Raw genomic sequence first — 288,358 nt, forward strand, 5'->3', positions numbered from 1 at the left:
CCTCTACAATCTCTTTCTCAGTTGCCCCATTTAGGCTCAGTACTGAAGTCACTCCTGAGGTTCACCCTTCAGTCAAAGATTGAACAGGTCCATGAAACAAAACCGGAGGAAAGGGGCTCACCAGCCCAGGGACAAGGACTAGAAGGCAGGAGGGAACAGTAAAGCTGGTAATAGGGAACCCAAAGTTAAGATGGGAGAGTGGGGGACGTGTCATGGGGTTGTTAACCAATGTCATAAAACAATATGTTTACTCTTTAATGAGAAACTAGTTTGTTGTCTAAACCTTCATCTAAAGCACAATTAAAAAAAAAAGTATATGCCAGTCACAGGTGTCCCTGTATCTCATATATGCTGCCTAATTATGTCAGAATTTCATAGATCCTGAAGTCCAAAATATCTTAAATTTCCAAACTCAGCCTGCCTTCAACTCCGAGCCATTTTGATTTCCTCCTCCCACCAGGGGTGTGTCTCTGTTAGCCCCGCCCCCTCTCCTGTCGGCCTCAACTATTGGCCTTCCAGGAGTTTCGGTCTCCGTCGTCTCTGGAACGCTGGCGCGCACGCGCAGCACTGTGGCGCATGCGCAGTGCCGGGCGCTGCGGGTCTTGGCCGCTGCTTGTGGCTGAGGTGGCTGCGGAGGCGTGGCTGACGCTGGCGCTATGGCCGAGGGCAGCGGGGAAGTAGTCGCAGTGCCCGCGTCCGGGGTTGCCAGCGGGACCTCGGCGCAGGCCAGCAACCCGCTGTCGCGGAAGCTGCATAAGATTCTGGAGACGCGCTTGGACAACGACAAGGTGAGCGGGCTGGAAGGGCCTGGGCGTCACGGGCCCCGCGGGGCCGACGGGATCGGGACGGCTTCTGTCCCAGGGCGACCTCTGTCGGCGCCCGGGTCCGTCGGCGCCCACGCCGCCTCCCTGGCCCTCCGCGGGGGACCTCCGGCGACCCCAGACCCTTGGCCAGCGGCGTGGGGCTTGGGCAGGCAGGAGCCCGGGGAGGAGCGGGTCCTCGAGGCCCGCTGGGCCGGGGGCGACGGCGTCCGGGGAGGGCCCGCGGAGCGCTGGGGTCAGCGACGGGGAGGCGAGGGCGAGCCCGGGGCCGGAGGAGGAGCCCCGAGGGAGACCCGGCGGGCAGCGAGCCGCGCGGGGTCCGGGGTCCGGGAGAGCCCCGGGGGAGTGTGGAGGTGACCGAGCGTATCCGCGCGCGAGTGGAAGAGCTGAAAACACCCTCCGCCCTGCGAAGACTGCTTCCTGCCCCGGCTGCCGTGGAGGCCCGTTCACTGGTGTGGGCTGCTGGTGTGGGCTGGTGGTCAGCTCGGCACCGGCCGCCTCCGTACAGGGGAAGCGCCCGCAGGTTCCCCAGGTACCTCCGCAAAGGTGGCTCGGATTGTGCAGCCCGGGTCACTGAATCCCTAGGTGAGTTAGTCAGGGCGCTGTAGCGTACAAAAGGAAAAAAAAGGTCAAAGTGAGAGCTTTATACATAAACTGTGTGTTTGCAGGCAACTGAAAATAAGCTGGCTTGTGTGTCTGAAAACAATATTATAAAGTCAAGTATTATAAAGTAAAGATGGGTGGGCGCCATGACTTACTAGATGTGACCCCTAAATTGGTGCGTTATGATTTCAGTGAGTCCTTGGAAACCCTGGTGGCATAGTGCTTAAGAGCTACGCCTGCTAACCAAAAGGTCGGCAGTTCGAATCCACCAGGCACTCCTTGGGAACCCTATAGGGCGGCTCTACCTTGTACTATAGGGTCGCTATGAGTCAGAATCGATTGGACGGCAGTGGGTTTGGTTTTTTGGTTGGTTTTGGAAACCTTGGTGGCTAATGGTTAAGTGCCATGGCTGGTGACCAAAAGGTCAGCAGTTTGAATCTACAGGCGCTCCTTGGAAACCCTATGGGACAGTTCTACTCTGTCCTGTAGGGTCGCTGTGGGTCGGAATGAACTTCACAGCAACTGGGTTTTTTTTTTTTTAAGCTGTAACTTTCTCAGGAGGATTCAGTGAAATAATCCATTTGAAGTGCTCAGCACTGTGCCTGACAGTTACTGTTTCTTAACAAATGTTAATGTAATAATACCACTTATTAAGTGCTTAACATGTGTCTAATTGTGTAACATTGACATCTGTTTCATTTACTATAGCTACTCTGATGTTACCATTAATCATTTGCCCTAGGGTGGATTCCGATTTATGGTGACTCCAATGTGTGTCAGAGTAGAACTGCACTCCGTGGGGCTTTCAATGGCTGATTTTTCAGCAGGAGAGCACCAGGCCTTTCTTCTGAGGCACCTGTAGGTGTGCTGGAACATCCAGCCTTGAGGTTGGCGGCTAGTGCGTTAACTGTTTGCACCAGCCAGGGACTCCTTACTGAGATGAAGGTAACATCATCTCCATTTTACCTCTGGGGAAAACAAGGCATGGAGAGCACGCACCCAGGTTAAGTCACATAACTAGGTGGAGGTGTGACTTGCACCTGTGCTTGTGTGATTTTGTTTATTCAGCAATTACTGACCACTTCTTATAAACTGAGGAACCCTGGTGGTACAGTGGTTAAAGCGTTTGGCTGCTAACCTAAAGGTCAACAGTTCGAACCCACCAGCTGCTCCTCGGGAGAAAGGTGGGGCAATCTGCTTCCATGAAGATTTACAGCCTTGGAAACCCTTTGGGGCAGTTGTACTCTGTCCTGTAGGGTTGCTGTGAGTCGGAATCTACTCAACGAGAGTGGGTTTGGTTTTTGGCCTTTCAAACTGGACTTTAGGACAATTAAAGCCATAGTCAAATAAATGAATTTATTTTGTTTTTAGGTATAATAAATATTTGTATTTGTAAAAACACTTTTGCTTTCTCTTAGGTATTAAAGTGAATTTAAATTCTCAGTTTAGCCAGTACTTCAAAGAGCATTGTAACAGAAAAATGGAAGGATAAGTCTGTTAGCATATTCATTCATTCAGTGTAGGAATTTTTATCTGTAGCCTTTGCGTCCTGTTGGGATATCCCACGCTTGATCCTCTGTTCTCTTCTCTACCCAGAGTCTCTCTGGAGAACTGTTCGAGTTCCATGGTTTTAAGTAGTGAGAAGTTTAAAATGTCAAATTTATAACCCTGTTCCTGGAATCTCTACTGAGTTCTAGATTTATAGAGTCAGTTGTCTATGTGACACCTCCAATTGGCTATCATGGCCAGATGAGCACTTGATTTCTCCCCAGACTGGCTGCTCCTCTGATAGTAAAGAGCGTCACCATTTACCTGCGCAAGCCAGAGGCATAGGAGTCATGGAGGAGTAGTTTTTGATTCTTCTCATTTTTTCACACCTTACATCCGGTCCATTAACAAATTCTTCAGGTGTGTTGTAGTGGAATAACCACAAGTCTATTTAAATTTAAAAACAAGACTTTTATTAGGGCAGGAGAATGTTCTACAAAACAGGGAAACACAGTGCTGGAAGAAATCCAACAATGTGCTCTAGAGGGCTGCAGAAATACAGGGACTTAAGAAGGAAAAAAACTGAAACAGCAAGGTATAGCTAAACTTTTTAAAATAATTTTTATTGTGCTTTAAGTGAAAGTTTACAAATCAAGTCAGTCTCTCAAACAAAAGCTTATATACACCTTGCTACATACTCCCAATTACTCTCCCCCTCATTAGACAGCCCGCTCTCTCCCTCCACTCTCTCTTTTCGTGTCCATTACGCCAGCTTCTAACCCCCTCTACCTTCTCATCTCTGCCCCAGGGAGGAGATGCCAACGTAGTCTCAAGTGTCCACCTGATCCAAGAAGCTCACTCCTCACCAGCATCCCTCTCCGACGCATCATCCAGTCCAATCCAGGTCTGAAGAGTTGGCTTCGGGAATGGTTCCCATCCTGGGCCAACAGAGGGTCTGGGGACCATGACCACCGGGGTCCTTCTAGCCTCAGTCAGACCATTAAGTCTGGCCTTTTTATGAGAATTTGGGGTCTGCATCCCACTGTTCTCCTGCTCCCTCAGGGGTTCTCTGTTGTGTTCCCTGTCAGGGGAGTCATCGGTTGTAGCCGGGCACCATCTAGTTCTGGACCCAGGATGATGTAGTCTCTGGTTCATGTGGCCCTTTCTGTCTCTTGGACTCGTAATCGCCTTGTGTCCTTGGTGTTCTTCATTCTCCTTTGATCCAGGTGGGTTGAGACCAATTGATGCATCTTAGATGGCTGCTTGCTAGCGTTTAAGACCCCAGATGCCACTCTTCAAAGTGGGATGCAGAATGTTTTCTTAATAGATTTTATAATGCCAGTTGACTTAGATGTCCCCTGAAACCATGGTCCCCAAACCCCTGTCCTTGCTACACTGGCATTCGAAGCATTCAGTTTATTCAGGAAACTTCTTTGCTTTTGGTTGAATCCGATTGTGCTGACGTCCCCTGTACTGTGTGGTGTCTTTCCCTTCACCTAAAGTAGTTCTTATCTGCTATCTAATTAGTGAATGCCACTCTCCCTCCCTCCCTCCCTCCCTCCCTCACCACCTCCCCACTCTTGTAACCACAAAAGAATGTATCCTTCTCAGTTTAAACTGTTTCTCAAGTTCTTACAATAGTGCTCTTATACAACATTTGTCCTTTTGCAGCTGACTAATTTCACTCAACATAATGCCTTCCAGGTTCTTCCATGTTATAAAATGTTTCACAGATTCCTCACAGTTCTTTATCGATGCATAGTATTCCATTGTGTGAATATACCATAATTTATTCGTTCATCTGCTCACGGGCACCTTGGCTGCTTCCATGTTTTTGCTATTGTAAGCAGTGCTGCAATAAACATGGGTGTGCATGTATCTGTTCATGTAAAGGCTCTTATTTCCCTAGGATCTATTCCAAGGAGTGGGATAGCTGGATTGTATGGTAATTCTATTTCTAGCTTTTTAAGGAAGTGACAAAATGATTTCCAAAGTGGTTGTACCATTTTACATTCCCACCAGCAGTGTTTAAGAGTTCCAGTCTCTCCACAGCCTCTCCAACGATTATTATTTTGTGTTTTTTGGATTAATGCCAGCCTTGTTGGAGTGAGATGAAATCTCATTGTAGTTTTGATCTGCATTTCTCTAATGGCTAATGATCATAAACATTTCCTCATGTATCTATTAGCTACCTGAATGTCTTCTTTAGTGAAGTGTCTAGTCATATCTTTTGCCCATTTTTTAATTGGGCTGTTCGTCTTTTTGTAGTTGAGTTTTTGCAGTACCATGTAGATTTTAGAGATCAGGCACTCATCGGAAATGTTATAGCTAAAAACCTTTTCCCAGTCTGTAGGTAATCTTTTTACTCTTTTGGTGATATCTTTGGATGAGCACAGGTGTTTGATTTTTTAGGAGCTCCCAGTTATCTAGTTTTTCTTCTACGTTCTTTATAATGTCTTGTATACTGTTTATGCCATGTATTAGGGCTCCTAACATTGTCCCTATTTTTTCTTCCATGATCTTTATCATTTTAGATTTTATATTTAGGTCTTTGATCCATTTTGAGCTTGTTTTTGTGCATGGAGTGAGGTATGGGTCTTGTTTCATTTTTTTGCAGATGGATATCCAGTTATGCCAGCACCATTTGTTAAAAAGGCTGTCTTTTCCCCATTTAACTGTTCTGGGGCCTTCGTCAAATATCAACTTATATGGGGATGGATTTATGTCTGGATTCTCAATTCTGTTCCATTGGTCTATGTATGTGTTGTTGTACCGGTACCAGGCTGTTTTGACTACTGTGGTGGTATAATAGTTTCTAAAATGAGGTAGGGTAAGGCCTCCCACTTTGTTCTTCTTTTTCAGTAATGCTTTACTTATCTGGGCCTCTTTCCCTTCCATATGGAACTGGTGATTTGTTTCTCCATCTCATTAAAGAATGTGGTTGGGATTTGGATTGGAATTGCATTAAATGTATGGATCGTTTTTGGTAGGATAGACATTTTTATAATGTTAAGTCTTCCTATCCATGAGCAAGGTATGTTTTTCCACTTATGTAAGTCTCTTTTGGTTGCTTGCAGAAGTGTAATGTAGTTTTCTTTGTATAAGTATTTTACATCTCTGGTAAGAGTGATTCCCAAGTGTTTTGTCTTCTTGGGGGCTACTGTAAATGGTATTGCTTTGGTGATTTCCTCTTTGATGTTCTTTTTGTTGGTGTAGAGGAATCCAACTATTTTTGTATGTTTACCTTGTATCCCGATACTCTGTTGAACTCTTCTATTAATTTCCATAGTTTTCTGAAGGATTCCTTAGGGTTTTCTGTGTATAAGATCATGTCATCTGCAAATAGAGATACTTTTACTTTTTCCTTACCAATCTGTATGCCCCTTATTTCTTTATCTAGCCTAATTGCTCTGGCTAGGACCTCCAACACAATGTTGAATAAGAGCAGTGGTGATAAAGGGCATCCTTGTCTGGTTCCCGATCTCAGTGGGAATGCTTTCAGGCTGTCTTCATTTAGGGTGATGTTGGCTGTTGGCTTTGTATAAATGCCCTTTATTATGTTGAGAAATTTTCCTTCTATCCCTATTTTGCTGAGAGTTTTTGTCATGAATAAGTGTTGAACTTTGTCAAATGCCTTTTCTGCATCAATTGATAAAATCATGTGATTCTTGTCTTTTATTTATGTGGTGGATTACATTAATTGTTTTTCTAATGTTGACCCATCCTTGCATACCTGGTATGAATCCCACGTGGTCACGGTGAATTATTTTTTTGATATGTTGTTGAATTCTATTGGCTAGAGTTTTGTTGAGGATTTTTGCATCTACATTCGTGAGGGATATAGGTCTATAATTTTCTTGTGGTGTCTTTACCTGGTTGTGGTATCAGGGATATGGTGGCTTCATAGAGTGAGTTTGGTAATATTCTGTCCTTTTCTATGCTCTGAAATACCTTTAGTAGTAGTGCTGTTAACTCTTCTCTGAAAGATTGGAAGAACTCTGTAGGGAAGCTGTCTGGACCAGGGCTCTGTTTTTTGGGAGTTTTTTGATTACCTTTTCAATCTCTTCTTTTGTTATTTGTCTGTTTAGTTGATCTGCCTCTGTTTGTGTTCCTTTGGTTAGGTAGAGTGTTTCTAGGAATTCCTGCATTTCTTCTAGATTTTCAAATTTGAGTATAGTTTTTCATATGATTCTTTTAATTTCACATGGGTCTGTTGTAATGTCGCCCATCTCATTTCTTATTTGGGTTATTTGCTTCCTCTCCTGTTTTTCTTTTGTCAGTTTGGCCAGTGGTTTATCAATTTTGTTGAGTTTTTCAAAGAACTAGCTTTTGTTCTTGTTAATTCTTTCAATTGTTTTTCTGTTTCCTTTAGTTCAGCTCTAATTTTTATTATTTGTTTTCTTCTGGTGCCTGTGGGTTTCTTTTGTTGCTCTCTTTCTATTTGTTCAAGTTGTAGGGATAATTCTTTGATTTTGGCCCTTTCTTCTTTTTGTATTTGTGCATTTATTGATATAATTTGGCCTCTGAGCACCGCTTTTGCTGTGTCGCAAAGGTTCTGATAGGAAGCGTTTTCATTCTCATTGGATTCTCTGAATTTGTTTATTCCACCCTTAATGTCTTCTATAATCCAGTCTTTTTGGACCAGGGTATTGTTCAGTTTTCAAGTGTTTGATTTTTTTCTCTGCTTTTCCTGTTACTGATTTCCACTTTGATGGGCTTATGGTCAGAGAAGATGCTTTGTAATTTCTCAGCATTTTGGATTCTGCTAAGGCTTGCTTTATGACCTAATATGTGGTCTATTCCAGAGAATGTTCCATGTGTACTAGAAAAGAAAGTATAGTTGGTTGCTGTTGGGTGGAATGTTTTGTATATGTCTATGAGGTCAAGTTGGTTGATTGTGGGATTTACATCTTCTGTGTCTTCATTGAGCTTGTTTCTGGATGTCCTGTCCTTCACCGAAAGTGGTGTGTTGAATCCTCCTACTATTATTGTGGAGCTGACTATCTTACTTTTCAACGCTGATAGAGTTTATTTTATGTATCTTGCAGCCCTATCATTGGGTGCATAAATATTTAATATGGTTATATCTTCTTGGTGTATTGTCCCCTCAATCATTATATAGTGTCCTTCCTTATCCTTTGTGGTGGATTTAACTTTAAAGTCTATTTTGTCAGAAATTGATATTGCCACTCCTGCTCTTTTTTGATTGTTGTTTGCTTGGTATACTAAGTCTTAAGATGTATCTCTTGTAGGCAGCATATAGACGGATCTTGTTTTTTCATCCATTCTGCCACTCTCTGTCTCATTATTGGTGCATTTAGTCCATTTATATTGAGGGTAATTATGAATTTCGTGCTATTGTTTCGATGTCTTTATGTGCGTGTTGTTGACAGTTTCTTTTTCTCACTTAATTTTATGTGCTGCGTAGATTTTCTTTATATGTTGTTCTTTCCTTGTATTTGTTGTTGTTAATTTTGTTTCTGCTGAGTCTCTATTTTTTTCTTGTATTTTATTTTGATGAGTAGGTTAGTTTGTCTCCTTTGTGGTTACCTTATTATTTACCCCTATTTTTCTAAATTTAAACCTAACTTTTATTTCTTTGTATTGCGGTATCTTCCTCTCCATATGGAAGGTATATGATTACATTCCTTAGTCCCTCTTTATTATTTTAATGTTGTCTTCTTGCATATACTAACATCACTGTTACCCTGTTTTGACCTTTTTTTTTCTTTTCATAATCTTGCTTTGTTTTTTTGGATTTCCCTGTTTGGGTTGACTTCTGGTTGCTCTGCCCAGTGTTCTAGTCTTGAGTTGATACCTGATATTGTTGATTTTCTAACCAAAGAACTCCCTCTAGTATTTCTTGTAGTTTTGGTTTGGTTTTTACAAATTCCCTAAACTTGTGTTTATCTGGAAATGTCTCAATTTCACCTTCATATTTAAGAGACAGTTTTGCTGGATGTATGATTCTTGTTAGGTATTTTTTTTCCTTCAATATTTTAAATATGTACTGATTAACTGCTACAGCTGCTAACCTAAAAGGTCTGCAGTTGAAATCTGCAGGCGCTCCTTGGAAACTACGGGGGAGTTCTACTCTGTCCTACAGGGTCGCTATGAGTTGGAATTGACGTGACAGCGCTGGTTTAGGTTCTTTTTGGTTTTCCTCCCATTGCCTTCTTGCCTGCGTGGTTTCTGCCGAGTAGTCCGAGTTTATTCTTTTTTTTTTTTTTTAATAATTTTTATTGAGCTTTAAGTGAACGTTTACAAATTAAGTCAGTCTGTCACATATAAGCTTATATACACCTTACTCCATACTCCCACTTACTCTCCCCCTAATGAGTCAGCCCTTCCAGTCTATCCTTTCGTGACAATTTTGCCAGTTTCTAACCCTCTCTACCCTCCTATCTCCCCTCTAGGCAGGAGATGCCAACACAGTCTCAAGTGTCCACCTGATACAAGTAGCTCACTCTTCCTCTGCATCTCTCTCCAACCCATTGTCCAGTCCCTTCCATGTCTGATGAGTTGTCTTTGGGAAAGGTTCCTGTCCTGGGCCAATAGAAGGTTTGAGGACCATGACCGCCGGGATTTCTCTAGTCACACTGAGTTTATTCTTAATGGCTCTCCTTTGTAGGTGACCTTTTGTTTATCCTTGGCTGCTCTTATAATTCTCTCTTTATCTTTGGTTTTGGCAAGTTTGATTATAATATGTCTTGGTGATCTTCTTTTAACATCTACCTTATGTGACTTTAGAAGAGCATCTTGGATAGATATCTTCTCATCTTTCACGATATCGGGGAAGTTTTCTGCCAACAAATCTTCAGAAATTCTCTCTGTATTTTCTGTTATCCCTCCCTGTTCTGCTACTTCAGTCACTCATACGTTATTTCTCTTGATAGAGTCCCATGTGATTCTTAAGGTTTCTTCATTTTTTAAAATTCTTTTATCTGATTGTTCTTCAGACATATTAGTGCAAGTGTTTTATCTTCAAGTTCAGAAATTCTAGCTTCTACTTGCTCAGTTCTGTTCCTCTGACTTTCTATTAAGTTGTCTACCTCTGTGATTTTGTTGTTAATCTTCTGAATTTCTGATTGCTATCTGTGGATTTATCCAGCTTATTAAACTTTTCATTATGTTCCTGAATAATCTTTGTAATTTCTTTGGTTGCTTTATTTGTGTGTTCCTTGACTTTTTTTCATATTGCCTGATTTCCTTTGTGATGTCTTAAAGGACTCTGTATATTAAAGTTTTGTATTCTGTCCCTGGTAATTCCAGGAATGCACTTTCGTCTAGAAGAACCCTGGATTCTTTGTTTTGAGTGCCTGTTGAGGTGATCATGGTCTGTTTCTTTATGTGACTTCATATTGACTGCTTCCTCCGAACCATCTATAAGTTATTGTATGAGTTTATGCTTGTTTACTGTGTCGTAGCTGCTTGCTTTGTTTTGTTTTGGTATACCCCTATGGGTTGTTTGAGCGAGTTAGCTGGATTATCTTTGTCTTTGGAGCTCTGACGTCCTGTCCCCAGCTGGCTAGAGCTGTTATCAGGTATATCAGTCTAGGAGTCCCTTCAGTCTTCTTGTATGAATTCAACTCAGGTGTCCAGGTAGCTGATCATCAAGTGTGTGGTACAGGCTTTGTCTACAGTGTTAGAGGGCAGGGGTGATTGGCGTATATACTGGTATCTGATTGCAGCAGGGGGTCACGCTCTGAAGAAGGCAGGGGGCTGAGAGCCGACCCCCGAGTGTCTCTGAGGAAAGTGCATCCCTGTTCCCTAGAGCGTGCAGGTGGGTGGGTTTTACAGATGGACCATGGGCACCCAACGTTTTTGGTTGTAAGGACTGGGAGGTACCAGTTATCTTTGGACCCCTGTTGAGGGTGACTGGGTGACATGAATGGAGCTACCAGTCCTTAGGTCCCTGATGTGGGTATATGAGGACCTTGTTTAAAAGGCAAAAGAATGTCAAACATCAAACACCCACCACTGCACCTCACAGCTGAAATGGTTGGAGTTTGCCAACAAGGGCCTATTCTTCCGAAATAGGCCCACACAGGTCCATGCAGAAGGGAAAGATTCTCAAAGTCCACAGACAGTTTATGCCTAGACAGGAGCCACTGCTGTCCTGAGCTCCCCCAGTTAATGGAGCTAGGAAATTACCTTTTCCCCCAATTGCAAATTTTTTCCTTCCCCAAGGCTAGGAGGACATCTCTAGGTGCTCATCAGGGCCTATCTCAGGCCCAGGAAATTCAGCTGCTGAAGCTGGTTTGGGGGCGGGAGGGCACGGGAAAATATACGCAAGGGTTTAACTTTGCTGAGAGCGCCATCATTCTTTGGTTTCAGAGGTGTGCGTAGACTGTGTGGCTGGCTGCTCCCTAAGGAGACTGCAGCTGAACGGTAGCACCAGCCCGCCACTGCACCTCCAGGAATGGTGCCTGAGGGCTCCTCGCGATTCAGGTCTGGTAACTCCTCTTAGCTTCCGAATGGCCTCTTCCTCCCCCGTCCCTCAGTTCATTTTCTAAGCTTGCCATTGAAGCTCAGGGCTCCCAGCTTGTCAGAAACATACTCGTTTCACTTGTTTTTTTGGGTCTTTGTTGTAAAGAGGGCTCGCCAGAAGCATCTGTCTATTCCACCGTCTTGGCTTTGCCTCCAGCTGGAATATTTTTATTGGTTAACATTTACAGAGCTTAGACAGCATGCTAACAAGGTTATGGAAAAGTACTGGGTTTGTAGGGACTCAGGTACAGGTTGGAAGAGCGTTTGTTTTATGTAGCAAAGAGTATTTTCTGAGAATTGGCTGACCTCCAAAGTCACATGTTTAACACCTGTAATCATCTTCCCTTTACATTGGCCATTTTAAACCACAAGCTCATCTGCTTAGAACTTTTGAACGAGCAGAATAGGGTAGACAAAACCACCTTTATCTAGGTCAGGTACAGTGGAAAGTTTCACAGAAGTGCCAAACTGCATATGACAGAAACTGCATTTACACATCTAAGATGGAGTTGCTTAGGACAAGATGGGATTGGTTTAGACGCTAGCTAGAAGTCCCAGGCATGTGAAGAGTTTTAATTTTGCAATTCTCTTCTTCAGGTTCTGTCTTGAAAAAATTTTTTTTATAATAGTTCCTCTTTTTCCGTCTGTGCTGCTACCATCTTGATCTAAGCAAATGTTAAATCTTTAACTGTTTTCAGCGCCTTCTTTTTTTTTTTTATATTCTACATACTTAATTGCTTCCTATTCCCTCTCTACCATCCAGTCTCCTCACAACGTTGTAATCAACTTTTTAGTATATGTAGCATATTACATTACTCCCCTGCTTAAAATCTCTGGTAATTTTAATGGCAGATCCCATTGTAAACTATTCTGATGGCTCAGTATTCTTCAGTCACACTGGCCTTCTTTCTGCTGCTGTAGGGTCTTTATGCTTGCTGTTCTCTCTGCCTGAGGGAGGCCTTCCCTGACAACTCTCTAAAGAAGGTCCCCAGTCCTCCCTGCACACTGTGCTCTGGTAGTGCTTGCCTCATTGTATTAGTGTCCTATTTTATTTCTTTTGTAACAAAGTACCATAGATTTATTGTTGTTAATTGCCATCTAGTCTGTTCTGATTTATGCCATCCCCACAAATTTAGTGGCTTAAAACAATACAGATGCATTCTCTTATAGTTCTAAAAAAAAAAAAATAGTTCTAGAGGCCATAAATCTAACATCAGTCTCAATAGGCTAAAATCAAGATGTCAGCAGGGCTGGTTCCTCCGGGAGGCTGTAGGGGAGGATCCTTTTCCCTGCCTTTTCCAGCTTTTAGAGACCATCCTTGTTGTTTGACTCATGGCCCTGAATCACTTTCATCTCAGCTTCTGTGGTCACGTTGCCTTCTCTGACTCTGAACCTCCTGCTTCCGTCTTGTAAAGACCCTTGGGATTACATTGGACCTACCTGGGTCATCTGGGATAATCTCACCATCTCCAGAGTGTTAATTTAATAATCACATCTGCAGAGTCCCTTTGCCATATAAGGTAACATATTCAGGGATTCTGGGGATTAGGACATGGACATCTTAAATCAAAACCAAACCAAACCCACTGCCGTCGAGTCGATTCCGACTCATAGCGACCCTATAGGACAGAGTAGAATTGCCCCATAGAGTTTCCAAGGAGCACCTGGTGGATTTGAACTGCTGACCTCTTGGTTTGCAGCTGTAGCACTTAACCACTACGCCACCAGGGTTTCCGTGGACATCTTAGGGTGGCCATTATTCAGCCTACCATATTCATCATCCTCTTTTACTTTCTTTTCAGTACTGTAGCTGTCTGCAGTTATCTTGTTTATTTATTTGTTTTTTGCCGTTACTCCCTGTAGAATGTAAGGTACTGGTAAGTGAGGGACTGGCCTGTTTTTATTGCTGTATCCCCAGCATCTAGAACAGTGCCTGGAATATATTCAGGTATTTGGGACATTTCTGTTACCTAATTACATTAAGTTATACATTAAAAATAACATCATAGTGACTAAATGAGAAGACCCTGATAAGCTTAGTTTAGTGAAGAAGAGAACCAAAAGAATTTTTTTAAAACGAGGCCATTTATTTACCTATTCACCAGTAGAATTTAAATCATACCCACGGAAACAGCCTTAAATTTAATTAATGATTTTTTTTTTTTTAGGTAAAATTATTTTCTTCACATTGATAACATGAAGAGGCTCCATTAATCCGATGTGTGGTAGACCCTAGAATTCTTTCATGTGCTTCTGTTTTCCTTGTGTGTAGTTTGACTCTTGTAGAGAAAATCTGGAACTATTCATAAAATTTTAGATTTCATTTATGTTTTTCACTAGTTAATACATTCACACAGTACAAAGAAACAAAAGAAACGGAAGGGTTTATAATAAAGTATCTCTCTCCAAGTCTGTTCTTAGTTACTCATTTTCTAGCCTGGAGGCCAGCAGTGGTACTTTTTAATATACAAATAAATATACGTGTATATATTCCTTTTTCTTTTTATAAAGTTGATACTACAGCTATTTCTAAACCTTGCTCTTTCATTATTATATTTCGAAGTTCATACTAGGTAAGTGCACAAGGAGCCCCCATCCCTTTTTTAAAATGATGTACCGTAATTTATTTAGCCAGTCACCTTAAATGGACGTTCAGGTTATTGCCAGTGTTTTGTGATGCCAAACAGTTCTGCAGTGAATATGTCGTTCTACACAAGTAAGTATTTCCTTATTGTGTTCTGGAAGTGAAATTTACTGTTAGGGAATGTGAAGGTCATCTGGTATTTTCTGGATGGTTTAATAGAAATGAATTATCTGAAAATTCTTTCATTTGATTTTGGCTTGAGATTAGGAAAACATTTGAAAATTGGTCTCAACAATTTTCTAGAGATAAGCCGATTTCTTTTATTACTGTTTAGGAGATGCTGGAAGCTCTCAAGGCACTTTCAACCTTTTTTATTGAGAATAGTTTACGAACTCGAAGAAATTTACGTGGAGATATTGAACGCAGAAGTTTAGCCATCAATGAAGAGTTTGTAAGCATTTTCAAGGAAGTGAAAGAGGTATGTTAATTCTGTTCATTGAGCTTTTATTGGAAACTTACTGTGCCTGTCACTGTGTTAAGTATTATTTTTATGAATTAGGTAGAATATGTTTGCTATTCATGTACCATGTTCAAATGGGAAATTTAACCACTTATCTCTGCTGCACCTAGATGTTTGTTTGGATTAGTCTGGTTCTGTGACCTTCACTGATGCTGGTTCTTAGAAATTTGTCACAGTTGTTCTAGGCGATTGTCTTAGGAATTTTAGCTTTTTTAATAAATATGTTTTCTCTGAGTGGTTTTTCAATAGAAACATCTTGACTCAATAAACCTCCCCTTGAATAACAGCATCTTAATTGGAGATTAATTAGGATTAAGTTACTGCATCCTAAATTAGGAAATTTTCGGATTAATTAGGATCAGTTACTTTAATGCATAAATAATGAGTCATCATACTTGAGTTAGCAGTTTACTCACCTTAGGGTGAAATATATTTTATTTATTATATAGTATTAACAGGTTTCCATATGAGAGGTGCGAAGGTGTTATACATGGTTTCATTGAGTACTTAATAAGTAAAAATAGACTATTTTTAACAGTTTGGTAGGATTTCACTGAGTGAAGGCTAATAATCTGGACATTTGAAAAGAAGGTTGGTAGTACTCATTGGAAAAAAAAAAAGGAGGGCAGAGTAGTGATGAACTCATTTGGGTTGTGGCCTCTTGACACTATTCCCACGGGAACGACCTATCTTATCACCACCACCCTAAAGCAAGGAAGCTGTCTAACACTATTGGGTAAAAGTGAAAAGAACTCCGGAGCATACTTGAGAGGCGTCTGCTGGTAAAAGAATGATTTGAGCAGCAATAAGAATAACTTACAGTGGACTGAAATACAGCAAACATTTTTAAGTCCATGAGTTCACAATGATGCTAAAAACCAAACAGAATTTAATTATTTTTGGTAGATATAAGGGGACTGAAGGAGCCCTGGTGGTACAGTGGTTAAGCAATTGGCTGCTAACTGAAAGGTCTGCTGTTTAAACCTACCGGCTGCCCCACGGGAGAAAGATGTAGCAGTCTGCTTCCGTAAACATTTACAGCCTTGGAGACCCATGGGCAGTTTTACTCTGTCCTGTAGGGTCGCTATGAGCCAACGTGGACTCGACAGCAATCAGGTTATATAAGGAAGCCAAATGATTATTTCGAAAACTGATAAATAAAAGGAAAGACTCACGCATTTATTAACCGTGCCCTGCCCCCAAGGGGTATTTTCATAAGTGCCACTGTGCTAATTTTTTTCATGTTTTTGTAAAAAAATCAGCATAGTGCGTCTATTAAAATAAGCTCGCAGGGGGAGGGTGCAGTTGGCAAACAAACATAGAAGGTGCACATTATTTGCTTAAAATATGGCATTTTAATGCCACAAGGATGCAAAGGAAAATGTGGAATGTTGGGAACCCCACAGGCAAATGAACTGGTTTCTTCAACAAATAGAAAAAGAAAAAGAAGCAGGGAGGAGTGAGCATCTGCATATTGAGAAAATAAATAAGAGATATATCAACCAGTTGCTATTTATGAATATAATCTTTGGCTTCTGATTTAGTAAATTATGAAAAATGTTGAGACAATTGAGGAAATTTGAAAACTGACTAGATAATTTGATACTAAGGGATTAATGTTAAATGTTTAGTTGTAAAAACATTTTTGAAGAATCCTCTTAAAAGTAAATAATGCTATGTTTATGAATGAAATGGTATATCTAGAATTGCTTCAAAATAATTCAGTTTGTAGGGGAGGGACAAAGTGGATGGGGTGAGAGAAAGTGGGTAGGGAGACAGATGAAATAAGAGTGGTAATGAGTTTTGGTAATTGTTGAAGGTGGGTGATGGGTACACAGGCCTTCAACTCAAATTTGGAGATTTTTGAAAATTTTCCATTGTAAGTTTTAAAGAAGTTGTATACCAGTTGGATTTCACAGCCTACACGTTTTTTTTTTTTTTTTTTTTTTAATTGGGGCAAAAACAAGATTTTTCACTAATAAAAAAGGTTAGAAATAGAAAACACAATTACTTATGATCCTATCACCCAGAAATAGCTACTGTCAATATTTTACTGTATAGCCTTCCCTCCATTTTCTGTACATAAATAATACATATTTTTTCTAAAAAGTGGAAATATGTTATTTATGCTCTTTCATGTATTTATTATGGGTAACTCTGTTTTTCATCCACATATGTGTATTGTACATTTAATGACTAATTCTTTGAAATAAATTCTCAGCATTAGAATACCTGAATAAAGAGGTGTTCATATTTTTAAACTGTTTGCCACTTTCCTATTGTCACATCCCTAACAAATAATGTATTGGTGTCTTCACATCTTTTCTAACATTAGATAGCACCATTCTTCTTAATCAATTTCAGTCTTAAATGTGGGATCTCTTGTCAAGACATGACAAAAAAACTTCATGGGACCAAAATGAGGACTAAAAATAAGGAGAAGAGAAATTCCTTTAACAATCTGTATAATATTTAATGTTATTTTTCTCCTTTTCAGGAACTTGAAAGCATAAATGAAGATGTCGAAGCAATGAATAGCTGTTGTCAAGATATGACAAGTCGCCTACAGGTACTATAGAATGGTTAGATTTTAGCATAGCGTCTGGCAAACTCTCAAAAATTGTTAATTACGTCTACACAATGTATGGGTATATAGTATATCATGCCCTGTAGCAAGTTTCAGTGTAAATGTTATTATTTTCTTTTTTAACTGTAAATGTCTGTTTCTCTTTGGGTGATTGTCTGTTCCCCGACTTGTGATGTATAAGAGTTATGACGAACCGCATTTAGGACTGTCTCTGTCTCTCGTACCTCGTGTCCTTAGTGGAATGTACTGTACAGTGTTGCAGCACACAATTTGCTGATGTTACTGTTCTCAGGTGTTCACTTGCAAATGTTCAGAGATCGGATTTATAAAGCTACCAATAATAAAAGGCAATAATTATGAAAACTAAAAAAAAAAAAAAAAAGTATTCAACTTACCTCAGAACAGATTCACAATATGGATTTGTCCAAATGGAACCTTGTCAAAAGTCAAGGACTACCTGTGTTGTTCAGTTAACTCCAGAAGCCTTTGTATTTTGGTCTAGCCAGTATAGTGCTGTGTAGAATTTAGATAAAACTTTCAATCCTATAATGTTCCAAAAGTCCAGCAGGAGTGAATTCCTTAGAAGAGAGTCTTAGGAATAAACTCAGGCTAAAGCTATGCCTGAGAAAGACTCAGCTTAATTCTGATTCATGCTTAGCCTAAAAAATTCTGGGAAAATATATAAAATTTTAGGTTTCTAGTGGTTGTCCCTTTTAGTTTCTGATTCGTACCCATAATTATATTTTTATTTCTTTTTCCCATAGCTGTTTTAAGTATAAAAAGATCAAAATATTTTTACCTCCCTGCTATTTTCAAAACAGTTTATACTTATTTCGAATCACAACCTAAGTGACGTCTTCTGTTTAGTCTTTTGTATTTTCTTTGTGCCCCCCAGTCCCAGTTTTTATCCTGAAGTGACAGGGATCTTTTTTTCTCTCTCTTTTTTTTAATATCAACTTTATTGAAGAATGTCTTATGTATAGTAATAAGCTGCATCCATTTAGAGTATACAAATTGGTGAGCTTGGACAATTTTATCAACTATGAAACAACCACCACAATGAAGATACAGGTCATTTTTATCACTTGTAAGATTCCCTTAAACCAAAAATTCAAACCCGATATCGTTGAGTGGATTCTGACTCTCAGCGACCCTATAGGACAGAGTAGGACTGCCCCATAGGGTTTCTAAGGAGCACCTGGTGGATTTGAACTGCTGACCTTTTTGTTAGCAGACTGAGCTCTTAGCCACTGTGTGCCACCAGGTCTCCAACATTCCTTTATAACTTTTTAGTTGAATATTTAAAAACTTTCATACTACTCAACTGTTGGTATTCAATCAGATTTTGTGATTTTGAAAGTTTTGTTCATCCCTTCCTATTTTGCCTGAAATTAATTTATTTTGATAGTGTTTTTAGAATCTTAATAGTACTTGTACTGTCACTTCTAGAGTAATGATTTTAATTCATTCATCAACAGACGTAGTTCTTGGAGCCCCCCACCGAAGCTCCCCAATTTTATTGTAGGATTAATTAGTTAATCTAAAGTACTTTTAATATGGTACATTTTAGGAATTTTTATTATTACATAATACATCTAGAAGTTTAAGCAGTAATTTTATGTTTGCTATTGCTTCTCTCTTTGGCTATGAGAAACTACATTTTGCTTGGATAAATTACATTTAGAGGCATACATTTATTATTATTATAAGTAATAACTGTAACATTTAAAATAAATGAGCTGAAAGTTGTTTTAGGATAATAATCTTAACTAATATTATTAAACTTTATTTTGGAGTTAGTACCACAATTTAAAAATGAAGAGTCAGGGGTTATGTGCAAAAATGGTTGTAAAAATTCATTATACTGTATACTGAAGTGTGATATAGTTCATTGATTCATAAATGGTATTGATTGTAAGGTATACCCTCAATTCGATAAGGACTGGGGCTAAAAAGAAGCTAGTAAGCATTTTTTGATATTGATCCTGTGAAGCATTCTTTTTTCAAAAATATTAAACATTTCTGAGAATTGGGGAGATACTGTATTTGAGGAAATTGTTCAAGAGGGGAATAAAGGTGGAAGCGGATCTTTAAAACAAAAAGACGTTAGTAAAGATAAGCATTTGCAGAAGTTACTGGATTTAAAGCCTAGTGATTCTAGAAGAGTCCCTCAGGAGCCATCATGCTCTGTTCCATTCCTGAAAAGTTAGTAATCTGCTGTGTTATTTAAGTTCAAATCTATTCTTTTAAAAAATCTTTTTGATTTGCTAGGCTGATATGTGGTTGTAAGGAACACAGATTCAAGGTAACGTCAAAGGGTGGGACTGGAGACCCTGTTACTGGCAGGATGCATAAACAGTAAGACAGAATTTCACTGAAAATCTGAGGACAGGGCTTGTAGAGGATTAGACCTCTAAGAACCTAGAACTGGAGGGTCTTTCTAGAGCTAAGGTAGTCCTAGAAACCTCAGCAGCAAAAGCTTGGCTCTTCATTCCAGTGTTCCAGAATTCAAATGACCGAGTGTCTTCATGTGTTTAGTTAACAGACTGACTGATCCTCCACTTTATGTGTTTTTGTCTGCTTTATAGTTTCTGCTAAATAGTGACTTGCACTTCGGCATAATCCTGGCTCACTCAGGGTCCCTGCAAGGCATGGACACTATGTCCTCCCTCTACCTGCCTCATGACCACTCAGCTTCTACTCACTGCTAGCTGTCTTATTTTTGTAGTATTCCCAGTTCAGGTTCTTGAGGGAGACTCTGATTGGCTGCACTTCTCATTTGTTTTAATCAATTTCATAACTGGTTGGCTAATCTCTGGATAGAATGCCTTTTTATTCACTTGTCTTTTTCTAATTATCACTGGCTGAGGGGAGGAAGGGTTGCTTAATATGAAACTTGGTCATCAATGAAAGTTTTAGTCACAGATGTTATCAGAACTGTATCCTTTAGATGGGGCTGTCTCTAGTCATCACTAAAACCTTATACCCTGGATAGTTTATGTATTCCAACTGTCAAATTTTTATCTCCATCTCAGACATTTCTATTGAGCCCCATACCAGTGACTTAATTTACAGCCCTATTTAGATGACTCATAGTGTCTCAGTCCAGCGTGTCCATAACTGAAGCCATGTTCTTCATCCTTAACCTGCTCTCTCAGTGCTGCTATTTCACTAAAAAGCACCATGAACTATTAAGTCCCTTAGTTAACATCCTGGTACTCATCCATAATATCTTTTTTTTCCTTGTATTGCAAATTTAGTGAGTTTCTCTTATTAAACGTTGTGCACTAACTGAAAGGTTGATGGTTTTAATTCACCCGGGGCACCTGAGAAGAAAGGCCTGGTGTTTTACTACCAAAAGATCACAGCTATTGAAAATCCTATGGAGTGCAGTTCTACTCTGAAACTCATGGGGTTGCCATGAGTTGGAATTGACTCTTTGGCAGTGGGTTTGGTTGGTTTTTTAACGTTAGATTTTCTTGTAATTTTAGGCCGCAAAGGAACAGACTCAGGATTTAATAGTAAAAACCACTAAACTTCAAGCTGAAAGGTAAGTTTTCTTTATAAAGTCACCTCTTAATTAATCTGGGGATTGAATGGAAAGAAAATTATAGATAACTCCAAATCAAAGTTAAGGCAAAGTAATAAAAAACATGATTCAGAATGGATACAGTATATGCAAACTATAAAATGAGTGTAAGAACAATAGGAGCACTAAGATGATTTTTGGGGTGGAGGGATTATTTCTTTTTTGGAATAGAGCTGGTGATGTGTCGTTTGTTGTTTGCTATGGAGTTTGAAAAAAATTGCTTTCCAAAATGTAGATGTTTTCAGATTTTTAGTAACTTAATTTTTTCCACAAGTTCATTGTCTCTCTTTTTTTTTAACCTGATTAATCCCCTCTGCTACAATTGTTAATTATATAAATTCTTCTTGTTGTAGTTTACACAAGTAGGTATACTAGTATTTGTTGACAAAATGAGTAAATGAAGGTGAGTATAATTTGAAGTAGTATAGTATGTCACGTTGAATATTATTAAGCTAAAACTCATTAACAGTGCATCTCTCATGTTTTAGGGTAGTATATAGAGAGAAAAGGATGCTACCAGGAGGCAGTATGCCTTTCTACCACTTAATAGCTGGCCATTTTACTTAAACCTCTGAGTATTCTAGGTGTTTTGTCAGTAATGTGCAGACATTACTACCTTAACTGCTTGTTAGTAGCTCATATGCTATAGTGTAGACCAGTGCCCGCCCACAGGCCAAACCCAGCCCACCACCTGTTTTTGTAAATAAAATGTTACCGGAACACAGCCGTGCTTATATGGTTACATATTGTCCGTGGCTGCTTTCACGTTACTGTGGCAGAGTTGAGTGATTACAGCATAGCCTGTGTGTGGCCCACAAAGCCTAAATATTTATTCTCTGGCCCGTTACAGAAAAAGTTGGCCAACCGCTGGTCCAGACCAGTGGTTTTCAAACTGCAAGTCGACCAATAGGTTGAAAAATCATTTAAAGGGATCTTGACTAACCTACAGGAAAATGAATTAGAAAAGAATAAGGTAGAAAATAATTTGGTTAAGAAGCTTTTGTTTCAGTTTCTGGTAATGGCATATTCGTGGATAGGAATCAACATAAATCCAATCCCCAGAATGTGGAGGTTAATCAGGTGCCCATTTCCCTACTTTTCCGTCATCTCTGATACCAGCTGCCAGTGTGGGATCCCCTTTTTGCCCCTAGCCATTCAGAGCTAGGTCAGAGCTCCGAAGCTGAAAAGACATTGTCCTTCAGACTGCCAAGTAGGCACACACCAACTGCATGCTCAGGAGTCCACACAACACCATCGTTGCTGTTGTGTGCCATCAAATTGATGGGTATTCACAGTGACCCTATGGGACAGAGTAGAACAACCCTGTAGAGTTTCCTAACCTAATATTTGTAGGAGTAGATCACCAGGACTTTTCTCCTGTGGAACCACTGGTGGGTTTGAATTGCCCACCTTTTGGTTATCAGCTGAGTGCTTAACCATTGCACCACCAGGGCTCTTTCACGATACCTTTACTGGCCGCAAGTTCGGGATTTTCCCTGCTACCCTTTCAGCATGCCAGCTGCAAGCTTGAGGGCCTCCCCTGGCCTCCGTTGCTTTCACATGCTGGCTCCCACTAATCCTTTGGGTTCGATAATTCCCTGACTGAACTCAGAGAAATTACTAAGCTTACAGTTACAGATTTATTATATCAAAAGGATATAATTTAGAATCATCATAAGAAAGAGAGATGTATGGGTGAGGTCTGGAAGGATTCCCAGTGCCGAGCTTCCACATCCTAGAGAGAGTGTACCATCCTCTCTTTACTGACTAGGAATCTCTTGGAGCCTCAGTGTTCAGAGCCTTTAATGGCTTTACCAGGTAACCATGATTAAGACCTCATTGCATATTTATGATAGTTTAAATCATGCCTCCTGGGTTGATATCTGGATACTAGGTGGTCTTTCTGGTCTGGAAAGGCCTCATTTATTAGCACTAATCCTCAGGTGTGGTCTGGAAGTTTTATATAATAAAGTTACCTCAGTTACTCAGGAAATTCCAAGGTCAAATTGTTTTTTTTTTTTTTTTTTTGTAAGGTGATTCATTACTGCACTGTGTAAAATGTACTTTTTATTGTATGTCATGGTCAAAAGAATTTTGAAAAATACCACCTTATGTCAAGAATCACAAGTACATGGCCTCTTCTCCTCAGTGTGGCATCCATTAGTCTCAGCGTTCATTCGTATTGAGCCCTTAATCCTTCTCAGCATGATTCTCTTAACTTTAGACTGAGATATGATGAAAGAGAAATTGTAAAGAATGCAGAGTTATAAAGTTACTATGTAAGTGGGAATCGTGGATCTCAGGACTGGAAGGGACTCAGAAACCAATTGAGATGATCTTTTGTAGTTAAAACAGCAACTAGTATAACTTCACTATCTTACGGAAACATGGCGTAAAATTTAATACAATGAAATATGAACCAACATCATTTTAAAAACACTCTTTACCAAATAGCGCAAAACAAAGCAGCAACGTTTTCTTTACACATTCAGGGAATAGACTTGTTGGCTATTGGGAGATCTACCTTATGTTATTAGACCAGTGGTTTTCAGTCTGTGTCTCACTGAACCTTATGGTTCCTTTGCAAGGGTTAGGGGTATATAGAGTTTATGGAGTCAGAGCCTCTCAAACTAATTTTAGTTAGAGCAGTTTCACTTTTGCCATTTTATATATTAGGATTCTACTTAACAATTTGTTTAAAAAATGATTTGACAGTTGAAAAAATGTAAAAGCATTCTGCCATTTTAAAACTAGTTGAAAGATACAGAATAAGATAATTCTTGCTTCTGTTCTTCATGCCAGAGAAAAACCTTAAGGTTAATGTCATAGCTTTGTTGAAGCTTAAGCATAAAAAAAAAAAAAAAAATTTTTTTTCCTTAAGCATAATTTCATGCTTTGAGATCCTTTTTTTCCCTTTATTGGTTTTCTTCTGTTCCACTAAAATTTACTTTTATCTGTACTGTGATTTCTGCAAGCCAAAAGGAGAGAGCTTCAGTGTCTTCCTTGGGGTTATACAGTAGAAAGTTGCCAAGGTAGGAATTGAAATTAGGTGGTCTGACCCTAAATTGTCTTTCATCATTTGATATTACAGTTAAATGTACTTCGTAGCTGGATAAGCAGTCCTACCCTCAAACTGGTGTTGAATGAGTTGAGGTTGACCTGCAAGTAGGTTTCTAGTGCTTTTCAGGGCTTACTTCCCATCCTGTCCTCTCTAGCATTTAATCAAAGACTTGAGAAAAGAGCTAGATTACATACTTGAAGAATTGTGAATAACGCAAAGGATGGACAGGTAAGTATATCAATAACAGAATCAAGCTTTTAAGAAAAAAACTGAGGGGATCCACAAGAGGATGATTAGGATGATAAAGGGTCCAGAAAATGGCATAGGGTTGAAAAAATGGAAGCATTTATGTAGAAGGGCAAAACCAAAAACCCATTGCTATTGAGTCACTTCTGACTCATAGCGACCCTATAGGACAGAGTAGAACTGCCCCACAGGGTTTCCAAGGAGCACCTGGTGGACTCGAACTGCTCACTTTTTGGTTAGCTGCCATAGCTCTTAACCACTGTGCCACCAGGGTCTCCATTTAGAAGTGTAAGACTAAGAAAGACATGTTGATTGTATTCAAATATTTGATGATCTGTCTTCTTTAAAAAAAGGTTAGATTATTCTGTATTGGTGCTGAGATTGGAACTAGGTCCTAAAGGAGGAATATATAGGTGGTAAATTTTGCCTCAGTATAAGTGAGAATTTTCTGTTCATTACAAATGGAACGAAATGTTTTGTATCTCTGGAAATACTTAGATTGATGTTAGGTATCATTTGGAACCATCTGTGATTTTATCATGTTTTCGATTTTCTTTCTTCCCTCACAGTGCTACTATTCATGTACCCTTCACTTTATCACAGTACAGGTAACAACCACCTGAGAGCTTGATAAAGTGCCAGATTCTAGCCTTCATTGTCAGAGATTCTGATTATATAAAATTAAACAACTCTGTTTTCTGGTTAATGATTCAGTAGTTCTGGAATTGGGCTCTGGACTCTGCCTTTTTAACAGTATCCCAGGTATTTCTGTGCAGTTGGCCCAGAGTCTGTATTTTGAAAAACCTTGCCTTTGCCAAAATACTATTCATATTCTTTTTTGGGGGGGGTGCTTCTTCTCCCCCTTTTAATTCATTTTTTCATCTCCTAAATGCTTTGAAAAATAAGTAGGCTTTAACTCATGTACTACCTCTTCCTTCATGAACCATCTAGAAGCAATCTCTCTCTCCTCTGATTTTATGAGACTATTACTGCGATAATACTGAGTGAAATAAATCAGACAGTATAGCGGTCTTTGGATCAGAACGAATAACTGGCACTACTCACCGACATGGTAACGGGCCTTTATTGCTTACAGATTGATCAGGATGACAGTAAAGGGAGTAGGGTTTATCAAGAGCGAGCTTCTTCCAGAAGGCTCATGTCTAAGTGTGAGATGTTTGGTCACTTCCACACATGCCCCTCGATGCACCGTGGGTGAGAGAACACAGGGACAAAGAAACCTGGGGCTTATATAGCATAAACCAGAGGCATGTATGTGCTTGACATGCATGGGAAAACGGGAAGAGGGGGCATTTGTTTAGGTGCACCTGGTCTGGCCATCATCTTACCAAGGGGGTGTCTCTTGTTCAAGTGCTCACAGCATAGCCATCTGGTAAGCAAGGTTTATAACCAGAAAGAACATCCCTCCTCCTCAAGCTACAGGATTAATTTTGTAAGCCTGTATCATTAATACTGTAGGTTAGAAAAACACCAAGGGGTCAGTTTTCCATGGGACATATTCTTTGCTGCAGTGGTAGTCCTGTCGATGGTGGGGTTGGCCAGGTGCCATGTGGTGCATATGCACGGGCAAGAGAAAAAGAAAGTTACTTTGAGCTCAGAACAGGGAAGAAGGCTTCTCTGACAAGAAGAAGGGTCTGGGGGGAGAGAGAGAGAGAGACTCAATTTCCAGCCTGTTTATCAAAGAATATTCTGGGCCCAAGGCCTCGGCTTAGGCACCTGATGGGAGTCATAGAGGCATACTGTCCACCCAACAATTACATAATGCTTTGCATTTGATTATATTTTTGCTCCTGAGGAGTCTTAGTCATTTTCGTGTTATCACTTTGCATGTTGTATTTTTGTACAGAAGAAAGTGCCTGCATCTGAGTGGAATTTTGGACTTCATTTAATCAATGTTTGAATATTACTTGCATACCTGTTGCCATCCAGTTGATTCCCACTCATAGCAACTCATTTGAATATTACTGCTTGTTAAATAGTCTTTTGAAACTAAATGTCGAAGTTAGGGAGTCATGGAGTGTTTTTTGAATTTTTGACTTTTCTGTACCTGACCTCAGAATTATTGTGCTACATAAAAGATCCTCCAGTTTGTCTTCAAAGCCAGATTGATTATATACTTTGGTAACTTTCCATAGGAGAAATTCTGTGGGATTATAGTGTTAGTATTTTTAGTGATCAGAACTTACAGTGTGTTTTTTTAGTGTCTAGAGACAATGCTTGTACTGCTCAACAGCATGATCATTGTGAATTTTGTGCAGAGAGTTTCAGTGAATAGGCTGTGTGGAGGTTTAGCAGATGAAGTCAACATTTTTTGTTTGCCCTAGTCATATAAAAGATCTTTAAGAGTCTAGGAAATTATTTAATAATTTTAAAATTCAAAATTAAAACTAATTAGATGCACAACTACTTTTAAAATTGCTAAGATTTAAGAATGTAATTTTGAATAGATTCTCAGGGAAGTTTCCTTTTTTAAAAAATTAAACTTTTTATTTTGAGAAAATCGTAGATTCACATGCAGTTGTAAAAAATAATACAGTGATCTCATGCACGATTAACCCAGTTTCCTTCAATGGTAAGTAACGTCTCACCAAACTGTAGTGTGATATCCTAACGAGGATATGGACATCAGTGCAATCCACCAATCGTATTCAGATTTCCCAGTTTTCTTTGTTGTCATTTGTGTGTGTGCGTGTGTTTTATTCTGTACACCTTTATCACGTGTAGGTTCGTGTATACACGCCACAGTCAAGTTACAGAGCAGTTCATCTCCACAAAGATCCCTTGTAGAGATGAACTGCATTATAACCACACTAACCTTTCTCCTGCTATACACCCCTGTGCGCTGGCAACCATTGTATGTTCTCCATTTTTATAATTTTCTTATTTCAACAATGTTATATAAAGGAAGTGATCACCTTTGGGGACTGGCTTTTTTTGTATTAACTTTTATTGAGCTTCAAGTGAACGTTTACAAATCAAGTCAAACTGTCGCATATAATTTTATATACACCTTACTCCGTACTCCCACTTGCTCTCCCCCTAATGAGTCAGCCCTTCCAGTCTCTCGTGACAATTTTGCCAGCTTCCAACTCTCTCTATCCCCCCTCCCCCCTCCAAACAGGAGATGCCAACACAGTCTCAAGTGTCCACCTGATACAAATAGCTCACTCTTCATCAGCATCTCTCTCCTACCCACTGTCCAGTCCCTTTCATGTCTGATGGGTTGTCTTCGGGAATGGTTCCTGTCCTGGGCCAACAGAAGGTTTGGGGACCATGACCGCCGGGATTCCTCTAGTCTCAGTCAGACCATTAAGTCTGGTCTTTTAATGAGAATTTGGGGTCTGCATCCCACTGATCTCCTGCTCCCTCAGGGGTTCTCTGTTGTGCTCCCTGTCAGGGCAGTCATCGGTTGTGGCCGAGCACCAACTCGTTCTTCTGGTCTCAGGATGATGTAGGTCTCTGGTTCATGTGGCCCTTTCTGTCTCTTGGGCTCTTAGTTGTCGTGTGACCTTGGTGTTCTTCATTCTCCTTTGATCCAGGTGGATTGAGACCAATTGATGCATCTTAGATGGCAGCTTGTTAGCATTTAAGACCTCAGACGCCACATTTCAAAGTGGGATGCAGAATGTTTTCATAATAGAATTATTTTGCCAATTGACTTATAAGTCCCCTTAAACCATAGTCCCCAAACCCCCGCCCTTGCTCCGCTGACCTTTGAAGCATTCAGTTTATCCCGGAAACTTCTTTGCTTTTGGTCCAGTCCAGTTGAGCTGACCTTCCATGTATTGAGTATTGTCCTTTCCTTCACCTAAAGCAGTTCTTATCTACTAACTAATCAGTAAAAAACCCTCTCCCACCCTCCCCCCCATAACCACAAAAGTATGTGTTCTTCTCAGTTTATACTATTTCTCAAGATCTTATAATAGTGGTCTTATACAATATTTGTCCTTTTGCCTCTGACTAATTTAGCTCAGCGTAATGCCTTCCAGGTTCCTCCATGTTATGAAATGTTTCACAGATTCGTCACTGTTCTTTATCGATGCGTAGTATTCCGTTGTGTGAATATACCACAATTTATTTAACCATTCATCCGTTTTTGGACACCTTGGTTGCGTCCAGCTTTTTGCTATTGTAAGCAGAACTGCAGTAAACATGGGTGTGCATATATCTGTTTGTGCGAAGGCTCTTATTTCTCTAGGGTCTATTCCGAGGAGTGGCATTTCTGGGTTGTACAGTAGTTCTATTTCTAACTGTTTAAGATAATGCCAGATAGATTTCCAAAGTGATGGTACCATTTTACATTCCCACCAGCAGTGTATAAGAGTTCCAGTCTCCGCAGCCTCTCCAACATTTATTATTTTGTGTTTTTTGGATTAATGCCAGCCATGTTGGAGTGAGATGGAATCTCATCGTAGTTTTAATTTGCATTTCTCTAATGGCTAATGATCGAGAGCATTTTCTCATGTATCTATTAGCTGCCTGAATATCTTCTTTAGTGAAGTGTGTGTTCATATCCTTTGCCCACTTGATTGGGTTGTTTGTCTTTTTGTGGTTGAGTTTTGACAGAATCATGTAGATTTTAGAGATCAGGCGCTGGTCGGAGATGTCATAGCTGAAAATTCTTTCCCAGTCTGTAGGTGGTCTTTTTACTCTTTTGGTGAAGTCTTTAGATGAGCATAGGTGTTTGATTTTTAGGACCTCCCAGTTATCTGGTTTCTCTTCGTCATTTTTGGTATTGTTTTGTATTCTGTTTGTGCCTTGTATTAGGGCTCCTAACGTTGTCCCTATTTTTTCTTCCATGATCTTTATCGTTTTAGTCTTTATGTTTAGGTCTTTGATCCACTTGGAGTTAGTTTTTGTGCATGGTGTGAGGTATGGGTCCTGTTTCATTTTTTTGCAAATGGATATCCAGTTATGCCAGCACCATTTGTTAAAAAGGCTATCTTTTCCCCAATTAACTAACAGTGGGCCTTTGTCAAATATCAGCGGCTCATATGTGGATGGATTTATATCTGGGTTCTCAATTCTGTTCCATTGGTCTATGTGCCTGTTGTTGTACCAGTACCAGGCTGTTTTGACTACTGTGGCTGTATAATAGGTTCTGAAATCAGGTAGAGTGAGGCCTCCCACTTTCTTCTTCTTTTTCAGTAATGCTTTACTTATCCAGGGCTTCTTTCCCTTCCATATTAAGTTGGTGATTTGTTTCTCCATCACATTAAAAAATGACATTGGAATTTGGATCGAAAGTGCATTGTATGTATAGATGGCTTTTGGTAGAATAGACATTTTTACTATGTTAAGTCTTCCTATCCATGAGCAAGGTATGTTTTTCCACTTAAGTATGTCCTTTTTAGTTTCTTGTAGTAGTACTTTGTAGTTTTATTTGTATAGGTCTTTTACATCTTTGGTAAGATTTATTCCTAAGTATTTTATCTTCTTGGGGGCTACTGTGAATGGTATTGATTTGGTTATTTCCTCTTCAATGTTTTTTTTGTTGATGTAGAGTAATCCAAGTGATTTTTGTATGTTTATCTTATAACCTGAGAATCTGCGAAACTCTTCTATTAGTTTCAGTAGTTTTCTGGAGGATTCCTTAGGGTTTTCTGTGTATAAGATTATGTCATCTGCAAATAGAGATAATTTTACTTCCTCTTTGCCACTCCGGATGCCCTTTATTTCTTTGTCTAGCCTAATTGCTCTGGCTAGGACCTCTAGCACCATGTTGAATAAGAGCGGTGATGGCGACTGGCTTTTTGAATCCAGCACAGGTCTCTTGAGATTCATCCTAGTTGTTGTACATACCAATACAGTCTCTTTCCAAAAAGTTTTTTTCTTAATTCTATGAATGCATTGGCAGATTCTCAGTTAGGGAACTGGAATTGGTTTGTGATCATGACTGAGAAACCATTAATGAATGTTACCATGACTAAGGAGGCCCATAGGTGGCACAACTGGCTTTCCAGACTGCTAACCTGAAGGGATATGTTCAAACGCACCCAGTGCTACTGCGGAAGAAAAGGCCTGATAATCTACTTCTATAAAGATTACAGCCAAGAAAATCCTGTGAAGCAGTTCTATGCTGTTGTACATGGGCTTTCCATGAGGCAGAATCAACTGGATGGTAACAAACAACAGCAACAACCTTGAGTATCTACTTCTTAGCTTGAAAATCATGTACCTCTCCAGTTACCCAAATGGTACCTAATATTAAGGCTCATTTGAAATGATACCTCTTCCATGGAAATTTTCTTAACCCACAATGATACTTCCCTCCTCTACATATTACTCTATAGACTGCAATGGTGATGTTGCTTGTGAGGAGGCAGTCCCACAGACAAGCCTGGCAGCTATCGTCCTCCCCGTTCTACCTCCTGCTAGCATCTTTGGGCTTCATGAACAAACCATTGCATGCCACCCTCTCCCCAAAAGCCTAATGGTTTTTCTAAATGTCAGCTGAGTTAGGGAGATGCAATCCAGGGCAAGGTTCCGAGATGTCTGAGTACCTTCTCCTCGGGTGGTCAAGCAGGAAAAACCTCCATGTAATGAGTCATGTAGGTTGGGTTATAAAATAACTATGGGATGAATTTTTCTCCATCTCCTGAGTATGTGTAATGCTGTGGTGCTAGTGGGGCATGCACAGCATTAAACTCACAGCATGCCTAAGTGGACCTGCCTGCCTGGGGGAGACTGGCAGTAGGTGCTTTGTGTCCCTCAGCCATGATGCCGAGGTGGAGGGCGGGCGTGGAAGAATCTATCCTCCGGACAGTTTCTGCAGGCCAGGGAGTCAGCACATCATATTAGCATGTCATTTAAGATTTTCAATTATGACACCAAGTAGGACAGATATTGAGCCGGGGGGACTTCTCATTTGTTGTATGCTACTTTCCACGTGCTCACATTTTTTTATTTTTATTGTGCTTTAAGTGAAAGTTTACAAATCAAGTCAGTCTCTCACACAAAAACTTACGTACACTTTGCCACATACTCCCAATTGCTCTCCTAATGAGACAGCCCGCTCCCTCCATCCACTCTCTCTTTTTGTGTCCATTTCGCCAAATTCTAACCGCCTCTACGCTCTCATATCCCCTCCAGGCAGGAGATGCCAACATAGTTTCAAGAGTCCACCTGATCCAAGAAGCTCACTCCTCACCAGCATCCCTCTCCGACCCAGTGTCCGGTACAATTCCTGTATGAAGAGTTGGCTTTGGGAATGGTTCCTGTCCTGGGCCAACAGAAGGTCTGGGGGCCATGGCCACTGGGGTCCGTCTAGTCTCAGACCATTAAGTCTGGTCTTTTTACGAGAATTTGGGGTCTGCACCCCCCTGGGAAACCCTGGTGGCGTAGTGGTTAAGTGCTACAGCTGCTAACCAAGGGGTCAGCAGTTCAAACCAGGCGCTCCTTGGAAACTATGGGGCAGTTCTACTCTGTCCTATAGGGTCACTGTGAGTTGGAATCGACTTGATGGCAGTGGGTTTGGTTGTTTTTTTGGGGGCATCTCACTGCTCTCCTGCTCCCTCAGGGGTTCCCTGTTGTGTTCCCTGTCAGGGCAGTCATCGGTTGTAGCCGGGCACCATCTTCTTCTGGTCTCAGGCTGATGTAAAAAAAAAAAAATGCAGTGCCGTCGAGTTGATTGTAGTCACTGGTTTATGTGGCCCTTTCTGTCTCTTGGACTCGTAATTACCTTGTGTCCTTGGTGGTCTTCATTCTCCTTTGATCCAGGTGGGTTGAGACCAATTGATGCATCTTAGATGGCCACTTGCCAGACATCACTCTCCAAAGTGGGATGCAGAATGTTTTCTTAATAGATTTTATTATGCCAGTTGACTTAGGTGTCCCCTGAAACCATGGTCCCCAAACCCCTGCCCTTGCTACACTGGCCTTCGAAGCATTCAGTTTATTCAGGAAACTTCTTTGCTTTTGGTTTAGTCTAGTTGTGCAGACCTTGCCTATATCCTGTGTTGTCTTTCCCGTCACCTAAAGTAGTTCTTATATACTACCTAATTAGTGAGTACCTCTCTCACTCACTCCCTCCCTCCCCCCTTTCGTAACCCCTCCCTCCCCCCTCTCATAACCATCAACGAATATTTTCTTCTCTGTTTAAACTATTTCTTAAGTTCTTATAATAGTGGTCATATACAATATTTGTCCCTTTGCAGCTGACTTCACACAGCAGAGTGCCTTCCAGATTCCTCCACGTTATGAAATGTTTCACAAATTCATCACTGTTCTTTATCGAAGCGTAGTATTCCATTGTGTGAATATACCATAATTTATTTATCCATTCATCCGTTGATGGGCAGCTTGGTTGCTTCCATGTTTTTGCTATTGTAAACAGTGCTGCAGTGAACATGGGTGTGCATATATCTGTTCGTGTAAAGGCTCTTATTTCTCTAGGACATATTCCAAGGAGTGGGATTGCTGGATCATATGGTAGTACTATTTCTGGTTTTTTAAGGAAGCAGCAAATCGATTTCCAAAGTGGTTCTACCATTTTACATTCCCATCAGCAGTATATAAGTGTTCCACCCTCTCTACAGCCTTTCCAACATTTATTGTTTTGTGTTTTTTGTATTAATGCACCTTGTTGGAGTGAGATGAAACCTCCTTGTAGTTTTGATTTGCGTTTGTCTAATTGCTAATGATCTTGAGCATTTCCTCATGTATCGGTTAGCTACCTGAATGTCTTCTTAGTGAAGTGTCTGTTCATATCTTTTGCCCATTTATTAATTGGGTTATTTGTCTTTTTGTAGTTGAGCTTTTGCAGTATCATGTAGATTTTAGAGATCAGGTGCTGATCAGAAATGTCATAGCTAAAAACTTTTTCCCAATCTGTAGGTAACCTTTTTACTCTTCTGGTGAAGTCTTTGGATGAGCATAGGTGTTTGCTTTTTAGGAGCTCCCAGTTATCTAGTTTTTCTTGTGTATTGTTAGTAATGTTTTGTATACTGTTTATGCCATGTATTAGGGCTCCTAATGTTGTCCCTATTTTTTCTTCCATCATCTTTATTGTATTAGATTTTATATTTAGGTCTTTGATCCATTTTAAGTTAGCTTTTGTGCATGGAGTGAGGTACAGGTCTTGTTTCATTTTTTTTTGCAGATGGATATCCAGTTATGCCAGCACCATTTGTTAAAAAGACTGTTTTTTCCCCTTTAACTGTTTTGGGGCCTTTGTCAAATATCATCTCATATGTGGGTGGATTTATGTCTGGATTCTCAATTCTGCTCCATTGGTCTATGTATCTGTGGTTGTACCAGTACCAGGCTGTTTTGACTACTGTGGCGGTATGATAGTTTCTAAAATGAGGTAGGGTAAGGGCTCCCATTTCGTTCTTCTTTTCAGTAATGCTTTACTTATCCGGGGCCTCTTTCCCTTCCATAGGAAGTTGGTGATTTGTTTCTCCATTTCATTAAAGGATGTTGTTGGAATATGGATCGGAATTGCATTACATGTATAGATCGCTTTTGGTAGAATAGACATTTTTGTGTAATGTTAAGTCTTCCCATCCATGAGCAAGGTATGTTTTTCCACATATGTAGTTCTCTTTTGGTTTCTTGCAGAAGTGTTTTGTTGTTTTCGTTGTATAAGCCTTTTACATCTCTGGTAAGAGTGATTCCCAAGTGTTTTGTCTTCTTGGGGGCTACTGTAGATGGTATTGCTTTGGTGATTTCCTCTTTGATGTTCTTTTTGTTGGTGTAGAGGAATATAACTGATTTTTGTATGTTTATCTTATATCCCGATACTCTGCTGAACTCTTCTATTAGTTTCCATAGTTTTCTTGAGGATTCCTTAGGGTTTTCTGTGTATAAGACCATGTCATCTGCAAACAGACATACTTTTACTTCTTCCTTGCCAATCTGGATGCCATTTATTTCTTTATCTAGCCTAATTGCTCTGGTAGGACCTCCAGCACAATGTTGAATAAGAGCAGTGACAAAGGGCATCCTTTTCTGGTTCGGATCTCATTGGGAATGCTTTCAGGCTCTCTCCATTTAGGATGATGTTGGCTGTTGGCTTTGTATAAATGCCCTCTATTATGTTGAGGAATTTTCCTTCTATTCCTATTTTGCTGAGAGTTTTCATCACGAATGGGTGTTGAACTTTGTCAAATGCCTTTTCTGCATCAATTGATAAAATCAGGTGATTCTTATTTTTTGTTTTATGTATATGATAAACCCAAACCTAGATTACATTAACTGTTTTTCTAATGTTGAACCATCCCTGCATACCTGGTATGAATCCCACTTGGTCATGGTAAATTATTTTTTTGATATGTTATTGAATTCCATTGGCTAGAATTTTGTTGAGGATTTTTGCATCTAAGTCTGTAATTTTCTTTTTTGTGTTGTCTTTACCTGGTTTTTGTATCAGGGATATGCTGGCTTCATAGAATAAGTTTGGGAGTATTCCGTCCTTTTCTATTCTCTGAAATACCTTTAGTAGGAGTGGCGTTAACTGCTCTCTGCAAGTTTGGTAGAACTCTGCAGTGAAGCCCTCTGGGCCAGGGCTTTTTTTTGTTAGGAGTTTTTTGATTACCTTTTCAATCTCTTCTTTTGTTATGAGTCTGTTTAGTTGTTCTACCTCTGTTTGTGTTAGTTAAGGTAGGTAGTATGTTTCTAGGAATTCATGCATTTCTTCTAGGTTTTCAAATTTGTTAGAGTACAATTTTTCATAGTAATCTGATAAAAAAGTATGATTGTTTTAGTTCCTGTATAGTATATTGTAATATCGCCCATCTCCTTTCTTATTCAGGTTATTTGCTTCCTCTCCTGTTTTTCTTTTGTCGGTTTGGCCAATGGTTTATCAATTTTGTTGATTTTTTCAAAGAACCAGCTTTTGGTCTTAATTCTTTCAATTGTTTTTCTGTTTTCTATTTCATTTAGTTCTGCTCTAATTTTTATTCTTTGTTTTCTTCTGGTGCCTGAGGGTTTCTTCTGTTGCCTTCTTTCTGTTTGTTAAAGTTGTAAGGATAATTCTTTGATTTTGGCCCTTTCTTCTTTTTGTTTGTATTTATTGATATAAATTGAACTCTGACCACTGCTTTCACTTTGTCCCAAAGTGTCTAATACAAATTATTTTCATTCTCATTGGATTCTATGAATTTCTTTATTCCATCCTTCATTCTTCTATAATCCAGTCTTTTTGGAGCAGGGTATTGTTCAGTTTCCAAGTGTTTGATTTCTTATCCCTGCTTTTCTTGTTATTGATTTCCACTTTTATGGCCTTACGGTCAGAGAAGATGCTTTGTAATATTTCAGTGTTTTGGATTCTGCAAAGGCTTGCTTTGTGACCTAATACGTGGTCTATTCTAGAGAATGTTCCATGTGCACTAGAGAGGAAAGTATACTTGATTACTGTTGGGTGTAGTGTTCTGTATATGTCTATGAGGTCAAGTTGATTTTTTGTGGCATTTAGATCTTCCGTGTCTTTATTGAGCTTCTTTTTGGATGTCCTGTCCTTCATAGAAAAGTGGTGTGCTGAAATCTCCTGCTCTGATTGCGGAGCTGTGTATCTCACTTTTCAATGTGGATAGAGTCTGTTTTATGTATCTTGCAGCCCTATCATTGGGTGCATAAATATTTAATATGGTTATATCTTCTTGGTGTATTGTCCCTTTAATCATTATATAGTGCCCTTCCTCATGCTTTATGTTGGATTTAACTTTAAAGTCTATTTTGCCAGAAGTTAATATTGCCACTCCTGCTCTTTTTTGATTGTCTAAGTCTAAGGTGTGTCTCTTGTAGGCAGCATATATACAGATCATGTTTTTTAATCCATTCTGCTACTCCCTGTCTCTTTATTGGTGCGTTTAGTCCATTTACATTCATCTTAATTATGGATAGGTCTGAATTTAGTGCTATCATTTTGATGTCCTTTTTTATGTGTTGTTGACAGCTGCTTTTCCCACTTAGTTTTATGTGCTGAATAGATTTTCTTTATATGTTGTCCTTTCCTCATATTCGTTGTTTTTGATTTTTTTCTGCTGAGTCTCTTTTTTTCTTGTACTTTATTTTGATGTGTAGGATAGTTTGTCTCTCTTGTGGCTTCGTTATTATTTACGCTTATATTTCTAAATTTAAACCTAAATTTTATTTCTTTGTATTGCCGTATTTTCCTCTCCATATGGAAGATCTATGACTACATTTCTTAGTTCCTCTTTATTGTTTTAATGTTGTCTTCTTTTATGTGATAACATTGCTGTTACATTGTTTTGAGCTTTTTTTTTTAATCTTGATTTATTTTTTTGATTTCCCTGTTTCGGTTGACTTCTGATTGCTCTGCCCAGTGTTCTAGTCTTGGGTTGATACCTGGTAGTATTGATTTTCTAACCAAAGCACTCCTTTTAGTATTTCTTGTAGTTTTGGTTTGGTTTTTATGAATTCCCTAAAATTCTGTTTGTCTGGAAATGTCCTAATTTCACCTTCATATTTGAGAGACAGTTTTGGTGGACATAATGATTCTTTGCTGGCAATTTTTTTCCTTCAGTTTTTTAAATAAGTCATCCCGTTGCCTTCTTGCCTACATGGTTTCTGCCAAGTAGTCTGAACTTATTCTTATTGGCTCCCCCTTTTTAGGTGACTTTTCATCGATCCCTAGCTGCTCTTAAAATTCTCTATTTTTAGTTTTGGCAAGTTTGATTATAATATGTCTTGGTGACTTTGTTTTTACATCTACGTTATGTGGAGTTTGATGAGCATCTTGGATAGGTATCTTTTTATCTTTCACGATATCAGGGAAGTTTTCTGCCAACAAATCTTCAACATTTCTCTTTGTATTTTTTGTTATCCCTCCCTGTTCTGGTACTCCGGTCACTCATAGGGTATCTCTCTTGATAGAGCCCCAAATGATTCTTATGTTTTCTTCATTTTTTAAAATTCTTTTGTCTGATTTTTCTTCAAAGATATTGGTGCCATGTGCTTTATCTTCAAGTTCAGAAATTCTACCTTCAACTTGCTCAATTCTGCTTCTCTGACTTTATATTGAGTTGTCTACTTGTGTAATTTTATTGTTAATCTTCTGAATTTCTGATTGCTCTCTGTCTATGGATTTTTCTGGGTTATTAATTTTTTGATTATGTTCCTGAACAATCTTTTTAATTACTTGAGTTGCTTTTTTTGTGTATTCCTGGACTTGTTCTGAGTATTGCCACATTTCCTTGGTGATGTCTTGAAGGGTTCTGTACGTTAATCTTTTGTATTCTGCCTCTGGTAATTCAAGGAATGAAGTTTCATCTAGATGATCCCTTGATTCTTTGTTTTGAGACCTTTTTGAGGCGATCATGGTCTGTTTCTTTATGTTAGTTAATATTGACTGTTGCCTCCTAGCCATCTATAAGTTATTGTATTAATTTATTTTATGTTTGCTTGCTGTGTCGTAGCTTCTTGCTTCATCTTGTTTTGATATTCCCAAATTGGTTACTTGAGTGAGCTAGTTTGATTATTTTCGCCTTTGGTGCTCTGACGTCCTGTTTCCAGATGGCTAGAGCTGTTATCAGGTATATAAGTCTAGGAGTCCATTCACTTTTCTTGTATGAATTTGGCTCAAATGTCCAGGTAGCTGGTCATCAAGTGTGTAGTACAGGCTCAGTCCCGCAGTCTCAGCGGGGCAGGGGTGGTTGGCGCAGGTACCTGTATTTGGTTGGAGGAGGGGGTCACCCTGTGAACAAGGCAGTGGCCTGATCATCGTCCCCCACATGTCTCTGATGATAGCGTGTCCCTGTTCCCTAGAGTGTATAGGTGGGTGGGTTCTGCAGATGGACCAGAGGCACCCAGTGTTTTTGGTTGTAATGACTGGGCGGTACCAGTCATCCTTGGACCCCTGTTGCGGGTGGCTGGGTGACCTGAGTGGAGCTACCAGTCCTTAGGCCTCTGATGTGGGTCGGTGAGGACCCTGTTTAATAGGCGAAGCAATGTCAAACATCAACCACCCACCCTCCACCACACAGCTGAAACAGTTGGAGTGTGTCAACAAGGGCCTGTTCTCCTGAAATAGGCCCACACAGGTCCATGCAGAGGGGAAAGTTACTCAATGTCCATGGACTGTTTATTCCTGGACAGGAGCCGCTTCTGTCGTGAGCTCCCCCAGTTAGTGGAGCTGGCAAATTATCTGTCCCATGAATTGCAAATTTCTTCCTTCTCAAGGCTGGGAGGATGGCTCTAGGTGTCCATCAGGGCCTGTCTCAGGCCCAGAGAAATCAGCTGGTGAAGCCGGCTTGGGAGTGGGGAGTGGGGGGGTGGGGGTAGGTGGTAAAACATATGCAAGCACTTAGATTTTGCCCAGAGCGCTGTTCTTCTCTGGTTCCGGAGGTGTGAGCAGCCTGTGTGGCTGGCTGCTTTTCCCCCGAGGAAACCGGCTGAATGCTACTGCCAGCCCTCTGCAGCCGCCCCCAGGAATGATGCCTGAGGGCTCCTTGCATTTCAGGTCTGGTAATTCCTCTCCATTTCTGAACCATCGCTTCTTCCGCCTTCCCCTTATTTTGTTTTCTAAGCTCCCCATTGATACTTTGATCTCCTTGCTTGTCATAAATATACTCGTGCCACATGTTTTCTCGGGTCTTTGTTGTAAATAGGGCTTGCCGGAAGTGTCTGTCTATTCCTCCATCTTGACTCCACCTCTCCACGTGCTAACATTTTTGAGCCCACGTTCAAATGTGTCTCTGCCGGAGAATGACCTGGTGATTTGCTTCTGTAAAGATTACAGTCAAACCAAGAAAAAAAAAATTACAGCCCAATATCCCTCATGAATTTAGACACAAAAATCCTCAACAAAATTCTAGCTAATAGAATTCAACAATATATCAATAAAATAATTCCTGATGTCCAGTTGGGATTCATACCAGGTATGAAGGGATGGTTCAACATTAGGAAACCAATCAATGTCATCCACCACATAAATAAAAGACAAGGACCACATGATCCTATTAATTGATGTAGAAAAGGCATTTGACAAAGTCTAACACCCATTCATGATAAAAACTCTCAGTAGAATAGGAACAGAAAGGAAATTCTTCAACATAATAAACGGCATTTATACAAAGCCAGCAGCGAGCATCATCCTAAATGGAGAGAGTCTGAAAGCATTCTGCTTGCGATCAGGAACCAGACAAGGATATCCTTTATTACCAGTCTTATTCAACATTGTGCTGGAGTTCCTTGCCAGAGCAATTAGGCTAGAAAAAGAAATAAAGGGCATCCAAATTTGTATGGAGGAAGTAAAAGTATCTGTTTGCAGACGATATGATCTTATACGCAGAAAACCCTAAAGAATCCACAAGAAAACTACTGGAACTGATAGAAGATTTCAGCAAAGTATGAGGATTGAGATAAACATATAAAAATCAGTTGTATTCGTCTACACCAAGAAAGAGAACGTCGAAGAGGGTATTACTAAATCAATAGCATTTACAATAGCCCCCAAGAAAATAAAATACTTAGGAATAAATCTAACCAGAGGTGTAAAAGACCTATTAAAAAACTACAAGACACTACTGCAGGAAACCAAAAGAGACCTACGTAATTGGAAAAACATACCTTGCTTATGGATAGGAAGACTCACATTGTGAAAATGTCCATTCTATCTAAAGCGATCTACAGATATGATGCAATCCTGATGCAGAGTCCAATGGCATTTTTTAATGAGGTGGAGAAACAACTCTCCAACTTCATATGGCAAGGGAAGAGGCCCCCGATAAGTAAATCATTCCTGAAAAAAGAAGAATGTAGTGGGAGGCTTCACGCTACCTTTTTTAGAACCTGTCATACTGCCACAGTAGTCAAAACAGACTGGTACTGGTACAACAACAGATACATAGACCAGTGGAACAGAGTTGAGAATGCAGACGTAAGTTCATCCACCTGTGAGCTGCTGATATTTGACAAAGGCCCAAAGCCCATTAAATGGGGAAAAGACAGTCTCTTTAACAAATGGTGTTGCCATAACTGGATATCCATCTGCAAAAAAATGAAAAAAGATCTATACTTGACACCATGTACAAAAGCTAACTCAAAATGAACCAAAGGCCTAAATGTAAAATCTAAACCAATAAAGATCATGGAAGAGAAAATAGGGACAATGCTAGGAGTCCTAATGCATGGCATAAACAGTATACAAAACATTGCTGACAATGCACAAACACCAGAAGAGAAAGTAGATAACTCGAGCTCCTAAAAATCAAACACTAGTGCTCATCTGAAGACTTCATCAAAATAGTAAATAGACTACCTGCAGACAGGGAAAAGATTTTTGGCTATGACAAATCTGATCATTGTCTAATCCCTAAAATCTACAGGATAGTGCAAAACCTCAACAGCAAAAAAGACAAATAACCCAATTAAAAAATGGGCAACGGATACGAACAGGTACTTCACCAAAGAAGACATTTGGGCAGATACGTGAGGAAATGCTCACGATCATTAGCCATTGGAGAAATGCAAATCAAAACTACAATGAGATTCCATTTCATTCCAACAAGGCTGGCATTAATCCAAAAATACAAAAAAATAAATGTTGGAGAGGTTGCGGAGAGACTGGAACATTTACACACTGCTGGTGGGAATGTAAAATGGAAATAGATTTGGCATTTGTTTAAATAGCTAGAAATAGAACTACCATACGATTCAGCAATGCCACTTCTTGGAATATATTCTAGAGAAATAAGAGCCTTTATAGGAACCGATAAATGCACACCCATGTTCATTGCAGCACTGTTTACAATAGCAAAAACTTGGAAACAACTAAGGTGCCCATCAATGGAGGAATGGATAAATAAATTATCTTATATCCATAGAATGGAATTCTACGCATCAGTAAAGAACAATGATGAATCCCTGAAACATTTCATAACATGGAGGAACCTGGAAGGCATTATACTGAATAAAGTTAGTCAGTTGCAAAAGGGCAAATGTTGTATGAGACCACTATTATAAGAACTCAAGCAATAGTTTAAACACAAATGAAAATATTCTGTGTTGGTTACGAGGGTGGGGAGGGAGGGAGGAAGAGGGGTATTCACTAATTAGATAGTAGAGACGAATTACTTTATGTGGAGGGAATGAGAACACAAATACAGGGGAATTCTGCACAACTGGACTAGTTCAAAAGCTGAGAACTTTCCTGAATACAACCAAACACTTCAGGGGACAGAGTAGCAGGGGCGGGGGTCTGAGGATTATGGTTTCAGGGCATGTGGTCAATTGGTATAACAAAGCTTATTAAGAAAACATTCTGGATCCCACTTTGGGCAGTGGTGTCGGGGGTCTTAAAAGCTAGCAAGCGGCCATCTAAGATGCATCAATTGGTCTCATCCTACCTGGAGCAAAGGAGAATGAAGAATGCCAAAGACAAGGAAAATATGAACCCAAGAAAAAGAAAGGGGCACATAAACCTAAGACTTCATCAGCCTGAGATCAGATGAACTAGATGGTGCCTGGCTACAGCCGATGACTGCCCAGACAGGGAATACAACAGAGAATCCCTGATGGAGCAGGAGAAAAGTGGGATGTAGCCCTCAAGTTCTAGTAAAAAAACAGACTTAATGGTCTCATTGAAACTGGAGGGACCCCAGAGGTCATGGCCCCAGAACTTCCTGTTAGCCCAAAACTAAAACCATTGCTGAAGCCAACTCTTCAGACAAAGATTAGACTGGATTATAAGATATAAAATGATACTGGTGAGGAGTGTGCTTCTTAGCTCAAGTAGGCACATGAGACTATGGCAGCTCCTGTCTGGAGGTGACATGAGAAAGCAGAGGGGGACAGGAGCTGGTTGACTGGACATGGGAAATACAGGGTGGAGAGAAGGAGTGTGCTGTCACATTGTAGCGAGAGCAACTAAGGTCACATAAAAATGTGTGTATAAGTTTTTGCATGAGAAACTGACTTGAATTGTAAGCTTTCACTTAAAGCACACACACACACAAAAAAGATTACAACCAAGAAAACCCTATGCAGCAATTCTCCTCTGTCACGTGGGGTTGCTATGAGTCGGAATCTGCTCGATGGCACCCCACAACAACAATAACGTGTGTTCAGGCTCTGATCAGAAAGACATGATGTTTATGGAATAATGCATATTCCTTTTTCTCATGGTCTCCTGGCTATATAGAAATTGGGCCAACCTGAGAGTACATTGCAGATTGGCCGTGTTGCGCCTCCGATTAGTGCAGCAAAGCAGGGCCTGGCAATGTCATCATTCATAGTTGTAACATTTGTTCCACCTTGACTGATAGGGATTACTTGGTCATTTAGATTGGTGCAGTGAGTATCTTATTTTTCTCTCATTCCCATTATGGAGTCTTTGGAAAGCAGTGCTCTTGGTACAGAGATTACCTTTTATCCTGTTTTTAAATTTTTAAAAGGGTTATCAGGAATTTAATCTTTAAGTGTGTCAAATGGAAAATTTTCTTGAAATTATTTATATTTAAGTTGTAAATTAGAGTTCAGGTTATTATACTCTACCATACAGAGTTTCTCTGTAATTTGCTGGCTAGAATAGAAGAATTCAATTGGATTTTAACTTAGGTTTTTTTTTTTTTTTTATAGTAGAAGATGAGGCCCATGTTATTTTGATGTCTTTACATTAGGGGAGGGGAACATTGAAATAGATGCTGGATGGATCACATAATAACGTAAATTAATATGCTGAGATAATGGAAGGAAGAAGCAGTATTTTTGGACCACATTGAGAAAGGTTTTCAGGAACTGTTTCTCTTTTTCTATTTTTATCTGCCTTCCTTTACAGTATTCCTGAATTGTTGAATTCAGAGTTTTTTGCATTCTTTTGCCAGAAGACATTTTTTCCAAGATTAACTCAGATATACACTCAACAGAATAGGTCAAACAAGAATACTTAGCATGGGGGGAAGCATGGGGGGAGTGGGGTATGTGGTCATTGCTCCCATAACTCTGAGTTGTTTTCCGGCCTTGGTGTCCAGTGTTTTAACTGGATGGAGAGACGTGGGTGGAGTTATAGCCAGCATGTAGAATTGCAAATGACTGGCTAGGGTAGAGGGGAAATTGTGTAGGTAGAGGGTTTGGAATACACAAAAGCATGGAGTGGAGAAAAGGGAAGAACCCAGGCTGTAGTGGACTCAGGCATGAGGGGAAGTCAACAGGAGTGACACATCAGTCTTCAGAGAACTTGTGGTAGACAGTAATTTGCGAGGAAGGTGGGATTGGGAGGATGTGCGCGTATTTGTAGGGAGAGGGAAAAAATCCAGTGGGGAAAAGGGGTTAAAGCGATGAGAGAAACCTTAACTGGTGAGGAGGGGAGAAAAAAAAAATTTTTTTTTTTTTCCTCTTGAACACTGGTAAAGAGAACTAGGTGCAGTGTTAGCTAAGTTCAGGTGGAGAAGAAAGTGAATTTTATGCTTAACGCTTTATTTTCTTGTTGAAATAGGAAGTACGATTATTGTGCGAAATAAGTGATGGGTTAGCAGAAAGTACAGGAAAAAGTCAAGTTTAAGAGTAGCTGCTGGGCCAAGGAGTGGGTGGGTGGTCAGTGGTAAGAACAGACTACGGAAGTGTAAAAGCACTGCTGATACTACAGAACAGCAGGCTCCATATAGGACGGTTGCCGAATTTCTGTGGCAGAAATAGGCACGTGCCTTTACCATAAAATTAGAATGTTTTTAATATCGCAGTAAGTTTTTTGAAAGAAAAAGCTCCTAGAAAACAAATTTCCAGTTAGAGACCCAGAACATGATTTTTTCTCTTAAGCTTAAGGTTAACTGAGGATGAAAACTAGCATCCATTCAGTTGAAAATTGTTTCTAAAGCTGACTGAGAGAGTGACAGATCAGTAATCCCGTATACAAAGTTTATTTAAGCTTTTCCCTGTCTGAGTTCGACCTTTCTGTTGCCGTCTTTACCTTAGTGTGTATTACACTCTTGTAATTAATTGTTGGTTTGATTGTCTCTCTTTGACTATCTCTTTTTCTACTAACCGTGAACTCCTTGAGAACAATGGTAATTTCTTATTCTCTTTTTGTGTCTCCAGTGCCTGACACATTGTAGATTTAATTAATAATTTTTTGCCGAATTAATATGGAGTGCAACCATTCTAATGTCTGGAAAGAAACATAAAACAAAAATGGAAGAATAAGCATTGTAGTGGAGCTTGTAACTTGTATAGGATTCTGATTAATTTCCACAGGGGCAGGATTACAACATTGTGCTTCTCTTCATATATACTCAAAACTATTTAAGCAAGGTTGTTTATGTTCGTTATTTTAGTAAGCCTGTGAAAGTGTCTGGTTCTGGTACACTTTTAGACAGTGAAAATTCGTGACACTCTAGTATCCCAAGAACTGTTGATAGGCTCTGTTGAGTTCCAACTCGTAGCGACCTTAAGTACCACAGAAGGAAACACTGCCCGGTCCTGTGCCATCCTCACAATCCTTGTTATGGTCATTGAGGCCATTGTTGCAGCCACTGTGTCAGTCCATCTTGTTGAGAGTCCTCCTCTTTTCTCCTGACCCTGTACTTTACCAAGCATGATCCCTCCTGACAACATGTCCAAAGTATGTAAGACACAATCTCGCCATCCTTGCTTCTGAAGAGCATTCCGGTCGTACTTCTTCCAAGGCAGATTTGTTTGTTCTTTTGGCAGCCCCCGATATATTCAATATTCTTCACCGACACCACAATTCAAAGGCGTCAGTTCTTCTTCGTTCTTCCTTATTCATTGTCCAGCTTTCACATGCATATGATGCAATTGAAAATACCATGGCTTGGGTCAGGCGCACCCTAGTCTTCAAGGTGGCACATTTGCTTTTCAACACTTTGAAGAGGTCCTTTGCAGCAGATTTTCTCAATGTAATGCGTCTTTTGATTTCTTAACTGCTGCTTCCGTGGCTGTTGATTGTGGATCCAAGTAAAATGAAATCCTTGACAACTTCAATCTTTTCTCCGTTTATCATGTTGTGGCTTATTGGTCCAATTGTGAGAATTTTTGTTTTCTTTATGTTGAGGTGCAACCCATACTGAAGGCTCTGGTCTTTGATCTTCATTAGTAAGTGCTTCAAGTCCTCTTTACTTTCAGTAAGCAAAGTTGTGTCCTCTGCATAACACAGGTTGTTAATGAGTCTTCCTCCAATCGTGATGCCCTGTTCTTTTTCATATAGTCCAGCTTCTTGTATTATTTGCTCAGCATACAGGTTGAGTAGGTATGGTAAAAGGATACAACCTTGACACACACCTTTCCTGACTTTAAACCATTCATTTCCCCCTTGTTCTGTATGAACAGCTGCCTCTTGATCTATGCACAGGTTCCTCATGAGCACAGTTAAATGTTCTGGAATTCCCATTCGTTGCAGTGTTATCCATAATTTGTTATGATCCACACAGTCGAATGCCTTTGCATAGTCAATAAAATACAGGTGAACATCCTTCTGGTGTTCTGTGCTTTCAGCCAGAATCCATCTCACAGCAGCAATGATATCCCTGGTTCCACATCCTCTTCTGAATCCAGCCTGAACTTCTGGCAGTTCCCTGTCGAAACACTGCTGCAGCAGGAAGCTTATTTGGATAGCATGATATTCTTTTTCGGACAAATATATGAATGATGTGAATATCTTTCCAACTAGGTTAGAAGTAAGTCACTCATCTGGACAGCTTACGCTCTGGTAGGCACAGCTGCGTGTGGAATTGCCTTCCCAGAACTGCAGCTTAGCGTTTTCCCTTGATATTTTTCACAGGTAGTGAGAAATGACCATATGCAGAGGATGAGTTTCATTGATGATCGGGAAAGACTATATGTGCATGGACATATACCTCTTCTTTTTTTAAATGTATGTCTGTATCGTTGAAATGAATATTTGTTGGATATATTGTTATTTCTTGTAAAGGCCAACCAACCAAATTTCTGTCTGGACTCAGAAAAATGGTCTCTGGTGAATATTTCTGTTTGAGATGCAGTATGTTAAAGTAGAAAGAATACAAGCTTTGGAAACAACAACCGGAATTCTAATCTAAATCTTGGTCAAGAACTTACTAGATCTTTATTTTTTGGACAAGTTATTTCTTAGCTTCCCTTAGCATCAGCTTTCACATGTGAACAATGGGAATACTACCTATGTCATAGGGTTGTTGTGATGATTAGTGATTTATGTAAGGTACTTAAGGCATACATCAGTGAATGGTACCTCCACCCCCGCCCCCTGCCTTTTATTCAACAAATCTGTGTAGCACATCTTGTTTCTACATTTGCTTTGGTTTCTGTGAAGCTTAGAACTATTTTCTGCTAAATTACAGTAGTTTTCCTCAGCTGTATTATTTACCTTCTCACTCTTAATTTTATTTCTTACTATTTTATTTTTTTAAATAGTTTTAATTTTATTTTAATTATGTTATTTTTTGTAAACTAGCTTAATTGAGATTTTAAAGGTTGGTGGCCTAAAAATATAAAGCCATTTAATTTGTACAAATATACATATAAAAATATATTACTGAAGCATAGATAATATATATTCTTTCATTGTCTAGTAAAATGTTGGGGAAAAGCAGAAAACCATCTTATTTAACAGGCTGTTGTTAATGACATGCAGGGAACTAGCTAGCACAGATTACAAAAGCTTTATTTCAGTCAAGAATATTGCACCGGAAGTGAAAATTTGGGAATGAGATAACAGTATTGTTATTAGTTGCTGTCGAGTCAGTTCCAACTCACGGCGACCCCTGTGGTTTATCCCTTTTTTGTGCTTATGATGGCCATGCTGTGAAGGAAACAGTATGAAAAAAAAATTGAAAACAACTCTTTGTTCAAACACTTTTAAAATTGAGTTTGGAGAGTGTTTTTTTTTTTTTGAAATATTCTGCCTGATGCACCATATTTTTCCCAAACGTGCCCACGCAAATAATGTGCACATGCATATAATGTTAGGAAATGATGCAATTATGTTAAAAAGTTCCAGCATGGCATGACCATACACATACCATGCATGTCTTGTGACATTTCCAGAAGTGGATTTTGGCCTCATTTATCCTCATTTAATAGTCCGAAAATATTACTTTTGATCATATTTGTATAATAAAGGTATAAACCGTGGTCATGAAGTAGTACCCCGGTAATTGGAAAATAAACAGTTGAAACTGTACTTGATTCTATTAATTTAAATTGATAATTATATCCCTGTCGCTTTTGTGTCATCGGTGGGAACCTTGACTCTGCGGATGCCTGTTCACAGTGAAACCTGCACTGGCGTAAATGGTATTGAGTAGCTGTCAGTACGAATCTCGATTCAGTCTGCGTTGCCATAATTGTCACAGCCATCTTCCAGTTCTGGCTTTTAATTGGAGGATAAAGAAAGCAAAACTGATACGTGATTGCTCTTGGCTCAACAGTTGAATGTGAAAAGCTTATCAGATCATTTTAGGTGAAACCATTAAGCTGTGTTAGGTCTGATTATTTCATAGTCTTAATTATGTCTCATTAGTGCCACTGTCTGATTAGTGGTCATAAGTCACCTTAGTCATATACTTTTGAGCATATAAAAGACCCTTGCTCCTTATACACCTCACATTTGAATTTTGTGATCTCTTTATTGGAACCAGGAGCCCTGGTGGTGCAGTGGGCTGCTAACCAAAAGGTAGGCAGCTCAAATCCACCAGCTGTTCCTTGGAAACTCTGTGGGGCAGCTCTACTCTGCCCTATAGGGTTGCTGTGAGTCAGAATCAACTCTATGACAGTGGGTTTGGTTTTTTTGGCTTGGTTACTGAAACTAGCCTATTATCCATTAATATCGTGCACAGTTTTTTTTTTAGTTTATAAATCAATCTTAGAACCCTTTAGGACCATGGCAGGAATTAAATGCAAGTCCTACACCGCTGACATCAAAGTTAGAGTTGTAATTATGAGGGTGGAAGAAACAAGCAACGGAGTGGCAGCGAGAGAATTCAGGGTTGGAGAGTAGTCCATTCATTTATGGAGAAAGGAGAAGAAGGAGCTGGAGAAAATGAATCATCGAAAAAGCACATGTCTTGGGCCCAAAGAGAAATGGCCTGTGTTGGAGAATGACTTGAAAGAGTGATTTATTTCTCAAAGGGAACAAAATCAAGCTGATTTTACTGTCGCAGTTCGGATTGATGCAAAGCTTCTAGCTTTATCATTCCCCTTCTCTCTTTTCCTTTTCTCTCCCACCTAGGCCCTGCGCTGCCTCCACCTCTTACTGACAGACTGTGCCACGCCACCTGGTGAGAGACTTCAGCTCACCACCACTCCAATTCTGCCTCACCCCCAACAGCTGGCTCCCTCAGCAACATACTTATTTGTTTATTTTGTTATTGTTGTTTTCTTTTTTTTGTTGTTTCTTCTCTCCCCTTCTCCTTTCCTGTCCTTTCTCCTGCCCACCTAGCCCTGTGCACCATTCACACCCCTTCTTGACAGGCTGAGCGACACTGCTCAAGTAGAGAGCCACCTGCACATGGCCTCCCCAGGGTCTGCCTCATCCCCACCTGCCGAATCCCACTGCACTGAATTTTATTTACTTTTTTTTTGTGCTGTTTTTCCACCTCCGTTTCTTTCTTCTTTCCCTCACCCACTTAGCTCTGCACCTCGCAAGGTGGTGAGAGGTATCATGCCCAAAGACAGGAAAGCAACAAAACATGCCCAGCCCACCTGCCCAAACATAACCATATAAAACAAAAAAGCAGGACAAAACAAAAAAATCTACAATCTGTAAATAAAGAAAATAATTCCTGAATGTCCCGGAGATAGCAGACAATATCAAAACAAAGAAGACAGGATGCCTCCAGTAGGCAACCAAAATAAAACACCAGGTGACCTTCTGGTAGAAAAAAAGTCACTAGAATTACCTGATAGGGAATTCAGTCAAGAACTGATGGTACTGAAGGAAGAAGCCCAAGCTGCACTGAAGACATTGGTGAAAACCAAGACTCCAGGAATTGACAGAGTACCAACAGAGGTGTTTCAACAAACATATGCAGTGCTGGAAATGCTCACTTACCTATGCCAAGATATTTGGAAGACAGCTATCTGGCAAACTGACTGGAAGAGATCCATATTTGTGCCCATCCCCAAGAAAGGCGATCCAACTGAATGTGGAAATTATCAAACAATATCATAAATACCACGTACAGGTAAAATTTTGCTGAAGATCATTCAAAAGTGGTTGTAGGAGTACATCGACAGGGAACTGCCAGAAATTCAGGCCGAATTCAGAAGAAGTCATGGAACGAGGGAAATCATTGCTGATGTCAGATAGATCTTGGCTGAAAGCAGAGAATACCAGAAAGATGTTTACCTGTGTTTTGTTGGCTTTGCAAAGGCATTCAACTTTGTGGAGCATAACAAATTATGGATAACATTGCAAGGAATGAGAATTCCAGAAAACTTAATTGTGCTCATGAGGAAGCTGTACATAGACCAAGAGGCAGTTGTTTGGACAGAACAAGGAAATACTGTGTGGTTCGAAGTCAGGAAAGATGTGTATCAGGGTTGTATCCTTTCACCTTACTTATTTAACCTGTATGCTGAGCAAATAACCTGAGGAGCTGGACTGTATGAAGAATAACGGGGCATCAGGATTGGAGGAAGACTTATTAACAACCTGCATTATGCAGGTGACACAGCCTTCAGTATTGATTATACTTCACCATAAAGAAAACAAAAACCTTAACAACTGGACCAATAAGCCACATCATTATGAACAGGGAAAAGATTGAAGTTGTCAAGGATTTCATTTTACTTGGATCTGCAGTCAGCACCCGTGGTAGCAGCAGTCCAGCCATCAATTGATGTATTGCATTGGTAAAATCTGCAAAAGACCTCTTTAAATAAAGTCATAGGAAGCAGAGATGTCATTTTAAGAACTAAGATGGCCAGACCCAAGCCGTGGTGTTTCAGCCGCCTCATATGCATGCAAAAGTTGGACAATGAATAAAGAAGACCAAAGAATTGACCCCTTTGAATTACGGTATTGGTGAAGAATATTGAATGGACTGCCGAAAGAATGAACAAATCTGTCTTGGAAGAAGTTCAGACAGAATGTTTCCTAGAGGCGAGAATGGTGAGACTTCGTCTCATATACTTTGGAAGTGTTGTCAGGAGGGACTAGTCCCTGTAGAAGGACATCATGCTTGGTAAAGTAGAGGGTCAGGGAAAGAGAGAAAGACCCTCAATGAGATGGATTCACACAGTGGCTGCAACAGTGGGCACAAGCATAACAACGATTTTGAGGATGGTGCAGAACTGGGCAGTGTTTCCTTCTGTTGTACATAGGGTCCCTGTGAGTCGGAACTGACTCAAGGCATCTAAAAACAAGAAGTCTTTAGTCCATGGATAGATTTTTAGATACAGTCAACCATATTATTCAGAAGGAATTTTAATAATTAAAGGGTAAGATCAATATGTGCCGTACTAGTTTTGGTTAAAATAATATGCAACTGTAAAATAAAGAGCCTGGTTCTCCTTTGTGCCTTGTAGGTTAATTCACTCTCATGATTGATCCAAAAGAATTTCCCAAAAGGTTTAGTTGAAATCGCTAATATGTGCAGTCTCAAGGAATTTCATGAAGTTGTTCTTTTAATTACTTTAAATCCTGTATGATAGTACTTTGAGCTTAAAAAGCATAAAACCAAACCTGTTAAGGTAACTTTTAGAAATCGGTAATAAGAGAAGGGCATATGCCACTTAAATCTATGTAAATTGAGTTAGGCGATTTACTGTAATGTTTGAGATAACGTTACTGCCATCTGGAGGACTTCCCTCATTGTAACTTTGTTACTCAGCAGGAGTGTCTGATGCTGTCAGTACTAGTAAGGGAGTACAGGCAGCCCCTGGGTCCTGAAGTCCCACTTAAGGATGACTCCTACTTGCCCTTCAATGTTATGTAAATTTGTTCTCCCTTTGAAACAATTGAACCAACCCCTACTTGCAGCAAATTGTTTACCACAAACCCTTGCTGCACGTGCAGCTTTTAAATCATTGAAAAGGCTTCGAGCCTTTTCTTGCGCACAAGTGAGACTAAGTAATAACCCTGTGCACCTGTTCTGACTCGGCTACCAATTGCACTTAATGCCTTAAAGACGCAAGAATGGATGTCGTGCATAACGTGTAATTTTACTTATGTGTCTTCAGGCCTGAGATACAGAGGATGTTGCATTTTCCCTGCGGTTTCTCATCAGACAGGTAGTGAAATAACTTGTCTTTTTGATGGTGACTTTACGTAGTATTTCTCTAGGTCCTTGGACGTTCTGTTTCAGACTAGACTGTGTTTTTCTAACAATTAAATCATTTAGATGGACTGCATTCACATGGTATAATTTAAAATATATTTTTTTTATTACCATGTTGTTGTTGTTAGGTGACATCAAGTTGGTTCTGACTCATAGCTTGAGCTCACTGTTGCAGCCATGGCATCAGTCCAGCTCGTTGAGGCTCTTCCTCTTTTTTACTGACTCTCTACGTTACCAAGCATGATGTCCTTTTCCTGGAACTGATCCCTTCTGACAACATTTCCAAAGTATATGAGACGAAGTCTCACCAACCTTGCCTCTAAGGAGCATTCTGGCTGAACTTCTTCCAAGACAGATTTGTTCGTTCTTTTGGCAGTCTGTGCTGTATTCAGTGTTCTTCACCAGCATGACAATTCAAAGGCATCAAATCTTCTTTGGTCTTTCTTTTGCATGGCGCAGCTTTCACATGCATGGGAGTCTACCGTGGTGTGTGAAAGCTGCGCAGTCTGAAAGGTGAAAGTGCAGAAGTGATGATGCATTTATGAGGAATTAGTAAATGGGTTTTTGACTTCTGTTTCTAACCTAAAATAAAACTGATAGACACAATTTTTAGTTATTGTGTACTTCATGTTGAAAACTTAAGGTATTTTAGTGACTGGGAGGAAATTAATTGAAAGCAGCAGCATATTTCTTTCCTGTAAAATAACCTTGTTATTGCAAGGTGAACTATTCGAGTATACGTGACTGAGCATTTGTAATGCAGGGACCATTTGTGCACGTATTTCTTCTTTTGCATGACAACCCCTTTTATTTTGTGTAAGCACCTAAAATAGAACAGTATAAGCTAGTCTTAACACCTATAGGCTTGATGAACTTCCAGTATTGGAGGGAGAAACAAGGCTTTAGAAGATGTTGAGAGTCTTTCACATCTTTATTTTAAAAATTATTTTTTTGGAGATTGTATAAATAATAGCTGACGTAAGGCTAATTCTCAAAACGGGAGGATAACTGCATCTGCGTAACTAAAGCGAATCTTGTCTCTGTGGGACACAGAATTTAGTTTCGCCCTTTGACTCCGGTTTCTGAAGACAGCCTGCCAGCTTAGGTGCTCTTTGTCTTCCTAAACTGGCCAGGCAAGTAGGGCCTAGGACTCTCAGGCCCCATACCTGGAGAACTTCAGGAGGGAGGGGGCCTAACGTAATCATGCGTATTCACTGATTCGATTGATTATAACGGTGCATTAAGGCCCCAGTCATGCATACTCATTGAGGTCCCAAAGACTAGGGACCCTGGGACCCTGGAGAGCTCTCTGAGGCCTCAGGGATTCCTGAGATCATCTGTGCACCGGACAGGGTGTGGCACATCCCTGGAGACAATGGAAGCCTTCTGGTGCCAGGACCTCTCCCAGACCTTGCCTGGTACATCTCTACACTTGTATCCTTTCTGGTTATAATAAATGAGTAGCTGCAAGCACAGGTAATAGTTTCCACAAGTTCTGTCAGTCATTCTAGCAAATTATTGAACCCACTGGGGGCAGTAAGAATCAGAAGAGAGGCTGGCATTTGCCTATGGGGTATCTGGCAAAGGCTAGAATGACAGAGTCCTAATGTGTAGAGATCCAACCCTGAGTTTTTCAGGTAACTCATGTCACCACTTTCCCACTTCATCATTCTGAAACCAGCCACCCTTGTGGAACTTTGTCTCTGACCCTATGCACCTGTCTGATGCATAGATGATCTCAGGAATCCCTGAGGCCTCAGAGAGCACTCCAGGGTCCCAGGTTCCCTAGTCTTTGGGACCTCAATGAGTATGCATGACTGGGGCCTTAATGCGCAGTTATAATCAATCGAATCAGTGAATATGCATGATTACGTTAGGCCCCCTCCCTTCTGAAGTTCTCCAGGTATGGGGCCTGAGAGTCCTAGGCCCTACTTGCCTGGCCAGTTTAGGAAGACAAAGAGCACCTAAGCTGGCAGGCTGTCTTCAGAAACCGGAGTCAAAGGGCGAAACTAAATTCTGTGTCCCACAGAGACAAGATTCGCTTTAGTTACGCAGATGCATACTCTCCATCCCCCCCTGATTTTTACTGTTTGTTTTTATTATAGCCAAAGATTAGAAATAAGAGCACAAGTTGCAGACGCCTTCTTATCCAAGTTCCAGCTGACTCCTGATGAAATGAGTCTTCTCCGAGGTACAAGAGAAGGACCTATTACTGAGGTATCCCACTTCCTGTTACAGGGATTTAAAGCATACCAGTTACAGATGCTACAGAGAAAAAAGGCTCTTTTAAGGCTTTATTTTCCCATCTGAAAAACAGAGTTTGATCTAAAAATATTTTAAAATTTTAAATTTGTTTGGGAATTACGAGGTCTATTTTTAACTTGTTAGAATTTTAATTTTTTCAAAGTAATACGTGTACTTTTTTTAAAAATGAAAGACTATAACAGGGCTTCTAATAAAAAGCACGCATAGCTTCTTCCACTTCTCCGCACCTCTGACCTTTGCAGCCATTGGCAACCGTCTTCAACCTTGCTAATTGCTTCTTTTGTATATTCTGTGTTCTAGATCTAATAGTTAAAAAGAATATGCTGATTATTATGTTAAATTTTAGATTGACTTTCCACCCTGCAATAGGAGGGTTTAGCTTCTCGCCTCCCGCCATCCTCTCCTCTCCTTCCAGCAGAGACACGTAGGTGTTGACACGCTGTTTCTGTCTCCATCCCTCAGGGTAGTTACATCACACGTTCTGTGCGCATTATAGTGACGTTACAAGGGTCACGTGTTCTTCCTTTTACAATTTTTTTTTCCTGGACATTGCTTATCTTTCATCTTACTGATTTTTTTTTGTTTGTTTTAATGTATCGTTATTCTTTTCAAATTCACTGACGACTATAAAACCTCTCAATATGAGGGAAAGGTTTCATTTTTTTTCCTTCCTTCAAAATATTCAGAGGAATTCTTTAGCCTCCTAACTGGGGTGGGGTATGAATCTAAGCCTGCTGTCATCATTCTGGCATATGAGGTCCTGGTGGGGTCTCACAGATGTCACTGTTACCTCCAAGACAAGATTGAGACCACTCACCTGGGTGTGGGGCATTAAGTAGGTGAGAGGATTTGGCAGGGAGTACACCTCTCCCTTATCTGTCAAGGAACTGTGCACATTTGAAAATTTGACATCTCACCCTGTCTCCACTTGGCAGAAAATAGAAGAGAAGGTTTCTAACTTTAGTCAAATTAAAAAAATAAATGCACTATTTCATGTTTGGAACCCTGTTTGTGGCTTTCTGTAAACTGTGAGACTCCAATACATTTTGCTAAAGGAAAAAAAGAAGTTTGGCATTCAGCAGCTCCCATATATTTAATGAGCCTCTTTTATGTGTCCAACTCTGTATTTGATTCTTGGATGAGGAGGGAAGAACCAGTATATAAAAGATATATAAAGCATTTTCTTTGGTGATAAGAATGCCATGCTTAAATATATCCTAAAATACAATAATACATAGCACATTTTGCTTTATATAATTATCTTTAGGTTTGCATCTCTTTCTCACCAGACTGTATGCTTCTTGAGGACAGGGATTTTTGTTTTTATAAATTTTTCTCTGGCATCTAACACACCATTTGGCACCTGTGGAGCCCTGGTCACACAGGGATTAAGAGCTTGGCTGCTGACCAAAAAAAAGGTTGGCATTTCGAATCCTTGGAGACCATATGGGGCAGTTCTACTCTGTCCTGTAGGGTCACTGTGAGTTAGAGTCAACTTGACGGCAGTGGGCTTGGTTTTTGGTTTTGTTTAGGCATTGAATTAATATGTGTTTTAAAATGTAAGTATATATTACACCCTTTGTAAGAACTTAGAGGAAGTTGAGATCAGTGTAGGAAGAATTCATTAGAATAGGTGAGATAATCTGCTCTCCTTTGTAGTATAGTTTCAGTTAGAGTTATATACTTTTATCTGAAAAAAAAAATGGATGTTTTAAAGCCATTCTTCATTTTAAAGGATTTTTTCAAAGCCTTGGGAAGAGTAAAACAGATTCACAATGATGTCAAAGTTCTCTTGCGTACAAACCAACAAACAGCAGGGTGAGTAACCTTTTCCCTGAAGTAACTACATTGCCCCTTGTATTTCCAAAATGTAAAGACATTCTACATTTTTTTTTTTCAAACAATTTCTACATGTACAATTTAGTGACATGGATTACTTTCTTTGAGTTGTGCAACCATTCTTACCCTCCTTTTCTGAGTTGTTCCTCCCTCATTAACATAGACTCACTGCCTTTTAAAGTTCCTATTATCTAATCTTTCAAGTTGCTGTTATCCCTTTGCTCTCGTATGGATAGTTCTTAAAATAGCATAATGCTCAAGATCTTTTTTACTAGTTAAGCTAAACTTTTGATAGGCTTTAAAAAGATTTCAGGGGTTATTTTAGGTTTAAGGTTTAAAGGTTATCTCAGGGCAATAGTTTCAGGGTCTACGTTCTTTTTGAAACTACATGACATTTTGTGGGAGCCCTGGTGGTGCAGTGCTTAAGAGCTCGGCTGCTAACCAAAAGGTCGGCAGTTAGAATCCACCAGCCGCTCCTTGGAAACCCCGTGGGACAGTTCTACTCTGTCCTATAGGGTCTCTATGAGTTGGAATCCACTGGATGTCAATGAGATTGTTTTTTTTCTTTTTTTGACATTGTGTGAATTAGGAGTTTAATCCTTGTTTATCTTTGGATAAGGGGAAGTTATACCCTGGCAGGCTTAGAGTAAAGCAACAGTTGAATAATTGAGCGATGATATTAAAATTTGACGATATTTATTTAATTGAAAATAATTTTGAAAAGTAATTTCATAAAATAAATTAATATACTGTAACCAAATCATTCTTTAATCAAACAACTAATTAGGTGCTTAGATGTATCTTTTGGCTAAAAGTTTAAATTATAATGAATTAAAAATTTTTTTTTAGTTTAGAAATTATGGAACAGATGGCGTTGCTTCAAGAAACAGCTTATGAAAGACTTTACCGATGGACTCAAAGTAAGTTAGATTTTTTTCACATCCTGTACATCCCACCCATTGGCCGTCTAGTGACCCTATAGGACAGAGTATAACTGCGCCATTGAGTTTCCAAGGAGCGCCTGTAGATTTGAACTGACGACCTTTTGGTTAGCAGCCATAGCTCTTAACCACTATGCCACCAGGGTTTCCTCACATGATATAGATTTCATAAATGTTAGTGATTGATTTTTTAATTTCACTTGATCTTCATTTTTATCATATGTGTATCTTAGTAATAAAAAAGTATTAAAAAAACCAAACTTTGCATTTGAACATATTTTGCTTTGTGTTCATATTATGAGCATCTGCTATCAACCAAGTACTGTGCTTGACTAAGGATGGGAATAAAAAAATGAAGATAGTATTTCTGCCCAAGATTATCTTAAAATTAGACATCTCTTGTTATTTACGTAACTATTATAAATGGTGTATTACTTTTCTTTTGCTGCAGTAACAGATCACCACAAACTAAGTGGCTTAAAGCCGCCGTATTTCTTCTCTTACAGCTGTAGGTCACTAGGCTAAAATCAGTACGTAGGCAGGGCTGTGCCCCTTCTGGAGGCTCTGGGGAAGCCTCTGTTCCCTTGCTTATTCAGTTGTTGGCAGAACTCAGTTTCTGGTGTTTATGGGCCTGAGATTTCACTTTCCTTGCTGGCTGTCAGCTGAGGGCCTTCCCCAGCTACTAGAGACCACCAACATTCCTTGCTTATGGCCTTCTTCCATCTTTGAAGTCAGCCACAGAGGGTCAGTTTTTCTTAAACTCTGAATCTCTCCTGCCCCTTCTTTGACCTCATCTCTGGTTAAATCTTTTACCAGCCATATCCATTTTTAAAGGGCTTTGTGGTTACATTGGGGTCACCTGGGTAATCCAAGGTGGTCTCAGTAATTTAAGGTTTATAACCTTAATTCCATCTGCAAAGTCATGTAAGGTAACATACATGGGAATAGGGTATGCACCTTTGGGGGGTCATTATTTTGCTCCTCATGAGTCATTTATTTGCCTTAGCGTATTCTTTTGTTTTAAAACATTTGAATAAACTATTTAAATAAATAGCCTGTTACAACCAGCTAAGTTAAGACAAGCAAGAATGGAGCGGAAGCACCCGCTACTTTCATAGGTATTATTACTACCTGGCTGTTTGGAGTTGGCATTAAGTCCAGGCTACCAGTTGCACCAGAACTGTATTGACTTTAGTCAGGGTGATTTACTCTTTTTTATCTCCAGAATCTGTTCCTTTTTCTGCCTCTTTTATTGTTCACATTGTTTTCTTCCATCTGGATTGTTGTTGTCTGTTTTTTTCTGTGTCCAAATCCTATCTCAGCCTTCAAAGCCTTCCTGGAAATTTCCGTGGCTACATTGAATCACAGGGTCTTTCCCATCTCCACAAACTGCTGGAAATGCTTAGTTGGCATAAGGGCATTGCCTCACATTTCTTTGTGTTCACATGACAATCTAACATAATGGTCCCACACTGCGAGCTCTGACTTCGAGGAACTCTGAAGTCATTTTGAAGATATCTCCGATTCCATACACGCATGTATTTTTTTCTTAGTCACATATACCAAAAAGTTAGAAATTTCTAAACAGGTTCTAAATTCTTTTAATGTAATAGGCACTTAGGAAACATTTTGTGGATAAAATCAGAGTAATAAAATGTGGGCATAGAGATTTTTTTTAGAGAGTTTAAAATCCAGACTGTTTTGAAATTTAAATTTTACTAAAGAAAAAAAATTTTACTACCATATATTAATTATCTGCATAAACGATTTTAGCAAGCTGCTTAAGGGAATGTAATTTTTAGTGTACCCCTCTTTCCCATTGAGTCTAGCACACTGCCTTATGTGTGCCTTGTGTATAGCAGTTCCAAACCCACTGCTTTTGAGCCAGTTCAGACTCATAGCAACTCTGTAGGACTGAGTAGAACTGCCCCATGGGGTTTCTGAGACTGCATATCTTTATGGAGGCAGACTGCCACATCTTTCCCCTGTGGAGTGGCTGATGGGCTCAAACTGCTGACCTTTGGTGAACAGCCGGGTGATTTAACCTCTTTGCCACCAGGGCTCCTGTATAGCAGTTACTCCGTAAATATTTGTTCATTGATCAGTTTCTTCAGATGTACCAGATGGCATATGTGGTCATTTAAGGTTATATAAATACTAAAATGTAAATTTTTGGTTTGAGTGACGACATAAACTAGTTTCTGATTGGCATGTTCTCTAGGATTTTCCATGCAATTTTTTCATGTGATATTTGCTACAGAATTTAGATTCCTAGTGTACAGTGGGCATGATAAAGACCTAATTTTAATTTAACAAGAGTTATAATGTTAATTATTTTTCAGGTGAATGCAGAACATTGACACAAGAATCATGTGACATATCTCCAGTATTAACTCAAGCAATGGAAGCCCTGCAGGATAGACCTGTCTTATACAAGTTGGTGACTTTTTCCTAGTGAAAAAAAGATAACTCTACATTTTCTTTGATAATTTACGTTAATTTCTTTGTTATCAAATTCATATGTAGTAGGGTGAGCAATATATATGGTCATTCACAGTGATATTTTTACCTTATATTGTATGTCTATCATTGGAACAGGAGCTTATTTGCATCTTACTGTAGAATACAGTATGGAGGGAAAAAAACAGGATTCCCTATAGCTAGACTACGTCTTGTTTATGTGGCGATTAAGGGGCCTTCCCCCAGCCTGCCATTTTATTAGTTACCTTGGAGTTATAAATAACTGAAATTCCTCTGTCAGCCCTGCCCTGGAAAGGAGACCAAATGGGGACTGAAAAATAGAATTACCCAGAGATGAAAAAAAGAAAATGTAAAACCAGGGATCTGTTAACAGGCTGCAAGAGAGAGGCTGGGGACTCTGATCCTGTAATTTCTGCCAGCCATGAGATATGTGGTAATGCTTTGGATAAAAATCCTATGCCATATTAACTTGTTTATATATTTATCTCATAGTGACCCTATAGGACAGAGTAGGACTGCCCCATTGAGTTTCCAAGGAGCACTTTGTAGATATGAACTGCTGACCTTTTTGTTAGCAGCCATAGCTCTTGGTTAGCAGCTGTAGCCGTTAACCACTGCGCCACCAGGGTCCACTCAACGGCAGTTGGAGAGATATTTTTTTTATTATTCTATAATTTTATTCTTCCATTTCTCGTAAAGTAAAATTAAATACTGTTTTTTAATGCCTAGAGTAATATGAAAATAAGCTTTAGGGAGATCAAGGGAAAGGTGATAGAATTCATGGAACAGAAAGCCAGGATGCTTCTCTATAGGCATTTAAGCCTGCTCTGAACCATAGCTTTCAGATGCTCCTTATAATGTTTTTAGAGGATATCCCCATTACTCTCCTTTCTGATTAAAACTTTTCACATTCGCTTTAATAAAATTTCAGAACACAAATGCTGGGACAATTGTTTAAAATAAGAGTACACTGTTCTAGGTGCTAGATATATATATAAAAAAGATATATAGTTATCTATAAAACCCTGCCCTCAGATTGTTTTATTTTATGGAAACAGATATAAACAAATCCGTTTTAATAGAAAACATAATTGCTGTTCTAGAGGTAGGAAACCGTGGTAGTGTAGTGGTTAGGAGTTCAGCAGCTAATGAAAAGGTCAGCAGTTTGAATCCACCAGGAACACCTTGGAAACGTTATGGGGCAGTTCTCTGTCCTATAGGGTCACTATGAGCCAGAATCGACTGGATGGCAACGGATTTGTCTTTTTTTTTTTTTAAATTCTAGAGATCACGCCCCAGGTGCTGTGGGATCGTGCAGTATGGCACAAATGGTTCTGGGGTAGGGAAAGGAGATGAACTCAGACAAAATTCCCTAAGGCAAGGTTGAGTAGACATTTTCCAGGAAGAAAAGAGAAAATAGGACCCTCCATGTTGAGGGAACTGTAGGTATAAGGATGTGGATTGAGAAAGGACATGTGTCTTTGGGAAATTAATTGCCAGAGCTTGCACTGACCACGAGATTAGTAGCAAGCGGTAGATGATACTAACCTTGAAAGTCGCTCATGTACGTATGATAAGCTAATGCATACTGTTGGTTAGCAGCTCAGCAGATTACATCTACTTAAAAATTTCTTTCCCAACCTTCTCAATTTAAGGTATCTGTGTTGATTATTAGAATTGTTTAGTACTTAAAGCATGTATGTAGTGTTTGATTTTGGTAATGTGTTACCTTGTCTGGTACCATGTAAATACACTTTTACTAAATTATGATTCTTGGTTGACACTTGGAAAGCAGCAGTATTATATAATGGTTTAAAAGGTAGGCTCTTGAGTCAGGTTTCTTTGACAAGCCCCTGAACATTTATAAGCTTCAGTTTCCTTAGCTGTAAAATGAGGATAATAAGAGCACCTATCTTACAGCGTTGTGGTGCAGTTCAAATTTGATCATTCACATAAGGTACTTAGCATAAGGCTTGGCATACCACTCAGTATTAGCTACTATATTTATTTTGAAAGGAGATAAATTAGAAAGCTATCAACTAAAAAGTGTGTATTAAAGGTCTAAATCACAGCCATGGAAAGAGCTTGAAAGACAAGGAATAGAACTATAATAGAGAGACAAAGGTTTATCTCTGAAGGCTACATCACAGGGAATGGGGGCATTAGTGCAATTTGGAAGATCAGAGAGATACTTAGGAGTTGCTGGCTGGTACAAATGATTAATATGTTCAGCTGAAAAGACTGGTGGGTCGAGCCTACCCAGAGGCATCCCAGAAGAAAGGGCTGGTGATCTACTTCCAAAAAATCAGCGATTGAAAACTATGGAGCACAGTTCTACTCTGACACACATGGGGTTGCCGTGAGTTAGAAATCCACTTGACGACAACTGGTTTTGGAGTTCCTGGGTGGTGCAGGGAGCCCTGGTGGCAAAGAGGTTAAGAGCTCAGTCTGCTAACCGAAAGGTCAGCAGTTCAAATCTACCAGCTGCTCCTTGGAAACCCTAAAGGGCAGTTCTACTCTATTCTGTAGGGTCCCTGTGAGTCAGAATCGACTCAATGTCAACAGGTTTGGTTTTAGACACCCTGGTGGTATAGTAGTTAAGAGCTCAGGCTGCTAACCAAAAGGTTGGCAGCTCGAATCCGCCAGGCACTCCTTGGAAACCCTATGGGGTGGTTCTGCTGTGTCCTGTAGCGTCACTGTGAGTCAGAATTGATTCAGTGGCACTGGGTTTTTGTTGCTGTTGGTATTCAGGTGGTGCAAATAAATGATTAAGTACTCGGCAGCAAACCAAAAGTTTGGCGGGTTGAGTTCACCCGGAGGCACCTCAGAAGAAAGGCCTGGTGATCTACTTCTGAAAAATCAGCCATTGAAAACCCTAGGGAGCATAGTTCTACGCTGATGTATGGTGGGGTCACCATGAGTCGGAATCATCTCAAAGGCATCTGATTTTGAGAGGCATTTGGAAATTGAGTTGGGGAAGAAGTAGGTTTTTAAGACTAGGTGATTAAGATAACATTTATGCTGAAAGAGAACATTGACCTTGGTTTAAGTAATTATTTTCAAAGTGGTTGTTTCCTTGAATTTAGGAAAAGCTTGATAATGACACTAGCCACCAGATGGCAGTGTATGAATTAAAGTAGTGTGTAAAGCTTTGCTGTTATTATACCTCAGATATTTCTTTTTGATGTAGGTATTTTTTATCACGTGTAAGGAAAATGTTTAAGGAAAATGTTAATTATTGAATTCCCTGGGTAAAGTTGCCATATGAATTCTTCTTAGTATATAACTGGAATGCTAATGCGTATTAACTTTTAATAAGTTAATACAGATATTTCTTTAAAAAGAAATTTATTATAAGTGGGAATAAAAAATTGATTTTTTCTTTGGTAATATTTATATTCATTCAGAATATAAATGATTTAAGAATGTACTCATACGTACAACGTGAATTTGTTTCATTCTTTATATATTTGCTGCATTAGTAAGAGAGATTTGTACTATTTTATGTTTTAATTTGCTTTTTGACAAACATTTTTCTTTTTTTATAACTAAGCATAATAAAAAAATGGGGCTTCTAATTTTTCATTTTAACTGTAGGTATATTAGGATATTTACATAATTTGAACATTCAACTTTGTGAAGGTTGCATTTTGAATTTTTACCCTTGTCTGTTAAGGACATTTTCTTCTCTCTCTGGGAAATGATGTTTCTTTGTCTATAGATGATATTGAAGGTTTGCTGTAGCTCATGTTATTTTTGCTTCAAATATCTTTGTGCAGAAAATTTTGCATTATATTGTTTGTTGTTATTTCATATTACTGTGCAGATTAAATTCCAGTGTTTGCCAGGCTTGATAATTTCCCCCCCTTGTAGAATGCCAGTATATTCCCCTTGTTTCTGGTATAACTTGTGGTCCCAGTGATCAGTTCTAGAAAAGAAATGGTTAATTTATGATTATGGTGATCCGTAGGGTCTTGGGAGTGAGGATGAATTTTATATATTTAAAAAGTTAATAGTTTGTGAAATTTTTTCCTGTGATGGGTAGTAATTTGAGCATAAGTTTATTAATTCTTAGAATTGGGTGATCATTTGTAAGAATACTGTTTCCCTGTTAAACGAAATTATACTTTAAGAGCATGAGGGAAAAAATAGAAGTATTTTTTTTTTTTAAGAAATTGAGTGTAAGACAATTATGCACTTTAGCAAACTTAGCTCTGTATTGTATTTTCCCTCCGTATGCAAATATGTCACTGGAGAGAATTTGAAAACCATTTCCTTTTAACTGGAAACACACAAACACACACAAAGAACTATAATCCTAAGATTCAGATTTCTAAAAATTTATATCTATTGACCAATTTACTTTTTTCTTTTATTTAAAAATACTTTTTCTAGTTTTCTTGTATTACAAAAAAATGTATATATTTTTTAACTAACTCTGTGGTCTGTTAAAAAAAAGCAGATTTTCAGAAACCATATATCTGATAAGAATATAATAACCAAAATATATATAAAATGTCAGCAATTTAACAAAACAACAACTTGTAGGTAAATAACCTGGTCAGCAATGGGCAAAGGATGTGAATGGACATTTCACCAAAGAGGACATTGAGATGACCATCAAACACAGGAAAAGATACTCAACGTCATTAGCCATCAGAGAGATGTAAATCAAAACCACAATAAGATACCATTTTACTCCTACTAGAATGGCTAAGATAAAAAAACAAAACAGAAAAACAATAGGAAAAAAAACAACCAAAAACAGAAAACAGCAAGTGTTGGCGACAATGTGGGGAAATTGGTTCCCTTTATTTGTTGCTGGTGGGAAAGCAAAATGGTACAGCCATTGTGGCAAACAGTGTGATGGTCCTTCAAAAAACTAAAAGTAGAGCTACCATATAACCCAGCAATTCCACTTCTATGTATAAACCCAAAAGACATGAAAGCAGAGACTCAAAGAGAGTGGCACACCAGTGTTCATTGCAGCACTGTTCATAATAGATAAAAGGTGGAAAAAACCTAAATGCAAATCAACAGATGAATGGATAAACAAAATGTAGTACATACATACAGTGGAATACTACTCAGCCATAAAAAGAAATGAAGTCATGATGGATGGAGCTTAAAGACATGATGCTCAGTGAAGTAAGTCAATTGCAAAAGGACAACCAACTGTTGTATGACTTCACTTAATAAAAAGACAAGAACAGGCAAATGTATACAGACCAAAGTTTATTAGTGGTTACCAAGGTGGGGGGGGTAGTTATTGCTAATAAAGCACTGAGTTTCTGTTAACAGTGATGGGAAAATCACATTGATTAAGGGTTGAGTTGCACAGCTGATTAATTGATGTAAATAAGTTGTACACCTATAAACAGTTGAATTGGCAAAAGTTGTATGATAGATATATTTACAACAACAAAAGTGTAGCTGCTGAGGCATATGTCATGGAATTTGGTTTCTTGTTTTAGAGGTTTAGGGTCATAGTTTCGTAGGACATTCCAGTTAATTGGCCTAACATTGTGTTTAATGCTTCTGTTTTGCCTCCTTGTTTGTTGCGTGTTGCCTTAACAGCTTGTAAGCTGCCATCCAAGATACATCTATTTATCTGGAGCAACAAGGGAAGGAAGAGAATCAGGAATAGGGAGAGGAAATGAAATGTGTGGCTGATTGTCTCCATGAACAACTGCCTCTTTTGCCATGAGACCTGAAGCACTGGATGGTTCCCAGCTACCATTACTGAACATTTTGCTCAGAGATTCCATAGAAGAATCCTGATCAAAAGGGGGAAATTGTGGAACAGAATTTTAAATGTTCATGGAATCCAGGGTTTCTGGAGTCATTGAGGCGGAATGAACCCCTGAAACTCTTGCCCTGAAATAATCTTTTAAACCTCAAACCAAAAATATCCCCTGAAGTCCTCTTTAAGCCAAATCATAATTTAGCTTAACTAGTAAGAATATCTGCCTTGAGAATTGTGCTCTTTTAAGAACTGTCTATATGGGATCAAATTGACAACAGCAACTCAAAAGTTTAGATAGGAGACCTAGGGGCAGTGAGTTTATGTTAATGGGGGAGGAACAATTTGGAAAAGGAGAGTGAGAATGTTTGCACAACTTGTAGAATGTAATCAGTGCCACAGAATTGTTCATGTTAAAATTGTTGAATTGATGTATGTTTTGCTGTGTATATCCTCAACAACAACAAAAAATAAAATTTAAAAAGCAGTATAGCTTAAGAAATCAGTTCTTCTGGAAACCTTTGAGAAATTTTAGTAATTTAAAAAAATAATAAATTACAGATCTTAATATTTGATCTGATAGAATACTGTTTAGGGATTTAAAAGTTATGGTTCTAAAATCTGCTGGCATAGGATTATGAAAAAATTGTTTTGTTTTCCTGTGTTTTTAAAATAGAACTTTGAGTTGAGAGGAGGGAGTAGAGGTGGTAATCAGAAACAAGGCCTGCTTCTAATCAAAGAAATGGGGACTTTTGGCAACTCCAAGCCATCCTTCTCATAAAATTTCCTTTGAATTGTCCTCCTCGGTTTATAGTTTCCCTTCCCTACCAATTACCCTACCTGTTCCCTCACGTTGTTGTTGTATCCCGTTGAGTTGATTTTTTATTCCCTCACGTTGTTGTTGTTGTGTGCCGTTGAGTTGATTCTGACTCGTAGGAAGCATTTTTTTTTCTTCTTAACCACAGTGAGTAGCTTCTAAATATATGTAGAAAAAGTGTTTGCTGTGCACGCATAGTTGGTCAGTAAATTGAAGGAATATCTAGTATGTGTAATATTGAAATCAAAATAAGCTTTTAAAAATGTGTGGTATTTTTTTGGGCAAAGTTTGGTGGTAAATTGTGATGAGATATGTATAAAGGGGATTTTTTTAATATAGAAGAAAAAGTCTTATTTTTTTAATTGTAAAGTCCTAATTATAACTAGCCTCTGAGAAGTAGATATGGCCCTTTGTAAAAGAGTAGACTGTCGTATATGGGACCGCAAATGTGCTGAAACTTGAGGAGTCCAGGATTTCCCCTTGGCTTGCTATTTTACTTTACCAGATCTGCCACCCTATCCCTTGCCTCCACCATACCCATTTAGTTCCAAATCCCAACATTCTTTCTAACGACGAGTAAAAATACATACCTTTATACTGAATTTTTATTATGGTAAAGTTACCTTATATTTTTTAATGTTTAAAAGTAATACTGCTTGCAAGAGTGCCTAAATAGGGATTTAGATGTCTGTCTTATCCCAGAAATTGCATGAGTAGTGTAACATGATCACAACGAGGGAAAACAACTGTTTTTCACATAACTTGTTTCCTCTAGGTATACATTAGATGAGTTTGGAACTGCCAGAAGAAGTACAGTTGTTCGCGGATTTATCGATGCTCTTACAAGAGGGGGCCCAGGAGGTACACCTAGACCCATTGAGATGCACTCCCATGACCCTTTGAGGTATAATAATCAGAAAACATTATAGTAGTTGGTGTTTTTTTCCAAAGGAAATCTTTACTAGCATTTAGTTTTTATTAGGTATGTTGGAGATATGTTGGCTTGGCTCCATCAAGCTACTGCTTCTGAAAAGGAACATCTTGAAGCCCTTTTAAAGCATGTAACCACACAAGGTGAGCAAGTAGTTTGTTACTGCTAAAGACTAAATATGGAAAATATTACAGTGCTTCTCAGTTTCTGTTCTTACTGCTGCCATCTTCACTAAGATAAACACTTCACATCTAGATGTTACAATAAGCATCCTAATTTATTATTTTGCTAATAGACTTTCTCCTCCATAAACGCCTCTTTCATCCTATTGCTTAACTCTTCACAGTTTTATAAAAAAGCAGTTGCTGTTGTTAATTCCACTCGTAGTGACCCCATGTGTTTCAGAGGGTTTTCAATGGCTGATTTTTTGCAAGCAGATCGCCAGGCCTTTCTTCCTTAGGGAATGCTTATTACCTTCCATATCAAGCCTAGCCTCTTCTGATTGACTTAAGACATTTCTTGACTGTGTGGTGTACATTATCTCAAATCCTTAGCAGTATACTTTAAAGATAAAAGATATTATTTGCAATTTATTAGTAATGAAACACCCTGAGTGACTAGCTTAAGGTCACTAAGCTATTTATCCTTTCATTCTACTGCTCAATCTGTTATTCATTCTTACATGACTGTTTTAATGTTTTTAAAAAATAATTACCATATGTACCAAATGCATTTAAATTTGTCTTATTTCATGAAATAAAACTTAATAATTTTTAGAATTCTGATGTCCATTATTTAGACAATTTCAGATCTCCTCAGTTGTGACTGCCTGAAGATATGTTGGAGTTTGTGGGGTTAGTAGTTTTTTTGATAGGAGGTAAAGGGAAATATAGTGACCTGTTTTACATCACTTAGTAGCATGTAATTGTGGCTTGTCACAAGAACTTCATGATAGGCCGGTGTGCAGATTGGTGGTAATAGTTAATCTCATAGTTTTAAAGCTTTTCAGTATTGAGATTATACGCTGCATCTTGTCAGATTGGCTCAAAGTCTGCATTTTTTTAAGTTAAATTCCTGTTTTTACTGTAATTATCTAGTTTAATAGGATGTATTTCTTTACAGATGTTTTTAAAAAGGATGTATATGAGGCAGTGTTAAGAGGTGAAAAGAAAAATGGATTGGAGTTAGATGAAACAGGTTATTTTGCAGGAATGACTTGACTTTTCTGAGCTTGATTTCTGTATCTGTAAAGAATGAAGGTGATTGTAAGCAGTTAATGTCAAGTGCCTACTTCAGTGATTGATAAATAGTAGGTGTTTAGTAAATGTTAGTTTTCCACTGAGATTATGAGATAAGATTTTCATCTTTGTTTCTTCAGCGTATATGCTTAGCACTGCTGCCTAGAATAAGATGTTTGTAGAAGAAATGCTATACCAAACTGAACCCATTGCTGTCAAGCTGATTCCAACTCACAGCAACCCTATAGGATAGTGTAGAACTGCCCTGTAGGGTTTCTAAGGCTCTAATTTTTTTTAATCTTTATGGAAGCAGACTGCACGTCTTTCTCCTGTGGAGTTTGAACCATCTACCTTTTGGTGCAGTTGAACACTTAACCCTTGGGCCACCAGGGCTCCTTATATTCATATTATTTCCTTCAATTAATACATTTCACAGTTGTTTTTCCTATAACTCATACATTTATACTTTTTTCATAAAGAAATAATGTTCATTTTATTCAACAGTCAGATGGATTGAAAAGAATTACTAGACTGAGGTATTAAGACAAATTAGCAATGTCCTAAAAGATAGTGAACTTAGTAAAATATTATTACGGTTCTTTTAAATGTTTGTTAATATTGCCAGTAACCATATGTGTTATTGTTTGTTAGCCTTTGAACTTATATGAAGTAAAAAAAAAAAAAAGGTATAATATGGAAGAAGTCTTAAATTTCTTTTCTAATTAATTTTAGGTGTTGAAGAAAATATTCAAGAAGTTGTTGGGCATATCACTGAGGGTGTGTGTAGGCCTCTAAAGGTAATATATTTTGTTTTTAAAAATGTTGTTGAATTGACTGCATGACAACTGACAACAGCATATGATAGCTAGCTAAATCACTGCCTTCTTCATTCTTACAAGTTTAAAGAAATACCAGCCTGAACGTAAGCTATAATTTTATCAAATTAACATGTTAATGTAGAATAATAAAATACATTTAAAAAAATTGTTGCCATTTTTCTCCTTAAGAAATAAAATTTGAAACATTCTTGGTTATCATATGTTGGCTTTTTTTTTTTATATATTATCATCTCCGTAGTAACTTATTTAATCAATTCCGATAAAGTCTGTTTAATCGAAGCAGTTCACCTCTGGACTCTTTTTTTTTAAATAATATTTTAATTTTATTGTGTTTTCGGTGAAAGTTTACACAGCAAATTAGATTACCATTTAATAATTTTTATGCAAATTGTTCCATATCACTGGTTACATTTTAACAATGTGTCAACATTCTCATTTCCATTATGTTCTATTTCCACTGATCTAGGTTCCCTTCCCTTCCTTGCCTTCTCTTCTTTGCTTTTGGGTAAATGTTGACCATTTGTTCTCACATAATTGATTATTTAAGGGAACACATTGCTAATGGGTGATTTTTATTTTATAAGCCAATCTATTATTTGGCTGAAAGATGACCTCCAGAAATAGCTTCAGTTCCAAGTTCAAAGGGTATCTTACAGCGGTAGTTTTGGGGGGTTCCTCTAGTCTCTATTGGTCTAGTAGGTCTGACATTTTTTAGGAATTTGAGCCGTGTTCTATATTTTTCTCCCATCCTATCTGGGACCTTCTGTTGTGTCCCTAGTCAGAATGGTCAGTAGGGGTAGCTGGGCATCGTTTAGTTCTTCTGGTCTCGGGTTAGAAGAGGCCATGGTTCATGTGGGCTATTAGTCCTGTGGACTAGCTTCTCCTTTGAGCCTTTGTTGTCTTTACTTATGCTCCGTGTGAGAAGAGACCAATAGTTGAATCTTAGGTGGCTGCCTGCAAGCTTTTAAGACCCCAGACACTACTCACCAGACTAGGGTGTAGAACATTATCTTTATGAACTATGTTATGGCAATTCATTAAGTTGTGCCTTGAGACTATGGTCCTAAGTCTTTTAACTCAGTAAACCAATCCCTCGAGTTGTTAGGATATGTCTAGGAAACCTCCTTAACTGTGCCCCCATGTGCTTTGTTATGTATATGGCTATATATACGCAGCACACACAAACATGTCTGTACATATGCCTACAGATACATGTATACCTGCATGTGCATTTACTCACATACGCCTTCCTATATAATACCTATGAACTCTTAACAGATTTACTAAGGACACACTCTATTCACTTTATTGCTTTGAGCATGCTAAATTTTAAAATCTATTTGTTATGGTAATAAATAATGATTAACCCAAGGATAAATATTATTATCAGTGTTACTACTGTCAATACTATTTATAGTACAGTGAGCAGACTTTGGAGTCAAATTTGTGTTAGAATCCCTACTTTGCCACTTAATTGTGTTAACTTGTTCAAATTGCCTAACTCTTCTGCGCCTTGGAGCCCTGGTGGCACAGTCGTTAAGAGCTCGGCTGCTAAACAAAGGCCAGCAGTTCAAATCTATCACCTGCACCTTGGAAACCCTTTGGGGGCGATTCTACTCTGTCCAGTAGGGCCACTATAAGTCAGAACTGACTCAGTGGCTATGGGTTTGGTTTGGTTTTTTTGGTTTCTGCACCTTAATTTACTCATGTTTAACTTGTGTATAAAAATATCTACCGTGAAGGGTTGTTGTGAGGGTTGAATGAGATAATGTAGCTGAAAGTGGCCTGTAGTAGGCCTGCAACAAACGTTATTTTCTCTTATGAATATTTGCAGAATATATTGTAATTGTTGGTTTACTTTTCCTTGTTAATTGATTTTAATTTATTATGTATAATTTGAAATAAAAGTTTTGTGATGTATTCTTATCAAGAACTAAACTTTAAAACTAAATTTCTCTCATTTCTAAGATTTTCTTTGGTATTTTTGTCCAGGCAAGAAAATCTCAGATGACACACCTTATGAAAATTGATAATATTTAAAAATTTGGTTATTGGTATAATTAGATCATCTTTGGACTCAATTCAGTAAATAGCAAAGTACTTTGAAATTATTTTATCTTTTTCTCCCAATGACATGTTTATTTGATATATTTTGATTTTCAGACATTAATAGCTTATATAAATGTTGCTTGTTCTATATATCAGCAATTATTTGAAAGATTAATAAAAATAAAAGGTAGAACAAAAATAAAAAGTTTTGTTTCTCTGCACTTTTCATACATTTTTATAACTACATGTAGGTAAGTGAAATTCCCAGTCACTTTGGTGAATTAATTCAACTTTGCCTTATCCTTCCCCCCCCCCACTTAACGTGTCTTATTGCAGCTTTTCCTTTAAAAAAAAAAAAAAAAAGATTGTGTGAAGTATAATTCTAGAACCAGAGGGTTAGAATGGACCTTAGAGTTTCCTATCCTAGTCTAAGAAATACTATGATGTTAAAAGTGTTTACAATAACACCCATTGCTTATAAAAAGACATTATATACCAAAGCCAGCCTTCATTTTAAAATGTGCTTAGAAATTCTCAGTTTACCTTTCTTAAAGGTATATGCATATAAAGATGTTTATAATAGTTATAAGGCATTACTGTGTCCAACTGAAAAATTTTAATGTAAGATAACAAATGATAAAGAAGAAAAATAGTAAGGAAGCAAAAATCTTTTTATGGTAAAGGAAGAAAAATCCTCTTAGTTCCTGAAATGATAGAAACCTTAAATTTTCTCACATAATAATAATATGTATTGTGTACTCCAGACAGTATTTAACAGTGTTTACAGGAGTTACATATTACATTAGCTTGATAGTGATGTACAATGCTAAACTATTTTAAGAATTCTCTGTCTTTATGACCCAATTAAAAAAAAAAAAACTGCTGTCAAGTTGATCCCGACTCATAGGTGACCCTATAGGACAGAGTAGAACTGCCCCCTGTGGTTTCCAAAGAGCACCTGGGGGATTTGAACTGCTGATCTTTTGGTTAGCAGCCATAGCTCTTAACCACTACGCCACCAGGGTTTCCATGACCCAACTTAGGTATCTGATATTTTCAGTGATGTAGTTGTTCACTGAGAAAAAAAGTTGGATATTTTCTTTGGTAATTATGACTCTTAGTGACAGACTTTTACGTTCCATTAGTATAAAATTTCATCCTTCTAGTTTATAAAAACCACTGATGATACGTGATGTGGATGATTTGGTTAAGCTGCTGTCACTCAGTCTTTTCTTTGTAGGAATGAATTCTTTTTAGTTCAGGGGTAATTTTTTTTTTTAGAAGGATAGAAAATTACAATAGTAGTGGTAGCCATTTTTGAGATACTATATATTTGTTTTACTCTATCCCTTATTTAGGAAACCCTGGTGGCATAGTGGTTAAGAGCTACAGCTGCTAACCAGAAGGTCAGCAGTTTGAATCCACCAGATGCTACTTGGAAACCCTATTGGGGCAGTTCTATTCTGTCCTATAGGGTTGCTATGAGTCAGAATCGTGTGGGGTGTGTGTGTGTGTGTGTGTGTGTTTGAATCCCTATTTGGAGCTCTGGTGGTACAGTGGCTAAGAGCTACAGCGAGCTATATAGCTGCTAACCAAATGGTCAGCAGTTCAAATCCACCAGCTGCTCCTTTGAAACCCTATGTGGCAGTTCTTCTCCTTTGAAACCCTATGTGGCAGTTCTCCTCTTTCCTGTAGGGTCGCTATGAGTCGGAATTAACTTGACGGCAATGGGTTTGGTTTTTTTTGGCTTATCTTGTATTTAACTTTGTCTTAATAAATTGAAATATAGTAGAATAAATAGTTGTAAATGTAAGCATTCAGATATGAACTTTAAAATTATTTCCAGTTTTAAAAATCTATGTGCTAGGCTTAAAATTATGTATAGATAAAATTATATATTTATAGAGAGGATACTATGGATTGTCAGCATCAAGTCTGTTACTTTACAGGTAGCTTCACCCCACAGTTGTAGCTGGAAACATCAGAACTAATATACTAAGTTTTTATAAGTTCATTGGGTAAAATGACCCTTCTTTTATGTGAACGTTCTAGATGGCTGAGAGATTACCAGCCAACATTGGAATTCTCTTCAATAAAAACTTTAGTGTGTTATATGGTTCTTGACCTTCTAAAATGATGTTGGGTTCTATGAAAATAGCTGTCTATAAAAAAATAAATAGTGTGAAAAGTAAAGCTGGATACTGTATTACATGATATAGTCATTGTGCCCTCAGACTGTTGAACTATCCAAAACCAAACCAAACCCATTGCCGTCGAGTTGATTCCGACTCATAGTGACCCTATTGAGTAGAGTAGAACTGCCCCATAGGGTTTCCAAGGAGTGGCTGATGGATTCAAACTGCCAACCTTTTGGTTAGCAGCTGAGTGCTTCCTAACCACTGTGCCACCAGGGCTCTGTTGAACTATAAAACCAAAAAAAAAAAACAAAAAACCCAAACCTGTTGCTGTGGAGTTGATTTCCACTCACAGCAACCCTATAGGTCAGAGTAGAACTGCCCCATAGGGTTTCCTAGGAGTGGCGGGTGAATTCGAACTGCTGACCTTTTGGTTAGCAGCTGAGCTCTTAACCACCAGGGCTCCCTTGAACTATAATGGGGAACAGATATTCACTCTAAGCAGCTTTCTATGATATTAAGGTGAAGAAGCATTGTCATTCTCCCTTCCTACTTTGTCCCTTCCCTCATCAACGCAAACTAACTTATAGCTTTAGCTCTCACCCTCTTGCACTGGATAGGAGAGCTGCAAAACTTTTTTAAAATCTATTCCCTACCTTTTTCTGTGCTGACAGATTGCCTGTAGCCTATTTTGCTGGTTTTCGTTTGTCTTCCTTTTATACTATCTCTGCCACTTCCAATAATATAGTTAAGATTTATTGAGTACTTATTATATGCCAGGGACTGTTCTGAGCCATTATTTCTGTCACCACTTTTAAGCTCTGTTAATAATTGTTTCTCCACTGCCATTACCGTTATAATTTTTAGTCAGTTGTTGCCGCCACCTCTTCTTTAGTCTCTTCTGCCCTTTTACTTTTTTATTGTTATTATTTCCTGTGACTCATAGTTTTTGCTGAAAATATTTGGTCTCTTACATAGCTCTCGTAAGGCAATGTTTCTTTCAGGCACATTGACCAATCTTGGTGTATCTTATGTAACTCTCCTGATGTCTCAGCCTCTCTGTTGTGTTCATTGCATTTGAAAGCGTGTGTGTGTGTGTGTGTGTGTGTGTGTAGGTGGGAGTTTTTCTTTTCCTTTCCTTTTTCTTCCTTCTTCCCACCCTTGCCTCCTTTCTTTTCCTTCCCTACCCTCCTCCTTTTTTAAGGGAGTTGGAATGAAGAGTTATTTTCTCGATGCCTAGAAATTTTAGAAGGCAAGATACCAGGGGAAATGGTGTTAATAAATATACTAGAGAAGAACTGCCTTCTACAATTAACACCCTTTATTTTTGCCCTAATAATTATATTATAATTTAGAAAATATCAGTTATTGATATGATATATAATTTAAATTATTATTGAAGGCTTGGGCCTAAAAGGAACAGTGAAGCAAAAATTATGATTTTTAAATTCAAATGCCACTGATGATAACATTTAAGTAGTTTCCCAGTCTTTTGCTTTATGCCAAAATGTATTAGTTTTGTAAACTTGTTAGTGTAAAAACCCGTTGCCATCGAGTCGATTCTGACTCATAGCAACCCTATAGGACAGAGTAGAACTGCCCGATAGGGTTTCCAAGGAGCACCTGGTAGATTCGAACTGCTGATCTCCTGGTTAGCAGCCGAACTCTTAGCCACTATGCTACCAGGGTTTCCTGTAAAGGTAAATTAATTTCTGTAAGAGGATTTTGTATGCTGATAAAATACATTTATAAAACTTTGTGTTAGCAAATCAATTTGTTGGCATTATAACGTATGCCAAAATCTAAGCACAGAAACACTTCAGCTTTCAGAAGCACTTATTAAACATCTATTGTGTGTGTGCTGTTCTACCAGATGTAAAAGAAGCAGAAAACACAAAGTTTGTGTTTGTGTTTAGCATCTAGTTAGGAGGCAAGAGGATACAGTGTAGGCAGTAGATACATTGCAGTTTGTAAATAAGCACACACTGGTGTGCTTTAGATGGTGTCCGTTAATGAGGGACTGTAAAGTAAGGGAAAGATCAGTGAGGGATGGAGTTTAACTAGGAAAAAGTCCTGGTAGTTAATTTTGAGGTAGACCAAGTTTAATTGTGTACTAGATCAGATTTTGCCCCAGTAATCTTATAATTAGACAAAAATGTTGGTGCTAGTTTATTAACTTTTGTCTGCTTTCCTATTCTCAGATTCATAGTCAAAAAAGAAATTTGGTGTAATAGTTTAAAGACCAGAATTCTTGCATCATTCTGAAGATTTGGAGTTGGGACAGTATATTGTCACTGATAACCTGTCTTTAGGGATAAAGCAGCTGCTTTTGTGATTTAGTGCTGAACTAAATTCAGTTTTACGCACTGGTGATATACCACAAAAATGGTCCCATTGTATTGATATTTCTGGTAACAACTGCCTTGAGCCAAACTCTGTAGGTAATGGATTATTGTTTGTAGAGTTTATCTGTGCTAAAATATTTCTGTTATTTTACCATCCCATGACCTAATACTTAGAAATTCTTTAGGAGGCGTTTTGTGATTTCTGGTGGTTAAGTCCTGTGGTTCCTAACCAAGAGGTTGGCAGTTCGAATCCACCAGGCACTCCTTGGAAACTCTATGGTGCAGTTCTACTCTGTCCTATAGGGTCGCTATGAGTCGGAACCAACCTGACGGCAGTGGGGTTTAGGAGGCGTTTTGTGATTTCTGCAGTAAATCTGGTTTTTATTTTTAAATGCCATTTATATTGCATGTGATTAATGAAGAAAATGTTTGATTTTTCATATGTTTTTAATAGGTTCGAATTGAGCAAGTGATAGTTGCTGAACCTGGGGCAGTTTTATTATATAAAATTTCTAATCTCCTCAAATTTTACCACCATACAATTAGGTAAGTGAAATGCTGAAACATGCTTGTTAAATCCCCTATGATAGCTCATTTAACTTTGAGCACAGTAAGATTATTTTGCTTTCATTGTGTGTATGACAAAGTATTACAAATGAAACCTCCATATCATATAAATCATTGTATACATATTATAATGCTATACTTTGAGTTCTGTATTTCCATTTTTCTTCCTTCTCCACGTGCTATAGTCCTCCCTTTATCTGTGGTTTTGTTTTCCGTGGTGTCAGTTACCCATGGTCAACCACGGTCCAAAAATGTTAAATGAGTAGCTTGGTGAAATCTCATGCTGTCCAGTTCCATCCCACCCTGGGACCGTAGTCACATAACTTTTATTACGGTATATTGTTAAAATTGTTCTATTTTATTATTAGTTATTATTGTTAATCTCTTACTGTGCCTAATTTATAAATTAAACTTTATTGTAAGTATGTATGTATAGCACAAAACATAGTATACATAGGGTTCAGTACTATCGGTGGTTTCAGGCATCCACGGGGGTCTTGGAACATATCCCTCGCGGATAAGGGGGTACTTCCGTATAACTACACACACACACACAACTGATAGAAAACTATAACGTATTTGTTGAGTCTTCTTGCATTTGTAAGAGAGATCCATGGCAACTAAAGCAAATATATATTACATTCAAATAGGGCATAATGAGTGAAATGTCCTATTCTGGATGTAAATAACCTAATTTCTTCTTTAGCATTTAATTTTCCATCTGTGATAAGATAGCTTTAGTTTAAATAAATTGCCTTATTGGATTAGGAACCACTTGTCTTATGTAAAATGTGATCTTTGACTCCAGTTTTTGCGTTGTGCATATTTGTTGTTGATACATACTTGGGCTTTATTAAAATGTCACTGTAAGACCATGTTTTATGTGTAGCTGGGTTAAACAGTATCCTTCAGTGGTATATTTTGATAGTTTCCATATTTTTCCATTAAAAAATGATTTAAAAACTACTTTTTATCCGAAGTGCCAGTATCAGGAATAGAAAGTCAACTGTTAAAGGCCATTAGGATCATGACTGACAGGTCTGGGAGAGGTATAGGGCCAGTAGTTCACTGAGCACCATGACTACAGCAGTAATGTTACCTGCCCTCTAGTAGCTCAGAGTAGTTACCCAGCACTCACAGCTAACAGATGAGCCTCATGTTGTACTGGTGCATTTTCAAACAAAACTAACAAGCCACAGGCTAGAGAACTGATCAGCGAGAGAGTTTGGGTTAGTTCACTAACATTTTAGGTATAAATGTTTTATCACCATTCCCCATGACTAAAAGCAGTAAATTAGGCTCAACTGTAATGTTACAGGCTTCCTAAAATAAGAGAATGATAAGTACATAGAAAAGCAAGATCAGCTGAAAGCTGGACATACCATACCAAATGGTATGTTATGAAAAGACAGTGGTAAAATCATTCTTAAATTACCTATTTGGTAATACCCGTGATGGTACTGCGTGAAATTTATTATTTGAACATAATGACAGCTCAGTTTCTGATGTAGAGAGTGCTAGAAATGGAATCATTTGGATTCTGAAGATGATGATAGGTTTTTGGGCTCTGAAAATTGTAATTTTTCTATCTTTGAAGATAATATTGAGGATGCCAATTAGTTTTGATACTTTTTTTAATATAGTTTTACTACTTGTTCACACATTTTCTCATTCAGTTTAAAAATTGACTGTTTACGTGTTACTCTTCTAAGTGAAGAAAACAGCTTAACCCTTACATTGTAATAGGGGAGACAAACAATTGGACAAGTATAAAATAATTTTACATAACAATAAGGGCATTAAAGAAAATAAAGGAGAAAGGAAATAGAAACTATAGAGAGTGACCTTGTTTGAGTAGGGGTGTGTGTGTGTGTGTGTGAGAGAGAGACAGAGACAGTGACAGAGAGAGACTTATTTTTGAAGGCCTTTTGGTGTAATATTTGAACTGAGACCTGAATAATGTGAAGGAGCTGGGCATGAGAAGATCTCAGAGTGTCCCAGGCAGAGACACGCTCTGGCCCTCAGGCCGGGAAGAGCTTGCATGTTGGAGTAACAGGAGGCAGTCCAGTGGTTGAAGTTGAATGAATTGGAAGAAGTAAGGGAAGATGAAATCAGAGAGGTAGGCAAAGGCCAGATCATGCAAGATTTTGTAGGCTGTGGTGACAGTTTAGATTTTTTTTTTTTAAGTTGTGGGGAAGACTCTGGGAATTTTGTGCATAATGGATTGTGGGTGGGGGTGGCAAAAGCAGAAGCAAGGAAGGTATTTAGGAGGCACTTTGTAATTATGAACAGAGATAATGATGAGTTACATTAGGATGATGGTCTTGGAGGTGGTGAAAAGTAGTTGATTCAGGATATATTTTATTTTAGAGACAGTATGATACACACACACACAGATGTGGGTATATATATATATAAATATATAATAGATTAGATAGAATAAGATGTGAAAGGAAGAGGAGTCAAGGATGGATTCTTCGCCTTCGGTTTGAATAACTGGGTGAATAGTGTTGCTGCTTCCTGAATTGAGGAATACTGGAGAGAACAGATTGATGGTGGTAGGCTGGTAATGAAAAGTTCTCTTTTGGCTGTGTCATGTTTGATGTGCCTGTGTACATACAGTGGGAAATGTTGAGTGAATAGATAACACAGAGGTCAGAGCCGAAACCCAGTATGTTAGTTTTCAGCTATAGAAGATCTTTGAAGCCACAGGACTTGGTGAAATAACCTTGGGAGTGGGTGTAGATAAAGAAGAAGGCTAAGGACTGAGTCCTGGGAAGAAGTTCCAGTATTTAGTCATCAAGAAGAAGTGGAGCCCACAAAGAATACTGGGAAGAAATAGCCAGAGAAGTTGGGGGAAAATACAGGAGACATGCAAGATCTCAACAAATTTTACCTCCTGTATGGTAAAGGAGCCCTGGTGGTGCAGTGGTTAAGTGCTTGGCTGCTAGCTTAAAGGACAGTTTGAACCCACCAGCTTCTCTGTGGGAGAAAGATGTGGCAGTCTGCTTCTGTGAAGACTAGAGCCGTGGAAGCCCTATGGGGCAGTTCTGCATTGTCCTGTAGAGTCACTATGAATTAGAATCGACTCGATAGTAACAGGTTTTATACAGTAAAGCTAGAGGATGATTTCATCAAAAGGCAGTAGTACCCCCCAAAAGGGTCCCAGGAAATAGAAAATCCAGCGTATTTTGATTGTTTTCTCCCTGGAGTTAATGCTGCTTTACTTTTGTGTTTGCTTACTTTCCCATGCTCTTACTGCTATTTTAAACCCAAACTCTTAAATGGAAGTGTATGTTGCTCCTTTGCTCTAATTTTATCGCACACCAAGTAACCCATCCACACTCTTTGCCATCTGAAATCCCCCCTTGCTGCCTTGCACTCTCCTTTTCCAGTCAGACTGGTTGTTCTCTAGGCCTACTGTGTGGCTGTCTGCTGGGGCTTATTTCTTCACCAGCCTGCTTGTTCCCTGGTGTTGGATTCCCTGATTGCATGGTCAACACTAAGTAATATTTACATTCTTAAGATGTAAACGTACACATTGAGTATTTATTTACGAGAACCTTGTGGTAGGCCTGTGTTAGGAAGCCTGGGGAAGATGAAGTGTGGGTGTGTTGCTGTGGCAGAGGAGCATTGTGTAAGAGATCTTAACTCTCATCTTCTGTATCAGGAAATTTGTATGTAATATCTGGTGATACAGCTGTTTCTTCTCATTTTGAGTCGTGCCACATCAGCAAACGAAGGTCCCAGAAGCTTGACTCCATCAATGTCATCAAGGTCGACTCTATTTGAAGAGGCAGCTCTCCCTCAGTCATACTTTGAGTGCCTTCCAACCTGAGGGGCTCATCTTCTGCTACTATATCAGGGAGTGTTTTCTGGAGTTCATAAGGTTTTCACTGGCTAATTCTTTTCAGAAGTAGACTGCTGGGTCCTTCTTCCTAGTCTGTCTTAGTCTGGAAGCTCAGCTGAAACTTGTCTGCCATGGGTGACCCTGCTGGTATACCAGTGGCATAGCTTCCAGCATCATAGCAACACACAAGCCCCCACAGTACAACAAACTAACAGACGTGTGGGGAATTTGGAAATCATCAAAGATGAAATGGAACGCATAAAGTTCGATACCCTAGGCATTAGTGAGCTGAAATGGACTGGTATTGGTCATTTTGAGTTGCACAATCATATGGCCTATTATGGCAGGAATGACGAAGAGGAATGGCGTTGCATTCATTGTCAAAAAGAACATTTCAAGATCTATCCTGAAGTACAACACTGTCAGTGATAGAATAATATCCATATGCCTACAAGGAAGACCAGTTAATATGACTGTTACTGAAATTTACACATTAACCGCTAAGGCCAAAGATGAAGAAATTGAAGGTTTCTACAACTTCTGTGGTCTGAGATTGATCGAACATGCAATCAGTATGCACTGATAATTACTGGTGATTGGAATGCAAAAGTTGGAAACAAAGAACACGGATCGGTAGTTGCAAAATACGGCCTTGATGATAGAAATGATACCAGAGATCACATGATTGAATTTTGCAAGATTAATGACGACTTCATTGCAAATACCTTTTTTCACCAACATAAATGGTGACTGTACACATGGACCTCGCTAGATGGAATACACAGGAATCAAATCGACTACATCTGTGAAAGAGAGGATGGAAAAGCTCAATATCATAAGTCAGAACAAGGCCAGGAGCTGACTGCAGATCAGACCATCAGTTACTCATGTGCAAGTTCCAGTTGAAACTGAAGAACAGGAGCCAAAGTATGACCTTGACTGTATCCCAGCTGAACTTAAAGACCATCTCAAGGATAGATTTGATGCATTGAACACTAATGATGGAAGGCCAGACGAGTTGTGAAACGACATCAAGGACATCATACGTGAAGAAAGCAAGAGGTCATTAAAAAGACAGGAAAGAAAGAAAAGACCTAAATGGATGTCAGAGGGGACTCTGAAACTTGCTCGTGAACATGGAGTAACTAAAGCAAATGGAAAAAATGATGAAGTAAGGGAGATGAACAGAAAATTTCAAAGGGCGTCTCGAGAAGACAAAGTAAAATTTCGAGGATGACGTGCGAAGACCTGGAGATAGAATCCAAAAGGGAAGGACGTGCTCAGCATTTCTCATGCTGAAAGAACTGAAGAAAAGATTCAAGCCTTGAGTTGCAATAGTGAAAGATTAGGTGGGGAAAATATTAAACAATGTAGGGAGCATCAAAAGAAAATGAAAGGTATACACAGAATCACTTTACCAAAGAAGAATTGGTAGACGTTCAACCATTTCAGGAGGTAACTTATGAGCAGGAACCCATGGTACTGCAAGAATGAGTCCAAGCTGCGTGGAAGGCATTGGTGAAAAACAAGTCTCTGGGAATTGATGGAATACCAATTGAGATTTTTTAACAAACGAATGTAGCGCTGGAGGTGGTCACTTGTCTATGCCAGGAAACTTGGAGGACAGCTCCCTGGCCAACTGACTGGAAGAGATCCATATTTATGCCTATTCCCAAGAAAGGTGATCCAGCCAGATGTGGAAATTATTGAGCAGTATCATTAATATCACATGCAAGCAAAATTTTGCTGAAGATAATCCAAAAGTGGCTGCAGCAGTGTATTGCCATGGAACTGCCAGAAATCAAGCCAGATTTATAAGAGGACATGGAACCAGGGATAACATTGCTGATGTCAGATGGGTCCTGGCTGAAAGCAGAGAACATCAAAAGGATGTTTACCTGTGCTTTATTGACTATACTAAGGCATTTGGCTGTGTGGATCATAACAAATTATGGATAACATTGAGGAGAATAGGAGTTCCAGAATGCTTAATTGTGCTCACGAGGGATCTGTACATGGATCAAGCAGCAGAACAAGGAGATACGGTATGGTTTAATGTCAGGAAAGGTTTGGGTCAGAGTTGTATCCTTTCACCATAGCTGTTCAATCTGTATGCTCAGCAAATAATCCAAGAAGCTGGACTATATGAAGAACGGGGCATCAGGATTGGAGGAAGACTCATTAACAGTCTACATTATGCACAAAACACGCTTGCTGAAAGTGAAGAGGACTTAAAGCACTTACTGATGAAGATCAAAGACCACAGCCTACAGTATGGACTACACTTCAACATACAGAAAACAAAAATCCTCACAACTGGACCAGTAACCAACATTGTGATAAATGGAGAAAAGATTGAGGTTGTTAAGGATTTCATTTTACTTGGATCCACAATCAACACCCAAGGAAGCAGCAGTCTAGAAATCAAAAGATGCATTGCATTGGGCAAATCTGCTGCAAAAGACCTCTGTAAAGTATTGAAAAGCAAAGATGTCACCTTTAGTACTGATGTGGGCCTGACCCAAGCCATGATATTTTCAATCAGCTCATATGCATGTGAAAGTTGAACAGTGAATAAGGAAGACCAAAGAAGAATTGACGGCTTTGAATTGCAGTGTTGGTGAAGAATATTGAATGTACCACGGATGGCCAGAAGAATGAACATACTTGTCTTGGAAGAAGTACAACCAGAATGCTCCTTAGAAGCAAGGATGGCAAGATTGCTTCTCACATACTTGTACATGTTATCGGGAGGGATCAATCCCTGGAGAAGGACATCATGCTTGGTAAAGTAGAAGGTCAGTGAAAAAGAGGGAGATCCTCAACGAGATTGATTGACACAGTGGCTGCAGCAGTGGGCTCAAGCATAGCAACAATTGTGAGGATGGTACAGGACTGGGCAGTGTTTCATTCTGTTGTGCATATGGTTGCCTGAGTTGGAACCAACTCAACAGCCCCTAACAACACCATCACCACCTGGCAGTGAAATGAATTCCTTTATATGGCCTTTTGCCTGGGTTCTGTGGAAAAACAGCTCGAGAGATTTTTCCCCTAAGCCCTGAGGAGTTGCCACCTTTGCCCTAGTTCTTAGGAGAAGGAATTTGGGGGACCTCTCAGGGTGCTTTCTACCTCAGAGTGTTTGTTACATCCCAGCAGAGGATCCAGCCTCTGCTGGCAGAAAATGTTACTTTTGTAAAAGACCTGAGCTGATTGACATCTCATGTCTAATTGAGGATTGGTTGAACTCTGGTCTGGTGTGGGAGACCCTGCCTTGTAACTGACTATATAAAAGGGCTGAAACACAGAGGTTTTCAAGGCTGCCATGTTGACAGGAGCCAGGAGGGGAGTGTGTCCTTTGGGACAGGGTGGTCCTGTGCTTAAGACCCTCCCAAGCCTGGTAAAAACAGCTACAGCTGAGAGAGCTGCTGGCTAAGAGCTGGGCTGTCAGAGATGCAGAGCTGCATGTGAGCAGAGCTGCATGTGAGCAGACCTGCATGTGAGCAGACCTGCGTGTGAGCAGACCTGCGTGTGAGCAGACCTGCTTGTGACCAGAGCTGCGTGTGACCAGAGCTGCGTGTGAGCAGAGCTGCGTGTGAGCAGAGCTGCGTGTGAGCAGAGCTGCGTGTGAGCAGAGCGGTGTGGAGTGGCTAAACTGGATATGAGCTGGGTCGTCAGCAGTGGAAAGGCTGATGACAGAGAGTGTTGGTGGATAGCCTGATGGTAGAGCATCTGATGGTAGACGGGGTTAATGGCAGAGGGGCCTGGTGGTAAAGGGGCCTGGTGGTAAAGAGGCCTGGTGGCAGAGAGGCCCAATGGATGGCAGAGAGTTGTTGCTAGGAGAGCAGCAGCTGAGAGAGCTGAGCAAGCTACTGCACTGACTGTGATCTGGGCCACTTAGTGGTGGAGAGCCCAGTGACAGAAATACTTATGGTGGGGAGCCTGAAGGCAGAGAGCTGGATGGTGTAGAGGTCAACAACGGAGTGGCCTGCCTAGAGAAGGCAGAAGACAAGAGAAGCTGAATTGGGGCACACACCTGATAGAAAAGACAGCTGCCCAGCAGAGAATCCTCACCCAGTGATTGCTGGCGAGGGCAGTGGCACTAGCTGAGAGCAGTCTTAGAACTTCTGCAGCAGAGAACTTACCTGCTCCATGAGTCTTTTTGAGTTGTCCTGCGTTGAAGAAGAGAGGGATAGGCTTTCCACTTTGGGTATCTTTCCAGGCCTTGTCTGTGTGCCTCTTGATCTGATCCTGATCCTGAGTTGTTACTGTTACTTACAAGTTGATCCTGATCCTGAGTTGTAGCTATTTACTTGTATAATAAGGCTACATAACTGTGAGTATAGTCTGTGATTTCTGTGTGGCCATTGCAACGAATTATTGAATCCTGCAGAGAAGTAGAGAGTGCCATGGCAGGAGTGGCTGGTGTCAGAAATAATGGAGAAGTGGGAAGGTGGACATTTGCTTGCCATCTGCCTCATGGGAACCAGCTTGATGCTCTTTCTTATTCCACATGAGTTTAGACAGTTCATTATGTTATCTTACATACCTAAAACTGAAAATTCAAGTAATGGAATTATAATCATGTTTAGGAGAAGTATAGAGTGAAATACCGGAAGAAACATCTAAAAGTATCTAGCCTAATAGTACTGAATAAACTTTAGCAAATTTGAATATGAATAACTGTAAAATACAGCTGATAACTTCAAATTTTGTTAAAAAATCAAAGTGTATCTCAATGTCTCAAAAGTTTGTATTAAAATATCAGTTTGTATTCATTCAGTTTTTTTTCTCTGTTCCTTGATGCATGCTTTTATTCAGGGAAATAATTGTTTTCATTGCCTGCATAGGTGCGTGATAGAATGCCTTCCAGTTTATTTTGGTGTTTGGTTTATACTGTTTTTTTACTCAAATGCCTTTTTTGTTTTTTTTTAAAATTCAAGTATATGGCTGCCTATCTAGGAATTTGTATTTTGCTGTTAGCTTTATGTTTCTTACTGATAATTTGCTTTGTCTACACGAATTATGTAGGAATTCAGTCAAATTCATTATAGTTTCAGAATATGATGAAATATATGGTATTGGTATTTGCTTTTATAATATATCCTATCTGGTATATCACTTATCAGTTACTCTGTTTTTAGCCATTTACCTGTATTTATTAATGCCAGTATATTTATCTTCAACAATCTACTTTTTTTATGTATAGTAAGATTATTGTGCTTTCAGAAACTATGATTTTTACTAGATTACAGTATATTTTTGCATCAACAGAAAACATTTTCTCTTAAAAATTATTTTAAAATTACTTTTAGTACATGCATTAGAAGGATTAGATGAATAAAATTGCAAATTGTTTTATATACGTGCTTGACTTACATCCTGGCACAAAGGGGAAACCTTGGATGAGGCCTAAAAATAGGTTTATAATAGCAAAGTGAGGAATACAGAATTTGCTATATATTATTTCAGAATATCTGGTTTTTCATAATTACTCGCCTCTGTAAAATTGAGGAACTATATGAATAAGCTGTTGATATGGTATAACAGTTTTAATTAAAAGAGAAACTCAGTATTAATAAAATTTAAATATTTTATTTTCAAATATTTAAGTATTATTGCACCAGTGTAAAATATTTTATTTCAAAATATGTACACAATGAAGAAAAATATTTGATGAAACTATTGAATGATTTTCTTAGAACTAAAATTAAATATTTTCTGGATGCTGAGAACATAAGTCTACTAAAACAAAGGAAGAGTATAGCTATGAGTTTGCATATCATGAGTGTCTGTTCTAACCTGCAGTTTTGCTAAAACCAAAAAAAAAAAAAAAAAAACCAAACCCACTGCCGTTGAGTCGATTCCGACTCACAGCAGCCCTAGAGGACAGAGTAGAACTGCCCCGTAGAGTTCCCAAGGAGTGCCTGGCGGATTCGAACTGCTGACTTTTTGGTTAGCAGCCGTAGCACTTGACCGCTACGCCACCTAGCAGTTTTGCTAAAGGTATTGTGAAATACAGAAAGCATAGTAGTTAGTTTTCATTTTTCATCACTTAAAAGGGAAAAAAAACCTGACATTTTTCTATGAAACTGGAGTAATTGTTCTCAATTTTTAATTGTCTTCTACATAAAAACTTTTATATAAATCTAGATTTTTTTTAAAGCATTATACTTAGCTAAAGAACTGAATTTTTTCAGCATGTTTACAGTTTGAAATGTTTTTGCTTTCAGTGGCATTGTTGGAAATAGTGCAACCACCTTGCTGACTACGATTGAAGAAATGCATTTGCTAAGCAAAAAAATATTCTTTAATAGCTTGAGTCTTCATGCAAGTAAGTTAATGGACAAGGTATGTTTCAAAAATAGAATTCTTAAACTGTGAATGTGAATCATTCATGTTTAAAGGTGTCATTTTAACATTGTTGCATTAATGATGATTTTTTCCCTATTCGACATAATGCTCTTTTGAGTTCTTCCTCTGAACAGCAGAATTCATTTTAATTATGGCTTGTAGTCTGTGTTCCAAAACAATATAACATTGAGTCATAACTGGAGGTAGAATCCTTAAGCCCTAATTTGTCTACCATTTTTCTATAACCAAAAATTTGTAACTAAGGCAAACTTACTATATTTAGGTGGCAATTAAGATGATTGGAAAACTGGGACTCTCACGAAGTATTTTTTTTTTCTTGGAACACCTTGTATTTTTACCCTTTGATGTCCCAGCTTTGTCCTTATCAAATTTTTACTATTCTGGTTGCAAACTATAATTATTAAAATAAAAAGCAAAAACACCCTGCAAAAGAACAAACAACAACAAGAACATGAAAGAGTCTTGCAAGAGCCAGTATTTTAATTTGAGCAGTGTATTGAGTCAGGACCTTAAGGAATGGGTCCACAGTGATAAGATTCTTCTTTATTTTTACTTCATTATTGAAAACTCAAACTTTTCAAGGATGTATCGCATGGTGTCTTAGGCTGGGTTCTCTAGAGAAGCAAAACCAGTAAAGCGTATAAATCTATATATAGATACAGATTTATATCAAGGAACTGGCTCATTTGATTGTAGAGGCTGGAATGTCCCAAGTCCGTGGATCAGCATAGAGGCTTCTCTTGGCCATAGGGGCTGGCAAACCCAAGATCGGCAGGTCAAGGAGAGCAGGGCTCTTGCTCACAGGCTGTGAAGATGGATGAATCCAAAGATTGGCAGGCAGGTCCGGCAGGTTTCTCCTGATTCACGTAGCTGCTAACTCAAGATCAGCAGATAAGCTGATAGCTCAAGTCCTAAGAGCCAGAGGTCCAACAAGCAGGAGGCAGCTGCAGGATCCAGAGCGAGCAGAAAAGCCAGAACACCTGCTTATATTTGGATCCAGGCCACACACCCAAGGAAACTCCCTTTCAGCTGATTGGCTACTCACAGCAGATTCCATTATGGGACTGATCACGTATAAACACTGAGGGTCATGGCCCAGCCGAGTTGACACACAGTCTTAACCATCACACATGGCTAGCCTTTTTTTTTTTTTAAATCATGCTACTGTATCTAATGGGTTGGCTAGATTAGTCAGAGATTCTGTAATATAGTATAAAATAGTAGCTATCCAATATGGAGTACCTGGTTAATATTCACATTCTTAAACTCAAAAAACTTAAACCAAAACCAAACCCACTGCCATAAAGTCAATTCTGACTCATAGTGACCCTCTTAAACAAAGTATAACTGCAGTATAAGACTTCCAGAACTAAGTCTTTGTGGAAGGAGACTGCTATGGGTTCGAACCACTGACCTTCTGGTTAGCAGCCAAGCACATTAACCACTGTGCCATCAGGGCTCCTTTTGTAAACTCAGAGATGCCTTGGTAGGGTTTTGCTTCCGGACCTTCATGCATGACTCAAATTCTTTTAAATAACAATGTATTATTTCTGTAATTGTAGGATCTGCTTCTATTTTTTCTTGCTTTATGTATTTCTGTTTGCACAGAAGTATACTAAAAGTCTTTTCTAGTTGGGTACATATCTCTTCTATCTAGACAGAATTGTTACCTTGACTGAATTCTTTTAAAATAATTCATACATGATACAAATATTGGGCATGAACAAACATGTTAGCTGTCATGTTTGTTAACAGATAATTAAAATGTCAAAGTCTTTTGGCTTCAGGTTATGTCTCCTTTAGTGGAAGATGGTCAAATAAATGAGTGATTAGTATAGCATTACATGTGTTATGAAAGACGTGCCCAGGGTGCTTGGTGGCACAGGAGGAGGAGTATATGCAGCAGTCTGCGTATTCTTTCCAGAGAGGGAGATAATAGGACTTAAGGATTTAAATAGGTGAAGAAGGAAATGTGTAGAGATCATTCTAAGTAGAGGAAACAGAATATGCTAGAATACAAGCTATGGGAAAACCAGTAAACAGATTTTTTTTTTTTTTTTATTATTAAGCTTCAAGTGAACATTTACCATTCCAATCAGTCTGTCACATGTAGGTTTACATACATCTTACTCCCTTCTCCCACTTGCTCTCCCTCTATTGAGTCAGCCCTTACAGTCTCTCGTTTCGTGCCAATTTTACCATCTTCCCTCTCTCTCTATCTTCCCATCCCCCCTCCAGTCAAGAGTTGCCAACACACTCTCCCGTGTCCACCTGATTTAATTAGCTCACTCTTCATCAGTATCTCTCTCCCCCCCACTGACCAGTCCTTTTCATGCCTGATGATTTGTCTTCAGGGTTGGTTCCTGTCCTGTGCCATCAGAAGTTCTGGGGAGCATTGTCTCTGGGATTCCTCTAGTCGCAATCATACCATTAGGTGTGGTCTTTTCATGAGAATTTGGGGTCTGTATCCCATTGGTCTCCTGCTCCCTCAGGAGTTGTCTGTTGTGTTCCCTGACAGGGCAGACATTGATTGTGGCCGGGCACCAAATAGTTCTTCTGGTCTCAGGATAATGTAGGTCTCTGGTTCAAGTGGCCCTTTCTGTCTCTTGGGTTCTTAGTTGTCGTGTGACCTTGGTGTTTTTCCTTTGCCTTTGCTCCCGGTGGGTTGAGACCAATTAATGTATTTTAGATGGCCGCTTGTTGGCATTTAGGGCCCCAGGCGCCACAATTCAAAGTGGGATGCAGAGTGTTTTCATAATAGAATTGTTTTGCCCATTGACTTAGAAGTCCCCTCAAACCAAGTTCCCCAGACCCCAGCCCCTGCTTCGCTGACCTTTGAAGCTTTCATTTTATCTCGGAAACCTCTTTACTTTTAATCCAGTCCAATTAGGCTGACCTTCCTTGTTTTGAGTGTTGTCTTTCCCTTCACCCAAAGCAGTTCCCATCTACAGATTGATCAATAAAAAGCCCTCTCCCTCCCTCCCTCCCTCCCCCCTTTGTAACCACATAAGTATGTGTTCTTCTCCGTTTTTTCTATTTCTCAAGATCTTATAATAGTGGTCTTATACAATATTTGTCCTTTTGCAACTGACTCATTTCGCTCAGCATAATGCCTTCCAGATTCCTCCATGTTATGAAATGTTTCAGAGATTCGTCACTGTTCTTTATCGATGCATAGTATTCCATTGTGTGAATATACTACAATTTATTTACCCATTCGTCCGTTGATGGACATCTTGGTTGCTTCCAGCTTTTTGCTATTGTAAACAGAGCTGCAGTAAACATGGGTGTGCATATATCTGTTTGTGTGAAGGCTCTTTTATCTTTAGGGTATATCCCGAGGAGTGGGATTTCTGGGTTGTATGGTAGTTCTATTTCTAACTGTTTAAGATAACGCCAGATGGATTTCCAAAGTGGTTGTACCATTTTACAATCCCACCAGCAGTGTATGAGAGTTCCAATCTCTCCGCAGCCTCTCCAACATTTATTATTTTGTGGTTTTTGAATTAATGCCAGTCTAGTTGGTGTCAGATGGAATCTCATTGTAGTTAATTTGCATTTCTCTAATGGCTGATGATCGAGAGCATTTTCTCATGTATCTGTTGGCTGCCTGAATATCTTCTTTAGTGAAATGTGTGTTCATATCCTTTGCCCACTTCTTGATTGGGTTGTTTGTCTTTTTGTGGTTGAGTTTTGACAGAATCATGTAGATTTTAGAGATCAGGCGCTGGTCTGAGATGTCATAGCTGAATATTCTTTCCCAGTCTGTAGGTGGTCTTTTTACTCTTTTGGTGAAGTCTTTAGATGAGCATAGGTGTTTGATTTTTAGGAGCTCCCAGTTATCTGGTTTCTCTTCATAATTTTTGGTAATGTTTTGTATTCTGTTTATGCCCTGTATTAGGGCTCCTAGGGTAGATCCTATTTTTTCTTCCATGATTTTTATCGTTTTAGTCTTTATGTTTAGGTCTTTGATCCACTTGGAATTAGTTTTTGTGCATGGTGTGAGGTATGGGTCCTGTTTCATTCTTTTGCAAATGGATATCCAGGTATGCCAGCACCATTTGTTAAAAAGACTATTATTTCCCCAATTGACTGACACTGGTCCTTTGTCAAATATCAGCTGCTCATACATGGATGGATTTATATCTGGATTCTCAATTCTGTTCCATTGGTCTATGTGCCTGTTGTTGTACCAGTACCAGACTGTTTTGACTACTGTAGCTATATAATAGGTTCTGAAATCAGGTAAGGTGAGGCCTCCCACTTTCTTCTTCTTTTTCAGTAATGTTTTGCTTTTCCGGGGGTTCTTTCCTTTCCATATGAAATTAGTGATTTGTTTCTCTATTCCCTTAAAGTATGACATTGGTATTTGGATTGGAAGTGCATTATATGTATAAATGGCTTTTGGTAGAATAGACATTTTTACTATGTTAAGTCTTCCTATCCATGAGCAGGGTATGTTTTTCCACTTAAGTGTGTCCTTTTGGATTTCTTGTAGCAGAGTTTTATAGTTTTCTTTGTATAGGTCTTTTACATGCTTGGTAAGATTTATTCCTAAGTATTTTATCTTGTTGGGGGCTACTGTGAATGGTATTGATTTGGTTATTTCCTCTTCGGTGTTCTTTTTGTTGATGTAGAGGAATCCAAGTGATTTTTGTATGTTTATTTTATATCCTGAGACTCTTCCAAACTCTTCTATTAGTTTCAGTAGTTTTCTGGAGGATTTCTTAGGGTTTTCCATGTATACGATCATGTCATCTGCAAATAGTGATAGCTTTACTTCCTCCTTACCAATCTGGATACCCATTATTTCTTTGTCTAGCCTAATTGCCCTGGCTAGGACTTCAAGTACGATGTTGAATAAGAGCGGTGATAAAGGGCATCCTTGTCTGGTTCCCGTTCTCAAGGGAAATGCTTTCAGGTTCTCTCCATTTAGAGTGATATTGGCCGTTGGCTTTGCATATATGCCCTTTATTATGTTGAGGAATTTTCCTTCAATTCCTATTTTGGTTAGAGTTTTTATCATAAATGGGTGTTGAACTTTGTCAAATGCCTTTTCTGCATCTATTGATAAGATCATGTGGTTTTTATCTTTTGTTTTATTTATGTGATGGATTACATTAATGGTTTTTCTGATATTAAACCAGCCTTGCATACCTGGTATAAATCCCACTTGATCAGGGTGTATTATTTTTTTGATGTATTGTTGGATTCTATTGGCTAGAATTTTGTTGAGGATTTTTGCATCTATGTTCATGAGGGATATAGGTCTAAAATTTTCTTTTTTTGTAATGTCTCTACCTGGTTTTGGTATCAGGGAGATGGTAGCTTCATAGAATGAGTTGGGTAGTATTCCGTCTTTTTCTATACTTTGAAATACCTTCAATAGTAATGGTGTTAAGTCTTCTCTGAAGGTTTGGTAGAACTCTGCAGTGAAGCCATCTGGGCCAGGACTTTTTTTTGTTGGGAGTTTTTTGATTACCGTTTCAATCTCTTTTTTTGTTATGGGTCTATTTAGTTGTTCTACTTCTGAATGTGTTAGTTTAGGTAAGTAGTATTGTTCCAAGAATTTATCCATTTCTTCTAGGTTTTCAAATTTGTTAGAGTACAATTTTATGTAGTAATCTGATATGATTCTTTTGATTTCATTTGGTTCTGTTGTGATGTGGTCCTTCTCGTTTCTTATTTGGGTTATTTGTTTCCTTTCCTGTTTTTCTTTAGTCAGTCTAGCCAGTGGTTTATCAATTTTGTTAATTTTTTCAAAGAACCGGCTTTTGGCTTTGTTAATTCTTTCAATTGTTTTTCTGTTCTCTAATTCATTTAGTTCAGCTCTAATTTTTATTATTTGTTTTCTTCGGGTGCCTGATGGATTCTTTTGTTGCTCACTTTCTATTTGTTCAAGTTGTAGGGACAGTTCTCTGATTTTGGCTCTTTCTTCTTTTTGTATGTGTGCATTTATCGATATAAATTGGCTTCTGAGCACTGCTTTTGCTGTGTGCCAGAGGTTTTGATAGGAAGTATTTTCATTCTCGTTGCTTTCTAAGAATTTCCTTATTCCCTCCTTGATGTCTTCTATAACCCAGTCTTTTTTCAGGAGGGTATTGTTCATTTTCCAAGTATTTGATTTCTTTTCCCTAGTTTTTCTGTTATTGATTTCTAGTTTTATTGCCTTGTGGTCTGAGAAGATGCTTTGTAATATTTCGATGTTTTGGATTCTGGAAAGATTTGTTTTATGACCTAATATGTGGTCTATTCTAGAGAATGTTCCATGTGCGCTAGAAAAAAAAGTATATTTTGCAGCAGTTGGGTGGAGAGTTCTGTATAAGTCAATGAGGTCAATTTGGTTGATTGTTGTAAGTAGGTCTTCCGTGTCTCTATTGAGCTTCTTACTGGATGTCCTGTCCTTCTCCGAAAGTGGTGTGTTGAAGTCTCCTACTATATATGTGGAGGTGTCTATCTCACTTTTCAATTCTGTTAAAATTTGATTTATGTATCTTGCAGCCCTGTCATTAGGTGCGTAAATATTTAATATGGTTATGTCTTCCTGATCAATTGTCCCTTTTATCATTATATAGTGTCCTTCTTTATCCTTTGTGGCGGATTTAAGTCTAAAGTCTATTTTGTCAGAAATTAATATTGCTACTCCTCTTTTTTTTTTGCTTATTGTTTGCTTGATATATTTTTTCCATCCTTTGAGTTTTAGTTTGTTTGTGTCTCTAAGTCTAAGGTGTGTCTCTTGTAGGCAGCATATAGATGGATCGTGTTTTTTTATCCAGTCCGTGACTCTCTGTCTCTTTATTGGTGCATTTAGTCCATTTACATTCAGCGTAATTATAGATAAGTAAGTTTTTAGTGCTGTCATTTTGATGCCTTTTCATGTGTGTTGTTGGCCATTTCATTTTTCCACATGCTTTTTTGTGCTGAGACGTTTTTCTTAGTAGCTTGTGACATCCTCATTTTCATAATGTTTAACTTTGTGTTTATTGAGTCGTTACGTTTTTCTTGGCTTTTTTCTTGAGTTATGGGATTGATATTCCTTTTTGTGGTTACCTTATTATTTACCCCAATTTTTCTAAGTAAAAACCTAACTTGTATCCTTCTATTTCGCCTTGTATCACTCTCCATCTGGCAGTTCAATGCCTCCTATATTTAGTCCCTCTTTTTGATTATTTTGATCGTTTATCTATTGATTTCCATGATTTCCTGTTGTGTGTATTATTTTGTTTATTTATTTATTTATTTTTTAGAATTAGTCTTAATTTGTTTGTTTTTCTGCTTTCCCTATTTGAGTTGCATTGATATCAGGACGTTCTGTTTTGTGACCTTGTATTGTGCTGGTACCTGATATTATTGGTCATCCGGCCAAACAATCTCCTTTAGCATTTCTTGCAGTCTTCGTTTAGTTTTTGCAAATTCTCTAAACTTGTGTTTATCTGTAAATATCTTAATTTCTCCTTCATATTTCAGAGAGAGTTTTGCTGGATATATGATCCTTGGTTGGCAGTTTTTCTCGTTCAGTGCTCTGTATACGTCGTCCCATTCCCTTCTTGCCTGCATGGTTTCTGCTGAGTAGTCTGAACTTATTCTTATTGATTTTCCCTTGAAGGAAACCTTTCTTTTCTCCCTGGCTGCTTTTAAAATTTTCTGTTTGTCTTTGGTTTTGGCAAGTTTGATGATAATATGTCTTGGTGTTTTTCTTTTTGGATCAATCTTAAATGGGGTTCGATGAGCATCTTGGGTAGATATCCTTTCGTCTTTCATGATGTCAGGGAAGTTTTGTGTCAGGAGTTCTTCAACTATTTTCTCTGTGTTTTCTGTCCCCCCTCCCTGTTCTGGGACTCCAATCACTCGCAAGTTATCCTTCTTGATAGAGTCCCACATGATTCTTAGGGTTTCTTCATTTTTTTTAATTCTTTTATCTGATTTTTTTTCAGCTATGTTAGTGTTGTTTCCCTGGTCCTCCAGAAGTCCCAGTCTACATTCTAATTGCTCGAGTCTGCTCCTCTGACTTTCTATTGCGTTGTCAAATTCTGTAATTTTATTGTTAATCTTTTGGATTTCTACATGCTGTCTCTCTATGGATTCTTGCAACTTGTTAATTTTTCCACTATGTTCTTGAATAATCTTTTTGAGTTCTTCGACAGTTTTATCAGTGTGTTCCTTGGCTTTTTCTGCATTTATCCTAATTTCATTTGTGATATCTTTAAGTATTCTGTAAATTAGTTTTTTATATTCTGTATCTGATAATTCCAGGATTGTATCTTCATTTGGGAAAGATTTTGATTCTTTTGTTTGGGGGGTTGGAGAAGCTGTCATGGTCTGTTTCTTTATGTGGTTTGATATGGACTGCTGTCTCCGAGCCATCACTGGGAAACTAGATTTTCCAAGTAGTCGGCTAAAAAAAAATGCAGTCAGATCCCTATCTGAATTCTCCGTCTGGCTCCGGGTATTCAGATGTTAATGGGGTCGCCTGGGGAGGGTGGGGGAGGGATCTGATAGCTAGGAGTGTAGCACCACAGAATATAGAGCTGAACATCACGTTCACGCTCCGCCCCCATTCGCCAAAATCCGGGCTGAACGGGTCCCTGGCTAGGACACTGCTTTCCTTGCTCGGAAACCAGTCACTTCCTCCTGGGGGCTTCCTCCGGTGCGCGGCACCGCTCGTGGGCACTCGGTGGGCGTTTCCCGCACGAACGGGTGGGCCCGCCCCCAGGGTCTATTCAGGCGATTATAATTGGGTCCCGCGGTCACGCCCCGCCCGTGCGCATGCCCAAATCCCAGCGGGATGACTTCTGGGTTGAGACGCTGCTTTCCCCGTTCCGGAACCAGTCACTTCCTCCTGGGGACTTCTCCTTCCGGTGTGCCACACCTCTCACGCGAACTGGGTTGGCGTCACCTGCACGGCCAGGTGGGCCCGCCCCCTGGGTCAATTCAGGGTAATAAAAATGGACCCTGCGCTCACGCCCCGCTCGTGCTCGCGCCCAAGTCCCAGCAGGATGGCACCCCGTCTGGGACGCTACTTTCCCCGCTTCGGGACCAATCACTTCCTCCCGGGGGCTTCTCCCTCCGGTGTGCCACACCTCTCGCGCAAACTGGGAGGGCGTCACTCGCACGACCAGTTGGGCCCGCCCCCTGGGTCAATTCAGGGTAATAAAAATGGACCCCGCGCTCACGGCCCGCCCGCGCGCGCGCGCGCCCGTATCCCAGCGGAATGGCTCCCCGTCTGGGATGCTGCTTTCCCTGCTTTGAGACCAGACGCTTCCGGGGATTTCTCCCTCTGGTGTGCCGCGCCACACGCGCGGACTGGGTGTGCGTCCTCCCGCACGAATGTGTGGGCCCCGCCCTGGGGTCACTTTAGGGAAATATAGTTGACCCCCCCCGCTCGCGCCCTGTCGGCTTCTCGCCTAACTCCCAGCGGGACGGCACCCCAGCTGGGACGCTGTTCTCCCCCCTCCCAGATCAGTCACTGCCTCCCGGGTGCTTCTCCCTCTGGCTGCGCCTCTACGCCGCCCGCGCCAACCTGCTAGACTTCCTTCCGGGATGGGTTCGGGGGGGAAGGGGTGGGCCCCCTTTCTGTGCCGTCTGCCCCCCTGGGCTCTGCCCCAGATCGGGCTCCGAAGGTCACCTGCCTGGTGCGCTGGCTCCTGGTTCTGAAAACAGTCGCTGTCTGCCCGTATTTGTTCGTTTTCCATCTCTAAGTCTGTGCTTGTTGTTCAGAGTTCGTAGATTGTTATGTATGTGATCGATTCCCTTGTTTTTCCGAGTCTTTGTTGCAAGAGGGATCCGCGGTAGCGTCCACCTAGTCCGCCATCTTGGCCCTGGGTAAACAGATTTTTTGATTATAAAAAAAATCACTTGGGAAGTGGTGTGGCATGTAGATGGGGGGCCAGTTGGAGACAGGGCATACAGGAGAATATTGAAGTAGTTTATATGAAGATAAAAGATCTAAGACAGAGACTGCCAATAGCAATGAAAGGACAGATTCTTGAGGGGGAGAGTTGAACCTTCAGAACCTGGTGGTTGATTGGATGTGGGCAAGAGGGAAGAGTCTAGAATAATTCCCAGGTTACCAATCTGGGAATCTTGATGCTGATCACCATTATCTAGAATACAGAAAAAGGATAAAATTTGGGGATAAAGATTATGATATTAGTTTTAGACAAGTTGAGTTTGAGGTACCTCTGAGATGCATTGTAGAATTAGTCTGATGTAGTCGGGAGCTAAAGAGATTTTATAAAAGTGATAGTTGAATCCATGGATGTGAGTGAGGTCACCAGGAATCATGTTTTTTAACATATTTTGTAAGAGTCGTGGGAAGCACTGACATTAAAGAGGAGAAAAGACACCCTTGTAGGATACTGAGTGGTAATCGGCAGTTAGGCAGGAGAAAAATGAGGAGAGGGTTTTGTCAGAGGAGTCAAGAGAAAATAAAGCTTCCAGAAGTAGGGCATGGTTAATAATGACAAATGCTATATAAAGAGTTCTAGGAGGCGGGGCCGAGATGGTGGAGTAGTCAGATGCTTCCAGTGATCCCTCTTAAAACAGGTGAAACGATTATATATCTGAGAAGTTAGGGGCCCTGAACATCAAAGGAAAAGTTAGAAAATGGACTGAGCGGAAGCGGGGGGCGGGGGGAGAGACTGTTCAGAAGTGGTGAGAAGTTGCTGGATCTGACTCAGTGGAGACTCTCAGGCACGATCCCCTGGAGCAACCATGGTGGGGCTGGAGGTAGCGTTCCGGACATGGTTTTCTCAGGGAGAGACACCGAGCTGCACAGTCTACTCACACCTCTGGAACCAGAGAAGAATGACACTCTTGGCAAAAGCTAAGAACTTGCGTTTATTTTACCATGCTCCCAGCCCCCAAGCCAGCTTCAGTACCTGTAGATTTCCTTGAGCCTGAGATAGGTCCTGCTGCATGTCCTGATCCATTCTCCTGGCCTTGGAGAAGGAATAAATTAACAATTAGGGGAAAAGATAATCTGCCAGCTCCACTAAGCTGGGGAGCTTAGGACAGAAGCAGCTCCTGTCCAGGCACAAATGGATTGCCGAGTTTGAATGCCTATCACCCCTGCATGGACCTGTGTGGGCCCCTTTCAGGAGAATAGGCCTTTGTTGGCAGACTGCAACTGTTTCAGCTGTGCGATGGAGAGGTGGGTGTTTGATGTTAGACACCACTTTGCTATTAAACAGGGTCCTCACCTACCCACCTACCTGGTGGCTCTACCCAAGTCACCTAACCACCTGTGACAGAGTTCCAAGGATAAGTGGTACCTACCAGTCCTTACAACCAAAAGCATTGGGTGCCCATGGTCCGGCTGCAGAACCCACTCAGCTGTGTGGTATAGGGAACAGGGATGCCCTTTTCTTACAGACACTCAGGGGACGGTTGTCAGCCCTGTGCCTTATTTAGAGGATGACCCTGCTGCAACCAGATACCTGTGCCTACATCAATCATGCTTTCCCCTCTGAGTCTGTAGGACAGAGCCTGTACCACACACTTGATGACAAACTACCTGGATACCTGAGCTGCATCCGTACAAAAAAAGTGAATGGATTCGTAGGCTCGTGTATCTGGTAACAGCTCTAGCCATCTGGTGACAGGACGTTAGAGCTTCAAAGGTGAAAATAATCAAGCTAGCTTACCGAAGTAGCCTAACAAAGCAAGAAGCTAGAGCAAACATAAATTATTACAAGAACTTACAGATGGCTCAGAGACAAAAGTCAATATCAAATCACATAAAGAAGCAGACCACGATTGATTCAACAAGCTCTCAAAACAAAGAATCAAGGAATCTTCCGAATGAAGGTGTCTTCCTGTAATTACCACATGTGGAATACAAAAGATTAATATACAGAACTCTTCAAGACATCAGGAACGAGATCAGGCAAAATGCAGAACAAGCCAGGGGAGACACAGATAAAGCAGTTGAAGAAATTAAAAAGGTTATTCAAGAACATAAGGAAAAATTTAATAAGCTGCAAGAGTCCATAGAGAGACAGCAATTAGAAATTCAGAAGGTTAACAGTAAAATTACAGAATTAGACAACTCAACAGAAAGTCAGAGGAGCGGAATTGAGGAAATGGAATGCAGAATTAGTGAGATTGAAGATAAAGCCCTTGGCACCAATATATTTGAAGAAAAATCTGATAAATTAAAAAAAGGAGAAACCCTAAGAATCACGTGGGACTCTATCAAGACAACCTGGGAGTGACTGAAGTACCAGAACAGGGGGGGATAACAGAAAATACGGAGAGAATTGTTGAAGATTTGTTGGCAGAAAACTTCCCTGGTGTTGTGAAAGATGAGAAGATATCTATCTAAGATGCTGATCAAACTCTGTATGAGGTAGATCTAAAAAAAAAATCAATCACCAAGACATATTGTAATCAAACTTGCCAAACCAAAGAGGAAGAGAGAATTTTGAGTTTGGCTAGGGATAAACGAAAAGTCGCCTACAAAGGAAACTCAATAAGAATAAGCTCGGACTACTCAGCAGAAACAATGAAGGCAAGAAGGCAATGAGATGAGTTATATAAAGCATTGAAGGAAAAAAATTGCCAGCCAAGAATGATATAAACAGCCAAACTGTCTCTCAAATATGAAGTTGAAATTAGGACATTTCCAGATAAATAGAAGTTTAGGGAGTTTGTAAAAACCAAACCAAAACTACAAAGAATACTAAAGGGAGTTTTCTGGTTAGAAAATCAATAATATCAGATATCAACCGAAGACTAGAACACAGGACAGAGCAATGAGATGTCAACCCAGATAGGGAAATCACAAAAATAAATCAAGATAGAAAAATGCTCAAAACAGGGAAACAGCGATGTCATTATGTAAAAGATGACAACATTAAAACAATAAAGAGGGACTAGAAAATGTAGTCACAGATCTTTCATATGGAGTGGAAGTCAAGGTGATGTAAAGAAATAAAAGTTAGGTTTAAACTTGAAAGATAGGGGTAAATTTTAAGGTAGCCTCAAAGGAACGCAACAATCCTACTCATCAAATAAAAATACAAGAAGAAAACAAAGACTCAGCAGAAACAAAATCAAAAACAACGAATAAGAGGAAAAGACAATATATAATTATGAACTACTCAGCACAAAAAATTAAGTGGGTAAAAGAAACTCAACAACACACAAAAAAGACATCAAAATGACAGCACCAAACTCATAGCTATACATAATTACGCTGAATGTAAATGGATTAAATGCACCAATAAAGAGACAGAAAGTGGAAGAATGGATTAAAAAAACACGATCTGTCTATATGCTGCCTGCAAGAGACACACCTCAGACTTAGAGAAAGAAACAAACTAAAACTTAAAGGATGGAAAAAAATCTGTCAAGGAAACAACAATCTAAAAAGAGCAGGAGTGGCAGTAGTAATCTCTGTTAATATAGACTTCAAAGTTAAATCCACCACAAAGGATAAGGAAGGACACTATATAATGATTAAAGGAACAATATTCCAGGAGGATATAACCATATTAAATATTTTTGCACTCAATGACAGGGCTTCAAGATACATAAAACAGACTTTAACAGCGTTGAAAAGTGAGACAGCTGCACAATAATAGTAGCAGACTTCAACACACCACTTTCGGCGAAGGATAGAACATGCAGAAAGTACCTCAGTGAAGACATGGAAGATCTAAATGCCACAATCAACCAACTTGACCTCATAAACATATTTAGAACACTCCACCCAACAGAAGCCATGTATACTTTCTTTTCAAACGCACATGGAACGTTCTCTAGAATAGACCACATATTAGGTCACAAAGCAAGCCTTAACAGAATCCAAATTATCAAAATATTACAAAACATCTTCTGCGAGTATAAGACCCTAAAGGTAGAAATCAATACTAGAAAAACCAGCTAAAAGAAATCAAACATTTGGAAACTGAACAATACCCTGCTCAAAATGACTGGGCTGTAGGAGACATTAACGATGGAATAATGAAATTCATAGAACCTATGAAAATGGAAACACTTCCTATCAGAACCTTTGGGACACAGCGAAAGCAGTGCTCAGAGGTCAAATTATATCAATAAATGCACACATCCAGAAAGAAGAAAGGGCCAAGATGAAAGATTTATCCCTAGAACTTGAACAAATAGAAAGAGGGGAACAAAAGAAATGCTCAGGCACCAGAAGAAAGCAAATAATAAAAATGAGAGCACAATTAAATTAAACAGAAAGCAGAAAAACAATTGAAAAAGTTAACAAGACCAAAGGCTTGTTCTTTCAAAAAATTAACAAAATTGATAAACCATTGGCCAAACTGAGAAAAGAAAAACAGGAGAGGAAGCAAATAACCTGAATAAGAAATGAGATGGGCGGTATCAGAACAGATCCAACTGAAATTAAAAGAATCGTATCAGATTACTGTGAAAAATTGTACTTTAACAAATTTGAAAACCTAGAAGAAATGGATGAGTTTGTAGAAACACACTGCCTACCTAAACTAACAGAAACAGAGATAGAACAACTAAAGAAACCTATAACAAAGGAAGCTATTGAAAAAATAATTAAAAAACTCTGAACCAAAAAAAAAAAAAAAAAAAAAGCCCTGGCCTGGACGGCTTCACTGCAGAGTTCTAGCAAACTTTCAGAGAAGAGTTAACACCACTACTACTAAAGTTATTTCAGAGCATAGAAAAGGATGGAATACTCCCAAACTTATTGTATGAAGCCAGCATATCCCTGATACCACAACCAGCTAATGATACCACAAAAAAGGGAAATTACAGATCTGTATATCTCACATGAAGTTAGATGAAAAAATCTTGAACAAAATTCTAGCCAATAGAATTTAACAGCATATCAAAAAAATAATTTACCATGGCTTGTGGGGTTCATACCAGGTATGCAGGGATGGTTCAACATTAGAAGAACAAGTAGTATAATCTGTCATATAAATAAAACAAAGGCCAGGAATCACACAATTTTATCAATTGATGCAGAAAAGGCCTTTGACAAAGTTCAGCACCCATTCATGATAAAAATTCAGCAAAATAGGAATAGAAGGAAAATTCGTCAAGATAATAAATGGTATTTATACAAAGCCAGCAGCCAACATCATCCTAAATGGAGAGAGCCTGAAAGCATTCTGAGAAGGAACAGGAACCAGACAAGGATGCCCTTTATCATCACTTTTATTCAGCGTTGTGCTGGGTATCTTACCCAGAACAATTAGGCTAGATAAAGAAATAAAGTGCATCCAGATTGGTATGGAAGAAGTAAAAGTGTGTTCGTTTGCAGATGACACGATCTTATACACAGAAAACCCTAAAGAATCCTTAAGAAAACTCCCAAAACTAATAGAAGAGTTCAGCAGAGTATCAGGAAACAAGATAAACACACAAAAATCAGTTGGATTCTTCTACACCAATGAAGAGAACGTCGAAGAGGAAATCACCAAATTGATAGCATTTACAGTAGCCTTCAAGAAGATAAAATATTCAGAAATAAATCTAACCAGAGATGTACAAGACCTATGCAAAGAAAACTACAAGACACTCCTGCAACAAACTAAACAAGACCTACATAAGTGGATAAACATACCTTGCTCATGGATACAAAGACTCAACATTATAAAAATAAAAATGTCTATTCTACCAAATGTGATCTGTAGATACAATGTAATTCCAATCCAGATTTTGATGACCTTTTCTTCATGAGATGGAGTAACAAATCACCAACTTCCTGTGGAAGGGAAGGAGGCCCTGGATAAGTAAAGCATTACTGAAAAAGAAGAACAAAGTGGGAGGCCTTACTGTACCTGATTTTAGAACCTGTTATACCACCACAGTAGTCAAAACAGCCTGGTACTGGTACAACAACAGATACATAGACCAATGGAACAGAATTGAGAATCCAGACATAAATCCATCCCCATATGAGCAGTTGATATTTGACAAAGGCCCAAAGTCAGTTAGATGGGGAAAAGACAGTCTCTTTAACAAATTGTGCTTGCATAACTGGATATCCACCTGCAAAAAAATGAAACAAGACCCATACCTCACACCATGCCAAAAATGAACTCAAAATGGATCAAAGACCTAAATGCAAAATCTAAAACAGTAAAGATCATGGAAGAAAAAATAGGAACAACGCTAGGAGCCCTAATACATGGCACAAACAATGCGTAAAACATTACTAACAATGTACAAACACCAGAACAGAAACTAGATAACTGGGAGCTCCTAAAAATCAAACAGCTATGCTCACCCAAACACTTCATCAAAAGAGTAAAAAGATTACCTGCAGACTGGGAAAAAGTTTTTAGCTGTGACATTTCCGATCTGTATATTCTGCATGATACTGTAAAAACTCAACAACAGAGAGACAACCCAATTAAAAAATGGGCAAAGACTATGAATAGGCACTTCACCAAGGAAGACATTCATGCAGCTAACAGGTACATTAGGGAATGCTCAGGATCATTAGCCATTAAAAAAAAAAAAAAAATTTTTTTTTTTTTTTTTTAAGCCATTAGGGAAATGCAAATCAAAACTGCAATGAGATACCATCTCATGCCAACAAGGCTGAAATTAATCCAAAAAACACGAAGTAATAAATGTTGGAGAGGTTGTCGAGGGACTGGAACACTTATATACTGCTGATGGGAATGTAAAATGGTACAACCACTTTGGAAATCGATTTGGTGCTTTCTTTAAAAGCTAGAAATAGAACTACCATAGGATCCAGCAATCCCACTCATTGGAATTTATCCTAGAGAAATAAGAGCTTTTATATGAATGGATATATGCATGCCCGCGTTCATTGCAGCACTGTTTACAATAGCCAAAGGATGGAAGCAACCAAGGTGCCTCTGAACGGATGAGTGGATAAGTAAGTTATGGTATAGTCACGCAATGGAATACTACACATCCATAAGGAACAATGATGAGTCCGTCAAACATTTCATAACATAGAGGAATTTGGAAGGCATTATGCTGAGTCAGTCAGTTGCAAAAGGACAAATATTGTATGAGACCATTATTATAAGAAGTCAAGAAATAAACAGAAGAAAATATTCTTTGATGGTTATGATAGTGGGGATGGAGGGAGGGAGAGTGGTATTGACTAATTACATAGTAGAGAAGACTTATTTTAGGTGAAGGGAAAGAGAACGCTCACTGTCAGCAAGCAAGGTCGTGTCATCTGCATATTGCAGGTTGTTGATGAATCTTCCTCCATTCCTGATGAGTCATTCTTCTTAATATAGTCCAGCTTCTCAGATTATTTGCTGAGCATACAGATTGAATAATATGGTGTAAGCATAGAAACATGATGTATACCTTTCCTTACTGTAAATCACATGGCATTTCCTTGTTCTTTTTGAATGACATTTGTTTGCATTAAATAAATAGTTAAATTTACTTTATAACATAAAAATATGAAGAAAAACATTCACATTCTGCTACCTTGAGTAACCTGTTGTTAATGGTTTCTGTTTTTTGGGTCCAGGGGTCACTCTGTTATTTTTTTAAAACTGATGAGCATACTCTCATTATAAGGAGTTCAAAGCATGCAGGATACACAAAGGTGAAAGTTAAAAAAAATCCCTTCACTTGGTAATAACATCTGTTAATCGTTACTAATATTAACAGCATTCCAGATATCTTCTTAAATAAGATGGATGCATAGAAAGAATAGTTTTATAAAAGTGAAATCACGTTGTAGAGTTTTTTAGATCAAATTTATCAGAAGAAAGGGAACAAAACTGAAGGACTCGTGGAACATGAAATAAATCTTTGCTCCAGGAGAAATTTTCTAAATGATTTCTCTAATGGAAAAAAAAAAACAAAACAAAAAGTTATAAAAACCTTCAGGTTTGAGTTTTTATTTTTTATATTTCAAATTGAAAATAGTGATTAACTCCCTAACCTAAAGACGAGGTCATTTACACTCTTTAAATTTCTCCCGGCCACTTATCTTCCACTTCCCTCAATTTTTGGTTATATTAATATTTTTACTTTATCTAAATTTATAACATTTGCATTCTATTCTATAACCATTCTATTTTATAACCATAATTCTCAGATATTTTGTTTATATATGATAGATGTCGTTGTTAGTTGCCTTTGAGCCGATTCTGACATTTATGCGGGGTAGAATTGCTCCATAGGGTTTCAAGTCTGTAACCTTTCTGTAGCAGATTACCAGGCCTGTCTTCTGAGGCATCCAGCCATCAACCTTTGGATAGTAGTCAAGTGCTTTTACTGTTTGTGCCAGCCAGGGGCTTCTGTATTATATACAGATAACGTTTATATAGAGATACGTTAGTCTGTATGTAAACAAATGCAGCGCTCACCGTTGACCCTTTTCTGAGTTTTCCATTTTGATTCATTTCATGATTGGTTGGCATTTATCTTAAGTAATTTTGTTTGTTTTCAAGTTTTCATTGATGCTGTATTGCTTGATTTATTTCTGAGATTATTCGCATTTTCTTTCTATTTGAATAAGAACTTAATTGGATATATGCCTGATCCTACTTTTTTGGTGGATGTTGTTCCACTGTTTTCTATTTTTGAAGAAGTATGACTTCAGCCTGATTCCCACCCTGCTGCTGTCCTGTAGTTACTTTGCTTTTTCTACCAGAATGTCAGAAAAATCTTTCCGTATCCTTAAGATTAAGTGGTTTCACTGGGATATGTCCTAGTGTTGAGTGTTCTGTAATGCACTGTGTACTTTCAGTGTGTAGATTCAATTCTTTATTTTTGCAAATTATTTTGAATTGTATCTTGAGTACTAATTTTATTTGTTGAGTTCTCTACTTCAAGGATACTAATTTGCCTTATTGTATTTGTTAGTCTTCCATTTACTCATCTGCATTAAGATACTTAATTTTCTGTGTCATAATTTAATTTTTTTTCTTCCTTTCTGGAATGGATTATAATTTATCCTTTAGTTCTCCAATAATGTTTTTTTGGTTGAATTAGGTATGCAGTATTCCTTTGTGCTTTGCTATCATGTTATCATCTCATCTTTGAACTCTTAGTATGTTGTTCTGTAACAGGAGTCAGCACCTTTTCTGTGAAGAACTGGATACTAAATATTTTCATGGGTCATAGCATCTCTTTCAAAACTACTCAGTTCTGCAAGTGTGATGTGAAAGCATCCATAGACAATATATAAACAAATAGACGTGGCTATGTTCCAATAAAACTTTATTTACAAAAACTAGAGGCAGACTAGAGTTGAACCACATAGTTTGCTGACCCTTATTCTATAGCGCAAATCAATTATAAGCCATTTTCTTTTTTTTTTTTTTTAAGTTTTAGTTTCTTTTTGGATGTGTTCTTAGTCTTAAATATGCAATTTCCTTTTTTCCCTTTTCTTTTTCCCTGTAATACGTTTGCATAGTTGCCAGGTCATTTCTACTTTTCTCATGCTGGGGTTGCACTTTCCAGCTGTTTTATTTGCTCGGATATAAAGTGGGTAAATTCCTCGTTCTCTTCCTGCTGTTTCTGAGAACAGTTTGTTTTCCACTCAAAGCTAAATTTAAAAAGTAGATATTTGTGCCGTTTCAACTTTCTGAATCTGAGGGAATGGTGAGTTTGAGAACTGAGCCGTTGTAGTCCATAGTTTTTGGAAGTATTCCTCCTTTTCTATTTTTGGAAAGGTTTATGAAAGACTGGTATTAATTCTTTAAACTTTGGTAGAAATTACCAGTGAAGCCATGTGGTCCTGGGATGTTTTTGTGCTTTTTCTGTTTGTTTCTTTTTTATTTTTAAAATAATTTTTATTGTGGTTTAAGTGAAAGTTTACAAATGAAGTCAGTCTCTCACATATAAACTTATATATACCTTACTACATACTCCCACTTACTCTCCCCCAATGGGTCAGCCCGCTCCCTCCTTCCAGTCTCTCCTTTTGTGACCGTTTTGCCACTTTCTAACCCCCTCTACCCTCCCATCTCCCCTCAAGACAGGAGATGCCAACATAGTCTTAATTGTCCACCTGATACAAGTAGCTCAATCCTCATCAGCATCTCTCTCCAACCCATTGTCCAGTCCAGTCCATGTCTGATTAGTTGTTTTCGGGAATGGTTCCTGTCCTGGGCCAACAGAAGGTTTGAGGACCATGACCTTCGGGATTCTTCACGTCCCAGTCAGAGCATTAACTCTGGTCTTTTTATGAGAATTTGGGGTCTGCATCCCACTGATCTCCTGCTCCCTCAGGGGTTCTCTGTTGTGCTCCCTGTCAGGGCAGTCATCGGTTGTGGCCGGGAACCATCTAGTTCTTCTGGTCTCAGGATGATGTAAGTCTCTAGTTCTTGTGGCCCTTTCTGTCTCTTGGGCTCATAATTACCTTGTGACCTTGGTGTTCTTCATTCTCCTTTGCTCCAGGTGGTTTGAGACCAATTGATGCATCTAAGATGGCCACTTGATAGCATTTAAGACCCCAGACGCCACACTTCAAAGTGGGATGCAGAATGTTTTCATAATAGAATTTATTTTGCCAATTGACTTTGAAGTCCCCTGAAGCCATAGTCCCCAAACCCCCGCCCTTGATTCGCTGACCTTCGAAGCATTCAGTTTATTCAGGAAACTTCTTTGCTTTTGGTTCAGTCCAGTTGAACTGACCTTCCCTGTATTGAGTATTGTCTTTCCCTTCAACTAAGGTAGTTCTTGTCTACTGTCTAATCAGTAAATAACCCTCTCCCACCCTCCCTCCCTCCCCCCTCTTGTAACCACAAAAGAATGTGTTCTTCTCAATTTAAACTATTTCTGAAGATCTTATAATAGTGGTCTTATACAATATTTGTCCTTTGCCTCTGACTAATTTCGCTCAGCATAATGCCTTCCAGGTTCCTCCATGTTATGGAATGTTTCACAGATTCATCATTGTTCTTTATCGATGCGTAGTATTCCATTGTGTGAATATACCACAATTCATTTAACCATTCATCCACTGATGGACACCTTGGTTGCTTCCATCTTTTTGATGTTGTAAACAGTGCTGCATTAAACATGGGTGTGCATATATCTGTTCGGTGTAAAGGCTCTTATTTCTCTAGGATATATTCCGAGGAGTGGGATTTCTGGCTTTTATGGTAGTTCTATTTCTAACTTTTTAAGGAAACGCCAGACAATTTTGAATAAGAGCGGTGATAAAGTGCATCGTTGTGTGGTTCCCGGTCTCAAGGGAAATGTTTTTAGGCTCGCTCTATTTACAGTGATTTTGGCTGTTGGCTTTGTATAAATACCCTTTATTATGTTGAGGAATTTTCCTTCAGTTCCTATTTTGCTGAGAGTTTTTATCATGAATGGGTTTTGGACTTTGTCAAATGTCTTTTCTGCATCAATCGATTAAGATCATGTTGTTTTTGTCTTTCGTTTTATTTATATGGTAGATTACATTAATGGTTTTTCTAATATCGAACCAACTGTGCATACCTGGTATAAATCCCACTTGGTCGTGGTGGATTATTTTTTTGATATGTTGTTGAATTCAATTGGCTAGAATTTTGTTGAGGATTTTTGCGTCTATGTTCATGAGGGATATAGGCCTATAATTTTCTTTTTTTGTGGTGTCTTTACCTGGTTTTGGTATCAGGGATATTGTGGGTTCATAGAATTAGTTAGGTAGTATTCCGTCCTTTTCTGTGCTTTGAAATAGCTTTAGTAGTAGTGGTGTTAACTCTTTTCTGAAAGTTTGGTAGAACTCTGCAGTGAAGCTGTCCGGGGCAGGGCTTTTTTTTCTTTGGAATTTTTTGATTACCTTTTCAATCTTTGTTTTTGTTATGGGCCTATTTAGTTGTTCTACTTTGGATTGTGTTAGTTTAGGTAGGTAGTGTTTTTCTACGAATTTATTTCTTCTAGATTTTCAAATTCATTAGAGTACAGTTTTTCATAATAATCTGATATGATTCTTTTAATTTCAGTTGTGTCTGTCGTGATGTGGCCCATCTCGTTTCTTATTCGGGTTATTCGTTTCCTTTCCTGTATTTCTTTAGTCAGTCTGGCCAATGGTTTATCAATTTTGTTAATTTTTTCAAAGAACCAGCTTTTGGCTTTGTTAATTCTTTCAATTGTTTTTCTGTTCTCTAATTCATTTAATTCTGTTCTAATTTTTATTTGTTTTCTTCTGGTGCCTGATGGATTCATTTGTTGCTCACTTTCTATTTGTTCAAGTTGTAGGGACAGTTTTCTGATTTTGGTTCTTTATGTATGTGTGCATTTATCTATATAAATTGACCTTGGAGCACTGCTTTTGCTGTGTCCCAGAGGTTTTGATAGGCAGTGTTTGCATTTTCGTTGCATTCTATGAATTTCTTTATTCCCTCCTTAATGTCTTCTATAACCCTGTCTTTTTTAAGCAGGGTATTGTTCATTTTCCAAGTATTTGATTGCTTTTCCCTGATTTTTCTGTTATTGATTTCTACTTTTACGGCCTTACGGTCTGAGAAGATGCTTTGTAATATTTTGATGTTTTAGATTCTGCAAAGGTTTGTTTTATGACATGATATGTGATCTACTATTCCATGTGCACTAGAAAAAAAAATGTATTTTGCAGATGTTGGGTGGATTGTTCTGTATAAGTCTGTGAGGTCAAGCTGGTTGATTGTAGCAATTAGATCTTCCGTGCCTCTCTTGAGCTTCTTATTGGAAGTCCTATCCTTCTCCGAAAGTGGTGTGTTGAAGTCTCCTACTGTAATTGTGGTTGTGTCTATCTCAGTTTTCAATTCTGTTAAAGTTTGTTTTTATGTGTCTTGGCAGCCTTGTCATTGGGTGCATAAATATTTAATATGGTTTCATCTTCCTGGTAAATTGTTCCCTTAATCATTATGTAGTGTCATTTTTTATCCTTTGTGGTTGATTTAACTTTTAAGTCTGTTTTGTCAGAAATTAGTATTGCCACTCTTGCTCTTTTTTGAATGTTGTTTGCTTGATATATTTTTTTCCACCCTTTGAGTTTTAGTTTGTGTCTCTAACTCTAAGGTGTGTCTCTTATAGGCAACATTTAGATGGATCGTGTTTCTTTATCCAGTCTGAGACTCTCTGTCTCTTTATTGGTGCATTTAGTCCATTTACATTCAGCGTAATTATAGATACGTATGAGTTCAGTGCCGTCATTTTGATGCCTTTTTGTGTGTTGTTGACAATTTCATTTTTCCACTTACTTTTGTGTGTGGAGAGGTTTTTCTTTGTAAAGTGTGTGTTCCTCATTTTCATAGTAGTTGAATTTATGTTTGCTGAGTCGTTATGTTTTTCTTGCTTTTTGTTTTGAATTTTGGAATTGTTAGACCTGTTTGTGGTTTCCTTAATTTTTTTTTTTTTAATGTTTACCCTATTTTTCTAAGTAAAAACCTAACTTGTATTGTCCTATATCGCCTTGTTTTCCTCTCCATATGGAAGATCTGTGCCTCCTGATTTAGTCCCTGTTTTTGATTATCGTAATCTTTTACGTAATGACTTCAATGATTCCCTGTTTTGAGCATTTTTTTTTCTTTTTTAAATTAATCTTATTTTGTTTTTATGATTTCCCTATTTGAGTTGATATCAGGATGTTCTGTTCTGTGACCTTGGGTTGTGTTGTTACCTGATATTATTGATCTGACAAAACGATTTCCTTTAGTAATTCTTGTAGCTTTGGTTTGGTTTTTGCAAATTCTCTAAGCTTGTGTTTATCTGCAAATGTTTTAATTTCACCTGCATATTTGTGAAAGAACTTTGCTGGATATATGATTCTTGGCTGGTAGTTTTGCTCCTTCAGTGCTCTATATATGTCATCCCATTGCCTTCTTGCTTGCATGGTTTCTGCTCAGTAGTCTGAACTTATTCTTATTGATTCAGCTTTATAGGTGACTTTTCTTTTATCCCTGGCTGATTTAAAAATTTTCTCTTTGTCTTTGGTTTTGGCAAGTTTGACGATAATATGCCTTGGTGATTTTATTTTTGGATCAGTCTTATATGGGGTTCGATGAGCATCTTGGATAGATATCCTTTCGTCTTCCATGATGTCAGGGAAGTTTTCTGCCAACAGATCTTCAGCTTTTCTCTCTGTATTTTCTGTTATCCCTCCCTGTTCTGGAACTCCAGTCACACGCAAGTTATTCTTCTTGATAGAGTCCCATATGATTCTTAGGGTTTCTTCATTTTTCAAAATTCTTTTATCTTAGTTTTCTTCAACTATATTTGTGTCAGTTGCCTTATCCTCCTACTCCCCCACTCTGCATTCCAATTGCTCCATTCTGCTCCTCTGCCTTTCTATGGAGTTTTCTAATTCTGTAATTTTACTGTTAATCTTTTGGATTTCTGAATGCTGTCTCTATGGATTCTTGCAGCTTATTAATTTTTCTGCTATGTTCTTGAATAATCTGTTTGATTTCTTCAACTGCTGTATCAGTGTGTTCCTTGGCTTTTTCTGTAAATTGCCTTATTTCATTTCTGAGGTCATCCCTGATGTCTTGAAGCATTCTGTATGTTAGTTTTTTATATTTTGCGTCTGGCAATTTCAGGATTTTATCTTCATTTGGCAAAGATTTTGATTCTTTAATTTGGGGATTTGTAGAAGGAATCATGGTCTGCTTGTTTATGTGAGTTGATATTGACTGCTGTCTCTGAGCCATCTGTAAGATGTTGTAATGATTTATTTCATATTTGCTCACTGAGCCTTATCTTGTTTTGTTTCTTTTCAGTATACCCAGACGGGCTACTAGATTGCGCTGTCTTGATTGTTGCAGGCTTTGAATCACTTACGTCCTGTTAGCAGCTGGTTTGGGCTGTTACCAGATATATAAGCCTAAGAGTCTATTTACTATCCTTGAATATTATCAGCTTAGGTGTTCTGATTTTGGGTCACCAAGTGTGTGGTTTAGACTTATTAACTTGGAGGAGTAGTGGTGATAGTTGTGTGTACCAGATTCTAGTAGCAGCAGGGGATCACACTCCGAGGAGAGCAGGATGCTGACAGCATTTCCCCATGTGCCAGTGAGGTAGGTGTGTCTCTATTCCTAAAGCACTTTGGTGGGTGGGCTCTGCAGCTGTACCTTAGGCACCCAAAGCTTGTACCTCGAAGGATTAGTAGGCCTCAGTATCCTCAGACCCCTTTGGCAGGTGGCTAGGTGGTTTGAGTGGAGCTTCAGCCCTCCGTCCCCTGCTGTGGATCAGTGAGGGCTCTGTTTAATAGATAGAGATATCAGACCTGGAAAACTTGTCTTTGCAGTGTTCTGCTAAAACAATTACAGTCAGATCTCTATCAGAATTGCCTTTGCGTTATAATAGCCACTTTGTTACCTGTAGGGGTGAAAGCGAAAGACTGTGGATCTCAAATGCTTGGCTGGAGCTGATTCTGTATTTTTATTTCAGTTTAGGGAAGCCAGGGAAGGATTTTTCCTCCCTGGGTTGTTAGTAGCTGCTTCTCTTAAGCCAGGAGACTGGGTTAGGGAAAAAAAAAAAAACCCTGCAGAGAACTTCTCTCCCTGGCCCAGGAAATTCAAATATTAATGAAGCCACCTGGGGCAGGGAGGGGATGGATCAGATAGATAGGAGAGAGTATAACCAAAAACCTACTGCCATCTAGTCCATTCCAACTCATAGTGACCGTATAGCAACCCTATAGGACAGAGTAGAACTGCCCTATAGAGTTTCTAAGGAGCGTCTGGCGGATTCGAACTGCTGACCTTTTGGTTAGCAGCTGTAGCACTTAACCACTACATACCACCAGAGAGAGTAGCACCCAGCAATATAGACAAAGTTACTTACCGTGCTTGGTGATGACTGTTTTATCTGAGATTCCCAAGGGGCATGTAGCCTGTGTGCACTGGCTGGGTCGAGATTGACCCTGAGGGTCAGGCTTGAGTCCCTTGCTTGTGCTATCTCAGGAAGCCTTGATCAGCTCCTCCGCTCCTAGTCCAAAGTCCAGCGCCGAGGTTTTCTGGGTGGCATGCTGCACTCCAGGCTCCAAAGCCAGTCTCTGCTTCCCGGTGTTTTCTCCTCCTGTCAGCTGCGTCGTTGTGCAGCCTGCTTGCGCTGGCTGGGTTTCCCCCAAGGTTACTTCAGGTGGCTAGGGCTGTGTCCCGTGCTTGCGCCGTCTCAGGAAGATCACCTCTTCTGCAGTCAGTGCAAAGGCTGGCGCCAAGGTTTTCTGACTGGGACCCTGGCTCCAGGCTCTGAAATCAGTCGCTGCTTCCCCGTGGTTGCTCGTTCTCTTGTCAGCCGCATGAGTGTGCTGCCTGCTTGTGCTGGCTGAGCCTCTGCCGAGGTTTCCCCAGGGGCTTAGGGGTTAGGGCTGTGTCCCTTGCTTGCCCCATCTCAGTAAGCTGGAATCAGCCCCACCACTGGGCACCAGGGAACCGCAAGGGCTCGAGGCTCTGGTGCTGGACGCCCATTCCAGAAGTGGTCGCTGCTGCAGGGTGTGGCTTTTTGATCCCCTGTCACTCAGGTCAGCTCTTTAGTTAGGTGTTTGATGGTCAGTGTTTGTACATTGTCATGTATGTGATCAATTCACTTGTTTTTCCGAGTGTTTTTTGCAAGAGGGATTTGTGGTAGTTCTACCTAGTCAGCCATCTTGGCCCCGTCTCTGCGTGTATTTTTGATTATTAATTTAATCTCTGTTTTCTTTTTTAGGTCTTTTTAGATTTTCTATATTTTCATGCATCAGTGCTTTGTGTGTTTTTCATAATTTATCCATTTCGTCTACATTATCTAATTTGTTGGCGTACAAGTTTTCATAGTATTTCCTTGTAATAATTCGTATTTCTGTAAGGTCAATAGTAATGTCCCCACTTTGATTCTTGATTTTAGTTATTTGAGCCTTTTCTCTCTTTTCCTTGGTCAGTCTAGCTAAAGTTTTCAATTTTTGTTGGTCATTTTAAAGATCCAACTTTTGATTTTGTTGATTTTTTTTCCTAAATTTCATTTTGTGGTTGTTGAGAATATGTACAGCACAACGTACGATTCAATAGTTTCTTCACGTACAGTTTACTGATCCTGATTACGTTCTTTGACTTGTGCAACCACTCTCACCCTCCCTCCTTTTCTTAGTTTTTTCTCCCTCATTAACGTAACCTCAATGCCTCATAAGGTTCCTATCTAATCTTTTGAGTTGCTGTTGCCAATTTGATCTCATGTAGATAGTTCTTAAAAGAGCAGAATGCTCAAGGCAGATCTTTTTTACTAGGTAACCTGAACTATTCTTTGGTTTTAAGAAGACACCAGGGGATATTTTTGGTTTAAGATTTAAAGATTATCTCAGGGCAATAGTTTCAGGGGTTCAGTCAGCCTTCATGGCTCCAGGAAGCCTGGAGTCCATAAGAATTTGAAATTCTGTTTTGCATATTCTCCCTTTTGATCAGGATTCTTCTCTGAAATCTTTGCTCAAAATATTCAGTCATGATAGCTGGGCACCATCTAATTCTTCCGGTCTCATGCCAAAGGAGGCAGTTGTTCATGGAGGCAGCTAGCTACACATTCCATTTCCTTCTCCTGTTCCTGACTCTCCTTGTTTCTCTGTTGCTCTAGGTGAATGGAGACCACTTGTTGTGCCTTGGATGGCTGCTTGCAAGCTTTTAAAATTTTCTCTGTAGTTTTTTCTATTTTCTCTTTCATTTATTTCTGCTGTAATTTTTATTGTTTCCTTTATTAGTATTATTTATTTACTTTGTTTTTTTTTTCTAGTTTAAGCTTGAAGGTTAGGTTGTTTCTTTGAAATCTTTGTTCTTTTTTAATATAGGTGTTTAAAGCTGTAAATGTCTAAGCACCGTTTTAGTTGCAGCCCATAAGTTGGTTGTATTGTATTTTTATTTTCATTCATCTCAAATTATTTCTTTATTTTTTTTTTGTGGGTCCTTCTTTGACAAATTGGTTGTTTAAAACTGTGTTGTTTAATTTCCATGTATTTGTGAATTTTCAAAGTTTTCTTCTGTTAGTGATGTCTAATTACAGTGCCCTGTAGCTGGTGAACATATTTTGTGTAATTTTAATTTATTGACACTTCATGGGCCAGCATATAATCTATCCTGGAGAATGTTGCATGTGTACTTAAGAAGAATGCTGAGTCAGCTGTTGCTGGGTGGAGTATTCTATAGATGTCTAGGTCTGGTTGGTTTATAGTGTTGTACAAGTCTCCTTTTTTTTTTTCTTTTCTGTCTAGTTGTTCTATCCTTTATTCAAACTAGGCATTTAAATTCTCCAGCTATTGTTGAATTGTCTATTTCTCCCTTAACTTCTGTCAGTTTTTGCTTCATTTATTTGGGGGCACTATTATTAGGTACACATACATTTATAATTTTTATGTTTTCTTGATTGATTGACCCATTTATCATTATAAAATGTCCTTCATTATTTATATTAAAAATTTTTGTTCTAAAGTTCATTTTGTCTGATATTAGTACAGCCAGTTACCTCTCCTTTGGTATTTGAATGTCTATTACCACTTATTAGGGGTCATAAGCTTCGCTTACTTTCTAGTAAGTGCCAGCTGCTATAATCAGCAGTCTAGATGGAACAATTGCATTTAATCCTTTCAGAAATCCTCTGAAGCTCTGAGAAGCTAAGTAGCTTTCCCAAGGTTACACAGCTCAGAGCCCAAGATTTTTTTTTTTTTTAACTGTACTTAGAGATGAAGGTTTACAGAACAAACTATCTTCTCATTACAGTTAGTACATACATTGTTTTATGACATTGGTTAACAATCCCACAACATGTCAGTACCCTCTCTCTTCTTGACCTTGGGTTCCCTATAACCAGCTTTCCTGTCCCCTCCTGCCTCCTAGTCCTTGCCCCTGGGCTGGTGTACCCCTTTAGTTTCGTTTTGTCCTATGGGGTCTGTCTAATCATTGGCTAAAATGTGAACCTCTGGAGTGACTTCATTACTGAGCTGAAAGGGCGTCCGGGGGTCATACTTTTGGGATTTCTCCCATCTCTGTCAGGCCAGTAAGTCTGGTCTTTTTCTTAGTTAGAATTTTGTTCTGCACTTTCCTCTAGCTCTGTTGGGGACCCTCTGTTGTGATCCCTGTTAGAGCAGTCCGTGATGGTAGGTGGGCACCATCTAGTCGTACTGAACTCTGTCTGGTGCAGGCTGTGGTAATGGTGGTCTGTTAGTCCTTTGGACTAATCTTTCCCATGTGTCTTTAGTTTTCTTCATTTTCCCCGTGCCTGCAGGGATGAGACCCGTGGAGTATCTTAGATGGCCGTTTACAGGCTTTTAAGTCCGCAGACGCTACTCACCAACATAGAATGTAGAACATTTTCTTTATAAACTATGTTATGCCAATTGAGCTAGATATTCCCTGAGACCATGGTCCCCATAACCCTCAGCCTAGTAATTCGGTCCCTAAGGGAGTTTGGATTTATTTGTTCATGGAGCTTTTGTGACCTTATCCTGAACAAGTTGTGCTGGTCAGAGCCCAAGATTTTAGCTGTAATGTTATATTGCTTCTGTGAAGTGGTTCTGAAAATGTGTGGCCCATCATAGACCATCCTTGTGAAAATTGCATGTGGTGCTTATTGAAAGATGAAAATTGCTAGACCCCCAGCCTAGACATACTGCCCCGATACCTTTGGAATTTGAGCCTGAGTGTGGCTGATGTTGCTTAGTTATACCATAGTTACACAAGTATTGGTCTACGGATTGCTTTTTTTTCCATAATGACTTGGGCTGAAAAATAAAAACAATAGGCCATTTCAAATACATATCAAAATATAACTCTACAATTCAAATGAAAACTAACTTTTGTCTACATTTTGAATTTTAAACATTTTAAAAATTCTGAGATAATCTGACAAAAATTTTCTTTTGTGCTCTTTTTTGTGATTAGTATAATTCAAAATAAGCTTTTGGTAAATTACATCTTTTATAGGTATTTTACTGTGAACTAACATTTTTTACATTAAAATTTAGTGGAAAATATAAGCAGTGGATGAACAATCTTTATTTTAGGTTGAACTCCCTCCACCTGACCTTGGACCAAGCTCTGCGCTAAATCAGACGCTCACGTTGTTACGTGAAGTTTTGGCATCTCATGATTCTTCAGTTGTGCCATTAGATGCTCGCCAAGCTGACTTTGTGCAGGTATATTGTCAATTTTTCAGCAATTGCTTTTTGTCCCTCCATTGTACAGTCTGTTCACCTTCTGGCATTTTGTAACACCATCACTTCCTTTGTTAATTTTTCCCTTCATATATTTAGTCATTTCTCTTCAAGTAATATTATTCAGTGATGCCTATTTTTAAAACTATTATGGTTGTTGTACTATTTAGTCTTTTTCTTATGTGCTTCTGAAAGTTGACCTCTTTCTGTTTAGTTTGACATTAATTCTGAAGTGCCATTAACCCAGGACCATAAGACTAACTGGGAAATAAGAAATAAATTTAAAAAATTTTTTTCACTTGTAGGTTTTATCATGTGTCTTGGATCCTCTCCTCCAGATGTGTACTGTATCAGCCAGCAATTTAGGCACAGCTGACATGGCTACTTTCATGGTCAATTCCCTGTATATGATGAAGACAACATTAGCTTTGTTTGAATTCACTGACAGACGTCTTGAAATGCTACAGTTTCAGGTAAATGTTGCTATAAAATGACTACTGACTGTGATGAAGTATTTTTTCTTTATATGATAGTTTTCAGCTATGAGTTTTAACCTAATTTCGATCGCCTAATCCCTATAAATCCCTTGATGTAGTCTTATGAAAAACTGTATATACACACATACGCGTACATTTATATAAATGTTTTTCTATGTATATCTGTCTGTCTGTCTATTCCGTGTTCCTGTCTTAGCTTTGGAGAAACCAGGGTATATAATGGTTAAGATATTTGATTTAGAGCATAGTGTGTGATGGTAATAGGAAGCTTTTCTCATGAATTTGAGCAGTTATTCCGTATTCAGGTTTCAGTTCCTGAATTGTGACTAATATGCTATCTTTCTCAAGTTGTGTAGCTAGTACAGATGGTGTGACATAGGACAGATATGTTTTTAGCTATGTGTAAGCAGTGTTAGGTAAAACATTAGAAAAAAAAAATTTGTTAAATCTATCGCTGTAGTCCTTTAAACCAAATGTGTCACTTAAGATTCTGTAAGATGGCTAAAACAAAGGCATTTATAAAATCGGCCAGATACCTGGGTTCCAGTTTTGGAATAGTGATACTTAATGGTAGATACAAAGTTTTTAAAGAAAACAAAGTGTGTCTGCTGCATTATCACAAGTATATAAATACTTTGGCAGTGTTTATTGTAAGAATTTTAAGTTTTGGGTTTCTCTAAGGAAAAAGTTTTGATATATCTAAATTTGTGATATTTTCTAATTTCTGCTTGTTTCTTTTAGAAGAAATATATCAGCGTTTAAAATGTATTCATGGTTTAAAGTCAAATTATAGAGTTTTTTTTTTTTTAATAAAACTGACAGTGTACCATCCTCCTTCCTCCAAATTTCTCCTTCCACAGGACTATCTTTTTAAATTCTTTTGATCCTGTGAGTTCCACGTTATCTTTAGACACGTCTCATTCTCCATTATTTCCATCTAAGACTTCAGAGATCCGTATCAGTCTAAAGATTCTATTCTTTCTTCAGCTCAAAGTTTTCTATTATTTTTTTAATTATTCCCCATTTGTTACTTTGTATTGTGAAGCTCCTGTCTTTAGTTGGTTATATCTCCATTTGGTTGGGTCTGTCCTCTAGTTTATTCTTAAATCTCTTTCCTTATACTGTATATCTGTGTAAATAATGCACGTTTTCATTGTGCCCTCCCCCTGCAAAGTATTTTCATAAGGGCACTATGCTAAATTTTTTTTTATAGCAACATGTAAAAAAAACTTGGCATAGTGGCACTTAGGAAAATACCTTGCTGGGGAAGGGCACATGTCATTTGTGTAAAAGTATGGTAATCTATTTCTTTGATGCTTTCTCTGTGTTTCTTTTTTTCTATTTTTCTTTCATACCACGAATTTGGTGCTTAGCAGTAGCGCTTCTCTTTTTCACTTTCATTAAATCTTTACATTTGCAGATCTTATTTTTTAAAATTTTCCAATGTGTCTTTTGTGGGTTCTAATGGTCTTTTCTTGTGCAGTTACTTAAAAAATAAACAAATAAAGTACTCGGTGTCTTCCATTAGTATTGTTTCAGGAAAAAAATACTTGTTCTGGTTATTTGATGGATTTACTTTTAAATTAGCTGTAATTTTTTTAGGGAGGAGGGATAAGCTGTTGGATCTTCTTGGGTAATGACAAGCATTCAGATGCTGCAGATAGCATAGTTCTCGGTATAATGTGTCACTGACAAACAAGCTGGTAAAACTGGGAGAGCGTCCGGTGAGGAGTAGAGAGATGACCTCCACGCTCTCAGGCCTACTTTGGTTAAAATAAGGGAGGAGCAGTGATCTTCCCAGTACAGAATGCTTCAGTCCATCAGGGTAGTCCTCTGCGCTGGCTCCTGTCCTATTAGGTAGGTTCCCCAAAGCATGTGAGCACATTCCACTCACATCTGTGAGACAGGTTTTCTTAGGCAGTTCCTGAATCTGAAATCTTTGACCAAGGTTCTGCTGGACCGTCAGCTCTGCCCTGGATTTCACAGACCTGTTTTTGCCTCAGGAAAACTTACTACCCCAACCCCCATGGGATTTGCTCCAGGCTTTTTTTTTTATTCAGAGAGCACATTTTGTTTGTTGAGTCAGTCCAACCAGCTGAGGGAGGAACATCATCCTAAAATTCTTTCTAAGTATTTTATTTTGTGTTGTTATGTGTTTTTGGTTTGTTTCTTTGTTTTTGCTTATTACCAGCTTTTAAAATTGCTGAGAAGCAACTCCAACTTTTTTTGCTAGTGACTGGGCCAGAAATCTTCTTTGGCTGTCATTTTTTAAAGTAAGATTCTTTCTCCCTTTTGGGAGGACTTCTTTGAGAGAAGAAAAATGCCTTGTTACAGAAGCAACCCGTTTGCATGGTAGTATGTACCAGTTTAACAAAAAAATCCATGATGAAGAGCTAGGATTCTAGGGTAGTCTATTCCTACTGTCATCAGTTCTATTCCTTTTTAAAAATGTTTTCTTTCTGTTGTGTTCTCTTGTAGATTGAAGCACATTTGGACACGCTTATAAATGAGCAAGCTTCTTATGTTTTAACTAGAGCAGGCTTGAGTTACATCTATAACACTGTACAGCAACATAAACCTGAACAAGTAAGTAAATAGATTTCCTAGTTAGAGAAATGTACTTGTTTAAAGACTGGATTTGAACCCTGGCTCCACTGCTTAAGCTTTGTGACACTGGGGAAGTGACTTAGCTCTCTCTGTCCATTGCATCATCTGAAGATCGGAGGTAACAGTAGTATCTGTATCATAGGGTTGTTCTGAAGATGCAGTGAGACAATATAGGTGCAGCTCTTAGGTGACTGCCTGACATATAGTAGAGTGTCTCAGAATATTAACTATTCTTATTACTATACTGAGCCTTGATTAAACTAATAAAAATATACAAAAATACTGTTATAAAATGTATAGAGGCTTTTTATACTGGTGACTTTTTCAGTGTCCTCTATCATTATCAGTTAACCCATTGGATTGATTACATCCCCTTTTTAATTTAGCAAATTGTGGCCTGCTACTTTAGAAAGATGATCACTTTTGGAGTGAGCATATGATTTTGTTAAATTATAGAACCCCAGGAGATATAGATAGTGGAACGGTGAAAACTCTAGAAAGCCATGAAAGCATCTTTCTTTAAATAGGCAAAGAACTATTTTGAATGACGTTAAGATGAATTTTGCCATGTGTGTTTTACAGACCAGGAATTCTTACATGAAGCTCTCAGTAACCAGTAGTTCTGATTTTCCTTCTTTTGTTATGATAGTATGCAAAGTTCTATCAGTAAGAACTAATTCTGCTGCCTTTCTGTGCTTTCTAAAATTATGAAAGTAAAATTCTTCAAGTCTCCATGTGTCACTGGTATCTTTTTTGCTTATGAATAAATCTAGAGTTTCTTGATCTTTCCATTGTTAATAAACTTATTTGCTTTTCCCTTCCTCCAACAAACATTATTGAGTGCATTCATGCTAATTAGACAAAATTGAATAATCCAGGCGTAGTCCTTGCTTATATTAGGGCTGAAGAGATGACAGTTGGGTTCTTTGGAAATAATTTAAATGGTATTCCAAATTGGGGCAATCCACTAATAGACTGTATTCCAGAAGTGAACTGAAATGTATATCGCCTTTTTTTCCCATGTTCTTTTCTCTACGTTTTTTAGGGCTCTTTAGCTAATTTGCCCAACCTGGATTCTGTGGCACTGAAGGCTGCAATGGTAAGTATGTAAGAAAGCATTTGATCTAGATTTCCTTGTGGAATACTTCTCAAGTATTCTTGTGTGATAATTTTGTCCTAGGTGATAATTTTTTATCTCCTGATGTGCAGCATTTTACATTGGGCCCAGTAACAATGATTGTGCATGTTTGTATTCCTCTGACTGAACAGGTCTGACCAAGACATTCATTTCTATTAATATCTCACTATACCTGGATAGTCTTCATCATTTCTTTGTTTATTCAGCAACGTGTATTAATCTATCATGTTCTATACAGTTAGGTGCTGGCACAGAGCAAACGCAGTCCATTCCATGTTCTTCTGTAGCTCATAATCTCGTGGGGAATATTTTTCTGTTTCTTTGTATTTCCTGTGTGTTTTTGGTGAAAACTGGACATTTGAATATTATAATGGGGTAACTCTTGAAATGAGATTCCCCCCCTCCTCCAGGGTTTGCTTTTTTTGATTGTTGAAAGCTGTTGTCATGTGTTTGTTAGTGACTTTTCCAAAACATTTTTGCAAAAACTATATTCCTTGTATGTGATCACCAAAGTCTCTATCTCTTTAGTTTATGTTCAGCCAGTATTTTGATGTTTATGTTCAGCTAGTGTTTTGATGTTGGTTTTCTTGAATGCCAGGAGCTAGATAAACAAGCAGACAAACTAACTCTTCCAATCTTTGCAGATTGGCTCTGTAGCTGGACACTCCTTCAACACTTAGCCAGACTGTTTATAACTCTTCACTTTCTGCTTGCACTGAGCTAGAGGTTAGCCGGAGGTGAAAGTTTTAGGTCTTCGCTTTTCTTAACAGGCATCTTGATGTAGGCATGCACGTTGCTTTCTAAATTTCCCAGTATAAGCAGGTGCTTTTGAATGCCCTCATTTCCCAGAAACCCCCCCAGCTTTTCCTTCCAGGCCTTAGATAGTCTACTGTATTTCACATCAATAAACTTTTGCCCAAGGCAGGTGTAGGGAAACATGTTTGACTTACAGTGTCTACGAGCAATGCCCACTGCTTTTCTACGTTCAGTGAGTTCCAAGTTAGGTGAAACGGAGACTAGCCCCTTGTGTCAGCCTTTAGGTAGCCCTCAGACAGGTTAAAATAGAAAAACACAATAATTTTTGAATGAGGCATGCTGTGCTCCTCTGGAACCGGGGACTAGGTTTCCATGCTGGGAACATATGCTGCCAGTGTCAAGACCACTAACAAGGGGAGCAGAGGGCAGGGCAAGGGCAAATAAGAATGCCAGAAATCTTTCCTACCATTTTTAAGTTGCTTTTTTCCCCTTTGATTTAGTGTTTGTATGGTTACTATAAACCTTTGACTGTTTTCCAGAGTATTGACAAAGTTGGTTTTGAGAGTTTCTGCTGCTTTTTTGATGTTTTTGTGGAAAGGTGGGAACTTGGACCTGCCTACTTCGTGATTTGCTGATGCCACTCCTGCATCTATCAATATTTAAAACTTAAAAGAATATGAAAATTTGAATAAAGCTGTTGGAACCACTTGGACCTTTCAGTTAAATTCCAAGGTTATTTCTTCACTCTGTCTTTTTTTTTTTATAAGCCCTGTTCTTCCACTCCATTTTAAAATTTCTAGCGACTGCTCTATTCTCTTCCTCTAAACCTTATGGATTGGGAAGCATTCTCTCCCCTATCCCTTCCTTGCTGCTTTCCCACATAAATGCAGAATTGGTTATCATTTTCATAAACAAGAATAATAAACATAAAAGAGTTAGTTTACGTATTATTTTAGACTTTATATTGTCATGTTTGGTGTATAGTTCTTGACTTCTTCCTGAGATGGTAAATGAAATTGGATTCCAGTCCTAAAGTATTTTACTCTTGAATGTGAGGCTCACTGAATCCCCAATCTGTTACCTTCTTTTTAAGTGAAGAGCTTGCTGATCTCTTTCTGTACAGGCGTCACTTTTTTTTTAGCATATTTATGTCTTAAGTATATAATTTATATGTGTATATACCCCTGAATGGAAACCCTGGTGGTGTAGTGGTTAAGAGCTATGGCTGCCAACCAAAAGGTCGGCAGTTCGAATCCACCAGGTGCTCCTTGGAAACTCTATGTGGCAGTTCTGCTCTGTCCTTGAGGGTTGATAAGAGTCGGAATCAACTTGACAGCTGTGGATTTGGATTTGGGTTTGGGTTTATACCCCTGAATTGAGTGACACAGCTATGTCATTTATCTTCTATCTCTCATAGGAATGATTCACTGTGGAAACTTTATAATACAACTACTAATAATAGTAATAACAACCACCAAAACAGCAATCATTAACATTTATGAGCATTCCAAGTGTTTACCGTATATTAAACTCTTTAATTCTCATAACATCTCCATTGAACCCAAGGAAGTCCACCTCCAGAGCCTGTCCTTTTAACTATTATACAATCCTGCCTGTCCTGAATGTTTAAAACATACGAATATACGCACTTCAAATGATTTGACTTTCATAAATAATTCTGTAGGATGGTTTTTTTTGGTGCCAGAGCTTTCCTGTATGTCATCTCATAGAGCTAAATTTAATTGAGGGAGGTCTGGGAAAAACTACCTTCACTGTTCACGTTCAACACTGAATAATTTTGGACACCATTCATTCAGCAAACTTTCTGAAATTTAAAGATTAGCATTGTTGAAGGGTTATGAATCCTGGTTAGTCTGTTAAATCAGCCAGTACACAATTTAAGTATAATATCATTTCTGCTAGTAAATAATATATAAAGGCACGGTAAATGGAATGAACATTTGTAAATTATCTAGCCTGTGCCAAGTATTATTTCAGGGCCATTTTATTACTAACCTTTTAATACTCACCGCGACCCTTATAATTAGAGGGTCATTTTCATGCTTTATAAATGAAAAAAAACGAGAGGTTTAAAAAATAGCCCAGAAAAGATAACTCACAGAATGGGAGAAAATAATCGCAAATCATATTTCTGATAAGGGACTCATATCAGGAATATATAGGGAAACCCTTACAACAGCACATGTAAAGACCAACAGCACTTGTAAAGATGCTTAACGTCATTAGTCATTAGGGAAATGCAAGTCAAAACCAAAATGAGATACCACTTCATACGAAGGTGGCTATGATCAAAAAGACAGTTATAGGTGTTCGTGAGGGTGTGGAGAAATTTAATCCTCATACTTTGCTGGTGGGAATGTAAAATGGTACAGCCGCTTTGGAAAACATTTTGCTAGTTCCTGAAAATGTTAAACATAGAATTACTATATGACCCAACAAATCCGCTCTTAGGTATATATTCAAGAGAAATGAAAACGTGTGTCTACACAAAAACTTACACATGAATGTTCATAGCATTAGTATTTATAATACCCCCCCCCCCCAAAGAAAACAGCCCAAATGCCTATCCACTGATGAATGGATAAACAGAATATGGTGTATCTAATTTTGCCTTTTTCTGCTTGCAAGACTATCACTAGTCAGGGCACTACAGCAAGCATATCTGATCTCTTGTTAACAAACCAAAATAACAAACCATCCAAGGGCTTCCAGAAACCAAAGAGAGGAAAATATGTCAGAACAAACAAGACATACCTATGCATATTCTGGTAGAATTTCAAAGTCTAAGCATAAAAAGAAGTTACAAGTATCTAGGCAGAAAACCCGAGTTATGTATAGAGGAAAAAAAATCAGACTGACATGGGATATCACCTCTACAGGGAGTCTATGAAATAACGTCCACAAACTACTGAGAATAGAACTGCATTTCACTAAGCCTGTACCTAGCCAAGGTGTCATTCATCTGACAACATAAAAGAACAGTGTAGATTTACCTCATAGCAACTCTTGAATTAATGACTTTTCAACATTGCTTAAAAGGTTATTTCACTATTTTTAGACAATCTTCATAGCTTTTGGCATAATCATCCCCTCCCCACAGCCCCCCCCCAAAAAAAACAGTAAATAGGATGTAAAAAGTAATATTTCAACATTAACAATTTTAGGCAAAGATGCATTCACCAATTTACTCAATACAGTGGATTCTGGAAAGAGAATATGTAGCAAATTAGAATTGCACTGCGTGTGTGAAGGAACTCAGCAGCTTTTGTTTTTTGTACGTAAATCAACCACATGCACTACTCCAGTCATTTGGAAGTGTATTTTTTCAGCTCAGAGATTCCACTTTTTTACGGGTAGGATTAAGCCTTCCACATGTGGGGGTTCTTCTAGTGCTAAAACCTCAAGGAAAAGAAAATTATCAAGTACGTCTGATTCCGATATTGAATGCCTGCCTGAAAGTTGATCGTGTGTCTGTCCACGACCTACCAAAGACGGACTCTCTCATTTGTGGATATACAAGGATGTAAATATTCAAGGAAAACGAGAAAGGATTTTAACAAGCAATAAATGAATTAGGACAATTAGTAAAAAAGGACCTCAAAATGGGGAGATGAAGAAGAGAGAACACCAGAAGAGAACAATGTATTTACTCTCTCTATTACATTTAAATGAGTAATGAAATTCACTATTGACTGAAAACATGTCCTTAATGTGTTATATAAAGATTGTAGAATCAAGGAAAATTTAAATGACAACATCAAATTAAAAAATTAAACATCTCAGCAAAACCCAGGACTTGGAGGTGGAGAGCTTCAGACAAAGGTAAGAATGATGGTCTTGAAGAAAGAGAAGAGGTAGGGTAAGAAAGGAAGAGAATGTGTTCCGATAGCATCATCTTTCTGAGGTAGAAGGAAGTGTGTGTCGGGGGGAGAATGGAGCAGTGTGGTAGAGGAAACAATGGGCCTTGTAGAGGAAATAGTGGGACCTTGTTTTCAAGTAATAGAGAAACATGTGTCTCTTTAGAACACAGATAAAGGGAAGATAACTATTAGTGGGATAGGAAAATCAACATGATCAAGCCAGCAAAATAAAGTACAGAATCTGTTTTTTCATTAAGAGATGCCTGCTACCGTTGACAACCTGAAAGACATTTAAAAATAAGCCCAGCTATATTTGGGAAAAAAACAAAAACAAAAAACAGAGTAAAAAAAAAAATAAAGCCCAGCTATATTTGGGAAAAAAACAAAAACAAAAAACAGAGTAGTGAAGTGATAAATATTGAAAATAAAGGGATGATCCCAAAGAGATACCTGAAAAATGCAAAGAAGGCAGAGCTGGCGGTATTAATATTAGACAAGGTAGAGCTTAAAAACACTAACTAGGATAAATAAGGAACACTGTGTCAGGATAAAAGACGATGTAGTATAATAGTTAAAACTTCTCTATATCAAAGGTGTGCCATCAAGTAGATTCTGACTATAGCAACCTTATAGGACAGAGTAGAACTGCCCCATAGGGTTTCTAAGAAATGGCTGGTGGATTTGAACTGCCAGCCTTTTGGTTAGCAGCTGAGTGCTTATGCGTTGTGCCACCAGAGTTCGTTATATCAAACATAATAGACTGTATGAAGCAAAATCTACTAAAAATGCAAAGGAGATTTGATTTTAAAAGTTCAAATAAGAATAAGTGAAGGTGAATTAATTTGATTCATTTAAAAATTCTTATAAAGCTAAACATACTGTCACCATAAACCAAGAAAAAAACATCAAGCCTGTCACTGTCGAGTCAATTCAAACTCATAGTAACCCTATAGGACAGTAGAACTGCCCCATAGCGGTTCCAAGGAGTGGCTGATGGATTCAAACTGCCAGCCTTTTGGTTAGTAGCCAAGCTCTTAAGGACTGTGCCACCAGGGCTCTGAAACATACTGTCACCATCTGAGGCAGTGATTCCACCTCAAGGTGTTTAACCTCCAAAAATGAAAATGTATGTCCGTGCAAAGATCAGTATGTGAATAGTCACAACAGCATAATAGCCCTCAACTGTAAAATATCCAAATTAGCATCAGCTAGTTTTTGTAGTGAGTGGTATACCTATACAATGGAATACTACTTAGTAAGAAAAAGGAGTAAACTGCTGATACATGGAACAACATTGTGCTAAGTGAAACAGAAAACTACAATGACAGACCCACAGAAGGTATCAACATGGCAGAGATGCTGATTTGGACTCTCATAGCTTCCAGAACTGTGAGAAAATAAATTTTTGTTATTAAAGCCACCCAACTGTATTTTTTGTTGCAGCAGCATTAGTTAACTAAGACAGTGGCCCATTCAAATGAACAATATAAAATGATAGAAACCATCCCTGTAGAACCCCAGATAGTGAACTTACTAAACAAAGGCTTTAAAACAACAATGTTAGATAAGTTCAGAGAGCTAAAAGAAAACAAAGAGCTATAGACTATCTGGAAAATGATAAAGAACAAAAGGAGAATTTCAGTAAAGAGGTAGAAATTTTAAGAAGGAACCAAACAAATAGTGCAGCTGGAAAGTACAATGACTAAATGAGAACTTCATTAGAGCAGTTCAGCAGTAGATTTGAGCTGGCAGAACCATCAAAGAGAGAACCAGCAAGCCTGAAAACAGACAATTGAAATTATCGAGTCTGAGGGGTAAAAAGAGAAGAAGAATGAAGAAAAGTAATCAGAGTAAGGGACTAATGCAGTACTGTCGAGGAACCAGCATACACATTATGGGAGTCCCAGAAGGAGAAGAGAGAGAGAGAATATTTGAAGAAATAATGGCTGAAAACTTTTCCAGTTTAATGAAAGTCATGAGTTGACACACCCAAAAAGCTCAACAATCTCCAAGTACTATAAGCCCAAATATACCCATGCCAAATTCTCAAAAATACAGAGAACTATGAAAAACTAAGAGAGAAATGAATGATCACATACAAGGGATCCTTAATATGGTAAGTGCCAATTTTTCTTTACAAACTATGGAGGTCAGAAGGTAGTGGAATAACAGATTTGAAGTGTGCAAAGAACTGTCAACCAAGAATTCTGTATCCGTCAAAACTGTCTTTCAAAAATGAGAGTGAAATTCAGTATTCTCAAATAAACAAAAACTAAGGAAGTTGATTACCATGAGACCTTCCCTACAAGAAGTGCTAAAGCAGTCCTTTAGATTAAAATAAAAGGACACTAGACTGTAACTTGAAGCTGAAAGAAGAAAAAAGATCTTCAGTAAAGGTAATTTCATGGATAAAAATCATAAAAGATAGGACTTGAATAAACATTTCTCCAAAGAAGATATACAAAATGACCAAGACCATGAAAAAGCCAGTTTTATGGCATTTTTTGCTTGTAATTCTACTTGTCATATCCCTGGTGGCATAGTGGTTCAGAACTATGGCTGCTAATCAAAAGGTTGGCAGTTTGAATCCACCAGGTGCTCCTTGGGAACCCTATGGGGCAGTTCTACTCTGTCCTATAGGGTCGCTGTGAGTCAGAATCAACTCGACGGCAATGGGTTAGGTTTGGTTTGGTGTGTGCTTCAAAGGTCAAATGTATAAAAACGTTGCATATTTTTTGGACATACAATGTGTAAATGTGTAATTTGTGACATAAAGGGATTTGGGAGTAGCAGTATAGGAATAGAATTTTTATTATTAAGTTGGTTAAGTTTTTAAGTTAGTTACTATCAATTTTAACTTTGTTGTTTTGCTATTGAGTCAATTCTGACTCATTATGACTGTAGAACAAAGTAGAACTGCCCCGTAGTGGTTCATAGACTGTAATCTTATGGGAGCAAATAGCCAGGCCTTTCCTCTTGTGGAGCAGCTGGTGAGCTTGAATTGCTGACCTCTTGGTTAGCAACCGAGCACTTAACCATTGTGCTACCAGGACTCCTTCAATTTCAACTAGGTTATAGGATGTTAAGAGTAACCTCGTGGTAACCACAAAGAAAATATCTGAAAAATGTATGCAAAAAGAAATGAGAAGGGAATTGGGAGAGCTCACTACAAAACCATCAACTAAACACAAAAGTAGGCAGTATTGAAGGAAAAGAGAGTCTGAAAAAGTATAAGACACAGAAAACAAATTGCAAAAGAGCAGAAATCCTTACCAGTAATTACTTTAAATGTAAGTGGATTCATCTCTCCAGTCAATAGCAGACATTAGCAGAACAGATAAGAAAACGTGATTCAACTGTATGCGCTCTACAACAGACCTACATTAGATCCAAAGACGCAAATAGGTTGAAGGTAAAAGAATGGGAAAAAATAGTCCATGCAAATAGAAATCTAAAGAGAGCTGGGATGGCTCTATATCAGACAAAAATAGAAAACATGGGTAAAGCTTGAAGACCTTTTTATTTTTTTAATCAGTGGATTCTTAGGTATGATACCAAGAGCATGAGCAGCAAAAGGCAAAACAAATAAATTGGACTTCATAAAAGTTAAAACTTCTATGCATGAAAGGACTTTATCAAAAAAGTGAAGAGACAGCCTACAAAATGGGAGAAAATATTTGGTAACCCTATGTCAGATGAAGGTTTAATACCGAGAATATATTAAGAACTCTACAGTTCAACAACAGAAAGATATACAACCCAGTCAATAAAAGGACTTAGGACTTGAATAGACATTTCTCCAAAGAAGATACACAAAATGCCAAAGAAGCAGATGAAACCATGCTCAACATTATTAGCCATTAGGGAAAAGCAAATCAAAACCACAATGAGATCCTTCATATCCACTGGAATGGCTGTTATGAGAAAGACGGAAAATAATATGTTGGCAAAGATGTAGAGAGATTGGAATCCTTGTTCATTGCTAGTCAGAATGTAAAATGGTGCAGCCGCTGTGGGAGGCAGTTTGGCAGTTCCTCAAAAAGTTAAATATAGAATTACTATATGACCCAATGATTCCACGTTAGGTATATACCCAAAAGACTTGAAAACAGGGACTTGATCACATACTTGTACACCGTTATTCACAATAGCCAAAAGGTGGAAACAAGTAAGTGTCCTACAACACATAAATGGATAAACAAAATGAATACGCACACAATGGAGTATTACTCAGCCACAAAGAGAAATGAAGTTGTGATATTCGTATGACATGGATGAACCTCGAAAACATACTGAGTGAAATAAATTAGAAGGACAAATATTGTATGTTCCCACTTAAATAAAATATCTAGGGTAGGCAAATACATAGAGACAGAAGTTTATTAGTGATTAGCAAGGGCCAGGGGAGGGGGAAATAAGGGGTTATTTTCTAAGGGGTACTGCGTGTCTGTTGAGGGTGATGAAAAACACTTGGAAAAGTATAGTGGAGATGGTTGCACAACATGCTGAATGTAATTCCTGTCACTGAATTGTACACTTAAAAATGGTTAAAATGACAAATGTTTTGTTTTGTATATTTTACCATAATTAAATTTTTAAAAACAGGATTCTTAGGAAAAAAGGTATCTAAATTACGTATTTTTTAAATTCTGCTTCTACATGTTTGTAAGCCTCTGAGGTCAGAGATTAGGGAAAAAAAAAAAACCCTGAAGGCACTAGACATAGGTTTTGAAAGCAAAAATTATGTAATGGTTTATCTTTTGTATATGCGTAACTTCTAAAACAAACCAGGCCAACCAAGGAAGAGAACTATACACATTTGAATGTAGTGGATGTTGAATAAAGGTTAACTGACTTAAGTGAAAACAAAGGAATAATAAGAAATATACTGTGATAGTGCTGTGAGTTAACTTACACAGATCCAAAATCTGGGAGTCAACCCCTAACCAAGTCTTAATGATTTTACTCTCTGACTCTCTAATGTTGCTACTTCTCCATATCCTTACCGTTTCTGTAGCTTAAGATGTCGCAATAGCTATCTGGTGTCCTTGCATCTACCTTACAACCCTCCATCTCATTTGCTTTGCTATATCCAGATTTAACTTTTTAAAAATTAAATATTACTTCCCTATTCAACTTCCCCCACATGTCTGTTAGTTTGTTGTACTGTGGGGGTTTGTGTGTTGCTGTGATGCAGGAAGCTGTGCCACTGGTATTCACATACCAGCGGGGTCACCCATGGTGGACAGGTTTCAGCTGAGCTTCCAGAGTAAGACAGACTAGGAAGAAGGACCTGGCAGTCTACTTCTGAAAAGAATTCGCCAGTGAAAACCTAATGAATAGCAGTGGAAGATTGTCTGATATAGTGCTGGAAGATGAGCCCCCCAGGTTGGAAGCGCTCAAAAGACGACTGGGGAAGAGCTGCGTCCTCAAAGTAGAGTCAACCTTAATGACGTGGATGGAGTCAAGCTTTAGGAGTCTTCATCTGCTGATGTGACATGACTCAAAATGAGAAGAAACAGCTGCAAACATCCATTAATAATTGGAACCTGGAATGTGCAAAGTATGAAACTAGGAAATTGGAAATCATCAAAAATGAAATTGAATGTGTAAACATCAATATCCTAGGCATTAGTGAGCTGAAATGGACTAGATTTGGCCATTTTGAATCGGACAATCATTTGGTCTACTATTCTGGGACTGACAGCTTGAAGAGGAATGAATGACATTGTATTCATCGTCAAAAAGAACATTTCAAGGTCTGTCCTGAAGTACGACGCTGTCAGTGATACGATGATATCCATACACCTACAAGGAAGACCAGTTAATATGACTGTTTTTCAAATTTATGGACCAACCACTAAGGCCAAAAAAAAAAAAAAAAGGCCAAAGATGAAGAAATTGAAGATTTTTACCAGCTTCTGCAGTCTGAAATTGATCAAACATGCAGTCAGGTTTCATTGATAATTAACTGGTGACTGGAATTTGAAAGTTGGAAACGAAGAAAGACCAATAGCTGGAATATATGGCCTTGGTGACAGAAAAGATGCCAAAGCTCGAACCATAGAATTGTGTAAGACCGACTTCTTCTTCATTGCAAATACCTTTTTTCACCAACATAAATGGTGACTATACACATGAAGCTCACCAGATGGAATACACAGGAATCAGATCTACTACAGATGTGGGAAGAGATGATGGAAAAGCTCAATATCATCAGTCAGAACAAGACTAGGGGCCGACTGTGGAACAGACCATCAGTTGCTCATATACAAGTTCAGGTTGAAACTGAAGAAAGTTAGAACAAGTCCACGAGAGCCTAAGTATGACCTTGGGTATATCCCACCTGAATTTAGAGACCAGCTCAAGACTAGATTTGACGCATTGAGCTCTAATGACCGAAGACCGGACGAGTTGTGGAATGACATCAAGGACATCATACGTAAAGAAAGCAAAAACCACCAAACCCATTGCCATCGAGTCGATTCCAACTCATAGCAACCCTATAGGACAGAGTAGAACTGCCCCATAGAGTTTCCAAGGAGTGCCTGGCGGATTTGAACTGCCGACCTCTTGGTTAGCAGCCGTAGCAGTTAAATACTATGATACCAGGGTTTCCAAAGAAAGCAAGAGGCCATTAAAAAGACAGGAAAGAAAGAAAAGACCAAAGTGGATGTCAGAAGAGATTGTGAAACTTGCTCCTGAACGCTGAGCAGCTAAAGCAAAAGGAAGAAATGATGAGGTAAAAGAACTGAATAGAAGATTTCAGAGGGTGGCTTGAGAAAATAAAGTATTATAATGACATGTGCAAAGAGCTGGAGATAGAAAACCAAAAGGGAAGAACAGGCTTGGCATTTCACAAGCTGAAAGAACTGAAGAAAAAATTCAAGCCTCAAGTTGCTATAGTGAAGGATTCTATGGGGAAAATATTAAACGACACAGGAAACCTCAGAAAAGATGGGAGGAATACAGAGTCATTATACCAAAAAGAATTGATCAATGTTCAGCCATTTCAAGAGGTAGCATATGATTAGGAACCTGAAGGAAGAAGTCCAAGCTGCACTGAAGGCACTGGAGAAAAACAAGGCCCCAGGAATTGACGGAATATCAGTTGAGATGTTTCAACAAATGGATGTACTGCTGAAAGTGCTCACTCGTCTATGCTAAGAGATATGCAAGATAGCTACCCGGCCAACCGACTGAAAGAGATCCATATTTATGCCTATTCCCAAGAAAGGTGATACAGCCGAATGTGGAAATTATCAAACAATGTCATTAACATCACACGCAAGCAAAATTTTGCTGAAGATCATTCAAAAGTGGTTGCAGCAGTATATGGACAGGGTACTTCCACAAATTCAGGCTGGATTCAGAAGAGGATGTGGAACCAGGGTATCATTGCCGATGTGAAATGGATCCTGGCTGAAAGCAGAGAATACCAGAAGGATGTTTACCTGTGTTTTTTAGACTATGGAAAGACATTCGACTGTGTGGATTTTAACAAATTATAGATAACATTGCAAAGAATGGGAATTCCAGAACACTTAACTGTGCTTATGAGGAACCTGTACATAGATGAAGAAGCAGTTGTTTGGATAGAACAAAGGGATACTGCATGGTTTAAAGTCAGAAAAGGTGTGCTTCAGGGTTGTATCCTCTCACCATACCTATTCAGTCTGTAAGATGAGAAAATAATCCAAGAAACTGGACTATATGAAGAAGAATGGGGCATCAGGATTGGATGAAGACTCATTAACAACCTATATTATGCAGATGTCACAGCCTTGCTTACTGAAATTGAAGAGGACTTGAAGCATTTACTGATGAAGATCAGAGACCGCAGCCTTCCGTATGGATTATACCTCAACATAAAACAAAAATCCTCCCAAATGGACCAATGAGCAGCATCATGATAAATGGAGAAAAGACTGAAGTTGTCAAGGATTTCATTTTACTTGGATCCACAATCAACAGCCATGGAAGCAGCAGTCAAGAAATCAGAAGATGCATTTTATTGAGCAAATCTACTGCAAAGGACCTATTTGAAGTGTTGAAAAGCAAGCACCTAGAAGGCTAAGGTGCACCTGACCCAAGCCATGGTATTTTCGATTGCATCATATGCATGTGAAAGCTGGACAGTGAATAAAGAAGACCAAAGAAGAGTTGACGCCTTTGAATTGTGATGTTGGCGAAGAATATTGAATGTACCATGGACTGCCAAATGAACGAACAAATCTGTCTTGAAAGAAGTGCAACCATAATGCTCCTTAGAAGCAAAGACGGTGAGACTACGTCTTAAGTACTTTGGACATGTTGTCAGGAGTAATCAGTCCGTGGAGAAGGACATCATGCTTGGTAAAGTACAGCTCCAGTGGAAAAGAGGAAGATCCTCAACGAGATGGATTGGCACAGTGGCTGCAGCAGTGGGCTCAAGCAAACGATTGTGAGCATGGTGAAGGACCAGGCAGTGTTTCATTCTGTGGTGCATAGTGTCACCATGAGTTGGAGCCAACTTGATGGCACCTAACAACAACAACATTGAGCTGCATTGGTGTCCTAATACTTTTATGATATAAACTAAAATCCTTATGAAAGTCTACAAGCCTTATATGTACTAGTCTCTTCCTCTATATCCATTCTTTTTGCCACCTCAGCGCCTTCATCTGTGCTGTCCCCTGTCCCTGAAAATAGCCCCCCCCCCAGTTAATGTCTGTCCATCTCTAAGATCTTACCGCAAATGTCCTTTCCTCACAAATGCTTTTGCAAAACCCACAGCCTAGGTCATGTGCCCCTGATATATGCTTTTATAGTACATGTGTGCATTGCTTAATGTCCACAATAGGTTCTGTGAAATAGGATATTATGTGATTTGGACATTGTGCAAACACCACATTACATACAGGAGAGAAGCCTGTAGGACAGTCACTGGGCAAGCCCAGGACCTGTGCTGCTGCCACCATGCTGAGAGACTGTACAAAGACTTTGGCTCCATTGCTGCTGTCTCAGCCCCTGAGCTCCACACCTGTCCCCTGCTGCGGTGCATACTCGCTGTCCAGCAGCAGCCTCCAGGCATGCCGTCAGCTCCCTTTTCCTCTTCCCTGCCTGTCTTCCCTGCCCCACCACTGAATTTGAAACTCTTTCCGCCCTGCCTTCCCCTCCTTCACCTTTGCTTCCTCCCTCTGTTGCCTTTCCTCCTCCTCCTCCCACCACCACAGCCGCCTGCACTGCTCTGTGGCTGTCACCGTGGGAGGAGCGGCAGTCTTGGGCCCAGCTTGACGTGCAGGACACCCTGGCTGAGTGGGGCAGTGGCCTCACAGGGCATCCCCCTTGGTGTCTCTGGAGCATCTGCGTGGTAACTACCTGAGGCGAGCACAGTGAGACATGCAGTCATGGATGGGCGTTGTCCCTTTTCCGTGCTGCTCCAGGGACCCGGGACCCTGAGAACTAGTGAAAGACAGGTAGTATCTATGGTACTTAGCAAAGTATGTCCACTATGTCAGGTTCTGTGATTGGGATTTCTGAACTCTATATTATCATAACTTTATGGGACCACAGATGTATGTACGGTTGGATGTTGCCTGAACAGATGTTATGCAGCATGCATACATGTACCTTGATTTTTTTCCTTCATAGCAGTTATCGCATTTTGTAATTATATATTTATATTGTCATTGTTTTAATATGTCTCTCAGTAGACCATAAGCTCTATGAAGCTAGGGACTGTAGTTCTTTTGCTCATCATTATATTCTTATTGCCTAACACAGTACCTTTCACCTGGTAGGTACTCTACTGAGTATTAGTTGAATGAATGAATGAATGAATGAACAAAGGAACAAAACCAGCGGATGCAAGGAAGTAAGGTAGACTTCAAATCTGATGACTTGATTTTCTGTCGGTATTACTCAAAAACTTGATGAGGGAGATTAATAGTAAAGTTTGGATTTGGCATTTTTATAAGTAAATATTGCTAATACTGACTGTATTAACAAGTTGACAGTTTTAGAGAGTTTTAGTTAGGATATCCAAGAAAAAGACCCATTTAGAACACAAAGAACTAGTTATTTAGATTGTGTAATTCTTTTTTTCTAAGATTTAACACTTAAAAGAGATGTTTGTTAGCAAATATATGTACTTTATGGTTTGCATTTCTCTGTTTATTAAGGTTCAATTTGATCGTTATCTGGCAGCCCCAGACAATCTGTTAATGCCACAGCTGAATTTCCTTCTGAGTGCCACAGTAAAGTAAGTATTTTGGTTCCAAGTAGGTGGTAAAAATTCTAATATTTTTAAATGCCAAGTAAATTTCTTCCTTTTTTTTTTTTTTTTTAAGAATAGGAGATTTGCCATAAAGGATCTGAATGTAGTTCTCAGCCTTTTGTTTTTGCCTCAGCACTCCTACTAGTTGCAATTGGGTGACCCCAAGTATGTCAAGAGTAGAACTGTGCTCCATAGGGTTTTCAGCGGCTAATTTTTTAGAATAGCACTAGGCCTTTCTTCCACGGTGCCTCTGGGTAGACTTGAACCTCAGCCTTTTAGTTAGCAGCTGAATGCATTAACTGTGCTACGCAAGGGCTCTTCAGCATCCCCAAGGGATGCAGTACACCCCCATCAGTGACAGTACTGGCTCTTAAATGGAGGTTCTAAGCTACCCCATTATCCCCACCTCCTTCTACCTTTAGAAAATTGCTAATATAGGTACTTCAGAAATCTGATTTTGCTCCTACCCATGCTTGTTTCTTGGCTGTATCTTCAATCAGTAAAATCTTTAATCAATAAGGGACTTTTTTTAAATTACTATGAATATAATTAAAAGATATTTACCCTGTCTTTATGGAGTACATAGTCTGGTTGAGACAATTAGAAATATAAAGAAATATTTACATCGAAGTAGTGCAGTAAGGGAAGAATTGTCAAACTTGAAGAAAATTCTTTTTTTTTTTTTTAAGTGAAAGTTTACAGCTCAAGTTAGTTTCTCATAGAAAAGTTTATACACACAGTGTTATGTGACCCTAATTGCTATCCTTATGTCAGCACAGTCTCCTTTCCACCCCAGATTTCTGGTGTCCACTCAGCCAGCTCCTGTCCCTTTCTGCAGTCTCATCTCCCCTCCAGACATGACGTTCCCATTTAGTCTCAAGTATCTACTTGAACTGAGAAGCACACTTCATGAGTATCAATTTAATCTTTGTCTGAAGAGTTGGCTTTGGGAATGGTTTTAGTTCTGTGATAACAGAGAGTCCGGGAATCATGTCTTCAGGGAGTTCCTCCAGTCTTAGTCCATTAAGTCTGGTCTTTTTCCTAGAATTTGAGTTCTGAACCCCACTTTTTCCCTGTTCGTCAGGGAACTCTGTTGTGTTTCCTGTCAGGGTGATCATTGATGGTAGCTGGGCACTGTCCAGTTCTTCTGGTCTCAGGCTGATGGAGTCTCTGGTTTATGTGGCCCTTTTTGTTTCTTGGCTAATATTTTCCTTGTGTCTTTGGTGTTCTTCATTCTCTTTTGCTCTAGGTGCGTTGGGACTAACTGATGCATCTTTGATGGCCGCTGGGTAGCTTTTCAGACCCAAGAGGCCACTCACCAAAGTGGGATGCAGAACATTTTCTTAATAAACTGTGTTATGTCACTTGACTTAGATGTCCCCTGAAACCATGGTCCCCAGAGCCCCACCCCTGCTACTCTGTCCCTCAGAGTGTTTAGTTGTATTCAGGAAAGAAACTTCTTAGCTTTTGGTTTAGTCCAGTTGGACTGACTTCCCCTGTATTGTGTGTATCTTAGGCTCTTCACCTAAGGTAATTCTTGTCTACTATCTCTTTTATCTAGTTAGTGAGTAACCCTCTTCCTCCCTTCCTACCCTCGTAACCATCAAACAATGTTTTCTTCTGTGTGTTTAAACTTTTTTTTGAGTTCTTATAATAGTGGTCTCATACAATATTTGTCCTTTTGCAACTAATTTCACTCAGCATAATGTCTTCCAGATTCATCCATGTTATGAGCTGCTTCATGGATTCATTGTTGTTCTTTATCATTGTGTAGTATATGTTCATTCATTCATCCATTGATGGGCATCTAGGTTGTTTCAGTCTTTTTGCTATTGTGAACAGTGATGCAGTGAACATGGGTGTACATATATCTATTCATGTGACAGCTCTTATTTCTCTAGGATATATTCCAAGGAATGGGATTTCTGGATCGAATGGTACTTCCATTTCTAGCTTTTTAAGGAAGCACTAAATGGATTTTCGTAGTTGTTGTACCATTTTACATTCTCACCAGCAGTGTATAAGTGTTCCAGTCTCTTCATATCCTCTTGAACATTTATTATTTTGTGTTTTTTTGGATTAATGCCAGCTTTGTTGGAGTGAGATGGAATCTCATTGTAGTTTTGCTTTGCACTTTTTTGTTGGAGTGAGATGGAATCTCATTGTGTAGTTTTGCTTTGCACTTCTCTAATGGCTAATGATAGTGAGGATTTCCTCATGTATCTGTTAGTCCCCTGAATGTCTTCTTTAGTGAAGTGCCTGTTCATATCCTTTGCCCATTTTTTAATTGGGTTGTTTGTTTTTCTGTTGTTGAGGTTTTCCAGTATCTTGTAGATTTTAGACATTAGACCCTGATCAGGAATGTTGTAGTCTAAACTTTTCTTCCCAGCCCGTAGGTTGTCTGTTTACTCCTTTGGTGAAGTCTTTTGATGACCATAAGTGTTTGATTTTTAGAAGCTCCCAGTTATCTAGTTTCTCTTCTGGTATTTGTGCATTGTTAATAATGTTTTGTTTTCATGTATTAGGGCTCCTAGTGTTGTCCCTATTTTTTCTTCCATGATCTTTATCATTTTAGATTTTAGATTTAGGTCTTTGATCCATTTTAAGTTAGTTCTTGTGCATGGTGTGATCTGTGGGTCTTGTTTCATTTCTTTGCAGATGATGTCCAGTTATGCCAACACCATTACTTAAGGAGACTTTCTTTTCCCCGTTTAATGGGCTTTGGGCCTTTGTCAAGTTTCAGCTGCTCATGGGTGGATGAATTTACACCTGGATTCTCAATTCTTTTCCACTGGTCTATGTATTTGTTGTTGTAGCAGTACCAGGCTGTTCTGACTACAGTAGCAATGTAATAGGTTCTAAAATAAGGTAGTATGACCCTTCCCACTTTGTTCTTCTTCTTCAGTAATGCTTTACTTATCTGGGGCCTCTTCTCTTTCCATACGAAGTTGGTGATTTGTTTCTCCATCACATTAAAAAATATTCTTGGAATTTGGATTGGGATTGCATTTTATCTGTAGATCGCTTTGGGTAGAATTGACTTTTTCACAATGTTGAGTCTTCGTATCCATGAGCAAGGTGTGTTTTTCCACTTACATAGGTCTCTTTTGGTTTTTTGCAGTAGTGTCTTGTAGTTTTCTTTGTATAGGTCTTTTACGTGTCTGGTTAGATTTATTCCTAAGTATTTTATCTAATTGAGGGCTACTGTAAATGGTATTGATTTGGTGATTTCCTCTTCAACTTTCTCTTTGTTGGTGTAGAGGAATCCTACTGATTTTTGTATGTTTATCTTGTATCCTGAAAACTCGGCTGAACTCTTAGTTTCAGTGGTTTTTTTGATAATTCTTCAGGGTTTTCCGTGTGTAAGATTATGTCATCTGCAAATAGAGATACTTTTATTTCTTCCTTACCAATCTGGACTCCCTTTGTTTTTCTAGCCTAATTCCTCTGGCTAGGACCTCCAGCACAATGTTGAATAAGAGTTGTGATAAAGGGCATCCTTGTCTGGTTCCCGTTCTCAGGGGGAATGCTTTCAGACCTTCCCATTTATGATGATGTTGGCTGTTGGGTTTGTATAAATGCCCTTTATTATGTGGAGGAATTTCCTTTATATTCCTATTTTGCTGAGAGTTTTCATCATGAATGGGTGTTGGACTTTGTCAGAAGCCTTTTCTGCATCAGTTGATAAGATCATGTGATTCTTGTCTTTTATTTATGTGATGGATTACATTGATTGTTTTTCTAATGTTGAATCATCCTTGCACACCTGGTATGAATCCCACTTGGTGAATTGTTTTTTGGATATGTTGTTGAATTCTTTTGGCTAGAATTTTGTTGAGGATTTTTACATCTATGTTCATTAGGGATATTGGTCTCTACTCTCCTTTTTTGTGGTGTCTTTACCTGGTATTGCTATCAGTGTTATGCTGGTTGAAGAAAATTCTTTAAATACTTAAAAGGAGGTTGCTTTTCAGAAGTGGCACACTTATTTTCTCTTGTTCTGAAGTGTAGATTATAAATATAAACAATAGAGCAAGGTGACAGCTTTTGGCTCAGCATGGTAAAGAATTTGAAATAATTTAGAATGAACTGGAAATGGGTTCTATCACTGTATCTCTCAGAGATAGTCAGGAAATTTCCAGACTGAGTGGGTAGAGTAAATGAGTTTAATTGTTTTAAAACTTTTATATTCTGTCATCCTAAAAGATGCCATACTCACAAAGGTCTTACTTCTTTTTTCAAAACCAGATTCTAAGGACCTGAGAGATCATAAAAGAAACTCAGTTAGCCATGGCTGAAAAGTTTGGGTGTGTTTCTTAAATCATTTAATTTTTAAATGAAATGCCTGTATTTTTTTTCTTTTTTTAGCTACATGCTTCTATACTTAGTATTTGAATGTTAAATTGTTTGAAGCATCGCTAACTACTATGCATACCATAATTCTTTTCGTAATACAATGATTAAGGGGAATTTTTAATGTGTTTTAAAGGATAGCAGGGAGCCCAGATGCCCTAAAGGAAAATATTACCAGATTTGACTGTATAACATTTTTAATTTTTGCATGAAAAAGTTAAAATGCAAGTAGCAATGTGGAGGAATATTTGAAAAATATGTAATAGACAAATTATCCTTAACATATAAAAGAATTGTACAACGTGATTAGGAGTATGTAGCAAGGTGTATATAAGTTTTTGTGTGAGAGACTGACTTGATTTGTAAACTTTCACTTAAAGCACAGTAAAAACCAAAAAAAGAGAAAAACCAGGCCCGTTGCCATTGAGTGGATTCCGACTCATGGAAATCCTGTGGCACACAGTGGAACTGTTTCATGGGGTTTCCGAGGAGTGGCTGGTGGATTTGAACTGCCAGCTTTCCTGGTTAGCAGTTGATACATATTAGAATGGCTAAAATAAAAATATTGACAATACCAACTACTGATAAGGATGCAGAAAAACTGCAACTCTCATTACTGATGGTGATACAAAATGGTACAGACACTGAAAAACAATTTACAGTTCCTTATAAAGTTAAAGATATACTTGCCATATGACTCAGCAGTCATACTCCTGTCTATGCATGCCATAAAAATAAAAATTTAAGTTCACACAAATGTTCATAAAAGCTTTGTTTGTAATAGCTCAAAACTGAAAACAACATAAGTTTCCTTCAGTGGGTGACTGGATAAATAAACTGGTATATCCATACCATAGAATACGATTGAACAATAAAAAAGAACAAACCTTTGATGCATGTAACAAGTTGGATGGGCATTATACCAAGTGGAAAACCCAATCCCAGATGGTTACAAATTGTATAATTCCATTTATAAAACTTTCTTGAAATGACAAAATATATAAATGGAGAACAGATCATTTGTTGCCAGTAGTTAGGTTTAGGAATAAGGTGTAACTATAAAGAGTTAGTACAAGGGAGTTTCTTTGGGGTGATAGAAGAGTTCTAATTCTGTTGTGGTAGCTACACAAACCTGTATATAAAATATTTCATAGGATTGTATTTTCCCCAGAGCTCTGGTGGCTTAGTGTTAAGAGCTATGGCTGCTAACCAAAAGGTCAGCAGTTCGAGTCCACCAGTTGCTCCTTGGAAGCCCTATGAGGCAGTTTTGCTCTGTACTTTGGGGTCACTGTGGGTTGGAATCGACTCAATGGCAATGGGTTTGTTTGTGTTTTGGTTTATATACCTCCAATGGTGTTGCATTCATCGTCAAAAAGAATGTTCAAGATCTATCTTGAAATACAACGCTGTCAGTGATAGGATAATATCCATGCACCTGTAAGGAAGACCAATTAATATGACTGTTATTCAGATTTATGCACCACCACTAGAGCCAGAGATGAAGAAAGAGAAGATTTTTATTAGCTGCTGCAGTCTAAAATTGATCGAACATGTAATCAAGTTGCATTAATAATTATTGGTGATTGGAACGTGAAAGTTGGAAACAAAGAAAAAGGATCAGTAGTTGGAAAATATGGCCTTGGTGATAGGAACAATGCCAGAGATCGAATGATAGAATTTTGTAAGACCAATGACTTCTTCAACGCAAATCCCTTCTTTCACCAACATAAATGGCGACTATACACATGGACCTCACCAGATGGAGCACACAGAAATCAAACTGACTACATCTGTGGAAAGAAACAATGGAAAAACTCAATATCATCAGTCAGGACACGGCCAGGGGCTGACTATGGAACAGACCATCAATTGCTCATATGCAAGTTCAAGTTGAAACTGAAGAAAATCAGAGCAAGTCCGTGAGAGCCAAGATATGACCATGAGTATATCCCACCTGAATTTAGAGACCATCTGAAGAATAGATTTGACGCATTGAACACTAGTGACCGAAGACCAGACGAGTTGTGGAATGACACTGAGGACATCATCCATGAAGAAAGCAAGAGGTCATTGAAAAGACAGGAAAGAAAGAAAAGACCAAGATGGATGTCAGAGGAGACTCTGAAACTTGCTTTCGAATGTCGAGCAGCTAAAGCAAAAGGAAGAATTGATGAAGTAAAAGAACTGAACAGAAGATTTCAAAGGGCGACTCGAGAAGAGAAAGTAAAGTATTATAATGACATGTGCAAAGAGCTGGAGATGGAAAACCAAAAGGGAAGAACACACTCAGCGTTTCTCAAGCTGAATGAACTGAAGAAGAAATTCAAGGCTTGAGTTGCAATAGTGAAGGATTCTATGGGGAAAATATTAAACAATGCAGGAAGCATCAAAAGAAGATGGAAGGAATACACAGAGTCATTATACCAAAAAGAATTAGTCGCTATTCAACCATTTCAAGAGGTGGCATATGATCAGGAACCGATGGTACTGAAGGAAGAAGTCTAAGCTGCTCTGAAGGCATTGGTGAAAAAGAAGCCTCCAGGAATTGATGGAACATCAGTTGAGATGTTTCAGCAAACAGATGCAGTGCTGGAAGTGCTCTCTTGTCTGTGCCAAGAAATATGAAAGACAGCTTTCTGACCAACTGACAGGAAGAGACCCATAGTTATGCCTATTCCCAAGAAAGGTGATCCAGCCGAATGTGGAAATTATGGAACAATATCATTAATATCACAGGCAAGCAAAATTTTGCTGAAGATCATTCAAAAACGGCTGCAGCAGTGTATCGACAGGGAACTGCCAGAAATTCAGGCCAGCTTCAGAAGAGGACGTGGAACCAGGGATATCATTGCTGATGTGAAATGGATCCTGGCTGAAAGCAGAGAATACCAGAAGGATGTTTACCTGTGTTTTATTGACTATGCAAAGGCATTTGACTGTGTGGATCATAACAAATTATGGATAACATTGCGAAGAATGGAAATTCCAGAACATTTAATTGTGCTCATGAGGAACCTTTACACAGATAAAGAGGCAGTTGTTCAGACAGAACAAGGGGATACTGATTGGTTTGAAGTCAGGAAAGGTGTGTGTCAAGGTTGTATTGTTTCACCATACCTATTCAGTCTGTATGCTGAGCAGATAATCCGAGAATCTGGTCTATATGCAGAACAACGGGGCATCAGGATTGGTGGAAGATTCATTAACAACCTGTATTATGCAGATGACACAACCTTGCTTGCTGAATGTGAAGAGGACTTGAAACACTTCCTAATGAAGATCAAAGACCGCAGCATTCAGTATGGATTACACCTCAACATAAAGAAAACAAAAAATCTTCACAACTGGAGAAATGAACAACATGATAAATGGAGAAAAGATTGACGTTGTCAAGGATTTCATTTTACTTGAATCCACAATCAACAGCCGTGGAAGCAGCAGTCAGGAAATCAAAAGACGCATTGCGTTGGGCAAATCTGCTGCAAAGGACCTCTTCAAAGTGTTGAAGAGCGAAGGTGTCACCCTGAAGACTAAGGTGCGCCTGACTCAAGCCCTGGTATTTTCAATCACATCATGTGTATGTGAAAGCTGGACAATGAATAAGAAAGAACAAAGAAGAATTGACGCCTTTGAATTGTGATGTTGGCGAAGAATGTTGAATATACCATTGACTGCCAAAAGAACAAACAAATCTCTCTTGGAAGAAGTATAACCAGAATGCTCCTTAGAAGCAAGGATGGTGAGACCGCGTCTTAGATTCTTTGGACACGTTGTCAGGGGGGATCAGTCCCTGGAGAAGGACATCATGCTTGGCAGAGTACAGGGCAGTGGAAAAGAGGTAGACCCTCAACAAGGTGGATTGACACAGCGGCTGCGACAATGAGCTCAAGCATAACAACGACTGTAAGGATGGCGCAGGGTCGGGCAGTCTTTCGTTCTGTTGTGCCATAGGGTCACTATGAGTCGGAACCAACTCGACAGCACCTAACAACAACAGCGTACCTCCTACTCGCAAAAACAGCACTTGTAAAGACTAGTGAAATCTAAATAAGGTCCATCTTTTAGTTAATAGTATTGTACCTGTGTCAATTAAAACTATTTGTAAAGCAAAGGTATCACTTTGACCTCCAAGGCGGGCCTGACTGAATCCGTGATGCTTTTGATTGCCTTATTTGCATGTGAAAGCTGGACAATAAAAAAGGAAGGCAGAAGAAGAATTGATGCATTCAAAACGTGGTGTTAGTGAAGAATATTAAATGGATTGTGTACTGTGAAAAGAATGAAAAAATCAGTCTTAGAAGAAATACAAGAAGAATGCCCCTTAGATGCGAAGCTGGAGAGACCCCGGTGATTTACTTTGGACACATCATCAAGAAAGATCAATTGATAGAAAGGGACAACATGTTTGGTAAAGTACAGCGTCCGGGAAAATGAAGGAAGCACTCAATGAAATGGATTGACACGATAGCCGCAATAATGGGTTCAAACAGATCAAAAATATCATGGAGATGTCTTAGTTCAGGAAACATTTTGTTCTGTTATATTTAAGGTTCCATGAGTTAGAATCAATTCAATCCCAACTAGCAAGTGTCAGTTTCCTTTTTTTCATAATATGCTATGGTTGCATGAGATTTTATCTTTTGGGGAAGCTGGGTGAAGGGTGCATAGGAACTCCCTGTACAATGTTTGCAACCTCTCGTGAGCCTAAAATTATTTCCAAAAAAACCAAAAAAACAAACAAAGAAAATAAAGAAGGTTTCTTGGACAGGGTCATGAGTACTCTGGACTGATTCGCAGTTACTGCTTCACAGGGGTCAGTTTGCTACCTTCCCAGAAGTTGAACCTCCCCTGTGACTGGACACACACAGCAAGGAGAGGCAAGTCAAGGTGGAAGCACCATGGGTTTCAATTTCAAGTGAACTCATTACAACTGCCAAACGAGAAAAAGAACCCAAGTCTGTTGCTGTCAAGTCGATCCTGACCCATAGTCACCCTGGAGGCCGGAGTGGAACTGCCCCATAGAGTTTCCAAGGCTGTGACCTTTATGGAAGCAGACTGCCACGTTTTTCTCCCACGGTGGGTTCAAACTACCAACCTGTTGGTTAGCGGCTGTATCACTTAACCATTGCACCACCAGGGCTCCTGCCTTCAGAGGTACCCAGAGCTTGCAAAATTTAGTTAATCCCTTTCAGTATTGGCTTTTTCATTCATCAGATTAAACAGATCTCTCTTTAAAAAAAAAAAAAAAAAAACCTACAAATCAGTAAGAGACAGTAAAAAGTGGACACTTTATGTTTAGACAGTTCACAGAAGAAATGCAAATGAGAAGTAAATATATGAAAAGTAATAATTATCAGAGAAATGCAGATTGAAACAATGAGAACTTTTGCCTTATCAGCTTATTGAAGGTGGTAAGACTGAGAAAATGGGCATTTTCATACTCTGTTGGTGGAAGTACAATGTTTTTAGGAGGCATTTTGGCAGTATTTATCAAAAGTTTAAAGTATACATTCTTAGAAATACCTCTTCAAGCTTTTTTTTTTCATCTTATTAAAAAGTTAAATAAAAATTATTGAACTAGCATTGAGGTACAACATTTTATATGGGTCTTTTTGAAGACATTTAAGAGTAATAACCTAGATTTTATTAGTTTTTTAAAAAGTCAAATGAGCATAATTTTTGATGTATTATTTAAAAATTAAAAATACTGTAATTCTTAAATTTTATGTTTTATATCTGTTAGCAAATAATTCTTACTAATTATAATATTTAAAAATTGACTTAAGCATATGGATTACAGAAATTAATAGTAGTACAACCAAGAATTAGAAATTGGTTGTTGTTAGCTACCTTCAGGTTGGCCTCTGACTCATGGTGACCCTGTGCAAAATCGGATTGGACCATTGTGAGTCATAGAGTTTTCACTGGCTGGTTTTTTGAAAGGAGATCTGCACGCTTCTCTTCCTGCTGTGTCTTAGTCTGGAAGCTCTACTGAAATCTGTTGAGCATCATAGCCTCCACTGACAGGTGTGTGGTGGCTGTGTATGAGGCACATTGGCTGGGAATTGAACCTGGGTCTCCTGAATGGAAGGTGAGAATCCTACCACGGAACCATGAATGCCCCTGGAAATTGATTAGTTCCTATGAAATTTTAACCTCCATTTTTTCATTCAGAGAATTTCTAAAATGGTATTTGCAAAGTATTCTAAAATTAAATGCTCCCTGTGATTTTATTTTCAGTTTCTTATTAGAATAACTGAAATTACAGTATCAAGTAAGCTGCTTAATTTAAAACTCAGGGTTTGTGAACATAGGGCATTTTTACACGTAAGATCCAGCATTAAAGCAGGTCTTCTAATTATACTGTAATTAAAATTCACCAGCTGCTCCTTGGAAAACCATGAGGCAGTTCTTTTCTGTTCTATAGGGTCTCTGTGAATTGGAATCGACTGGACGGTAATTTTTTTTTTTTTTTTATGGGTATCTAAATCAAAACAAAGGTGATCAGCTGACAAACTAATGGAACTAAAATAGAGTTCAGTTGCTTGGCTGGATTCAAAAACAATATACAAGTATTAATAGCCTTCTTATGTACCAACAATAGGTAATGAGAAAATGTAATGGGGAATGAAAGATCTTACAATAGCCTCAAAGTGGTTTCCTAGGAATGGAAATAAAGCCTATAACATATATGGAAAATTATATGAAGAAAGTATAAAACTTACTGAAAAATCTAAAAGAAGATGTGAATAAATAGATATACCATGTCCCTTGATGGGAAAAGTCACTAGTGGAACAGATTAATCTATAAATTCAATATAACTCTGAAAAAAAATTTCCCTAGATCCATTTCATTAGATATATATCAAGAAAGAAAAATGTGAGTAGGTACTCTGATCACTTTTGAACATCTCCTCGATAACCACTCTGGTCCACATTAGCATCATTGGTGCCTGGATCATCACAGTAGCCTGTGAACTGTTCTCTGTTTTCATACTTACACTCTCTACTCCCTCCAGTCACTATAATCTAAACTTAATGCTTCAGCCCCAGTGATCCTTTAATGAATTTGGATTATCTCATTTAACCCTCCCGATAATTAGGCTCTTCATTTTACAGAAGAGTACATTGCGTGGAAAAAAAAAAGAGAGGTTAAGTAATTGAACCAAGGTCAGACAATTAATAGGAAGCAGAGCCAAGATTTGCATCCACTGTCTCTGATTCCAGAGCATGTTGTCTGTACTGTGTTTTTATTAACCCTTCATCTGTGGATATTTATATTATGATCTTTAAAGGAGGCTTAAAGATGTTTGGGATATGTGATAGATCACACATAGGAAGATGTGTGCCTCAGTCTCATAGCATATGCTTTAATTTTACTGTGAGACAGAACACAGAAATGGGCTGAAACATTGACTGGACCTATTATAATATTTTTGATATTTATATTGTGATAAAGAGAAATCATACACGCATTTTTTTAAACCAATCTCTTATTCCTAAGTATATTGTCATCTTTTGTTCTTAGTTTTTCTGGCTTAATTTGTCCACACCGTTTTTTCTCCTGGCGGAGCACTTGGCTGCACTCTTTACTGTAGTGCTGTGAGAGAGCTCAGTTTTGATGTTGCCAGAACCTGAGTGTTGAAATAAGGTATTTTTAGAAATGGTGGGTTTATGGTCATGATAAAAGTTGTATCATATTGTTATGGTAACCAAAATCCTAAAGTACTGATTAATGACGAGCTCAATGATTCTGAAAGTAAGCAGTTCATTTCTTATCACAGCTCAGTGCTTTAAATAATTATTTAAAATACAGTTAATGTCTCAGAACATATTTTAAAATGAGAATGACGACCAGACACCTCAAGGGACAGAGTTACTGGGCTTGGAGGCTAAGTTCCATAGTCACAGGGGACATCTAGGTCAATTGGCATTACATGGTTCTAAAGAAAATGTTCTACATCCTACTTTGGTGAATAGCATCTAGGATCTTAAAAGCTTTTGAGCAGCCATCTAAGATACAAATGAATATATAATTGGTCTCTGTCTAGAACAAAGTAGAGTGAAGAAAACCAAAGATGCAAGGAAACAGTCCAAAGAACTAATGGTCCACAGGAACCACAGCCTCTACCAGCCTGAGACCAGAAGAACTAGGTGGTACCTGGCTACCGCTACTGACTGCCCTGACCCTGTGATCACAGTAGAAGGTCTGGGATAAAGTGGGAGAAAAAATGTAGAACAAAATTCAAAGTAATAAAAAAGACCAGATTTACTATAGCCCTCGGACTATAGCCCTCAGACACCCTTCTAATTTGGAGCTGAAACCATTCCTCTGCAGATCACCGTTCAGCCAAATAATACCCAAAAACCCAGTGCCCTCGAGCCAAATAATAGATGGGCCTGTAAATAAACGATAACACAGGTAAGGAAAGCGTTCCTCAGAATAATCATCTACATAAGACCAAAAGGACAATATCTGCTCAAGCGAAAATAAGAAGGCAGGAAGGGGCGGGAAAGCTGGAAAAATGGAAACGGGAAACTCAGGGTGGTAATGGGGAGAGTGCTGGCATACTGTGTGCAGTACAACCTATGTCGTGGAACAATTTGTGTAAAAACTATTGAATATGAAACTAATTTGCTCTGTAAGCCTTCACCTAAAGCACAATTAAAAAAAAAAAAACTTGAAAAAATGAGACCGTTATTTCCATTATTTATGGATTCATCTTTGTTAAAATTTTCTAAATTTATACTAGATTGTTATTGCACCCTGACATTTTTTTAAGTAATTTTTATTGTGCTTTAAGTGAACTTTTTTTTAAGTGAAAGTTTACAAATCAAGTCAGTCTCTCACACAAAATCCCATATACACCTTGCTACACACTCCCAGTTACTCTCCCCCTAATGAGAAGGTCTGCTGTCTCCCTCCACTCTCTCCTTTCGTGTCCTTTTCCCCAGCTTGTAACCCCCTCCACCCTCTCATCTCCCCTCAAGGCAGGAGATGCCAACATAGTCTCAAGTGTCCACCTGATCCAAGAAGCTCACTCCTCACCAGCATCCCTCTCCAACGCATTGTCCAGTCCGATCCATGTCCGAAGAGTTGGCTTTGGGAATGGTTCCTGTCCTGGGGCAACAGAAGGTCTGGGGGCCATGACCGTTGGGGTCCTTCCAGTCTCAGTCAGACCATTAAGTCTGGTCTTATGAGAATTTGGGGTCTGCATCCCACTGCTCTCCTGCTCCCTCAGGGGTTCTCTGTTGTGTTCCCTGTCAGGGCAGTCATCGGTTGTAGCCGGACACCATCTAGTTCTTCTGATCTCAGGCTGATGTAGTCTCTGGTTATTGTGGCCCTTTCTGTCTCTTGCTGTTCTTCATTTTCCTTTGATCCAGGTGGGTTGAGACCAATTGATGCATCTTAGATGGCTGCTTGCTAGCGTTTCTAAGACCCCAGATGCCACTCTTAAAAGTGGGATGCAGAATGTTTTCTTAATAGATTTTATTATGCCAGTTGACTTAGATGTCCCCTGAAACCATGGTCCCCAGACCCCTGCCCCTGGTTTGCTGGCCTTCGAAGCATTCAGTTTATTCAGGAAACTTCCTTGCTTTTGGTTGAGTCCAATTGTGCTGACCTCCCCTGTATTGTGTGCTGTCTTTCCCTTCACCTAAAGTAGTTCTTATCTACTATCTAATTAGTGAATACCCCTCTCCCACTCTCCCTCCCTCCCCCCTCCCCCCCTCATACCACAAAAGAATGTTTTCTTCTCAGTTTAAACTATTTCTCAAGTTTTTATAACAGTGGTCTTATACAATATTTGTCCTTTTGCAGCTGACTAATTTCTCTCAGCATAATGCCTTCCAGGTTCCTCTATGTTATGAAATGTTTCACAGATTCCTCACTGTTCTTTTTTGATGCGTAGTATTCCATTGTGTGAATATACCATAATTTATTTATCCATTCATCCGTTGATGGGCACCTTGGTTGCTTCCATGTTTTTGCTATTGTAAACAGTGCTGCAGTAAACATGGGTGTGCATATATCTGTTCGTGTAAAGGCTCTTATTTCTCTAGGATATATTCCAAGGAGTGGGATTGCTGGATCCTATGGTAGTTCTATTTCTAACTTTTTTTTTTTTTTTTAATTTTTATTGAGCTTCAAGTGAACATTTACAACTCAAGTCAGTCTGTCACATATAAGTTTATATACACCTTACTCCATACTCCCACTTTCTCTCCCCCTAATGAGTCAGCCCTTCCAGTCTCTCCTTTCGTGACAATTTTGCCAGCTTCCAACCCTCTCTACCCTCCCATCCCCCCTCCAGACAGGAGATGCCAATACAGTCTCAAGTGTCCACCTGATACAAATAGCTCACTCTTCATCAGCATCTTTCTCCTACCCACTGTCCAGTCCCTTCCATGTCTGATGAGTTGTCTTCGGGAATGGTTCCTGTCCTGGGCCAACAGAAGGTTTCGGGACCATGACCGCTGGGATTCCTCTAGTCTCAGTCAGACCATTAAGTATGGTCTTTTTGTGTGAATTTGGGGTCTGCATCCCACTGATCTCCTGCTCCCTCAGGGGTTCTCTGTTGTGCTCCCTGTAAGGGCAGTCATCGGTTGTGGCCGGGCACCAACTGGTTCTTCTGGTCTCATGATGATGTAGGTCTCTGGTTCATGTGGCCCTTTCTGTCTCTTGGGCTCTTAGTTATCGTGTGACCTTGGTGTTCTTCATTCTCCTTTGATCCAGGTGGGTTGAGACCAATTGATGCATCTTAGATGGCTGCTTGTTAGCATTTAAGACCCCAGACACCACATTTCCAAGTGGGATGCAGAATGTTTTCATAATAGAATTATTTTGCCAACTGACTTAAAAGTCCCCTTAAACCATGGTCCCCAAACCCCCGCCCTTGCTCCGCTGACCTTTGAAGCATTCAGTTTATCCTGGAAACTTCTTTGCTTTTGGTCCAGTCCAGTTGAGCTGACCTTCCATGTATTGAGTACTGTCCTTCCCTTCACCTAAAGCAGTTCTTATCTACTAATTAATCAGTAAAAAACCCTGTCCCACCCTCCCTCCCTCCCTCCCTCGTAACCACAAAAGTATGTGTCCTTCTCAGTTTATACTATATCTCAAGATCTTATAATAGTGGTCTTATACAATATTTGTCCTTTTGCCTCTGACTAGTTTCGCTCAGCATAATGCCTTCCAGGTTCCTCTATGTTATGAAATGTTTCACAGATTCGTCACTGTTCTTTAGCGATGCGTAGTATTCCATTGTGTGAATATACCACAATTTATTTAACCATTAATCCGTTGATGGGCACCTTGGTTGCTTCCAGCTTTTTGCTATTGTAAGCAGAGCTGCAATAAATAAACATGGGTGTGCATATATCTGTTTGTGTGAAGGCTCTTATTTCTCTAGGGTATATTCCGAGGAGTGGGATTTCTGGGTTGTATGGTAGTTCTATTTGTAACTGTCTAAGATAACGCCAGATAGATTTCCAAAGTGGTTGTACCATTTTACATGCCCACCAGCAGTGTATAAGAGTTCCAATCTCTCCGCAGCCTCTCCAACATTTATTATTTTGTGTTTTTTGGATTAATGCCAGCCTTGTTGGAGTGAGATGGAATCTCATCGTAGTTTTAATTTGCATTTCTCTAATGGCTAATGATCAAGCGCATTTTCTTATGTATCTGTTAGCTACCTGAATGTCCTCTTTAGTGAGGTGTCTATTCATATCTTTTGCCCATTTTTTAATTGGGTTATTTGTGTTTTTATAGTTGAGTTTTTGCAGTATCATGTAGATTTTAGAGATCAGGCGCTGATCGGAAATGTCATAGCTAAAAACTTTTTCCCAGTGTGTAGGTAGTCTTTTTACTCTTTTGGTGACGTCTTTGGATAAGCATGTGTTTGATTTTTAGGAGCTCCCAGTTATCTAGTTTTTCTTCTACGTTCTTTATGATGTTTTGTATACTGTTTATGCCTTGTATTAGGGCTCCTAACCTTGTCCCTATTTTTTCTTCCATGATCTTTATCGTTTTACATTAAGGTCTTTGATCCATTTTGAGTTAGTTTTTGTGCATTGAGTGTGGTATGTGTCTTGTTTCATTTTTTTTGTAGCTGGATATCCAGTTATCGCAGCACCATTTGTTAAAAAGACTGTTTCTTCCCCATTTAACTGTTTTGGGGCCTTTGTAAAATAGCAACTGCTCATGTGTGGATGGATTTATGTCTGGATTCTCAATTCTGTTCCATTGGTCCATGTATCTGTTGTTGTACCAGTAGCAGGCTGTTTTGACTACTGTGGCGGTATAATAGGTTCTAAAATCAGGTAAAGTAAGGCCTCCCACTTTGTTCTTCTTTTTCAGTAATGACTCATTTATCCAGGGCCTTTTTCCCTTCCATATGAAATTGGTGATTTGTTTCTCTATCTCATTAAAGAATGTCCTTGCGATTTGGATTGGAATTGCATTAAATGTATAGATCGCTTTTGGTAGGATAGACATTTTTATAATGTTAAGTCTTCCTATCCATGAGCAAGGAGTGTTCTTCCACTTACGTAAGTCTCTCTTGGTTGCTTGCAGAAGTGTACTGTAGTTTTCCTTGTATAAGTCTTTTACATCTCTGGTAAGATTTATTCCTAAGTATTTTATCTTGAGGGCTACTGTAAATGGCATTGATTTGGTGATGTCCTTTTTGTTGTTGTTAAGGAATCCAGCTGATTTTTGTATGTTTATTTTGTATCCCGATACTCTGCTGAACTCTTCCATTAGTTTCAAGGGTTTTCTGGAGGATTCCTTAGGGTTTTCTGTGTATAAGATCATGTCATCTGCAAATAGAGATACTTTGACTTCTTCCTTGCCAATCTGAATGCCCTTTATTTCTTTGTCTAGCCGAATTTTTCTGGCTAAGTCTTCCACCACAATGTTGAATAAGAGTTGTGATAAAGGGCATCCTTGTCTGGTTCCCAATCTCAGTGTGAATGTTCTCAGGCTCTCTCCATTTAGAGTGATGTTGGCTGTTGGCTTTGTATAAATGCCCTTTATTACGTTGAGAAATTTTCCTTCTATCCCTATTTCACTGAGAGTTTGTATCATGAATGGGTGTTGAACTTCCTCAAATGCCTTTTCTGCATCAATTGATAAAATCATGCGGTTCTTGTCTTTTATTTATGTGGTAGATTACATTAATTGTTTTTCTAATGTTGAAGCATCCCTGCATACCTGGTATGAATCCCACGTGGTCATGGTGAATTATTTTTTTGATATGTTGTTGAATTCTATTGGCTAGAATTTTGTTGAGGATTTTCGTATCTACACCACAAGAAAATTATAGACCTATATCCCTCATGAATAAAAAAAAAAAAAATTTATTTTTTATTCATGAGGGATATAGGTCTATAATTTTCTTATGGTGTCTTTACCTGGTTTTGGTATCAGGGATATGGTGGCTTCATAGAGTGAGTTTGGTAATATTCTGTCCTTTTCTATGCTCTGAAATACCTTTAGTAGTAGTGGTGTTAACTCTTCTCTGAAAGATTGGAAGAACTCTGTAGGGAAGCTGTCTGGACCAGGGCTCTGTTTGTTGGGAGTTTTTTGATTACCTTTTCAATCTCTTCTTTTGTTATTTGTCTGTTTAGTTGATCTGCCTCTGTTTGTGTTCCTTTGGTTAGGTAGAGTGTTTCTAGGAATTCCTGCATTTCTTCTAGATTTTCAAATTTGAGCATAGTTTTTCGTAGTTATCTGATATGATTATTTTATTTCACTTGGGTCTGTTGTAATATCGCCCATCTCATTTCTTATTCAGGTTATTTTCTTCCTCTCTCATTTTTCTTTTGTCGGTTTGGCCAATGGTTTATCAATTTTGTTGATTTTTGTAAAAAAACCAGCTTTTGGTCTTGTTAATTCTTTCAGTTGTTTTTCTGTTTTCTATTTCATTTAGTTCAGCTCTAGTTTTTATTATTAGTTTTCTTCTGGTGCCTCTGGATTTCTTTTGTTGCTTTCTTTCTGTTTGTTCAAGTTGTAGGGATAATTCTTTGATTTTGGCCCTTTCTTCCTTTTGAATGTGTGCATGTATTGATATAATTTGGCCTCTGAGCACCGCTTTTGCTGTGTCCCAAAGGTTCTGATAAGAAGTGTTTTCATTCTCATTGGATTTATTCCATCCTTAATGTCTTGTATAATCCAGTGCTTTTCTTGTTGATTTCCACTTCTATGGCCTTATTGTCAGAGAAGATGCTTTGTAATATTTCAATGTTTTGGATTCTGCTAAGGCTTGCTTTATGACCTAATATGTGGTCTATTCTAGAGAATGTTCCATGTGCACTAGAAAAGAAAGTATAGTTGGTTGCTTTTAGGTGGAGTGTTCTGTATATGTCTGCAAGGTCAAGTTGGTCGATTGTGGCATTTAGATCTTTTGTGCCTTTATTTTGTTTCTTTCTGGATGTCCTTTCCTTCACCGAAAGTGGTGTGTTAAAGTCCCCACCTGTTATTGTGGAGCTGTCTATCTCACTTTTCAGTGTTTATAGTTTGTTTTATGTATCTTGCAGCTGTATCATTGGGTGCATAAGTATTTAATATGGTTATTTCTTCTTTGTATATTGTCCCTTTAATCATCATATAGTGTCCTTCCTTATCCTTTCTGGTGGATTTAACTTTAAAGTCTATTCTGTCAGAAATGAATATTGCCACTCCTGCTCTTTTTTGATTGTTGTTTGCTTGATACATTTTTTTTGCATCCTTTGAGTTTTAGTTTGTTTGTGTCTCTAAGGTGTGTCTCTTGTAGGCAGCATATAGATGGATCTTGTTTTTTAATCCATTCTGCCACTCTCTGTCTCTTTATTGGTGCATTTAGTCCCTTTACATTCAGGGTAATTTTTTGTGTGAATTTAGTGCTATCATTTTGATGTCTTTTTTTGTGTGTTGACAGCTTCTTTTCCCACTTGATTTTATGTGCTGAGTAGGTTTTCTTTATATATTGTCCTTTCCTCATATTTGTTGTTGTTGATTTTGTTTCTGCTGAGTCTGTATTTTTCCCTTGTATTTTATTTTGATGAGTAGGGTAGTTTGTCTCCTTTGTGGTTACCTTATTATTTACCCCTATTTTTCTAAATTTATAACTAAGTTTTATTTCTTTGTATCGCAGTATCTTCCTCTCCATATGGAAGGTGTGTGATTACATTTCTTAGCTCCTCTTTATTATTTTAATTTTATCTTCTTTTATGTAATAACATTGTCCTTACCCTGTGTTGGGTTTTTTTTTTTGAAATCTTACTCTGTTTTGTTTTTTTTTTTTTTTTGGATTTCCCTGTCTGGGTTGACCTCTGGCTGCTTTGCCCAGTAGTCTATCTAGTCTTGGGTCGATACCTGATATTATTGATTTTCTAACCAAGGAACTCCCTTTAGTATTTCTTGTACTTTTGGTTTGGTCTTTACAAATTCCCTGAACTTGTTTTTATCTGGAAATGTCTTAATTTCACCTTCATATTTACGAGACAGTTTTGCTGGATATATGATTCTTGGCAGGCAATTTTTTTCCTTCAATTTTTTAAATATGCCATCCCATTGCCTTCCTGCCAGCATGGTTTCTGCCAAGTAGTCCGAGCTTATTCTTCTTGGCTCTCCCTTGTAGGTGACTTTTATCCCTTGCTGCTCTTGTAATTGTCTCTTTGTCTTTGGTTTTGGCAAGCTTGATTATAATATGTCTTGGTGACTTTCTTTTAAGATCTACCTCATTTGGAATTCAAATAGCATCTTGGATAGATACCTTCTCCTCTTTCACAATATCAGGGAAGTTTTCTTCCAAATCACCAATTTTCTCTGTATTTTCTGTTATTCCTTCCTGTTCTGGTACTCCAATCATTCGTAGGTTATTTCTCTTGATGGAGCCCCACGTGATTCTTAAGGTTTCTTCATTTTTTTAAGTTCCTTTATCTGTTTTTTCTTCAAATATATTAGTGCCAAGTGATTTATCTTTGAGTTCAGAAACTGTAGCTTCTACTTGCTGAATTCTGTTCCTCTGACTTTCTAATGATTTATCTAATTCTGCAATTTTATTGTTCATCTTCTGAATTTGTGATTGCTGTCTGTCTATGGATTTTTCCAGCTTATGAAACTTTTCATTATGTTCCTGAATAATCTTTCTGATTTCTTCAGTTGCTTTATCTGTGTGTTCCTTGGCTTGTTCTGCGTATTGCCTCATTTCCTTCCTGATGTCTTGAAGGGTTCTGTATATTAAACTTTTGCATTCTTCATCTGGTAATTCTAGGAATGCACTTTCATCTGAAAGATTCCTGTATTCTTTGTTTTGAGAGCCTGTTGAGGTGATCATGGCCAGTTTCTTTATTTGACTTGATATTGACTGTTGTCTCTGAGCCATCTATAAGTTGTTGTATTAGTTCATGCTTGCTTACTGTGTTGTAGCTCTTCGCTTAGGTTTGTTTTGGTATAGCCCTATGGTTTGCTTGAGTGAGCTAGCTTGATTATTTTTGCCTTTGGAGCTCTTGTGTCCTGTCCCCAGCTGGCTGGAGCTGTTATCAGGTATATCAGTCTAGGAGTCCATTCAGTTTTCTCGTATGAAATTCAGCTCCAGGTTTCCAGGTAGCTGATATCAAGTGTGTTGTACAGGCTCTGTGCTACAGTCTTAGCGGGGCGGGGTGATTGGCGTATATACCGGTATCTGATTGCAGCAGGGGGTCACGCTCTGAACAAGGCAGTGGGCTGAGAACCGACTCCCAAGTGTCTCTGAGGAAAATGCGTCTGTGTTCCCTAGAACGTGCTGGTGCGTGGGCTCTGCAGAGGGAACATGGGCACCCAACGATTTTGTTGTAAGGACTGGGAGGTACCAATTTTCCCTGGGCCCCTCTCATGGGTGTCTGGGCACCCCAAGTGGAGCCACTAGTCCTTAGGTCCGTCTTGTGGGTAGGTGAAGACCTTGTTTAATAGGCAAAGAAATGTCAAACGTTAAACACCCACCTCTCCACCACACCGCTGAAATGGTTGGAGTTTGCCAACAAGGGCCTATTCTCCCTCAGTAGGCCCATATAAGTCCATGCAGAAGGGAATTTGCTCAATTTCCACAGACGATTTATGCCTGGACAGGGGCTGCTTCTCTCCTGAGCTACTCTGATTCATGGAGCTAGCAAATTATCTTTTCCTCCCAGTTGCAAATTTTTTCCTCCCCAAGGCCGGGAGGTCGGCTCCAGGTGCTCACCAGGGTCTATCTCAGGCCCAGGGGATCCAGCTGCTGAAGCCGGCCTGCGGGGGCAGGGGAGGGACGCGGTAAAATATATGCAAGCACTTAGCCTTTGCTGAGAGCATCCTTCTTCTCAGGTTTCAGAGGTGTGAGTAGGCTGTGTGGCTGGCTGCTTCTCCCTGAGGAAACTGCGGCCGAACGCTAGTAGGATTCCGCCGCTGCCGCCACCCCTCCGGGAATGGTGCCCGAGGGCTCTCCGCAATTCACGTCCAGTATCTTCTCTCCACTTCTGAACGGTCTCGTCCTTCCCCTGCCCCTCAGTTCGTTGCCTAAGCTGGCCTTTGATGCTCAGGGCTCCCAGCTTGTCACAGATATTCTCGTTTCACTTGTTTTTTTGGATCTTTGTTGTAAAGAGGGTTCGACGGAAGCGTCTGTCTATTCTGCCATCTTGGCTCCGCCACCTTGTACCATGACATTTTAACTAGACAAATTGAATGTCTCAGTGTTAACCATAAAATGCTGTAGCAAACCGATGATCCTGCTCCCTTGGTTGTTCTCCTTTTTTCTAATAGTAAATCAGCTACATGATTGTCATGTTTGATACATGATAAACTGATATAGCAAACTATTTTCCAAGTGTAAGCGACATTAAGAAAAACTTTCTTAAACTTGGAAATAAGGTGAAAGAGGTCTGGGAGGACAGTGTGTCCTCACAGCATTATACTAAAGCATTGTTGAATAGTCCCATCCAGTTATTATTTATGGCAATGTACCTTTGTTTGATTCTTTGTTCATTAAGGGCCCTCAAATCTGTAGCATTACATGTTAATGCGTAGCTTGTGTCTGGCACAAGAGGTAACATCAAAACGTATGGTTCTTACTGCTTTGTAGGATATTACCCCGTTTTGTATCTAACCTATTTTATTCTAACATTACTTTTTAAAAATAATTTGTTTTGTTATTTTGCAACAGCAGAACATAAACCAGTTCAACAATATCTCCATGCACAATTCAGTGACAGTTGATTACATTCTTCAAGTTGTTTGACCATTCTCACCCTCCTTTCCCAAATTGTTCCTTCCCTATTAAAATAAACTCAATGCCCCCTAAGTTTCCTATCTAATCTTTTGAGTTGCTGTTGTCAGTTTGATCCCATATAAATAGTTCTTAAAGGAGCACAATGTCGAAGGCAGACATTTTTTACTAGCTAAAGTATTGTTTCACTTTAAGAAGATTTTAAGGGATATTTTTAGTTTAAGATTTAAAGATTATTCCGTGGCAGTACTTTTGGGGCAGCATTATTCACAATAGCCAAAAGGTGGAAAGAACCTAAATGACCAACAGACGAATGGAGAAACAAAGTGTAGTGTACACGTACAGTGGAATACTACTGAGTCATAAAGAGAAATGAAGTCTTGAGACATGCTACAACATGGAATGAGCTTGAAGACATTATGCTGGCTGAAATAAGTTAATTATAAAAGGGCAAATACCGTATGGCCTCACTTACATAAAAAGATAAGAACAAGCAAAGGGATAGAGACCAATGTTTATCAGTTCTTACCAGGTTTGGGGGGGGGAGGGGGCTTAGTGCTTCTGAGTTTCTGTTTACGGTGATGGAGGAACGCCATTGACTAAGGGTTGGATTGCACAGCTGATTCATGTAATTGGTGTCAATAAGTTATACACCTGTAAGACGTTGAATTGGCAGATGCTGTGTGGTAGATGTATTCACTACAGGAACAGCAAAAACAGCCGCTGCAGAGGCTGCTTATGCACAACCAAATACCTCATGGGATTTCATTACTTGGTGTGGAAGTTTAGGCTCATGGTTCCATAGGACATCCTAGTTAATTGGCTTAATACCGTGTGTAGTGCTTCTGTTCTACTTCATAGTTCACTGCATAGCTCCTGGAGTCTTAAAAGCTTGCAAGCGGCCATCCAAGGTACAATTCATCTCTATTCACCTGGAGCAACAGGGGAAGAAGGAATCAGGAATAGGAGGAGGAAATGGAATGTGTGGCTAATTGCCTTTATGAATAACCGCCTCCTTTGCCCTGAGACCAGAAGAACTGGATGATGCCCAGCTGCCATTACTGAATGTTTTGATCAAAGATTATATAGAAGAATCCTGATCAAAAAGGGAAAATTGCAGAGCAGAATTTCCAATTTTTGTGTAGCCTGGCTTTCTGTAGCCATGGTGGCTGGGTGAACCCCTGAAACTAACTTTCCTTTTTAAATGCCTATGAATGCCCAGTTCCTCAAAATGCTCTGTGAAGCAACTTTACTATCTAAGTAGTTTCCTCATTAGTGGGTGTCTTAGTCATCTAGTGCTGCTATAACAGAAAAACCACAAGTGGACGGCTTTAAAAAAGAGAAATTTTTTCGCTCACAGTCTAGGAGGCTAGAAGTCTAAATCCAGGGTGCTGGCTCCAGGGGAACACTTTTTCTCTCTGTTTTCTCTGGGGGAAGGTCCTTCTCATGAATCTTCCCCTGGTCTAGAAGCTTTTCAGTGCAGGAACCCCGGGTCCTAAAGACGCTCTCTGTTCCTGGCACTACTGTCTTGGTGGTATGAGGTCCCTGTGTCTTTCTGCTGAATTCTCTCTTTTATATCTCAAAAGAGATTGACTCAAGACACAGCCTAACCTTAGAGATTGAATCCTGCCTCATTAACATAACTGCTTCTAATTCTGCCTCATTAACATCACAGAGGTTAGGATTTACAACACAAAAGAAAATCATATCAGCTGACAGAATGGTGGACAGTAACACAATACTGAGAATCATGGCCTGGCCAAGTTGACACAAATTTTTTGGGAACACAATTCAATTCATAACAATGAGTTACTAACTTTTTGACATGTGTTTGTTATTTGTATAAGAATCATGTTTTTAATTTTTTGAAAATTGTATTTGCACTAGGAGAATTATTAAACTGCCCAAAGGCCAATAGAGTACCACATAACAAATTAATACCTGTGAAGATTTCATGGTAATATAAGGACTAGAAAAGGTAATGCTCAGATTTTACAGATGATCATAGCTTACTTTCAAGTAAAAAAATGTGTCCTTTGGAACTGGCCTTTTTGTGTATGCCTTGGTCATGTGAAAAGAAGGCCCTGTCTTTAGCATTTTAACCTACAGACAAAATTCTAAAAATACTCTCCATCCATCAGCTGTGGGTTTGGCTGTGATTTATCTACATATAGTACGTAAGTAAAATCTGATACGGATGCCTACGCCAGAACCAGTGTTCAACTTAACACTGCCGAGGAGAAAAAAAATTGCTTTTCTCTAGCTGTACATGGGTGATCAGTGAGTAAGAATATTCTAAGTGGATAAGGACTGACATGATTTTTTTGTCATTTTGGGTTTAGTTATATAATACTAGATACTTTGCCATTTGAACATTGATTATATGTCACTGTAATGACTCATTATTTGACTCTGGTATTTCATATTATGATGTTATTGACTAGCAAATAATTTGGACCGAGATACCAGGCTAATAGATAGGTAAATAGGTAGGTGGTAGATATGCAGGCAGGCAGGCAGGCAGGCAGACAGATATATACATACACTTTTTAAGATAAAGGATAAACTTAATATAGTATTTAAATAAAAAGTAAGGGATAGTAAAATGGCAAGAAAAAAACTTGTAACACTTCAGAAATAGCCATTTATATACAAATAACTGATATGCTTATTATAAATAAATAGGGAACCCAATTCTCCAAAGTAATGTAACGTATATATGCATGTGCGTGTGTGTATACACACACGTAAATATACATATACGTACATATATATGTATATATACACACACAGAGTGTGTTTTTTAACAACTCCTTAAAATGCTCTTAACTCTGAAAGGAATAGTACAATTTAAAAGCCGGAAGTATCTTATAAAGATTATCTAGTCCTATATTTTGTTTTACAGTGGAGAGATTATTCCTGCAGAGGTTATATGACTTGTTCAAGGCAACTGAATGGTAAATGGCATAGTTTCAACTAGAGAGTCTAGGTCTTGTGATACGATTTGTCTCTACTGTATGGTATATAATTCATTAGAAAGCATAGATGAAAGTGTGGGGACTTCTTTTCTGTATACTCCTTATATAGTATCAAATATACAATGTGCAAATAGAAAGATTGGGATTCCAGTCCACCCAGAGGTAGGTAGAAGAAAGGCCTGGTGATCTACTTCCAAAAAATCAGCCATTGGAAACCCTATGGAGCACAGTTCTACTCTAACACACATGGGGTCTTCATGAGTGAGAATTGACCCGATGGAACTGGTTTTGGTTCAGACTGAGCCCAGATACAGTTTAGATAGAGTAAGACGTGTGAGTAATGAGTGCTAACACACTTCCCCAAATTTCTCTTATTTCTTTGAGTGTAGAACTGAAAAGGCTATATCTAAAATCAGATGTCTGACCTGCTGCAGAATGGTTATCATATGTATAGCATATATCACACATTTTAAAAATAACCAGCTTTTAGTGTTTTTAGTATTTCATTTATAGGGAGAGAATTTTTGCATCATTTTGCTGCATTGTTTAGCCCAGCTGATGATTGGAAGGGTCATCAATCAGTAGGTCCAAAAATACCATGAAGCCTCAGCAGGTTAAGTAGCATTCCAGGTCAGTTTCTGCCATCCCCCCTTCAGCAGGAAAGGCCAGTACAGCCAGGAGCCTCACTCACTCTGCTCAGAATTTAGTGTGTGGAAAAGGCAGTGTATAGCCAGGAGCCTCACCTTCTCTGCTCAGAATTTAGTGAGCAGAAAGGGCAGTACAGCCAGGAGCCTCACCTACTCTGCTCAAATTTCATGTCAGCATATCGTCCCACTGCCACTCTCACTTTGGAAGCGTTAGCAATTTTTAGAAAATGTCCAGCTGCTCCGAAGAACTTACGACCCCATCAACACGGTGCTCCTGATCCAAGATCATACGTGGACTTTCTTCCTTATTTAATCCAACTTTTTTTTGTTCTTTTCTGGACCCCAGATATATACATTTCCACATACAGTCTTACAAACGCATTATTTTAGTCATGATTATCAAAAAAGATCATAATTCCTAGAAAGTCAGCAGTCTGTTGATGATGACGCCATGGTGTTGACTTATATAAAAATGAACACGTTACAGTCATGTGTCACTTAAGGTCCACAATATGTTCTCTGAAATAGGACGTTATGTGATTTGGACTTGTGCAAACACCATATTACAGGCAGTCCCTGGGTTACGAGTGTATGACTTTACAGACAGTTTGTATGTAAGAATAGACTGTAAAGCCTAGTATATTAAAGAACTTGAGTTAAATAGAGTGGTTCATAATAAAATAAATAAACAGAAATATAACACTACAACACTTGAGACACAAGATACATGAGATTAGATGCTACTGCCTACAAATTGAAGCATACACTGTGGTAGACTTTATAAGTAGGGAAAGTTCACATTAAAATAATGATAGAAAGTACATCCAGTCCATACGAAAGCTAGTAACATAGGCATTTATTATGACTATCAAGACCTGTATTGTATGTTATATACATACTGTACCATTATACGCCTGGCAGTACAATCACTTTGTATACAAGAGACATGAGATACATATGTTGTGTGCAGGAAGCTGTTGCATCTGCTATGTCAAGCTAAGTAGCTACATCCCGTTCTCCAGTCTGGATTTCTGAACTCTAAAGTTATGGGACCACAGACATACATGTGGTTGGATGTTGTTTAAATGGATATGGATATTACACAGCATACAACTGTGTTATTATTCCCACTGCATGTGCCCAGAATAGTAATTCTTTTTAGAAAAATGTTCTTTTTCTACTCTAAGCATTCGGTGAGAATTTATTAAGGGACATACGAACATGAGCAAAATCAAGTAACTTGAAGTTTTGGAGAGCTAAGATGTCGACAGTCTATATTTCTCTCATCTTTTTTAACATTTTGGCATTCTGAAATTGAGATATATTGTCACTGTATAAATTTAATATGGAAATTAAACACAAAGTTGTTAGGACCTGAGAATCAGGAAAATGCAGAATTTACTATAAAGTAGGAAGTGGTAAGTGCCACAAAAGAGAGGAACAGGAAAAGTGCCATGGACTGTCCAAAAAGGGTGTAGCTATTTCTGGCTGTGAAGAACAGGGTCGGCTTCATGGATGACAGAGCATTTTTGATGGGACTCAAGAGCATTTAAAAGTGAATTAGAAAGAGAGGCATTCTAGGCAGATGGAGGAGTGTGAGCAAAGACACAGGTCAGCAGGAGCAGGTGGAGAGAACAGTCCAGTGTTGCACTGGGCTGCAGGACTAGCGTTGTGAAATAGAAGGATGTTAAAGGATGCTAAGTGGTAGACTAAGGAATGTTGACCTCTCTGAAACCAGAAGAAACTATTGAGAGTCCTTGATGGCCCCAGGGAAGGGAGAGACATAAAAGGTATGCTTTAGAAAGACTAAGAGCAGTTTTATGATGTATTGAGGGTGAAAGGGACTGGAAGTGGGAAGAAGATAAGAGTTTGTTGTGTACTCCAGGAAAGAGGTCATAAGGGCCTAAACAAGGGGAGTGAAACAAAGATTAATGCCATTATAGAAATAGGAAATATTTGAAGAAAAGTAGATTTGGGAATAAAGTTTGAAAGGCGTATTTTTAATCTAGTTTTTATAAGAATCAGAAAAATAGTGTTCACGTCACTGGGTATAACGGAAGATGAATAGTAGCTGTAACTGGGGGTGACAAAGAAGTAAATGTTATTAAAACACAGAGTTGAAGCAGATTGAGCGCAATGCTATATTTTACAGGTGGATATTTTTGAAAACATTTGTAAAACTGTTTCTATTACTCTTATATGTGCTTTTGTAGAAGTGTGCATTTGTAAGAATGCTGTAATTTGTGGTTGGCAAGTGCTCCACGTTTTTTGCTTGGCAGTGAAAATAGAGATGTAGGAGAACCTAGGAGCTGTGTTTGTTAGTGTACGATGGACGTATTGGTGAAACGGCAGTTTATTCTGAGTTTTCCTAAGGGAGAAAAGTGTTGAATGTTTGTAAGCACCTTTCTTCAAGGTTGACGTGTTCTCAGTTGCTTTTGCAAAATCAGTGCTTGATGATAGGTGACAGTTTCTATCACTGGTTTAACAGTCCACTGCATGCTGGTCAGTGTACTAGCCCTAAGGGTTCAGCAGTGAGCAAGACACAACCCCTGCCCTCCTACTCCATGCTAAGGAGGGAGAGTAAATCACAAACATAAAAACGTGTTGTACTCCTAAATTAAGGTGAGTAACTCCTGTCGTTGTGCAGTGATTTTTAAATAGTGTATCTGCGATAATTATGAAAGTGAAATGTGAAGCTTTCTTATAATTCTTAGTGAATATTTTACTTTGAGATTATGTACTCACACGTTGTTTGTTTATCGATAGAGAGCAGATCATAAAACAGTCTACAGAACTAGTCTGCAGAGCCTACGGTGAAGTGCATGCAGCGGTGATGGACCCAGTCAGTGAATACAGAGATCCAGAGAACCTTCTGCACCGATCTCCGCAGCAAGTGCAGACACTGCTCTCCTGATTATCTTAGTTGCTTGTGTTAGCAAAATATTTTATCTCCAAAACACTGAAGATTTTCTTATTTTTAGTCAATTAGTCTTTACTTTGAAATTTGATGGTTAAGATTTTCTTTGTATCCTAAGATTGTAAGCCTCAACAATTTCTTTGCTTTAGCGTGTAAGAACGCATTGACCTGAGTTAGGGTTGCTCTGTACCTAGGACCAGAAATGCTCTGTGCTCTGCTCTCCATCCCCAGCTCTCTATGGGAAAAGAAGCACGAGAGAGCTTTGAAGGATTTCTTTACTAGTTCTCATTAACAACACATAAGAAATTTGTCTAAATAAAAATTAATAATGTTCAGGATATGACCCAGTATATGTCTATTTATCTAAAGATTCATGTGCTTTCTTGTTAGTTACTAATGTGAGTAAAAAAAAAAAAAAAAAAAAAAAAATTTTTTTTTTTTTTTTTTAATGTGAGTAGACATACTTAATAATACTTAATAGTTTTGTTGAATCTAGCCTATTTCTCTGCCCCCAGAATAACTTCCCTAAAAGGGTTACAAGGATAGAGAAAAGTAAGAGTGGATTGTGGGGGCGGACAAGGCAGTGACTCTCCTTTCTGTGGTACTTTAGCACACAGTGCATAATTGTCTACACACGTTTATGTAATTTTAAATATACACACAGCTAAGAGAAAAAAAGAAAAGTAATTTGAGTAGCTCGGCTCCACTCTGTGTTTGCCCTGGACTGAGCTCAGAGTTCAACTCTGTAAGTGAGTTTAGGTGCTGCAGGCCTTCAAAGTGTGAGCATCGTGTGCTAGGTGTAAATCTGATGTTTAAAGATCTGTATTTGTCATGCAGTGTTGACTCCAGTTCCAGTCAAAGCCATGATTTATCTGGTGTTCAAACCAAAGAAATAATGACGTACTGCAATGCTGGAGGAAAAACTGCCGGAAGAGCATTTTCTGATCAGCAGTGTATCTGTCTCCATGGTGACCCTTCACAGAAAGATTTAGGCTCTGACTTTAGAACTTCACCTATGAGTAAGATACAAAAACAAACAAACAAAAAAAACCTCAGTGTGTTTGATGGGACATTCTTGTAAAATTTCTAGGATAATTTCTATTAGTTAAATATCTTAATTAACAGTTAATGTATGTAAAGAGTAAACCCCTAAAGTATAAATGAGAAAACTGAGGCACAGGAAAAAAAAAAACTGAGTATGGTTTGAAATGTTTTGTAAGTAGTAACATAAAATTGATATTTGTAGTAGATGGGATAACATATAACATAACTTAGTATTTATAGAACATAGCCTAGTTATCTGGCTCAAGTTTGTTGATTCTAATGTGATTCTTTTGATGCAAAAGCAGTTATAGCTCATCTATTTTTCTGTAAATCGGTACTTCTAGCCTTTTCCCTTCAATGAATATGTATGATGGACTATGAAGTGTGATATAAATCAAAGCTTATATTTTACATAAATTATACTGTGAAAAAAAGATTAACACCTTACCATTGGTGAATGCCTTTGTTTTCTACAAAAAAATTAATTTTGCTTTTAACTGGTTTTCTCAAATAGAATATTAAACTTTTTGGAGCAGTATTTTTTTTCTTTTTTAATATACTTTATTTTTTAGATTAATTTTAGGTTAAAAAAAATTACACAGGAACTATAGAGAGCTCCCATGTGCCTCCTCCCTTGTCGTCTTGTAGGCTTATTTGCCGTTTGTGTATCTTCTTTGCTTAGGGGTCTGTCTGCTCAGATCTTCTGTCCATTTTTTTTTTTTTAATTGTGCTTTAAGTGACAGCTTACAATTCAAGTGAGATTCTCATACAAAAACTTATACCCACATTGTTATGTGACCCTAGCTCTCCTTAATAATGTGACAGCACACTCTTCCTCTCCACCCTCTATTTCCTGTGTCCATTCAACCAGCTCCTGTCCCCGTCTGCCTTCTCTTCTCGCCTCCAGACAGGAGCTGCCCACATAGTCTCAAGTGTCTACTTGAGCTAAGAAGCACACTCCTCGCCAGTATCATTTTATGTCTTACAGTCCAGTCTAATCTTTGTCTGAAGAGTTAGCTTCTGGAATAGTTTAAGTTTCGAGCTAACAGAGAGCCTGGTGGCCATGTCCTCTGGGGTCCCTCCTGTCTCAGACCATTAAGTCTGGTCTTTTTAAAGGAATTTGAGTTCTGCACCCCACTTTTCTCCTGCTCCATCAGGGATTCTCTGTATTGTGTCCCCTGTCATGGTGCTCATTGGTAGCCAGGCACCATCTAGGTCTTCTGGTCCCAGGCTGATGGAGTCTCTGGTTTATTTATTTATTCTGTCTCAGGCTCACATTTTCCTTGTGTCTTTGGTGTTCATCATTCTCCTCTGCTCCAGGTAGGTTGAGACCAATTGTTGCATCTTAGATGGCCGCTTGCTACCTTTTAAGACCCTAGATGCCAGATGCAGAACATTTTCTTAAGAAACTTTGTTATGCTGGTTGACCAAGATGCCCCCTCAAACCATGGTCCCCAGACCTCCACCCCTGCTACTCTGTCCCTCAAAGTGTTTGGTTGTGTTCAGAAAACTTCTTAGCTTTTGGTTTAGTCCAGTTGTGCTGACTTCCCCTATATTGTGTGTTGTCCTTCCCTTCACCTAAGATAATTCTTGCCTACTATCTAGTTAGTGAATACCCCATCCCGCGCTACCTACCCTCATAAGCATCAAAGAATGTTTTCTCCTGTGTTTAAACCTTTCTTGAGTTCTCATAATAGTGGTCTCATACAATATTTGTCCTTTTGCAACTGACTAATTTCACTCAGCATAATGCCTTCCATATTCATCCGTGTTATGAGGTGTTTCACTGATTTATCGTTGTTCTTTATCATTGCATAGTATTCCATTGTGTGAATATACCATAATTTGTTTATCCGTTCATCCATTGATGGGCACCTAGGTTGTTTCCGTCTTTTTGCTATTGTAAACAGTGCTACAGTGAACATGGCTGTGTGTATATCTATTCGTGTGAGGACTCTTATTTCTCTAGGATATATTCCAAGGAGTGGGATTGCTGGATCATATGGTAGTTCTATTTCTACCTTTTTAAGGAAGCACCAAATTGATTTCCAAAGTGGTTGTACCATTTTACATTGCCACTAGCAGTGTATAAATGGTCCAGTCTCTCCACTGTTTTGTCCATTTTTTAATTGGGCTGCTTTTGTTCTTATTGTTGAGTTGCAAGTACACAAGTCTTTTAGCAGATATATGATTTTAAGTATATTCTCCCAGTCCGTGGCTTGTCTTTTCATTCTCTTAATCATGTGTTTTATAGCCCAGCAGTTTTTAATTTTAATCAAATCAAACTTACAAGTTTTCCTTTTATGAATTGTACTTTGGTAGTGTATTTTAAAAGCCATTGCCAAACCCAGGGTCACCTAGATTTTCTCCTATTTTAACTTCTAAAAGTTGTATAGTTTTAATTTAATGTACATGTCTGAGATCCATTTTGATTTAATGTTTGTAAAAGTTGTTAGGTCTGTATCTGGGTATTTCTGTTTTTTTGCATGTAAATGTCCAATTGTTCCAGCACCCTTTGTTGAAAAAAATCCTTTTCCAATGAATTACCTTTCTTCCTCTGTCAAAGAGCAGTTGGCTGTATTTCGGTGTGTCTATTTCTGGGCGCTCTATTCTGTTCCCCTGAGCTACTTTTCTTTTGCCAGTACCACACTGTCTTGATTACTGTAGCTTTCTAGTAGTCTTGAAGTCAGGTTGTGTCAGTTCTTTAACTTTGTTCTTCTTTAATACTATTCTAGGTTTTTGCCTCCCCATATAAACTTAAGGATGAGTTTGATGATATCCGTAGTGGTAGGTGTGAGCGTATGCTGGCCTCACAGAATGAGTTAGGAAATGTTTGCTTCTGTTTCCTAGAAGACTATTCAAGAATTGGTGTAATTTGTTTTTAAATGTTTAAATGTTCCCAATGGAACCATCTGGGCCTGACTCTGTGTTAGGAAGGATATTAATTGTTGCTTCAATCTCTTTAATAGATATAGGCATATTGTGCCATAGTGGATAAGAACTACAACTGCTAACCAAGAGGTCTGCAGTTCAAATCCACCAGGCGCTACTTGGAAACCCTATAGTGCAGTTCTAAGGTGTCCTGTAGGGTCGCTATGAGTTGGAATCGACAGCCATGAGTTTCGGTTTTAGTATGAGTTATAAAGGAGAACAGAATGCTTTGGGTATATTTCAAAATGGTTTCTTTTCCCTTGGTTGTACCTGAAGTATGAGAGAATTTTTCTCCAGTCTTCATAATGAGAATATGATGGTTACAGAGACAAATAAGGACATTATATATTGATAAAAAAGAATCAGTCAAAAACTTCTAACAGATATAAACATATGTGCACCTACAGCAGCGCTCCAAAATACTTCAAATAACAGAGTTAAAGTGAGAAATAGACAGTTCAACAATGATAGAGTCTCAAATACTTCATTTTCCAAAATGAATAGAACAACTAGACAGAAAGTCAGCAAAGAAGTAGTCTTGCACACTATAAACCAGCTAGATCTAACAGACGTTTATAGACCACTCCCCTCAACAACAGTAGAATACGCTTTCCTCTCAAGTGCCAGTGAAACATTCTACAGATAGACCATATGTTAGGCCACAAAACAAGTCTCAATAAATTTAAAAAGAAATCACACAGAATATGTTCTCTGTCCACAATAGAATGAAATAGAAATCAATAACAGAAGAAAATTTAGAAAATTCAGATATGTGGAAATCAGAAAAGATACTCTTAAATAACCAATGAGTCAAAAAAGAAATCACAAAGGAAATTAGAGTATACTTTGAGATGAACTGAAGTTTCATATGAAACAACATATCACATTTATGGGAGGCAGCAAAAGTATTGAGCAGAGGGAAATTCATAGCTTGAAATGCTTACATTAAAATAGAAGAAATGGGAGGTGGGGCAAAGATGGTGGAGTAGTCAGACACCTCCAGAGAACCCTCTTAAAACCCAAAAAAACAAGTGAAATGATTATATTTATGACAAGCTAGGAACCGTGAACATCAAACTCAAAGTTAGAAAACAGACTGAGTGACAAGGGAGGGAGAGACAGTTCAGAAGCGGAGAGGAGTTCCGGGACCTGAATTGCCAGGAACCCTCAGGCTGGTCGTAGCATTTGGCTGCAGTTTCCTCAGGGAGAAACAGCCAGCCACACAGCCTACTCACACCTCCGGAACCAGAGAAGAACAGCACGGTCGGCAAAAGCTAAGTACTTGCGTATATTTTACCATGCCTTCAGCCCCCAAGTTGGCTTCACTGGCTGTTGATTTTCCTGGGCCTGAGATAGGTCCCACTGCACGTCCTGAGACATTCTCCCAGCCTTGGAGAAGGAATAAACTCAAAATTGGGGGAAAAGATTGTCTGCCAGCTGCACTAACCTGGGCCACTCAGGACAGAAACGCCTCTTGTCCAGGCAGTAATGGTCCGTGGACTTTGAATACCTTTCCCTTGTGCATGGACCTTTGTGGGCCTATTTCAGGAGACTAGGCCCTTGTTGACAGACTGCAGCTGTTTCAGCTGTGCGGTGGAGAGGTCAGTGTTTGATGTTTGATACTGCTTTGTCTATTAAACAGAGTCCTCACCTACCCACATCAGGGGCCTCAGGACTGCTAGCTCCACTCACGTAACCCAGCCACCCATGACAGAGGACCAAGGATAACTGGTACCTCCCAGTGCTTACAACCAAAAGCATTTGGTGCCCATGGTCCTTCTGTAGAAACCACCCACTCTAGGGGACATGGACATGCTTTCCTCATAGACACTCGGAGGATGGTTGTTAGCCCCCTACCTTGTTCAGAGCATGACCCCTGCTGCAACCAGATACCGGTACCTACAGCAATCACCCCTGCCCCTCTAAGACTGTAGGAAAGACCCTATACCATACACTTGATGACCAACTACCTGGACATGTGAGTTGAATCAATATAAGAAAAGTGGATGAACTCCTAGGCTGATATACCTGATAACAGCTCTGGCCACGTGGTGACAGAATGTTAGAGCTTTAAAGGCAAAAATAATCAAGCTAGCTCACTCAAGCAACCCATTTGGGCGTATCAAAACAAAGTGAAAAGCGAAGATACAGTAAGAAAACATAAACTAATACAATAACATGGATGGCTCAGAGACAACAGTTAATATCAAATCACATAAACGAGCAGACCATGATCGTTTTGACAAGCTCTCAAAACAAAGGACCTTCTGGATGAAGGTAAGTATCTGGAATTACTGGGATGTGGAATACAAAAGATTAATGTACAGAACTCTTCAAGATATCAGGAAGATGAGGAAGGAGATCAGGCAATACACAGAACAAGTCAAGGAACACACAGACAAAGCAGTTGAAGAAAATAAAAAAGGTTATTCAAGAACGTAATGAAAAATGTAATAAGCTGCAAGAATCCATAGAGAGACAGCAATCAGAAATTCAGAAGATTAACAAGAAAATTACAAAAATGAGACAACAGAAAGTCAGGGCAGCAGAATTGAGCAAGTGGACGGCAGAATTGTTGAGACTGACAATAAAGCACTAGGCACCAGTGTATGTGAGGAAATATCAGATAAAGGAATTTAAGAAATGAAACTGTAAGAATCATGTGGAACTCTTATCAAAAGAAATAACCTACAAGTGATTGCAGTACCAGAAAAAAGAGGGATAACAGAAAATACAGAGAATTATTGTAAATTTGCTGGCAGAAAAAATCCCTGATATCATGAAAGATGAGAAAGGTATATAACTGAGATGCTCATCAAACTCCATATAAGGTAGATGTTAAAAGAAAGTCACCAGGACATAATCAAACTTGCCAAAACCAAAGATAAAGAGAGAATTTTAATAGCAGCTAGGGATAAAAGAAAAGTCACCTACAAAGAAGAGTGAATAAGAATAAGCTCAGACTACTCGGCAGAAACCATGCAGGCAAGAAGGCAATGGGATGACTTATATAAAGCATTGAAGGAAAAAAATTGCCAGCCAATGAACATATATCCAGCAAAACTGTCTCTCAAATACAAAGGAGAAATTAGGACATTTCTAGATAAACAGAAGTTTGGGGAATTTGTAAAAACCAAAGCGAAACTACAAGAAATACTAAAGGGAGTTCTTTGGTTAGAAAATCAATAATATCAGTTATCAACCCAAGACTAAACACAGGACAGAGCAAAGACATGTCAACCCAGATAGGGAAATCACAAAACTAAATCAAGATAAAAAAAATACTCAAAACAGGGAAACAGTGATGTCATTATGTAAAAGATGACAACATTGAAACAATAAAGAGGGACTAAGAAATATAGGCATAGATCTTTCATATGGAGTGGAAAACAAGGCGATATAAAGAAATAAAAGTTAGATTTAACCTTAGGTAAATAGGGGTAAATATTAAGGTAACCACAAAGGAGACTAACAATCATATTTATCAAAAAAAGAAAAGGAAAAAAATACGAACTCAGCAGAAACAAAATCAAGTACAATGAATAAGAGCAAAAGACAGTATATAAAGATAAACTACTCAGCACAGAAAATTAAGTGGGAAAAAGAAACTGTCAACAACACACAAAAAAAGATATCAAAATGACAGCACTAACTTCATAACTATCCATAATTACGCTGAATGTAAATGGACTAAATGCACCAGTAAAGAGACAGAGAATGGCAGAATGGATACAAAAATATGATCCATCTATACGCTGCATACAAGAGACATACCTACCTTAGACACAAAAACAAACTACAACTCAAAAGATGGAAAAAATATATCAAGCAAACAACAATTAAAAAAGCAGGAGTGTCAATAATAATTTCTCACAAAACAGACTTGAAGGCTAAATCCACCACAAAGGATAAGTAAGGACACTATATAATGATTAAAGGGACAATACCAGCAGGATATAACGATACTCAATAATTACATACCCAGTTACAGGGGTGCAGGATACATAAGACAAACTAACAGCATTGAAAAGTGAGATAGTGCCACGATTATAGTAGGACCCTGCAACACACCACTTTCGGTGAAGGACAGAACATCCAGAAAGGAACACAATAAAGACACAGAAGATCTAAATGCCACAATCAACCAAGTTGACCTTACAGACATATAGAGAACGCTCTACCAAAAACAGCCAAGTATACATTCTTTTCTAGTGCACATGAAACACTCTCTAGAATAGACCACATATTATGTCATAAAGCTTAACAGAATCGAAAACACTGAGATATTACAAAGCATCTTCTCTGACCATAAGGCCATAACAGTAGAAATCAATAACAGAAAAAGCAGGGCAAAGAAACCGGACACTTGGAAACTGAACAATACCCTACTCAAAAATGACTGGGTTTTAGAAGACAGCAAGGATGGAATAAAGAAATTCATAGAATCCAATGAGAGTGAAAACACTTCCTATCAGAAACTTTGGGACACAGCTAAACAAAATAAGTGAGAAAAGAAACTTTCAACAACACAATAAATGCACACATCCAAAAAGAAACAAGGGCCAAATCAAAGAATTATCTCTAGAACCTGAACAAATAGAAAGAGCAACAAAAGAATCCCTCAGGCACCAGAAGAAAGCAAATAATGAAAATTAGAGCAGAATTAAATGAAATAGAGAATAGAACAACTGAAAGAGTTAACAAGACCAAAAGCTGGTTCTTTGAAAAAATTAACAAAGTTGATCAACCATTGGCCAAACTGACAAAAGAGAAACAGGAGAGGAAGCAAATAACCCAAATAAGAAATGAGATGGGCGGTATTACACGCACCCAATTGAAATTAAAACAATCATATCAGATTACTATGAAAAATTGTACTCTAACAAATTTGAAAACCTAGAAGAAATGGATGAATTTCTAGAAACACACTACCTGCCTAAACTAACACAAACAGAAGAACAACCAAATAAACCCAAAACAAAAGAAGAGGTTGAAAAGGTAATTTAAAAAATCCCAACAGCAAATAAAAAGCCCTGGCCTGGACAGCATCATTCCAGAGTTCTACCAAACATTCAGAAAAGAGTTAACACCACTACTACTAAAGGTATTTCAGAGCATAGAAAAGGATGGAATACTCCCAAACTCATTCTATGAAGCCAGCATATCCCTGATACCAAAACTAAGTAAGGACACCACACAGATGTATATTCCTCATGAACTTAGATGCAAAAATCCTGCACAGAGTTCTAGCCAATAGAATTCAACAACATACCAAAAAAATAATTCATCATGACCAAATGAGATTCATACCAGGTATGCAGGCATGCTTCAACATTAAAAAAAAAAAAAATGCAATCCATCATATAAATAAAAGAACCACATGATTTTATCAATTGATGGAGAAAGGGCATTTGACAAAGTCAACACCCATTCATGAAAAAAACTCTTAGCAAAATAAGAATAGAAGGAAAAATTCAACATAATAAAGGGAATTTGTAAAAAGCCTACAGCTAACATTATCCTAAATGGAGAGATTCTGAAAGCATTCCCCCTTGATATTGGGAAGCAGACAAGGATGCCCTTTATCACACCACTCTTATTCAACATTGTGCTGGAGATCGTAGACAGAGCAATTAGGCTAGATAAAAAAATAAAGGGCATCCAGATTGGTAAGGAAGAAGTAAAAGTATTTCTATTTGCAGATGACATGATCTTATACACAGAAAACCCTAAGGAATCCTCAAGAAAACTACTGAAACTAATACAAGAGTTCAGCAGATTATCAGTATTCAAGATAAACATACAAAAATCAGTTGGATTCCTCTACAGCAACAAAAAGAACATTGAGGAAATCACCAAATCAATACCATTTACAGTAGTCCCAAGAAGATCAAATACTTAGGAATAAATTTTACCAGAGATGTAAAAGACCTATACAAAAAAAAAAACAAAAAACTATTAAAACGCAACTGCAAGAAACCAAAAGAGACCTACATAAGTGGAAAAACATACTTTGCTCATGGACAGGAAGACTTAATATTGCAAAGATGTTTATTCTACCAAAAACAATCCATAGATACAATGCAATTCCAATTCAAAGTCCAACGACGTTTTTCAGTGAGATGGAGAAACAAATCACCAACTTCATATGGAAGGGAAAGAGGCCCTGGATAAGAAAAGCATTACTGAAAAAGAAGAACAAAGTGGGAGGCCTCACTGTACCTGATTTTAGAACCTATTATACCACCACGGTAGTCAAAACAGCCTGGTACTAGTACAACAAGAGATACGTAGACCAATGGAACAGAACTGAGAATCCAGAGATAAATCCATTCATATATGATCAGCTGATATTTGCCAAAGGCCCAAAGTCAGGTAAACGGGGAAAGGACAGTCTGTTTACTAAATCGTGCTGGCATAACTGGATATCCATCTGCAGAAAAATTAAATAAGACCCACACCTCACAACATGCACGAAAAGTAACTCAAAATGGACCAAAGACTGAAATATAAAATCTGAAAAGATAAAGATCATGGAAGAAAAAATAGGGGCAATGCTAGGAACCCTTACACATGGCATAAACAGTATACAAAACATTACTAACAATGCAGAAGAGAAACTGGATAACTGGGAGCTCCTATACATCAAACACATGTGCTCATCCAAAGACTTCATCAAAAGAGTAAAATGAGTACCTACAGACTGCAAAAAAGTTTTTAGCTGTGACATTTCTACTCAGTGTCTGAACTCTAAAATCTTCATGATTATACAAAACTCAACTACAAAAAGACAGGTAACCCAATTAAAAATGGGCATATGATATGAACAGGCACTTCTCTAAAGAAGCTAACAGATACGTAAGGAAATGATCACGATCATTAGCCATTAGAGAAATGCAAATCAAAACTACAGTGAGATTCCACCAAGACTGACATTATTCCAAAAAACTCAAAAAATGTTGGAGAGGCTGTGGAGAGGCTGGAACACTTAAACACTGCTGTTGGGAATGTAATATGGTACAACCACTTTGGAAATTGATTTTGCAGTTCCTCAAAAAGCTAGAAATAGAACTACCATATGATCTAGGAGTCTCCTTGGAATATATTCTAGGGAAATAAGAACCTTTATATGAACAGATATATGCACACCCATGGTCATTGCAGCATTGTTTACAATAGGAGAAAGATGGACGGAACCGAGGTGCCCATCAGCGGATGAATGGATAAATTAATTTTGGTATATTCACACAGTGGAATACTATGCATAGGTAACGAACAGTGATGAATCTGTGAAACAGTTCATAACATGGGGGAATCTGGAAGGCATTATGCTGAGTGAAATTAGTTGCATGAGACCTCTATCATAAGAACTCAAAAAATGGTTTAAACAAAATATTATTTGATGGTTATGAGAGTGGGTTGGGGGGAGAGAGAGGTTTTCAGTAATTAGTACATAAGAACTATTTTAGGTGAAGGGAAAGAACACAATACAGGAGAAGTCAGCACAACTGGACTAAACCAGAAGCAAAGAACTTTTCCTGAATAAACTGAATGCTTCGGAGGCCAGCGTAGCGGGCCGAGTGTTTTGGAACCATTGTTTCAGGGGACATCTCAGTCAAGTGGCCTAATAAAATCTATTATGAAAACATTCTGCATCCAGTGGCGTCTGAGGCCTTAAACGCTAGCAAGTAGCTATCTAAGATGCATCAATTGGTCTCAACCCACCTGGAGCAAAGGAGAAGGAAGAACACCAAATACACAAGGTAATTATGAGCCCATGAGACAGAAGGGGCCACATAAACCAGAGACTACATCATCCTGAGACCAGAAGAACTAGATGGTGTTTGGCTACAACCGATGACTGTCCTGATAGGGAACACAACAGGGTACCCCTGAGGAAGCGGGAAAGCAGTGGGATGCAGACCTCAAATTCTCTTAAAAAGACCAGACTGAATGGTTAGACTGAGACCAGAAGGACCCCAGAGATCATGGTCCCCAAACTTTCTTTTAGCCCAAGACAGGAACCATTCCCAATGCCAACTCTTCAGACAGGGATTGGACGGGACTATGGGATAGAAAATGATTGTGGTGAAGAGTGAGCTTCTTGGATCAAGTAGACACATGAGAGTTTATGGGCCTCTCCTGTCTGGACAGGAGACGAGAGTGCAGAAGGGGTCAGATCCTGGCTGAATGGACACGAACAAAGAGAGTGGAGGGAAGGAGTGTGCTGTATTATTAGAGGGAGAGGATCTAGGAGTATATAGCAACGTGTATATAACTTTTTGTATGAGAGCGACTTGAATTATAATCTTTTACTTAAAGCATATTAAAAATTTAAAAATATCCAGAAATGTGATCTCAAAGGCGTGGACTAGATGGCAGGGTAGTTAGACCCTACTTGTGGTCACTGTTATTACAAAGACCTGAAAAAAAGGTAAATTGATTATATATGACACTCTAGGGGCCGTTAACATCAAAGACAAAGTTGAGGTGTCAGACTGAGCAACAGGGGGAAGAAGGGATAGTTCAGAAATAATGAGGATTTGGCTGACCTGACTGGGCTGGTACCGTGCAGGCTAGATCAGCTGGGGCATGCAGACTGAGGTAAGCAGTAGCATATGGGAGACATTTTCCACATGGGGAGAATCCAAGGGGTGGAGAGTCTTTGCAAGCCTGCAGAACTAGGGGAAAGCGGCTCTGAATCTATGAGTTAAGTAGAAGCACCGAACCTGCCCTGTGGACCAAAAAAAAATCTTCCCTCCTCTGGGAAGTACCTTGCTCCCATTTACCTACCCCCTCCCCACTCTGCTCCAGGTTCTGGGTTCAGCTTTAACAATTGCTGTGCTTCCTGGTCTGGAAGTAGGGCCCATCATGTACCCCCAGCCATTCTCTTGGCTTTGGAGATGGAACAAATTAACAAATAGGAAAAAATAATCTGCCAGCTTCCATAAGCCAGGAACTCAGGGCAGGCACAGCTCCTTTGCCTAGGCTCAGGCATAATGGATCCACAGACTTTGAATGCCTTTCACCCCTGACTAGACCTTTGTGGGGTTATTTCAACAGCATAGGCCCTCATTAGCACAGTAAAACAGGGTATATACCTGGAACATATTTTCATCTGGAAACCCTGGTGGTGTAGTGGTTAAGTGCTACAGCTGCTAGCCAAAGGGTGGGCAGTTTGAATCCACCAGGCGCTGCTTGGAAACTCTATGGGGCAGTTCTACTCTGCCCTATAGGATCGCTATGAGTCGGAATCGACTCGACGGCACTGGGTTTGGTTTTGGTTTGCTATTTTCAACTGCAGCAGCTGAGGGGGAGTGGCATATTAGTGACATTTGATACTGCCCTGCCCATTATGGAGAGCCCTCACCTACCCACATCTGGGGCTTGAGGACTTGGGGCTCCATCCTCTACACCTAGCCACCCAAAATAGGGGTCCGGGAATAAGTGGTGACTCCCAGTACTTACAGCCAACAGTTTTGGGTGACCAATGTCCAGCTGCAAAACTCACCTACCTATGTGCTCTAGGGAACAGGATCATGCCTTCCACCCAGGCACTCAGGGGCAGGCACCCCTTGCCTTGCTCAGCACTTGACCCCCTACTGCAGTCAGATACTTGTGCCTACTCCAGTCACCCTTGCCTGTTAAGAACTGTAGGTAAGAACCTGCACCACACACTTGGTGACCAATGACCTGGACACCTGAGCTGAATCCACACAAGAAAAGTAAACGGACTCCTGGGTTCCCATACCTAGAAACAGGTGTGACCACCTGGTGACAGGACATGAGAGCCTCAAAGACACACCAGTTATCAAAGTAGCCTTCATGATTAGCTTATTTAGGCATATCAAAACTAGGAAAGAAGCTAGGACACAGTAAACAAATATAAAATAAGTAAATATAATAATGTACTGATGGCTTGGAGACAACAGTCAATATTAAATCCCATAAAGCGGCAGACTGTGATGGCTTCAGCAAGCAACCAACCAAAACAGAGCCAAGAAACCTCCCAGAGAAAGAAATTTTTTGGACTTAACGGATGTAGAATTCAAAAGATTAATATACAGAGCTCTTCAGGAGATCAGGAAGATCAGGCAAAGTGCACAACAAGGCAAGGAACATACAAAGCAACAGAGGAACTTGAGGTTATTAAAGAGCATAATGACAAATTTAGCAGGCTGCAAAAATCCATAGACAGCAAACAAATAGCAAAGATTAACAAAATTTCAGAATTAGACAACTCAATAGAAAGTCATAGGAGCAGAACTGAGGCAATGAAAGTAAGAATTAGTGAGATTGAAGATAATGCACTTGACACCAATTTATTTCAGGAAAAAAATCAGATAAAAAATTAAAAATGAAGAAACCCTAAGAATTATGTAGGTATCTATAAAGAGGAATAACCTATGAGTCATTGAAGTACCAGAAAAAGGGGGGGCAGAAGATAACAGAAAATACATAGAGTTGTTGATTTGTTGATAGAAAACTTCCCTGATACCATGAAAAATGAGAAAATATCCAAAAAGTTCATCGAACCCCACAAAGGATAGATCCCAAAAGAAAGGCACCAAGACACACTATGATCAACTTGCCAAAACCAAAGATAGAGAATTTCAAGATCGTCTAGGGTTAAACAGAAAGTCATCTGCAAAGGAGAGTCAGTAAGACTAAGTTCTGACTAAGCATAAACTATGCAGGCAAGAAAGCACTGGTATGACATATATAAAGCCTCGAAGGAAAAAAGTGGCCAGCCAAGACTTACATATCCAGCAAAACTCTCTCAAATATGATGGTGAACTTAGGGCATTTCCAGGAAAGCAGAAGTTTATGGAATTTGTAAAAACCCAACCAAAATTACGAGATATACTAAAGGAAGTCCTCCGATTAGAAAATCAGTAAGATCAGATAACAACCCAAGACTAGAACACAGGACAGAACACCCAGATATCAACCCAGATAGGGAGATTTTAAGTAAAGCTATAACGCTGAAAATAGGTAAACAGAGACATCAATATGTAAAAGATGACAACATTAAAACAGAAAAGAGGGACTAAATAATGTAGTCATAGAACTTTCATATAGAGACGAAGTTAACGCAATATCATGAAATAAAAGATTGGTTTAAACTTAGAGAAATAGAAGTAAATGTTAACGTAACCGCAAAGGAAATTAATAACCCTACACATCAAAATAAAAAAAGAAAAACATAAAGACTCAGTGAATTCAAAATCAACAACAATGAAAAAGATGAAAACAAAATGCATAAAGAAAAATGACTCAGCACAGAAAATTAAGTGGAACAAAGAAACTCAGCAACACACAAACACACACAAATCAAAATGACAGCACTAAACTCATACCTGTCAATAATTACACTGCATGTAAATGGAGTAAATGCACCAATAAAGAGAAAGAGTGGCAGAATGGATAAAAAACCATGATACATCTATATGCTGCCTACAAGAGACACACCTTACTCTCATATAGACAAACTAAAACTCAGAGGATGGAAAAAAATATGTTAAGGAAACAATTAAAAAAGTAGAAATGGTAATGTTAATCTCTGACAAAATAAGACTTTAACGCAAAGTCCACTGTAAAGGTTAAGGAAGGACTCTATGAAAGTACTAAAGGGTCAATACAGTAGGAGTACATAACCAACAACAAGGCTTCAAAATATATAAAATAAACTCTAAGCATTGAAAAGAGAAATGGACAGCTGCACAATAATAGTAGGATACTTCAACACACCACTTTCAGTGAAGGATGGAACATCCAGAAAGAAGCTCAATATGGACAAGTAAGATCTAAATGCCACAATCAGCCTACTTGATCTCATAGACATTTGCAGAATACTTCACCTGACGGCAGCCAAGTATACTTTCTTTTGCAACGCACATGGAACATTCTCCAGAATAGACCACATATTAGGGCACAAAGCAAAATATTAACAAAATCCAAAACATCAAAATATTACAAAGCATGTTTTCTGACCATAAAGCCATAAAAGTAGAAATCAAAAACAGATAAAGCAAGGAAAAAAAATCAAATATATCAAACCAAAGAACATGTTGCTCAAAAACTACTGGGTTATAGAAGAAATTGAGGAACAAATTAATTCACGGAATCAAGCATAAAACACATCCTACCAGAACCTTTGGGACACAGCAAAAGCAGTGCTCAGAGGTCAATTTATAGCAAAAAAATGCACATTGAAAAAGAAGGGCTAGAATCGAGTTAACACTAAAACTCGAACAAGTAGAGCAGCAAAGGAAGTTCATGGATACCCGAAGAAAGCAAATAACAAAAATTAGAGCAGAATTAAATGAAGTAAAGAATAGAAAAACTGAAAGCGTTAAGACCAAAAGCTAGTTCTTTGAAAGAATCAAAGTGGATAAACCAAAGGCCAAACTGACAAAAGAAAAACTCGTGAGGAAGCAAATAACCAGAATAAGAAATGAGATGGGCATTATCACAATACACCTAACTGAAATTGAAAGAATAATAATCGAAGACTATAAAAAATGTATTCCAGAGGCGGGGCCAAGATGGCGGACTAGGTAAACGCTACCTTGGATCCCTCTTGCAACAAAGACTCAGAAAAACAAGGGAATTGATCACATACATAACAATCTACGAACCCTGAACAACAAACAGATTTAGAGACGGAAAACGAACAAATACGGGGAAGCAGCAATTGTTTTCGGAGCCTGGAGCCAGCGTCCCAGTCAGGTAACCTTGGCGCCCGATTTAGGGCAGGGCCCAGGGGAGCTGATGGCGCAAACAAGGGGCACAGCCCTACACCCCTGAACTCACCCCGGGAGGGGGCCCAGCCGGTTCGTGCAAGCAGCGTGGTGACGCAGCCGGTGGGAGAAGTCCCTGGGAGGCAGTGACTGGTCTTGGAGCTGGGAGAGCAGCGTCCCAGCAGGGGAATTGTGCCGCCAGGCATTTGACTGGGCGCTGTCACAGCACAAGCACGGGGAGCTGCTCCACTCCCCTGAACTAACCCCAGGAGGGGGCCCAGCCGGTTCACAGGAGCGCTGCGGCGACGCGGCTGGTGGGACGAGAAGTCCCCGGGAGGCAGCGACTGATTTTGGAGTCGGGAGTGCACCGTCCCAGCAGGGGAACCTTGACGCTGGGCATGGGACTGGCAGCGGAGGATCTGACCGTGGCTTCAGTGGGCCAGATCCCCGGGGGCAATCTCCACACAGCCAGCACACATAGGTGACACACGCCTCAGGAATCTCAGATAAAATAGTCATTCCAAGCAAGACAAGTAACTCTGGCTATATTCTGAGGTGCTACTCTCCTATCTCTCTGATCCCTCCCCCACCCTCCCCAGGCGGCTTCATTAACATCGGAATTTCCTGAGCCAGAGGGAGAACAGCTCCGGCTCCGCGGCGGCTTTGCTTCCCCCCCCCCGCCTTTTTTTTTCTTTTGGTCTTTTCCTAACCCACTCTTCCGGCCTGAGAGAAGGAACCAAAAAAAAACCCAGGGACCAAAAATCCACCCCTAATAGAGCTGAAAACACAGAACCAGCTACAGCCAAGCATATATGATCCAAATCTCAAACTTTCATCCTTACAGGGAACAAGGTGGCGGTTATAATCCAAAGGCAGTTCTGATAGGGATCTGACTGCATTTTTTTTTAGCGGATTTTCTGGAAAAACTAGTTTCCCAGTGATGGCTCGGAGACAGCAGTCCTTATCAAACCACATAAAGAAGCAGACCGTGACAGCTTCTGCAACCCCCCAAACAAAACAATGAAAATCTTTCCCAAATGAAGATACAATCCTGGAATTATCAGATACAGAATATAAAAAACTACAGAATGCTTCAAGACATCAGAAGCGAAAAAAGGCAAACTGCAGAAAAAGCCAAGGAACACACTGATAAAACAGTTGAAGAACTCAAAAAGATTATTCAAGAACATAGTGGAAAAATTAATAAGTTGCAAGAATCCATAGAGAGACAGCATGCAGAAATCCAAAAGATTAACAATAAAATTACAGAATTAGACAACGCAATAGGAAGTCAGAGGAGCAGACTCAAGCAATTAGAATGCAGAGTGGGACATCTGGAGGACCAGGGAATCAACACCAACATAGCTGAAAAAAAATGAGATAAAAGAATTAAAAAAAATGAAGAAACCCTAAGAATCATGTGGGACTCTATCAAGAAGGAAAACTTGCGTGTGATTGGAGTCCCAGAACAGGGAGGGAGGACAAAAAACACAGAGAAAATAGTTGAAGATCTGCTGACAGAAAACTTCCCTGACATCATGAAAGATGAAAGGATATCTATCCAAGATGCTCATCCAACCCCATTTAAGATTGATCCAAAAAGAAAAACACCAGGACATATTATCATCAAACTCGCCAAAACCAAAGATAAAGAGAAAATTTTAAAAACAGCCAGGGAGAAAAGAAAGGTTTCCTTCAAGGGAGAATCAATAAGAATAAGTTCAGACTACTCAGCAGAAACCATGCAGGCAAGAAGGGAATGGGACGACATATACAGAGCACTGAAGGAGAAAAACTGTCAGCCAAGGATCATATATCCAGCAAAACTCTCTCTGAAATATGAAGGAGAAATTAAGATATTTACAGATAAACACAAGCTTAGAGAATTTGCAAAAACCAAACCAAAGCTACAAGAAATACTAAAGGATATTGTTTGGTCAGAAAACCAATAATATCAGATACCAGCACAACACAAGGTCACAAAACAGAACATCCTGATATCAACTCAAATAGGGAAATCACAAAAACAAACAAATTAAGATTAAAAAAAAAATGCTCGTAGCAGGGAATCACAGAAGTCAATATGTAAAAGATCACAATAATCAAAAAGAGGGACTAAATACAGGAGGCATAGAACTGCCATATGGAGAGTGATACAAGGCGATATAGAACAATACAAGTTAGGTTTTTACTTAGAAAAATAGGGGTAAATAATAAGGTAACCAAAAAGAGGTATAACAACTCCATAACTCAACATAAAAGCCAAGAAAAATGTAATGACTCAACAAACAAAGTCAAACACTACGAAAATGAAGATCTCACAATTTACTAAGAAAAATGTCTCAGCACCAAAAAGTAAGTGGAAGAATGAAATTGTCAACAACACACATAAAAAGGCATCAAAATGACAACACTAAACACTTATTTATCTATAATTACGCTCAATGTAAATGGACTAAATGCCCCAATAAAGAGACAGAGAGTCTCGGACTGGATAAAGAAACACGATCCGTCTATATGCTGCCTACAAGAGACACACCATAGACTTAGAGACACAAACAAACAAAAACTCAAAGGATGGAAAAAAATATATCAAGCAAACAATAAGCAAAAAAAAAAGAGGAGTAGCAGTATTAATTTCTGACAAAATAGACTTTAGACTTAAATCCACCACAAAGGATAAAGAAGGACACTACATAATGCTAAAAGGGACAGTTGATCAGGAAGACATAACCATATTAAATATTTATGCACCCAATGACAGGGCTGCAAGATACATAAATTAAATTTTAACAGAACTGAAAAGTGAGATAGACACCTCCACAATTATAGTAGGAGAACACACCACTTTCAGAGAAGGACAGGACATCCAGTAAGAAGCTCAATAGAGACATGGAAGACCTAATTACAACAATCAACCAACTTGATCTCATTGACTTATACAGAACTCTCCACCCAACTGCTGCAAAGTATACTTTTTTTTCTAGCGCACATGGAACAGTCTCTAGACCACATTTTAGGTCATAAAACAAACCTTTGCAGAATCCAAAACATCGAAATATTACAAAGCATCTTCTCAGACCACAAGGCAATAAAACTAGAAATCAGTAACAGAAAAACTGGGGAAAAGAAATCAAAAACTTGGAAACTGAACAATACCCTCCTGAAAAAAGACTGGGTTATAGAAGACATCAAGGAGGGAATAAGGAAATTCATAGAATGCAACAAGAATGAAAATACTTCCTATCAAAACCTCTGGGACACAGCAAAAGCAGTGCTCAGAGGCCAATTTATATCGATAAATGCACACATCCAAAAAGAAGAAAGAGCCAAAGTCAGAGAACTGTCCCTACAACTTGAACAAATAGAAAGTGAGCAACAAAAGAATCCATCAGGCACCCGAAGAAAACAAAGAATAAAAATTAGAGCTGAACTAAATGAATTAGAGAACAGAAAAACAATTGAAAGAATTAACAAAGCCAAAAGCTGGTTCTTTGAAAAAATTAACAAAATCGATAAACCATTGGCTAGACTGACTAAAGAAATACAGGAAAGGAAACAAATAACCCGAATAGGAAACGAGAAGGACCACATCACAACAGACCCAACTGAAATTAAAAGAATCATATCAGATTATTATGAAAAATTGTACTCTAACAAATTTGCCAACCTAGAAGAAATGGATGAATTCCTGGAAAAACACTACCTACCTAAACTAACACATTCAGAAGTAGAACAACTAAATAGACCCATAACAAAAAAAGAGATTGAAACGGTAATCAAAAAACTCCCAACAAAAAAAAAGCCCTGGCCCAGACGGCTTCACTGCAGAGTTCTACCAAACTTTCAGAGAAGAGTTAACACCACTACTACTAAAGGTATTTCAAAGCATAGAAAATGACGGAATACTACCCAACTCATTCTATGAAGCCACCATCTCCCTGATACCAAAACCAGGTAAAGACATTACAAAAAAAGAAAATTACAGACCTATATCCCTCATGAACATAGGTGCAAAAATCCTCAACAAAATTCTAGCCAATAGAATTCAACAACATATCAAAAAAATAATTCACCACGATCAAGTGGGATTTAAAAATTTCACTAGTTTTTTTTTTTTATGCAAGGCTGGTTTAATATCAGAAAAACCATTAACGTAATCCACCACATAAATAAAACAAAAGACAAAAACCACATGATCTTATCAACTGATGCAGAAAAGGCATTTGACAAAGTCCAACACCCATTTATGATAAAAACTCTCACCAAAATAGGAATTGAAGGAAAATTCCTCAACATAATCAAGGGCATCTATGCAAAGCCAACAGCCAACATCACTCTAAGTGGAGAGAACCTGAAAGCATTTCCCTTGAGAACGGGAACCAGACAAGGATGCCCTTTATCACAGCTCTTATTCAACATCGTGCCAGAAGTCCTAGCCAGGGCAATTAGGCTAGACAAAGAAATAAAAGGCATCCGGATTGGCAAGGAGGAAGTAAAATTATCTCTATTTGCAGATGACATGATCTTATACACAGAAAACCCTAAGGAATCCTCCAGAAAACTACTGAAACTAATAGAAGAGTTTGCCAGAGTCTCAGGTGATAAAATAAACATACAAAAATCACTTGGATTCCTCTACATCAACAAAAAGAACATCAAAGAGGAAATAACCAAATCAATACCATTCACAGTAGCCCCCAACAAGATAAAATACTTAGGAATAAATCTTACCAAGGATGTAAAAGACCTATACAAAGAAAACTACAAAGCTCTACTACAAGAAATTCAAAAGGACCTACTTAAGTGGAAAAACATACCTTGCTCATGGATAGGAAGACTTAACATAGTAAAAATGTCTATTCTACCAAAAGCCATCTATACATATAACACACTTCCGATCCAAATTCCAATGTCATTTTTTAAGGTGATAGAGAAACAAATCACCAATTGCATAGGGAAGGGAAAGAAGCCTCGGATAAACAAAGCATTACTGAAAAAGAAGAAGAAAGTGGGAGGCCTCACTCTACCTGATTTCAGAAGCTATTATACAGCCACAGTAGTCAAAACAGCTTGGTACTGGTACAACAGCAGGCACATAGACCAATGGAACAGAATTGAGAACCCAGATATAAATCCATCCACATATGAGCAGCTATTTGACAAAGGCCCAGTGTCAGTTAATTGGGGAAAAGATAGTCTTTTTAACAAATGGTGCTGGCATAACTGGATATCCATTTGCAAAAAAATGAAACAGGACCCATACCTCACATCATGCACAAAAACTAACTTCAAGTGGATCAAAGACCTAAACATAAAGACTAAAATGATAAAGATCATGGGAGAAAAAATAGAGACAACCCTAGGAGCCGTAATACAAGGCATAAACAGTATACAAAACATTACCAAAAATGACGAAGAGAAACCCGATAACTGGGAGCTCCTAAAAATCAAACACCTATCCTCATCTAAAGACTTCACCAAAAGAGTAAAAAGACCACCTACAGACTGGAAAAGAATTTTCAGCTATGACATCTCCGACCAGCACCTGATCTCTAAAATCTACATGATTCTGTCAAAACTCAACCACAAAAAGACAAACAACCCAGTCAAGAAGTGGGCAAAGGATATGAACACACACTTCACTAAAGAAGATATTCAGGCAGCTGAGAGATACATGAGAAAATGCTCTCGATCTTTAGCCATTAGAGAAATGCAGATTAAAACTACGATGAAATTCCATCTCACTCCAACAAGGCCGGCATTAATCCAAAAAACACAAAATAATAAATGTTGGAGAGGCTGCGGAGAGATTGGTACTCTTATACACTGCTGGTGGGAATGTAAAATGGAACAACCAGTTTGGAAATCTATCTGGCATTATCTTAAACAGTTAGAAATAGAAATACCATGCAACCCAGAAATCCCAATCCTCGGAATATACCCTAGAGAAACAAGAGCCTTCACACCAACAGATATATGCACACCCATGTTTATTGCAGTTCTGTTTACAATACCAAAAAGCTGGAAGCAACCAAGGTGTCCATCTACGGATGAATGGGTAAATAAATTGTGGTATATTCACACAATGGAATACTACACATCGATAAAGAACAGTGACGAATCTGTCAGACATTTCATATCATGGAGGAACCTGGAAGGCATTATGCTGAGCGAAATCAGTCAGAGGCAAAGGGACAAATATTGTATAAGACCACTATTATAAGATCTTCAGAAGTAGTATAAACTGAGAAGAACACATACTTTTGTGGTTACGAGGGGGAGAGGGAGGGAGGGAGGGAGAGGGTTTTTTACTGATTAATTAGCTGAAAAGAACTGGTTTAGGTGAAGGGAAGGACAACACTCAATACATGGAAGGTCAGCTCAACTGGACTGGACTGGACCAAAAGGAAAGAAGTTTCCAGGATAAACTGAACACTTCAAAGGTCAGCGGAGCAAGGGCGGGGGTTTGGGAACCATGGTTTAAGGGGACTTCTAAGTCAATTGGCAAAATAATTCTATTATGAAAACATTCTGCATCCCACTTTGAAATGTGGCGTCTGGGGTCTTAAAAGCTAACAAGCGGCCATCTAAGATGCATCAATTAGTCTCAACCCACGTGGATCAAAGGAGAATGAAGAACTCCAAGGTCACATGACAACTAAGAGTCCAAGAGACAGGGCCACATGAACCAGAGACCTACATTATCCTGAGACCAGAAGAACTAGTTGGTGCCCGGCCACAATCGATGACTGCCCTGACAGGGAGCACAATAGAGAACCCCTGAGGGAGCAGGAGATCAGTGGGATGCAGACCCCAAATTCTCATAAAAAGACCAGACTTAATGGTCTGGATGTTACTAGAGGGATCCCGGCGGTCATGGTCCCCAAACCTTCTATTGGCACAGGACGGGAACCATCCCCGAAGACAATTCATCAGACATGAAAGGGACTGGACAGTGGGTGGGAGAGAGATGCTGATGAAGAGTGAGCTAATTATGTCAGGTGGACACTTGAGACTGTGTTGGCATCTCATGTCTGGAGGGGGGATGGGAGGATAGAGAGAGTTGGATGCTGCCAAAGTTTTCATGGAAGGAGAGACTGGAAGGGCTGACTCATTAGGGGGAGAGCAAGTGGGAGTAAGGAGTAAGATGTATATTAACTTACATGTGACAGACTGACTTGATTTGTAAACGTTCACTTGAAGCTAAATAAAAGTTAAAAAAAAAAAAAAAAAAACTGTTGCCGTTGAGCCGATTCTGGCTCATCACAAAACCCTATAAGAGAGTAGAACTCCCCCATGGGGTTTTCAAGAATGTAATCCTTTATGGAAGCAGATTGCCACATTGTTCTCCTGCAGAGTGGCTGGTGGGTTCGAACCACTGACCTTTCGGTTAGCAGCCCAGAGCTTATCCACTGTGCCACTAGGGCTCTATTTTGTCTTATACTAGGTATTTCTTCTTGCCCTAGCTGCCAGGAAGCTCAATCCTTGACACTCCCAACCAGCTTGTTGCTGTGCCTCTCTTAGGGGCTTATCTCTTTTGACTTTTCTCTCCTAGGCTTTCAGGATACTGAGTGTCCAACCCCAGGCTCAGGGCAGCTGTAGTAGAGACTCATGCAAAAATGGCCCCAGTTCTCCACCCTTCCATGCCCTTTGTCTGTAACTTGCAGCACCCTGAATCTGGGCTGGCCTTGGGACTTGTTTTGCTCAAGTAAATGGTGGAGTAAGTGCTCGTTCTGAGCCTAGGGCTCAAGAAACTTTGCAGCTTCCACTTGCTTTCTTGGAATCCTCCGAGAAGCAGGCATACATGGGATGGGGCATGTGAGGGATCGCTGAGGAGCATCATGGAAGTCCAGAGTGAGGCACAGATTTTAAAGAAGCAGGAGCAGATTATCAGTTTGGAGGAGATGTTTCTGGTTCTGTTACTAAACACCAAGCACTGCTTTTCAATCCCTCTTGTGACAACTATATGAGATAGTACATGTAGGCCCCGACTTATGACGGGGTTCCATTCTAATGACTCTGTCCTAAGTTGGTTCTGATGTAAGATGATACCTCTATTTTTTTAGCTTTCATTATTATTGTCTTTTATTATCAGTATCTTTATAAATCCAACCTTTGTCTTTGAGGGTTGGAAATATTACATATAAAATCAGCAATTTATGGACTGTGATATTGTATGTAGTATATATCACTAATGATAAGATGGACAAAAAAAACAAATGGTCCTAAGTGCTGTTCATTGTAACTTGAATACGTCATAAGTCAGGGACTACCTGTACTGTGTTCCTTTAAAAAATCATCTGTGTGAGACCAAATGGTCAACAATGACTTTAAAACAAAGATAAGAAGGTAAGGGGGAAGGGAAACTAGGTTAATGAAAATGAAACAACCAAAGGGAAATCATGAGAATGTTCACACATGGTGAAGAGTGTAACCAATGTCACTAAACAATCTGTGTAGAAATTGTTGAACAGGAATCTAAACTGCTGTGTAAACCTTCACCAAAAACACAATAAAATATAATTAAAAAAAAATGTATTCCAACAAATTTAAAATCCTAGAGGAGATGGACAGATTTCTAGAAACACGGTACCTACCTAATCTGTCACAAACAGAGGTAAAACAAACAAACTTATAAGAAAAGAAATTGAAGAGGTAATTTTAAAAATTTCAACAACAACAACAAAAAAGCCCTGGCCCTGATGGCTTCACAGGAGAATTCTACCAAACTTCCAGAGAAGAGTCATTATCACTACTACTAAAGGTTTTTCAGAGTATAGAAAAGGATGGAATACTCCGAAACTCATTCTGTGAAACCAGCATAACCCAGATACGAAAACCAGGTAAAGACACCACACACACACAAAAAAATAATAATTCCAGACCAATATCCCTAATGAACATAGATGTAAAAATCCTCAACAGAATTCTAGCCAGTAGAATTCAACAACATATCCAAAAAATAATTCACCATGACCAAGTGGGATTCGTACCAGGTATGTAGAGATGTTTCATCATTAGAAAAACCATCAGTGTAATCCATCAGGAAAGTAGAACAAAAGATAAGACCCATATAATCTTATCAATTGATGCAGAAAGGAATTTGACAAAGTCCAACACCCGTTCGCGATAAAAGCTCTCAGCAAAATAGGAATAGAAGGGAAATTCCTCATCAGAGTAAAGGGCATTTATACAAAGCCAACAGCCAACATCATCCTAAATGGAGAGAGTCTGAAAGCATTCCTCTTGAGAACGGGAACTAGACAAGGTTGCCGTTTATTACCACTATTATTCAACATTGTGCTGGAGGTCCTAGCCAGAGCAATTAGGCTAGATAAAGAAATAAAGGGCATTCAGAGTGGTTAAAAAAAAAAACCTGTGCACATCCAAAGACTTCACCAAAAGAGTAAAAAGACAGCCTCCAGACTGGGAAGCAATTTTTGTTTGGGACAGAGTCCATCATGGTCTAATCTCTAAAATCTACAAGATACTGCAAAACCTCAACAACGAAAAGACTAATAACCCAAATAAAAATGGGCAAAGGGTGTGAACAGGAACTTCACCAAAGAATACATTCAGGTGGCTAACAAATACAAGAGGAAATGCTCACGATCATTAGCCGTTAGGGAATTGTAAATCAAAACTACAATGAGGAGGACGCAGGGCCAAGATGGCAGAGTAGTCATGCTTCCGGAGATCCCTCTTACAACAAAGACCTGGAAAAACAATTGAAGTGATTATATTTATGACAAGCTAGGAGCCCTGAACATCAAAGGCAAAGTTAGAAAATGGACTGAGCAGCAGAGGGAGGGGAGAGATGGTTCAGAAGCAGAGAAGAGTGGCTGGAGCTGAATTGCCAGGAGCCCTCAGGCACCATTTCTGGCAACGACTTTGCCTGCTGGTGGTAGCTTTCAACTGCAGTTTCCTCAGGGAGAAATAGCCAGCTGCACAGCCTACTCACACATCTAGAACCAGAGAAGAGCGGGACTCTCAGCAAAAGCTAAGTACTTCAGTATATTTTACCATGCCCCTAGTCCCCAAGCTGGCTTCAGTTGCCGTCAATTTCCCAGGCATGAGATAGGTCCTGCTGAGCCCTCTGAGCCATTCTCCCAGCCTTGGAGAAGGAATAAACTCACAATTGGGGAAAAAGACAATCTGCCAGCTCCACTAAACTGGGGAGCTCAAGAGAGAATCGGCTCCTGTCTAGGCATAAATGGTCTATGGAGTTTGAATACCTTTTACCCCTGCATGGACCTGTGTGGGCCTATTTCAGGAGACTAGGCTCTTGTTGGCAGACTGCAACTGTTTCAGCTGTGCAGTGGAGAGGTAGGTGTTTGGTGTGTGATACCACTTTGCCTATTAAACAGAGTCCTCACCTACCCACATCAGGGGCCTAAGGACTGGTAGCTCCACTCACGTCACCCTGCCACCCCTGAAAGGGGTCCAAGGATAACTGGTACCTCACAGTCCTTTACAACCAAAAGCATTGGGTGCCCATGGTCCATCTACAGAACCCATCCACATGTGCCCTCTAGGGAACAGGGACATGCTTTCCTCACAGACACTTGCGAAATGATTGTCAGCCCCCTGCCATGTTCAGAGCCTGACCCCTGGCTGCTACCTGATACCGGTACCTACACTAATCACCCCTGCCCCTTTAAGACTGTAGGACAGAGCCAGTACCACACACTTGATGAGCAACTACCTGGATTCCTGAGATAAATCAAGAAAAGTGAATGGGTTCATGAGCTCATATACTTGATAACAGTTCTAGCAACCTGGTGACAGGACAATAGAGCTTCAAAGGCAAAAATATGCCAGCTAGCACACTCAAGCAGCCTATTTGGACACATCAAGACAAAACAAAGGCAGAAGCTAGGATACAGTAAGCAGACATAAAATAAACTAATAACTTACAGATGGCTTGGATACAAAAGTCAATATCAAATCACATAAACATGCAGACCATGATCGTTTAAACAAGCTCTCAAAACAAAGAATCAAGGGGCCTTCCTGAATTACAAGATGCAGAATAAAAAAGATTGATATTCAGAACCGTTCAAGACATGAGGAAGGCGATCAGGCAACACTCAGAACAAGCCAAGGAACACACAAAACAGTTGAAAAAATTAAAAAGGTTATTCAAGAACATAATGAAAAATTTAATAAGCTGCAGGAATCCATGCAGACAGCAATCAAATTCAGAAGATTAACAATAAAATTACTCAATAGAAAGTCAGAGGAGCAGTATTGAGAAAGTGAAAGGCAGGATTGGTGAGATTGGAGAGAAAGCACTTGGCACCAATATATTTGAAGAAAAATTAGGTAAAAGAATTAACAAAAATGAAGAAACCCTAAGAATCATGTGGAACTCTCTCAAGAGAAATAACCTACGAGTGATTGCAGTACCAGAAAAGGGGATAACAAGAAAATACAGAGAGTTATTGACAATTTTTTGGCAGAAAACATCTCTGATATCGTGAAAGATGAGAAGATATATAAGATTCTCATTGAACTCCATATAAGGTAGATGTGAAAAGAATGTCACCAAGACATATTATAATCAAACTTGCCAAAACCACAGATAAAGAGAGAATTTTAAGAGCAGCTAGGGATAAAAGAAAAGTTACCTACAAAGGAGAGCCAATAAGAATAAGCTCAGACTACTCGGCAGAAACCATGCAGGCAAGAAGGCAATGGGATGACTTATATAAAGCATTGAAGGAAAAATATTGCGAGACAAAAATCATATATCCAGCAAAACTGTCTGTCAAACAAAAAGGCAAAATTAGAACATTTCTAGATAAACAGAAGTTTAGAGAATTTGTAAAAACCAAAGAAAACAACAAGAAATACTAAAGGGAGTTCTCTGGCTAGAAAATCAATATCAGATATCAACCCAAGTCCTAGGACACAGGACAGAGCAAAGAGATGTCAACCCAGATAGGGGAATCACAAAATTAAATCAAGATTAAAAAAAAATACTCAAAACAGGGGAACAGTGATGTCATTATGTAAAAGATGACAACGTTAAAACAATAAAGAGGGACGAAGAAATATAATCAGATCTTTCATATAGAGTGGAAGAGAAGGCGATATAAAGAAATAAAAAGTTAGGTTTAAACTTAGATAAATAGGGGTAAATGTTAAGGTAACCACAAAGGAGACTAAGAATCCTACTTATCAAAAAAAAAAAAAAGAAAGAAAGAAAGAAAATAATAGAGCTTCAGCAGGAAAAAAATCAGCAATAATGAATAAGAAGAAAAGACAATATATATACTACTCAGCACAAAAAATTGAGTGGGAAAAAGACTGTCAACAACACAAAAAAGACATCAAAATTATAGCACTGTACTCATATCTCTCCATAATTGCCCTGAATGTAAATGGACTAAATGCACCAAGAAAGAGACAGAGAGTGGCAGAATGGATTATAAAAGATGATCCGTCTATATGCTGCCTACAAGAGACACACTTTAGACTTACAGACATAAACAAACTAAAACTCAAAAGATGGAAACAAGAAAACAAGCAAAAAAGGATAGGAGTGGCAATATTGATTTCTGACAAAATAGACTCTAAAGTTAAATCCACCACAAAGGATAAGGAAGGACACTATATAATGATTAAAGGGATACTTTACCAGGAGGATATAACCATATTAAATAATAATGCACCCAATGATGGGCGCAAGATACATAAAACAAAATCTAACAGCATTGAAAAGTGAGATAGCTCCACAATTATAATAGGAGACTTCAACACACCACCTTCAGTGAAGGACAGAACATCCAGAAAGAAGCTCAATAAAGACATGGAATATCTAAATGCCACAGTCAACCAGTTTGACCTCATAGACATATACAGAACACTCCACCCAACAGCAGCCAAGCATACTTTCTTTTCTAGTGCACTTGGAACATTCTCTAGAATAGACCATATGTTCGGCCATAAAGCCAGCCTTAGCAGAATCCAAAACACTAAAATATTATAAGGCATCTTTTCTGACCATAAAGCCATAAAAGTAGAAATCAGTAACAGAAAAAGCAGGGAAAAGAAATCAAATACTTGGAATCTGAACAATATCCTGCTCAAAAACGACTGCGTTATGGAAGACATTGAGGATGGAATAAAGAAATTCATAGAATCCAATGAGAATGACAACGCTTTCCATCTGGACTTTTGGGACACAGCAAAAGTAGTGCTCAGAGGTCAATTTATATTAATAATAGCACACATACAAAAAGTCGGGCCAAAATCAAAGAATTATCCCTAGAACTTGAACAAATAGGAAGAGAGCAACAAAAGAAACCCTCAGGCACCAGAAGCAAGCAAATAATAAGTATTAGAGCAGAACTAAATGAAATAAATAGCAAACAGAAAAACAATAGAGTTAACAGGGCCAAAAACTGGTTCTTTGAAAAAATTAATGAAATTAATAAATCATTGGCCTACCTGACAAAAGAAAAGCAGGAGAGGAAGCAAATAACCCGAATAAGAAATGAGATGGGTGAAATCATAACAGACCCAACTGAAATTACAGGAATCATATCAGTTTACTACAAAAATTTGTACTCTAACAAATCTGAAAACCTAAGAGAAATGGATGAATTCCTAGAAACACACTACCTACTTAAACTAACACAGAGGTAGAACAACTAAATAAACCCAAAACAAAGGAAGAGATTGAAAAGGTAATCAAAAAACTCCCAACAACAAAAAAAAAGCCCTGGCCTGTACCGCATCACTACAGAGTTCTACCAAATGTTCAAAGAGTTAACACCAGTACTACTAAGGGTATTGCAGAGCATAGAAAAGGACGGAATACAACAAAACTTATTCTGTGAAGCCAGCATAATATCCCTGATACCAAAACCAGGTAAAGACTCCACAAAAAAAGAAAATTACAGACGTATATTCCTCATGAACTTAGATGCAAAAATCCTCAACAAAATTGTAGCCAGTAGAATTCAACAACATATCAAAAAAATAATTCACCACAACCAAGTGGGATTCATACCAGGTATGCAGGGATGGTTCAAAATTAGAAAAACAATTAATGTAATCGATCATATAAATAAAAGACAAGAAACCGCATGATCTTATCAATTGATGCAGAAAAGGCATTTGACAAAGTTCAACACCCATTCATAATAAAAACTCTTAGCAAAATAGGAATAGAAGGAAAATCCCTCAACTTAATAAAGGGCATTTATACAAAGCCAACAGCCAACATCGTCCTAAATGGAGAGAGTCTGAAAGCATTCCCCTTGATATTGGGAACCAGACAAGGATGCCCTTTATCACCATTTTTATTCAACACTGTGCTGGAGGTCCTAGCCAGAGCAATTATGCTAGATAAAGAAATAAGGGGCATACAGATTGGTAAGGAAGAAGTAAAAGTATCTCTATTTGCAGATGACATGATCTTATACACAGAAAACCCTAAGGAATCCTCAAGAAAACTACTGAAACTAATACAAGAGTTCAGCAGATTATCAGTATTCAAGATAAACATACAAAAATCATTTGGATTCCTCTACACCAACAAAAAGAACATTGAAGAGGAAATCACCAAATCAATACCATTTACAGTAGCCCCAAGAAGATAAAATACTTAGGAATAAATCTTACCAGAGATGTAAAAGAGCTATACAAAGAAAAGTACAAAACACTACTGTAAGAAACCAAAAGAGACCTACGTAAGTGGAAAAACATACCTTGCTCATGGATAGGAAGGCTTAACAGTGTAAAAATATCTATTCTACCAAAAGCGATCTATAGATACAATGCAATTCTGATCCAAAGTCCAATGACATTTTTCAATGAGATGGAGAAACAAATCAGCAACTTCATATGGAAGGGAAACAGGCCCGGGATAAGTAAAGCATTACAAAGTGGGAGGCCTCACTCTACCTGATTTAGAACCTATTATACCACCACAGTAGTCAAAACAGCCTGGTACTGGTACAACAACTGATACATAGCCAATGGAACAAAATTGAGAATCCAGATATAAATCCATCCACATATGATCAGCTGATATTTGACAAAGTCTCAAAGTCAGTTTAATGGGGAAAAGAGAGTCTCTTTAACAAATGGTGCTGGCATAACTGGATATCCATCTGCAAAAAAATGAAACAAGACCCATACCTCACTCCATGCACAAAAACGAACTGAAAATGGATCAAAGACCTAAACATAAAATCTCAGATGATCAAGATCATGGAAGAAAAAATAGGGGCAATGCTAGGAGACCTAATACATGGTATAAACAGTGTAGAATACATTACTAACAATGCACAAAGACCAGAAGAGAAACTAGATAACTCTTAGCTCTATGCTCATCCAAAGACTTCACCAAAAGATTACCTACAGAGTACATTTCCGATCAGCGTCTGACCTCTAAAATCTACATGATACTGCAAAAACTCAACTACAAAAAGACAAATAACCCAATTAAAAAATGGGCAAAGGATGTGAATGGCACTCCACTGAAGAAGACTTTCAGGTAACTAACAGATACATGAGGAAATGCTCAAGATCATTAGCCATTAGTGAGATGGAAATCAAAACTACAAGAAGATACCATCTCACTCCAACAAGGCTAGCATTAATCCAAAAAACAAAATAATAACTGTTGGAGAGCTTGTGGAGAGGCTGGAACACTTATACACTGTTGGTGGGAATGTCAAATGGTACACGCACTTCGGAAATCGATTTGATGCTTTTTAAAAAGGTGGAAATAGAACTACCACATTATCGTGCAATCCCTCTCCTTGGAACATATCCTAGAGAAATAAGAGCCTTTACACGAACAGGTAAATGCACGCCCATGTTCACTGCATGATTGTTTACAATAGGAAAAAGATGGAAGCAACCAAGTTGCCCATCAATGGATGAATAGATAAATTATGGTATATTCACAGAATGGAATCCTATGCATCAATAAAGAACAATGATGAATCCTTGAAACATTTCATAACATGGAGGAATCTGGAAGGCATTATGCTTTGTGAAATTAGTCAGTTGTAAAAGGACAAATATTGTATGAGACCACTATTATAAGAACTTGAAACTGTTTAAAGAGAGAAGAAAATATTTTTTGATGGTTAGGAGAGCGGGGAGGGAGTGTGGAAGAGGGGTTTTCACTAATTAGATATAGACAAGAACTATTTTAGGTGAAGGGAAAAAGAACACACAATACAGGAGACGTCAGCACAATTGGACTAAACCAAAAGCAAAGACAGCTCCTAAATAAACTGAAAGCTTCAAAGGCCAGCATAGCAGGGGCAGGGATGTGGGGACCGTGGTTTCTGGGGACATCTAGGTCAATTGGCATAACCTATTAAGAAAACATTCTGTATCCCACTTTGGAGAGTGGCATCTGGGGTCTGAAATGCTACCAAGCAGTCATCTAAGATGCATCAATTGGTCTCAACCCATCTGGAGCAAAGGAGAATGAAGAACAGCAAAGACACAGGTAGTTAATAGCCTAAGAGACAGAAAGGGCCACATAAGCCACAGTGTACATCAGCCTGAGAACAGAAGAACTAGGTGGTGACCAGCTACAACCAATGACTGCCTTGATAGAGAGTACAACAGAGAACCCCTGAGGGAGCAGGAGATCAGTGGGATGCAGACCCCAAATTCTCTTAAAAAGACCAGAGTTAATGGTCTGACTGAGACTAGCAGGACCCTGGAGGCCATGGTCCCCCAACCTTCTGTTAGCCCAAGACAGGAACCGTTCCCAAAGCCAACTCTTCAGACAGGGATTGGACTGGACTATAAGAGAGGAAATAATACTGTTGAGGAGTGAGCTTCTTGGATCAAGTAGAGACATGAGACTCTGTGGGCAGCTCCTCTCTGGAGGGGAGATGAGAAGGTATAGGGGGACAGAAGCTGGCTGAATGGACACAGAAATAGAAGCTGGAGAGAAGGAGTATGCTGTCTCATTAGGGGGAGAGCAACCATGAGTATATAGCAAGGTGTATATACACTTTTGTATGAGAGACTGATATGATTTGTAAAGTTACACTTAAAGCACAACAAAAATTTTAAAAAAGAAAAAAAAGTGATCAGAAAGTTGGAAAGGGTCTTCTAGTAAAAGCCTGCGACTGTGAAGAAGAAAGGCTGAGTAGTCAGTTGCTTCAAAGACGTCAGCCAGAACACTCTCCTCCACATCCTGAGGGACTAGAACTGTGAAAAGAGTAGGTGGCTTTACCTCACTCCAGAGCAAATCCTCCGTTGCTTGAAGGAGGCTAAAGAATTTACCTGCTTTACTGACTTCTGTTTTAAAATGGGGTAGTCTTGGAAGATTGGAACATTGTTTGGAGGAACAGAATGGGCGTAGATAACCATCAAAGGTCCTTTCCAGGTGTATAATGTGCATTTGTAAAGGTGAAAGGTGTCACACGTTCATATTGATAAAAGAACTTCATTAAAAATATGCCCATGTTAAAAAAAAAAAAACTACAGCAAGATACCATCTCACCCCAGGAAGGCTAACATTAATCCAAGGAACACAAAATAATAAATGGTGGAGAGGTTGTGGAGAGACTGAAACACTTATGCACTGCTGGAGGGAATGTAAAATGGTACAACCACTTTGGAAATTGATTTGGCACTTCCTTAAAAAGCTAGAAATAAAGTACTGTATGATCCACCAATTCCACTCCTTGGAATATATCCTAGAAAAATAAGAGCTGTCACGTGAATAGATATATGTACACCCATGTTCATTGCAGCATTGTTTACAATAGCAAAAAGAAACAACCTAGGTGCCCATTCACGGATGGATAAACAAATGATGGTATATTCACACAACAGAGTACTATGAAACAATAAAAAGCAGTGATGAATCAGTGAAACGTCTCACAACATGGATGATGATGGAAGACATTATGCTGAGTGAATTTAGTTGCATAAGGACAAATATTGTATGAGACCACTACCATAAAAACTCAAGAAAAAGTTTAAACACAGAAGAAATATTCTTTTATAGTTATGAGGGCGGGGTGGGAGGGAGAGGGGAATTTACTCAGTAGATAGTAGACAAGAATTATCTTAGGTGAAGGGAAGGATAGCACACAATATAGGGGAATTCAGCACAACTAGAGTAAACCAAAAACTAGGAAGTCTCCTGAATACAACCAAACAATTCCAAAGACAATGTAGCAGGGTCGGGATCTGGGGACCATGGTTTCAGGGGACATCTAGGTCAACTGGCATAACAAAGTTTATTAAGAAAATGTTCTGCATTCTGCTTTGCTGAGTGGCCTCCAGAGTCTTAAATGCTTTCAAGTGGCCATCTCAAATGCATCAATTGGTCCCAACCCACCTGGATCGAAGGAGAATGAAGATTACCAGAGACACAGGAAAAATGTTAGCCCAACAGACAAACCCACCCACTGCTGTCGAGTCATTTCAGACTCATAGTGACCCTATAAAGGTCCACATAAACCAGAGACTCCATCTGCCTGAGATCAAAAGAACTAGATTGTACACAGCTACCACCAATAACTGCCCTGACAGGGAACACAACAGAAAGTCCCTGATGGAGCAGGAGAAAAGTGGGGTGCAGAACTGAAATTCTAGTAAAAAGACCATACTTAATTTTCTGACTGAGACTAGAGGAACCCCAGAAGACATGGCTCCCGGATTCTATGTTAACACAGGACTAAAACCATTCCCGAAGCCCACTCTTCAGAAAAAGATTAGATTGGACTATAAAATATAAATTAATACCCATGAAGAGTGTGCTTCTTTGTTCATGTAGACACATGAAACTAATTTGGAAGCTCATGACTGGAGGCTGGATGAGAAGACACAAAGGGATAAGAAATGGTTGAATGGACACAGGAAACCCGGGGTGGAAAGGGGAAGTGTGCTGTGACATTATAGGGGTTGCAAGTAGGGTCACATAACAGTATGTGTATACATTTTTGTATGAGAAACTAACTTCAGCTGTAAACTTCCACCTAAGGCACAATAAAAAAAAAAAAAATGAATCAATAGCCTAACCTTCCACCTTAAGAAATTAGAAAAAGAAACAAAAGAAGTTTAAAGCAAAAATGAAATAAATGATAACAGAACAGAGATAAACAAAATAGAAAACCAATAGAGAAAATAAACCAAAACAAAATTTAATCCTTTGAAAAGATTGTCAACAAAATTGACAAATATTTAGCTATGCTGATTTGTTATGGATTGAATTGTCTCTCCCAGAAATGTGTGTTTTAAATTCCAACCTTTTTATGCCTGCGGTTATAATCCCATTCTGGAATGAGTTTTCTGTTATGTTAATGAGGCAGAATTAGTATAGGGCATGTCTTGAGTTAATCCCTTAAAAGAGATAAAAAGAGCAGATTAGGTAAGCAGAGATGGGGGTAGAGAGATGCCAAGCCATAGGAAAATCGCCCAGGAGCAGAAGCTTGAAGAGATAAGGACCTTCCCCCAGAGCTGACAGAGAAAGAAAGCCTTCCCCTAGAGCCAGCGCCCTGAATTTGGACTTTTAGCCTCCTAAACTGTGAGAAAATAAGTTTTTGTTTATTAAAGCCATCCACTTGTGGTATTTCTATTATAGCATCCCTTGATAACTAAGACAGTATTACCAAGAAAAAAAAAGGATACTCAGATTACTAAAATCAGGGATGAAAGTGGAGGCCTGATTGCTGACCTCACAGAAGTAAAAAGAATTATAAGAGAATAGTATGAACAATTGTACACAGATAAACCTAGATGAATGGACAAACTGCTAGACACACAAATTACCAAAAGTAATTGAAGAAGAAAATCTGAATAGACCTATAACAAAGAAATTGACTCAGTAATAAATAAAAATAAAATGAAACTTCCAACAGAAAATGCTCAAGAAACCAGATGTCTTCATTGGTGAATTCTACTAAACATTTGAAGACGAATAAACACCAATGCTGGTGAAGCTCCTCCAAAGAATAGAATAGAACACTTCCTAACTCATTCTGAGACCAGCATTATGCTGATAACAAAGCCAAAGACACTATAAGAAAAGAAAACTACAGACCAATATTCCTTATGAATATAGATGCAAAATCCTCAATAAAGCAATAACAAACCGAATCCAACAGTATGTTAAAGGATTATACACGAAGATCAAGGGGAATTCACCAAGGAATGCAACATTGGTTCAACATACCAATGTGGTATAATGGACTATGCCACATTAATCGAATGAAAGAAAAAGACACATGATCATCTTGATTGATGCAGAAAAAGCTTTTGAAAAAAAAATCTAGCATGCTTTCATGATAAAAACACTCAACAAAGTAGGAGTAAAAGGGAACTTCCTCAACCTGTCAAAGGAAAGACATTAAAATCTCCCAGTTAACATCATACATAATGGTGAAAGATTGAACGTTTTCCCCATGAGATCAGGAATAAGACTAGGATGTCTGTTCTTGCCACTTCTATTCAACATTGTACTGGAAATTCTAGCTAGGGCAACTAGGTGAAAAAAAAAAAGAACCTAGGTTGAAAAGGAAGAAGTAAAACTATCTCTTTTTGCAGATGACATGATTGTATATATAGAAAACCCTAAGGAAAACACACACACAAAGACTATTAGTGCTAATAACATGTTAAACAATGTTGGAGAATGCAAGACCAGTATACAAAAATCAGTTTGTATTTCTGTATACTAACAATGAGCTATCTGAAAATGAAACTAAGAAAGCAATTCAACTTGTAGTAGCATCACAGAGAATAAAATACTAAGGAATAAGTTTACCAATGGGGTGCAAGATTTGTATGCTGAAATCAACAGATTATTACTGAAAGAAATAAAAGATCTAAATAAATGGAAAGGGATCCTATGTTCATGGATTGGAAGACTTACTATTGTTATGCTGTCAGTATTCCCCCAAAGTGATCTATAGATTCAATGCAACCCCTATCGAAATTCCAAGTACCTTTTTTCCAGAAATGAACATACTGAACCTAAAATTCATATGGATATACAAGAGGTCCTCAATAGCCAAAACAATCTTGAAAGAGAAGTACAAAGTTGGGAAACCGTCACTCCCAATTTCAAAGTGTATTACAATGCTACGGTAATCAAAACAATGTGGTATTGGCACAAGGATAGATACATAAATCAATGGAATAGAATTGAGAGTCCAGAAATAAACCCATGCATCCATGGTCAACTCGTTTTTGACAAGGTTGCTAATACCATTCAAAAGGGAAAGGATAGTCTTTTTAGCAAATGATGCTGGGGCAATTGATATTCACCTGCAAAAGAATGGTTTTAGACCCCCAACTTCACACCATGTACAAAAGTTAACTCAAAATGGACCAAAATCCTAATACAAGAGCTATAACTATAAAACCCTAATAAGGAAACATAGGCATAAAATCTTTGTGACCTTGTATTAGGCAATGGTTTCTTAAGCATGACACCAAAAATACAAGCATCCAAAGAAAAAAATTAATAAATTGACTTGCTTTAAAACTAACATATTTGTGCATCAAAGGACATTGTCATGAGTGTGAAAATATAACCCACAGAACAGGATAAAATATTTGCAAATCATGTATCTGATAAAGGTCTAGTGTCCAGAATATATAACAAATTCTTACTACTCTTACCTAAGCAATTTAAAATGAGCAATGGATTTGAATAAACATGGTTACAAAGAAGGTATAAAAATGGCCAATAAGCATGTGAAAAGATGCTCAACATCATTAGTCACACAGTGAAACCACAATGAAATACCACTGTACACCCACTGTTGTTCACTGTTCTGTGCCGTCGAGTCGATTCCAACTCATAGCGACCCTATAGGACAGAGCAGACCTGCCCCATAGGGTTTCCAAGGAATATCTGGTGGATTTGAACTGCTAAGTTTTTGGTTAGCAGCCTGAGTTCTTAACCAGTTTGCCACCAGGGCTCCACACACACCCCCTAGGATGGCTATAATTAAAAAAAAATAAAAGGGGGAGAGAGGACAAGTGTTGGAGAAGTTGTGCAGAACTATAAAATGGTTTAATTTTATACAATTAAAAAATGGGCAAGCACATGAAAAGATGTTCAACATTATTAGTGAAATCAAAACCACAGTGAAATACCACTACACACCCACTAGGATGGCTATACAAGAGAGCAAGAGAACAAACAATAAGCTGATGAAGATGTAGAGAAATTGAAACCTTCACACCTGGCTGATGGGAATGTAAAATGGCGTCACTACTGTGGAAAGCAATTTGACAGTTCCTCAAACAGTTAAATACAGAGTTAACCATATGACTTCCCAATTCCACTCCTAGTTATATACCCCCCAAAATTGAACACATATGTCCAGAAAGAACTTGTGTACAGATGTTCATAGCAGCAGCATTTATAATAGTTAAAATGTTGATACAACTCAAATATTCATCAACTGATGAATGGATAAACAAAATATGCTATATCCAGGCAACGGAATATCATTTAATCAAAGAAAGTAATGAAGTACTGATAATGTGTTACAGCGTGGATGAGCCTTGACAATATAATGCTAAGTGAAGTAAGCCAGACACAAAAGGCCGCATATTATGTGATGAGCCTATGTGTATGAAAGGTCCAGAACAGGCAAATCTATAGAGACCAAAAGTAGATTAATGGTTGCCAGGAATTGGAGAAATACAGCCAGAATGCTCCTTAGAGGCGAGGATGGTGAGACTTTATCTCCTCTTTTGGAAACCCTGCTGGCGTAGTAGTTAAGTGCTACGGCTGCTAACCAAAGGGTTGGCAGATCAAATCCGCCAGGTGCTCCTTGGAAACTCTACGGGGCAGTTCTACTCTGTCCTATAGGGTCACAATGAGTCGGAATAGACTCGATGGCACTGGGTTTGGTTTTTTTTTTTTTTTTTTGCTTTGGACATGTTATCAGGAGGAACCAATCCCTGGAGAAGGACATCATACTTGGTAGAGTAGAAAGCAAAAATGGGGAAGACCCTCAATGAGATGGATTGGCATAGAGGCTGCAACATTGGGCTCAAACATAATGATTGTGAGGATGGCCCAGGACCCCAGGCAGTGTTTTGTTTTGTTGTATGTTAGGGTGCTATGAGTTGGAACCTACACGACAGCACCTAACAACAAGGAATTGGGAAAGAGTGGAATTGGGAGTAACCGCTAATAGATACTGGATTTCTTTTGGGGGTGATGGAATTTCCTGGAATTAGATGGTGATGATGGCTGCCCAACATTGTGAATATACTAAAAACCACTGAATTGTACATTGAAAATGATTAAAACGGTGAATTTTGTTATGTAAATTTTATCTTGATAAAAATAAATTTCAAAGAATAATTGATACACAAGACTAAATGGGCAGCGCCTGTTCAGAGGTGAGATGAGAAGGCAGAAAGGGATAGGAGCTGGTTGAATGCACACAGGAAACCCTGAGTGGAAAGGGGGAGTATGCTGTCACATTATAGGGATTGCAACTAGGGTCACATAACAAATAGTGTATATAAATATTTGTATGAGAAACTAACTTGAGTTGTAAACTTTCACGTAAAGCACAATTAAAAAAAAGAGTAACTGAATTATGACAAATCTGTTGGCATTTCTTAAATTGTCTGAACAGATTTTGCAATCTTAACCGTGGTTTTTGAGATTTAAGGACATCATCTAGCAGACTCTCTTGAGAGTCAGAAAGTGACACTTGTTTTTCTTGAAATACCACTACACACTCACTAGGATGGCAATGATGAAATACCACTACACACTCACTAGGATGGCAATAATGAAATACCACTACACACTCACTAGGATGGCAATAATGAAATACCACTACACACTCACTAGCATGGCAATAATGCTGACATGTAGATGTCCAATCTTGGTTACTTACCAGCGTTCACCTTTTATACAACATGGATTTTGATATATATATAAATATATGTAAAATGCTGAGTCACATAACAATGTTGCATACTTGCAGCAGGTCAGTTGATTTTTCCTATAAGTTAAATATGCTGCTTAGATAATATTGTAAATAGACAGTTCTACATATGGTATCTTTGGAGCTATAATTATATTCAAGCACAACTATCTATCAGCTAGAAATCACATATTTATTCCTCAGAAGGACTGTTTTTGGAGAGATAATATAATCACATATGCTATAAATTAGCTAAGAAACGAATATAATGATCATTAATAACAGCACACTCATCTATCAAATCCAACTAAAAATTAATGCCAGTGAATGGTAAAACAAAAACTTTCTTAGCTTTCATAATTTAATAAGTAAAAATATATCCTACTAAGCTTAGAAAAATGGGCTAAATGGGGGAACATTTTTGATAGAACTTAAAATATCCATCTGAAATATATACTTGCTTTAGGGGGAATATGTCACTTTTTGGCAAAGTTTTTTGTCAATGTGTATTCGAAAGAGCGAAAATCCAAGGCAATTGAGAATTGTCAAAGTTTATAGCTTTGCGACCAGGAAATTAATTTACTTGAATATTCTTTCTTTCCATCAATGTCATATCCTGAAATTCGACTGGAGCAAGTACTAATTTCTGCCTACTAAAAGCAAAATGACAGGAAGCAAGAGTGATTTTTCTTGTGCAAGCCTGTGTCAAAAGTCTGTTCTCCTGTGCTCAGATGCCATCAGCCCTTCTAAGAGTGTCATGTGTTAAGAGTGTCATGTGTATGAGCCAAGTTAGCAGGATTCGGGTGAGAACTGGCTACTGTTTTGCTGGCCTGGCCTCAGATGGATATAAAATACATTTGCCTTAAAAGCAATGTCGTAAAAAAGGAAACCAAGATTTGATTAATATTCCAAATACTTGCAATCGTATTTAACACCAGATCAGGAATTTTTCTTGCTTAAAAATTGTACTCAGTTCCTTTTCATAAGCAACGATGTAAGTAAGACAACCACTAAAAAGCCAAGAAGCTTTTGCTAAGAACAAAACCAAACAAAAAAAAACAAACAAACAGTAAAAACACTGTGTAAAGACAGAGTATTAAGTTTCCCTGGCTTTATTTCAAACCTCACAAAGAACAGAATTACTTATCCATGAGTATAAAAAGGTAGATATCCATGAATCATACAATAATAATAATAGAATTTGTAGGAAAAAAAAATGTTCCAATATACTCTTCTAATTTATATAAAGACTCTCTCTTTACAAGTGGTAAATCATTAGCAATGGTGTTATTCTTGGTAACCTCAGGTGTCTGTGGGATGGTGCAGAGTCACTGCTTCCTACTTTCTGTGTGTAATAATGATAGGGGTAAGACTAGTACCACTTGTCATAAATCAAATTTCCATATATGTAAATTAATTTCTGGATCTTTATTGCATTCTATTGACTGTTCTATTTGTACACTTATATATGTCTATTTCTTCTTGTGTCAATTTTACTAAATTATATTTTTCAAAATTATTTGCCCATTTTATCTAATTTTTAAAATTTATTGGGATAATATTGTTCTTAATATCTCCTATCTTTTTAATGTTTGTGGGATCTAGTATCGGTAAATTGTGTTGCCTTTCTTTCTTTCTTAATTAGCCTTGCTAAGAGTTATGAATTCTATTAGCCTTTTCAAAGAACCTATTTTTGGCCTGGTTGGTTTTCTTTGTTTGTTTTCTATTTCATTGATTTTTGCTCTATCTTTATTATTTCCTTCCTTCTACTATCTTGGGGTTTAATTTGCTCTTCTTTATTTACCTTCTTGAAATGGCAGCTTATATCTTTGATTTTCAGCCTTCTTATTGAATATATTTATTAAAATATAGATGAACATTCATCTATATTTCCAAGCACAGCTTTATCTATAACCGTAATTTTTTTCTTTTTACTCTGATTTGTCAACATTCTCTTTAATTGTGTCTATATCCATCCATATGTCCTCACTTGTTTTTACTTTGGTTGTGTTGTGCTAACTACATTCGCACTCTGTACCACTTTTCACATCTTCAAAAATAACAAGTCTCTACAATCTAAAGTGTGCTTTTCCTCCCTCTCCCCCCTCCCTGGTAACCACCAATCAACATCAGTCTCTATATCTATTCTCACCTTCTTATAAAAGAGGGATTATACAACATTTATCCTTATATGCTTGAATTATTTCACTTAGCATTGTGCCCTCCAGGTGTATCCATGTTACAATATGTTTCATGGACTTGTCATTGTTCTCTACGGTTATGTAGTATTCCATTATACATATGTACCACAATTTGCTTATCCATTCATCTGTTGATTGGCACTGCTGTTGTTCCCAATTTTTTGCTATTGTGAATAAAACATCAATGAATATGAGTGTGCATATGCCTGTTCATGTCATAATTTTTAGGTCTCTAGGGTATAAAAAAAAAAAAACTTTTTTTTTTTTTTTTTTTAGGGTATATACCTAGGAGTGGAATTGCTGGATCATAGAGTCGTTCTATTTCTAGTTTTTTAAGGAGGCACCATACCATTTTCCAAAGTGGTGGTACCATTTTACAGTCCCACCAGCAATGGATAAGGGTTGCAATCTCCCCACATCCTCGCCAACATTTCTTTTATCTTTTTATTTCTTGTCAGTGCTATTTTAGCCAGGGTAAGATGGTATCTCCATGTAGTTTTGATTTGCATCTCTTTAATGGCTGATGATTGTGCACACTTTTTCATGAGTTTGTTAGCTATTTGGGTGTCCTCATTGCTGAAGGTTCTGTTCATGTCCTTTGCCCATTTTGTGATTGGGTTGTCTTTTTGTTGTTGAGTTGTTGCAGTTTTCTATAGATTTTAGAAATTAGACCCTTACCAGATAAATCATTTCTGAAGATTTTTTTCCAGTCCACAGGTTGTCTATTTACTCTTTCGATAAAGTCTTTTGATGAGCATAGGTTTTTAATTTTTATGAGGTCCCTTGTATGTCTATTTTGTTTTTATTCATGCATTTGTTGTAGTGTTTGCTATCCTGCTTTTACAAAAGATTAGGTCCCATAGTTTTCTCCCAGGAATTTTATGGTTTTAGGTTTAACATTTAGGCCTTTGATCCATTTTGATTAGTTTTTGTGTATGGTGGGAGGTATGATTTTGATTTTTCTGTTTGATTTTTCTGCAGGAGGATACTCAATTTTGCCAGCACCATTTATTAAAGAGACTGTTTCTGCCCTACTGAATGGACTTTGACCCCTTGTCAAAAATCAGCTGTCCTTAGATGTTTGGGTTTAGTTTTGCGTTCTCAATTCTATTCCACTGGTCTGTGTGTCTGTCATTGAACTAATACCAGGCTGTGCTGATTGCAGTGGCTGTGTAGTATGTTTTGATATTAGGGAGTGTGAGCCCTCCTGCTTTGTTCCTTTTCTTCAATATTGCTTTGGGTATCTGGGGTTTTTTTTCATTTCCATATGAAGTTGGTCATTAGTTTTTCCATTTCAGTAAAGAATGTTGTTGAGATTTGTATATGGATTGCATTGTATCTGTAGGTCGCTTTAGGTAGTTTTGGCATTTTCACTATAATAAGTCTTCCAGTCCATGAGCACGGGATGTCTTTCCATTTTTGTAGGTCTCTTTCAGTCTCTTGTAGTAGTATTTTATAATTTTCATTGTATAAGTTTTTTATGTCTCTGGTTAAGTTAATTTCTAGGTATTTTATTGATTTGGGGGCTATTGTAAATGGTATTGTTTTCTCAATTTCATTTTTGGGTAGTCTTCATTAGTGTTAAGGAAACAACTGATTTATTTATTTATAAATAATTTTTATTGTGCTCTAAGTCAAAGTTTACAAATCAAGTCAGTCTCTCACACAAAAACCCATATACACCTTGCTACACACTCTCAATTACTCTACCGCTAATGAGACAGCCTGCTCTCTCCCTCCACTCTCTCTTTTCGTATCATTTTCGCCAGCTTCTAACCCCCTCCACCCTCTCATCTCCCCTCAAGGCAGGAGATGCAAACATAGTCTCAAGTGTCCACCTGATCCAAGAAGCTCACTCCTCACCAGCATCCCTCTCCAACCCAATGTCCAGTCCAATCCATGTCTGAAGAGTTGACTTCGGGAATGGTTCCTGTCCTGGGCCAACAGAAGGCCTGGGGCCATGACCACTGGGGTCCTTCAAGTCTCAGTCAGACCATGAAGCCTGGTCTTATGAGTATTTGGGGTCTGCATCCCACTGCTCTCCTGCTCTCTCCGGGGTTGTCTGTTGTGTCCCCTGTCAGGACAGTCATCAGTTGTGGCCAGGCACCATCTACTTCTTCTGGTCTCAGGCTAATGTAGCCGCTGGTTCATGTGGCCCTTTCTGTCTCTTGGGCTCGTAATCACCTTGTGTCCTTGGTGTTCTTCATTCTCCTTTGATCCAGGTGGGTTGAGAACAATTGATGCATCTTAGATGGCTGCTTGCTAGCATTTAAGACCCCAGATGCCACTCTTCAAAGTGGGATGCAGAATGTTTTGTTAATAGACTTTATTATGCCAATTGACTTAGATGTCCCCTGAAACCATGGTCCCCAAACCCCTGCCCCTGCTCCACTGGCCTTTAAAGCATTCAATTTATTCAGGAAACTTCTTTGCTTTCGGTTTAGTCCAATTGTGCTGACCTCCCCTATATTGTGTGCTATCTTTCCCTTCACCTAAAGTAGTTCTTATCTACTATCTAATTAGTGAACACCCCTCTCCTACCCTCCCTCCCTCCCCCCCTCATAACCACAAAAGAATGTTTTCTTCTCAGTTTAAACTATTTCTCAAGTTCTTATAATAGTGGTCTTATACAATATTTGTCCTTTTGCAACTGACTAATTTCTCTCGGCATAATGCCTTCCAGGTTCCTCCATGTTATGAAATGTTTCACAGATTCATCACTGTTCTTCATCAATGTGTAGTATTCCATTGTGTGCATATACCATAATTTATCCATTCATCTGTTGATGGGCACCCTGGTTGCTTCCATGTTTTTGCTATTGTAAACAGTGCTGCGATAAACATGGATGTGCATATATCTGTTCAGTGTAAAGGCTCTTATTTCTCTAGGATGTATTGCAAGGAGTGGGATTGCTAGATCGTGTGGTAGTTCTATTCTAGCTTTTTAAGGAAGCGCCAAATCAATTTCCAAAGTGGTTGTACCATTTGACATTCCCACCAGCAGTGTATAAGTGTTCCAGTCTCTCCACAGCCTCTCCAACATTTATTACTTTGTGTTTTTTGGATTAATGCCAGCCTTGTTGGAGTATGAAATGTCATTGTAGTTTTGATCTGCATTTCTCTAATGGCTAATGATCATGAACATTTCCTCATGTATCTGTTAGCTACCTGAATGTCTTCTTTACTGAACTGCCCATTCATATCTTTTGCCCATTTTTTAATTGGGTTATTTGACTTTTTGCAGTTGAGTTTTTGCAGTATCATGTAGATTTTAGAGATCTGGCGCTGATCAGAAATGTCATAGCTGAAAACTTTTTCCTAGTCTGTAGGTAGTCTTTTTACTCTTTTGGTGAAGTCTTTGGATGAGCATAAGTATTTGATTTTTAGCAGCTCCCAGTTATCTAGTTTTTCTTCTACGTTCATTATAATGTTTTCTATACTGTTTATGCCATGTGTTAGGGCTCCTAACGTTGCCCCTATTTTTTCTTCCATGATCTTTATAGTTTTAGATCTTACATTAAGGTCTTTGATCCATTTTGAGTTAGTTTTTGTGCATGGAGTGAGGTATGGGTCTTGTTTCATTTTTTTGCAGATGGATATCCAGTTATGCCAGCACCATTTGTTAAAAAGACTGTCTTTTCCCCACTTAACTGTTTTGGGGCCTTTGTCAAATATGAACTGCTCATATGTGGATGGATTTATGTCTGGATTCTCAATTCTGTTCCATTGGTCCATGTATCTGTTGTTGTACCAGTAGCAGGCTGTTTTGACTACTGTGGCGGTATAATAGGTTCTAAAATCAGGTAAAGTAAGGCCTCCCACTTTGTTCTTCTTTTTCAGTAATGCCTTATTTATTTGGGGCCTCTTTCCCTTCCATATGAAATTGGTGATTTGTTTCTCCATCTCATTAAAGAATGTACTTGGGATTTGGATTGGAATTGCATTAAATGTATAGATCGCTTTTGGTAGAACAGAGATTTTTATAATGTTAAGTCTTCCTATCCATGAGCAAGGTATGTTCTTCCACTTATGTAAGTCTCTTTTGGTTTCTTGCTGAAGTGTAATGTAGTTTTCCTTGTATAAGTGTTTTACATCTCTGGTAAGATTTATTCCTAAGTATTTTATCTTCTTGGGGGCTAGTGTAAATGGTATTGATTTGGTGATTTCCTCTTCTATGTTCTTTTTGTTGTTGTTGAGGAATCCAGCTGATTTTTGTATGTTTATCTTGTATCCCAATACTCTGCTGAACTCTTCCATTAGTTTCAAGGGTTTTCTGGAGGATTCCTTAGGGTTTTCTGTGTATAAGATCATGTCATCTGCAAATAGAGATACTTTGACTTCTTCCTTGCCAATCTGGATGCCCTTTATTTCTTTATCTAGCCGAATTACTCTGGCTAGGACTTCCAGCACAATGCTGAATAAGAGTGGTGATAAAGGTCATCCTTGTCTGGTTCCCGATCTCAATGTGAATGTTTTCAGGGTCTCACCATTTAGGGTGATGTTGGCTGTTGGCTTTGTATAAATGCCCTTTATTATGTTGAGAAATTTTCCTTCTATTCCTATTTTTCTGAGAGTTTTTTCATGAGTGAGTGTTGAACTTTGTCAAAGGCCTTTTCTGCATCAATTGATAAAATCTTGTGATTCTTGTCTTTTGTTTTATTTATGTGGTGGATTGCATTAATTGTTTTTCTAATGTTGAAGCATCCCTGCATACCTGGTATGAATCCCACTTGGTCGTGGTGAATTATTTTTTTGATATGTTGTTGAATTCTATTGGCTAGAATTTTGTTGAGGATTTTTGCATCTACATTCATGAGGGATATAGGCCTATAATTTTCTTTTCTTGTGGTGTCTTTACCTAGTTCAGGTATCAGGGATACGGTGGCTTCATAGAATGAGTTTGGTAGTATTCCATCCTTTTCTATGCTCTGAAATACCTTTAGTAGTAGTGGTGTTAACTCTTCTCTGAAAGTTTGGTAGAACCCGACAGCGAAGTCATCCGGACTTTATTTTGTTGGGAGTTTTTTGATTACCTTTTTAATCTCTTCTTCTGTTATGGGTCTATTTAGTTGTTCTATCTCTGCTTGCATTAGTTTGGGGACGTAATGTGTTTCTAGGAATTCATCCATTTCTTCTAGGTTTTCAAATTTGTTTGAGTATAGTTTTTCATAGTAATCTGATATGATTCTTTTAATTTCAGTTGGATCTGTTGTAATATCGCCCCTCTCATTTCTTATTCGGGTTATTTGCTTCCTCTCCTGTTTTTCTTTAGTCAGTTTGGCCAGTGGTTTATCAATTTTATTGATTTTTTTCAAAAAAACAGCTTTTGGTCTTATTAATTCTTTCAATTGTTTTTCTGTTTTCTATTTCATTTAGTCAGCTCTAATTTTTATTCATTGTTTCTCTTTGGTGCCTGTGGGTTTCTTTTGTTGCTCTCTTTCTATTTGTTCAAGGTGTAGAGATAATTCTCTGATTTTGGCCCTTTCTTCTTTTTGCATCGATCGATATAAATTGGCCTCTGAGCATCGCTTTTGCTGTGTCCCAAAGGTTCTGATAGGAAGTGTTTTCATTCTCATTGGATTCTCTGAATTTCTTTATTCCATCCTTAATGTCTTCTATAATCCAGTCTTTTCTGAGCAGGGTATTGTTCAGTTTCCAAGTGTTTGATTTCTTTTCCCTGCTTTTCCTGTTATTGATTTCCACTTTTATGGCCTACGGTCAGAGAAGATGCTTTGTAATATTTCAGTGTTTTGGATTCTGCTAAGGCTTGCTTTATGACCTAATATGTGGTCTATTCTACAGGATGTTCCATGTGCACTGGAAGAGAAAGTATACTTGGTTGCTGTTGGGTGGAGTGTTCTGTATATATCTGCCAGGTCAAGTTGGTTGATTGTGGCTTTTAGATCTTCCGCGTCTTTATTGAGCTTCTTTCTGGATGTCCTGTCCTTCACCGAAAGTGGTGTGTTGAAGTCTCCTACTATTATTGTGGAGCTGTCTATCTCACTTTTCAATGCCGATAGAGTTTGTTTTATGTATCTTGCAGCCCTGTCACTGGGTGCATAAATATTTAATATGGTTATATCTTCTTGATATATTGTCCCTTTAAACATTATATAGTGTCCTTCCTTATCCTTTCTGATGGATTTAACTTTGAAGTCTATTTTGTGAGAAATTAATATTGCCACTCCTGCTCTTTTTTGATTTTTGTTTGATATATTTTTTTCCATCCTTTGAGTTTTAGTTTGTTTGTGTCTCTAAGTCTAAGGCGTGTCTCTTGTAGGCAGCATATAAAGAGATCTTTTTTTTAATCCATTCAGCCACTCTCTGTCTCTTTATTGGTGCATTTATCCCATTTACATTCGGGGTAATTATGGATAGGTATGAATTTAGTGCTATCATTTTGATTTTTTTTTTGTGTGTTGACAGCTTCTTTTCCCACTTGATTTTATGTGCTGAGTAGATTTTCTTTATATATTGTCCTTTCCTCATATTTTTTGTTGTTGATTTTGTTTCTGCTGAGTCTGTATTTTTCCCTTGTATTTTATTTTGATGAGTAGGATGTTCTCCTTTGTGGTTACCCTGCTTATTATTTTCCCCTATTTTTCTAAATTTAAAACTAACTTTTATTTCTTTGTATTGCCGTATATTCCTCTCCATATGGAAGATGTATGATTACATTTCTTAGTCCCCCTTTATTATTTTAATATTGTCTTCTTTTATATAATAATATCGCCGTTACCCTGTGTTGGGCTTTTTTTTTTTTAATCTTGCTTTGTTTTTTTGGATTTCCCTGTCTGGGCTGACTTCTGGTTGCTCTGCCCAGTGTTCTAGTCTTGGGTCAATACCTGATATTATTGATTTTCTAACCAAAGAACTCCCTTTAGTATTTCTTGTAGTTTTAGTTTGGTTTTTACAAATTCCCTCAACTTGTGTTTATCTGGAAATGTCTTAATTTCACCTTCATATTTATGAGACAGTTTTGATGGATATATGATTCTTGGCAGGGAATTTTTTTCCTTCAATTTTTTAAATATGTCATCCCATTGCCTTCTTGCCTGCATGTTTTCTGCCAAGTATTCCGAGCGTATTCTTATTGGCTTTCCCTCATAGGTGACTTTTTTTTTATCCCTCGCTGCTCTTATAATTGTCTCTTTATCTTTGGTTTTGGTAAGTTTGATTATAATATGTCTTCGTGACTTTCTTTTAAGATCTACCTTGTGTGGAGTTCGACGAGCATCTTGGATAGATATCTTCTCATCTTTCACAGTATCAGGGAAGTTTTCTGGGAAGAAATCCTCAGCAATTTTCTCTGTATTTTCTGTTATCCCTCCTTGTTCTGGTACTCCAATCAGTCGTAGGTCATTTCTGTTGATAGAGTCCCACATGATTCTTAAGGTTTCTTCATTTTTTTTAATTCTTTTATCTGATTTTTCTTCAAATATATTAGTGCCAAGTGATTTATCTTTGAGTTCAGATATTCTAGCTTCTATTTGCTCAATTCTGCTCCTCTGACTTTCTATTGAGTTATCTAATTCTGTAATTTTATTGTTAATCTTCTGAATTTGTGATTGCTGTCTATGGATCTTTCCAGCTTATTAAATTTTTCATTATGTTCCTGAATAATCTTTCTGATTTCTTCAGTTGCTTTATCTGTGTGTTCCTTGCCTTGTTCTGCGTATTGCTTCATTTCCTTCCTGATGTCTTGAAGGGTTCTGTGTATTAAACTTTTGTATTCTTCATCTGGTAATTCCAAGAATGCACTTTCATCTAAAAGATCCCTGGATTCTTTGTTTTGAGAGCCTGTTGAGGTGATCATGGTCTGTTTTTTAATGTGACTTATTATTGACTGTTGTCTCCAAGCCATCTGTAAGTTATTGTATTAGTTTATGCTTGCTTGCTGTGTTGTAGCTGCTTGTTTTGTTTTGTTTTGGTATACCCCTATGGGTTGCTCGAGTGAGCTAGCTTGATTATTTTCACCTTTGGAGCTCTGGTGTCCTGTCCCCAGCTGGCTAGAGTTGTTATCAGGTATATCAGTCTAGGAGTCCATTCAGTTTTCTTGTATGAATTCAGCTCAGGTTTCCAGGTATCTGATATCCAGTGTGTGGTACAGGCTCTGTCCTACAGTCTTAGAGGGGCAGGCGTGATTGGCGTACATACCTGTATCTGATTGCAGCAGGGGGTCACATTCTGAACAAGGTAGGGGCCTGAGAACCGACCCCCAAGTGTCTCTGAGAAAAACCCATCTCTGTTCCCTAGAGCGTGTTGGTGGGCGGGCTCTGCAGAGGAACCATGGGCACCCAATGTTTTTGTTGTAAGGACCAGGAGGTACCAGTTATCCCTGGACCCCTGTCGCGGGTGGCTGGGTGACCCGAGTGGAGCCACCAGTCCTTAGGTCCCTGTTGTCGGTAGGTGAGGACCTTGTTTAATAGGAAAGCAATGTCAAACGTCAAACACTCACCTCTCCACCTCAAACGTCAAACACTCACCTCTCCACCGCACCGCTGAAACGGTTGGAGTTTGCCAACAAGGGCCTATTCTCCCGAAATAGGTGCACAGAGGTCCATGCAGAAGGGAAAGGTGCTCAAGCTCCACGGATGGTTATGCCTGGAGAGCAGCCACTTCTGTCCTGAGCTCACCCAGTTAATGGAGCTAGTAAATTATCTTTTCCCCCCAGCTGCAAATTTTTTCCTTCCCTAAGGCGGGAGGACAGCTCCAGGTGCTCACCAGGTTCTATCTCAGGCCTAGGGATTCAGCCTCTGAAGTCGGCTTGGGGGTGGGGTGGGGGGCGCAGTAAAATATACGCAAGTACTTAGCTCTTGCTCAGAGTGCCCTTCTCCTCAGGTTCCGGAGGTGTGAGTGGGCTCTGTGGCTGGCTGCTTCTCCCTAAGGAAACTGCGGCCGAGCCCTAGGACCAGTCCACCGCCGCCGCCACCACCGCTCCAGGAATGGTGCCTGAGGGCTCCCTGCAATTCAGGGCCGGTAACTCCTCTTCGCTTCTGAATGGTCTCTTCCTTCCCCTGCCCCTCAGTTCATTGTCTAAGCTTGCCTTTGATGCTCAGGGCTCCCAGCTTGTCACAAATATACTCATTTCACTTGTTTCTTCGGGTCTTTGTTGTAAAGAGGGCTCGACGGAAGTGTCTGTCTATTCTGCCATCTTGTCTCTGCCTCTCAGCTAATTCTATTTTTATTTTTTAAGAAGAGAAACATAAGTTATTTTATTAACGGGCAGAGTCATATATATATTTCTAGCTCTATTAGGTAAAATGAAAGGAAAGAGGCTGAGAACAGAAAGGAGACGAGCCTTCTAAGTACCATACTGCTTGGTCTACAATCAATATGAAGAGGTGGCCTTTGGAAACACATAAAAGATTAAATGTCAGTTGATTATGCTTGTTCCTGAAGGAACCAATCCAACCAAGCAGCAGAAAGCAACAACTCAAAAGTCCAGGTAGAACATTGGGGTCCTAAAGAGCCGTCTTCCTGTTCCTCTGGCTCTCTCCCCACCAAGTACACAGACATGACCAGCAGCAGTATCATACCAAATGTCCCTAATACTTCACAATTAGAATGCCCCCCCACTGTAAGATCAAAGGAAGACTTTTGGAGAGAAATGGGAGAATATTTCCCACCAAAGGAGCTGGGGCTGGGAAAAGGTAGTTTTCTTGTGTGTCTGTCATGGAGGTGGGTGATGCTGAAGTCATCTGGGCTATAGCATTTCTGGTTTGAACATGGAACACCCTCTGGGTGTAACAGGATGCCTGGTGTGCATGGATCAGTGAAGAAGGAGGGTCCGGGCCCACACAAAGTGCCTACTCTTCTAGTGTTGAGTCCACTTGATGCTCTTGATGTCAGTGCCATTCTGCACTATCTCCCAGAGAGGGCTAATTTCTTGAAGACGCTTAACGTGCTGGAGGCAGTTCTCCAGTGTGTAGTCCACTTCTTCCTCTGTAGTGAAGTGGCCAGTGCCAAACCTGATGGGAGAATGAGCTAAATCCTTGTCAGTGCCATTTGCTCTAAGGACATAAGAGGGCTCCAGGGAGGGAGGCAGAGGTGCAAGCACTCCCTGAGGATAAGGTGACATCCTTGAGTCCCATCAGCAGACTTTACCCTTTCACATATGCAGAAGAGAGTTGATACAGCCTGGATTATGATGCTCAGGGTCGCCATTCATCACCACATCTGGAAGGCTCTTCATTATCTTCTGTTGTCATTTGTTCTGATAACTTTGAGATCTGCTTGTGGCCATACTCCATCTCTTGCTATGCCACTTCACACTAAGCCTCCAGCCCCACCACCAAGGGTATGGGTACTGTCCGAGACCACATACCCCTTCCTGTCCCCCTACACTCTGCAGGGCCTCCACACGCACACCAGGCTGGTGGTGAATGTAGATAGCACCAAGCCCTTTTGGACCACAGATTTTGTGACCACTGTTGAAACTCTGGTGGCTTAGTGGTTAAGAGCTACAGCTGCTAACCAAAAGGTCAGCAGTTTGAATCCACCAGGCGCTCCTTGGAAACTGTATGAAGCAGTTCTACTCTGTCCTATGGGGTCGCTATGAGTTGGAATCGACTTGATGGCAATGGGTTTTGTTTTGTTTTGATGCTCGTGAGATCAATTTTCATGTTGTTGATATCAAATGGGATTTTTTCCAACGGCCTTGGCTGCATCTGTGTGGATATATACCTTTCTGGAACTGCAAATCCACCCTATTTCTGAAATGGGCTTCTTCACTCCCATCTTAGTTCACAGTCATGACTGAGCCTTTAATTCCTTTAGGTTGATGGTCCCACCCTTCTGCACTGGAAAGTAGGTGACCTGAAAGCCCTCAGCTCCCAGTGAATGGCAGGAAACCAAGATACATTTGTGTTCAGTCTGGGTGGTGATCAAGTGCTTTTTCTGTGACTTATAGAACCTAGCCACCCCCTTAATTGCTGTGTTATTGGATTCAGTAGCATCGCTAGTGAAAATGAACTCAAGAGGGTCAGCCCCAATCAGATATGCTACTTGCTGGTGAGAATGTTCCAGGACTGCCTCCCTTTCCCAGCTGTAAGCATGTGTCTGCGAGTGTGGGCTCCCACAGTAGTTGACTAGGTAAGGGATCATGACATCAAGTACCTCAGGGCCCAGAGGAGTTGTAGCTTGCATACTCATATAGAGAGTTTGCAGCACGGACTCCATCCCTGGAGTAAGGACTATATCTGAGGGAACAGCTGACTGAAGAGTGTGATCTACAGCTTGCAAGCGTAGCCCCCGAATGGGCACCCCAGACTTCCACGCAGGAGCCACCGTCAAGGCAGAGGCCACCTGCCTCCAGGTGACTCAGCAACATGGTCCAGATGGCAGAGTCCCCCACCCTAAGAGTGAAACTCAACTGATTTTTGTGTGTTGATCTAGTACCCTGCAATGTTACTAAATTCCTCTATTACTTCCAGCAGTTTTCTTCTGGAATGTTTAGGGTTTTCTGTGTATAGGATCATGTCATCTGCAGATAGGGATAGTTTTACTTCTTCCTTTCTGATTTGGATACCTTTTATTTCTTTTTCTTGTCTGATTGCTGTTACTAGCACTTCCTGAAAAATGTTGAATAAGACTGGTGATAATGGGCATTCTTGTCTCATTCCCAATCTCAAAGGGAAGGCTCTCAGCCTTTCTCTGTTGAGTATACTGTTGGCTGCTGATTTTGCATGTATGCCCTTAATTATGTTGAGAAATTTCCCTCCTATTCCAATTTTGCTGAGAGTTTTTATTGGGAAAGGGTCTTGAATTTTTCAAATTTCTTTTCTGCATCGATTGATATGATCACGTGTTTCTTTTCCTTTGTTTTACTTATGTAGGAGATTACATTGATTGATTTGCTAATACTAAGCCACCCTTGTAATCCTTATAATCATAAGTTTTTATATATCGTATTTTTATTATCATTTAGTTCAAAGTGTTTTCTAATTTCCATTGTGACTTTTTCTTTGACTTATGGGTTATTTAGAAGTGTATTTCCAAACATTTGACAATTTTCCAGTTACCATTTTGTTATTGATCTTGATTGTTGTTGATTTATGGCCTGGCATATGATCTATTTTGATGGATTTTCCCTTTACACATGAAACTAATGTTCTAAATATTTTCAAGTTACTAGGTGAAGTGTTCTGCATATTGTCATGTAAGTAAAGTTTGTTAATCTTGTTCAAATTATCTATAGCTCTTCTAATTTTTTAACTATGAGCATGGATTTGTCTTTTTAGTTTTGTCAGTTTTTTACTTTATATGTTTTGAGGCTATCCCTGTTGTTGTTGTTAGGTTTTATTGAGTCGGTTCTGACTCATAATGACCCTGTGTACAATGGAACAAAACACTGCCTGGTCTTGTGCCATCCTCACAGGCATTGCTGTCTTGAGCCCATTATTGCAGCCATTGTGTCAATTCATCTTGTCGAGGGTCTTCCTGTCTTTCACTGACCCTCTACTTTACCTAGCATGATGTTCCTTCTCCAGGGGCTGGTCCTTTCTGATAACATTTCCAAAGTACATGTGATGAAGTCTGGCCATTCTACTTCTAAGGAGCATTCTGGCTGTACTTCTTCCAAAACACATTTGTTCGTTCTTCTGGCATTCCGTGGTATATTCAATATTCTTTGTCAATACCATAATTAAAAGGCATCGATTCTTCTTCAGCCTTCCTCATTCATTGTCCAGCTTCACATACGTATGAGGTGATGGAAGATACCATGGCTTGGGTCAGTTGCACCTTAGTCTTCAAAGTGACATCTTTGCTTTTTAACACTTTAAAGAGGGCTCTTGCAGCAGATTTGCCCGATGCAATATGTTGTTTGATTTCTTGACTGCTGCTTCCATAGGCATTGATTGTAGATCCAAGTACAATGAAGTCCTTGATGACTTCAATCTTTTCTCCATTTATTGTGATGTTGCTTATTGGTCCAGTTGTGAGAATTTTTGTTTTCTTTATGTTGAGGTGTAATCCATACTGAAGGCTTTAGGCTATTCCTAGATATTTCAGTTTTGTCCATTATAATTTCTTCTCTGAACCTTGCGTTACTTAAACCAAACAAACAAAAAAAGCCAACAAACAAACCCCAAATCATAGCCATTGAGTTGACTCTGACCCATGGCAACCGCATGTATATTAGAGTAACGGTACTCGACAGGGTTTTCTTGGCTGTAATCTTTGTGGAAGCAATTTGCCAGGCCTTTCTTCCTCAGCACTGCTGTGTGAGTTCCAACCACCAACCTTTAGGTTACTTGTCGAGCACAAATTGTTTGCACCACCAAGGGTTCTTATGAGTTACTTAGAAGCGTGTTATTTGCATTTTTATTGTTAAAGGTTTTTAGCAAGGGAGTGAGGCAATAAAATTAATTTCTTAAAAAAATGTGATTGACAATGAAGGTAGATTTTCATCTGCCATGCCCCTCTGATGTCTGTCTCTCAACCTCCTCCTTCACAGTTATAAAAATAAACTGAAGACTTACCAGTTAAGCCAATCACTGATACACTGACTACTCCCACTGCTTTGGTTCTATGAAAAATTAAGCTAAATCCTCATAGCATGTTGGGTTACCATTCATGTTGTTCATTTCTGTCTGTCTCTCTCAAACACTGCATTGGGTGGCTTGGATTCTGTTGGCTCTGACTGGTTTTTGAATACCAGCGTCTGACTTTAATCTCTGCGAGTTGTTTGTATCTAATATATTAGAGATAATCTGATGGCAAAGATAAAATGTTCTTATCTCAAAGTGAATCATAGGACACAATCCACTTTAGCAAGTGTAAGCATTTCATGCTGATTGCCAGCTTCCAGTTTTCTGAGATCTTTAAAATGTGAATACTTTTTATAAGTGAATGTTTGTAACCTTCGTTCTAGATGGTTTCTTAAACAAAATAAGGAAACAATTTTCTTGCTTGGTGGGCATTCTGCTGTTTTTAAATCTATCTGTAATCCAGAGTATACACTTAATGTAAAACTCTGAATTTGATTTATATTCAATAGCTTCAGAGAAATTATCATACAGTTTTGGTGGTCGGCAGAGGAATTATTGGAATAAAAATATCACAGCTTCTGTGCTGCGTGCAGACACTTACTGAGTGTGATGAAGGACTTATGCTCTAGCCGAGCACACATTCTGAGCAATTACGCCAAGTGCCAAGACCATTAAGGCTCAGATGCCAAGTGCCTGTAGGGAGGGTTCTGTTACAGGATTCAGCAACCAGCCCCTGGCTTACTTGCCAGAGAGTGACACTCCAGGCTTCCTGATAATGATGCCAGCCTGGCTGAGACTCAGCAGCTCCAGACCCTCTCCCCAGTACTGCCTACGTCCTTACCCTTGCCTATCTGCCCTTCTGCCTGCCACTGAGTGCACCATTGGGGACCCCAGCTGACACGTTGCACCCCCCCTTTGCTGTGTCTCCGCCTCGCTCCTCCAGCTTGGCAGTTTGAAAGGAGAGGTTGCCACTTCCTGTTTCACTTCAGGGGCCTCCATTCAGAGACTTGGGGCATATCCTGGCACTCAAGGAAACTGGGTGTTGGGTTGGGATAGGGAGACCCACTCAGCAGGTTATGAACATCCAGGTACTCCTGTCCAGTACCCGCCAAAAACCTGGAAGAATACGAGTAGCCTTTACTAACTCCAACATTCTTAAAGGTGAGTTGATATCTAGTTCTGTCATTTCACTATCCTGCCGTGTCCGGCCCCCTCACACCATTCCCCCAACCGAAAAAAAAAAAAAAACGAAACACTAGAGCAGTGGAAAATCTCAACAATTTGACTTTCATCCAGAACCGAGGCTCTTTATTTTTTTAAAACTAAGCATTTGGTCCAAGCTCCTCTGATTTTCTCTGTGGGAACCTGAATCCGCACCCCCTCCCCGGGCTCCCAGAAGGAGCAGATGGGGAACTTGATGAGGCTTGGACGTCCAGGACTTGGACAGGCTGAGAGAACTATTTGCCAGGCTGAATTGTAATTAAAAAGCCGATCCTCCTTCTTTTTTGCACTTATGAACTTATCTGAAGAATCAACAGAGTATGTAATCATGCAGAGAAACAAATCTGTCTGTGTAAATGAGAATCAGCATTTGAAGTTGGGCTTCGCAGCAGTGGTAAGTCATGTGGGCTGGTTAGGGTGACGGCTTAGGCTCTTCCTGGTGGCTTTCCTTGTGCTGTCGTAAATGGTGATGGGCCACCATCAGAGTCCATGCGCAGGCTGAGGCTGGAGAAGGCGGCCGTCCTCTTTCCCCTTCCTGCCTCCGTCTCTGCCTGAGCTCTGCCTGCTATGAATGTTCCTGGACTGCACGATTCTGAAGCAGTTTTTTGGGTCTTGTTAGCGACAACTCCAGGCACCAGATTGTTAACATTTATCTGCTTTCTAATACTTAAAAAACCAACTCCTTGATTCTTGACATTTCCATGTGTGAGTGTTCAAGAAACACTTATGAACAAGCTGTGGTAACTGCCAAATTGAGTGCACCCTTAGAAAGTCGAGAGCAAACAGGCATGGCCACGTGTGGCCTGTGGGGTTGTTGTCAGAATAACCGTATCTCTTGAAGATGTTCCAAAGGAGATGAGAACTGATTTTTCTCACTTCAGGAGCTCTTCTGTGGGGCCTTGGTAGGATCAGGGTGGAAATGGAAGTGGCGGAGGCAGGACGCGGTTGAGTTGGTGCAGCACCTGTGAGGAAAGAAGAGCAAGCTCTCTGTGTCCTGAAGATGAGAGACTTAAAGAGATCTAACCAAAGCCAGGCTGTGTGCATACTTCTGGGGGACGAGGGGAAGAAGTCACTTGTATGGACTCCCTTCCAGGTGGCAATGACTTATGCTGCTGTTTGGGACCATTTCCCCCATAGTCAGCTGCAACTCCAGCTCTGAATTCTACCATGAAGGCAGGCAGGCATGAAAAGTGCCAATTGCTTGGGAAGGTGGACTCTGGAGAAGGGATAGAAAAGGTCTTCCCAGCACAAGACTGGGAGTCCCTGGGAGATACAAACTGTTAACACCCTCGGCTGCTAACCAAAGGGGCCACCCAGAGGCACCTCAGAAGAAAGTCCTGGTGATTTGCTTCCAAAAAAACAGCCATTGAAAACCCTATGGAGCACAGTTCTACTCTGACACATATGGAGTTGCCATGAGTCAGAGTCAAGGGCAACTGGTATACAAGACCGGAGCTTTACCTTCCGAAATGGAGTTGCCTTGGCTGGAGATGAGACCTGGTTACCTTCAGTCAGGCCCAACCCTGAGCCACCACTGCACAAGAACAACCACAGCTGGGATTTTGCATGCCAGCCATAACACTCCCTTAGTTGCTTCTAGGTGGCCTGGATGGACGCGCAGATCCTATCTGTTCACAGTCATTTGTGTGATTTCGTTTTGTTACAGTTCATCACACTTGTCTCTGTCTCCTTCACATTCACACACAATGAAATTAAGTAACCCACTTTAGTGAAGCAATTATATTTTAACTCTATTATGTGCAATTATCCACTCATTAAATTTTAAAAAAAAAAATTTTTTTAATCGCCTCAGCTGGAGCGCCCTGATGTTGGTATCTCACCCACTGCCTCTGGGGAGGGCTGGGGGCACTGGACTCTGACACTAACCCTCCTGCTGCCCTTGCTGCTGTGCCACAAGTGGCTTCGTGTTGCCATAGGGCAGGGACAGTTGCCATTCCTGGCCCACCCAGCGGAGCTCTTGATCGCTGTGTCGGTGGCCTAGCGCTTTCTCATCTGCTTTGCTGTGCATGCAGGGTTGTTTATCTGAGCCCCAGATCCCCAGGTAATCTAGCTTGGAAGGCCAGAAAAACAAACCTGGATAATCATAGCCAGGTTCTGTGGTCTGACTTTAAAATTTTTCTTCGGTCATCGAGGCTTTAGGTACCTGGGGGCAGAGGTAGGAGGCAGAGACCCCTGATACACTCCTTTTACCTTTGCAGTTAACTCCAGTGGTAACTTAAAAAAACAAAGTTTTAATTATATGATATCTGCTTCATTCAAAATAACACGTCACTTATAACACGTCACACCACAAAGCATGATAAAATAGTCACCGATGGACTCAACACCCAACTTACTGTCTAGACTCGTCCACCTCACGCGTATACACCCCGTCCCCTGTCCCCTGTCTTCTCTCAGACAGAGCATGGCTGCTCTTCTGTCCTTACCTTCCACTTGGTGTTTTAAAGGTTGTGTCACATAGGTGTGGATCCCCATTCATTATTCCTTAATTTTGCATGTTTTGAGCTTTGTTAAAGCGGTATCATTCTGTACGTAGTTGTCTTAGGATGTGTTCTCTCGAGAAGCAAAACCAGTAAAATGTATAAATATGTATAGAGAAAGATATATATCAAGGAAATGGCTCATGTGGTTGTAGAGGCTGGGAAGTCCCAAGTCCATGGGTCAGATAGGAGGCTTCATTGGGCTCACAGCCTGCAGAAACTGACAAATCTCAAGATTGGCTGGCAAGACGGTAGGTAAGTTGCTAGCTCAAGCCCCAAGAACCAGAGGTCAGATGAACAGGAGCCAGGTGCATGATCCAGAGTGAGAAAAAGCCCTTGAGCCTTGCCAGAAAGTCCACCTGTATTGGATGAACCCCACGCCCCCAAGGAAACTCCCTTTCAACTGATTGGCCACTCAGCAGATCCCATCAAGAAGGTGGTCACATTATATCAGATCTCATCATGGAGGTGATCACATCATTCCGACTGCTAAACTACATCATAACTTCCAAACCACTGAGAATATGGCACAGCCAAGTTGACACACAACCTTAATGATCACTGTAGCCTTCTAGAATGTACTTTTCTCCAGTTAGTGTAATGTTAAAGATTCATCTTTGCAACTGTGTAGAGTTATAATTCATTCTTCTTCACTGCTGTATAATATCAGTTTGTATGATGAGTTATTTATCCGTTCTCCTGTCAAATGAAATCTTGGGCTTTCTAGGTTTTTTTTGTTTTGTTTTTTGTTTTACATTATGAATAATGCCTCCATGAACATTCCTGTGTGCATATACAAGTGCAAACGCATGAGAAGTTTTCTACCCTGCAGTGGAACCTCTGGACTGTAGAGTATAGAATGGTCAGGATTAAGAGAGTACTGGGTTATTTTCCAAAGTGGTGAAACTAACTCACACTCCCTCTAGTCAGGCAGTATCTTTTATAATTTTCCAGATACCCACAAGTGTTCTATGTCCAGTGTGACATAATGGTTAAAAGCATTACTTAGGTATAAATTCCAACTCTGTTCTCTGTAGGTTGTGGGACCTTGGAAAATTTAATTGCTCTTCAAAAGCCTCAGTTTTCTAATTAGTAAAAGTAAGGCATAGGTTTATTGTGAGAATTAAAATAATCTATGCAAATCCTTAGCACAGTGTGTGGCATATAACAGTACCTAGTAGCTTTTTTTTTTAGTAGCTATCAGCAATTACTATTAGATGCTAAACCTATATCTGAGAGTGAGGGGAAATACTTGAATACAGTGCCTAATAGCTAGTGCTCACATTGGAGACCTGCTTGCATTACGAAAATGCAGCATCCTCCAGTAACCCCAGTGACTTAATGCTGCCAAATACGATGCTGATAGTTGTTGTCAAGTTGGCTCCAACTCACAGTGACCCCACATACAGCAGAATGAAATGCTGTCTGGTCCTGTACCATCTTCATGATGTTGGTATGCTTGAGTCTATGGTTACGGCCACTGTGTATTTCAAGTGCCTTCCAGCTCATCTTCTAGCACTATATCAGACAACATTCTGTTGTGGTCTGTAAGAGTTTCATTGGCTAATTTTTGGAAGTAGATTGTCAGGCCTTTCTTCCTAGTCTTAGTCTGGAAGCTGTGCTGAAGCTTGTCCACCATGGGTAACCCTGCAGTTATTTGAAATACTGGTGGCATAGCTTCCAGGATCACAGCAACATGGAAGTCATCACAGTAGGAAAAACTGACAGAGGGGTGGCAGGCTGCCATGTATATAAAAAAAAGCTAATCTTAATCCCTCAAACTATTATTTAGGATCCTTCCTACTTTGTGTCACAGATTAGATGCTGTCCTGCGGAAAAATGAGAAATCAGTAAGACATCGGGAGGTATAGACATTTTCTGTTTTGTGACACAGGTGGTAGCTCAGCTTACCTGGGTGACACCCACTGCTACTGCAGTCATCATCTACCTATTGTCTGGTGTTTCTCATCATGACATCAGTAGCGTGTCTCTGCTCTCAGGGTCCCTTCCTGTACCAAGGCTCCCTGCCACTGATGCAGCTGTCCTTAGAGACAGCCAGTGCTGGTGCTAAGAGCCTCTGGCTTTACAAGGCACATTCATGGATGGCCTGTCATTTGCCTCCCCACTGAGTTTCTCACAGTTAAGTGTTATTTCCATTTCTATTTGTACAGATAAACAGAGAGAGAATTAAGTGACTTGTCTGATGTGAGTGACAGAGGTTTGACTCAAGCCCAAATCCGGTGACACCTGATCCAGCTTTTTCATTGCTTCACCCTTCCTTACCGTGTTATGCCTCAGAGCACATGTTTATGTGTTTGTCCTTCTCTGTTATTTAATTTAATCTTATGTATCACAGACTTCCAGAAGAGTGTTCCTTAGAAGTGAAGATAGCGAGACTTCGTCTCACGTACTTTGGACATATTATCAGGAGTGACCAGTCCCTGGGGAAGGATATCATGCTTGGTAAAATAGAGGGCTAGTGTAAAAGAGGAAGACCCTCAACAAGATGGATTGACACAGCGGCTGCAACAATGGGCTCAAGCATAGCAATGATTGTAAGGATGTCTCAGTACCGGGCAGTGTTTCATTCTGTTGTGCATAGGGTCACTATGAGTCAGAACTGACTCGATGGCACCTAAAAACAACACCTGATTATACTAAAAAAGAAAAAAATCCATTTGTGTCTCCAGAAGTGGCTTTAACCCTTAGTCAGAACATTGGACAAAGTGCACTGTCAAGCTGGCTTTCAAAAGGATGGATGAAGAATTAATTGTGAAAGGCTTATTAGTAATGGAAAGGCTTAAGATGAGGGGACTTAATTTCTCCCAATCAAGTTTTAATTACTGAAAAGTTAGTAGCAGCTGAAGCGTCTAGTTACTGCACTGTTTATTGCCATGAGATTTTTTCAAAAGACCTTCCACTGCCTCATTGCTGTCTCTTCTTCAATCGATCCTATAAATATTGTCTTTTCAGCATTCATGCTGATATTTTAAAAGGTCAGTATTGGGCTGCTTCTCATGTCATGATGTGGTGGAGGTTCAGTCAAGGCTGGCTCCACGTGGTGCAATTGCACAATGCCTGCCCACAGCTTGGGGCCATTCCACGCACAGCTGATGGCCAGAACCACCCAGTGTCCCAGTGACTCGGGCTTGGGGCCGGTGCTGTTCACCCATGCTCTCCTCACTCCCACCCTCCCACCATCCGAATGCCTGTGAGGATGGAGAACCAGTCTCTAAGAGGAGTAGTCACTGCTGTCCGTCTGTCGGTCTGTCCTACTGTGGTAGCTTGCATGTTGCTGAGATGCTGGAAGCTATACCACTGGTATTTCAAATACAAAACAAATCAGTCTCAGAAGAAATACAATCAGAATGTTCCTTAGAAGCAAGGATGGTGAGACTTCGTCTTCCTCATTGTTGTTACGTGCTGTCAAGTCTGTTTTAGCTGATAGTGACCCCATATGTCAGAGTAGAACTCCCCCATAGGGTGTCTAGCTGAATTCTTTACAAAAGCAGATCGCCAGGTCTTTCTCCCGGGAGCTGCTGGATGGGTTTGAGCTGCCAGCCATAAGTTAGCAGCCAAGCACTTATCATTTGTGCCACCAGGGCTTTGGACATGTCATCAAGAAAGACGCTAGAAGAGGCCGTCGTGTTTGGTATAGAGGGTCAGCGAAAACCAGAGAGACCCCCACTGAGATGAATTGAAATAGCCACAATGGACTCAAACACGCCAGTGATTGTGAGGATGGTGCAGGACCAGGCAACGCTGTCCTGTTGTACATAGGTCGCCATGAGTCAGAGCCTCCTTGATGACAGATGACAACAAGAGGAGTCAAAAAGAGTTGCTGGTCGTCGCCGCGTGTGGAGCATTTGGAGTATTTACACACACCTGTTTGCTGGGAAGCGGTCAGGCCCAGACTGAAGCAGCAGGAAGCACTTTCCAACAATTCTGGGCTTTCCTCTGAATATCCGTCAGGGCGTAACCTATCCAACAGACTTTGTGACTGACTTCCTGCAGGTAATAAAAGGCGTTTTCCCCACGCAAGTCAGGCTACACGTCTTTGTCTTGTCAGCTGGTTGGGTTTGTCCCAGAGGCACCCAGGTTGTGAATTGGGGGAGCTGTCCCCGGCTAGGCCCTGCCTTCTGCTGCAGCTCAGCAGCCTGCACATCACGGCAAGCTGAAGCTGTTGTACCCCGGCACCTTTGTCAGAAAGTGTGTGTTCTCTGCACACAGCCTGCACTTTGCCTTGTTCGTGCTGTGCCCTGAAATGGCTTCCCTTACTCTGTTTTTGCTTCTTGAAATCTCACAAGGTTGCGCAAAACTTTTACTGATCCCCTCTGCTAATCCACTGCCTTCTCTCCCACCTCTGAACCCCAGAACACACTGTACCTAATTAATTCTCTGTGTATTTCATCCGCAAACATTTCTGTGTCCTACGGCGTTAAGGTTAGCACTGAGCATTTGATTGCAGTCAGAACAGACCTGGTTCTTGTTCTCATGCAGCATGGGGCCTTTATTTCGACAACTCTCCATTGTAAGACCCGGGAAGGGCCTGGGTCTTACTTATCTTTGTGTTCTCTTCAGGGACCAATAACTAATCCCTGAATATCAGTTGAACTGACTTGGTCTTTGGAAGTCAGAGAAGTTCTCAGTAAGCATCTGAAATAGATTTTCCTAAAGTTGCTCCATGTTACCAGGCTGTTGTGCGTGCACTGTGTATTCTCTGCTCCGGGGCCCTTCTTAGACACCACATTCTGGCCACAGAGCCCAGTTCTCGGCCTCTTAAGGATGGTTCCAGTAGCTAAGGGCTTGATTCACTGTGTGGTCTATTTGTTGTTGTTGTTAGGTGCCGTCGAGTCAGTTCCGACTCATCACGACCCTATGCACAACAGAATGAAACACTGCCCGGTCCTGCGGTGTTCTCACAATTGTTGCTATGCTTGAGCCCATTGTTGCAGTCACTGTTTCAGTCCATCTTGTTAAGGGTCTTCCTCTTTTTCAATAACCTTCTACCTTACCAAGCATGATGTCCTTCTCCAGGGACTGGTCTCTCCCGATAACACGTCCAGAGTATGTGAGATGCAGTCTCCCCATCCTTGATTCTAAGGAGCATTCTGGTTGTACTTTTTCCAAGACAGATCTGTTTGTTCTTTTGGCAGTCCATGGTATATTCAATATTCTTTGCCAACACCACAATTCGAAGATGTCAGTTCTTCTGCTGCCTTCTTATTCATTGTTCAGCTTTCGCATGCATATGAGGTGATTGAAAACACCATGGCTTGGGTCAGGAGCACCTTAGTCCTCAAGGTGACATTTTTGCTTTTTAATGCTTTAAAAAGGTCTTTTGCAGCAGATTTTCCCAATGCGATGCATCTTTTGATTTCTTGACTGCTGCTTCCATGGGTGTTGATTGTGGATTCAAGTAAAATGAAATCCATGACAACCTCAATCTTTTTCTCCATTTATCATGATGCTGTTTACTGGTACAGTTATGAGGATTTTTGTTTTCTTTCTGTTGCAGTGTAATCCATACTGAAGACAGTGGTCTTTGGTTTTCATCAGTAAGTGCTTCAAGTCTTCTTCACTTTCAGTAAGCAAGGCTGTGTCATCTGCATAACGCAGGTTGTTAATGAATCTTCTTCCCATCCTGATGCCACGTTCTTCTTCATATAGTCCAGCTTCTCAGATTATTTGCTCAGCATACAGATTGAATAGGCATAGTGAAAGGATACAACCCTGTTGCACACCTTTTCTGACTTTAAACTATGTAGTATCCCCTTGTTCTGTTCGAATGTCTGCCTCTTGACCCATGTACAGATTCCTCATGAGCACAATTAAGTATTCTGTAATTCCCATTCTCTCCAGTGTTATCCATAATTTGTTATAATCCACACAGCCAAATGCCTTATCATAGTGAATAAAACACAGGTAAACATCTTTCTGGTATTCCCTGCTTTCACCCAGGATCCATCTGACATCAGCAATGATATCCCTGGTTCCACGCCCTCTTCTAAATCCAGCTTGAACTTCTGGCAGTTCCCTGTCGATATACTGTTGCAGTCACTTTTGAATGATCTTCACCAAAATTTTGCTTGCATGTGGTATTAATGATATTGTTCAATAATATCCGCATTTAGCTGGATCACCTTTCTTGGGAATAGGCATAAATATGGATCTCTTCCAATCGGTTGGCCAGGTAGCTGTCTTCCAAATTTCTTCGCATAGATGAGTGAGCACTTCCAGCGTTGCATCTGTTTGTTGAAACATCTCAACTGGTGTTTCGTCAATTCCTGGAGCCTTGTTTTTCACGAATGCCTTCAGTGCAGCTTGGACTTCTTCGTTCAGTACCCAGGAGGTACTGATTGTATATTACCTCCTGAAATGTTTGAACATCCACCAATTCTTTTTGGTACAGTGACTCTGTGTATTCCTTCCATCTTCTTTTAATGCTTCCTGCATCATTTAATATTTTCGCTGTAGAATCCTTCACTATTGCAACTTGAGACTTGAATTTTTTCTCCAGTTCTTTCAGCTTGAGAAACGCTGCGCGTGTTCTTCCCTTTTGGTTTTCTACCTCCAGCTCTTTGCACATGTCATTATAATACAATAGAAAGCCTTCCAGCGACCTTGGGCTCCCTTGCCCTATTTGGAACTAAAGAGTTTCCTAGCATATACAAACACTCCAGCTGGAAGCCACAGTCACAGAGTGTTGACTGGTGGGTCAGGGGCTAGCAATGCTGCCACTGTCTCCAGTGTCTGTCTTCTTTGTGCACACCGCCAGTGCTGACCACCAGCTAGGGTCCAGGTACTTTGGATACTTTATGTCTCATCCTCAAATCAACCCCATGAGGGAGGCATCAGTATTGCTGTTTTTCAGATGAGAATAGGAGGGTGAGAGGAGTTGAATCCCTGGGTAGCGCAAATGGCTTACGTTCGACTACTAACCTGAAGGTTGGTGGTTCGAACACACCCAGTGATGCCATGGAAGAAAAAGCCTGCCAATCTGCTTTATAAAGATTACTGCCAAGAAAGCCCCACAGAGCAGTTCTACCCTGTAACATGTGAGTCGGAATTGACTTTAACAGTTTTGTTATTTTTGAGGAGTTGAGGGGCCTTCCCCAGTGCAGAGCAGGGGCTCAGGACCAGTTCTGTCTTCCTGTGCTCCCCTTGTCTCCCCATCTCCCTTGCTCTAATGAAGGAAAAGTAGTCAATCAGTCTCTGAGGCAACTAGAAAGAGGAAGTTGGCCATCCTGGAGTGCAGAGCGTTTGGGGCATTTACCCACATGTTTCTTAGGAAGAGGTTAGTTCTAGATTGAAGCACTTTCACACACTACTGCTTTGGCTGTTTAAAGGGCAAGCTTTTCATCTGACCAGAGCTGCCTAACAGTGAGTGCCTTGAGCTCTGGAGATGGCCGACTTCTGAGGCTTCCAGCAGGCAAGTAGAAAGCATATTTATGCATTTATACATGTTCCCACTATCAGTCAAGGAGGCGGGTCACCACGACTTTCAGGTATGAAAAGCTGATTTGCTGTCTCCACCTCTGCTTGCATTAAAACAGAAAACCCAACCCCCTAAACTAAAGGGTGTGTGATTGGAGATTTGAGGTGACCAGTTAGTGAAAGAGCTGGGCCCCTAACATCTGCCCTTTATCCACAGTAAAGGATGTCACTGGAACACAGATTCAATACCAGGCTAATTTAAATCAGAATTTGGTAGCTCTGTGGAAAGAGCTAAGTTCCTCCCACCTAATAGTTGTTAGCTGCCGTCCAGCCAGCTAACAGCTCATGGCAACCTCATGCACAACCGAATCAGACCGTTGTGATCCACAGACTTTTTATTGGCTGATTTTTGGCAATAGATCACCAGGCCTTTCTTCCTAGTATGTCTTAGTCTGGAAGCTCTGCTGAAACCTGTTCAGCGTCAAGCCTCCACTGACAGAAGGTGGTAGCTGCACTTGAAGTGTGTTGTTCAGCAATCTCCTGCCATGGAAAGCAAGAATTCTGTCACTGAACCACCAGTACCCTCCCATCGCCAGCTATTTACTGCTTAAAGTAAATGCATTGCTTAGACTAAGAAGTGTGTGGTTAGCAGTATAAAACCTAGGATGCTATACTCTATTTGGTCCGGATAGAACCTGAACTATAAATCTATTGAAATTTGTGTTTGCACTCCTTTTTTTTTTTTTTTTTTAACCCCATGAAGCCTGAATATTGACCAAACAATCCTAAAAATTAACCACGCAAGGGAACATCAAGGCTGTAAGGAGTTTGGTGTAGAACTAAAGTGGCTGAGTGGAAAGCTGAGTGGGCCGTGGGATGTGCTGAGCACATAGGCCCTGAAGCTGTCTCCCAGTTCCCCAACGTAGGCCTGTGTAACTGCAGGGAAACTGCCCCCCCGGCCATACTTAGGGGACAGATCAGAGCGTGGTGCTTATGCAGTGTTCACCAGTAAGCCCCAAGTTCTAATAAGCCAAGGAAACCATAGTGTGACTTTCAGAGTATCCCACTTCATCTATTTTTTCCCAAACTGCACATAATTTTAAAAAGCTTTGTGAAAGCAATGTTCATTTCAAAGCCTTCTTTTTGCCAATGGAAAGTCTTTTTAAAAATAATTGTTAGGCCACTCGACTAGAATACTCAGAGTGTGATTTTGAAGGTACAGCTTATATTGTGCTCAGAAGGTCTTTTTGGTCTGTGGTTTTGGATATTAAAAAATTTATTTTCCCATCTATAGATTTTTGTACTGATTCCTTTGTAAATCTTCTTGCTTACAATTCCTTCATTTTTGTCAGTGGCTTAGGGCAGAATTTTAAATAATTCTACATCCGTATAGTTTGCAAAGATGCAAAACAATATTGCAAAGTTTATATTTTTGCATCATAACAAAACCATGTGATCATATTCAGAAAATTAGGAGGGAATGATATTGCAAATTCATTATTAATAGGTAAGTAAAGAAGAAAAAAACCATTGCCATCGAGTTGATTCTGACTCATAGCGACCCTGTAGGAGAGAGTAGAACTGCCCCACAGAGTTTCCAAGGAGCACCTGGCGGATTTGAACTGCTGACTTTTTGGTTAGCAGCCGTAGCTCTTAGCCACTGTGCCACCAGGGTTTCCGTGTAAAGAAGGGACTGTTAGAATGCAGTGCCAGAACAGGGTAGCCAGACCGCAACACCTGGGCGGGAGAACGCCATGGCGTTTGCTTTCCCAGCCAGAGGAGGTCGGCTTTTGCTGAGAGGCAGTCAGGTGTAACAGGTGGCTGCTTGGGTTCTGCGGCCAGTCCTCGGGGGTCCTCTCCATCTGTCACCTGTGTGATGAGGTAGGTTACCCTGGGAGAGTGACATAGCCCTTTGTACCTCTGCTTCCTCATTGGTCAGGTGCGGACAGTGACATGACCCCTAAATGTGTCAAGACGTAGAAAGTGTAGGCAAGTGCAAAGCCCAGGCTGAGCGCTCCCTCCCTGGCTGTTAAACCAGCTGCCGCAGAGGCTTCGCCGACTCCTGGTGACCCCGCGTATTGCCAGAGTAGAACCGTGCTCCACAGGGTTTTCAGTGGCTGATTTTTTGGAAATAGATCGCCAGGCCTTTCTTCTCAGGTGCCTCTGGGGGGACTGGAACCACCAGCCTTTTGATTAGCAGCCAGGCACATTAACTGCTTACACCACACTGGGATTCCCATTAGAAGTTGCCAAAAAACCAAACCTATTGCTGTGGAGTTGATTCTGACCCGTAGGGAAACTACAGGACAGAGTAGAACTGTCCCATAGTGTTTCAGGGAGCGGCTGGTGAACTCCAACTGCCGGCATTTTGGTTGGCAACCTGAGCTAAACCATTGTGCCACCAGGGCTCTCATTCAATGTTAAAAACCAGTGCCATCGAGTCGACTCCGACTCATAGCGACCCTTTCAATGGTAGCTGTCCTTATTTTCATTGTAATTGGTCTTTGTTTAATAGTGCTGATAGTCAGATTGGAGGAAAAGAAAAATAGCTGATTATCTCTATCCAGTTAATCCTTGGTTGACGGAAAAAGCTCTCGTCAAAGAATCAGGAAGTCTGGATTCTGGCCTCAGTGTCAGCTAGCAAGCACTCTGACCCTACGATACACCTTACCTCTGGGGACTTGCTGTCCTCATCCCTACAGTGAGGGGCTTGGCCCTGAGGCGCCTGTTCCCACTCACCTCTGACAGCCCATGGTCTTGTGAGAGTGGCTCACAGAACCCTATGACTTAGTTATTTTTTAAATAGGAGCCCTGATGGTGCAGTGGTTAAGCACCGGGATGCTAACTGAAAGGTGAGTGGTTCAAACCCAGCAGCTGCTCTATGGGTGAAAGGTGTGGCAGTCTGCTTCCATAAAGATTTACAGGCTTGGAAACCCTATGGGGCAGTTCTGCTCTGTCCTATAGGGTCATTATGAGTTGGGATCGATTCGATGGCAGTAGGTTTGGATGTTTTTTGGCAGGTAGTTCAGTTCTGATGACCCAGGCCCTCAGTATCTTACAGCCACCCCTTGCTTTCATCCCTTCACCCTCACCGTCTCAGAGCTGGCCCTGACCACCCCCTCCTAGTTGTTGTTGTTGGGTGCCATAGGGTCGCTTTTCAACTCATAGTGACCCCATATAACGGTAGAACTGCCCCATAGGGTTTTCTAGGCTGTAAGCTTTGCAGGAACGAATCGCCAGGTCTTTTTCCACTGGAGCCACTGAGCGAGTTTGAACTGCCAGCCTTTCAGTTAGCAGCCAAGCACTTAACCATTGTGCCACCAGCATGCTTCCTAGTTAGGGGAACAGATTTATAATCAGCCAGTGTCCATATTTAAATTCTAGTTCTGTCCCTTCCTAGCGGTGTCACTTCGGGCTAGTTATTTAAACTCTGAGTTTCCTCCTGAGGGGCCCTGGTGGCACAGTGGTTAAAGTGCTTGGCTGCTGACCTAAAGGTCAGAAGTTCAAACCCATCAGCTGCTCCGTGGGAGAAAGATGTGGCAGTCTGCTTCCACAAAGATTTACGGCCTTGGAAACCTATGAGGCACTTCTACACTGTCATATAGGGTCACTGTGAGTCAGAATCTATTCGACTGCAGTTGGTTTGGGTTTTATTACATTTAAATACAATATCAAAACAAAGCAAAGGATTCCGAAGCCAGCTAAAAGTGAAAGCTGGAAACTTCTGAGAAATGTTTTTTAGGAAAAATTCTAATCCACAAGGAGTTGAAAAAACATTATTAAATTTGAACAGCTAAAGAAAGCAACTGCAAGAGAATAGTAATATCAACTGTTTTATTCTGGCATTTGGCGTTGTTTTTAGGAATGAGTAGATGGAGTAAAGGGCAGAGGGAGGAGCAGGAGAAATAAAGCACAACTTGTGTTTTATGTGTGGTTGCTATGTTAAAGACATTTATTCTGACCAAGTTTACTCAAAGAATAAATTAACAAACACCCAGAAACAATCTTCCCCAAGAACTTTATTCTCAATATAGACCTAATCAAAGCAATCAGGTTGTGTGAAGAATGTTCCCAGTAAAATGGCGGGCTCTGTCTCTTCCAGTGTTCTTGTTCAATATTAGCCACTCTGAACTTACGCCATCGTCCTTCTGGGTGATGCTAACTAAGTAAATATTAATAGTGTGCACTTTTCCTTCAGCCAAATGAAGGGGAACAAATGGAAACAAATGTGACGAATGTTTTGCAGCTGTATTATAAATATTTTATGAATGAATCAGAGAAGTTGAAGGTGAAAAACGTCTACGAACTCAGCTAGTATCCTGGTATCTACTGCTGTAGACTGTAAGTGGTCTGTCTGGTCCAGTTTTAGTGAGTCAGACTGCAGAGAATGTATGCTTCCTTCAGAGCCGCCTTCCTGGTGGGGCTCCTGGCTACTAAGAGAGTGTATCAAATTCCGCTGCTTTATTTAATTTTCTCTTTCATCTCATTTGATTTAGCTGATTTCATTGCTTGTCTTTAGTGTCTTTGATTGGTTTCTATGTGAGTTTCTATTTCTTTTCTTTTCATTCAGCCTTCCTTTCTTTTAACTACTGCTGAGAAGAAAGTAAAAAAAAAAAAAATTTTTTTTGTTTGTGGATAGGTAAGCAGTAACTGTGGGTTCCATTTAACAAATTAGCAACAAGGACAATAACAACATGAATTGAGCACTTCCTGTGTCAAGCATTATGATAAGTACTTGATCTTGTTTATTGAGCACCTGCTATTTGCCAGGCACCAAGAATACAAATTGAATTCAGATTCCGCAAGGATGGATACGTACTCCATCAGGTCAGCGAGGGTGGGAGGATGATAACCAGAATGAGAAGACCTAAAAGAGTAGGCGTTAGCTGGGGTAGAGGAGCAGGGGAAGTGGGCTGGGAGAGAGGGGATGTAAGCTGGAGAGGATAGAAAAACTACGGTGTTCAATGTTATTAAGTTGAAAAATATGTTAATTGGTGGGAATAAGGTAGTGATGGCCAGATCCTGGGGGGCTTTGTGTTACCTGGTGGGAAGCTGAGCTCTGTCCTGGATTTAAGCAGAGGAAAGCTGTGGCTGCCGTGATGAGAAAGTATAGGTGAGGCAGCAGAGAGACGGACTGTGGCTTCTGTCCTGGCGAGAGACTGTGAGGGTCCAAGTTCCAGGATGAGTTTGGTCCTCTTGGTTGGAATATATTTAACTCAATCCATCTCCCTTGGCTCTAAGTAATTTGGAAATTACTCACCAAGTACCTTTCAAGTCTCTGAAGAGATGTTCCAAATACCTTAATACTGAAAAGTGGTTAGTATAGAACCCATGTGTACTGTAACCAGTGAGGTCATGTCAGATAATAGTTGCTTATTGACAACTATCGAACACTTTCTGAGCAACTTGCTCTTATTGTCCTATGGGGGGGATGGAAGAGAGGTAAGAACTGCCATTTACTGGGCATTCACCCTGTGCAAAGCCCAGTGCCCTGGCATTAACAGTCATTGTCTCAACAAGGAGGCAGCAGAGTCAGCCTTCTGAGAGCTAAATAGTCCCAATCAGCACGTAATAGGAAATAACCTCTTACAGAAGTGGTCCTAAGAAATGAAGTGTTTATATTTTCCTTCAAGCCTGAAAGTAGGTAGGCAGATTGATAGACAGACAAGTAGATGGATAGATAGGTAGGAAGGTAGAGAGATAGAGAGATAGCCGCCATTGAGTCAACTCTATCTCATGGTGACGTTATGTGCAACAAAAAAAATGTTGTCCAGTCCTGTGTCACCCTTATGATCATCGGCACGTTCCAGTCCATCCTTGCAGCTACCATGCCAGTCCATCTCACCAAGGGTCTCTCTCGCCCTCACTGGCCCTCTGCTTCACCAAACATGATGTCCTCCTCCAACAATTGATCCTTTGGGATGATGTGTCCAAAGTAAGCGAGTCAAACAATGTTCTGTTGTGACCCACAGGGTTTTCACGGGCTAATTTTTGGAAGTAGATTACTAGGCTGGATGCTTCACTGAAACCTGTCTACCATGGGTGACCCTGCTGGTGTTTGAAATACTGGTGGCATAGCTTCCAGCATCACAGCAACATACAAGGCACCACTGTAGACAAGCTGACAGAAAAGTGGTGGTAATAGATGATACAAGGTTAAGACCTGAGTTACAGAGATTTAATACATGCCCGGCTTGGTTGAGGGGACCATTGTATATCCTTAGGACAGGAATAGCCCTGAAGAAAGCTGTAACCTGATTCATTATATTGTAACAGGCTTGTCTGAAGTAATGTGCTAATAGAAATGTAGTGATACACACAAAGTCTAGGAAAAAAGTGGAACAAGGTAAAAGAGCTCACGATCAGCATTAATTCAGAACATCCAAGGAAGGGAGTGATTGTCTGTAGCTTGTGTGTGCATCACCACTATTACATTTCTTAGTTCCTATAAATACATCAAATTTCCTGCATCTTGGCTGAAATAGTCCTCCCAATCACTGAACAGCTTCTGAGCTCGTCAAATTATCAGGTACAGCAGAGGCCTGCAGAGGCCCTGGGCTGGCATCTTAGCCCTGCTGCTTAAAGGTGTGTGTATTCCTTATCTATTGATACAGAGCAAATCGCTCCGAATGTGGTGGTTTCAAACAGTCAGCATAGCAGCTTAGCTGGGTGGCTCTGGTCAGGGTCTGTCACTGGGCCGCGGTCATCTGGAGGCTTGACGGGGCCGGAGGACCAGCTTCCAGTGTAGCCACCTCACTCAGACAGCACACTGGCACTGGTTATCCTCAGGGGGCCCAGTCCCTCCCCACGTGGGCCTCCCCACAGGCTGCCTGAGTGTTCATGGGACATGACTCACCGAACAGTCCAGCAGAAAGCCAGACAGAGGGGCAATGTCTTTCATGGCTGAGCCTAAGAAGCCACACACCCTCACCTCTGACACATTTACACTGTTACAGTGAGTGTCTAGGTCTGTTCACACTGAGGCGAGGAGAATTATACTCCGCCTTTTGAAAGAAGGAATTTCAAAGAAATTCGCAGACAATTTAAAACCATGAGACAGTGTGACCTCTGACAATTTATTTAAAATCTGTGTTCCAGTTTTCTCACCAATAAATTAAAAATTATATCAGCATCTCCTTATAAATTTGTTATAAAAATAACGAAACAAGGCAGGATATGGCTGACTACGATGCTGATCTTTGGCCTGTGACAAAGCTAACCCAGAAATGGGAAGAGTGGGTGCTGCGTCAGTGATGGGCACCTCTTCAGTTTCCAGCATTGATCCTTCCTATATAAAAATAAATAAATATATATATATTTTTTATAAGGGACAGGGAGTCCTGGATGGTGCACATGGTTAACATGCTTGGCTGCTAATGGAAAGGTTAGAGGATGAGTTCACTCAGGGGTGCCTTGGAAGAAAGGCCCGGCAATCTACTTCTGAAAAATCAGCCATTGAAAATCCAGTGGAGCACATTTCTACTCTGACACACGTGGGGTCACCATGAGTTCTCTTGAGTCGATGGCTACTTTTTTAAAAAAAGTTTTTATTGTGCTTTAATTGAAAGTTTACAAATCAAGTCAGTCTCTCATACAAAAATTTATATATACCTTGGGTTTTTTTTTTATATACTCCTAGTTGCTCTCCCCCTAATGAGACAGCACACTCCTCTCCACTGTCTATTTCTGTGTCCCTTCAGCCAGCTTCTGTCCCCCTCTGCCTTCTCATCTCCCCTCTAGAGAGGAGCTGCCCACAGAGTCTCATGTGTCTACTTGATCTAAGAATCTCACTCCTCACCAGTATCATTTTCTACCTTATACTCCAGTCCAATCTCTGAAGAGTTGGCTTTGGGAATGGTTCCTGTCTTGGGCTAACAGAAGGCTGGGGGACCATGACCTCCAGGGTCCTTCTAGTCTCAGTCAGACCATTAAGTCTGGTCTTTTTATGAGAATTTGAGGCCAGCATCCCACTGCTCACCTGCTCCTTCAGGGGTTCTCTCTTGTGTTCACCGTCAGGGCAGTCATTGGTTGTACCCAGGCACCATCTAGTTCTTCTGGTCTCAGGCTGATATACTCTCTGGATTATGTGGCCCTTTCTGTCTCTTGGGCTCATAATTACCTTGTGTCTTTGGTGTTTTTCATTCTCCTTTGATCCAGGTGGGTTGAGACTAATTAATGCATCTTAGATGGCCACTTGCTAGTATTTAAGACCCCACTCTCCAAAGAGGGATGCAGAATGTTTTCTTAATAGATTATATTATACCAGTTGACCTAGATGTCCCCTTAAACAATGGTCCCCAAACCCCCGCCCCTGCTACACTGGACTTCAAAGCGTTCAGTGTATTCAGGAAATGTCTTTGCTTTTGGTTTAGTCCAGTTGTGCTGACCCCTCCTGTATTGTGTGTTGTCTTTCCCTTCACCTAAAATAGTTCTTCTCTCTTTTTTTTTTTTTTTACTATCTAATTAGTGAATACCCCTCTCCCTTCCTTCCTTCCCCCTTTTGTAACCATCAAAGAATATTTTCTTCTCTGTTTAAACTATTTCTTGAGTTTTTATAATAGTGGCCTCATACAATATCTGTCCTTTCGCAACTAATTTCACTCAGCATAATGCCTTCCAGATTCCTCCATGTTCTGAAATGTTTCACAGATTCATCATTGTTCTTTATTGATGTGTAGTATTCCATTCTGTGAATATACCATAATTTATTTATCCATTCATCTGTTGATGGACACCTTGGTTGCTTCCATCTTTTTGCTATTGTAAACAGTGCTGCCATGAACATGGGTATGCATATATCTGTTTCTGTAAAGGCTTTTATTTCTCTAGGATATATTCCAAGAAGTGGGATTGCTGGATCGTATGGTAGTTCTATTTCTAGCTTTCTAAGGAAGCGCTAAATCAAGTCCCAAAGTGGTTGTACCATTTTACATTCCCACCAGCAGTGTATAAGTGCTCCAATCTTTCCACAGCCCCTCCAACATTTATTGTTTTGTGTTTTTTTGGATTAATGCCAGCTTTGTTGGAGTGAGATGGAATCTCAGTGTAGTTTTGATTTGCATTTCTCTAATGGCTAATGATTGTGAGCATTTCCTCCTGTGTCGGTTAGCTACCTGAATGTCTTCTTTACTGAAGTGCCTGTTCATATCCTTTGCCCATTTTTAATTGGGTTATTGGTCTTTTTTAGTTGAGTTTTCACAGTATCATATAGATTTTAGAGATCAGATGCTGATTAGAAATGTCATAGCTAAAAACTTTTTCACAGTCAGTGGTTATCTTTTTAGTCTTTTTTTTTTTTTTAATAAGCCCAAGTAATTTTTTTTCTCTTTATTAAACTTTAGATGAAGGTTTACAGAACAAACTAGTTTCTCATCAAAGAGTTAGTACACACATTGTTGTGTGTCATTGGTTAACAACCCCATGACATGTCGACACTCACCCTTCTAAACCCTGGGTTCCCTATTACCAGCTTTTGTGTTCCCTACTGCCTTCTAGTCCCTGTTCCAGGGCTAGTGCGGCCCCTTAGTCTTGTTTTGTTCCATGGGCCTGTTCCGTCTTTGGCTGAAGGATGAACCTCAGGAGTGGCCTTGTTACTGAGCTGAAAGGGTGTCCTTGGGCCATACTCTAAGGGTTTCTCCCAGTCTCTGTCAGTCCAGCAGGTCTGGTCTTTCTTTTTCAGTTAGAATTTTGTTCTACATTTTTCTCCAGCTCTGTCTGGGACCCTCTATTGTGATCCCTGTCAGAGCAGTCAGTGGTGGTAGCCAGGCACCATCATGTTGTACTGGACTTAGTCTGGTGGAAGCAGTGGTAGGTGTGGCCCATTAGTCCTTTGGACTAATCTTTCCTTTGTGTCTTTAGTTTTCTTCATTCTTCCTTGGTCCCAAAGGAGTGAGACCGGTGGAGTATCCTAGATGGCCACTCACAGGCTTTCAAGACCCTCGACACTACTCACCAAAGTAGAACGTAGAGCATTTTCTTTATAAACTTTGTTACGCCAATTGAGCCAGATGTTCCCGGAGACCAGGGTCCCCACAGCCCTCAGCCCAGCAGGTCAGTCCCTCAGGGAGTTTGGATATGTCTATGGTGCTACCATGGCCTTACCTTGTACAGGTTTTGCTGGCTTCCCCAGTATTGTGTACTCTCTTACCCTTTACCAAAGTTACCACTTATCTTTTGTCTGTTAAGTGTTTTTCCATCCCCACCCCTCCCCTCCCTCGTAACCATCAAATATTGTTTCTTTTTGTATGTAAACCTTTTCATGAGTTTTTACAGTAGTGGTCTTATACAGTATTTGTCCTTTTGTGATTGACTTATGTCATTCAGGATAATGTCCTGTGCTGAGTTCCTTTTGTTTGTGGATTTCTTTTGTTTTTGTAGATTTTGTTTTTATTGAGACTTTTTGTTTTTCTTCTTTATTTTCTTGAGTAGGTTTGTTTACTTTTTTTGTGGTTACCTTGAAACTTACCCTTATCTTCCTAGGTTTGAACCAGTCTACTATTACTTGGTATCGCCTTACTTTGCTCTCCATTAGAGAGTTCTATACTTACACCATATATTCTCTCTTTTATTGTTCTGATGTTGTTGTCATTTACAGATTAGCCTCTCTGGTTCCCTGTTGGAATTTTTTTAGTTTTGGATAATCCTTAAGAGTTCAATTCCTAGGTTGGTATATGGCTGGTATAATCTTGCATCCTAGATTCGGGCTGTGGTCTGATGTTGTTTTTTGTCAGACTGAAGGACTCCCTTTAATAATTCTAAGTTTGGCTTGGTTTTTACATATTCCCTTAATTTCTGTTTAAATGGAAATGTCCTAATTTCACCATCATATTTGAATGAAAGTTTTGCAGGATGTATTATTCTTAGCTGGCAATTTTGTTCTTTCGATGTTTTATATATCTCATCCCATTGCCTTCTTGCCTGCATGGTTTCTGCTGAATAATCAGAGTTTATAGTCTTATTGCTTCCCTTCTGTATGTGACTTCTTGTTTTCCTCGAGCTGCTTGCAGGACTTTTTCTTTGTCTTTGGTTTTAGTGAGTGTGATTATGATATGCCTTGGTGTTTTTCTTTTGGGGTCTATCCCATATGGGGTTCGTTGAGCTTCTTGGATGGTCAGCTTTTCATCATTCATGATATTCGGGAAGTTTTCTGTAAGCAATTCTTCAATGATCCTCTCTGTTTTTTCTGTTTTGTTTCCCTGTTCTGGAGCTCTGATCACTTGCTATATTTTGCTTTTGATTGTATCCCATATGATTCTCAGGGTTTCTTCATTTTTCTTTGTTCTTTTTTCTGATTTTTCCTCAAACAGTTGTATCCAAGTGTTTGTCTTCAATTTTGCTGATTCTGTCTTCTATCCTTTCAATCCTGCTCCTGAGGCTTTCTCTGACACTGTCCATTTCTGAAATCTTGTTGTTTATCTTTTGGATTTCTAATTGTTGTTTTTGTATGATTTCTAGTTGTGAATTTATTTAGGCATTTTGTTCCTGTATTACCTTCCTAAATTGTTCCATTTTTTCATCTGTATTTTCCATGAATTTATCTGCCATTGCCATAAATTTGTCTATTTTTTCCTCATTTTTGTCTGCTTTTTTGCTTCAACTCTTGGGTTCCTCTGAATATTAGAGATTTGAATTCCCTGTCAGGTGGTTCTAGTACCTTTCCTTCTACTAGAAAGTCATCTGGTGTTTTATTTTGGATGCCTACTGGAACCGTCCTGCCCTGATTTTTTTTTTTAATATGTTTTGATATTGTCTGCTGTTTTCAGGGCATTCGGTAGTTATTTTCTTCATTTCTGGATTGTAGATTTGTTTGTTTTGTCCTGCTTTTTTTGTTTTATTTGATTATGTCTGAGCAGGCGGTCTGTGGGTTCTTTGTTGTTTGCTCGTCTGTAGGCACAATACTTTTCACTTCCTTGTCCAATGGATAGGGCCAGTCATTCAGCTATGTTGCAGCAGGGTAGGTCCAGCTGAAGGTGAGGGTCTGGGATGGTTTTTTGTGGCAAGTACCAGGGCCGACAGGGCAGGCCAGGAAGCAGTGCTTGGGAAGTTCCAGTAGGCTATGTCTGTGCTGCTCAGGGTGTGATGTTCAGTGCATGGTACAAGTAGGCAGGAAGAGGGGGGAGGTCGTGATGTCTGGAGCTAGTAGGGGGGTGGGAAGGAGGACAGAGAGGAGAGAAAAACAGTATCTAAAAACAAACAAGCAAACAGAGAAAAAAAGAAAGTGCTAAGGGAGCTTGCCATTGGAAAGGAGAGATAAGAAACCGAGAAATGGAGAAAAGTAAAAGAAAAGAAAAAGGGAGAAAGAAAGAAAAAAATAGATAAAAATTTGGAAAAGAAAACAAAAGCCCCCGTGAGTCCCGGAGTTCCACCAATGGGGCTGCTAAGACTGGGAAAGTGGCTCCCAGGCTGTGCAGTATAGCCTGGCTAGAGGGGGTATAGATGTCACACAGCACTAGGTATTCAGGAGACAGGAAAAGAAGATAGATGTAGAGAGATGAGAACTGAGAAATGAAGACAGAATGAAAGGGAAAAAGAAAAGAAGAAAAAAGGAAATGCTCCTAGGGATCCCACCTATGTGGCTGCACAGATTGGGGGAGTGGCTCCTTGCAGTGCAGCCTGGCTAGAATGGGCTCCCAGTCTGTGAGAAGAAAAAGAAAACAAAGAAAAAACAGAACAAAGCAAAACAAGGAAAAAAAAAAGCCCCAGGGATCACACCAGCATGGTGTCCTGGCCCGAGGGAGCGGTTCCCCAGTCGAGCGTGGCTTCACAGCATTTCAAGAAGAAGCAAACATGGCACACAGAGCCAGGTGTACCAGAGAAAGGACAGGGAGGTGGTAGGAGGCACAGAAGAAACCAAAAGAGATGGAAATAACCAACACCAGCTCAGGGGCCCGGCCAGTGTGAGCAGGGCAAATCCAAGCAGCCTGAGGCCAAAGCAGTTGCCAAGAGACTGCGGCTGGGGGGAAGCAGAGGACACAGAGGGGGGAGGGAGAAGGAAGCAGTTAGGAGAGCATATATCGGTCATTACTGGGTACTCTGTCTCCTGCTGGGAACTTCGTGAAGCTGCTTTCCCTTACTCCCTGTCCACTGATCTCTGAGGTGGGTCAGGCAAATCCAAGCAGCAAGGATGCTGCACTTCCCAGCTGGCTGAGCCACTGCAGCCAGCCAGCAAGCTCAGAGGTAGAGCAGTGGGGAGAGAATGGGGGTTGGGAAAGCGTGCTCTATCTGTTGCTGGGAATTCCACGAAGCTGAAGCTGTTTTCCTGTGCACCCTGTCTGCTGGTCCCCAACAGGAGTCCAAGATGGCAGATCTGTGCCCTGTTAGCTGATGGGGCCCTCACCACATATCTCTCCTTGCTATCTGTCCTCTATCAGTTTCTTATTCCATTTGGTGCTTGGCTGAGTTTACTATCTCTTCATTTGGCACTTCAGAATCCAGGAATGACGTTTGTCTCTGTTTTACCTAGTTTTTCAGGTCTTTGCGGTGGAGGGATGGCATGGTGCTTCTGTATATGGCACCATGTTGGCCGGAAGTCTGGTGAACTCTTTGGATGAGCATAGCTTTTTGACTTTTAGGAGCTCCCAGTTACCTAGTTTCTCTTCTGGTGTTTCTGCATTGTTAGTAATGTTTTGTATACTGTTTATGCTATGTATTATTAGGGCCTCTAGCGTTTTTTTTTTTCCTAGCGTTGCCCCTATTTTTTCTTCCATGATCTTGATCATCTGAGATTTTATGTTTAGGTCTTTGATCCATTTTGAGTTCGTTTTTGTACATGGTGTGAGGTATGGGTCTTGTTTCATTTTTTTGCAGATGGAGATCCAGTTATGCCAGCACCAGTTGTTAAACTGTCTTTTCCCCATTTAACTGACTTTGGGCCTTTGTCAAATATCAGCTGCTTATATGTGAATGGATTTATGTCTGGATTCTCAATTCTGTTCCATTGGTCTGTGTATCTGTTGTTGTACCAGTACCAGGCTGCTTTGACTACTGTGGTGGTATAATAGGTTCTAAAATCAGGTGGTGTGAGGCCTTCCACATTGTTCTTCTTTTTCAATAACGCTTTACTTTATCTGTGGCCAGTTTCCTTTCCATATGAAGTTGGTGATTTGTTTCTCCATCTCATTAAAAAATGTCATTGGAATTTGGATTAGAATTGCATGGTATCTATAGGTCACTTTTGATAGAATAGAAATTTTTACAATGTTGAGTTTTCCTGTCCATGAACAAGGTATGTTTTTCCACTTATGTAGGTCTCTTTTGGTTTCTTGCGGTAGTGTCTTGTAGCTTTCTTTGTATAGGTCTTTTACATCTCTGGTAAGATTTCTTTTTAAGTATTTTATCTTCTTGGGGGCTACTGTAAACAGTATTGATTTGTTGGTCTTCTCTTTGATGTCGTTTTGTTGGTGTAGAGGAATCCAACTGATTTTTGTATGTTTATCTTGTATCCTGATACTCTGCTGAACTCTTGTATTAGTTTCAGTAGTTTTCTTGAGGATTCTTTAGGGTTTCCTGTGTATAAGATCACATCATCTTCAAATAGAGATACTTCTTCCTAACCAGTCTGGATGCCCTTTATTTCTTTATCTAATTTTTTAGCCTACTTGCTCTGACTAGGACCTCCAGCATGATGTTGAATAAGGGTGGTGATAAAGGGCATCCTTATCTGGTTCCCAATATCAAGGGAAATGCTTTCAGACTCTCTCCATTTAAGATGATGTTGGCTGTTGGCTTTGTATAAATGCCCTTTTTTACATGGGGGAATTTTCCTTCTATTCCTATTTTGCTTAGAGTTTTTTCTCATGAATGGGTATTGGACTTAGTCAAATGCCTTTTCTGCATCAGTTGATAAGATCATGTGGTTCTTGTCTTTTGTTTTATTTATATGATAAATGATGGATTACATTAAATGTTTTTCTAATGTTGAACCATCCCTGCATACCTGGTGTGAATCCCAATTGGTCATGATGAATTATTGTTATTATTATTATTTTTTTTTGATATGTTGTTGAATTCTGGAAACCCTGGTGGCATAGTGGTTAAGTGATACAGCTGCTAACCAAAAGGTCAGCAGTTTGAATCCACCAGGCACTCCTTGGAAACTCTATTGGGGCAGTCCTACTCTGTCCTGTAGGGTAGCTATGAGTCGGAGTCGACTCGAAGGCAACAGATTTAGTTTTTTGTTGTTGCTGTTGTTGTTGTCGTCTTTTTGGTTGACTTCTATTGGCTAGAATTTTCTTGAGGATTTTTGCATCTAAGTTCATGAGGAATATAGGTCTGTAATTTTCTCCTTTTGTGGTGTCTTTACCCGGTTTTGGTATCAGGGATATGCTGGCTTCACAGAATGAGTTTGGGAGTATTTCATCCTTTTCTATGCTCTGAAATACCTTTAGTAGTAATGGTATTAGCTCTCCTCTAAAAGTTTGGTTTGGTAGAACTCTGCAGTGAAGCCATCCAGGCCAGGGCTTTTTTTTTGCTGTTGGGAGTTTTTAAATTACCTTTTCAATCTCTTCTTTTGTAATGGGTTTATTTACTTGTTCTACCTCTGTGTTAGTTTAGGTAGGTAGTGTGTTTCTAGAAATTCATCCATTTCTTCTGTGTTTTCAAATTTGTTAGAGTACAATTTTTTGTAGTAATCTGATAGGATTCTTTTAATTTCAGTTGGCTTGGGTTTTTTTGTTTTATGTTGTGATATCGCCCATCTCATTTCTTATTTGGGTTATTTGCTTCCTCCCCTGTTTTTCTTTTGTCAGGTTGACCAATGGCTTATCACTTTCCTTAATTTTTTCAAAGAACCAGCTTTTGGTCTTGTTAACTCTTTCAATTGTTTTTCTGTTCTCTATTTCATTTAATTCTGCTCTAATTCTTATTGTTTGCTTTCTTCTGTTGCTTGTGGGTTTCTTTTGTTGCTCTCTTTCTGTTTGTTCAAATCGTAGGGCTATTTCTTTGATTTTGGCCCTTTCTTCTTTTTAGTTGTGTGCATTTATTGATACAAATTGGCCTCTGAGCACTGCTTTCGCTGTGTCCCAAAGATTCTGATAAGTGTTTCATTCTCATTGGAGTCTATGAAATTTCTTTATTGCATCCTTAATGTTTTCTGTAAGCCAGTCATTTTTGAGCAGGGTATTGTTCAGTTTCCAAGCATTTGATTTCTTTTCTCTGCTTTTTCTGTTATTGATTTCTACTTTTATGGCCTTGTGGTCAGAGAAGATGCTTTATAATATTTCAGTGGTTTGGATTCTGTTAAGGCTTGTTTTATGACCTAATATGTGGTCCATTCTAGAGAATGTTCCTTGTGCGCTGGAAAAGAAATTATACTTGGATGCTGTTGGGTGGAGTGTTCTGTATATGTCTATGAGGTCAAGTTGGTTGATTGTGGCATTTAGATCTTCCATGCCTTTATTGAGCTTCTTTCTGGATGTTTTGTCCTTCACCGAAAGTGGTGTGTTGAAGTTTCCTAATATAATTGTGGTGCTGTCTATCTCACTTTTCAGTGCTGTTAGAGTTTGTTTTCTGTATCTTGCAGCCCTGTCATTGGGTGCATAAATATTTAATATGGTTATATCTTCTTGATGTATTGTCCCTTTAATCATTATATAGCGTCCTTCCTTATCCTTTGTGGTAGATATAACTTTAAAGTCTATAGTGTCAGAAATTAATATTGCCACTCCTGCTCTTTTATGGTTGTTGTTTGCTTGATATATATTTTTTCCATCCTTTGAGTTTTAGTTTGTTAGTGTCTCTAAGCCTAAGATTTGTCTCTTGTAGGCAGTGTATAGATGTATCTTTTTTTTTTTTTTTTTAACCCGGTCTGCCACTCGGTGTCTCTTTATTGGTGCATTAAGTCCATTTACATTCAGTGTAATTATGGATAGGTATGAGTTTTTTTTTTTTTTTATGAGTTTAGTGCTGTCATTTTGATGTCTTTTTTGTGTGTGTTGTCGACAGTTTCTTTCCCCTCTTAATTTTTGGTGCTGAGTAGTTTATCTTTATGTATTATCTTTTCCTCTTATTCATTGTTATTGATTTTGTTTCTGCTGAATTTTTTTTTTCTTGTATTTTATTTTGATTAGTAGTATTGTTAGTTTCCTTTGAGGCTACCTTAATATTTACCCCTATTTTTCTAAGTTTAAACCTAACTTTTATTTTTTTTATTGCATTGAGTTCCTCTCCATATGAAAGATCTATTACTACATTTCTTAGTCCTTTATTGTTTTAATGTTGTCTTCTTTTGCATAATGACATTGCTGTTTCCCTGTTTTGAGCATTTTTTTATCTTGATTTATTTTTGTGATTTCCCTATGTGGGTTGATATTTGATTAGTCTGTCCTGTGTTCTAGACTTAGGTTGATATCTGATATTATTGATTATCTAACCAGAGAACTCCTTTTAGTATTTCTTGTAGTTTTGATTTGGGTTTTATGAATTCGCTAAAGTTCTATTTATCTGGAAATGTCCTAATTTCGCCTTCATATTTGAGAGATAATTTTGCTGGATATATGATTCTTGGCTGGCAGCTTTATATAAGTCATTCCATTCCCTTCTTGCCTTCAAGGTTCGTGCTGAGTAAAGTAGTCTGAGTTTATTCTTATTGACTCTCCTTTGTAGGTGACTTTTCCACTAATCACTCTTAAAATTCTCTCTTTATCTTTAGTTTTGGCAAGTTTGATTATAGTGGATCTTGGTGACTTTCTTTTGAGATCTACCTTACGTGGAGTTCGATGAGCATCTTGGATAGGTATCTTCTCATCTTTCACGATATCAGGGAAGTTTTCTGCCAGCAAATCTTCAACAATTCTCTCTGTATTTCTGTTATCCCTCTCTGCTCTGGTACTACAATCACTCGTAGGTTATTTCTCTTGATAGAGTCCCACGTGATTCTTAGAGTTTCTCCATTAAAAAAAAAAAAATTCTTTTATCTGATTTTTCTTCACATGTATTGGTGCCACTCCCACATGTCTGTCAGTTTGTTGTACTGTGGGGGCTTGCATGTTGCTGTGATGCTGGAAGCTATGCCACCAGTATTCAGACACCAGCAGGGTCACCCATGGAGGATAATATTTTATCTTCGATCTCAGTAATTCTGCCTTCCACTTACTCAGTTCTACTCCTCTGAATTTCTATTGACCTGTCTAATTCTGTAATTTTATTGTTAAGCTTCTGAGTTTCTGATTGTTGTCTCTCTAAGGATTCTTGCAGCTTATTAAATTTTTCATTATGTTCTTGAATAACCTTTTTTAATTTCTTCAGCTGCTTTATCTATGTTTTACTTGGCTTGTTCTGCATATTGCCTGATCTTGTTCCTGATGTCTTGAAGAGTTCTGTATATTAAACTTTTGTATTCTGCATCTGGTAATGCCAGGAATACACCTTCATCTGGAAGTTTCCTTGATTCTTTGGTTTGAGAGCTTTTTGAAGCAATCATGGTCTGCTTCTTTATGTAATTTGATATTGACTGTATTCTTTGAGCCATCTATAAGTTATTGTATTAGTTTATTTCATGCTTGCTTACTGTGTCCTAGCATCTTGCTTTGTTTTGTTTTGATATATCCAAATAGGCTGCTTGAGTTAGCTAGCTTGATTATTTTTGCCTTTGTAGGTCTAACGTCCTGTCTTCAAACGGTTAAAGCTATCAGTAGTTGTATGAGCCTAGGAGTCCATTCATTTTTCTTGTATGGATTCAGCTCAGGTGTCCAGGTATTTGGTTGTGAAATGTGTCGTACAGGCTGTGTCTTACAGTCTTTGAGGGGCAGGGGTGATTTGTATAGGTATCTGGTTTCAGCAGGGGGTCACGCTCTGAACAAGGCAGGGGGATGACAACCATCCCCTGAGTGTCTTTGAGGAAATCGTGTCCCTGTTCTCTAGAGCGCACTGGTGGGTGCGTTCTGCAGCTGGACCATGGACACCCAACACTTTTGGTTGTAAGGGCTGGGAGGTATCACTTATCCTTGGTCCTCTGTCACGGGTGGCTAAGTGGTGGAGCCACCAGTCCTTACCACCCTGATGTGGATAGGTGAGGACCCTGTTTAAGTGTCAAACATCAAACGCCCACATCTCCACCACACAGCTGAAACAGTTGGAGTCTGCCAACAAGGGCCTGTTCTCCTGAACGGGACGCACTCAGGTCCATGCAAGAGTGAAAAGTATTCAACGTCCGCAGACCATTTGTGCCTGGAAAGGAGCTGGTTCTGTCCTGAGCTCCCTAGGTCAGTGGAGCTGGCAGATTATCTTTTCCCTGAATTGAGAATTTATTCCTTCTCCAAGGCTGGGAGTATGGCTCAGGGTGCACAGCATGACCTATCTCAGGCCCAGGGAAATCGACAGTCACTGAAGCTGGCTTGGGGGCTGGGGGCACGGTAAAATAAATGCAAATATGTAGCTTTTGCCGAGAGTGCCGTTCTTAGTTGGTTCTGGAAGTGTAAGTAGGCTGTGCGGCTCACTGTCTCAACCCGAGGGAAGTGTGTCTGGAATGCTACCACCAGCCCTGACGCAGTAGCTCCAGGGAATGGTGCCTGAGGGTTCCCGTCGATTCAAGTCCAGCAACTCCTCGTCACTTCTGAACTGTCTCTCCCTCCCCCTGCTGCTCAGTCCGTTTTCTAACTTTGCCTTTGATGTTCAGGGCTCCTAGCTTGTCATATATATAATCGTTTCACTTGTTCTTTGGGGTCTTTGATGTAAGAGGGATCACTGAAAGCATGTGACTACTCCAACATCTTGGCCCTGTCTCCTCTACTTTTTTTTTTTAAATAAGCAAGAGAGTCACCTTCAAGCCCTCTTGTGGTGTGGTTGTCCAGGCCTTGATGGATCAGGGGACTGCTTTTGCCCAGGCTGGGGAGCCAGGACAGGCAGCATGTTCTCCTCTTTTCCTAAGCCTCATTATTCTTTCCTCACTGGATGAAATGGTCTGGAAAGGTGTCAGCCAGGCTATGTGGCTTCTCAGGTTCAATGCCATGGACATGAGGAGCACCCATGGCACCCAGGGGTCCTGCTGATATCAAAGTATAAATCTCAGCTCAGGTACTAATCACAGTCCTGTGGAAGAAACAAGAGTAGAGACCCATCATTTCCTGAGGTTTTACACTTTCAGGAGCCATCTGAGAACCCGTGAATAGCTCCCTGCCTATTCTTAGGGTAGCTTCATCTAGGAGGGACTCTCCAGGGCTCTGTCCTGAAGTCAACTCAGAAAGCTGTGTCTCTGAGATCGTAGGAAAGGAATCCAGGCTGGAAATCACTTCAGATCATCCACCTAAGTTTCACCACTGAGAACTGAGTTATCAAGAAAAATATTGCAGGAATGTTCAATAATCTGGCTACGAAATTGTAGAGATATTATCCTGGACTAAATCAAATTAATAAATATTTATAAGGTGCTTATTATGAGCAAGGAGCCATGGTGGCACAGTGGTTAAAAGCTTGGCTGCTAATCAAACCGTAGGCAGTTCAGATTCACCTGCTGCTCCTTGGAAACCCTATGGGACAGTTCTGCTCTGTCCTACTGAGTTGCTATGAGTCAGGCTCAACTCTACAGCAACGGGTTTTATTTTCAGTTTTTTTTTTTTATGAGCAAATCACAGTATTTCCTAAATTGGAGGAAACGTTCTGATGGCCGAGGAATGAGGAATGAATAGCATTTTAACTTGTGTAGGATCTTAGAGAAATTAATTGCAATCTAAAACCAAAACCAGTCGATTTTGTCCAATCAGTTCTGACTCGTGGCGACTCCAAGTGTTACAGAGCAGAATTAAGCATCATAGAGTTTTCTTGGCTATGGTAGCAGATCTCTAGGTCTTTTTTCTGCAGTGCTGCTGGGTAGGTTTGAACTGCCAACCTTTAGGGACCTCATTTCAATATGCTGCAGTCAAAATTCAAAGTGATATTCCAAGAACATGTATCTGGAAATCCACGAGAGGACTTACAAATACATTGATTTCAAAATAGAAACCAAATTCAATATGTACTCCTTCCAGTCACAGTCCTCCCACCAACAAGCTTGCTTTTAAAGAGAGAGAAGAAGACATTTGGTAGGGTGTCAGAATATTCCAACTCCTGATATCTAGTCATTAAATTTCAAAGGTCAGACATTGGATTTTAAATATGTAAACAACGTAATGGTTGGTGCCATGGAAGGAAGAACTACCAGAAATCATAAATGCCCCCCGCTGGCATGCATGGCCTGGTACCTGGCCCTTCCTGACAGAGATGTCCATTCTGTCCAATGGCAGTATCTATGGTAAAGTAATTTGCAAGTTTTAATACGACAAATGAAAATTGATTTTCTAGTCAGGTATTCATCTTATTTTGGGAGAGATGAAGAAAGAGACCCACAGCTTCCTAAGGCAGTGCACCTCCAGCTGACATAATAGAGGCAAGCTTTAAGATAAATGGGTATTTTTTGGACACTGTCTTTGAAGGGAAGTCTCAGATATTTGGGCATAGAATATTTCACTCAAGTTACAGCATACAATTTTTTGGGCACAGTTTACCTTTCATAAATGAATGGCTTGCCATCTAACTTACTCTGGTGTTTATTCATATAAAAGAATACCAGAAAAGGCACGAGGCGGAGACACAAAGATAAGAGCTCGCCTTTCACTTGCACAGGAGTCTACGGAAGAGAAGATGAGGGCTCTCCCGCAGTGAGCAAATGCAGGGCTGTGAGCCAGGCCCTGCTTTTCTTCTTGGAAAATGGCCTCGAATTAGTCTAGGGCATTAGGTGAACTGCTGCTAAGTAAGTAAAAAGTTCATTGCTTTCTGCAACAGTGAATACCACTGAGTTATATCAGTGGCTCTGGATTCTTTTTTCCTCCTAGGGCCCCATTTGGCCTCTAAATCTCTTTCACAGCCCCTCCTCCAGTCTCTTAAAAATGTTTCCTATTCACTGTGAGGCCCTCATCCTGGGAGAATAGATGGAGGGTGGGGAACATGCTGGGGAAGGGACGCAGAGGGGAGCTATTCCCCACATAACTCAGGGCTGCTGGTTAGACGCCGGAGGGCTCTTTCTGGCAAACATCACAGTAAGTCTAAGCCTTCATCCCAATTCACTGCAAAGTGAAAATTCAGCGGACAGGTTAGGGAAGAGAGATTTAAAAAAAAAAAAATTTTTTTTTTTGAAGATATGAAATGATTGTGGGCTGTTGAAAAAAGTGGTAGCTAATGAGGAGGGCTTTTTTTGTAGCCCTGAGAAGTTAACAGCTGGAATATAACTTTTATATTTTAGACACAGCCAGTGATCGCTGAGCAACCTTCTCTTGCCTCCCAGTGTCACACAATGCAGGCTTTCATCGATGAAGAGCCACGGTGGAGAGTGTGGGGCCGTGTTCCCTTTTCATCCATTTTCTAAGCCTGTCTCTCCTCACCCTGTCCCCATGTCCCTTGTCTGGTGTGAATAGCTGAAGTGTGCCCACAGTATGTATGCTAGACACATTGTTAACCCTCTTACCAAAAGCACCTGGCAGGGTCACCAGCCTTCTGGGTCCCCCCAACAGAGCCTGGCTTAATTCTTTGAATGACAAACTTCCAAATATATTTTCACAAGGCAATGATTTTAACAAACATTTTAAAAAACTAAAAAGAAAATAAAGTCTATCAAATTTTAAGTTTTAAAATTTTCCTTCTCCTCTTTTCTTATTTGGGGCCTTATTCACTTGGATTCCTAAAATTAAGACCTGAACTTGTTCTTCCCCAAATGAATCAGTGGGGATGGGGCTGATAATTGATTTTAAATTTAAGTCTGGAAATACCTAGCGACTTTGTGGTCACAAAATAAGCAACCATATATGTATCAGGTAAAGGGGAAATAGTACTCATTACACAGTGGGGCGTAAGAAGGTGCTCTCTGTTTCTAGACACTTGGTTGTTCTCTGGAGTGCAGAGGGCTGTTAGAGCATAATCCTTTTGATTTCTGCCTCCAGCCACGAAAGAGCAACAGGAAGTGGATGGATGTATCCTCCAGCTGGAAACAACCAAAGACCTGACAAACTCTATGGAGTAGTAGTTTTCAAGACACTAGACATCAGGCAACATGGAATAACCTAAATCAGAGGCAGATTTACTTTAGTTAGAAGTTGTAGTTACGTCACAAGCAAAGGAGTATAATTCCTGACTGGGTGCGTGTTGAACATGGCGCATGCTGGTTGGAGTAACCCCTGGGTGTCCCCACTCTCTTTGGATCAGCTGAGCACCCTCCCAGAATACTGTGTGCCATGCTTCTGCCAGAAGGACAGGAGAGGTGGGTCTTGGTGATGACAAACCTTATTAAATGAAAATGAGGCCTGACCTATCCTCGAGCATGTACGTGAGCTGATCATGCTGGGAGCCATGGTGGGAGTCAGGAGCCTTCCCCCATCATAGCAGGGGTGGCTCCTGGACCATCGTGCTTAGGGGACCTAGAGGAAGCCAGCAGGCTGTGCTTGTCTGCCCTTAGTCCTCCCTTCTTCTATAGGATGTGACTGACAACAGGTCAAAAAAAACGATCCTGGTTTTAAAAATAAGCGTGGATCAAGAGGAGCTTCTGGAGTGCTACTAATGTCCTGTTTCTTGACCTGGATGATGGCTGCACGCTGTGCTCACTGTGCATTTATGATTTTGAACTTCTCTTCACGTACATAAAAAGTTATAAAGACAAAGTGGTTCACATGAATTACTTTTTATAATTGACCCAGTTTTGTTCCAATTATTACTTTACTGAAAGAGTAAATTCATTAGACTTGAACACTAATTATATTTCACATTGTTAATGGTGATGCTAGACACTTTATATATTTTCAAATAGCAAATAAGAATTTATTTTCTTCATTCCTGCAGGTGGAGACAAAGCTGTGTCATTCAGTCCTGTGCCCATTGTTAGGAAGCCTTCCCCTCTCAGACGGAGTTAAATGTTATCGCTGTTCAGAGTGTGGCAGCCATTGGCTAATAGGATGACTTTTTTTCAAAATCTGGTGATGCTCAGCAACACAAAAGCCTGGTTTTTCTGTTACTGGATGACTACTCTTTTTTAAAATTTTCTTTTTTATATTCCTAATGTCATAAATTTTAATGTCATAAATGAACACCATACCTTATTTTAAAAATGTTTTACTTTAGCCTATTTTACATGTTAAAGTCTTGACATCAGGAACTGTGACTCTTCTTTAAAAAGATGCTATAGTTAGTGTTAATCATGTACTTGTGAGAAAGAAAAGGACGATGCTTTCCAGAAGTCCTTCATAGACTGTCTACCAGTTCAAACCAGCCTTCTGTCACCAGATAACTGATATTATGAAGTACAGTCCCCAGTTTGAGCTCTAACTCCACACCAGCAAATGACCCAGAATCTTCCTCAGGTCAATCCCAGGACACCTGATCTGTTGGCCTGGGGCCTCCACAAGCTGGACGGGGCCACACACAATTGTAATATGATTTTTATATGGAAGTCCAAGTTCTGTGTTTAGTGGGTGGAATTTTCCATTCCTCTTTTGTTGAAGGTCTTTTGAAAAAAATGTCACTCACCACAAGCCAAGTGAGATAATTTTTCATACCAACCTAAAGGAGGTGGAAACTGGGGTGGAGGGCCCCAAACAGCATGGTGAGAGGAGAGTTGAAGCGTGGTGGGTGGGGAAGCAATGTGGTTTCAGCATAGTTTGGTTTGTGGCTAGCTCAATCTGGTCATGCAACATGGCCCACTCCAGGCAGCACATCCAACATTACAATGGGGTACGAGGGAGCTGTGACTGGAAAAGCCGTGATTACCTTCATGGGAGCCATGGGCTCATATTCATGGAACTTTTAGGAGGTACCTGTAGGTATCAGTCTGACTAGGACAGAGCACAGCTCACCTGCAAAGAATGACTCAGACCCAGGACCTTGAGGAGAGCATCCCTCAACGTGCTGCCTGCGGTGGGTGTGAGCATGAGTGCTGACGTCTGAGACAAGGGGGCCTCGGGTTAGTTGGGAGACTCCAGCAGAGAGTTGTAAGAGACCTCCACTACTACAAGGAGAAGCTGGCCCCTGGCACCAGACCCATCCAGCCAGTGTTTACTGGCCACTTGGTCTATACCAGGGGCAGCACACAGCACTCACAAACTAGAACACAGTCGCTGTGGACTGAGCTGGGATTAGTTGAAACTAAATAACCAGTGATTTAAGTTTACTGTGAAGGCCTGAGTTATTCACATAGCAGTTGCCCAGTAGCCCAAGGGGAGATTACCAACCCCTTTTCTTAGATTCAAATTTAAGGAAACACACCTGGATGGAGACAGATGTCCTTAGCTAAGGTCCAGGAATAGGGGAGAGCAGTGAGACCCTCTAAATAAATTCCCCAGGAGGATAGAAAGTGAGGAGCTGCTGGGGTGGGGGGGGGGCTACCACAGTGAGCTGGCTGTAGAGGGGGGACTGGTGCTTCTGTAGCTTCAGAGTGCAGGTAGTGGAGAGGTAGCTTCCGGGGGCAGTTCCGTGGCCCCAAAAAAGTCCTTGAAAAAATGTGTTAAGAGCTCTAACATTTGAACTCAGGGTCATTTAGTTATGGGCACCCCTAGATGACCACTGAATTGAGGAAAAGGGAGTCAAGCTTGACAAACTTCCATGACGTGGGCAGGGAGAGGAGTGAAGGGCCAGTCTCCAGTCCTTGACCTTGGTTATGTCCACCTGCAATATGCGTCAGCCTTGCAGCCGTGGCATGGCCAACAGAGAACCTCTTTGTTGTGTCTGGAATTCATCTGGGTTTGTTCTTGGTGGCAGCATGCTTGTTTGAAGCAGGAATGAAGGTGGCCTCATGGGGTGGCGTCTGAGTCCCTGCCCCAGCCAGAAGGATCCTCGTAAGCATGAGAATTCTGGCCTGTGTCAAGGTATACAGTGGGGAGATAAGAAAATGGGGTATGAAGGCAGGAATTAAATGGGTTGGACTTTCTGCTGTATGACCATGTGGGAAATTTGTCTCTACTGGGTCCCAGATTTAAAATGGGCTTATCTCTATGGTCATTTTCTAGTTATTATTTGGGAGTTCTCTCATACATGCAATGCATATTTCAAATTGTTAAAAGTGTCTGCTTATACCCCTTCATCAGAAATCTAAAAAAAAAAAAATCAGGGAGGTTACTCTAATTCCAGTATTTCTACCAATCCTTTTGTTTTTGAATAAATCACTGTTTTAATTATTTAGGGTACTGAGAAGAGATTCTAGCCTGAAAATTATATTTCATGAAACATTTTGTTTTTCTAGCCATTAATTTATCCTTTCTTTTAGTCAAATCCTGCAGCTTAAGGATGAAGGCAGGAAGCAAACAAAAGAAACATACAAACAAATAACCCATATGTGTTAGAGTAGAACTGTGTTCCACAGGGTTTTTATGGTTGTGACCTTTTGGAAGCAGGTCGCTAGGCCTATCTTTCAAGGTGGCTCGGGGTGAACTGAAATCGCCAAACTTTTGGTAATAGCTCAGCACCTAGCTGCTTGCGCCACCTAGGGAAATCCAAAGGCAGAAAGACCTCTTCCCCTTCAGAGTGGGGCAAGAGCAGGGGGCTGGAGTGGCTGGACGATTTTCCTCTTCGCTCAGCTTAGAGGATGAAGGAAATGATATATCGAAGTGGACCAGGCCTCAATGCCCTGGGCTGTAAATGTGATATATTGTACAGAGTGAGGTCAGGATGCATCCCTGACTACGGAAATCCTGTGTCCTGACAGCAGGAAAGTACAAGCTCCTGGGAACCCCAGGGCTTGGAGGAACTCATCCTGTTGGAGGAGGGGTAGCTGGCTGAGCAAAGGAAGCCATATGCACTGGTGGGGGGAGGGGGGCTAACCCAGCTGCCCAGAACAACTAGGCTCAGAAGCTGTGCTAGAGGGAGAATTATTTCTCCCGGGAGATTACAGGAAGCTGGTGTGGACCTCCACAGTGGCATGAATAGGCAGAGGAAGGAATGTGAAGGCCGATAAAGAGGGCGGCTGGAAGGCAGGCTCTGCCTGTTTGATGCGTCTGACGTCCAGTGGAAGAACAGTGGACGCTCTGAAAAGGGTGTGTGGCTCTGGATGGTAATGGGGGCCTGCAGTGCTTGTTATGAGGAAGGGGAGAAGGGGACACAGTTGTCAGAACAGAACGGATTAGTAATCATGTTTCATGACAATGACCCCCCAATAGGGTAAGTGATCTTGAAACCAGTTTTGCAGAGAGAAAATGGTACTCACTCATACTTGCACTTGGAAGATTTAATTTTATTGTTGTTAGCTGCCTGGGAGTCAACCACCAACGAAGATTGGACCATAGTGTGACATCGGGTTTTCACTGGCTGATTTTCAGAATTAGATTGCCAGTTCTTTCTTCCTAGTCCATCTTAGCCTGGAAGCTCCACTGAAACCTGTTTGGCATTATAGCAACACGCATGCCTCCACTGACAGATGGGCGGTATGCACATGCACTGGCCAGGAATGGAATCTGGGTCTCCTGCACGGAAGGCGAGAATTTTACCACGGAACCATCATTGCCCTCTAGTCAGTTGGTGTCGATTCCCACTCATGACGACCCCATGTGTGTCAGAGTAGAATTGTGCTCCATAGGCTTTTCAACCACTGATTTTTTGGAGTAGAAAGCCAGTTCTTTCTTAAGAGATGCCTCTGGGTGGACTCGACTTCTAACCTATTGGCTAGTAGCTGAGCACATTAACCGTCTGTACCACCCGGACTCCAGACTTAACTCCACAGCAGTGGTATTTCAAACAAACATGAAACTGAGAACCGTTATTAAAGCCTTCTTGGGAAGAGCCACTCAAGGGATTCGTTTGGCCCTGCTGACCTGACACGAAATTCTACCCAGAGCAATACTACTGGTTCACTCCTGGGCTCAAGCTAAGCTTGTGCTTGTTTATAGACCAGTGGAGCCCACGACCCTCTGAGGCTGTAGAATGTATGTGCATAGGAAGCAGACAGATGGCACCATCTCCAATTCAAAGTCAAGGGCTGTGCGTTCTTAGACACCATTTGATCTGAAGTGCTCAAGGTGACTGAGACACTTCATGTTATTAATCGTATTATGAGCCCGAAGAGATGGATTACTGGAAAGCACTCTGAGAAATTTACAGACAGGAAATGGAAGGCACCACAAGTCTGCTGGCTGTCTGCCCATTTCTTTTCAAAGGTAGGAAGTGTCCTTTTTCATTGTGAGATTGGCTCACCATGCTGTGGACTGTCATGAGGAGACTGGGTCAGAGGTCAGGGAGTGAGCAAACAAAGGAGCGTGGGTGGACACTGCACAAAAGGCCAGTTCCAGGCAAAATGGTGAAGTCTGGTTTCAGCAGAGACCTCTCACATTGCCTGCCAAGAAAACGGGGTTAATTGGGCGGGAAGTGTAGGAGGAGACCAGTGTTAGGGGAACGTTTAGCTACATTCTTTAACATTCAGCTGGATTCTGCATCAGTGTGTGTGTGTGTGTGTGTGTGTGTGTTTCATTCTTACACCTGTAAAAAAAAAAAAATAGGAGATGAGAATTAGCAGCCATACTTTACAGGTGAGGAAACTTAAACTCAGAGAGATTAAGCAGCCTTGCCTGGGGACACAGAGTTACTAAGAGGCGTAGTGAAGTTTACCACAAATGTCTAAGTGGCGTCTATGCTTTTGTTCCTCTATAATAATTTACCCCGTTTATTCAGTGGAGTTCCTGGGTGGTGCAAAGGTTAACACACTCTACGCTGACACACGGGGAGTCCCCCGTGAGTGGAAGTAGACTCAGTGGCAACTAGTTTCTTTATTTAGTGTTACCCGTTCAAATACGTAAGGTCCCTGGGTGGCAGAAATGGTTTAGGCTTGACTACTAACCTAAAGTTTGGCGGTTTGAACCCACCGAGCAGTGCCACAAAAGAAAGTCCTGCTCTCTGCTTCCCAAAAGATGATACCAAGAAAACCCTATGGAGCTCAGTTCTACTCTGACACACAGAGAGTCATCATGAGTCAGAATTGACTCAGTGGCAATGGATTTAGTTTTTTCTGACTTATTCAGATGTATATGTATGTATATATGTAAATTTTCATTTAAAAAGTGAAACTGGCATTCAGCACACAGCAGTGCTTCCTCATGGAATTTCAGACACTCAGGACAGGGGTGTGGAATGAGGATTTTCTCAGAGTGCCCGACTTAAAGCTCTCCCTGTGTGACAGCTGTCACCACTAAAAGTCAACTGTAAGCAGAAGGCCCAACTGCCCTCTCTGCCTTTACATGCCCCATGGTCTGAGTATGTGGTCCTGGATAAATCTCCTGGTAGCCCTCACTGTCAACACCCTGGAATGCAGAGAGCTCAGAGCAGGAAATCATATCATCAGCAGCATTGTCCTTGAATGGTGATCATTACTTTGGGCCGGGCCACCCCAGCAGCCACCCTCATCATCTAGTGACCTGTGCAGGACCTTGAACTTCTGAAACCATTCCAAGGGTGGGAGAGGATGATGCTCAGAAAACCCTGCCCAGTGGCCTGGCTTGTACAAACATGTTCAGATGGCTTTGTAGCCTGTCCTTATCTACTCTGTAACTCTTCACTTGATGGAAATGTTGTAAAGCCTGAACCAAATGGAAACTCAGATTTACTCACTGGAGAAATGCAGACATTAATAGCACATACCACATATAGAACAGCTGCCAGGTTTAAATGAATAAATATATGCAGAACACTTAAAATAATGTCTGGTAAACTATAAGCACTAATCCAATGCTTTTGTTACCTGCGTCGAGTACACCCCTGACTCACTGGTGACCCATGTACAACAGAATATAAACACTCCCTGGTCCTCCATCTCCATGGTTGGTTGTGAATCAGACTGGTGTGATCCATAGGGTTTTTGCTGGCTGATTTTCAGAAGTAGATTTCCAGGCTTTCTTCCTAGTTCATCTTAGTCTGGAAGCTCTGTTGAAACTTGTTCAGCATCATAGCAACATGCAAGCCTCCACTGACAGACAGGTGGTGGCGGTGCATGAGGGGTATTGGCTGGGAATTGAACTTGGGTCTCCAGCATGGGAAGCCGAGAATTCTACCATTACTACTCTCAAGTGTTAGCTATTATTACTGTGTTCGGTTCCTGGGTAGCACGAATGATTAAGTGACCAACTACTAGTCGAAAGGTTGGTGGTTCAAACCCAACCAAGTGCAGCTCAGGAGACAGGTCTGGCAATCTGCTTGTGAAAAGTTTTCCTTGAAGACCCTGTGGAGCAGTTCTACTCTGCACACGTGGGGCCCCCATGAGCCGGAACTGACTCAATGGCAATGAGAGTTATTGTTATTATTGTATGTTTTTTTTCTAAATACTTCAATTTCATAGATGGTTAAAAGATAGAGTGGCCAGAGAAAAGTAAGCACTGAAGATCTATTCATTGACAACTTCTTCTTCTGCCACTTTCCTTCTCTTCAACTTTACTATCCCTCTTTGTTCTTTCCCAAATTTGCTTACTTAAATTGCCAAACACAGCGTCACACAGGGGCTGATTTAAAAGTCTTCATTTGCTTGGCTTTAAAATGAACTAACATATTCTTTACGAATGGGTAACAGCATTTACAGTATAAAAGAATTCAAAAGATGCGAGAGGATATGCAGTAAAATCAATCCTCCTTCTCATCCCAGGGCCTTAGTCACAAGACTGTTTTCCCCAGTGGCCATTGCTGTCATCTGGTCCTTGTGCATACTATACAGATAGTCTATGCATATGCCCCTAGACCCCTTATGGTGCTGTTGTTGTCAACTTCTGTCCAGTCAGCCCTGACTCATGGCGACGCCACTGAATGAAATGCTGCCTGGGCTGTACCATCTTCATAATTAGTTGGGGATGAAATGTCTGATCTATAGGGTTTTCATTCACTAGTTTTTTGAAGTAGATCATCAGACCTTTTTTTCTTGTCTGTCTTAGTCTGGAAGATCCATTGAAACCAGTTCAGCATCATAGTGACATGCAAGCCTCTATTGACAGATGGGTGGTGGCTGCACATGAGGTGCATTGGCCAGTAATCAAACCTGAGTCTCTCCACAGAAGCTGAGAATTCTACCACTGAACCACCACTGCCCCATCTGACCACTCATGTTGTTGTTGTTAGGTGCCATTGGGTTGGTTCCAACTCATAGCAACCCTATGTACAACAGAACAAAACACTGCCTGATCCTGCCCCATCCTCACAATCTTTGCTATACTTGAGCCCATTATTGCAGCCACCATGTCAGTCCATCTTGTTGAGGGTCTTCCTCTTATTCCATGACATTCCACTTTACCAAGGGATTGGACCCTCCTCATTACATATCCAAAGTACGCGAGATGAAGTCTCACCATCCTTGCTTTTAGTGAGCATTCTGGCTGTACTTTTTCCAAAACAAATTATTTGTTCTTCTAGAAGTCCATGGTATATCCCATATTCTTTGCCAACACCGTAATTCAAAGGCAGCAATTCTTCCTTATTCATTTTCCAGCTTTTGCATGCATTTGATGCAATTGAAAATACCATGTCTTGGGTCAGGTGCACCTCAGTCCTCAAAGTGACATTGGATTTGCCCAATGCAATACATCATTTGATTTCTGGACTGCGGCTTCCATTAGAGTTGATTGTGGATCCAAGTAAAACGAAAGCCTTGACTACTTCAATGTTTTCTTCATTGATCATGATGTTGCTTATTGGTCCAGTTGTGAGGATTTTTGTTTTATGTTGAAGTGTAATCCATACTGAAGGCTATAGTCTTTGATCTTCATCAGTAAGTGCTTCAAGTCCTCTTCACTTTCAGCAAGCAAGGTTGTGTCATCTGCATATTGTAGGTTGTTCATGTGTCTTCCTCCAATCCTAAAGCCCTGTTCTTCTTCACATAATTCAGCTTCTTGGATTATTTGTTCAGCATACAGATTGAATAAGTATGGTGAAAGGATACAACCCTGACGTATGTCTTTCCTGACTTTAAACCACACAGTATCCCCTTGTTCTGTTAGAATGACTGCCTTTTGGTCTAAGTACAGATTCCTCATGAGCACAATTAGGTGCTCTGGAATTCCCATTTTTCACAATGTTATCCATAATTTGTTAAGATCCACACAGTAGAATGCCTTTGCATAGTCAATAAAACACACGTGAACATCTTTCTGGTATTCTCTGCTTTCAGTCATGATACCAGCAATGATATCCCTCGTTTCATGTCCTCTTATGAATAGGGCTTGAATTTCTGGCAGTTCCCTGTCCATGTACTGATGTAGCTGTTATTGAATGATCTTCAGGAAAATTTTACTTGTGTGTGGTATTAATGATATTGTTCAATAATTTCCGCATCCTGTCAAATCACCTTTTTTTGGAATGGGCATAAAAATGGATCTCTTCCAGTTGGTTGTCCAGGAAGCTGCCTTTCAAGTTTCTTGACATGAAAAAGTGAGCACCTACAGTGCTACATCTGTTTGTTGAAACATTTCAATTTGGTATTCCATCAGTTCCTGGAGCCTTGTTTGTCACCATTCTCTTCAGTGCAGCTTGGACTTCTTCCTTCAATACCATCGGTTCTTGATCATATGCTACCCCCTGAAATGGTGGAATGTCGAGCAATTCTTTTTGGTATAGTGACTCTGTGTATTCCTTCCATCTTCTTTTGATGCTTCTTGCTTCATTCAATATTTTCCTTGTAGAATCCTTCAATATTGCAACTTGAGGCTAGAATTTTTCCTTCAGTTCTTTCAGCTTGAGAAATGCTGAGCATGTTCTTCCCTTTGGCTTTCTGTCTCCAGGTTTTTGCACATTTCATTATAATACTTTACTTTGTCTTCTTGAGCTGCCCCATGAAATCCTCTGTTGAGCTCTTTTACTTCATCTTTTCTTCCTTTTGCTTTAGCTACTCTACATGCAGAGTCTTCTAACATCCTTTTTTATTTTTTTAGTGACCTTTTGCTTTCTTTGTGTATGATGTCCTTGATGTCATTCTACTACTCATCGGGTCTTCAGGCATTAGTGTTTAATGCATCAAATCCATTCTTGAGATGGTCTCTAAATTCAGGTGGGATATACTCAAGGTTGTATTTTGGCTCTCATGGGCTTGCTCTAATTTTCTTCAGCTTCGACTTGAACTCGCATATAGGCAATTGATGCTCTGGTCCGCAATCGGCCCTGGCCTTGTTCTGACTAATGATATTGAGCTTTTCCATCATCTCTTTCCAAGGATGTAGTTGATTTGATTCCTGTGTTTCCCATCCAGTGATGTCCATGTGTATAGTCACCCTTTGTGTTGTTGAAAAAAGGTATTGGCAATGAAGAAGTCGTTGGTCTTGCAAAATTCTATCATGTGATCTCTGGCATCGATTGTATCACCAAGGCCATATTTTCCAACTACTAATCTTTTTCTTTGTTTCCAACTTTCAAATTCCAATCACCATTAATTATCAATGCACCTTGATTGCATGTTTGATCAACTTCAGACTGCAGAAGTTGGTAAAAATCTTCAATTTCTTAAACTTTGGCGTTAGTGATTGGTGTGTAAGTTTGAATAATAATCATGTTAACTGGTCTTTCCTGTAGGCATTTAACTATTATCCTATCACTGACAGCACTGTACTTCAAGATAGCTCTTGAAATATTCTTTTTGACCTTGAATGGGATGCCGTTTCTACTCAATTTGTCGTTCATGGCATAGTAGACCATATGATACCACTAAAGCTTAGGATATTGATGGTTATGTGCTCTATTTCATTTTTGATGACTCTCAATTTTCATAGATTCATGCTTCGTACATTCCACGTTCTGATTATTAATGGATGATTGCAGATGTGTCTTCTCATTTTGAGTCATGCCACATCAGCAAATGAAGTTCATGAAAGCTTGACTCCATCCATGTCATTAAGGTTGACTCTACTTTGAGGAGGCAGCTCTTTCTCTGTCGTATTTTGAGTGCCTTTCAACCTGAGGGGCTCATCTTCTGGCACTAGACCAGGCAATGTTCTGCTGCTATTCATAAAATTTTCACTGGCCAATTTTTTCAGAAGTGGACTGCCAAGCCCTTCTTCCTCGTCTGTCTTAGTCTGGAAGCACCACTGAAACCTGCCCACCATGGGTAACCCTGCTGGTATTTGAAATACCATTGGCATAGCTTCAGCATCACAGCAAAACAAAAGCTACCATGGTACAACAAACTAACCAACATGTGGGGTGACCACTCATACCTAAGTTTAAAACAAATGATTTATGTTGTTTTGTTCCTTCCTTCCTTTTATACTGAACAATACATTTTGCATAAGATCCCATAGCTGTAAATATAGTGCTGCTCCTTTTTTTTTTTTTTTAAGTGACAACATATTATTCCATAGTATGGATTTACTCCATATATCCAGTCCTTAATTAATGGATATTTTGGTTTTGTTGTTACAAATAATGCTGCAATAAATATACTTGTTCATTTTTATTTTTGTTTACTTAAATATTTTACCCACTAAGTATTAATTTTCCTATTAGTTTTGAGGCAGAGAATCCACCTTTATATTTGAACCAGATATGATGTATTGAATAATCTATCTTTTCCCCAATGATTTGAAATATACTTTTATCATCTATCAAGTTCCCCCATATGTTTGGACAGTAAAGTGTAATATTTGAGGGTGCGAGCTCTGAATTCTGTGCATTTGAACTTTAGCTCCTCTAACTTACTAACGATATAAAATTAAACAAATTATTTAATTTCTTTGCCTCAATTTCTTCATCCAAGGAATGAAGATTAAAAATAGTAATGGTGCCCCTCATGCCCAGCCACCACCTGTCTGTCACTGGAGGCGTGTGTGTTGCTGTGATGCTGAAGAGGTTTCAGAGGAGTTTCCAGATTAAAATGGACTAGGAAGAAAGACCTGGTGACCTACTTCCAAAAATTAGCCACTGAAAATCCTGTCTTGGGCTGGGTTCTCTAGAGAAGCAAAGCCAGTAAAAAGTATAAATATGCATAGAGAGAGGTTTATATCAAGGAAACAGTTCACACGATTATAGAGGCTGGAACGTCCCAAGTCTGTGAATCAAGATAGAGGCCTCCCTGAATTCATGCAGCAGCAGAAGCCAACAAACTCAGGATTGACAGCTCGGATAGCAGAACTCCCACTCACAGACTGTGAAGGTCGACGAATCCCAAGCTGGGCAGCCAAGACCACAAGGTTTCTCCTGATTCATGCAGCTGCAGGTGCTGGTGAACCCAAGATTGGCAGGTCAGGGAGCAGCACTCTTGCTCACAGGCTGTGAAGATCAACGAATCCCCAGATCAACAGATAAGCTGCTAGCTCAAATCTCAAGAACCGGAGGTCAGATGACAAGAGGTAGCTGCAGGATCCAGAATCAGCCAAAAGCCTCGGCAAGGCAAGCAGAAAGGAAGAAGGCGGTGGAGGGCATAGAGATGAAGGCTGAGGGGATGGTGAGCTGCCACAGGCCGTGCTCCCACTGGTACCACTCAACAGATTCTATCATGGGGGTGATCATATATCTAATTTCAACAGGGAAGTGATCACATTATACAACTGCCAAAACACTGAAAATCATGGCCCAGCCAAGTTGACACATAATCTTAACTGTCACAAATCCTATGGGTTGATCACAAAAGTATGATCCACAACCAATCATAGGGATGATGCAGTACTGGGCAGCATTTCATCGTGTTGTATGTGGGGTCGCCATGAGTCAGAGGCCAATTCGATGTCAGCTAACAACATCAAAATAGTAATAGTAATAACTTCATAGGATTGATAACTTGATGCACAGTAATAACTGTATAGGGCTTAAAATGTCATCTGGCATATTGTAAGTTCCAAGAAATATTAGCTATTATTGTTGACCTACTTATTGTTTTTGGCCTTTTTAGTGGTACTTTTTCCATTGATCGGTCTAATCATGAATTATAAATCTAGTGTTCATGAATCCCCTCATGTAGCTTCTAAGTATGTTTTAATATCTAGTAGGTTCTGTCCTTCCTCATTACTCTTCTATTTCAGAAATTTTCTCCTATTTCCTCATAAACTAAGAATCAGTTTATAGAATTAAAAAATATTTTGGTAATTTTGTTGGAAATAAATTTATATATATGTATGACTTAGGGAAAACTGATATCTTTATAATATTGGGCCTGTCTGCTCAAGATTTTGACTAAATGTTCATATTTTAAAGTCTTTGTTTATCCCCTCTCTATAGCATTTTACTTTTTTCACTTCAGGTTTATTCTTTGGCAGTTTTCCTCTATCTGACTGGTTGTTGTTGTTATATATGAAGACTACTGATTTTTTACTCAACCACTAAAAGATTTACCTCAGTATTTATGATAGATATATATTTTAATATATTCTCTTGTGTTTTCTAGATAAATAATTATATCACATGTAAAAATAATTTTGCCACCATAAATTTTATATTTCTATTGTCTATATCCCTGGTGACACAGTGGTTAAGAGCTATGGCTGCTAATCAAAAGGTTGGCAGTTGGAATCCACCAGGCGCTCCTTGGAAACCCTATGGGGCAGATGTACTCTGTCCTATAGGGTCACTATGAGTTGGAATCAACTTGATGGCAACTTTTTTTTTTTTTTTTGTCCAATTGCAGTGAATGGTACCTACAGAACAATATAATAATATTAATAATGAAGGACATGCTTTCTTTTTCTAGATTTTAAAGGTAGTGCTTTCAGTGATATCTCATTAGCAAAAGGCTGGTAAAAGACAAATAAACAAACAAACCAAACCCATTGCCATCGAGTCAATTCCAACTCATAGTGACCCCATAAAACAGAGTAGTACCACCCCATAGTGTTTCCAAGGAGCAGCTGGTGAATTCAAACTGCTGACCTTTTCGTTAACAGCCAAGCTCTTAACCACTGCACCACTAGGGCTCCATTATACATGCATTCTCTCTCTCTCTGTATGTGTTTGTGTTTATGTGTCATTCATGTTAAGAAGTATTCATCTAGGTTCATACATGTCGTAGCACCTATTACAACTTAATTTCTGTTCGTGACTGAATAATATTCCATTGTGTATATATACCACATTTTGTTTATCTGGTCATGTGTTGATGGACAATTGGGTTGTTTCCACCTTTTGGCTATTGTAAATAATGTTGGAGTGAACGTTGGTGTACAAGTATCTGTTTGAGACCCTGCTTTCAAGTCTTTTGGATATATATCTAGGGGTGGAATTGCTGGGTCATATCTGAAGGAGCCCTGGCGGCACAGCGGTTAAGAGCTCTGTTGCTAACTGAAAGGTCAGTGGTTCAAACCCACCAGCTGCTCCCTGGGAGAAAGATGTGGTCATCTGCTTCTGTAAAGATTACAGCCTTGGAAACAATATGAGGTGGTTCTACGTATTTTTACACAAATAACGTGTGCTGCTATGCCAATTTTTTTTACATGTTTCTGTAAAAAAATTAGTATAACACACTTACGAGAATACCTTGCAGGGGGAGGGAGTGGTTGGCAAATAAAAGTAGAAAGCATGCATTATTTGTGTAAAAATATGGTATATTGTTACCAGTTATTCTTTCCCATTCTGTAGGTTGCTGCTTCACTTTGTTGATAAAGTCCTTTGATGCACAAGAGTTATTTGTTTTTATGAAGCCTGATACATCTATTTTGTCTTCTGTTGCTCATGCTTTTGGTGTCATATCTACAAATCCTTTGACAAAAACAAGTTCCTGAAGATTTACCCCTGTGCTTTGTTCTAGGAGTTTTATGGTTTAGTTCTTATATTTAGCTTATTGATCCATTTGGAACTAATTTTCATATATGTAGTGAGGTATTAGTCCAACTTCATTCTTTCTCACGTGGAGATCTGGTTGTCCCAGCACTATATGTTGAAGAGACTATTTTTCCCCGTTGAATGCACTTGGCACTCTTGTTGAAAATCAGTTGGCCGTAGATATATGGATTTATTTCTGGACTTTCAATTTTGTTTCATTGGTCTTTATGTCTATCTTTAAACCAGTACCATACTGTTTTGAATTACCGTAGCTTTATAGTATGTTTGAAATCTGAAAGCATGAGTCCTCCAACGTTCTCCTGCTTCAAGATAATTCTACCAGTGTTTGCTTTATATATACTTTTTGGGCTCTGTTGCTATGTGCACGTTGTTGTTGTTAGATGCCATTGAGCTAATTCCAACTTATAGCCACCCTATGTACAAGAGAAAGAAAAACTGCCTGGCCCTTCACCATCCTCCAATCATTGCTATGTTTGAGCCCATTGTTGCAGCCACTGTGTCAATCCATCCCGTTGAGGGTCTTCTTTTTTACCGGCCCTCTCCCAAGCATGATGTCCTTCTCCAGGGACTGGTCCCCCTCCCATCCCCAATAATACATCCAAATTATGTGACATGAAGTCTCACTATCCTCACTTTTAAGGAGCATTCTGGCTGTAAGATTGATGAGAAGGCTGACAGAGAGAGAAAATCTTCCCCTGGAGCTGATGCCCTGAAGTTGGACTTTTAGCCCACTTTACTGTGAGAAAATAAACTTCTCTTTGTGAAAGCCATCCACTTGTGGTATTTCTGTTATAGCAACACTAGATAGACAACATATACATTTAAAATATAACAATTATATTTTGATGAAATTGAGCCCTTCATCCTAAATAATATCCTTTTTTGTCTCTTGTAACAGATTTTGACTTAAAGTCTATTTTTTCTGATAATATAGCCACCCCTACTCTATTTTGGTTACTATTTGCATGGAATAGTTTTCCACATCCTTTCACTTTCAACCTATTCTGTCTTTGGATCTAAAGTAGGTCTCTTGTAGACAACACATAGTTGGATCATGTTTTCGTATCCATTCTATCAGTTACTGTTTTTTTTTTTTTAATTTTTTGTGCCATTTATTATTGGTAGAATTTTTTTTTTATATACTGAAATACACAAAAGAACACACAAAACATGTCATCAATTTCTACATGTACACTTCAATGACCTTGATTACATTCTTCAAGTTGTGCATTGTTACTCTTTTTGCAAATTTTCTCACCACTATTAACATATTTTCAACACATTCTAAGCAAAAGCTCCTTCTTTCCTCCTCTATTCCACCTCTGGCAACCACTAATTACTTATGGTTTCTATATATATGCTTATTTCATGTAACTAGTATCATGCAATGTTTGTCCTTTTGTGACTGACTTGTTTCGCTCAGCATAATGTCCTCTAGGTTCATCCATGTGTGGCGCGCATCAAGACTTCATTCCTCTTACAGCTGAGTGATATTCCATTGTCTGTGTATACCTCATTTAGCTTATCCATTCATCAGCAGTCTCTGCCTTTTGATTGAAGAGTTTAATTCATTTATATTTAAACTAACAATCAATAATAATAATAATAATAATAATAAAAACCTCTTGCCATAGAGTTAGTATAGCAACCATATAGGAGAGATTAGAACTGCCCCATAGGGTTTCCAGGGAACAGCTGGTGGATTTGAACTGCTGACCTTTTGGTTAGCAGCTGGACTCTTAACCACTATGCCACCAGGGCTCCAGTAATCAATAAAGAAGACCTTATTTCTGCCATTTTGCAATCTGTTTTCTCTGTGTCTTATACCTTTTTTTACCCTCACTTCTTGCAATACTGCCTTCTTTTTGTTTAGTTGACTTTCCTTTTTGTATTTTTATTACTTGGCAGTTTTTATCTGGGATGGATATTGTGTTAAAGGTCTTTATACTTAGCTTATTGGTCCATTTGGAACTAATTTTCATATATGTCATGAGGTATTAGCCCAACTTCCTTCTTTGTCATGTAGAGATCTGGTTGTCCCAGCACTATTTGGAGATGATAATATGATTTTCCTCTTTTGACTGATTAACGTGATGGTCTATAGTAATATAGTAATAAATACCATACTACTGAACCATCGGTGGTGCGAAGAGTAAAGCCCACCCAGGGCACCTTGGAAGTCAGACCTGGCAATCTGCTTCTAAACGTTACAGCCTTGAAAACCCTGTGAAGCAGTTCTACTCTGCACACATGGTGTTGCTGTGAGTTGGAATTGACTCAACAGAATCTAACCACAGGCATTGCTGGTGGATTTTGTTTGCTGGTATTATTATTTAATATTTTGCATCCATAGTCATAAGTAAGTATGGTCTGTGGGTTTCCTCTTTTCCTGTGCTATCTCTGTGGAGTTTTTGTAGCTTAGCTTTGCAAGAAGTTTTTCCAGACAATAATTTATGGCAATATGGTTGATTAAACACTTGAAAAGCCTTCTCATTACAAAACACACACACACAAATACTGAATCAAATAATAAAAACATTTTTTAAAATGCATGCTTAATTTGATTTTCTATCTCTTCTGGTGCCATAGTTGAAGACTTTTATTTTAATAGATAATCATACATTACATCCAGGTTCCCAAATTTATTTACAGAGAGTTGAATGAAGTACTGTCTTATGATGCTGTTAAAGTTGTTTGTATCTATGATCATTTCCTATTATGTTCTGTATTTGTGTTAATACTCAATTTTTTTAATTAAATTAGATAATTGTTTATCTATTTTAATATTATTTTAAATAGATCATGAATTTATTCATTCTACTATTTGTTTTTCTTTTCAAGTTAACTTCTGTTTTCATATTTACTATATCTTCCCAATTGCTTTCTCTTTGTCATTTCCTTCCTAACTTCTTGAGAGTAATTTTTCCCCCAATATTTTCCTATTAAAATGTTTAAACATACAGTAAAGTTGAAATAATTTTATAGGAAACATATAGGATCACTCTCGCATATATTCTACCAATAACATTTTACTACGCCCATTTTATAATGTGTTCATCTATTCATGCATCTTGCTTTGTTGATTTATTTCAAAGTAAACTGCAGACATTAGTATACTCTCCCTGAATATTTATCATATGTATTATGAAAGAATTAACTCCACGGCAATTTTTTTTTTTTTTTAATTATAAAAATAGTTAAATGTTTGTTACAACTTTTACTTTTGATGTAAGGCTTATATACAGTTAAAGCCACACATATTAAGTGTACATTTGATGAGTTTTGACAAATATATACATATGTGTAACCCAAACCCTATCAAGATGTAGAATACACCATAACCCCAGAATATTCTCTCATGCCCCTCTAGGTCAGATCTCATGTCCTGCCTTTCCAGAGCACTCCTCTGATTTTTTCTCCACCATGGATTAATTTAGTCAATTTTAGAACCTTGTATAAATGGAATCATCTAGTAAGTACTCCTCTGTTTAAGGCTTCTTTCAGCATGTTTTTGAGATTAATTCATGTTGGTGCATATGTCAGTATTTTTTCCTTGTTACTGTTTAGTGGTATTCCATTTGATGAATCAACCACATTTTGTCAGCAGTTCTCCTGTTTTTAGGGGACACGAGCTTTTTCAGCTGTGGGGGTATTATGAATAAAGCTGCTGCAAATATTCTTGTCCAAGTCTTTTTGAGAGCATATGTTCTCATTTTTCTTAGGTAAATACCTACGAATGGATTTGTTGGATAATAGGGTAGGTGTATGTTTAGTTTTATCAAAAAGTGCCGGAGCTTTTTCCAAAGTGGTTGTATCAATTGGTAAGGTGATACATTCTCATCAGTAACAAATGAAAATTCTAGTTGCTGTAAACCAAAAAGCCAAACCCGTTTCCGTCGAGTCAATTCCGACACAGCGACCCTAAAGGACAGAGTAGAGCCGCCCCCACAGGGTTTCCAAGGAGCTGCTGGTGGGTTTGCACTGCTGACCTTTTGGTTAGCAGCTGAACTCTTAACCACTGCACCACCAGGCTCACTAGCTGCTCTACACCCTTGCTGATGTTTGGCCTGGTCAGTCTTTTTTTTTTTTTATTTTGTTTATTTTGGCAAGGATCAGTGTTATCTCATTGCCGTTTTAATTTACATTCCCCAGATGATGAGGACTTTTTCATGTGCTTATTGATTATTTTGTAAATCTTCTTTGTTAAAGTTTCTGCTCAAGTCTTTTGTCTATTCTTCCTGGGCCAGCTATTTGTAAGAGATTTATGTGGAAGAGGACAAGTGACGTGTTTCAGACTGGCAGAAATTCCTAAAATTCGGGGTTGTTTGTGTGAATGGGTTATTTAAGCCTTGTATTTCTCTTTCTAACTCAAATAAGCAATCATCATTCTCTCTTCTCTGCCTAGACCGCTCCCTGCAGATGCCGCTCGTTTCAGAGGGTTCGCATTCAACCTTGCCTTCCTTGCTCCCAGAAGCCACCAAGAGCGGCCAGGTCTATTGCTTCAAACAAAAGAGTGTTGGACTTGTTGCTCTAAGGGACACAACTTGAAGAACTGTACTCTGCTGTTTCTCTGAGGTCTGCAGCTGTGAGCATTCTTGCTTAGTGTCTTGATCTTCACTTTTAGTCAGTGCTTCTGTTTTGTTGTGGATGGAGCTCGCATTTTTATTTCTTCCCTTTGTTTTACTCTGCCAGTTTTTCACAATCCCAGCAGAGTTCAGGATGACCCATTTTGAAAGGATTGAGGCATTAACATTAATGATTTAGAAATGCTGTCTTCCTTTCTCAGAATATCTCTGCAATGCAAAATGGAGGATTTTTTTCTGTTAAGTGGTTAAATTGACGAGTGCAGAAAGCCAGCTGGGATGTTGGAAATTTACGTAAAACATCTTAAAGAGTCAACTTTCATGAAAGGCATAGTAGGAAACCAGAGACAAGAGACAGTGTTCACCGTGCAGCTGACAGACAGTGGGCACACGCAGGCGCGGATGAAACAGTTACTCACCCCTGACTTCAGGTCTGATGGGACGGGTGTCTGTTCTTACTGGCAGCTCCTGTACAACATCATTTTTTTTTTTTTTTTTTATAATGACTTTTATTAAGCTTCAAGTGAACGTTTACAAATCCAATCAGTCTGTCACATATAAGTTTACATACATCTCACTCCCTACTCCCACTTACTCTCCCCGTCTTGAGTCAGCCCTTTCAGTCTCTCCTTTCTTGACAATTTTGCCGGCTTCCCTCTCTCTCTATCCTCCCATCCCCCCTCCAGACAAGAGTTGCCAACACAATCTCAAGTGTACACCTGATATAATTAGCTCACTCTTCATCAGCGTCTCTCTCCCACCCGCTGACCAGTCCCTTTCATGTCTGATGAGTTGTCTTCAGGGATGGTTCCTGTCCTGTGTCAACAGAAGGTCTGGAGAGCATGACCGCCGGGATTCCTCCAGTCTCAGTCAGACCATTAAGTTTGGTCTTCTTATGAGAATTTGGGGTCTGCATCCCACTGCTCTCCTGCTCCCTCAGGGGTCCTCTGCTGAGCTCCCTGTCAGGGCAGTCATCGATTGTGGCCGGGCACCAACTAGTTCTTCTGGTCTCAGGATGATGTAGGTCTCTGGTTCATGTGGCCCTTTCTGTCTCTTGGGCTCTTAGTTGTCATGTGGGCTTGGTGTTCTTCATTTTCCTTTGCTCCAGGTGGGTTGAGACCAATTGCTGCATCTTAGATGGCTGCTTGTTAGCATTTAAGACCCCAGACGCCACATTTCAAAGTGGGATGCAGAATGATTTCATAATAGAATTATTTTGCCAATTGACTTAGAAGTCCCCGCAAACCATGTTCCCCAGACCCCCGCGCTTGCTCCGCTGACCTTTGAAGCATTCATTTTATCCCGGAAACTTCTTTGCTTTTGGTCCAGTCCAATTGAGCTGACCTTCCATGTATTGAGTGTTGTCTTTCCCTTCACCTAAAGCAGTTCTTATCTACTGATTAATCAATAAAAAAACCCTCTCCCACCCTCCCTCCCTCCCCCCCTCGTAACCACAAAAGTATGTGTTCTTCTCAGGTTTACTATTTCTCAAGATCTTATAATAGTGGTCTTATACAGTATTTGTCCTTTTGCCTCTGACTCATTTCGCTCAGCATAATGCCTTCCAGGTTCCTCCATGTTATGAAATGTTTCAGAGATTCGTCACTGTTCTTTATCGATGCGTAGTATTCCATTGTGTGAATATACCACAATTTATTTACCCATTCATCCGTTGATGGACACCTTGGTTGCTTCCAACTTTTTGCTATTGTAAACAGAGCTGCAATAAACATGGGTGTGCATGTATCTGTTTGTATGAAGGCTCTTGTATCTCTAGGGTATATTCCGAGGAGTGGGATTTCTGGGTTGTATGGTAGTTCTATTTCTAACTGTTTAAGATAACGCCAGATAGATTTCCAAAGTGGTTGTACCATTTTACATTCCCACCAGCAGTGTATGAGAGTTCCAATCTCTCCGCAGCCTCTCCAGCATTTATTATTTTGTGTTTTTTGGATTAATGCCAGCCTTGCTGGTGTGAGATGGAATCTCATCGTAGTTTTAATTTGCATTTCTCTAATGGCTAATGATCGAGAGCATTTTCTCATGTATCTGTTGGCTGCCTGAATATCTTCTTTAGAGAAATGTGTGTTCATATCCTTTGCCCACTTCTTGATTGGGTTGTTTGTCTTTTTGTGGTTAAGTTTTGACAGAATCATGTAGATTTTAGAGATCAGGCGCTGGTCGGAGATGTCATAGCTGAAAATTCTTTCCCAATCTGTAGGTGGTCTTTTTACTCTTTTGGTGAAGTCTTTAGATGAGCATAGGTGTTTGATTTTTAGGAGCTCCCAGTTATCGGGTTTCTCTTCATCATTTTTGGTAATGTTTTGTATTCTGTTTATACCTTGTATTAGGGCTCCTAGGGTTGTCCCAATTTTTTCTTCCATGATCTTTATCGTTTTAGTCTTTATGTTTAGGTCTTTGATCCACTTGGAGTTAGTTTTTGTGCATGGTGTGAGGTATGGGTCCTGTTTCATTTTTTTGCAAATGGATATCCAGTTATGCCAGCACCATTTGTTAAAAAGGCTGTCTTTTCCCCAGTTAATTGACACTGGTCCTTTGTCAAATATCAGCTGCTCATACGTGGATGGATCTATGTCTGGGTTCTCAATTCTGTTCCATTGGTCTATGTGTCTGTTGTTGTACCAATACCAGGCTGTTTTGACTACTGTGGCTGTATAATAGGTTCTGAAGTCAGGTAAGGTGAGGCCTCCCACTTTCTTCTTCTTTTTCAGTAGTGCTTTGCTTATCCGGGGCTTTTTTCCCTTCCATATGAAATTGGTGATTTGTTTCTCTATCCCCTTAAAATATGACTTTGGAATTTGGATCGGAAGTGCGTTAAATGTATAGATGGCTTTTGGTAGAATAGACATTTTTACTATGTTAAGTCTTCCTATCCATGAGCAAGGTATGTTTTTCCACTTAAGTATGTCCTTTTGAATTTCTTGTAGTAGAGCTTTGTAGTTTTCTTTGTATAGGTCTTTTACATCCTTGGTAAGATTTATTCCTAAGTATCTTATCTTCTTGGGGGCTACCGTGAATGGTATTGATTCGGTTATTTCCTCTTCGGTGTTCTTTTTGTTGATGTAGAGGAATCCAAGTGATTTTTGTATGTTTATTTTATAACCTGAGACTCTGCCAAACTCTTCTATTAGTTTCAGTAGTTTTCTGGAGGATTCCTTAGGGTTTTCTGTGTATATAATCATGTCATCTGCAAATAATGATAACTTTACTTCTTCCTTGCCAATCCGGATACCTTTTATTTCTTTGTCTAGCCTGATTGCCCTGGCTAAGACTTCCAACACGATGTTGAATAAGAGCGGTGATAAAGGGCATCCTTGTCTGGTTCCCGTTCTCAAGGGAAATGCTTTCAGGTTCTCTCCATTTAGAGTGATATTGGCTGTTGGCTTTGCATAGATGCCCTTTATTATGTTGAGGAATTTTCCTTCAATTCCTATTTTGGTAAGAGTTTTTATCATAAATGGGTGTTGGACTTTGTCAAATGCCTTTTCTGCATCAATTGATAAGATCATGTGGTTTTTGTCTTTTGTTTTATTTATGTGATGGATTACATTAATGGTTTTTCTGATATTAAACCAGCCTTGCATACCTGGTATAAATCCCACTTGATCAGGGTGAATTATTTTTTTGATGTGTTGTTGGATTCTATTGGCTAGAATTTTGTTGAGGATTTTTGCATCAATGTTCATGAGGGATATAGGTCTATAATTTTCTTTTTTTGTAATGTCTTTACCTGGTTTTGGTATCAGGGAGATGGTGGCTTCATAGAATGAGTTGGGTAGTATTCCGTCATTTTCTATGCTTTGGAATACCTTTAGTAGTAGTGGTGTTAACTCTTCTCTGAAAATTTGGTAGAACTCTGCAGTGAAGCCGTCCGGGCCAGGACTTTTTTTTGTTGGGAGTTTTTTGATTACCGTTTCAATCTCTTTTTTTGTTATGGGTCTATTTAGTTGTTCTGCTTCTGAATGTGTTAGTTTAGGTAGGTAGTGTTTTTCAAGGAATTCATCCATTTCTTCTAGGTTTTCAAATTTGTTAGAGTACAATTTTTCATAATAATCTGAAATGATTCTTTTAATTTCATTTGGTTCTGTTGTGATGTGGTCCTTCTCATTTCTTATTCGGGTTATTTGTTTCCTTTCCTGTATTTCTTTAGTCAGTCTAGCCAATGGTTTATCAATTTTGTTAATTTTTTCAAAGAACCAGCTTTTGGCTTTGTTAATTCTTTCAATTGTTTTTCTGTTCTCTAATTCATTTAGTTCAGCTCTAATTTTTATTATTTGTTTTCTTCTGGTGCCTGATGGATTCTTTTGTTGCTCACTTTCTATTTGTTCAAGTTGTAGGGACAGTTCTCTGATTTTGGCTCTTTCTTCTTTTTGTATGTGTGCATTTATTGATATAAATTGACCTCTGAGCACTGCTTTTGCTGTGTCCCAGAGGTTTTGATAGGAAGTATTTTCATTCTCGTTGCTGTCTATGAATTTCCTTATTCCCTCCTTGATGTCTTCTATAACCCAGTCTTTTTTCAGGAGGGTATTGTTCATTTTCCAAGTATTTGATTTCCTTTCCCTCGTTCTTCTGTTATTGATCTCTAGTTTTATTGCCTTGTGGTCTGAGAAGATGCTTTGTAATATTTCGATGTTTTGGACTCTGCAAAGGTTTGTTTTATGACCTAATATGTGGTCTATTCTAGAGAATGTTCCATGTGCGCTAGAAAAAAAAGTATATTTTGCAGCAGTTGGGTGGAGAGTTCTGTATAAGTCAATGAGGTCAAGTTGGTTGATTGTTGTAATTAGATCTTCCGTGTCTCTGTTGAGCTTCTTACTGGATGTCCTGTCCTTCTCCGAAAGGGGTGTGTTGAAGTCTCCTACTATAATTGTGGAGGTATCTATCTCGCTTTTCAGTTCTGTTAAAATTTGATTTATATATCTTGCAGCCCTGTCATTGGGTGCGTAAATATTTAATATGGTTATGTCTTCCTGATCAATTGTCCCTTTTATCATTATATAGTGTCCTTCTTTATCCTTTGTGGTGGATTTAAGTCTAAAGTCTATTTTGTCAGAAATTAATATTGCTACTCCTCTTCTTTTTTGCTTATTGTTTGCTTGATATACTTTTTTCCATCCGTTGAGTTTTAGTTTGTTTGTGTCTCTAAGTCTAAGGTGTGTCTCTTGTAGGCAGCATATAGATGGATCGTGTTTCTTTATCCAGTCTGTGACTCTCTGTCTCTTTATTGGTGCATTTAGTCCATTTACATTCAGGGTAATTATAGATAAATAAGTTTTTAGTGCTGTCATTTTGATGCCTTTTTATGTGTGTTGTTGACAATTTCATTTTTCCACATACTTTTTTGTGCTGAGGCGTTTTTCTTAGTAAATTGTGAGATCCTCACTTTCATAGTGTTTGACTTTATGTTAGTTGAGTTGTTACGTTTTTCTTGGTTTTTGTCTTGAGTTATAGAGTTGTTATACCTTTTTGTGGTTACCTCATTATATACCCCTATTTTTCTAAGTAAAAACCTAACTTGTATTGTTCTATATCGCCTTGTATCACTCTCCATATGGCAGTTCAATGCCTCCTGTATTTAGTCCCTCTTTTTGATTATTGTGATCTTTTACCTATTGACTTCCATGATTCCCTGTTATGTGTATTTTTTTTTAATTAATCTTAATTTGTTTGTTTTTGTGATTTCCCTATTTGAGTTGATATCAGGACGTTCTGTTTTGTGACCTTGTGTTGTGCTGATATCTGATATTATTGGTTCTCTGACCAAACAATATCCTTTAGTATTTCTTGTAGCTTTGGTTTGGTTTTTGCAAATTCTCTAAACTTGTGTTTGTCTGTAAATATCTTAATTTCGCCTTCATATTTCAGAGAGAGTTTTGCTGGATATATGATCCTTGGTTGGCAGTTCTTCTCCTTCAGTGTTCTGTATATGTCGTCCCATTCCCTTCTTGCCTGCATGGTTTCTGCTGAGTAGTCAGAACATATTCTTATTGATTCTCCCTTGAAGGAAACCTTTCTTTTCTCCCTGGCTGCTTTTAAAATTTTCTGTTTATCTTTGGTTTTGGTGAGTTTGATGATAATATGTCTTGGTGTTTTTCTTTTTGGATCAATCTTAAATGGGGTTCGATGAGCATCTTGGATAGATATCCTTTCGTCTTTCATGATGTCAGGGAAGTTTTCTGTCAGAAGTTCTTCAACTATTTTCTCTGTGTTTTCTGTCCCCCCTCCCTGTTCTGGGACTCCAATCACCCGCAGGTTATCCTTCTTGATAGAGTCCCACATAATTCTTAGGGTTTCTTCATTTTTTTTAATTCTTTTATCTGATTTTTTTTCAGCTATGTTGGTGTTGATTCCCTGGTCCTCCAGATGTCCCAGTCTGCATTCTAATTGCTCGAGTCTGCTCCTCTGACTTCCTAGTGTGTTGTCTAATTCTGTTATTTTATTGTTAATCTTTTGGATTTCTACATGTTGTCTCTCTATGGATTCTTGCAACTTATTAATTTTTCCAGTATGTTCTTGAATAATCTTTTTGAGTTCTTCAACAGTTTTATCAGTGTGTTCCTTGGCTTTTTCTGCAGATATCCTAATTTCATTTGTGATATCATTAAGCATTCTGTAAATTAGTTTTTTATATTCTGTATCTGATAATTCCAAAATTGTATCTTCATTTGGGAAAGATTTTGATTCTTTTGTTTGGGGAGTTGGAGAAGCTGTCACGGTCTGCTTCTTTAAGTGGTTTGATATGGATTGTTGTCTCCGAGCCATCACTGGGAAACTAGTTTTTCCAGAAAATCCGCTAAAAAAAAACTGCAGTCAGATCCCTATCAGAGTTCTCCCTCTGGCTCAGGCTATTCAGATGTTAATGAAGCCGCCTGGGGAGGGTGGGGGAGGGAACAGAGAGATAGGAGAGTAGCAACTCAGAATATAGCCAGAGTTGCTTGTCTTGCTTGGAAAGGCTATTATATCTGAGATTCCCGCGGGCGCGTCGCCTATGTGTGCTGTCTGTGTGGAGATTGCCCCCGGGGGGTCTGGCCCGCTGGAGTCACGGTCAGATCCTCCGCTTCCAGCCCCACGCCCAGCGTCAAGGCTCCCCTACTGGGACGGTGCACTCTCGACTCCAAAATCAGTCGCTGCCTCCCGGGGACTTCTCGTCCCTCCAGCCGCGTGGCCGTGCCGCCCCCGTGAACCAGGTGGGCCCCCTCCCGGGGTTAGTTCAGATGGGTGGAGTAGCTCCCCGTGCTTGTGCCGCGACCGAGTGTCCCGGCTGGAACGCTGTTCTCCCCGCTCCAATACCAGTCGCTGCCTCCCGGGGACTTCTCCTACCGGCTGCGTCCCACGCCGCCCGCGCGACCCGGATGGTCACCTTCCCGGGGTTAGTTCAGGGGGTGGAGCAACTCTCCGTGTTTATGGCGTACCTGCGTGCAGTCCAAATCCCTGTGGGACGGTTCCCCGGCTCGGGTGCTGCTCTTTCTGCTCCAAGATCAGTCACTGCCTCCCGGGGACTTCTCCTAACGGCTGCGTCCCACGCCGCCCGTGGAACCGGCTAGTCCCCCTCCCGGGGTTAGTTCAGGGGGGTGGAGCAGGTCTCTGTGCTTGTGCCGTACCTGACTGGTATGCTGGCTCCAGGCTCTGGAAACAATCGCTGCTTCCCCGTATTAGTTCGTTCTCCGTCTCTAAATCTGTGTTTGTTGTTCAGGGTTCGTAGATTGTTATGTATGTGATCGATTCACTTGTTTTTCCGTGTCTTTGTTGTAAGAGGGATCCGAGGTAGCGTCTGCCTAGTCCGCCATCTTGGCTCCGCCTCCCAACATCATTTTTTTAATGTGTGAACTATACCATTTTGTTGAGGGCGGTGGTGGTTCAGCAGTAGAATTCTCGTCTTCCATGTGTGAGACCTGGGTTCGATTCCCGGCCAGTGCACCTCATGCACAGTCTGTTACTGGAGGCATGTGTGTTGCTGTGATGCTGAACAGGTTTCAGTGGAGCTTGCAGACTAAAATGGACTAGGAAGAAAGGCTTGGCTATCTGTTTCTGAAAATCAGCCAGTGAAAACTCCGTGGACCACAACAATCCAATCCCATTGTGCATGGGGTCGTCATGAGTTGGGGGCTTACTCAACGGCAGCTAACAACAGCCTATCATTTTGTTACATATTTTGAATATTAGGGTGTTTACCAACACAAGGTAGGGATTTGTTAATTGAATACTTCAGTCCATGTGGATAGTTAATTTGGAAGAATTCTTGAATTTTTCCACGCTGACCAAATTAACCAGGTAATTGCCATATCTCCAGAGTATTCACTTGGTGCTGTCACAGCTTCTTTGTTTACCCCTCTTTTTTGTCTTTGATTTTACAGATAAATTAACTCGGTGACAATTTTGCTTCCTAGTCAAATATTCCGTTTATGAATAGGGCCCTCTGATCCATGATTTCTACATTAATTCTGATGCAGTGTTTATGTGCTAACAGTAAGCTGGACTGTTTGTGCAGCACAGCCAGCTGATTTGCCATGGTTTTAGGGGAGCCCCTTTCCTGCAATATGAGCGATCCAGTGTTGGGATCCACTAACCAAAACCCTTTCTGCCCAGCCAGGTCTACTGGTTTGGGCCCTTTTCTCTACCAAAGATTAAATAAACAAAAACAAAAATACCTTTTGAATCATATCCCTGGACTGTGTTAAGCCAAGTGGTGCTGGGGAGATGGTGACGGTTCCAATTACCTTCAGATTAAATTTAGCTTTCTTCAAGGTTCATATCCAATGTTCCCACCCTACCTCCCACCCCACAAGATTTGCTTACTTCACATCTTGCCTGGTGAAATTCTGCAGTGCTTAATATCTTTCTTTATGATGCTCACATTTAATAAACAACTGGCAGGTGCCAACAATGGTAATTTATGTGCCTACCTCCTTTAATCTCAGAACAATTTATGAGGGTGGAACCATTAGTACCAATTTACAGGTAAAAAACTGAACTGAGAAGGGTAAGCACAATGTGTAAGATCACACAGCTACTTAGTATCAAGACTTCAACCTGCCCCACTTTCATCCTATTTGCACACTTTATTCTACATCCAACTTTTGTTGTTTATATTCTGCCTGCATCCTTAGCTCACTGGTTTTCAACCCTGGCTGCACGTTACAGTCATCTGCTGAGCTTTTTTTCCTTTTTGAAGTAATTTCTGTAGATACCGATTTGATTCGTTTTGCGTAGACCCAGGCTGATATTTTTAAGAAGTTCCCAGGCTTGAAAATCACAGTTTTAACATATATTTTTAATGGACAAGGTCTGGGCACCTACCATGCTGCTTTGTATATATGCATATATATGGTTCCCCAATAAAAGCATTTGAAGTGACTTGGATGACTAGAGGTCATTATCTGATTTATTTGGTAGAGTTTGTGTATTCTGAAAGCATGTTGTCTTCAATCAGCAATTCCTTTCAGGGGGTCTTTGAGACCAAAATTATTTTTATAATAATTATAAGACACCATTTGCTATTTTCATGAGGATACAGTGGAGTTTTCCAGAGGCTACACGATGAACATTTCAAAAGACAACTGGGGAAGAGCTACCTCCTCAAGTAGAGTCCACCTTAATGACGTGGATGGAGTCAAGCTTTTGGGACTTTCATTTGCTAATGTGGCATGACTCAAAATAAGAAATACAAACAACCATTAATAATCAGAACATGGAGTGTGCGAAGTTTGAATCTAGGAAAATTGGAAGTCATAAAAAATGAAATGCATAAACATTGATATCTTAGACATTAGTGAGCTGAAATGGACCTGTAATGGGCATTTTGAATTGAACAATCATATGGTCTACTATGCCAGGAACAACAACTTGAAGAGCAATGGCGTTGCATTCATTGTCAAAAAGAACATTTCAAGATCTATCCTGAAGTACAACACTGTCAGTGATAGAATAATAGCCAGACCCCTACAAGGAAGACCAGTTAATAAGACTATTATTCGAATTTATGCACCGACTATGACTTAGTCATCTAGTGCTGCTATAACAGAAATACCACAAGTGAATGTCTTTAATAAAGAGAAATTTATTTCTTCACAGTAAAGTAGGCTAAAAGTCCAAATTCAGGGCATTGGCTCCAGGGGAAGGCTTTCTCTCTCTGTCAGCCTTCTCATCAATCTTCCCCCAGACTAGGAGCTTCTTCACGCAGGGACCCCAGGTCCAAAGGACGCACTCTGCTCCTGGCACTGCTTTCTTGGTGGTATGAGGTCCTCAACTCTCTGCTTGCTTCCCTTTCATCTCTCGTAAGATAAAACATGGTGCAGGCCACACCCCAGGGAAACTCCCTTTACATCTTATCCAGGATGTGACTGTAGTAAGGGTGTACAATCCCACCCTAATCTTCTTTAACATAAAATTACGATCGCAAAATGGAGGACAACCACAAAATACTGGGAGTCATGGCCCAGCCAAATTGATACACACATCTTTTGGGGGGAAATAATTCAATCCATGACAAACTACTAAGGCCAAAGATGAAGAAATTGAAGATTTTTACCAACTTCTGCAGACTGAAATTGATTGAACATGCAATCAGGATGCACTGATAATTACTGGAGATTGGAATGCAGAAGTCAGAAACAAAGAAAGATCTGTAGTTGGAAAATATGGCCTTGGTGATAAAAACGATGCTGGAGATCACATGATAAAATTTTGCAAGACCAATGGCTTCTTCATTGCAAATACCTTTTCTGACTAACATAAACAGCGACCTCACCAGATAGAATACACAGGAATTAAATCAACTACGTCTGTGGGAAGAGACAATGGAAGAGCTCAATATCAGTCAGAACAAGGCTAGGGGCCAACTGCTGAACAGACCATCAATTGCTCACATGCAAGCTGAAGTTGAAACTGAAGAAAATTAGAACAAGTCCACAAGAGCTAAAGTATGACATTGAGCATACCCCTGAATTTAGAGGCCACCTGAGAATAGATTTGACACATTGAACACTAATGACCAAAGACCAGATGAGTTGTGGAATAATCAAGGACATCATACATGAAGAAAGCAAGAGGTCGTTAAAAAGATAGGAAAGAAAAGAGACTCTGAAACTTGCTCTTGAAAGTCGAGTAGCTAAAGCGAAAGGAAAAAATGATGCAGTGAAAGAGTTGAACACGTGATTTCAAAGGGTGGCTCGACAAGACAAAGTAAAGCATTATAAAGACAAGTACAAAGACCTAGAGATAGAAAGCCAAAAGGGAAGAACATGCTTTGCATTTCTGAAGCTGAAAGAACTGAAGAATAAATTCAAGCCTCGAGTTGCAATAGTGAAGGATTCAGTGGGGGAAAATATTAAACAACGCAGAAGCATCAAAAGAAGATGGAAGGAAGACACAGAGTCACTATACCAAAAAGAATTAGTCGAAGTTCAGCTATTTCAGGAGGTCCCATATAAGCAGGAACCGATGGTACTGAACGAAGAAGTCGAAGCTGCACTGAAGGCATTGACAAAACAAGGCTCCAGGAACTGATGGAATACAAATTGAGGTGTTTCTACGAATGGATGCAGCGCTGGAAGTGCTCACTCATCTATGCCAAGAAATTTAGAGGACAGCTACCTGGCCAACTGACTGGAAGAGATCTATATTTATGCCTATTCCCAACAAAGGCAATCCCACCGGATGCGGAAATTATCAAACAATATCATTAATATCACACGCAAGTAAAATTTTGCTGAAGATCATTCAAGAGCATCTGCAGCAGTATATTGACAGGGAACTCCCAGAAATTCAGGCCAGATTCAGAAGAGGATGCAAAACTAGGAATATCATTGCTGACATCAGATAGATCCTGGCTGAAACTAAAGAATACCAGAAAGATGTTTACCTGTATTTTATTGACTATGCAAAGGCATTTGACTGTGTGGATCATAACAAATTATGGATAACATTGCAAAGAATGGCAATTCCAGAACACTTAATTGTGCTTATGAGGAACCTATACATAGACCAAGAGACAGTTGTTTGGACAGAAAAAGGGGATACTGTGTGGCTTAAAGTCAGGAAAATGTGTGTTAGGTTTGTGTCTTTTTACCATATCTATTCAATCTGTATTCTGAGCAAATAATCTGAGAAGCTGGACTATATGCAGAAGAATGGGGCATCAGGATTAGAGGAAGACTCATTAACAACCTGCATTATGCAGATGACACAACCTTGCTTGCTGAAAGTGAAGAGGACTTGAAGCACTTACTGATGAAGATCAAAGACCACAGCCCTCAGAATGGATTACACCTCACCATAAAGAAAACAAAAATTCTCACAACTGGACCAATAAGCAACGTCATGATAAACAGAGAAAAGATTGAGATTGTCAAAGATTTCGTTTTACTTGGATCCACAATCAACAGCCATGGAAGCACAAGTCAAGAAATCAAAAGACACATTGCACTGGGCAAATCTGCTGCAGAAGACCTCTTTAAATTGTTGAAAAGCAAAGATGTCACCTTGAAGAATAAGGTGTGCCTGACCCAAGCCATGGTGTTTTCAATCACCTCGTATGTATGTGAAAGCTGGATGATGAATAAAGAAGACTGAAGAAGAATTGATGCCTTTGAATTGTGGTATTGGAGAGGAATATTGAATATTCTACAGACTACCAAAAGAACAAACAAACCTGTCTTGGAAGAAGTACAACCAGGATGCTCCTTAGAAGCAAAGATGGTGAGACTACCTCTTACATACTTTGCACATGTCAGGAGCAATCAGTCCCTGGAGAAGGACATGATGCTTGGTAAAGCACAGGGTCAGCGGAAAAGAGGAAGACCCTCAACAAGATGGATTGACACAGTGGCTGCAACAATGGGTCCAAGCATAATGATTGTGAGGATGGCAGAGGACTGGGCAGCGTTTCATTCTTTTGTACATACTGTCACTCTGAGTCAGAACCAGGCCTTTCTTCTGAGGTAACTTTAGGTGGACTTGAATTGCCAACCTTTCAGTTAGCAGCTCATTGCGTTAATCATTTGCACTACCCAGCAATTCCTCTAGGTAGGGAACTGGAGGTTTACTGTCTTACTATCTGGGCTTGGCTTGGCAAACTAGGCATGATGAAGACCTGCGGTAAGGCACAAAGCTGCAAACAGGGGTTAGGTTCAAGTCTGCATAAGGAAGTTTGAAACCTCAGTCTCCTTTCCCTGCTTTCTCCCAAATTCCAGGAGGCCTGGCCTACAGTCTGCAGGCAGAAGACTGGAGGAGTCCTCCATGATAAAACTGGCTGACCCAAAAGATAGTATTGGAGATATTGACAACAGGGGGTCTCCAATGCAGAGGGCAGCTTTGCACCCAAGGATCCTATAGTGAAGACCACAAGTGATACACTCCTTCCCACACACATGGAGGTTCCACCCAGCTTTTAAATAAGAATACAGAGGTAAGAATCATCAGACCTTCAATAAACCAGTGAGCAAGAACACAAAGAAATGTAGAAGAACGACCAGAAGGAAACAAGAAGTTGCAGGGAATAGAAGAAAGCATTAGGAAAAGACAAGTTTCCAATTAATCAGGGTGACAGCTCTCCAGGTGTGCCTGGGACTGTGAAGATTCCTGGGATATGGGACTTCCAGTTTTAAAACCAGGACAGTCCTGGGCAAACAGGGATCAGTTGATCACTCTGTAAATTATATCTCCAAAAAAAAAAAAAATTCCTCTTTGTTTTTATAAGATGAGCAAAAAGAGGCTGTAAAAAAAGAACAAGAGAAAAAGAAATTAAAAGTGTTATAGCCGAAAAAAACTATTAAAAGAGAAGAGAAGGGGGGGGGGAACATCTTAGGAGACGTTAACTGGGAATACTAGAGCCAGATGGAGAAGTATCCTGAGCATTCTGAAAAAACTGAACTGTGATTTAGCTAAGGGTAAAGTAAAGACTCTGGGACACTCAAGGAAGATTTAGTACTCATGAGTCCTTTCATAGAGGATATTCTCCACCAACACTAGGGAGAAAATCGAGAAATAGATTAAACTAACAGTGGCTCTAACCACAGTGCCAGGAAGGAAAATCCCAGATGCTGCTTGGTGAGAGAGCAATGCACCCAGATCAGAGCAAGCGGGAGGAGGGCCCCAGAGTGAGGTTCCCAGGAAAAATGGGGTAACTGATTAAATATTTGGAAAGAAAATGGCTGATGGGTGAATGGCAGATCAGAAGGACTGTTTGGGGGAAAATACAGAATTGGTATGTATAAAATAAGCTAATAAAAAGAAAAGATTAATTTTGTAAAATTCAGAAGTTTATAGCCATAGTTCGCTTTGTTTGCCAGGTTTTACACTGAACATCATTTACATGGTTGAAATATAAACACTGTTTATTTTTGACACAACTAAAGCTGTGATATAGATAAATGTGTTACAGGGATGGGGCAGGGAAAGGGAAGTGGAGGTGGTAGCATAAAAGAGATGATCCTATCAACCATGGCCATTGAGAGGAAATCAATAAACAATGTCAAAATTTGATAAATCTAGTAATGGCAGTAAGCAAGTATTAGAAATACAGAAATCTGGAGAAAACTAGAAATACAGAGATCAATACAAGCTGAATCATCTGGCAGAGTTAAAATGGTTACTTCTGTGAAGGGGACTGGGTGGTGATGAAGACTGAAACATGGGATACTATAAACTTTTTGGAATTATTGTTTTCAGATGATGTAGATTATTACTTTG

At 39.5% G+C, this 288,358-nt stretch overlaps 1 protein-coding gene and 1 pseudogene across 7 annotated transcripts; one reads left to right on the forward strand and one right to left on the reverse strand.

Moving 5' to 3' along the window:
- The first annotated feature begins 583 nt into the window (after nt 1-583).
- COG6 (component of oligomeric golgi complex 6) lies at nt 584-165,423 on the forward strand. 7 transcript variants are annotated; one of them, XM_049853374.1, is made up of 22 exons: nt 710-788; nt 3,721-3,816; nt 4,001-4,138; nt 11,250-11,363; nt 14,321-14,464; nt 17,004-17,075; nt 20,585-20,643; nt 53,307-53,418; nt 55,202-55,284; nt 56,155-56,225; nt 58,589-58,682; nt 66,063-66,191; nt 66,270-66,361; nt 68,189-68,253; nt 75,279-75,370; nt 85,472-85,589; nt 115,522-115,653; nt 115,977-116,144; nt 118,647-118,754; nt 119,821-119,874; nt 134,714-134,793; nt 163,768-165,421. In XM_049853374.1, exons 5-22 carry the CDS (start codon nt 14,324-14,326, stop codon nt 163,913-163,915), a joined length of 1,818 nt encoding a protein of 605 aa, XP_049709331.1. In that variant the 5' UTR covers nt 710-788; nt 3,721-3,816; nt 4,001-4,138; nt 11,250-11,363; nt 14,321-14,323; the 3' UTR covers nt 163,916-165,421. The 7 variants fall into 7 exon arrangements, 6 of the variants coding, with proteins under 6 accessions (XP_049709328.1, XP_049709332.1, XP_049709330.1 ...); XM_049853372.1 differs by having other exon boundaries at nt 3,721-4,138; XM_049853373.1 differs by lacking the exons at nt 3,721-3,816; nt 4,001-4,138 and having other exon boundaries at nt 699-788.
- A 51,143-nt stretch (nt 165,424-216,566) lies between these two features.
- On the reverse strand, nt 216,567-219,312 carry LOC126058218 (cysteine desulfurase, mitochondrial-like; annotated as a pseudogene).
- Between the last annotated feature and the right edge of the window lie 69,046 nt (nt 219,313-288,358).

The sequence above is a fragment of the Elephas maximus genome, chromosome 14, assembly GCF_024166365.1.
Source record: "Elephas maximus indicus isolate mEleMax1 chromosome 14, mEleMax1 primary haplotype, whole genome shotgun sequence".
In the NCBI taxonomy this organism is placed as follows: Eukaryota; Metazoa; Chordata; class Mammalia; order Proboscidea; family Elephantidae; genus Elephas; species Elephas maximus.

Bases quoted from the DNA above. Each gene is read 5' to 3' on its own strand.
- COG6 (XM_049853371.1), top strand. From the start codon at position 657: ATGGCCGAGGGCAGCGGGGAAGTAGTCGCAGTGCCCGCGTCCGGGGTT. The intron at 20,644-53,306 runs GTAAGTTTTCTT...TTTTTATTATAG, and splicing joins ACTAAACTTCAAGCTGAAAG to CCAAAGATTAGAAATAAGAG. The intron at 134,794-163,767 runs GTAAGTATTTTG...GTTTATCGATAG, and splicing joins CTTCTGAGTGCCACAGTAAA to AGAGCAGATCATAAAACAGT.